Source organism: Pristis pectinata, chromosome 13, assembly GCF_009764475.1.
Source record: "Pristis pectinata isolate sPriPec2 chromosome 13, sPriPec2.1.pri, whole genome shotgun sequence".
Classification (NCBI taxonomy): Eukaryota; Metazoa; Chordata; class Chondrichthyes; order Rhinopristiformes; family Pristidae; genus Pristis; species Pristis pectinata.
Window position 1 is genome coordinate 15910191 of NC_067417.1, and position 288358 is coordinate 16198548.

At 40.3% G+C, this 288358-nt stretch overlaps 3 protein-coding genes across 9 annotated transcripts; 1 reads left to right on the forward strand and 2 right to left on the reverse strand.

Annotated features, from left to right (window-relative positions):
• Positions 1 to 15756: 15756 nt before the first annotated feature.
• On the forward strand, positions 15757 to 56400 carry meak7 (MTOR associated protein, eak-7 homolog). 4 transcript variants are annotated; one of them, XM_052027962.1, is made up of 10 exons: positions 16165 to 16424; positions 22686 to 22832; positions 24807 to 25009; positions 30507 to 30737; positions 31595 to 31739; positions 34000 to 34440; positions 39683 to 39801; positions 44202 to 44381; positions 48073 to 48144; positions 56288 to 56400. In XM_052027962.1, the coding sequence occupies exons 3-10, from the start codon at positions 24839 to 24841 to the stop codon at positions 56288 to 56290; spliced, it is 1362 nt and encodes a 453-aa protein (XP_051883922.1). In that variant the 5' UTR covers positions 16165 to 16424; positions 22686 to 22832; positions 24807 to 24838; the 3' UTR covers positions 56291 to 56400. The 4 variants fall into 4 exon arrangements, with proteins under 4 accessions (XP_051883924.1, XP_051883922.1, XP_051883923.1 ...); XM_052027963.1 differs by lacking the exon at positions 56288 to 56400 and having other exon boundaries at positions 16166 to 16424; positions 34000 to 34146; positions 34264 to 34440; positions 48073 to 48983; XM_052027960.1 differs by lacking the exon at positions 56288 to 56400 and having other exon boundaries at positions 16167 to 16424; positions 48073 to 48978.
• Positions 54342 to 113907, reverse strand: LOC127577087 (calcium-transporting ATPase type 2C member 2-like). 3 transcript variants are annotated; one of them, XM_052027958.1, is made up of 27 exons: positions 113653 to 113905; positions 102630 to 102746; positions 99777 to 99893; positions 95410 to 95499; positions 92412 to 92447; positions 92265 to 92326; positions 91848 to 91956; positions 90127 to 90276; positions 88298 to 88366; positions 85310 to 85385; positions 82451 to 82517; positions 79494 to 79618; positions 79028 to 79125; positions 76920 to 77021; positions 75495 to 75584; positions 71048 to 71149; positions 70804 to 70960; positions 69684 to 69854; positions 67749 to 67846; positions 66928 to 66978; positions 66561 to 66727; positions 66080 to 66148; positions 65857 to 65973; positions 62026 to 62173; positions 60236 to 60331; positions 56991 to 57132; positions 54342 to 56374 (listed from the first exon to the last, which is right to left on the reverse strand). In XM_052027958.1, the coding sequence occupies exons 1-27, from the start codon at positions 113737 to 113739 to the stop codon at positions 56220 to 56222; spliced, it is 2868 nt and encodes a 955-aa protein (XP_051883918.1). In that variant the 5' UTR covers positions 113740 to 113905; the 3' UTR covers positions 54342 to 56219. The 3 variants fall into 3 exon arrangements, 2 of the variants coding, with proteins under 2 accessions (XP_051883918.1, XP_051883919.1); XM_052027959.1 differs by having other exon boundaries at positions 102630 to 102743; positions 113653 to 113904; XR_007957319.1 differs by lacking the exons at positions 54342 to 56374; positions 56991 to 57132; positions 60236 to 60331 and having other exon boundaries at positions 66084 to 66148; positions 113653 to 113907.
• Positions 113908 to 126469: 12562 nt separating this feature from the next.
• On the reverse strand, positions 126470 to 166395 carry wfdc1 (WAP four-disulfide core domain 1). Of its 2 annotated transcripts, none has more exons than XM_052028342.1 (7): positions 166258 to 166395; positions 165223 to 165368; positions 144679 to 144874; positions 140434 to 140517; positions 135621 to 135761; positions 132280 to 132330; positions 126470 to 129926 (listed from the first exon to the last, which is right to left on the reverse strand). In XM_052028342.1, the coding sequence occupies exons 2-7, from the start codon at positions 165340 to 165342 to the stop codon at positions 129868 to 129870; spliced, it is 651 nt and encodes a 216-aa protein (XP_051884302.1). In that variant the 5' UTR covers positions 165343 to 165368; positions 166258 to 166395; the 3' UTR covers positions 126470 to 129867. The 2 variants fall into 2 exon arrangements, with proteins under 2 accessions (XP_051884302.1, XP_051884303.1); XM_052028343.1 differs by lacking the exon at positions 166258 to 166395 and adding an exon at positions 165848 to 165906.
• Between the last annotated feature and the right edge of the window lie 121963 nt (positions 166396 to 288358).

Below are 288358 nucleotides of genomic sequence, written 5' to 3' on the forward strand. Positions count from 1 at the left end.
CTGAATAAGCAAGTTAATTGTTCAAATAAATCTATTTATTTGTGATGATATTGCATTAGCCACACAAGGTGATTCTTTTGAGGCAATAGAACAAGTGCTTGGAATTATTCTGGACACTATGGAAGAATACTTCCAAATCTAGTGCTTGAATCCTATTGCTTCTAAGGCAATCACATTCTTGTTCCATCTCTACTAGTCTTGGCACAATTCTGTGAACAACCATAACACAATAAACACCAGAATTTATTGGATGGGACTGTCAGTTATCACCAATGTCTTGAAATTTCCGAGAAAAAGCGACCAGGGTGAACATCAAATAGAAGCTGGTACAATGAAAATCAAAACAATTTGGATGTTTGATATCTGATATAAATCAGAAAGTGCAGGAGGTACTCAGTAGGTCAGGCAGCATCTGTGGAAAGAGAAAAACAGTGTTAATGTTTCAGGTCAATGACCCATTGAGCTGGTACAGCCTGGGTAAGCAATGGTCCTATCCTCTGTAGATTGACTCTGGCATTGGAAATGTTCTGTGGAAGTGCTCTGTGCTCCTGTTTGGTGAATGCCACCATTGATGGTGGTAGTCTGAAATCCACACTACTTCTGTGACTACTGGCGTTATTGAATTCCCTACATGACAGGAAGAGATTTGGCTATATTTCACAATTACAAGATCATGGCTGACCCTGAACTCTTGCCCTAGGCAGATATTGCCCAGTCACTGAGATGCAAGTCCGAGTAAACAAAATCATCTGGTCACACACTATCCAGTTTTTGTCAATTGGGTGCTGAAAGGCAATAGAGCAAAGTCTGTTCTGCAGCACCAACATCAGACAAAAATTTGCTCAAGCAGCTGTCTATCAAGTTTCTGGGTTTCAGCCAGTGACATATATTTGGATGTTTTTTCATGCAGCTATGCAAATTATTGAAGAAATGGGGCATCAAAGACTCACCAAAAGGTGCAGTCAGTGAGTAGAATTGCAAATCAAGGCCTGAACTTGCATATTATGGAGGGACTGAAGCAATCCACTTAACTGGCCCAGATGAAAACAACTGGCTTTCAAACCTCAACTTTAATGTGCAATTTTCTGACATTACTTGTCCAAGCCATGCAAAAGAGGAACTAAATGCATGTGGTTAACATTAAACCTTTTGTCTTAGTTTTCTTATCCTTTATCGTTTACTTCATTTAAAATATTCAGAACTTCCTCATTAAACATTAGTTTTAGATCAGTATGTTTTATTGCATATGGGTGGGTCAGATTGCTTCCAGTGAGAAATCCATCCTCATGGTCATCAAAATTTTAACCTATGTGGCGAGGTTATTTGGTTTAAATTAATGATTATACATATTTTTCTTGTTTCCTCTTGGCTGAAGCTTGGATTTACTCTTGTGTAAAAGTTTTCTTTTTAATTTATTCATGCATGAGGTGTGAACTTTATTACTAAGGCCCACTCGAATTGTGCATCCTGATTGGCCCTGAACCAAGTGGTTTACTGAGTCATTTTAGAGGGGAGGCAACCCCACTCCAGGCACTTGTTCAACTGTATTATCGTCTGAGTGAGAAAAGGCAAGGATGTATGCATTAAGAAAGCCATTTTAGGCATTGATGACTGTTGGACTGACCATTGCTTAATTTGCTCTGTTATCTTCATCAGCCTGGTCCAAAAACAATGGGAAAGTTCTCAGGTTGGAGGCTGTGACTAGTTGCGTACAGTAGGGATCAATGCTTGGGCCCCAGCTTTTCACAATCTATATCAATTATTTGGCTGAGGGGACCAAATGTCATATTTCCAAGCTTATTGATGACACTAAAGTTGATGAGATTGTGAGTATGGAGGAGGATTTAAAAAGGCTTCAAGGGGATATAAACAAGTTGAGTAAATGAACGAGAACATGGCAGGTGGAATATAATGTGGCAAAATGTGAGGTCATCTCCTTCGGTATACAAAACAGAAAAAACAGAGCATTTTTAAATGGTGAGAGATTGGATAGTGCTGATGGTCAAAGGGACCTGGAAGTGCTGGTTCACAGTTCATTGAAGACCAATGTGCGGTTGCAGCAAGCAATTAAGAAGGCAGATGGTATGTTAGCCTTTAATATGAGATGGTTTGAAGACAGGAGTAAGGAAGTCTGACTGTATTTTATAGGGCATTGGGGAGACTGCAACTGGAGTATTGCTTACAGTTTTGACCTCCTTACCTAAGTAATTGTCATAGATGGAGTGCGGTGGTTCCAGGCATGGCAGGTTTTCCATTTGGCCAGAGATTGAGTAGACGGACTGTATTCTCTGAAGTCTGAAGAATGAGGAGGATTATTTACAAAAGGCTTAAAGACTTTGACAGGCTAGATGTAGGCAGGTTGTTTTCCCTGACTGAATAGTCTCGGACAAGGGAACACAACTTCAGAATAAGGAGTGGGCTATTTAGGATTGAGGTGAGGGGAAATTTCTTCAGTCAGAGAGTGGTGAATCTTTGGAATTCTCCAGTACAAGAAGGCTGCAAGATTTTATTGAAACAAATAAGATTTTGAGGAGGCTTGTAAGTGTGGATGTTGAGTTGACATTTCCCTTGTGGGGGAATCAAAACAAGGGTGCATAGTTTCAGAATAAAGAGTTCACCCATTTAAGGCAGATATGAGGTGGCATTTCTTCTCTCAGAGGATTGTAAAGTTTTGGACTCTCTGTTCTGGAGAGCTGCAGAGGCTGAGTCTGTGAATATATCAGAATCAGGTTTATTATCACTGACATATATTGTGAAATTTGTTGTTTTGCGGCAGCAGTATAGTGCAAGACATAAAAATTACTATAAGTCCCATAAATAAATAAATAATGTGAAAGAGGAATAATGAGGTAGTGTTCGTGGGTTCATGGACCATTCAGAAATCTGATGGTGGAGGGGAAGAAACTGTTCCTAAAATGTTGAGTGTGGGTCTTCAGGCTCCTACACCTCCTCGCCAATGGTAGTAAACCGAAGAGGGCATGTCTCAGATGGTGAGGATCCTTATGATGGATGCCGCCTTCTTGAGATTATGGAATGATCTTATTGAATGGCGAAGAAGGTTCAAGCATTACTCCTGCTTCTATTTTTTATATTCCTGTGTTCATAACACATTGCTGCAGTGTGTTTTAGAGCTATGGTGCCCTGGGGTTGTAGGAGAAATCAATGCTTTGGGAGGTAGATGGGGTGCTGATTAAGCAGCCTGCTTCGTCCCGAATGGTGTCTAGATTCTTTGGTATCACTGGAGCTGTATGTATCCGGGCAAGCAAAGAGCCTTCCAACACATTCCTGACATGCCTTTATAGATGGAGGAAAGGCTCTGCCAAGTCAGAAGGTGAGTCAGTCATTGCAGAATACCCCAAGCTCTGAATTACTCTTATAGGAAATCTATTTAAGTGTTTTTTTAAGAGCAGTCAAGTTTCTGATTGAAGTTGGCACCCAGGGTTTTGGGGTGGCAAATTCAATGATGGTAATACTGTTCAATATAAATTACAGGTGGTTGGATTGCTGTTTGTTGAAAATGGTCACTGTGTGACACTTCCTGTGGCATAAATGTTGTTTGCCTCTGAATGCTGCTTTAGTCTTGTTGGATATAGGTTTGAATTGCTTGTCAAGCTGAGGAGCTTCGATTGGAATTGGACATCGTACAATCTTCACCAAACATTGTCACTTCTGACCAAATAATGCAGCAGTCATTGATGAAGCAGCAGATAATGGTTAGGTCTGGGACACTGCTCTGAGAAACTACTGCAGTGATGTACTGTGGTTCAGGTGATTCATATTATAGTAGATAATTTGGGAAGTCATATAATGGATCTGTTCCACTGAAACAATTGGATCTAGCCATCTGACATTAGGTGAACTAAGGCTCCAGTGTTTTTATTTTTAGCTGGATACATTAGGTCAACAGGTGATTCAGAGAGTTTGGAAATCAGCACATGATATATTATTAATTGGGAAAGTTGGAACCATTTTTGAGAACAAGCCCAAGTTAATTCTAAAACGTGCTTGTATCTGTGTTATGATTCAGGATAAGCTTACCCACTCCCACCTCAATGTAATTATTTCTCTGCAACAGTGTATTGATCAACTTCTTGAAGTTGTCCACATCAATGCTTCAAAATATTCATCAGCCCTTTTTTGCCGCCAGCACTGTAGATTCCAGCTGTGATAATTTGCACAATAATCCAGTCTCCCCATGTCTCCTTGACAGGCATGGTGGTAGTGATATGCAAAAAGAATCATCAGTAGGGCCATGTAGGTTGAACTAAAGAACAAAAGCTGGGTATTGTTCCTTGTTGGCTACTGTTTGTAGAGTATTTTTAAGGGCTTCACATGTATGTGAATTCAAATTAGTCATCCTGTCACATTCAAACGTTCCCTTATTTTACTATATTGATAAACTAAAATGTCACCAAAGAAAAAGTTATTGATATTAATATTTTTAAGAATTTGTGTCACACTCTGGGCATCACATAGCAGATATCTTAATCAGGATATTATACTTCATAGAAAATACAACTCAACAATCTTTAAAAAAAACAGGAAAGAACCACAGCTATGTCCTGTTGTTTTTGGACCTTGCGATAACCTGGAGAGGAGCCAAGCAGTTGCCAATCCAGGGAAATTTCCAATAACAATAATAATTTGTCTCTAATTGAGAGGAGGATCTATTTTGACCATTTCCCCAAAGAGATTAGATGAACAGCAGCTTTTAAAGTGATAGGCAGATTAACATTTCAACCATCAGGCTACAGAATAATAATAAACAATGCTGTCAAAGATCGATTAACATTAAACAATTCTTATCAGCCAGAATAGAAAAGGTAAAAGTTAATCAAAATCATTGCGCTTTATAAAGATTCAGCTCCCAGATGTATGGCACTGTAATGACAATGATTAGCTGAGGAATACAAAAGGAACTTAGCTGATTTCAGCCAGTGCCACATTGGCCTTCACTTTAGGAAGAAAAAAATTCACAAGGTGTACTTCTGTTGATTGCTATCCAGAAATATCCCCTTTGGACGATTGTATGCAAGCATTCATGGATGCCAAGAGGTTTTTATGCTCAGCTAGGATTCCCTATTTTGTTTACTGCCTGTGCTCACTCATAGTGAGAATCAGAAGGATAATGTTCTGCAGGACAACCAATGCTTATGGAACCATGTCTTGTTAAATACTCAAAAGTCTTTCAGAGAGGACAAAAAGTGGGAAGGAAACTAGCAGAGAAAGGAGGAAGAAAATGAATAATAAAGAGATGCTCCATCCTGAGACCTCTTCATTACCCTCTATTTACTTCAATTTATATCTAATAATGCCACAATTTTATAAAATAAACAACAAGTGCTTTGCACTTTCTTAAGGTTCTAGTACACCGTGAAAAAGAATTCATTTTCAAGATAACAGCAAACTCTTAAAGACATATATTACATGTTTCTTTACATTATGCATGCATGTTTCATAACATAAATTGCACATGGGTCGTCTCATTCTCAAACAAGAACTTTCATCACTTTAAATTCTGTGGACAGTTGCATTTTTTGATCCACAACTTTAGTGAGAATAGTTACTAAATTGATTACTTGAGAGATTTCAGACAAACAAAGATGATCTCTCTACCCTAATGAAAAACAAGGCGAGCAGGTAGTTGTGAACATTGCAACCTCCTTTTCCCTCCAAGCCACACAACACCTGACATGGAAACATCACTGGTTGTTCATTGTAGCAATCCTGGAACTCCCAACCAACAGCATTGTTGGAATATCTTCATTAGATAGATGCAGGGGTTCGAGAAGGCAGCTCACTACTAGCTTCTCGAGGCCAAGTAAGGATGGTCAATAAGCTCTGGCTTCTAGTGATACTGTCATCTCATGCTTCAAAACCAATAACCAATAATCTTTGGAGAGAAGGAGGATGAGAGGTGACTTGATAGAGGTGTACAAGATGATAAGAGGCATAGATTGAGTGGACAGTCAGAGACTTTTTCCCAGGGCGAAAATGGCTCACATGAGGGGGCATAATTTTAAGGTGATTGGAAGAAGGTATAAGGGGGATGTCAGGGGTAAGTTTTTTACACAGAGAATGGTGGGTGCGTGGAATGCATTGCCGGCAGAGGTTGTGGGGGTAGATACATTAGGGACATTTAAGAGACTCTTAGATAGACACATGAATGATAGAGAAATGGGGAGCTATGTGGAAGGGTTAGATAGATCTTAGAGCAGGATAAAATGTCAGCACAACATTGTGGGCCGAAGGGTCTGTACTGTGCTGTAATGTTCTATGCTCTAATAGCCTCTTGAAACTTCTCTCAATTCCTTTTACATAGGATTACATAGAATATAGAAACAATGTATGTCCAACCAGTCCATATTGGCACTTACGTTCCATTCCTGCTTTCTTCCACTTTTTCTCAGCCAAATCCACCAGTGTTACCCTCTATTCTCTATTCCTTCTGTGCTTTACCAGCTTCTCTACAAATGTATCAGTACCATTTACTTCAACTACTTTCTGAAGTAGTGAATTCTACATTGTCACTGTTCTTTGGGTAAAGAAGTTTTTCCTGGTGGATTATCTTCATTGATGACTTCCAGTAATGTTTTTCCCCACAAGTAAAATACTTTTATCTAAAGGTTGGATTTTAGATGTTTTCAATGCACCAAATAGTTACTAAATCTGAAATCACAAATAAGGAATAAAATGGGTCGGGACATCCTTGCTTTGAGAAATTGTTATTGTGATTTGTTCTCCCTTAAGAAGAAGATACATTCCACCCCCCACCCTCAACCCCTGACCTCACGCCACTTAACCTACCAGTTCTACCAAGATTGCTGGAGTTTGCTTCACATAGAATAACAAATCTGAAGTCAGGATCAGAACATGCTAATGTTAAACACTGACATTTAGTACTGAACAACTAGGTGAAAAGTCCTGTCAACTTCTTTGTGATAACTTAATTAAAATAGCTTTGTCTAGCAATACAACTCCTAGTGGTAATGCTTTATATGCCATCTGGCAGCACCAGCGCATTGTGCTCTACCTCTGAATGTCATTCCATTCAAGTAATTAAAGCTACTTATCAACTTATTGTGCTAAGCCATCAGGAAACCTGCAGCTAGCACTAAAGTGAAAACTAACTTGTAGTTCAACATATTCTAGAACCCCAACTGTATGGAGGTGCATGTGCATGCAAACATGGACACATATTTGTCTCGTACTTCTTTCCCTGTCTCTAGTGACTGTTCTTACTTGAAATTCATTTGATCCCAAATAACTCATCACATTCAGATATAGAGGTTTATTCAAATTTTATTTTTTCTTCTTATATGTAGCACACAACACTTTCTTTCCCTTATTCAGAAAGGGCAGTAGGCATAAACCAGAAAACGGCAGGCCAGTGAGCCTTAAATCGGTGGGAGGGAAATTATCGGAAAAAATTCTAAGGGACAGGATTATGTTCACTTGGAAAGGCAGGGGAAATCCTGTCTCACAACTCTGATTGAGTTTTTTGAGGAGGTAACTAAGAAAATTGATGAGGGGAGGACAGGGCAGCAGATGTGTTATACATGGACTTTAGCAAGGCTTTAGACAAGGTACACTGGGCCAGAAGGTTAAAGCACATGGGATCTGAGATGTGCTGGCAAAATGGACCCAAAATTGGCTTGGTGACAGAAGTAGAGGGGAGTTGTCAAGGTGTGTTTTTCTGACTGGAAATCTGTAACCAGTGATGTGCTGTAGGGATTGGTGTTGGGACATTTGTTGTTTGTCATATGCAAATGAGAATGATTGGGAAGTTTGCAAAAGACATGAAAATTGGTGGAGTTGTAGACAGCAAAGGAGGTTGTCTAAGGATACAGAGGGACATAGCTGAGCTGGACAACTGGGTAGAGCAGTGGCAGATGGAATTTAGTGTGAGGTAATGCATTTTGGGACATCTAATACTGGTGGGACATTTACAGGAAATGGCAGGGAACTTGGGAACGTTGATGTGCAGAGAGTCCCTGGAGTGCAAGTTGATAGTTCCCTGAAAATGGCAACACATATGGTTAGGGTAACAAAGAAGGTATTTGGCATGTTGCCTTCATAGGTTGAGGCATTGAGTAAAAGAGTTGGGACATCATATTGCAGCTGCGCGACACATTGGTTAGGCCACATTTGGAATATCACATGCAGTGCTGGTGACCACACTCCAGGACAGATGTGGTAGCATTAGAAAGAGTGCAGAAGAAATTCACCAGGATGTTGCTGGGAATGGAGGGCTTAGTTACAATGAGAGATTGATAGGCTGGGTTTATTCTCACTGGAACATAGGAGGCTGAGGGGTTACCTTATTGTAGTCTATATGATTATGAGGAGCATAGACAGGGTAGATAGAGTCCCTTTTTCCCACGGCAGTGAAGTCTAAAACTAGAGGGCATAGGTTTAAAGTGAGAGAGGAGAAATTTAAAAGAGATCTAAGGGGCGAGTTTTTCACACAGAGGGTGGTGAGTGTATGGAATGCTGCCAGAGGAGGTGGTAGAGGCAGATACAATTACAGTGTTTTAAAGGCATTTGGATAGATAATTGAATGGGAAAGGAGTAGAGGGATACAGACCAAATGCAGGCAAATGGGACTAGCATAGATAGGCATCCTGGTTGCCCTGGACGGGTTGTGGTGAAGGACCCACTTCTGTGCTGTGCAGTGCTAATAGATTTTTGAAGCTCTCTCTTAATTTCTGACCAGTCCACTTATGACCACTTGCAAGGGTTCAGATTCTCAGTCAGAATTAGTTAAATATATTTTATTAGTGCAAAAACAAAACCAGCAGACTCATAAACTCCAAGTAAAAATTTTCCTTTGCACTCAAAAGATAGCTTCCACCAGCAGACCATTAACAGCATCAAGCAATTTACATGAAATGAGGAAAGAATGACTTGAACTATTTCCAGCTCTGTGGGGATATGGAGAGACATCTGTTCATCTTCAAGTTAATGTCTTGAACAACAAACCATGCAGGATGGGTTTAATTTATCTTTTCTCATTCTTGGAATAATTTTATTGCTAGATAATTAACTTTATTAACCAGTTACCTGGCAATAATCAGGGTTAATAATTTAAGAACATTCCTTAGCTCTGAGAAATATAAATTCAGTCAATGATGATCAATAATCATGGTTTGTCATTGGAAACCCATTGGGTTCATTAGCCTTTCTTTGGGGAAAGAATTCTGTCATCCTTACCTGTTTGGCTAGACCCACATCAATCTGGTTGACACTTCGCTGCTCTCTGAAATGACCCAGCAAGTTTAAGAGGCAATTATGGATGAACAATAAATCCTAGTTGTGCTAGCTAGATCTGCCAATACAGTCAATCAAAAGAAAAAGGACTGTTTACTGGTACAGACTTTCCCCAGGATGTTCTAAGACAATTAACCATAATGCCACACCATCAATCTCTGTGAATCATTATCAGCTCTGCCTTCTCCCAGACATTTGACATTCCTAGAATCTTATCAGGAGTGGCACTGATAGTTTTACCATCTGTTTTTCTTTAGTGGTACAAGCTGGGTGATGTCAATTTTCCTTCTATCTGCCTCCTCCCCCTCTGACAACGTTGAATAGCTCCTCCTTCCTCTGCACATTGCAAAGGCAGGTAATCCAGACTGAGAAACTCGTCCAAACCCTGACTCTATTTGGCTGGCAGTTGGCAACACAGCACAAACCTGCGACTCTCTGGATGGGAGGTGAAAAATTAATTAACCCATTTTTTCCTTAAAAGTTCGTTGAGTTTGAAGTTTTGGTTACTTAATAGTAGTGTTTTTCATTACAATTGACCTGCATGTACATTGGTCGCTTGGTAGTTAGAGAGAGAGAGAAGGCAGATGAAATGTGTATTAAGGACATACACATAAGGGAACAAAAAAGTGGAGAACAATTATTTTTATTCTTTTATAAAAAACAGTTCAGTACTTTCTCAGCCAAGCACAGTATTCTTCAATTTGCCAGGTGGACCTATCCCTGGGCCTTGCTTGAGTCACCTACCATGATACATGTATGAAAGCAATATTAAGAAATACCTGGCATTAATCTCTGGAAATTAGTGCAATTTCATCTTCTTGGCTACAGCTGAGTTTCCTGATGGATGGGAGTCATAAGTAATTCATGTTCTGAGCTCTGAAATTCAGGGAAATGTGGGAGGATGTGCAAGATATTCTTTTCTGAGGACATACCAGATCCTTTATGAGTGTCCAGAGGCATGAATGCATGAGGTTTTATTCCTGGTAGATATTCATTCATTGACTTTCAGTGCATTCTGTAACCTTTCAAACGCACAATGCTGCCACCATGTGGATAAAAATTGTAAACAAGAAAGGCAGGCACAACGTAATAATCACAGCAAAACTCTGATCATCCAGCACGTTTGGTACTTTGATTGTGCTGGACAAGCAGATTTTTCAGACAATTGTATGTAACTTCTACTAATATCCAAAAATACTTTTATTTCACTTATTTTCCACAGTAGTATAATAGATTTTCCAATGAACCCGGTGAGTTTAAATGAAGCAGGAAATATATGAGCACTCTAGACTCTGGCCCTGGTTGCAAATCAACCCATGTTCCTGACCCTTTGTGTTCTGGACTCCAGCCTCAGCTCCAACCACACACCCAGGCCAACACTCTGGATCCTGGTCCTGGACAAATATCTCACTTGCACTCAGGGTCACCAGTTCACGTTCTGGACTAATGAGTGAGCTGGGTGCCAGGTCATCAGAATTTCCAAACAATCAGATGCTGGATAATCAGACTTTTAATAGATCATTTTGAAATACAGGATAATTGTGAACAACATTAATTCAATAAAGTCATCCAATTTGGTCATCCCAAAGGGGAAAATTTAAACTGCAGTCTCTCATTCCAGTAGATAGTAAGATGTTCCCGGAGATCGATAGAATTAAAATTTTTACAGATTAAAAAAAAAATTTTCTTTTGTTTCCCTTCAATTCTTTTTTCCCCTCTTGTTGATTCACTTTCTGTAGCTGATTGACTCTAATTCACCTTAGTTTCTATAGTTCTTTCCCCCTCTTTACAGCTTGTTAGTTAAGCAGAAACTGTTGGTCCTGATGTTTACCAAAGCCCTAGCTACCCTGTTACCATAGGAACACCCTTATCATGCTGCAATTCCAGCAAAGTATTTTCCTGTGATAGATGGGCAAAAGGCCTGGAGGAATTTTACTAATGGTATTTTAAATGTAAATGCAAGCTGCTGTTGTTGCTGAAGTATTAGTTAGCTTGTCTTGCCTTGATTATCACTCTATGCTAAATTTATGTTTGTAATGTCAGCTGAGAGTAAGCTCAGCCTTGGCTATTTTATCTTCTTTGCCTCTCAGCTGCAGTCTAGACTTCCACAATGAATAATGAATGGTCACTTGGGTAAGATGATGCACTTTGCTACTGGAGTTCCATCCTGAAAGCAAAATGACTTCTAGAGTGTTAAGAATGTTGTCAGGAAGAAAAATAATAAATACAAACATCATACATTGGACAATTAACAATTGATCACTATAAATATCAAGACAATTTTTGGCTGTTTGTATTATATTGATTATATAACCCAAAGAATGTTTTGTTGTAGAACTCCGCTTTCCACCGAAATTCAAAGGTATTTCCTTGCCATTAATGATAACATTCCACCCTTCTTTACTTCATCATCTCCCTATATTCCTGTTTCCAGTCCCACCAGAGTGGTTTTAGATGGAGTGTATCTTAAACACTTCTAGTCAGAGTGAAGAATTCTGTGCAAAGAGGAAAACAGACGTAACCTGCCTCCAATACTTGCAGTGGTCTGTGCAAATCTGAGGCAGTATTCTATATAATATTTTGCCCAGTGCTTTAGGACTTAATACAAATTGGTTTTGTTAACCACTGAACAAATAAGTTAGTAAAATGTTGGTGTACAGAAGGATCAGAGTGTGCTGCTTTGCAAAATGCATAAAGCAAACTTAGAGTAACAACGAGCAATTCAGAAGGTAAATGGCATATTGATCTTTAATGGAAGTGGGTTGGTGTACAACATTGAGGAAATCTTTCTGCAATCGGGGTACTTGTGTTGGGGTACTTGTGCTCTTTCTCCCTGAGGAAAAAATATATTTACCTTGGATCAATGCAGCATAGTTACATTAGTATCTAGAACAATGGGGCAGAAACTAAGGAAGAGGACAGCCATTTAGTACTGAGACAACTCAGAAGGTTGTAAATCTTTGTTTTTTTTTATCCGGAAGGCTGCAGACGCTCAATCAAGATGGTAATTGATCAATTTTTTTTGACTCTAAGCAGTTCGGACATTACTATTTTGAAAGTATATAAAGGCTTTGCAGGGAATGAAGGGAAGATTTAGCAGAATGGTACTTCGACTCCAATTTCTAGGAGAGATTATACAAAACTAGAGGTGTATTCCCAATAATTTAGAAGGGTTAATTGAAGTTTTCAAGATATTAATGACAGTACTGAGAAGAATTATTCTCACTATCTCAGGAATCCAGGACTATGGAGCAGTAAGTAAAAATTACAGCCAGGCTTTCCAGGAGTGAACTTAGGAAATACCTGTATACACCCATGGTAGAAATTTGAAGCTCTCTCAGTAAATGACAAATCACTGCAAGGTCAATTATTAATTCAAAATCTGCAACTGAAACATTTTTATAACCAGAGGTGTTAAGAGATACTCAGGTGGGACTGGAAAGCTGTCACAGATCAGTCATGATCTCACTGAGTGGCAGAACTGTCTCAAATAGCCTGTTTCTATCCATATGTTCTCATACTCCCATCAATCTATGCAAGTCAACTGAGAGCACAAAGAGTCTCCCCTAAGATCTTTGTCAATGTCATTCTCTAGATGGTCCTGCATTTCAAGTTAGCCACAATTGGATGTCCCTTGCTGTCTTTGTTTAATAATTTCAACCAGGACCATGAATTTGGTTTATGAATATTTGATGTAAAACTGCATCCAAAATAAACTGCATCTCAATTTTAACTTGACAGTAAAAGGAAGATAGCTGATATGTTCATGGCAGTATATTTATAGGTTTTCCATATTAATGTATTCAATGCAGTGTCATCAGCAAAGTGTGCTAACTCAGTACTTTCCATTAAACACTGGGGTTTGCTGACATGAAGTAAAATGTAGCAACTGCAGTCTCTTTTGTAACACAAAACAAAACATTTATGTGTCTTCCACCAGCCACAGTTCACATGTAAATATTTCTTAAGGAGCAGTAAGGTAAATTTGCTGTAACTATTGAAGATGAATATATTGCTAGACTACATTCTGAATTTAAATTACTGATCTCATTCATTGAAATTCAGCTGATAGGAGTATCTCAAAGATCACCCACGCCACCTTAGTGACTTAATGGTTAAACCTGTAGCAAGATCCAAAATATGGTTTGTAAGAAGAAGCTATAAATCTTTCCAGCTTATCAAAGTAAAGATAACAATGTAAGCTTCAGATTAGTAAATACTACAGATCAAAGAATCACTGTCTGAACAGTCAGTTGCCAAACCAGTCAGTTGTCAAACTAGCTTCATGCAGAAAATGTGTTGCAAGGTGAATTCAAGTACAGGATTCTGTCAAATAGTTAGTTTCCAAACTTAGCAGGACTCCAGGAAAAGGCAACACACAACAAACTGAACACTAAAATCTTCAGCAAGCTAAGTGCCCAGAGGCTGATCTCTTGCTGCATTGCTCCTTGCTTTTGTGTCGGTGAGCACCCCATCATAAATACATCCTTGTCTACTGATACTTTTTTAGCACAAGTGGACTGCTGAGTAAGATCCCATCCTTTCCCAAGGTCTTGGGCTCAGTTTGGAATTCCAGGTAGTAGAGGGGAGGGAATTATGTGAACAATATGTGCCTCAATTTAATGTATTTTTTTACAGAAAGAGCAAACTTTCAAGAGTGGAAAACTCCCTCAGAGCTACAAGGAAGAGTCAGTCAAGATCTTGGGCTGGATTGCCATTGGCTCACTCTGCTACCCAGATTTCCTGCCTGTGCTTACATTTTCTGTATGTGGAGGCTGGATAAGCTGTCCCTCGGTAACTATGAGAGGCCTCTGAGCAATGTTTGTGGAGGGGAGGGGCTGGGCTAGAGCTGTCACATGGCTGAGGTCCTGGTGGCTTTGAATGGTTTTAAAATGACACTCAAATATTAAGAAAGTAAAAGATACTAAGTTCCTAACAAGCAATTATAATTCATGAAAGCTATGTTAAGCAAATCAAGGACTAACCGTTTGTCGCGGGGTCAGCAACCCTACTCAAACAAGTGGGGTTCCCACTCGTGCACTGGCCAGCCCCAGTGTAAGGCTGGGCATCGCACGTGGGGCTGCACCAAACCCATCCACAGCTTCCAAGGGGCGTACACTAGCAGCCGGTGGTTCAGTGTGCATAGAACCAAAGTACGCAAACACCAAGTGTCACTAGGCGCTGACGTCCCGCCTGACCTGGTGTGGTGAAGGATGAGCCTGGTCTTGTTGCCACAGAATGTTTCATTCAGTTGGACTTAGCCGTGCCACCCATCCTTTGTGGAAAAGTTCCTTCAGAAAAATACCTTTAACCATAAGTCTAATCAGGCAGTGGTCAGCATGGCGCGCCCTGCGGGAGAAGGATATGTCAGATCCAATGGGACAGCTTCCCGAGCCAACTGCCAAAACCATTTGGGAGAATGCCTCATTGCCAGAACTCACCAACAAATACCAAGACCTAGCTTGGCTGGCTGTAAGAGGGGCCCTCCCCGTAAGATTCTCCCTGCATGGTCAGAGTCTCACTGCCCTCGAGATGGCTGCGTTGGTGAGGAGACAATCACCCAACTGTGTGGTGGTGTTCAATCACCTAATTGTGGGAGCAGATACATTAGGAACATTTAAGAGACTCTTAGATAGAAACATGAATGATAGAGGAATGGGGGGCTATGTGGGAGGGAAGGGTTAGATAGATCTTACAGCAGGATAAAATGTCGGCATAACATTGTGGGCCGAAGGGCCTGTACTGTGCTGTAATGTTCTATGTTCTAAGGTCTCAAAAAGGATGCAAGGCTCGGCCTGAGCAGCTGTGTCTGATCCATAGGCTGTTCCCAGGGATACATACTGAGGCAGCCATGAACTGCTGCTGGAAGATCATCAGCTCCGTGAAAGATATTCTTTAGTCTGCCCGAAACTTGTTGGTCTTCCAGTACAGCGAGATGTCCGTAAGGGAACGCTGCTGACTGGCACATTCCAGGCTGCAGAAGTATATATGCCTGAGGGATACAGTGAAGCTCAGTGCAGCCAAAGCAAAGGCTCTGTGGGGAATGACTACAATCTAAGGTCCTGTCCCCACTTGACATTGAGGGGCTGGGTCCCGGGTAACAGCCCCGCAAACAGTTGTTGGGTGTATAGTTCCAGGAGGCCACGAGTGGCATTGTTGCTTTGTACACAGAATATACTAACTTAATGACACTATGTATCTCTAAACATAATGACGCTATGAATGTAAAGGAAGCCATGTAACTTGTATTTCTTCCATATATTTCCTATGAATAAAATTTATTTTTGAAAAAAAAACGTAATTTGTGCCGTTGTGGTCAAGTCGCTGGAATGGGACGTCCCGGCTCAGAGGCGAACGTGCCGCCTTTCTATCTCAGGATCTGCGACCTGAAATGTTAACTGTTTTCTCTTTCCATTGACGCTCTTGATCTGCTACGTTTTCCCAGCATTTTCTGCTTAAAGGGGACAGATTGCCCCTTCCCCGTTCACTTCGGTGAGGCAGTAGTGTGCAAATACACAGCTCCCCCAAAACTGCGAAGTTGAAATCAGGCGCAGGGCAGGAACCGTGGTCGGGATGGGGCTTCACCGGCTGTAGTGGGAATGTTAATAAACAAACCTGCTCGGAAACTGCCCCAACACACAACTGTCAGTGTGTGATGTATGCACAGCAAACACTGCAGGGCCATGAAAGGTCCTCCGAGCAGGCTGAACTGGAATGTCTCTGATTGAGACAGTGCGGATACTGCGTGGAAACCCGCAACCACTAAAGCATCGACCGTCTCCAGATACGTTTGTGAAAATCTATCGCCGTTGCTGCAACGTGAACTCGCTTTGCTCAACGTGTGAGCTCATTTCCCAAGCGCTGTTGGCAGGAACAACTCAGGGGAACTTCCTCCTCCTCTAGTCTTACCGACGGAAGGTCCCAGGTTTCAAAAGGAATTGCTATCGCCTTCCCTCAGTTGCATTGGTTGGTGTCGACGTCAATCTTATTTTGGAGTTCGGTTGTCTGCAGTAATATGGTAGTGAATGTTGCCGTCGAGGTTCTCGAACCAGCAGCCTAGTGCAGGGAGTACTTCATCAGTAATGGTGCTTCAGAAGCCCCCTTGTTTCCACTGACCGCGTAAGAAACCTCACCTAGGCGAAAGAGCTGGCAATGTAAGTGTTTTACGGGCAGTTAAGGACTGCTACATTTTAAGTAACGTCTAACCCCCCGTGGAGAAGTTCCATTGATTGCATGCGTCTTTTGTCAAAACTTTTGTCAAGTTTTCGAATTAGTATAAAGCACTTGCTGATGTTTTGCATAATTCACTCTCTGTGAACCTAAAGTTCCTCCAAAACTTTACATCAAGTCACATTCCTGGGCTAACAGCGTCACAACTTGTGTTCAGGTTAGCTGGTCGCCTTATTCTTCCCCCAGCTTTGTACCTCAGCTGTTATCCTACAACCCTCTTGAGTTTCTTCATATCTCGTGTATTCCAAATTTAAATGCACCACCATTGGCAGCCTGCCTTCAATAGGTGAGGTGTGAAGCTCTGGAGTTGCATCCCTAAACGTCCCCACCTCCTGTCTCGATCACTCCTCCAAGGCATTCTTTGAAATCTGCCACTGTCTAAGCTTTTGTTTACATGTCCTAACAGATCCTGATGAAATGTTTAAATTTTCCCCCCCAAAAACCTGCCAGTGAAACACGTGTAGATATTGTGCTATAAAGATGCAATATGACTCCAAGTCATTGTCATAGGAGAAAGTATAGAAGAGTTGGCCTTTTGAAACTGCTCTGCCATTCAATACGATCACGGCTAATCTATAATGTCCTGTTCCTGCTCTTTCCCCATAGCCCTTGCTGCTTCTTGTATATAGAAATCTCTCTACCACCTTGAATGTTTTCAATGATTTCCCCTCGATTGCCTTCTGTGGTAGAGAATTCCACAGACTCTGCAGCCTCTGAGTGAAGAAATTTCTTCTCATCTCAGTGTCTTGCCCTGTAGCCCAAGACTCTGACCCTTCATTACAGACCCCTAAACTCACTGGAAGCATTCTCCCCATATCCAGTTGGTTTAGCCCTTCCTCTGGCAGCTCATTCCATACACCCACCAGCCTCTTGTGTGGGGAAAAAATTGCCCCTTGGGTCCCTTTTAAATCTTTCCCTTCTCACCTTAAATCTATGTCCTCTAGTTTTAGACTCCTCTACCCTGAGAAAAAGATGGTGACCATCCACCTTACCTATGCCCCTCATTATTTTATGTACCTCTATAAGGTCATCCCTCAGCCTCCTATGCTTCAAGGGAAAAAGTCCCAGCTTCTCCTTGTACCTTAAGCCCTCCAGTCTCAGTAACATCCTTGGGAATCCTTTCTGTACCCTTTCCAATTTTGTATACTAACCTCATGTATGTGAGACTTTATCAAAGGTCTTATAAAAATCCAAGTGCACCACATTCATTGTTCTCCCCTTTTTATCCTGTCAGTTACATCTTCAAAAAGCTCCATTAGGTTTGTCAGAGTTTCCATTTCATAAATCCATATTGACTTTGCCTATTCCTATTAATATTCTGAGGTGTACTGTTATCATATTCTTTATAATAGACTCTTGTATTTTTCCTATGACTGATGTCAGGTTAACTGGACTGTAGTTCCTTGTTTTTTCTTTCTTTTTCTCTCTCTTTTTAAATAGACCAGTTACATTGACTGAAGTTTTACTTGTTTTGCATAGCTGATTTGGAGCAACAATTATAAGAACAGTTTGAAGTTGGTTAACCAGTTTATCGCTCTGCATCAGGATCAATGTCAACAGTCCCTTTGTCTCCACAGATGTGCTGCTTGACTGGTTGAATTCTTCCAGCAGTTTATCATTTGTTCCAGATTCCACCTTCTGTGGTCTCTCGTGCAACCATTGAGTCAGTCTTGACAATGGTGCACTGTTTGGCCAGGTCTGCTACACTCACATCCTGTGGAACTCTTCACATGCCTTTTTGTGTAATAAGTGGCTGAAGAAATCGTATTAGCATCTGGATAGGAGTCTGTGATGTATTTTACATCAGTATCTTCACAACTAGATTGGATACTAGATGTCTACTTTGTACGGTGGTTTCATCCCACACTTTCCTCAAGGTTGCTGCATAGTCGTGTCAAGTAAGGGCTGGAGTACTTGTGAGAGATCAAGGGTGAAGTTGAAGACTTATCTGAGGGCCTGCAGGTGGGAAGAGCTTTTAAGGGGAACAACCGTCTCGATGTAGCTGTGTTATCCAGTGAATGTCTGGGGTAAGGAATGTTGGCCAGTACTGATAATTACTGAATCAGTATAGATTTCAGGGTTCTGTTGATAATATTCATTAAGTTTTGTTATTACATCTTGCTCTACATGTGGTTAAGTATGGAGTTAATAGTAAGACCAGTCATTCCCACCTCCCCTGGATTTCAACTCTTTTATCTTCATTTGGACAAAAGTTCGGAGGCATGGCCCCTGCGGAACCCAAACTACAAAATGCAAAGTGGTTATTGGTTTATAAGCGGGTGTTAAATAGCTCTGTCAGTGATGCTTTCCATCATTTTGATTGACAGTGAACTGATTTGAGTGGTAATTAGCTGGTTTATATTTGTCTTGCTTTCTGAGGACATGACACTCCTGGGAAACCTATACTGTTGGATGGTGTACTGGAACAGGCTGGTTAGAAGTTAAAGGCTAGTTCTAGACCATGTCCTTATTACAGCAGGTATGTTATCAGGGTCTGTAAACTTTTTTTGTTGTTCACATTATTCATGAGTGGGGAGGTATTTGAGGCTGAATACCAAGTAGTTCCCTCCGACAGTTGTCGTCTTCAGAACTTTTTAAAATAAAAATCAAAATGTATTTCAAATACAGTTGAAGCAAATAATTGTTTAATTAAATAAGCAATGGAGCAATCAGCAAGTCACCAGGATCTGTGGAGAGAGCACCAATGTTCATAATTCTGGTTTAGACAAGTCATTATTAGAGCCTGACAACTGGATTTCACTGTATCTGACGGGTTTGGGTCAGTGTATGTGCGGATAAATATTTGGGTTGGTTCAGGCCATGGCTTGCCTGCCCACCTCAGTTCCTTAACTAGGTCAGGATGATTTGCTTTTTATTTCTTCATGTGAACAGCATATTTAAGATTGTTACACTTGTGGTAGTGGTCGGGTTTTGGAAGGACTCCTAGGTTCCTAGGCTCGGGTCAGGTTTGGATTGGTTCTGGGCAAGTAGGGTTTGGATCAGGTTGTAATTTTACACCCGAGGTCACCTCTAATTGTTGCTTCAGGCGCTCTGTTTAACAATGTACACAGACAGAATACCGTATCTTGTTTTCCTTCTGGTAATCAATGGCACTGCCAATTTCAATAAATGCTGGAAAATCACAACAACTATTGTCAGCATCCAGGCTTTAGGTTTTGGGTTCCCATGGCAACAGTGTTCCACAATCTAATGATTGTGACCTAAAGAGAAGCAGTGAAGCTCTTTTCGATGAAGGAGGCACCGTTTGAAAGCGATAACTACCACGGTTGTGATTGAAGAGGCTTTAAGGAAACTGATTTGCAGCCTGAAGAACACCTCACAAAAGGTCTCTTACTGTGGGAGTAAGAGGAAGGTCATGTATCTGAAGCTGAGAGGAAAGGGCATGACTGTTGATAGATGGGGGCTGTTTCTTTCCAGCTGTTAGTTTTTAAGATTTTTAGAGTCAATATAGCCCAGAAACAGGCCCTTCCATGTCCATGCCAATCATCCAGTGCCCATCTATACTGGTCCCGCTTTCCAGCACTTGGTTCGTAGCCTTCTTTGCCTTGGTGATTCCAGTGATTGCCTAGATCTTCTTAAATGTAGTGTGAGTTCCTGCCTCCACCACACTGCATTCTAGATTCCAACCATTCTCTGGGTGAAAAGTATTTCTTCCTTGGGTGTTCTCCAAACCTCCTACCTCTCGCATTAAACCTAGGCACTCTGGTTTTGAACCTAGCCTCTCTGGTTTATCTTGCTATCTCCCCTATCTCTGCCTCTCATAATTTACTATACCTTTGTAAGGTCCAACATTCCCTCAGCCTACTCTGCTCCAAGGAAAACAATTTCAGCCTATCCAGTTTCTTCTCAAAGTTAAAGTCAAGTTTATTGTCATATGCACAAGTATATGTATGCACAGGTGCAATGGAAAACTTACTTGCAGCAGCATTACAGGCACATAGCATCACATAAGCAACATTCACAAGAAAAACATAAATTAAGCATAAATTATACAAAATTCTTATGAGAAAGAACATAATTAGAACAAAAAAAGCAATGTCCATTGTAGGCATAAATGGAAACGCGTCATTCCAACCAACATTCTGGCGAATTTCCTCTGATCCCCTTCAATGCAATTATGTCCTCCAATAGTGTGGTGACCAGAACTGCACACAATGCTTCAGATGTGACCTAACCAATGTTTTATATACTTATATCGTAACCTCCTTGCTCCTATATTCTTTGCCCTGGCTAATGAATGCAAGTATCAACTATGACTTTTTAATTAATCTACCTGTGCTGTCACCCTCTGGGATGATTGGAAGGACCCTCTGCTCCTCATTACTCCCTAGGGCCCTATTATTCACTGTGTATGTTCTGGCCCTACTAGTCCTCCCAAAATGCATCGCCTCATGGGATTAAATTCCATCTTATTGCTCTGCCCATATTCCCAATTCAATGTTGTCCTGTAGCTCTAGAATGCCTTCCCCAATATCAGCAATGCCACCAACTTTCGTGTCATTTGTAAACTTAGTGATCATTCCTGCTATGCTTGCATCCAAGTTGTTAATGAATATAACAAAGCAAGGGTCCCAGCACTGGTCCCTGGGTCCACCACTGGTCACAAGCTCCCCCTCACAGCAAAAAAAACTCCACCATCACCTCTGCCTCCAAGATAATTTTGGATCCAATTTGCCTTGCATCCCATGGGCTCAGTGTTGGTTCAATTCACCAGGATCCCTGGTATCCAGTGGCTCTGATGTCATCAAACTGGCTGAGCATCCAATCATAGTGAAGAAGTCTTAAAAACTGGATGCTAGAAAGAAAAATGCACAATTTTGGCTTACATTTTAAAAAGTATAATAAAGACTGGAAGATGCACAAGGTTAAGATAGAAGCTGAAATTTAAGCATTTTACTTTTTGAAAGGTTTATTTTTCAAAATTCTTTCTATTCTGTTAGGAACTCATTTGAATTTCGTATAACAAAAGATTAAAATTATCGGGGTATTCAAGAGTGGGCCTAGTTCATTAGTGTAGTGGTTAAGTTAATGGACTAGTAAACAGAGACCTAGATGACTGATGGGCAGATTTGAGTTTGAATCCCATCATGGCATTGGGGAACTTATTGGCTTTTTACTCCAAGTTTATTACTTGTATTTATTAGTAAGAGTGTCCGCAAAACTAGTGGTTGACAAAGTTTTTTGTTTTTAAAAAAAAGTCTTGCAAATATCCTTCTGGGGAGCAAAACTACTATCATTACCTAATTATGCTCCACTCTAAGCCTACAATTCAGCAAGCCACATAGTTCAAAGGTTAATAAGTACTGGCCTTGCCAGCTTCACATCTTGTGAACCAGTATTTGTACGTATAAAATAAAAGAGAGAATTTCTCTTCTCATGATTTAATTTAATTCCATTAAAGCAGCACGGGCTGTGAAAAAGGTTTAATGAAGGTATCAACTCTGGAATTTTCGTGTTAAGTTTTGGATGTGTGGAAATTCTACATTTTAAAAGTTTTCTCATGATGTGAGTTTCATTGGCAGGCCAGCATTTATTGTCCATCCTAACTGTCCAGCGAAAAGGTGGTGGTCATCCATCTTCTTGAGAGGCTGTTGTTCTGGTAGTGAAGGTCACTCACAATGTTGTTGGGTGGGGAGTTCCTAGAACGCAGTTCAACAGTGATAAAGAATACATTTCCAACTTGGGGTGGTGTGTGACCCAGAAAGGAATCTGCAGGCAGTGTTCCCACATTCCCACTACTCCTGTCCTAGGTGATAGAGGTTAGAAGTTTGGGAGATGCTGTCAAAGTAGCTTGGGCGAGTAACTGCAGTGCATTTTGTAGATGCTACGGACAACAGCCACTGAGATGGAGGGGCTGAAAGTTTAGGATGGTGGATGGGATGCCAGTCAGTGGTCACTTCATGAGTATCACCAGGTAAGTGGGGAGTATTCTCTCACACTCCTGACGTGTGCTTTGTAGCTGGGACACAGGCTTTGGACTGTTAGGAACTAAATGCCTCAAGGCAGGATACCCAACCTCTGATCTGTCCTGGTAACTAAGCTCCTGGATGTTAACAGTAATGCCATTGAATGTTATGGTGGGTCTACACTTGTTGGTTGCTGTTATTGCCATCGAAAGAACGAGGTATTGGATCTGATTGTTGTGTTTTCTCCCCACAATCCAGACACTGTTCCTTCATCTACTGATGGTTTCGCCTTGTTGAAAATAAAACTTGGGACCACAAACTACTGAATCAAAAACAGAACATGTTGGAGAAACACACAGAAGATCAGTCAGAATGTGGGAGATGATTGAAGTGTTTTGATTTCAGGTTAGGACCTGTAATTTTTCTGTTTTCTATCCTAATGTTGCCTGACCTTCTGTAGAGCTGCAGGAATGATTGTTTTTAGTTTCCATCAAATAAAACATTTTGTTTCATCAGAAAATAACAAGTGTTTAGCATTCAAACAAATTTCTCCATATCAGGTCTCTGTTTTCTTGGTAATTATTCTTGACTGGTTATCTGCTAATATTATCAGGAATCCATTTCAGTGAAGTAAAGCATTACATTGAAGTATGTATGATCACATTCTTTGGCTATTTGAAACATGGCTCAGGGTAAAACAAACCTTGGCTCAATTTTATTGCTGGAATCTGACTGTCAGTGGTAGTTACCATTACCTCAGAGCCAGAAAGTTATGGTTTCGATCTTAACCTTGCTTTACTACCGAGATTGAATTTTGCATTAAGGTATTGCTACATTGTCAGAGATCGGGATGAGATTTTAACCCAACTCCCAGTTTAGGTGTTTATATAATTAAAAAAAATTGCACACCAGTTTTTTTTATTTTGAAAGTATATTTTTCTGTTGTTGTGACCAGCATTCATCCTGCAAGATTGAATGCCGGAAAACAGTTTAACCAGCAATCGACTTAGTGGTGTTTCTTGGGACGATGAGCAGAAAGGAACAATAGCATTTATCTGCAAAACCATGGTATCTATTTTGTTTTGCTAGTATTTGGCTCTTTGGGATCTCCGAAGGATGCTGTAAAAGTGCAGTGTACTATTTTTGGTGTTCTGAAAACTCTGCAGGTGATTTCTCGGGTGCAATCTCAGCTGTGACTGTTGGTCATTCTTTTGCCTCTGAATCAGAAAGTCCTAGTTTCAGATCTTGCACTAGACACTTGAGTAGAACAGTCTTGCAGGGCTGAAGGTGGCATGTTGAGGGTGCTGTCTTTTGGCTGAGATTTCAACTGAGACCCTGTCAGCCCTGTAAGGTGGAATTTCTTGAAGATATTGCAGCTATATAGGACCCTGGTCAGACCCCACTTGGAGTACTGTGCTCAGTTCTGGTCACCTCACTACAGGAAGGATGTGGAAGCCGTAGAAAGGGTGCAGAAGAGATTTACAAGGATGTTGCCTGGATTGGGGAGCATGCCTTATGAAAACAGGTTGAATGAACTCGGCCTTTTCTCCTTGGAGCGATGGAGGATGAGAGGTGACCTAATAGAGGTGTATAAGATGATGAGAGGCATTGATCATGTGGATAGTCAGAGGCTTTTTCCCAGGGCTGAAATGGTTGCCACAAGAGGACACAGGTTTAAGGTGCTGGGGAGTAGGTACAGAGGAGATGTCAGGGCTAAGTTTTTTACTCAGAGAGTGGTGAGTCCGTGGAATGGGCTGTCAGCAACGGTGGTGGAGGCGGATACGATAGGGTCTTTTAAGAGACTGTTGGATAGGTACATGGAGCTGAGAAAAATAGAGGGCTATGGGTAAGCCTAGTAATTTCTAGGGTAGGGACATGTTCGGCACAACATTGTGGGCTGAAGGGCCTGAATTGTGCTGTAGGTTTTCTATATTTCTATATTGATTATTATCTCATTGCCGTTTGCGGAGGCTTGCTGTGCGCAGATTGACCATCATATTTCTCACATTACAACTACGTTTCAGGAATGTATCATTGGAAATAGTTTTGGGAGATATTCACAGGGGTTTGTGAGGCACCATATAAATGGAAAACAAAATCTTGCATTAGTACTCAAACTATGGATTATCTCAAACTATGGATATGCAAAGCTATATGTTGGCCTTTTTATTTACAATATCCTTCATGTGCATTGTGCAATTCTGAAATGGTGTACTAATCTATTTAATGCCTTAGGATAAATTGTTTCATGGTTTTTAACAAAAAACGACAACTATTGATCAGTCTTTGTTTACAAGAGATTGATTCACTTTACACACTCTGCATACAGGGTGGCTCAGAAAGTGGACTACATCATCCTTTTTCAAATGTAATTTATAGATTTTGGGGACCTGGCTTACCTGTGAGGAAAGATGGGAAACTCTGAGAGTCACTCACTGCAAGGAGCCTGGCGAAGTCAATTTTCAGCTGAAGAACGGACATTTCTGAGTGATATCTTTGACTCTATTTCTGGATCCAATACCCCTGAAGAAACAAAGGGCGGAAAAGCTCCTAAGCAGCAGCTTACCCTGGCCATGTTAAAGGTAAATGTTTAAATGAGCCTAAGTGGTGAGTTTCTCTGCTGAACTTTCAAAGATATTAATGAAGAAACCATCCAACTTGTAAGTTGCATCATATCTGCATTTGTTTACAATACATGGATGTGCTGCTGCTTATCTCTCCTAGTGCACTTGAAATGCAGCAGAACTAAGCATGCAATATGAACAAAAGTCTGGGAACCAGAGCAGTAGGTCAGCAACTGGAGGGATTGAGGGGGGAAAGTCGAGTTTAGGTCAAGGAAGGCTGAAGGGAGGGACAGGCAGGGTCAGGTTAATGAGCTCGGTAGGGTGGATGGGCTGCTGCGTATTTATTTCAAGGCAAGGAGTATTACGGGTAAAGCAGATGAATTTAGAGCCTGGATTAATACATGGAACTATGATGTTGTAGCTAATACAAATACTTGTATGAGAGAAGGGCAGGACTGGCAGCTCAGTGTTCCATGATCCAGATGTTTTGGATGTGATAGGAATGTAAAAGAGGTGGGGGAGTTGTACTACTGATCAGGGAGAATGTCACAGCAGCATTTAGAGAAGGCATCCTGGAGGGCTCATCCAGTAAGACAATATGGGTAGAGCTCAGGAATGAGAAAGGTGCAGTCACAATGATGGGTTATATTATAGGCCTCCCAATAGCCAGTGGGACCTAGAGGAACAGAAATGTAGGCAGAATGTAGAAAGATCAGAACAAGATAGTTGTAGTGAGTGACTTTAATTTCCCCAATATTGATTGGGACTCCCTTAGTGCCAGAGGCTTAGATGGGGCAGAATTTGCTAGGTACATCCAGGAGGGTTTCTTGACACAGTATGTGGATAATCCAACCAGGGAAGGGACCATACTGGACCTTGTATTGGGAATGAGCCTGGCCAGGTGATCAGAGTTTCAGTGGGAGAGCATTTTAGGAACAGTGATCATCAATCTGTAAGTTTTCAGATAATACTGGACTTTGGGGGCAAGTGCTAAAATGGGGAAGGGCTAATTACAACAGGATTAGGCAGGAGCTGGGGAGAGTAGATTGAGAACATCTGTTATTGGGCAAGTCTACATCTGACATGTAGGAGTTGTTTAAAGGCCAGCTGGTCAGAATTCAGGACCAACATATTCGTCTGAGGAAGAGAGAAGGATGACAAGGTTTGGGAACCTTGGATGATAAGAGATGTTGCAAATTTAGTCAAAAAGGAAGCATATGTAAGGTTTACGAAGCTGAAATCAGACAGGTCCTGTAAAGAATATAAAGGAAGCAGGAGAGAACTTGAAAAGGGAACCAGGAAGGCTAAAGGGGCCCATGAAATGTCCTTGGCAAGTAGGATTAAAAAGAATCCCAAGGCATTTTATGCATATCATATGCAGATTAGTAACTTTGCAGACAACACAAAAATTAGTTGAGTTTGTGGAAAGTGAGAAAGGTTGTCAAAGGATTCAGCAGGATGTGGACCAGTTGGAAATGTGGGCAGAGAAATGGCAGATGGATTTTAATCTAGACGAGTGTGAGGTGTTGCACTTTAGGAGGTCAAATTTAAGAGTGAAGTATACAGTAAATGGCAGGACCCTTGGAGCATTGAGTATAGAGGGATCTTGGGGTGCAAGTACATAGCTCTCTGAAAGTGGCAACACAAAATAGGGTGGTAAAGAAGACATACACCTTTCATGGGTCGGGGTGATCAGTATAAAATTGAGGAAGTCCTGTTGCAGCTTTATAAAACTTTGGTTAGGCCATATTCGGAGTATTGTGTGTGCTGTTCTGGTCACCACATCACAGGAAGGTTGTGGAGGCTTTGAAGAGGGTGGAAAAGAGGTTCACCAGGATGTTGCCTGGATTAGAGAGTATTAGCTATAAGGAGAGGTTGGGCAAACCTGAATTGTTTTCTCTGGAGCATCGGAGGCTGAGTGGTGACCCGATCGAAGTATACAAAATCATGAGAGGCACAGATAGGGTAGATAGTCAGTCTTTTTCCCAGGATGGAAATGTCAAATACTAAAGGTGAAGTGGGGGGGGGAGGAGAAGTTTAAAGATGATTTACAAGACTTTTTTACACAGAAAGTGGTGGGTGCTGCCAGGGTAGGTGGTGGAAGCATGTACAATAGCAATGTTTAAGAGGCATGTAGACATGTATATAAACAGGCAGGGAACGTAGGGATATGGACCATGTGCAGATAGAAGGGATTAGTTTGTGTTGGCTTCATGGTCAGCACAAACATGGTGGGCTGGAGGGCCTGTATTGTGCTGTATTGTTCTATGGTTCATGGTCAGCACAAACATGGTGGGCTGGAGGGCCTGTTCCTGTGCTGTTCTAAGTTCTAAAAGTCTGCTTTGATACAGAATCAAATTCAGTAACCATTTCTCCTGGTGTCAAAGCACATTTGCAGGCTGATTTGGAATACAGTTGTGCTCAGCAACTTGAGGTTTCGACATCAGTCACTCTTTTGTCGATGTTTATTGCTGCAGAATTGAGTCTAGAAGGGGAGTCTAAAACTAGAGGGCATAGTTTTAAGGTGAGAGGGGAAATATTTAAAAAGGGACCTGAGGGGCAACTTTCTCACACAGAGGGTGATTGGGTATATGGGACGAGGTGTCAGAGGAAGTGGTAGAGACAGGTACAGTTATAATATTTAAAAGACATTTAGATAGGCACATGGATAGGAAAGGTTTGGAGGAATATAGGCCATCACAGAGAAATGGGACTAGTTCAAGTAGGCAACCTGGTCAGCATGGATAAGTTGGGCCTGTTTCCATGCTGTATAACTGTCTGGTTCTGAGTATCCTGTGGATAAACTGAAACTCTGGAGCTCAAAAGTTCTTATTGACAGAAAAGAGTTCATTGATGGGCTCCTTTTTTCTATATATACAACTTAACTGGCCATAGCGCGGCTTTGTGCGTGGGAAGTCTTGTCTGACAAATGTCTTGGAGTTCTTCGAGGAGGTAACCAAGAGGGTAAATGAGGGTAGGGCAGTAGATGTTGACTATATGGACTTAAGCAAAGCCTATTACAAGGTCCCTCCTGGCAGGCTAGTCTGGAAGGTTAGATTGCATGGGATCCAGGGGGAGAATAGTGGAATAGATTCCAAATTGGCTCAGTGGTAGGAAGCAGAGGGTGATGGTTGAGGGTTGTTTCTCAGACTGGAGGCCTGTGTCCAGTGGTGTGTCACAGGGGTCAGAGCTGGGACTTTTGTTTGTAATTTATATCAACGATTTGAATGTGAATTTCAAGGCGTGGTTAGTAAGTTTGCAGATGATACTAAAATAGGTGATGCTGTAGATAGTGTAGAAGTTTACGAAAAATTACAGGGGGATCTTGATCAACTGGGTATGTGGGCTGAGGACTGGCAAATGGCTTTCAAATGTGAGGTATTGCATTTTGGGAGATCAAACGAGGGTAGGACTTGTACAATGAATGCTTGTGCCCTGGAGAGTGTTATGGAACAGAGGGACCTCGGAGTACAAGTGCATAGTTCACTGAAAGCGGTGTCACAGGTAAATAGGGTGGTGGAGAAAGCGTTTGGCACACTGGCCTTCATCGGTCAGGGCACTGAGTATAGGAGTTGGGAAGTTATGTTGCAGTTGTATAAGACATTGGTGAGGCTGCACTTGGAGTATTGTGTACGGTTTTGGTCATCCTGTTACAGGAAAGATATGATTCAACTAGAAAGAGTGCAGAAAAGATAGGCTTGTGTGAGAGGGGTACGTAGACTCAGACCTTATTCCCTGGAATGTAGGAGATTGAGTGGTGACCTGATAGAGATACATAAGGGCCATAGACAGGGTGAAAGCACATTGTTTTTTTTCCCCAGGGAGGGGTTGCTTAAAAACCAGAGAGCATAGGTTTAAGATCAGAGGTGAGAGATTTAAAAGGGACATCGAAGCAGCTGCTTCATGCAAAAGGTGGTGTGTATTTGGAATGAGCTGCAAAAATATTGGTTGAGATGGGCACATTAGCAACATGTAAAAGCCATCTAGAGAAGTACATGGATAGCAGAGGTTTAGAGGTCTCTGGGCCAAATGTGGGCAATGGGACTAGCTTGCTGGGCAACACAGTTAGCATGGATGAGTTGGGCCAAAGGGCCTGTTTCCATGCTGTATGACTCTGACTCTTTCCAGCTTCAGCCCACGAGTTTAACTTGCCCAAGTGGGACAGAAAATGCCGAGATCCTAATGTTCACACACTGCCTAGGTTCTACCACCACCTTTTGTTGGAGAACAGGTCCATCAGTTCAAGATGTCCCACCATTGCACGTGCAGATGCTTATGAAGGAAATGTTTTTCCTGCTGTCTTTCTCTGGGTGCTCGTTGCAGAAACATTAGTTACCAGCATTCAGAGGAAGAGTGTATGAAGACACTGCTATAAGTTGGGGCCAGTGCTGTGGTTTTTGCAAACTTCACATGCACTCGTACTAAAACCAGAAAGAAATGTAGGTTTTAGAGTCATAAAGTAATACAGCACAGATGCAGGCCCTTCGGCCCAACCAGTCCATGCTGGCCACGGTGCCCACCCAGCTAGTCCCAATTTCTTGCGTTCAGCCCATATCCCTCTAAGCCCCTCCCTTCCATGTACCTCTTCAAGTGCTTCTTAAATGACACTTGTACCTGCCTCAACCACTTCCTCTGGCAGCTCATTCCATATACTCACCATAGAAAAAGTTGCCCCTCAGGTCTCTTTTAAATCTTTCTCCCTTTTAAATCTTTCCCCTCTCACCCTAAATCTATGCCCCTGAGTTTTGGACTCCCCTACCTTGGAGGTAAGGCTGTTACCATCCACCTTATCTATATCTCATAATTTTAAACGTTTCTACAAGGTCATTCTCCTACATCCCAAAGAATATAGACCTAGCCTGGCCAACCTCTCTCTATAACTTAGGCCCTCTAGTCCTGGCTACATCTTCGTAAATCTTCTCTGCACTCTTTCCAGTTTAACCACATCTTTCCGATAACAGGGTGACCAAAACTGTACACTGCTCCAAATGCAGCCTCACCAACAACTTGTACAACTGCAACATAATGTCCCAACTCCTGTACTCAGTGCCTTGACTGATGAAGGTCAGTGTACTAAATGCTTTTTTTCACCACCCTGTCTACCTGTGGCACTGTTTTCAATCTCCTAGGTCCCTCTGTTCCATTACAATCTGTAGTGCCCTAACATTCATAGTACAAGTTCTACGCTGGTTTGACTTTCGAAAATGCATCACCTCACACTTGTCTGTTTTGAAATCTATTTGCCACTCCTCAGCCCACTTCCCTAACTGATCACGATCTCCCTGTAACTTACGATAACCTTCACTATCAACAACAGCAAACTTACTGAACAGGCCTTGTGCATTTGCATCCAAATAATTTGTATAAATAACGAATGACATGGGTCCCAACACCGACCCCAATTTTCCTTTGTTTACTCTCTGGATGACACCGTAACTAGCTGCTGATAACTAGCCACTACACTGCTTACCCAATGTAGTACAAAGATGGGTGATGTTGCTTTACTCTTCTTTAGGCATATATTCATGGAGCAGTAATAGGCAGCATGATTATTCGAATTTACAATGGAATGAGGTGCATTGATCCAATAAAAAAATCAAGCGTCACTGACTCTGTAAGCAAGAAACAGTTTCTTTCCTTTCTTTATTACGCCATGCGAGGCAATGCTGAAGAAAGAAGTTTCATCATTCAAAGGATGATTTCCATTGATCCTGATGGCCCAGTAACAGGAAGGCAAGTAAAAGAGGTAAAGCCATTACCATTGCCCCAATTCTCAGCAATGGTATGTCTTTTTTTATATAGAAAGTATGCTTGGCTGGAAATCCTTTCAACTTCCAGCTTCTATAAAATGTTAACTTTTTTTTTGTCTTGTGTAGTTGCAGTCTGCAGGAGATAATTCCTTTCAATTTCACTTAGAGTATAACTTCCCCTGACCTTTCTCAGTATCTAAACAAAAGCTACATGATCTTGAAATCTTTTTAAACTGAAATAACCAGCCTGGATAACAATGACTCCAGTAAACTGTAGAAACTGAATTAACCTTAATTGAATACCTGTAGTGCCTAGGTTAAGTACAACAGCAATATGGTGGATATATTTGGCAGGATAGGCAGCATCTGTGGAGAGGGGTAGAGTTAATGTTTCAAGTCAATTGAAACTTTCAGTAATTTTGGTAAGAGGTCATCCCAGAGCAAATAGCAACCTCTTTTCTCAGGTTGCAAGAGTTAATCTGTGTATTTGACAGAAGTCCATGTTGATGTTGATCAACAATTGGAAACCCAATCTATCTTGCTTTTGTTATTCGCTGAAGAGTACCAAGAGTTGGTGCAATTGTTTGGGCACCCCATCTATTTCTTAACTGATCTACCACTGCTCGTATCCAAATTTATCTGGAGCCTTGTGTTTAAATCCCCAGGGTGTTACCTCCATTGTGGCTACACAATGTGGTTCTATTTCTTTTGTGGAAAGAAGGTTAAAGAATCTGAGGCCAGTTCTGGTTGTTCATCTATCTCTTACCATTGATCAATTTATTTTACATTTTCATGCATTTTGTGATGGGATTAGCTCCATTTTAGTCATGTTTTGTTGTCTATCCCCATGTAGTTCATAGAAGATATGATCATGTCAGTGATTCACTTATTAAAGCACGAGAAGATGTTAAGGGGATGGAGCATGGAGAAAACGGGAGACTGTATTTTGGGTACATCACGTCTCACTGCTTATCTGATGTCTGAGTTGAAGGCTAAAGGTATTGAACTATTGTGATTTGGTATCTGTTTCTTTTTAGCAACTTGTTCAGACCTATAATAAAGTACAACTGTCAGGAATTAAAAAACCCATTTACCTCAATGTCCTTTATAGATGCTTGGCAGTTTAAGAACATGCCTGCTAATTTTAGCTGAAGTAGAATATAAAAGATTCAACCATACCAGCACATGAGCAGTAGTTTAGATATTGGTTCAATAAAAAACATTAATTTTACATCTTTTCTAAATTATAGCTAGGTTATTTCTTGAAGCAGCTTCTTGGGAAGAAGGTCTCAGGAAACATTATCCTTGTACCTGTTCAACATGCCACAATTATTTTAAAGAGGACAATTACTTGGCACAGGCTAATCACTGAGCCAGAGACTTTGCTGGTGTATCACATTTTGCAATGCACCCACTAACCCGCTGGAGAAATCCACAGCTGATCTTTAAATTGTATCCCCTTTAATGATTGCCTCAAACTTAGTTAATGAAAAATTGTGTATTTTAAAAGTGAATTGCCTGATTCCTGTACTTTGCCTGTGGGAGTCAGACTTGGAGACCAGTATCCAGCCATTTCTGAGAGAGCGCATCTTGGAAGTTGTACTCCAGGTTGCAACATAAAGATAAATATCTGAATGATTATCTTGTCTTCTATATTTCAGTGGCGTACCTCAGCAAAGTTGGAACTTGCAATAAAATGGTGCTGAGTAGTCAATACAGAACTTGGATTTGGACTGTTCTCATTTGCAATTTCCCTATAAAATAATGTGAGCTGTGACACTACAGCTGCTCAGGTGGATTTAATAAAAGCTTCTTGTTGCATTGTGTTGCTGTCCTAGTCAAACGTGGCAGTTTTAACAAATCTGAGGAATCGGGGAATATTCCTTAGGACATCCTGAAATTTTCTCCTAACAGAATAGAAAATGCTGGAAATACTCAGCAAGCCTGGCGGGCCCTGTGAAGAGAGACATTGAGCTAATGTTTCGGGTCAATGAACTCTTCTCTTCTACTTGTAAATGATGAATGGACTAAAATTGTCTGGATGACATTTCCATTGCTGCAGAGAAATGTAATGCTTGTATTTGGTTCCTGTGATTTTTTTTTAATGGAAGGTGGATGGTAAGTGAAGCACTGCATTTTGTGTACCATTTGCAGTGCAACCAAATGAAACAAAATTGGGGTGTTGGAGGAACCAGTGCACTCAGCACTTTCTTAAGATGATAAGCAACAGCAGCATCTTAATCACTCTAGGCTCATTTCCAGTGTCTAAAAACACTTAGAGGTTGTGACTTTTTAAATAATGATCCATGTTGATGCAAAGCATGCTTTGTGATTGATCTGTCTGTCTGTCTCTCTCTCTCTCACTCATTCTCTCCCTTGAGACCAATGGATTTTCTAAATTGCAACCTGAATATGTAGCATAACATCATTCAATGATGCAGTGTGGAGGAAGCCATTTGCTGTATCATGCTTGTGCTGACTCCTTTGTAGAGCATCCAGTTCCTTCCACTTCTCTTTCTCTTTAGTCAAAAAAATCCCAAGAAATATTTATTCAGATTCCTTTTGAAAGATCCAGTCAAACCTCCTATCATCATCCATTCAGACAATGCATTCCTGATCATGGCTTGTGAAAGAAACACTTCCTTGTAATCTGAAAATCCAAAACAAAACTGCAGATGCTGGAAATCTGAAACAAAAATAAAAAATGCTGGAAGCACTCAGCAGGTCAGACAGTATCATCGAAAAGAGAGACAGAGTTAAAGTTTTAGGCCGAAGACCCTTTGTCCTGACTTAATAGGGTAACTGTTTCTCTTTCCACAGATGCTATCTGACTTACTGAGTGTTGCCATCGTTTTCCTGTTTTGGCTTCCTCGTGGTGTCTCTCGTTCCTTTGCCAATCACCTTAAGTCTGACTGCTTTGCTTATTGATCTTAACAACACTGAAAGTGGATTTTCCATGTATTCTTAAAGCAGTTTATAATTTTAAGCATTTCTGTCAAATGTGCTTGTAGCCATCTTTGCTGTAATGAGAACAGTTTCAGAACAAAATATAAAGTGGATTTCTCAGTGTACTGTCATGGTGTCTCAGCACTTCACTGGAGGATTATTTTGACCTTTCCAGATTTCATTGCTATAAGGAAAGGCTCTATTGCACAGACCTAATTTTTTTTTTAATTTGCTGACTATGTTCAGTTGGGTAGTGAATCTGATTCAGTGATCAATGATGTTTAATGTTTTTCCCTTTTCTATTGATGACAGGTGAAGATCTGTCTGCAGAGTATTTGCATACTGTAGAATTTGGACAGAGTGCCATAAAGGACTGGGTTTACAGAGCCTCTCAGATCTCTAGTTTTCTCCATGCACTGGTCGCTATGGCCCTTCATCTTACAAAATCACAGTACAAAGGTGAACTCTTCAGTCCAAATCAGGTGCTGCCACAGTGTTTGGGTATAAAATATTCTGGGATATTTACTGTTTTGGACATCCCTTCCGTCATTTATCTCAAACCCAACTTGCCTTCAGGGAACCAAAGCCAATGGAAGCTGTTGTTCTCCTCTCAAGCCCATGGGGAAAGCTTCTCTCGTTTTTCCACTCAGATTCTTCACAAAGGACCAACATTATTGATTGTAAAGGATTCACTTGGATACATCTTTGGTGGCTTTGCCTCCTGCAGCTGGGAGCTAAAGCCACAGTTCCAAGGTAAAATATCATTAATTACTGGTACGATATTTAATCGGGAACAGTTTAATTTTTCCGATGTTAACTTTATGGTGCAAATTCTGATCGTGAGCTAATAGCTGCCCCAGCAGTAAAATCTTACATTATTTGACTGGAGCTTTCAGTTCTCGTGCTTGGGCTGGCCTCTGTGCATGCGCGATTTGATGTGCAAATTCTTCTCAATATATATGTTTAGGCAACAGGTCAAAAAGTACCTTCTGTCAATAATAATTTTAAGTTGACTTGAAGTAGGTTTTAAGTGTCCAATAAGTCGAAAGCCCCCAGACACATTTCTAACTTAGTTATTCACCACACCAAGCAATTTGTATGGCATTTTTTTTTTGTTTAATATATTTCCAGGAGATGGGCAGCCTTGGTGTGGTCAGCATTAAGTACCATGAAATCCATGCATTAGGGCTACCTGTTTCTCCAGGAATTCTGCACCACATCCCTGTAAAATTAGTCATGCCTCAAAACTCAATTATGGCTGTCACCACAGCATCAATTTAGGATATCATTCTAGGATTCAAATTAAAAACTACTTACTAAAATGCCAGACAAGAATTCCCAGCTCTTTTTACTTAATAAAGAAGCGCAAAAAAAATTGTCTTCAGTCACTGCTGAAAGTTAGTTTTTGTTTTAGGAATGTATTCCCATGATTCCATGAGAGGTACCCAGCATGCTGCATTGGTGAAAGTTCACTGGCAAGAATGCATGGGACTTTCCACTCATTCAAAATAGCATGCATTCAACTGTGTTACGGACTCAGTGAAAGTCCCTTTAAGATAGAGAGTGTGTGTGTATGTGTATGTGTGTGTGGGGCGTGCTTACGTCAATAGAAGATAAAGGACGTAATGACGTTGTTGAAGTAAGAAGAAGAAGAAGAAGGAGAGAGAGAGAAGGGAGAGAGACACCAGCCTGCTTGTTTTCTCTATCGATGGATGAGAAACAATAACTGTGTTTGCCATTGAAATCCATGTATGGAAGTTGGAAGTAATCCGGTGGAGTTCACTTTGTTGCTGACCTGTAGAAGGAAACAGGTATTTGTGTGTGGACGACCACGGTTCGGATGCTTTTCGGGGTGAGGAAGTCACTACCGAGTAAACACTGGAGTGTCGTGGAACATTTGGATTTCGTGTGTACTCTCTCTCTGTTTTTCTACATCTACATCTTATCTTCAGACAACGGTGGTTGTTGAAGAAGCCCTTGCTCATGTTTCACCTTATGGCTTGCGGAACTGAACTTTAAGAACCATTCAGGAACTGGGAGTTTTGGACTTTGTCACACACACACACGAAGAGTTTAGTTTTGGGGTTAACGTTCGAGGTTTAACATTCTTGAATTCTAACATACTAACATTTTTACTTTTATTTTACGTATTATCATAAGTAGTGATTAATAAAATAGTTTTTAACACTGAATCATGCTCAGTGTGTTTCTTTTGCTGCTGGTTCGTGACAAAATTGGGGGCTCGTCCGGGATAGTTCCCAAGGTTAACGAGTGTCGTCTGGGATTGTACCCCAGATTGACGAGATTTGTTCGAGATTCAATCCAAAGATTTTTGAGGGAGGTCTGATAAATTCTTTTTAATTGGCTTGTGTGTGTGGAAACCAGCAGCAATGGATATTAAGGCATTTTTGGAGTCACCAACCCAAAAAGGATTGGAGGTGGCGAAAAAGGATGATTTGATAAAGATTGCTACAAGGCTAAACCTTACAGAAGTAAAGCAGTCTATGAGAAAGGCAGATATTCAGAGACTGATAGCTGGCCATTATGTGGAAAAGAAGGTGTTTGAGAAGGAAGTGTTAAAACAGTTTCCTGGCAGTGAAATAGCAATTTCTGAGGCACAGGTGCAGCTGGCAAAGATAGAGGCTGAACGAGAGCAAAATAAATTAGAAGCTGAACGAGAGGAAAAGAGATTAGAGGCCGAACAAAAGCTAACTCAGATGAAGATAGAGGCTGATCTAGCAATGAAGCAGATGGAATTGAAGAGGATGGAGCTGGATAGTGAGGAGAAGGAGAAACAGAGGCAGCATGAGTTACAAATGAAGCGTAGGAGTTCGGAATCTGATTCTGATGATGGTTTTTCAGCCAGCAGGGAGGTTCGATTAGTCCCTCCGTTTGAAGAAGATCAGGTTGATCAGTATTTCCAACATTTTGAAAAGGTTGCTGTGAGTTCAAACTGGCCAAGGAAAGGATGGGCTCTTATGGTACAGAGTGTGATTAAAGGTAAAGCTCAAAAAGCTTATTCTGCTTTGTCTGTTGAGGATGCAGCTGATTATACCAAGGTAAAACAAGCTATATTGAAGGCCTATGAATTGGTCCCTGAGGCTTATAGACAAAAATTCAGAGACTTGAGGAAATCTGCAGATCAGACTTATATGGAATTTGCCAATGGAAAGAGAATATGTTTTGAACGATGGTGCCTGGCTAAAAATGTAGATGGGGATTACGATAAATTGACAGAATTGATACTGGTGGAAGACTTTAAAAGATGTGTTCCAGCTGAATTAACAACATATTTAAATGAGCATCAAAAGAATTATTCCACCATAGAGAAAGAATTACTGTCGCTTGTTTTAGCCTTGCAACATTTCAGTGTATATGTTTGCACCGCTCAGAAACCATTGACTGTGTATACAGATCATAACCCATTGGTGTTTCTGAGCCGAGTCAAAAACAAGAACAGAAGGCTGTTAAACTGGAGTTTAATTTTGCAAGAGTTTGATCTCATGATAACTCACATTAAAGGCAAAGATAATGTGATTGCTGATTGTCTTTCCCGATGTTAAATGGGAAACATATATCTGTACTAATCTGATAGTCTGTAGTTGTGTAGCATGATAATTATTAACATTACTAACTGTATGCGCGGTTAAAATTTTCTTGAAAATTTTTTTTTAGGTGGGAGGTGTTACGGACTCAGTGAAAGTCCCTTTAAGATAGAGAGTGTGTGTGTATGTGTGTGTGGGGCGTGCTTACGTCAATAGAAGATAAAGGACGTAATGACATTGTTGAAGTAAGAAGAAGAAGAAGAAGGAGAGAGAGAGAAGGGAGAGAGACACCAGCCTGCTTGTTTTCTCTATCGATGGATGAGAAACAATAACTGTGTTTGCCATTGAAATCCATGTATGGAAGTTGGAAGTAATCCGGTGGAGTTCACTTTGTTGCTGACCTGTAGAAGGAAACAGGTATTTGTGTGTGGACGACCACGGTTCGGATGCTTTTCGGGGTGAGGAAGTCACTACCGAGTAAACACTGGAGTGTCGTGGAACATTTGGATTTCGTGTGTACTCTCTCTCTGTTTTTCTACATCTACATCTTATCTTCAGACAACGGTGGTTGTTGAAGAAGCCCTTGCTCATGTTTCACCTTATGGCTTGCGGAACTGAACTTTAAGAACCAGTCAGGAACTGGGAGTTTTGGACTTTGTCACACACACACACGAAGAGTTTAGTTTTGGGGTTAACGTTCGAGGTTTAACATTCTTGAATTCTAACATACTAACATTTTTACTTTTATTTTACGTATTATCATAAGTAGTGATTAATAAAATAGTTTTTAACACTGAATCATGCTCAGTGTGTTTCTTTTGCTGCTGGTTCGTGACAACTGCCAGATTCATACTTCGTGTAGAGTATCATACAACTGCTGTCATGAACACTTGTGCAATAATAGCTGCAACTGTGTGTACAAATTAGCATTAAAACCATGTTTTTAGGATGCATTTTACTACCATGTTATAGAAAGTAATGTGGGTGTAACCATAGGTAAGATATTTATTTATTAGTCACATGTACATCGAAACACACTGTGAAATGCATCTTTTTGCATAACTGAGAATATGCTGGGGGCAGCCCGCAGGTGTTGCCATGCTTCCGGTGCCAACATAACATGCCCACAGCTCCTAACCTGCACGTCTTTGGAATGTGGGAGGAAACCGGAGCACCCGGAGGAAACCCACGCAGACACGGCGATGACATACAAACTCCTCACAGACAGTGGCCGGAATTGAACTTGGGTCGCTGCTGCTGTAATAGTGTTACGCTAACCGCTGCACTACCTAGCCTGTCAACTCAAAGTAAAAATGTTTTAATAACTTTTTTATAAAACAATCATTTACCACAGTGTCAAAAGATTAGGTTTTGTTCTTATTTCTTTGGACATTCTTTGAGTTATTTATGTCCATGGATTTGTTTTATCATTTCCCTCCCTCTTGACAGAGCTGAAAAAGAGATGAGCAATGCAAGTTTAGAGTAGATCTCTAAAATTTTATGATATGGGGTAAATTAACCCTCTGTTTTCTTTCCCCGTTAACCTCTTGGAGACACCAATTTGCCAGTGCAGCAAGAGGTCGTTTGTGAGCCTTCACTTGCCGGCTATTATACATTCAAGCCATGCACAGTTCCACTGAACACAGGCAATAAAATATGGCAGCAATGACTTCTGCCTGTTGGCCCACTGTGCTTGCTTCCATCCTCTGGCTCTGACTGCATCTCGTTACTTGAAGTGTTCTGTACAGTAAGTTCATCTCCCCTGAGGTGGACTTGCTGTTGCAATTTAGTCAGCAGCTCATTGTTCTCTTGCAGATTAGCTGGGTTGACTTTTCAAATTCTAGGAACTCGTGAGTCACTGTGATCTTTGAGGATGTGAAACTTGAGACCAGCTGGAAATTTAACCAGGTTCAAACAAAGCAGCAATTTCCAATGTGCCAGATTGAGCCAAAAATAATCATCTCTGGTTTAGTTCTCACAGCTTCGTTTTTCCCTCTTAATTAAAATTTATATATTTTTATTATCCATATTCCTTATTTGACGATCAAGAATGTCTCCTGCTTAAAGTGAACTTTTATTATTAGCTGAATGGAAAACCTATTCATTGCCCAGTTCATGTTCTTTCATAGATTTGGGCACACAATCCAGTTGATGCATCAGTGTAGTACTGCCAACTGTTGAATGGCCGGAAAGACCCACTCTGGTATTTGAAGAGCACACACGTCTCTGTGGCCACACTGTCTCAAGCGGATTATCCAGTCAATCATTCATTGGCTGATTTTTGAAATTCTGATGTGTGCAAATGATTGCTGTGTTTTCCTACATGACAACACTTAAGTGATCCATCAACAGTGACAACATCCTGAAGTTGTGATGAGTTGTATAAATGTAAATTTATTATTTTCCAGTAACATATAATTTAATTTTGCACTTTTTGTTGTATTTTGCAGGGGATAGCAGATGCTTTTTATTTACTCTTAGTCCAAATCTGGGGATCTACACCTGTACAGGTTACAATGACCACTACATGTACCTAAACCATGGCCAACAAACCATGCCAAATGGACTTGTGAGTATTGGGCTAGCCTAACTTCGATGTAGAAGTACTTAAGTAAAAAGTAATGTGTAAACTCCTTTAAATTGGAATACATTGTTGAAGACCATTTGGATTACTACTTGTGATATGTGATCGCTTACCTTGTTCTGTTGGACATTTTAGAATGATGCGTTAAAATATGTTTCGCACCATCTCTTAACTTTTCCACCCTTGACTAAGGTTAAACTTTCCAACTTTTTCATGTACCTCATCTCTGTACATTCTTGTTTTTTTTTGGTAAACACATATTGCTGTAATCCTGTAGCCAAAATTATGCATTTGCTTTCAAAAGTCTAAAGAAGAAAAACTTTAGCTGAGATCTACTTTGACAATTAGTTGTGATTTTTTTTTTGTTTTAAAGTTCCAGTTGCTTTAAAGTGCTAGGGGTAGCAAGTTATTGCTGTAGTTGCATGAGCAATTTAAATAAAATCTAAAGATTGATATAGCTGTAAGGGAGTGCTGTGCTCTTGGAAATGCTATTTTTCTAATGAAGCATTTACCGAGGTCTTGTTTACACTCTCAAGTGAATGTTAAAGATCTCACAGTATTATTTCAATGAACTACATGGGTTTAAAAGAACATAAAACATTACAGCACAGGACAGGCCCTTTGGCCCACGATGTTGTGCCGACATTTTATCCTACTGTAAGATCTATCTAACCCTTCCCTCCCACATAGCCCCCTATTTTTCTATCATTCATATGCCTATCTAAGAGTCTCCTAAATGTCCCAAATGTATCTGCCCCCAAACCTCTGCCGGCAGTGCGTTCCACACACCCACCACTCTGTGTAATTATAAAAAAAAACCTGCCTCTGACATCCCTCCCATACCTTCCTCCAATCATCTTAAAATTATGCTCCCTCGTGTGAGCCATTTTTCCCTTGAGGGGGGAGGTCTCTGATTGTCCACTTGATCTATACCATCATCCATGATGGTTTGTGGAAGCTCCCTGTGCACGTATGATCACATTTCCCACATGACAATGGCAACTACATTCCATGCTACTGTGGCTGTAAGGCATTTGGCATAAAAGGGATATGGAAAGTACCATCTAACTACAAGGCTTCTTTTAAGCAGTTTGGATTTAAAATATTGAGCAAATTTGCACAAATTAATTTAAAGATATCCAAATTAAACTTGGAGAATTTTGGAGGGGTCAGTTCATCTGTAGGAGCAGGACTTTGGAGAGTGAGGCAGTGTATGCTGAATAAAACCATGATGTACCCGCTAAGGCAAGCTGGATTCTGCCTGCCATCTGCGTGGGCAGACTCTGCCCATTTCCTGGCTCTTAACCTGATCCAGGTATGGAGGGGTAATTCCCAGCACCCATGAAAAATTGGGAGAGACATCAGCAGCCTACTGCTGAGGCCCTGCCCCAGAATACCCTGACAGCCTTTGACAGGACGCAAGGTTGGGACATGCCTCACCTCCTGTCAAAGCTACTAAGGGTTTATTACAGTTATTTCAATGTAGATAAAATTTATTTGTACACAAGAAAATTATTCAAACATTAAATTCTAAGAAATAATTACAATCATTAAAATATATAATAACTGTATTCCACTTATTTCCCTAAGAATCCAGATCAGTGGGGTGGCTGCTGCTTTGCTAAGACTGACTGGTGGTAGATTGGAGAGGCAAACTCCTTGGTGTATTATTGGGGAATCCCAGCATGTTTGGACTCTACTTGGAGACGGGTGATGGAGCAGCGACATTCGGCACACTCCTGATTTGCAGTGGGTCTGCACAAGTGCCCACCTTGTACACCTGGATGTGGCTGAATTCCCTTTGGAACTGTGAGCTGCCTCCAGCTTGACTGGCACAGGGATTTCCCTTAAATCATGTGGTGTTTCTTCTGGCAGTCAGCAAATCTCTTGAGCGTGCAGCACATTCAGTGTACGAGAGATATACAGATGGGTTTAATATTGCAAGGGTACATCAAAACCAATTTGTCAAAATAAACATTCCAGTTTAGTCTTTTCCATACAGGTTGAAATTCTCCAGTCCTGCACCCTTGGGACCTGACTGGTGCAGACCACAGAAAATCTGGACCACAAAAATTGTCCCTGATCATCTTCCTCTGTGCAGGAGAACAGTTTTTTAAGTAGAAGCATTCCCTCGGTCATGCAAGGGTTCCGAGAGCTGTCCATAGCCCAAAGTTTCTGTAAGTTGGAAATGTTCGTGGCTGAAACCACAAAAGTTGCACTGGTAGGTTAATTAGTACAGATCTTAGTTAATTTTAGATCTTAGAATGAATCAGATTTGCTATCGCTGACTTGTATGACGTGAAATTTGTTGTTTTGCGGCAGCAGTACAGTGCAAAGACATAAAATTACTATAAATTACAAAAATAAATAGTGCAATAAAAAAAAGGAATAATGAGGTAGTGATCATGGATTCGTGGACCATTCAGAAATCTGATGGCGGAGGGGAAGAAGCTCTCCGTCAATTAGTTAATTAGTGCAGATCTGTGCTACAGACTCCAAACACACCAAACCATGGGAGTTGCCAGACCACAATGCAGGATTAGAGGGTTTCAACCTGTATTAATAATGGAAATGGTGGGTAACTTCAAGTGTTTCATAGTCTCTTGTTTTAACCCCTATTCAACCCACCTATTATTGGTTGAAGCATTTGGTCCTAGAATCAGAAAGGTTGTGAAAAACAAAGCAAAAAATGAATGCTGATGCTCATAATCAGTAAAGAGAATGAAAACTGATTTACTCAACGGATCACTGTATGACCTTAGGGAAAAAACAGATGCAAACAAAATCCAGACCAGGGCATTCATTTGTGATGTTGGTTTATGGTTTCATGCTGTGAAGCCTACTGAAAATCTCCACCAGTTACTAGTTTTATTATTCGGCTGACTTCTGCACTTCATCAAAGTACTTGCGACTAGTGGATAAATTTAGAAATCTTGCTAGTTAAAAGAATTTGTAGTTTTTGTACAGAGACCCAAGTTCATAGTCCAGGCTGACCCTTTATTTGCAGTATTGTCGGTGTGCTGTCCTGTTGGAGATGCTGACATTAGGATTAGATGTAACACAGAGGCTCTGCATACCCTTTGTGTCGATGTTAATATCACATGTGTTACGGACTCAGTGAAAGTCCCTTTAAGATAGAGTGTGTGTGTGTGTATGTGTGTGTGGGGCGTGCTTACGTCAATAGAAGATAAAGGACGTAATGACGTTGTTGAAGAAGAAGAAGAAGGAGAGAGAGAGAAGGGAGAGAGACACCAGCCTGCTAGTTTTCTCTATCGATGGATGCGAAACAATAACTGTGTCTGCCACTGAAATCCATGTATGGAAGTTGGAAGTAATCCGGTGGAGTTCACTTTGTTGCTGACCTGTAGAAGGAAACAGGTATATGTGTGTGGACGACCACGATTCGGATGCTTTTCGGGGTGAGGAAGTCACTACCGAGTAAACACTGAAGTGTCGCTGGGGTTCCATCGTGGAACATTTGGATTTCGTATTTACTCTCTCTATGTTTCTCTACGTCTACGTCTTATCTTCAGACAACGGTGGTTGTTGAAGAAGCCCTTGCTCATGTTTCACCTTATGGCTTGCGGAACTGAACTTTAAGAACCATTCCTGAACTGGGAGTTTGGGACTTTGCCACACACACACGAAGAGTTTAGTTTTTGGGGTTAACGTTCGAGGTTTAACATTTTTGAAGTCTAACATACTAACATTTTTACTTTTATTTTACGTATTATCATAAGTAGTGATTAATAAAATAGTTTTTAACACTGAATCATGCTCAGTGTGTTTCTTTTGTTGCTGGTTCGTGACACATGGGATAATTTGAAGAAGAGCAGGAGGAAGTACTAGCTGGTGTTTATACCTCACCTAAAAGGTGACACATCTGATTTGACCATTTATACTGTTAATTGTAGGAACTTGTTACTGTAATTCCTACATTACAACAATGTTTGTATCTAGAAGTACTTGATTGGTGACAAAGTATTTTGGCTGGTTCTAAGGTTGTGAAAGCAGACAGTGCCCACTTCCTGAAAAATGTGGTGAGGAGGAAGTTTTATGCATTCGTTCACACCACAAACTGATTTAACTAGTTACATTTGGCTGACTTGCAATTAATTGTATCTAAAGGCATTTTCTGTGCTTTATAAATACGGTTTTGAAACCTTCAAGTCAACAGCATATTACTAAGAAGGCAGATTGTACTTGAATTAAAGCACTCCTGGTAGATGGGAGTTTGTGGGAAAAATCCCAATTGACTCAAAGCAGCACATTTAAAGTTTCCTGGTTGCAGCATGTGACATCAATTTTAATGTTTAAAGTATTTAATTTTAATATTTAATATAAAATTTTAAAGTCATAAAATGCATTCTTCTGTGCCGTTACAGGGCATGGGAGGACAGCACGATTACTTTGGACTGTGGATTGACAGTAACTATGGTAAAGGCCACAGCAAAGCCAAGCCACGGTGTACAACTTACAATAGTCCTCAGCTGTCTGCCAAGGAACATTTTACTATTGATACCGTGGAGGTTTGGATGGTGGGGAATCTCCCTGAAAGTGATCTGGTAGGTTGTAACAGCTTTTTTAAAGAAGCCCTTATGCCTTTGTAATGGTTGCTGTGTTTTTTGTTGTTGACGCCCTCTACAACAGCAGTTTTTAAAACTAGTCTATGCTGCACCTGAAAGATTGAAGATTGGAGGAGGCAAAGAACTTTACTGTCCTGGTACACACCATACAAATATCCAGTCAAACTACCAGATCTGCTTGAAGGAAGGGAAAACAAAATTGCAACAACAAAATTACAAACATGTTTGCTTCTTGATCAGAAATCCTGTATTCGGTTCCCCACTTGTATATTGATCAGGAGCATTACATTTTACTAATTCAGTAATCCATGGTTTTGCATTTACTTCTAATCTGGTTTTAAAAATAGTTTTTGAATAATTCACTTAAACTTTTTTTTAAAAGAAGTCCTTTCTTTGGCATACTATCAATAACAAAATTAATCTGATTTGATACCAGCGACATTGAATGTTTTGGTATTAACAGAACACTTTTTCTGGATCCAAAAATATTTAAAATAGTGAGATTTTTGAATTGAATTTATCTTTTAATTATAATGGCAAGCAAGGGTCAACTGCATTGATTTCTTGGTTGAACATGAGTGGTTATACATGAGGAAGTGAGTTAAGTGGCTTTAGCGATGAGTTTTGGGAATTTTACTGGTGTGTTGCATAGAAGTCTGTCTTTTTCTAGGCTGAGTAAGTTCTCTTGCGATCAGGCAAGTACTAAGTAATGGTTGGAACTGGAAGATGCTATGGTGCTTAGCATTTTGGCTCGTGGATGAAAGAGTGGTTACCAATGCCACATGCCGCCAGACTCGGAACATGTACTCTGCCCGGAATTTTCAGTGGCAATGTTGGTTAGGGTTCACATTTGTCAACATTAGTCTATCAAATTGACAGCAATTTTGGAATTTCTGCGGATGGACGTCTGAATACCGAGGACGTGAAATGGGTGCCAGCAACCCAGCCATCCTACCCATGAAGTTGACAGCGTGTGATGACCGGGCTCACTCATAGGCTAGTTACCCAGACCTTCCAAATGTAACTTGCCTGAAGCTTCTGCAGCGAGTCTGAGCCAAATAATGTTCACCCAAAGCGAGAGAAGCTTTAAATAGTAGAGAACAGCTGTGAGCTCCAACCCCACAGTGTGTCGATTTAAAAATATTTTTCCATGGTTAACAATTTGAAAAATAATTTTAAAAATCTCTGTAATGCATTGCCAATTTAAAATGTTCTTTTTAAGTGTTTGAAGTGTTTAAGGTTTTGAACATTTAAAAATATCAGTGATCAGCTCTTTATCCTGATTTTGTGAGCAGGATTGGCTTTGACATTTCCACTTGATATTTTTTTTAACTTATGCCTGCACCTCACCATTTTCCATTGATGAACCTCCCAGCATTTTGTCCAAATTCACACGAGGAGGATCACTGAAGGTAAGCATACAGTTTTTCCCAAGGCCAGCAGAGAGCGCTGTTGACTCTTCACTGACTGCAACGTCTGACCCTTGAAGAGTTGACACCTTATGGCACCTTTTTATGAAACCCAAAGTGCAGAAGTGGGGATTTTTGAAATATCAGCTCCTCAAATTAATTTTTGCTACTCGATCAGTGAGAGCTGTAGAAGAAATATTTCTTTGTTTTTTTTGCTTTGGCTGAGTTTATCTTGGTTCCATGCTTCCTCAAGCAGAACCTATTTGCACATCTCATGGTCAAAGTTGTTTTAGGAGTCTGTATCAGAGCATTCCTCCCTGGAATTTTGGATCCATTTGAATTAATGCTGGTTTGTGCACGTTAGATTTTGCCAACAATCATTTCCAGGTTGATTAGCGACCATCGTGGAAAATGCCGGGGCACTCCCGGATGTAATTCCTTTTAGTGCCATTGATGTTACCCATTGACCATTGTTGGCAGTGGAGGAAGTGTGTACAGAAACTAGAGCCTTTGGGGGAAATCTATGCTTTTTGTTATTAACTCATTTAAACAAAACAGCAGTGCTTTGTGTGGGTTTGGAGAATGCATTATCGATTGAAATTGTTTGTATCTGTCACATCAATGTCCTTCACACAGCATCTCCCAGTCCCATTTTTCAATGGCCAGCATTATGATCGATAACTCACCAGAACTTTCTGTTAAATGATTGTTAAAACCAGGCCAGTCTATCTCCTGTGAGGCGCCCCTTCAGTTTTCCTCCTCCCCACCTCCCCCCTCCCCATGGCAGCCTTCTATGTTGTTGCACTGTGGCACTTGAGGGAATTGTTTTGACACGGTTCCCAATGATCAGTGTGGCAATGATGCAACAGTTGCATGTTGTGCAGGCAGCTGTGATCAGGAATTGTGCAGGCAAAGTTTTTTTTTTCTGCTCATTATTCAGCGTGGAAAAACACCAAACCAGCCTTTAAACTGACCTTTTCACTAATTTGCATTTTATTTTTGTGTGGGCTCAACCGATGGCAACACCAGTATATCAAAAAAGTGTGAACTCAATTTCTCAGAACCTATCCATCATTAACCCCTCCCTCATTTTCAATGCCGATCCTATTTGTTTATTCCTCAAGGAAACTGACACCATCTTTTAAGCAAGATCTTTTATAGTCTTTCTTTGAGAATAGATTTTACCTGGAAATCTGTTCAGAGAAATTTATATTGGTGCAAAGATTTGAAACTGGATTTCAAAGTTGTATATCTGACAGTGGTCAAAGAGGGAAAATGTGAGAGAACTTTGCACATAGCCAAGGCAAACCAACCCTTACTTGCATATAAGAGTGTGAAATTGGTCCAACCTATTGGCCAAAACCTCTCGGGTGCAGCAAAATAGGTCTTTGTGTAATTACGATTTTAATAACAGGTTTATTGACTCAAAAGAGAATATCATTTGTAATCTCCTTGCCCAGGAATGTATTTGCTAAAATTATCCTTTTTATGAGACACACTTGTACTTCTGGTTTCTAATGGCAGGTCTGAATACATCCTCTTTTGTAAAGTGTACAAAACATATCAGGAAGGCTGAGGATTTGGCAAAAAGAAACTTCGTTAGAAAAGAAATGAATGCTGATTGTATTACTGATGGTATTTACTTAAAGGTTACTGATGAGGGTGCTGGAATTATCAGTAAATCTGCCCCTATAATTACTGTTTGGGAGCTGCTTGTAATTGCCAGTTCATCTTTTGAGTACAATTGCTGGCAACTTGTGCGTTTATAATTCATGCCTTGAGTGCCTCAGAGATAGCAGGTAAGCAAGAAAGCTTCATTTGTGTTATGGAACTGACATTGTTATATTTAAGTGCAATCAAATTTTCTCACTTCTGAATCATGAAGAAAAAAACATTACATAATCTGTTTTTTCAAAATGTTTCATTACTTTCAAACTGTCAGAATTGGGTCTTCTATTTTCTTTTCCCAATCTATATTTTTCTCTTGAAGTGGGTGATTTTAAGTTTTGAGCTTTGAAATGCAGTTTTGGTTTTAATATAATCCACTATCAACTGTGTTTGTTAGCCATTTGTGATCAGCATTAAAGGCAGTTTAATATACCATCATTCATCATTTATGAGTAAAACTATTCATCACCAACTAAGTTTTATTTCTTGGCAATCTTTACGGCCAATTTTCAAAGTCACCCAAATTTTAAGCTGGCTTTCAGTTAATACACTTAAATTCAAGTTTTACAGTATTTGCTTCTTTTTGCTCCTAGACTAAGACCAAGAGTGTACTAGACACCGATCCTGAAGCACAAGCCTTGCTGGAAATGATTGGAAAGACGAGGGTGAGTGATGGACTGCGAGATCCCGGTGGAGACGAAGAGGAAGAATGAAGTGATTCCTAAAAGTGGAAGTGTGGAATAAAAAGTACAATGTAATACAATGTCACCATTATTCCTTAAAACAGGAGAAATCCTAAATTAACCAGCTGATGAAGGCAGAATCTTCTGTTCTTCCACATGAAATAACAATCAAACAAAGCACATTGAAAGATTTGCTCAGTTTTACAGAATGAGCATATGGGCAGCAGAGTATCGTCAATTGATTCCTGGGCTGGTTTTCACATAAGGTAATAGAATTAGATGATTAATTGTTCTGACCTGAACATAGCAGATTTGCAAGAAAGAAAACATAGGAGGTAAGGAAGACCAGGTAACTTTTTTAGGGGAAGAAATTTCACTGAATTTATTATACCTATCTCAGTATATTTCACCCATCACCTAGCACTGAGCAGCATGAATTTAGTTTGTTGCAATTGCTCGGGCCTCATTTGGAGGCAAATATATGAAAATAATTTGTACCAAGTTAATATTTGCCTTGCATGGGAGGTTATAGTGCAGGGAACTCTATTTCAGATTTTGTATTTTTTTTCTCTAAATCTAATCTGCACCTTCATCAAATGGATTAAGATATTGGTCATTTAGTTGCATAGTATTGTGATTTATATAACACAAGTAACTGCAAAACATGCATTATTTAATACTGCTGCAAAATGAATTGTGATGCTCTAATTTACGTTTTCATGAGAAATATCTCAGCAAAGTTCAGTATGTTTAAAAGAGACCATAGTCATGCTCAGTAATGAAGCATCTATGTTGTACTATTAAAAGTAAGGCATATTCTATAAAATGGTTTTATGACATTTTTGAGATGGTATCAATGCAGTTAGTGATTTTAATTAGGAAGTGTCATCCAACTTTACTGGATATACCTGTATAACCTCTCAAACTAGCTTATGAATATTGGTTGTCCATAACCAATCGTTTCCTCTTACTTACCCTCATCTACTTGCTGACCTTTAGATTTGCAGGAATCAGTATAATGTGCACCATGAGGAAAAACAGGAACTGATTCGGAAGAACCACTGGTAGGGCATTACCAGTAAGGATATAACAAATAGGAGCTGGAATGGGCCATCCAGCCTTTTGAACCATTATCAAGATCATGGCTGATCTTGGTGCCATTCTCCTGCTCTTATCTCCATATCTGATGATTCCTTTAGCATCCAGAAGTCTATCAAGCTCTCTTTTGAATTAATTCTATGACCGAGTCCCCACAGTCCTTGAGAACCGAGAATTCCAAGGATTCATCACCCTCTGAGTGAAGAAATTTCTCCTCCTCTCAGCTGTAAACTGCCTATCCCTTTGTTCTGCAACCCTGACCCTGGGTTCTGTCTGGCAGTTGGGGAAACATCCTCCCTTCCTTTGCCCTGTCCTGTAGGAAGTTTGTAAGTTTCAATGAAATCTCCTCTCAGTCGTTCAAGCTGTAGAGAATACAGGCCTCATCTACTTAATCTCTCCTCGCCTATCATCCCAGGAACGAGTCCAGTGAGTCGTCACTGCACTCCCTTTATGGACAGTTTCTTGGGTAAGGAAACTAAGAGAGTCCACAGTACTCCAGGTATGCTCTCACCAAGGCCATAGTCTTTGCATGAAAATTTCCTTATTCTTGTGTTCAAATCTTCTTGTAATGAAGTCGATCATACCACTAGCTATTCTAATGTCTTGTTGCACCTGCGTGTTGTGTTTCAGTGACTTGTGGGCTTTGAACAACAAAACTGCCCAATCGCTCACCTTTTTTTAAAAAATATGCTGCTTTTCTGTTTTTGTTTCTGTTCTGTACCCCATAGTGGAGGGCCTCATGTTTTTCCACATTGCATTTAATCCACCATCTTCTCACCCACTCACTCAGCTTGCCTATGTCCCCTTGAAGCCTCTTTACATTATTGTTTGTACTCACAGTCGCACTTAGTTCAGCAGCATTTAGTCCTCTCACGCAAGTCATTGATGCCGATTGTGAATAGCTGGGCTCTGAGTACTAATGCCTGCGCTGTTCCAGTTTTTGCATCCTGCTGACCTGAGAATCATCCATCTCTTCTCACTCTTTTATACGATAAAGAATTCTCAATCCATGTCAGTGTATTACCCCCCCCCCCCCCACTCCATGTGCTCTAACCTTGTCGATCAATCTCCTGCATGGAACCTTATTGAAAGCCTACAGAAAATTCTAAAACAGTATGTCCACTGGATGCTCCTTAGCTTCCTCAAAAGGACTCTGGCAGATCAATGATTAGCCAACAGTCTGTGCTGATTCTTCTCAATCCTATTCTTTTCAAGGAGTTCTATTATTACATTCTTTGGTGGCTGTGGTGGGAAGAGAGAATTTCTAGACAAACATCTGTCAAGTCTTGTAAATTAAACCCCTCTACAGTACACTTAACAACTCACTTCAAAACCACTGACCTTTCTTGCGCTCTTAGGAATTGAATGCGGTGGTATCAGTATGCTGGGGATTGCTTAAATTAATTTTGTGTAGAATGTCATAAATGGGTTTTGAGTGCACAGATAGTGGTTAAAATCTAAAATACAGCACTTGTTAGTTTGATTTTTGAACCTAGTGCACATTAAGCACTGCTTTCTGTAATCTGCTGGTGTGTACTTAATTGAAACACTACAAAGTGTTAGCAATAGAAAGGATAGCAGGGATAGGATAATGACACAGGAGGCCATTTGGCTCATTGGTTCCATTCTGGCTTCTAGGGGAGGAATCCCAATTGTTCCATTGTCCCTCTCTTTATTTCCCTGTACCCATGCAACTTACTCTCTCTCACCCATGTCCATCAACTCCCTTTGATTTTTTTTTGCCATTAATCTACTGAATGGTAACTTGCAGTAGTTGATGAACCTGCTGTGCATCTTTGGGAGGAAGCCAGAGCACCTGAGGGAGAGCCAGGCAGGCACCAAGAGAACGTGCAAATTCGGCACAGATGGTACACAAGGGAAGGACGGGAACCCTGTGAGGCAGCAGCATTAGCTGCTGTGAAACTGTGCTGCCCTAAGCTTCAGGCGTCATTGACCTGACAGATTAACTCTGTTTTTATCTTTCTCTCTCTCTCTCTCTCTCTCTCTCTCTCCACTGATGCTGATTGACCACCTGAGTATTTCCAGCATTTTATTTTAAGGATAGAAAGGGGCATCTGAAAAATAATGTATATTTGCATCATTTTTAGTTTTAATGAAAATTTTGGACCAGAAGTGTTAACCTGTGTATTACTGCAATAAGACAGGTACTGTTTAGCCAGTTAGTCAAATCTTCAGTAGAGTTCTTTTGATAACAAAGAGAAAGGGCCTTAGAAAGTACACAAAATGATTTCCAAAGTAAATAATTAGTTCCATCAAACCTGTTCATTTTAATGAGGAAAATCCAGTATACTTCATTACCTGGACTTTCAGAAAGCCTTGTATAAGATATCTCACACAAGATGATATCTTGTAACAATAGAAAAGGTAAATGCTTGGCTAGAATCTGTTTCCAGCTCTACAGTCCAAACGATGTGGTCAAAATGTGGTTTATTACTGCTAATGTTTAACAGAGATCATCCTAGCCCTGTGCTTGTTTTTAGTAATGATCTGGGGGCACTGGTGATGTTGAGAGTATGAAAGCAAGTTTGTCGATGCCAAAATTTTTACCAGGTGACAATGCAATCAAATTCCAAATAGTTTTCAGATGCACTGCAGAATGGGAGATGGTGTTTAATTTGGTGTTTTGCATGTTGGTAGGATCAACACAGTAAAGAGATTGAGGAAAAAGATTTGGGTGATGTTGTATGCAGATTGTGAACCTTCAGTGATTTGTGGAGAAACTAGCAAAAGCTACAGGTAAAAATGGAAATGATGGAAATACCCAAGTAGCTAAACACACATTTCCAGTGAATAATCATTGGCCTGAAATTAACCGAGGCTGCTTGAATATTTCCAGGAATTTTCTTTATTTCAGATTTCTGGTATCTGCTGTATATTAATTTAGCAGATGACTGGGTTACATTAAAGGACCACGAGCATTTTGACAAGTTGCTGATCAGGAATCTGAAGTATCATGCTCAGTTTGTTTTGCTCTCTGGGGATCAATGGCCTTGGAAAAAGAGTCTAAAGGAAACCTAGAAGAATGACTGCCAGTCAGGAAAGTCTGAGCTATTGTGATAGACTTGAGGATCTTTGTCTGTTTGCATCTGAGCACTGTAAACTTTTTCTTTATCAAAGTTGGTCCCAAGTTGATTACAAATCTTGGGGGATACTTGCATGCTGCAATTTCCTTTGTATTCAGGAGGTGACCAGAGAGTACCACCTTCTCCCTTGATAATGCCACCTGCTCCTGGTGTTCCCAGCTAATCTCCCATCCAAGTACTAACCAAGTTTGAATCTGCTGAGTTTGAGATTTGCATCAGATACCTGATACAGATGCATCACCCTGATACAGAGGTACATTTCATTTCTTTTTTTGGAACATAGTACAGCACAGAACAGGCCCTTTGGCCCACGATGTTGTGCCAACATAGCTAATTCCTCCTACCTACAGAACGCCCATATCCCTCCATTTTCTCCTCATTCATGTGCCCATCCAAGTCCCTCTTAAAAGCCCTGAATTTGCCTCCACCCTATCAGGCAACACATTCCACACATCCACCACTGAGTAAAAACTTACCCCTCATCTCTTCTGAACATATTCCTCCCCCCCCACCTTAAATGCATGCCCTCTGGTATTAGATTGCTCAATAATGGGAAAAAGATTGCTTGTCCACCCTGTCTATGCCCCTCAATTTTATACACCACCAACAGATCACCCCTTTGTTGGCTCTATTCCCTATAAATTGCACAGGACTGTAATTTCCCATTTGCTACCCATCCAGATTTACACCTGGATTTTCCAAGTTGCTTGAGGCAGGAGATTTATTCTCTTATTGCACTTTACCATTCTGGTAAGATTAGCACCAATTAGAACAGCTAACCAGTGAAGATGCAGTATGGGCCAATTCCCAATGGTATTGCCTCTAGGCAACATCCATGCAGAGCTGCAGAAGAAAATGGAAAACAGCAATAGGTTGCAAAAATATCAGAGAGAAACCAACCAATTGGTGAGTTTTAATGTTCAAACTTTGCTTTTGCTACTTGAAACACACACAAAATGTAATTTCAAACATCTTTGATCCAATTTCCACTTACTCCAGATTGATTTTTAAGCTATCCGTAAGTTCTTTTGAAATATAGATATTTTCTTATATAGTTTAAAACAAAACACAATCTTCATTAAAAAGAGTGTTTAATTTGAATTTGGCATTAAAAAATATTTTGACTTTTTGGGGCAAGTACTATTTCTTCTGTTTCATATTAAAGCTGACCATGATCAATTAGTTGGTTAATGAGAGTCACAGAATCAGCATCAGGCAGAGTTACTCAGCACTTAAACAGGCCCCCTTTGGCCCAACTCATCCATACTGGCCAAGTTGCCTGCCTGAGCTAGTCCCAACTTTCCCCAAAGAGCTCTAAATGATGCCTCTATATTTAGGCCACTTGTAAAATGAATAGAATGGGAAATTAACTCAGATGCCACTAGCCAATTTTGAAATACCAACATATACTTAAATTGGCGTGGAAGCTAGAAAGTAAGTTGAGCAGATTTTCAAGTGCACTCCACACTATCCACTTCGATGTATTTATGTTGGACAGTGTGCACAAATTCCTAGTTGCCCTCTGATTAGGGGACCCAATGTCACTCGGTGAATGCTACCTAACTGGAGAGGAAATCACAATTTAATCTCAACTGCATATTACCTTTTGCACCATTCGATGCATCTTCCTGAAGAAAGTCAGCTCATCTTCACCTCAGAATCAGTTTTGTTATTGCAGCAAGTAGTTTTGTCCTGCCAGGGGTGAGAATGTGTAGTCATTTGGAGTGTTATATTTGAGGAGGTAAGTTTGATTGCAATCGCAAGAAATTAAAGTCATTGAAATGTTTACAAAAGAAGTGCTTTTGTTTTGATTATGTAGGGGTTTTCATTCTTTGTTGTGTGCACCCATAATTTTGATTTTTTGTTTGCATTTTCTGAATGAAAAGCTTATTTTATGACAATGGAAGATTAGTTGGTTAAATAAATATAGAATGAAAAACTAATCAGTAATGGTGACCACAAAATTGGTATTGGTTTATTATTGTCACTTGCACTGAGGTACAGTGAAAAAACTTGTCTTGCATACAGTTCCTACAGATCAATTCATTACACGGTGCATTGAGGTAGTACAGGGTAATACCCATCAGGTTCACCAGCATCTGTTTAGAGAAAATATTCAGCTCTTTACCTCTGCTATGTCCTGAAGAAAGGTCCCGACCCAAAATATTGACCATCTGCTTTTCTCCACGGATGCTGCACCATAGTGTTCTTCCAGCACCATAGGGTTTTTCATCTAGATTCCAGCATCTGCAGTCTTTTGTTTCTCTTTACCTTGTCTGGCCTATATTTCATCTGAAATAACTGCTGTCTAAAATGGACCAGGAAGCCATTTATTCACTTGCTGTACAATAATGTACAGCCAGTGAGCAATTTTAAAAACAAAAATCAACAATGCTTATTGATTACCAACATTTTTTTTTGAGGAACTCCACACCAGTTTGAGTAATGCAAGATGAGAAATGCCATAATTACATACTCATTTATTTCCAAATAGATGTTTTGATTCATAAATTTGTTTGAGTATCTTAGTTGGCACAGAGTATCCAGATGCAGTGACGGCAAAGGGCAAGTTGTGAAATTGCAGGAGAATGGAGCTTGCACTTAAAGTAGTGCAGCACAGGAACAGGCCCTTCAGCCCAATGTCTGTGCTGAACACAATACCAAATTAATTCTCTTCTGCCTGTACATGATCCATTTGCTGCATATTCCTGTGTTTAACAGCCTCTTAACCACCACTGCTTCCACCACTCCACCTGGCAGCCTGTTCCAAGCACTTAGCACAGTGTAAAAACAAACTTGCATTGCACATCTCCTTGTGATATTTCCCCCTCACAAATGCACATCCATTTACCATCTTGGTTAATAATGAGCAGTCCAGACAGAAAGCCCATGGGGTTTTTACCTTTTGCATGTTCAGCAGCTTGTTGAATAGCTGGTGACATTGGACCGGTGGCTCATTGGTGACGAGCAGACCCCCATCAATCTCCGCCAAGTTCTCATCTCCCCTGACAATACCCCTATTCTCTGCAAGGATTTCTCAATTCTCCAAATCACCATGCACTCCAAGAATGCTTACAAATCCACCCATATCTGGGAGGAACTAGTTTATGCAGGAGCTGTAGAACTGGGATGAATTCTTTCAGCAATTGTCACATTCTATTTAAACTTAGTTGACTTAAGGCATTCTTTACAAATAAGAAATGCTTGGCAGAATTACAGTAATATCCTGTGGAAAGACTTCAACAAATAAGCTGAAAACAATTGATGATCATTTTTAAATGGCACTGGCTGTGTGTTCTAATTGCTGATCATGTGTTCGGCGACATGAGTTAGCTGGGGTGTTGAGGTCTAAAATAACAATATGGGTATCAAATCAGCATTACATTTTGATTGATATAAACAACTGATCTACCTTTCTTCTGCTGCTTGTGACTTAATCCCTCACAAATATTTTCTAGTGTGCTTATTCTGCAAAAATGCACGTGCAAAGTTTTGGAACCAATTTAGCAACATTCACTCCTCAAAAGCAAGAGCTAGAGTAAAATTTTTCACCTTCTATATTTGTACTTTGAATGGATAAACATCCAATATGTGATTGGTAGACACACAGCATTTTGTATGCCATATTCACCAGTGATTTGTCAAACAATTCCCCAATTGCTATTTTGTAATGAGATCTGCAAATCTTCTTAAATTGGATTAGGGAATCTTGCTGTGTAATGGCATCAATACTTCCTGGAAACAAAAGCAGTTCCCTCAAGTGCAATTCCACTGTAGCACTAGAATAAACCTTCGTGTCAATCAGCATTACTTTTCACAAAGCCTTTAAGTTTCGCAAAATGGAGGTGTACAGTCCTACAATGTGTATTTACATTCCAATTTATACGGGTGTACTTCTAAATTTGGGCTATTTTTCCTTTCAGTAGCCGACAGCCATATCCTTTCAATTAACTTCAATAGCTCCAATGCAAAGAAAACTGAAGAGGCCAAGCCAACCAAGAACAGCAAGTCTGTAAGAGGATTAGAATTCAGACAGACAATCTGATTAGTTTCCAAAGAATAAAAGGAAATGCTCGGATTCTTATTTTATAAATATTTTTAGTCTAAAATAACATTCATGTAAATGGATTGTGTCAGGATAGGATCAAATAAACTTTGACAAATACACTGTACCATCTGAACTTTAGCTGGTGGCACAGCTATGTTTAAAAACTTAAGTGTAGTATAAAATAATAAAGATTGTTTTAACTTGTATAATTAGAATTAAGTGTCATCTTCTTCCAAGTGCAGTAGTGTGAGTGGGCCATTCTGCTTGTCAAGCTTTGTCCACTATTCACTAAAATAATGACAGAAGATCTAGCTGACATTCATATTCTATCCCTTTATCCAATAACCACTGTCAAACTGATTGGTTTATTTTCTGATATTTAAAAAATATTGAAACATTTTGCAAAATGAGTTAAAGTTTCTTAACTTATATTATAGGAAACAGCCATCGAGTACAATAAAAGCTAAATTATGACTACTGCAATGTGAAATTAAAACTGACAAATTTTACTGTAGAAAAATATTTTTAAATGCAAATCAAAAGTGTGAAAGTGCACCAAAAACTCTCCAGTTACATACCGAGTGGTCCGAGGCTCTCTGTTTGGAAAACTCTCTGCAGAGGTGGGAAATAGATGACAGCCATTTGCCCGAGCAGTGAGCCAAGTACAGTATAAACAAATACACGGTTACGGAATAGGCCTATTTCAAATATTGATTTTGTCTAGAAAGGAGAACAAGACTGGTATAAATTATGTGGATTATTATTATGCATTGCTAAGATTCGATGTTCAGAATTCAATACAAAGCACAGCCATGGCTTTGGGAAAAAGATTTGTATTTGTACAGCAATTTTTCCACAACTTTTCAGAAAGTTCCAAAGCACTTTTCAATTAACGAAGTACTTTTGCAGTACAGCTGCTGTTGTAATATAGGAAGTGTGGCCGCCAATTTGCACACATCAAGGTTGCACAAATAGCATTGCGATAATGACCAGCGAGATCTCATGGGTGGGATGGTGTTTTATAGTCATACAACTCGGAAATAGGCCCTTCGGCCCGCCACGTCCATGCCGCCCTTGTACTATCTAAACTAACTCTATTTACACGTATCGTCACTGCTTCACCCTGCCGTGTCGGCACCCTCTGCACACTTCGCCGTCCACTTCCAGTCACCCTGCCCTCGGCCGGTTCCTGTTGCACGTTTCTTGGTTAGTTGCCTCGTCGCTGTGTCCATCCCTGCTCCTGCTTCACCCTACACGGTCCGCTGGGCCATCGCCCTTTCAGGTCCGCTTGAGCGCCACCCTGCCGTCTTCCTTCCAGGTCCGCTTGAGCTCCTGTCTGCCTTCACCCTTTCAGGTCCGCTTGAGCTCCAGCCTACCGGGTCCGCACCGGGTTTGCCAGATGCACACCGGATCGCCGTGCCGCCTCTGCGCTTCTCCCCGCCGCCCCTGTGCCCGACTTGGTCTCGCCTTGCTCGGTCTCGGCAGCCTGTTCGTGCCTCACCCAACATGGTGCGCTGGCTGGTCGCCCTGCATATTTCGCTGTCCCCTTCCAATCACCCGCTGTCCCTGCTTCACCCTGCGGGCGGCCAGTTACTGTTGTCCAGTTCTTGGTCGGTTGACCCTTCGCTCTGTTACCCCTGCTCCTGGTTCACCCTACACGGTCCGCTAGGCCATCACCCTTTCGGGTCCGCAGGAACTCCGTCCTGCCGTCTTTCTTCCAGGTCCGCTTGAACTCCACCCTACTGGGTCCGCACCGGGTTTGCCAGATCCAGTCCAGATCGCCGTGCTGCCTCTGCGCTTCTCCCCGCCGCCCCTGTGCCCCACCTGGTTCGCTCTCCCCGCGCTCTGTGCATCCCTGCTCCTGGTTCACCCTACACGGTCCGCTAGGCCATCACCCTTCCAGGTCCGCTTGAGCTCCATATCCCCACCCCCACCTTCATACTTGCAGGTCTGCAAGGACTTCATCCTCAGACTGTGCTAAGCCCTGACCCAGATGCACTGAAAGCCTTACAGAGGTGCAAGACTCAGGGCGGACGTCTGAAATACCTATACATTTAAAAGATAGTTTACATGTTTTTAAAAATAAAGTTATGAATTAAAATGCATTAAATGAAGAAATAATTAAAACAAAAGAATGTATCTTTTTCTTCCTCATCTCCATTCATTGTCTCTGCAATAGTGACAGTCAAAAATCCATTTGATTCAATCCAGGTGAGATCAAAATGTGGGTGACAGCTTTGGATACAAGGACTATGAGCCCAGCCAACATCTCAGTGCAGTACTAAAAGCTTGTACTCCAGAATGAGCCTCACCTCTAGCCAACTGTTCCATTGCAGTCACAATGCTGGCATCTCCCACAAAATGTGGAAAATTGCTAAGTGATGACTTGTCAGCCAAAAGCAGGATATATCCAATCCAGCTAATTATTGAACAGTCCAGTTTCATCACCTTTCAATCAATCAGAAAAGTGATGAAAGATGTCACCAACAGCACTATAAAGCAGCAGTGATAGCCAGCTTAATGTCCAAGTTGGGTTCTGCATTATTGGTTCCATTTCATCACAACCTTAGTCCAAAGATGGCCAAGAGCTGAATTTGAGAGGCAGAGAGAGTGACATCAAGGCAGAATTTGACCCAGGTCCTGGTAAAACTGAAGTGAATTGACAAAGGGGAACAGAATCCACTGGTTGGAGTCATTGCTCAGAAAGAGGCAGATGATTGTGGTGGTGCTTCATCAATGAACCTTCTTCCATCATATGATCAGAGCAAGGGTGTTCGCTGATGATTATACAATGTGCAATTCTATTCACAACTCCTCAGCAAAGGAAACAGTCCAAACCCATATGCAATGTAACTTAGACAACAGTCAAGCACAAGCTGATAATTGGCGAGTAACATTTGTACCATTCAAATGCCAGGCAATAACCATCTTCAATGTAAAAGAGTCAAACAACATACCCCTGGCATTTCAATGGCATTACCATTGACAAGTCTCCCACCATCTGTATATACTAGGGGTCACCACTAACCAGAAACTCCACTGGACCAGCCATATTAACACTGTGGTTGCAAGGGCTGGTCAGAGGTCGGGTATCCTGCTGCAAGCGACTCACCTCCGGCCCAAAGCCTTTCTTCCATCTACCATCCCAATCCCGATTTGTGCCTGGAATAAGGTCCACCAGTCTACAACTCATATGAAGCTCAACACCATCTGGGACAGAGCAGCTCACTGGATTGGCATCCTGTGCACACATTAAACAGTCACTGCCTCCACTACTGGCCTACAGTGTGTACCATCAACAAAATGCACTGCCACTACTTTGATGGCACTTCCCAAACCTGCAACCTCTCGCACCAAGAACAGCAGGTGCATGGCAACACCACTACCAGCATACTCCCCAGGTCGCACACTGTTCTGGCCTTTAATGATATTGCTGTTCCTTCACTTTCGCTGGGTCTAATCTTGGAACACTTTACCCAACATCAGTGTTGGTACCTTCAGCTGACGGACTGCAGTGATTCAGGTAGGGTGTTCACCACCACCTTCACTTTGGAATAGACAATAAATGCTGACCTTGCCAGCTACGTCCATACCCCAAAGCAAAAACCGAAGAGGTACAATGTGATCAAATACTTCACTGGCACTCGAAAGAGCAGACCTGGTCTCGGTTTTACTCGTCATCCAAAAGGTGGCAGCTTGGAGTTCGGTGGTCACAGGGATGGGACAAGAATGCGGTGTTCTGATTCTAGAGTGCGTCCACTCAAAATTGACACAAAAAACTTTTATAAGCCCAATCCCAAAATAAGTAAGTATTGCTTAGTACCTGGGAGCGACAACTGAGAGCGTTGAACATATCAAAGAAGACAAAGCAGGTGAATGTCATGGTTGTGGTCCTTGTGGAAATCTTCCCTTCCGGAAGCTATTTTAAATAAAGTGAGATCTAAAGTTACATACCCATACAAGTAATATGTTATTCAAAACTACCACTTATCTCAATCTTTCAGGTACACTGAAATATTGGAATTTCCATACATTTGAGACTGAAATAAAAGCACACAGTGCTCTGCATCTTCCACAGATTATTAACATTAATGAAGCATTGGAGTACAAAATACTCATGGATTATTTGCTCCTGCAATGAATATTGCACAGAATCAGAGACATACAGCATGGAAACAGAGCCTTTGTCCCACTGAGTCCGCACCGACCAATCACCCGTTTACACTAATCCCATATTAATCCATTTTTTTTTGTTTTCCTCACATTCTCATCAGCTCCCTCCAGATTCCACCACTCCTCCACACGCTGGGGGCAATTTACAGTGGCCAATTAACTTAGCAATCCACACACTTTTGGGATGTGGGAAGAAAGTGGAGCGCCCGGAAGAAACTCGCGTGATCACAGGGAGAACGTGCAAACTCCACACAGGCAGCACCCAAGGCCAAAATTGGACATGGGTCTCCAGTGCTGAGAGACAGCAGCTCTATCAGCCACACCACATTTAGTCAAAAACAGGTTAAAGGAAGCCAAAAACAAATAAACAAACATATTTTTAAAGACTTAAAGGGATCATTGGATCTGCTCCAAAAGCATCCTGAGAAGTTGTTTCGGTGGCACTTTTGAGGGGCTAGAGTGGAACTTCTCCAGGCACCTATAGGACTGCCCGATTTCCTCCAAGGCCCTCACCACCAACCTGAGCCTCACCTGGCTTCCTTCCTACCCATTTCCCTGGCTCTGCAATGCAGCAGGATGGTGGAGGGGGTGGGTGGAGTGGTTGGAGGCAGAGGGCTAATAGTATCAGTAAAAATCAGGCAGCTTAACAATAAACTATTTTGCACAGGTTACCTTCTATTAGTGGAAATATGCACATTCTTTTCTTTGCGTTTAGTCAATCAGAAAGAAATGATCACTCTTCTGTTCTGAGTTCCAACAGCACATTGAGGATATTGTCAAAACCTATTGTTTTGTTTTTAGCTCTGTTGGCTCTCAAGCCTCGGCCAGGAATTCTATCACTGAATCAGAATCAGGTTCATTATCACTGACATATGTCATAAGATTTGTTGTTTTGTGGCAGTTCTTTCTCACTCCTGTACGCCTCCTCATCGCCATCTGAGATTCTGCCAACAACAGTGGTGTCATTGACAAATTTATAGATGGCATTTGAGCTGTGTCTACCCACACAGTCATGAGTGTAGAGAGAGTAGAGCAGTGGGCTAAGCACACATCTTTGAGGTGTGCCTGTGTTGATTGTCAGTGAGGAGCCAACTGCTTTGAGGACCCTTGTTCCTCTCCTTAAGAGAAAAGGATTCAAATCCTATGAATGCTTAATCCAAAAGCACAGCTAAGAACTAGTCACATTGGAAAAATCAATGGGAACATTTTACAGCTGCATCCCACAGTTCAAAAGGTGCAGAAGAACAAACTGTACTGATAGACATTCCCACTTGCTTCACTAATTTCTCAACCTACAAGTGGGTCACCATTCCCAAAAATAATAATGAACAGAGTACACTATGCAGAACATTGATATAGGAAGCACAAATATGGATCATTTGATTGAGATCTAGGCAGTCATTAATAGATCAAATTTGTGAAGTTTGTAATTGTACACACCTCTTTCCAATAAACAGAAAGGGTACCACCCATAATTATGACTGCTGAGAATAATATTTTAACAAGTAGGCCCTTATTCAGAATAGAGTCCTTGATATTTCTTGGACGCTGTTTAATTACATCCTTATCAACTGGTTCAACACCCAAGCTGTGGACAGAAGAGCAGAAATAAATTATCAGCCAAATGCATATCCAACAGATTTAATTTTTAGAGATATGCAAGAGACTGCAGATGCTGGAATCTGGAGCAAAAAATAAATGCAATTTAATTTCTCCTCAGCTACATGTTCTTTAGTCTACCAGAATTATTAATTCATTGGAGGAAATGTATATTCTTTTCAAAATGTGTACAGACAGCACTGGACTTCAGGATTGAACCTGGGTTGCAGGCACCGTGAGGAACCAGCTCTACCTCCACCAGCACCACTGTGCCATTTACCTGGTAAACTTGAATTACATTAGACGATGTGCCTCATTATAGATCACCTTGATCTCAGCAACAAAGGTACAGAGTCTTCTTGTGATGTACCAGTCAGCTTTTTATTTTGCACAGCTCCTAAAATTAGTCAAGTCCACCAGCCTAAAGTGGAGCTGTGAGATAAGCTGCTGTCTCACAGCTCCAGTCGACCCAGGATCAGTCACGAGTGAGTGAGTGAGTGTGAGAGACGCACGCTCTCCCCATGACCACACGAGTTCCACCTGCGTGATCTGGTTTCCTTCCACATCACGAAGACATGCAGATTGGTAGATTAATTGGCTGCTGGAAATTGCCCCCAGTGTGTAGGTAGATGGTAGGGGAGTCAGGTAGGGGTAAGTGAGCATGTGAGGGAGAATAGGGGGACAGGAAAATGAATATGGGAAAGGATGGTGGGATTTCTCGGAGACCTGGCATAGACTCAATGAGCTGAACAATCTGAATTGGTGAGTTGGTTTATTATTGTCACATGTACCAAGGTATAGTGAAAAGTTTTGTTTTGCATGCCATCCACAGAGATTATTCCATCACATCAGTACATTGAGCTATTTCAAGGTAAAACAATAACAGAATGCAGAATAAAGTGTAACAGTTTTACAGAGAAAGTGCAGCACAGGCAGACAATAAGGTATAAGGCCATAACAAGGTGGATTGAGAGGTCAAGAGTCCTTCTTATTGTACAAGTCCCTTTGTAGGTTGAGTGAGCTAGGGCTTTTCTCTTTGGAGAGAAGGAGGATGAGAGGTGACCTGACAGAGATGTATGAGATAAGAGACATAGAACGAGTGGACAGTCAGAGACTTTTTCCCCAGGGCAAAAATGGCTAACGCGAAGGGGCGTAATTTTAAGGTGACTGAAGGAAGGTATGGGGGAGTGGGGGGGGGGGGGGGAGGAATGTCAGTTTTTTTTAAACAAAAGAGTGGTGGGTGCGTGGAATGCACTGTTGGCAGAGGCAGTGGACGCAGATACATTAGGGACATTTAAGAGTCTTGGTATTGGTATATTATTGTCACTTGTACCGAGGTACAGTGAAAAGCTTGTCTTACAAACTGATTGTACAGGTCAATTCATTACACAGTGCAGTTACATTGAGTTAGTACAAAGTGCATTGATGTAGTACAGGTAAAAACAGTAACAGTACAGACACATGAAAGATAGAAAAATGGAGGGCTTTGTGGGAGGGAAAGGTTAGATAGAGCAGGATAAAATGTCGGCACAACATCGTGGGCCAAAGGGCCTGTACTGTGCTGTAAATGTTCTATGTTGTAATGAAATAGGTAATTCTACATTTTATACATGGTAGTATTTACACTGGTATTTGAAACCTGAAGTCCCACACCACTAGGTTCAGGAACAGCTACTTTTCTACAACTTTAGAGGGATCTTAGGGTCCAGGTCCATAGTTCCATCAAAGCAGTTGCACAGGTCGATAGGGCGGTAAAGGCAACATATTGCATGCTTGCCTTTACTAGTCAAGGCACTGAGTTCAAGAGTTGGGAAGTTATGTTGCAGCTTTATAAAAAAGCTCTAGTTAGGCCACATCTGGAGTACCATTCAATTCTGGTCACCCCATTATAGGAAGGATGTGGTGACTTTGGATGGGGTGCAGAAGAGGCTTACCAGGATGCTGCCTGGGTTAGTGGGCACGTGCTGCAAGGAGAGATTGGACAAACTTGGGTTATTTTCTCTGGAGCGGCGGAGGCTGAGGGGAGAACTGATAGAGGTTTGTAAGATTATGAGAGGCATAGATAGAGTAGACATCCTGTATCTTTCTCCCAGGGTCAAAATGTCCAGTACTGGAGGGCATGCATTTAAGGTGAGGAGGGGGGAGAAAAAGAATTCAAAAGAGAGATGTGTAGGGCATGTTTTATACACAGGAAGTGGTGGGTGACTGGACTATGCTGCCAGAGGTGGTAGTGGAGGCAAATTCGATAGAGGTGTTTAAGAGGATCCAAGATATGGACATGAATGTGCAGGGAATGGAGGGATATGGACATTGTGCAGGCAGAAGGGATTGGTTTAATTAGGCATTTAATTACTGGTTTAATTAGTTCGGCACAACATCTTGTGTCAAAGGGCCTGTCCCTGTGCCGTACTGTTCTATGTAACCATTAGGTTCTTGAACCGACCTGCACCAATGTCTTGTTTGGCACAGTCTTTTTTTTTCCCACTTATCTTGTATAAATTTATGTATAGTTTATGTTCTGTGCGTTGTCAGAATCTACATGTCTGTGGTGCGGCTGCAAGTTTCTCACTGTACCTGTACCTCACTGTATGTGTCCACATGACAATAAACTTGACTTGACGCCATCACCTGGAACTTATCAAGTGTGTGTTTTTATTCCCAAGTCTACATTTACACTGGTGGATTCAAGCTCTACTTGTGCAAGCTAATTTTTTCCAGTAGGTTGCACATGATTTTTCTCCTTAGAGACAGATTAGAATATTTTGAGGAACGATTGAGTAGATTAAGCCCTCACTGCATGGAGTTTAGCAGAATGATAGGTGATCCCATTGACACCTATGGGATTCTGAAAGGGGTTGGGTTTTCAGAGGATATGCTGTGAGGATATTTTCCCGGTTGAGGAATCTAGAACTGGGGGTATGGTTTCTGAATAAGGGGTCATTCATTAAGATAGGGATGAGGAGAAATCACTTCTTTAAGATTCTGAATCTTTGAAAATTTCCACTCAACGTTAGTCATTAGTATATACAGTATAAAGGTGAGAGAGACAAGTTTCTCTGCCCCAAGGGAATCATGGATTAGGGGGACTAGATAGCAAAGTGAGTTGATGAGGATCAGATCAACAGTTATCTTACTGAATAGAATAGCAAACTCAAGGAACTTTAGGGTCTGCTACTACCCCCCTATTTCCCATGTAATCCAACTCCTCCTTTGTACTTCAGCTTTAATGCTACAGTAAAATGGAAAATGCTTAACACAAGACCAAAGTCCACAGTCAGATATATGATAATAGCTGGAAATGAGGAATTTCACAGAGCTACATAAACATGGCACGGAAAGATGGAGGTAAATAGGTTTGGATTACTCAAGTTATATGTTTTTATGAAAACAGGTTACAGAAACAAAACCCAGAAAAAGTAAAGACAAAAGCATAGAACACATATGAAAAACATGAATTAATTATATATGAAATGTACATATTCAGAAATGATGCATTATTCCATTTGAGTATAGACACTTAAACCAAAAGTTATAAATAGAGTATGAAGAAAATTAAGTAATTAATTTTCATGCTCGACATATAGATAATCAAACATTACTCCAACTCAACAACCCCACAGGAATGAATCATGCCCTCAATACGGAAGTGGGATGATTAATATTGAGCTGTACCTTTGAGCTGGAGGCCCATCCATAATGATGTTGATCCACAGAATCTGCATTGCATTTAGAGGATTTGGCATATTAAATATTGTCGATAAAACAATCAAACTCAATGCTGAAATACTCCTGCATATTTGAAACAAAACATTTAAATTTTAGAGCGCTCTACTACAATTGTGTAATCTATAAAGGCAATTAGCGTCCTTCATCAAACAGTTAAATTTATACTCACGTACTCAGTTGAAACCACACAAAGTTTTTAATGTTGTAAAAAATTCCTTTTCCTTCTTCCATTGCAGACCTACAAGATGATGGCTTGGCAGGTTACTCCATTTCATGGAAATGATTATATAAATTTTAGTATTTGCTTATGTTTTCTTTCTCCTCCTCATTCATATTTCAAGATGATTACCTATGGCTGGGTTCTGGTCTATGAAAAACAACAGTAAGCCCCTACAACTGTATAAAACTAGCCCTTGTTCATCTTTGAACTTGGATAGAATATTACAGTTTCTGCACAGGCATTACACTGGAACCTCATTCATTATATAGCAAGAGAAACTTGACTCTGCATACATAAAACAAAGACCTACAAAGTAAATCAAAATGTACAGAACAAAAACACTGCACACATAATGTAAAAAGCTTAATTAATAATTTACGTGCTGTCGCTGACATTTTAAAAACTTGAACAGAAGCACTAGAATACTCACAAAATGGATGAGAAGTCATCATCCACTAGAATCATGCCTGCCGCTTCCTTACTGACATCACTTCCGGTTCCTCTCATGGCAATTCCAATATCAGCAGACTTGAGAGCAACAGCATCATTCACACCATCTCCTGTCATCCCCACAACTGCGTTATTGCTCTGGAGAGCCTGTACAGCATCAAGTGAAGATGTAAATAGCTGCACATTTTAGTGGTCAGCCAACACACACACATCAAATTTAAACTACATCTGTCGATGATTAAGGGGCATCTGAAATAGTTTGTTAGTAGTAATTTCAATTACCATTACAGTGCTTTTGTGATAGATAGATATAAGAAATTATTATATACATGATAAAGAGGTTATACCTTTATAATATTCTGCTTGTGCTTTGGACTTGTTCGGAAGAATATGGCCACCTGAAAGTGGAAACAGAGAGAATGGGGAGGAAAGTAGGGATAAGCAAATATAACCAGAATACTCTACAAAGGTGCATTTCACTGTGTGTTTCGATGACTAAGAAATCTAATCCAATCTTAATATATTAGTATATAAATAATTGAAAGAAAATACTATTTTTGGCAGTTTTCAAGTTCTATTTTAAAATGTGTAATAAAACCACGAGTATATGGGTGGGGTGTGACGAGACTCCAGTGTAATCCCTGTGTGATCGCATGGGTGGAAAACAAGTGCAAAGATGGCAATGTGGATTCAACCCGTGTTTGTATGATGTAAACCTAGCTGTCAGTTTATTATCATGACTGTTGTATGACATCAGCACTAATTGCTGCATGCACCAGCAGGGGACCCAAATCAATAGCACTAATTAAAGCTCATGTTTATAGGGGAGATGAAATGTGACTAGAAAAACTGCACTGGAGGTCATGACGAAGGAGATGGGGGGGGGAGGTCTTGTATTTGCAGGGCACAACGTTGCCACAAGTGTGAGCATTGATGAGAAACTATTTTGCCATCTATCCACACTGGTAGAATTCATTAAAGCAGCACTGCCAACCCTATTCCCTGCCAGGAGCCCAAACCACTAAAATGACTTATTTTTAATGTTGAAAATAAACTGCTATATTTATTCAACTTTTGGACATCCTTAGTCATATATTCTTCGATGAATGTGACTTTAAATTATTTTACAGAAATTAAATTCAGTCTAAACTTTGAGTTGCCATCATACCTCCATGACCAAACGGGAAAGATCCTCATCATTCGCTTGATCCAACTGCTCCCCAGACATAACTTCCATATCATCATTATAAAGTCCTATACTTTTCCCTGTATGAGTATATGCAATTGGAAAAAATTATCTCCTGCTATACTTTGGGGTTATATTTTAAATCATGGTCTATTTCATTTAAATATCATTGTTAAAGTCATTTATTTTTCTACAATTTTCTATTCCAAAGAGAACTTCTGATGGCATCACAAAGATACAAAAGCCACCACCCAGCTAATAAAACCAAAAGGTTAAAAAAGAAAGTTAGATAGGATCAATGGAGAGAGAAGCAGAGTAAAATGTCGATGATCTTACATTAGAAGGAGACTCAAAAGTAACAGAAGACCGGATTTTAAGAGGGAGACAAAAAAAAATATGAATGAAGGTGTGCTAGCCTTAAACCTCAACCATTATTAATGCTTATGCTTGGGATAAGATCAGGGCAGTAACTTGCATAATATCAATCGACAATGAGAATATATTATTCAACAGCTCAACCATTACAAGTAAAAATAAAACCACAAACACAGAGTGGTGCAAACACTCTTTTCAAGTTAAAAGGGAAAGGTTGAGAACAAGCAAAGACTATTTAGTCTATTGATCATTCTCTTTCAGAACTTAAATGTCCCTTTGTAGTATTCAGCTATATAATTGAATTTCCCAGCTATATTGTAGTTTGAATAGTCCACTAAGAATTATTTTGTGTTTTAATTACATTACAAAAATTCTACTCAACATCCATTTAAAACTATTACTAATTTAAGTGACCTAGAGCAGAATAAAAGAAAAGAACGTATGAAAAATGTCAGCACAATCCAAGAACATTCGGTAACTACATGGTTCATTACATGCATTAGTAAACAAAGCATCACAAAGCAGAAATAAGGCTTTGTTGATTGTATGGAGGTTTACTACACAGTCAGAGAACAGAATTGGGGCTACAATGAACACATTTCTAGCATTTCACATTTGATAACAGTTGCGTTTGTGTTAAAAGAAGCAATCTGTCCTTCATTAACTAGCCCCCTACCATGGGTCTTATCTGTTCAGTAATTACACTTGTTTTTAAATCAAAAGCATACAGAATAGAGCTTGAACATTTGCAGAAATTCAAGACCCTTGACATGGTCCAGGACAAAGCATCTTGATGGCCTCCTTGTCTTACACTCTAAACATTCCCTTCGTACACCATTATGTCAGCATGATCTACAAAATTCAATGCAGCAACCCACCAATGCTGCTTCAACAGCACCTCCAAAACCTGTGACCTCTACCACTGAGAAGAATAAAAAGCCAGAAGGGAAAGCACCTCTTGTAGGTTCCTTACCAAGTCGCACATCAAACAATTCAGAAAAATATTGCTGATAATTCATCATCACTGAGTCCACATAATGGAGCTCACTATCCAAACAGACTATCAAATGCATTTTCATCACGTGGTACAAGGAGGCTACTCATCATCGTCCTCTCAAGGGCACTTAGCAATAGGCAATAGATGTTGGCCTCATCAGCAGCATTCATTTATGTGATGCAAGTGCTAAGAGATTCAGGGCTGCAAGCAAAATCCAGTACTAACCAATGGGACAATGGTGAGGAGCAGAACAGAAAATCCCCGCTAACAAGTACGCGATACCACACCAACTTAACATCCCTTTCAGTCCCCTAGTTCCTCTGAACATGCAATTTTCCAACTTGTGGCAATAAACACAGCATGATACAGAGAACTGTAAGTTGAAATGGGAATAAGATGTAACGTTTGTTGTTACTTTGAATTCTGCCAGGTGTTGGAGCAGAACGAATTTAAATAGAACTGCATTAAACCCAAAGACAAAACAAAAAGGCATAGAATAAATTTGCTACTCAGGAACAAAATAGGAATGCCAAAATTGATTGTACCTATAGAGATGGCTGTTGCCATGGAGTCTCCGGTGACCATCTTAACAGCAACTCCTGAACTTTGTAGCATTTGAACTGCTGCTTTGACTTCAGTTCTTGGTGGGTCAATAATGCCAATAAATCCCAAGAAGGTAAGTTCACCTAATTCATGCCCAACGGCTAGAGTAAGTACTGGAAAGAGCAAACAGGAAACTGGCAATTAATACCAGCCTTGACCTTTTTCTGAACTTATATTATACATCATGGGGCATAAAAGAAAATCATCTTCTGTTGCGAGGATCAAACTTGCAAAGTTTTGATGTATAATTGTTGAACTTCAATTAATAGCATATGTAAGAGGATGAATTTCCATCCCTATGTCCTGTGGATTTGGATCAGTAGTTATTGGTTTCATGTGCTACCTGCTCTGGATGGTTTCCATTTATGATCAATCAAGGTTTGAAACACACCCATTGTTTAAAACAAAAAGAAGTTGGCCTGAATTTTAGCCTGGGGCTTAGTTAACCCAAACAACTCATTTCCCAAATGTATTGCAGAATTTAACTGCTGGCTTGTACTTAAGGGGGCTCCTGTGAGCAGGCTGCATAATCTACATGTTTGTGAGGGGGCCTTTCTGGCGCAAAGCCTGCTTCATAAGATTGTGATAGGAGACATAATGCAAATAGGTTATGGAGAGGAAGAGTTGGTGTTTAGGATGGCGAGCCCAATGGAAGTTGAAGGACTCAGGGCAGATAGGTTGAAAGAGATGCACATAGAGGCAAGGTGTTTGGGCCTAGGGGTGAGAGCATTGGGGTGATACACCCTGTGCTGTTTTAGTTGGATGGAGACGAGATGTGTTTGGGACCTATCCCAGATATACTACTGTACAATCTCTGACTTGGCCCAAACTATCCCATTTTTAGAGTGAAGATTAACCTATAATTCTAGCAGATACATATACAAACCAGATATCTTCAACAGTTTTGTACTAATGGAGAATATAGATAACAAAATCAGAATAACGTACTACAGCAAAAGAAAACAAATTTATATTCGACACTTGTCACTTTATCATGATACACAACACAAATATAAAACTATGTATATGGATTAGAAGTTTTAACAGAACACAAGATCCTACCACGAAGGCCCTCCGCTCCCAGCTTTGCTTGTTGTTGAATGTACACTGCACGCTGTTGTGGTGTGAGTGGTACTGGCATGCCACCATTGTTATAATTGCTACAATACTGAATAACAGCCTCGTATGCACCTTTCATGAAGTAAACTTCTTCATTTTCCTTTAAATGACATAAAAACTGTTAGTGCTGACTTAGACATGCTTTAAAACATGTATATTAGAATTTTGTGACCAAACTAGCTCCCACCTGATTTTCGTGGACACACTTAACAGCCATCCATTTCTTTTCTGAACTAAATGGATACTCCTTCTTCCTTACATAGCTCTTCTCAGCCTGATCAAGGTCCATCTTTAATGCAGAATGCACATTATTATAATTTAAAACCAACATTGTTCAATGATTTAGCAAAGTGATTTTCTTTCAGATTTCGACTTGAATGACAATGACAGAAAACCAAAACAAAAATCATCAAGAAAACATTATCAGTTAGTATGCTTCGTATGTGCATTAATCTGTCATCTCTTCCTGCCTTGCTTATGAGGAAGCCGCTTTAGATTTCTAAGAAGAGTTTGGATTTACTTTAGTAAATAATGTTATACCCATGCATGCCTACTGTTTACGGGCCACTTGTTTGGAGCAGGGAACAGGAGCTCTGGATGCGTCACCTAGATGTCTTGGAACACAAGCATGGATAGGTCTACAGGGTGAGATCAGATCTATTCAGCCCTAGAAACAAGGGAGATAACTGGAGCTCTGGCAGAGATTTTTGCATTTTTGTTAGCCACAGGTGAAGCATCAGGAGGATAGCTAATGTTGGTCCTTTAGCTACCTGGCTTATCCCTGATGCCCTTCTTAAATACAGGCCAGTGAGCTTTAGTTCAGTGGTACAAAAATTATTGGAGAAAGTTCTAAGGGATAGGATTTATGTACATTTGGAAGGCAGGGGCTGATCCGGGATAGTCAGCATGGCTTTGTGTGGGGGAAATCCAGTCTCACTACTGGATTGAGTTTTTTTTCTTGAGGTGGTAACAAAGGAAATTGATGATGGCATGGCAGTAGGCATTGTCTATGTGAATTTAAGCAAGACATTTGAAAAAGTTCTGCATGGTATGCTTGTGAAGTAACTTTCTGGACATGGGGTCCAAGTTAGCTAATTGGATTCAAAATTGGCTTGATGATAGGGAAGTAGAGGATAGTGGTGGAAGGATGCTTTTCTGATTGGAGGTCTCTGACTAGTGTTCTACCATAGGGATTGGTGTTAGACCTTTGCTGCTTGTGATATATATTAACAACTTGGATGTGAACGTAGGAGGCATGATTGGTGAATTTGTGGATAACATGAAAATTGGTGGTGTTGGGGATAACAAGGAAGGTTGTCTAAGGCTGCAACAGGGTATAGATCAGAGGGAAAATTGAACAGAGCATTGGCAGGTGGAATTGAATCCTGACAAGTATGTGGTGCTGCATTTTGGGAAGTCAAATAGCAGTAAGATATCAAAGAATGCTGATAAACAGAAAGAACTAAAGGCCCCAAGTCCATAGATCCCCGAAAGTGGCAACATAGGTAGATAATGTCGTGAAGGTGGCAAAGAGGGGGAAAATGAGACTAAGAACTGATGTAGACTCAATAGGCTGAATGGCCTCCTTCTATGTTGAGAGATGAAATAATATGAAATGTAAGGAAATTTAGATGCCAATAAATTCCCCAGGGCCCAGCAATATACATGCCAGAGTACTAAAGCAAATAGTCATGAAGTAACAGATGCACTGAATACCAATTTTCAGAATTCTGCACAATATGGAATACTTCCCCTGAATTGGAGATTGGCAATGTAGCCTTGCATTTTAAACATGGGTGGGAGACAGTAAATGGGAAACTACAGAGCAGTCAGCTACAAATCAATGGAGGGGAAATTGTTAGAGGCAATGATAAAGGATAACAGGACACATGGAAAATATCAAATGGGGTTAAACAAAGTCAGCATAGATTTTTGAAGGGAAATGGTGTTTGATAAAGCTACTAGAGTTTTTAAAAAAAGATATAACTGGTAGACATAGGAAACCAGTTGCTGTGCAATTGGTTTTTCCACATAAAAGTGGAGTGTGCACAATTAAAGTGCACTTTATTGGTTGGGGGGTGTGGGTAGCAATACATTGGCATGGATTGAAAACTGACTGGAGGGACAGAAAGCATAGAATTAATTTTTGGGGTAACAGGCAGTGATACCACAGGGATTGGCACCTGGGTCTCAGATATGCTTTGGATGAGGAACGAAAAAAGAAAAATTCCAAGTTTGCTTATGACATTAAACTGGGTTACTTCATGAATTCTAAAGGAGGAAGCTAAAAGGCACCAAGGTGACTTCGAAAGACTGAGCGAGTGGGCAAAAACATGGCAAATGCGGTAAAACACTGATAAACATGAAGTTATCCACTTCAGTAGGAAAAAAAACAGGAAAATAGTGTATTACTTAAATTGTATGAGCTTGGAAAAGGTTGATGAACAAGATGCCCTTGTACACCGGTCACTGAAAGCTAACATGCAGGTGCAGTGAGCAGTTAAGGCAACAAGAAGACTCCCTTTATCATAATGATGTTATAATTATAGAGGACTTTGGTGAGACCACTCAGAGTACTGTGGGCAGTTCGGATCTCCTTACCCGAGGAAGGATAGAAGGATCATAGTAAAAATTCTGGGATGGTGGGACTGCTGTATAAGGAGAGATTAAGTCAATTAGGTTCATTCTCACTGGAGTTTAAAAGAATGAGGTGATCTAATTAAAGTTTACAAAATTCTGATGGGGCTAGACAGAATGGATGTGGGGAGAATGTTTCTGCTGGCTGGGGGCTACACAGCTCAAGTCACTGCACAAGTTTAAGGAGACATAACTTTACACATGCAAACAGCATCAAGGGTTATAGGGAGACTGCAGGAATATGATATTGACAATGGATGACCAGCCATGATTGTACTAAGTGATGGAATTGGCTTGAAGGGACAAATAGTCAACTCCTGTTTCTATTTTGTATGTTTCTATATCATCCCAGGAATCAGCAGCAACAAACTGCTGGAGGAACTCAGTGGGCCAAGCAGCATCTGTGGGGGAAAAAAGGAATTGTCGGTGTTTTGAGTCAAAACCATGCATCAGGACTAAGGGTGGAGGGAGAAGATAGCCAGTATAAAGAGGGGAGGTGGAGTGGTGAGACAAGAGCTAGTAGGTGATTGGTGGACCATGGAGAGGTGAAGGATGACAGGCAGAATGAGCCAAGTAGAGGAGGAGGAGGGGGAGCAGTTGGGAGACAGAGGCAGGTGGACGATTGATGGAGGCAGACGGAGCCAGGTGGGGGAGAGAAGGGTGAAAGTGGAGTCAGCTAGGTGGGTGATAAGCAAGAACAAAGAGGCTGGAATCTGATAAGGAGGTTAATAACGGGAACCATTAGGGGGAGAGGTGAAGGGCAGGATGGAACCAGTGCCAGTGGGAGAAATGTGTGGGTAGATGGAACCAGGATGGGAAAGGGGACAAACATGGGAGGACTGGAGGAGGATTCCTCCAGGACATACCCTCTTTACATTACTACCATCAGGGAGGTGGTACAGGAGCCTGAAGACCCACACTCAACACTTCAGGAACAGTTTCTTCCCCTCCACCATCAGATTTCTGAATGGTCCATGATCACTACCTTGTTATTCCTATTTTGCACTAATTATTTATTTGTAACTTAGAGTAATTTTTATGTCTTGCACTGTACCGCTGCCACAGAACAACAAATTTCACAACGTATGTCAGTGATCATAAACCTGATTCTGATTGGAACGAGTGGGGGGTGGGGGGATAACCACACTGCAGGGGTGGCTTACCTGAAACTGGAAAATTCAGTGCTTGAACATGCAGTTTCTTGCTTCCATCCCGGGAATGGTGAAAGTCTGTGGCATCTCCTTTTTCTCAAGTATACTGCTCTTTAGGTAGGGAAGTCTCACCAGGACTCTACATAATTGGAGGAGCTCTCCCTCCTCTTGTATCCAAATCCCCTTGCGATGAAGGCCAACGTATCACTGGCCTTCCTTCTTGATCGCTGAATCTTCATACTAACTTGCAGTGATGTGTGGCCCTTTGAACACCTTTCAATCACTATTCAAAGAAATGTTCCACCCATCTTTTCCTACCAAAGTGGATGATTTCACATACTTCCACATTCCGTTTCATCTGTCGTGTCCTTGCCTCTCACCCAGCCTCTCCATATCCCCTGATGCCTCTCTGCATCCTCCTTACAAGCCCACCCACACTGCCACCTAGCTTTGCATCATCAGTAAACTCTATACCAACTTACCGATATAGATTGCAAACTGCTTCTTTAAAAGCTGCCAGCAACTGATAGCAGATTGTTTCTGACTCCACCTCCTTAAAACCAGAACTAAGTTTTAACTACTTAACTATTGCAAACCTACCTTTCCAACAGCGATTAAATCATCCACAATTGTGACCATTTACCTCTGCAGGCAGCATTCAGCTCTTTGGTGGAATTCACATCAAAACACTGATTGTAAACAATTGCTTTGGCAAACGGTTGTGCCCTTCCCCTTCCAAGGTTCTGCTCTTTTAAGATATGCTGATCAGTTAGCTGCTCTTTCTTACGTGAAGTTGTGATCTTGTTCCAGATAAAAATGTTAAAATTAAAATTGCTTCAGCTTTACCTTCATTGCAAGTGCAATTAAGGCTCCTTCTGTTGGCTGTCCTATCAATGTTTCGTTGTTAATTGCAGCATTGTTGCATAAACATCCAGCCTATGACAAATAGGTTTTGAACATGGATCAGACATTAATGGTAAAACATGTTGAAAAAATTTAATTGTACCTTAATTCATTGTAAATGTTGTAACACATGCAATCACAGTGGCACAGTTAACAGAGCTGCTTCCTCACAGCTTCAGTGCCCCAGGTGCTGTCTGTGGAGAGTTTACACATTCTTGCTTTGACTGCATGGGTTCCTTCTGGGCACTCCAGTTTCCTCCCATATCCCTAAGAATTGCAGGTTGGCAGGTTCATTGGCCACTAAGTTGCCCCAGATGTGTAGATGAGTGATGGAATCTTGCAGGAGTGGGGCGGGAGTTGATGGAAATATGGGGAGAATAATGGGACCAGTGTAGGATTAGTGTCAATGGATGCTTGATGGTTCAGCATGGATTTGGTGGGCCAACAAGCTCATTTCTGTGCTATATGGACTCAGTACTTGGGAGAGGATGAATGTTTCTGTCCTTCTGAAACCCCACTCTTACTGCTAGTCTTCATCCAAATCAATTCAGATTGGGTGACACTGAGAAATATTTGTGTGACTGTACTCTGAGAAGCCCACAGATTCCTCAATATATTGGCCCCAGAACCAGCCCTTAGTTAAGTAATGAGATTTTTTTTGATTTTAGTTTACAGAATGCAGGCAACACAGGCTAGTCCAGCATTTACTGCCCATCCAACATTGCCAATTGACCGAGGCCATTTCAGAACCAACCACATTAGTAGTGTTGGAGTCACATACATACATGCCAGACCAGGAGAGGATTGCAAATTTCTTTCATTTAAGGATATTACTAAGCCAGGTGGATTTTTATGATGATATTTCATGGCCTCAGTTACTGATAGTAATTTTTTTTCCTGATTTATTTAGTTTCATGAATACAAATTTTCCAGCTGCCATGGCGGGATCTGAAATTATGTTTTTAGATAATTGGTCCAGATTTCTCAATAATATTCCAGTAACATCATCACAATAAGGTGGGAAGTTGCCCAAATGTGTGTTGTCTGAAAATAGGACAAATTCGACCAGCCAGTTACAACTGCATCAGTCTACCCCCCCCCCCCCCTTTTCATCAGCACATTGATGAAAATTCTGTCACGCTGCACTTACTCACCAATAGCCCAGCTCCTAATTTTAGGTACTGATAAAACCATTTGGCCAACTTTCAGAGAGAAGGCTAGAGTAACTGCCCTTCACGTGGGAAACTTTTTGGCACATCAATCACATTTCTGGCACTTCTGCCTTCTCAATGGCAGCTCACATGGTCAAATACTAGTCTTGCACGTTTGTGACAGACACAACCAAGGAATACAGTTTAAACAACTCACTTCAACCAGTTTTCCTACAGACACATTGGAGAATGCCTTTACGAGTTCTCCACTGGGTAATAAATGCACATTTCCCTCTCCATTGTATCCTGTACCTGTTACCTATAACAAAGGAAAAAATTAACTTAAAAGATTCAAAACCTGCAAGGAAACTATATACAAGTCATTACTTAGGAATACTTAACCTCAGAGCTGCTAGTCGAGTTTCTTTCAATAATATACTCTGCGACTCTTTAGGTGGTTTAACATTACACATCTTCATTAAAAGTACTACTCCAGCTCTGTATTCCAAATTATAATATTATTATACATAGTTGTAAGAATGATATATCAAATAACTGCCTTGAAACACATGATATTGAATAGCATCTATTTTGGGGGAGCAACACAAATATATTCTTTGTATTTGTAAGATTAAAACTGCTCATCTCAAAATACGAGGTAAATAAAACTAAAATTAAAGTAATATTAGCCATCACCATTTTAGTTTTTTGCTAATCTTTTAACACAAGCATTCTTGAAACCAAATATTATTTCTCATGCCTTCAAAATATTATCATCCTTCTCTCACTTTTAATTGGTTAGGACTATTATCCGTGAGCCTGTATGTTGCCGTGTTCAAATAGTAGGGAGGCAGTCAGCACTTGGTGTTTATTTTTGGGTACAACCACTGGTAACTTTTGGCATCCCCAAATAGGTGCAGTTAATATTAAAAATTTAAAAGGCGACACAAGGGAGACTGCAGATGCCGGAAATCTGGAGCAACACACACAAAATGCTGGAGGAGCTCAGCAGGTCAGGCAGCACCTATGCAGGAAAATGGACAGTTGACATTTTGGGCCCAGAATGTTGCTGTCAGTGACAGCCTGCTCTTCAACAGGCTATACCCCTACACTCTGCACTAAGAGTGATGCCTAAAGATCTGTAACATGAACTTAGACAAATTACCTACTATTTTAGTTCAACAGCCAAAACTTTCGACTTTCAAATTAAAGGCACTACTTTAAATGTAATTTTCATTCCTATGTCTGGAATTCATCTGTTGTTTGTAGTACTTAGCATGTCAAATGAGTAATGGCAACATTTGGATTCCATGTCCAAAATTCTGAGTACTGATACAATGTATGTGGTTTGCTCTCTACTTTGTGATCTATGTGCTTTAGTGAGAATTCTCATGTCTGGCTGTTTGAAGATACTCCTCCCACTACAGATTCAAGAGTAGAAATTGAATTATATAAAGCCCTGGGATATTGTGCAGAGGCTTGGTCTCCCTACCTGAAGAACAATACATTTGCAATAGAGGGAGTAAAATGAAGGTTCAACAGGTTGATTCCTAGGATGGGAAGATTAGATCCTATATGCCCAGTCTGTTTATTTGTACAGAAGAATGAGACATGATCTCACTGAAGCACAACATTCTTCTGGGAATCAATATCAACTCTGTTTCACTTTCCACAAATGCTGTCTGACCTGCTGAGTGTTGCAGCATTTTGTGTTTTTAATTCAAAACTCCTACGGGGCTTGACAGGGTAAATGTGGTGATGACCTTTCCCCTGGCTGGAGTTTCTACAACCTGGGGTCACATTCTGAAAATAACTAGTTGGCCAATCAGGGGAGGGATGAGAAGAAATTTCTTCCCCCCAGTGGGTAGTGATTCTTTGAAATTCTCTACCCAAAAGGGCTGTGGAGGCTCAGACACAAAGTATATTCAGGATAGAGGTTGATAGACTTTTGGATAGTGAAAGAGATATGGGCAAGTGAAGGGAAGGTGGCACCAAGGTAAAAGACCTTATTGAATGCCAAAGCAGGAATAAAAGATTATATGACCTCTGGCTTCTATTTCATATGCTTTTATTCCTTGAAGAAAGCATTGCTTTAACTAGAAGAATGGACATCTGGGATAATGAACCTGCCAAAAGTCTACAGTGAATAGTTAAAGCCATTCCGAGCAAAATTTAGAAGTTCTGTTGGCTGCCGAGCAAAATGCAAATATATCTGTCAGGAACTAGGTCAGCAAGATCTGAAGCATTTTCCATAGCTTGTTTTCTTCTGTTGGTAGAGATTATAACTTTTGTCATGGTTAGTTTTCAAGGTACTTTAATACCCACCTCTGCCTGTATACCATCTGCTGTAAGTAGTCGTGTTACCGTCATCTGATTGGCTGTAAGGGTGCCAGTCTTATCGGAACAGATGACATTACAGCAACCTACAATTTAAAAGCACGATTAATAATCACCTGCATTAGAAACAGTACTCAATTCTCTCAAACTATATTCAAGAATTACTTCAGAAATTAAGATATTAAGACAGGGTACTTTTAGTGCAATGGCAATTTAGAGTTCTTCCACAGATGGGGAAGTTTGTACATAGGAAGATGAATGTAAATGTAGACAGAATTATAGTTCTTTTGTTAACAGACTTTTTTTTAAACAAATTGACTGCTGCATCCTGAAAGCTCTCTGCATGATTTCCCCCCCCAGATGCAAGTAACAAAATTCAAGTAATTCAAAGATAAAATAAATCACAATATTAAATTTAAATAGTTAAAAATAACAAGATAAATTATTGACTTACCCAGTGTTTCTACAACAGGAAGTTTCTTTATTATGACTCTCTTTTTTGACATTCTAATCACACCTAGTGCTAATGTTACCGTGACAACAATCGGTAGGCCTTCTGGAATAGCTGCAACTGCCAGGCTACCAAAGAAACAAGAAGTCACGTTACGGTCAAGACTGATTTTGTCCTGACTCAGGCGGCTTGCCACCTCTTTGCGATAACAGGGTTTGGCAATAGAGGAAGGAGGTGGGGGACACTGGACAGCAATCCAATATGTTAACCACAGGAGATGATAAACAATTTTAGAAGGCTTTTGATAAGGTGCCACATAACAGGCTTATCAGCAAAGTTGAAGCACATTGCACAAAAGGGACATTGATAGCATACATTTCAGACAACACAAAGTCATGGTATCTAGCTCTTTTTCTGACTGGAGGAAAGTGAACAGTAGTCAGTAGTAATCAGTATTAGGGTCACTGCTTTTGTTTTGATCCATATTAATGACCTAAACCTGGGATTGCATGCCATAAATTTGTGGATGACGTAGAAGTTGGTGGTATTGTGAAATGCAAAAAGGATAGTGATAAATTGCAACTGACTGGTAGCATGGGCAGATGAAGTTTAATGTGGAAAAATGTGAGGTGGTGCATATTGGTAGGAAGACTGAGAAAGTTAATATAGAATGAAGGATACTGTTCAAAAAGAGTTACAGGAGTAGAGGAACAAGCCATTCTCCCATTTGTAGCAATGAACTCATGTACATTGGACTTTTCAATTTAATAATATTATGGGAGCTCGATCGTATATACATAAACTGGGTATTCTTAACCCTGGGATGGTCTGTATTTACTAATCAGCAATGGCCTGTTGCTTCCATGCAATGAGTGATCAGAGTAAAGTGCTCAGCCACATGAATAATAATTGCTCATCATGCAAGATGCAATTGAAAATGTGACTGACAAATCAGATTAACAACAAAACGTGGGCCATGAATTTCTTTTATTCATTAGCTGCAGGATGCCAGCTACTCATCCTTCTGTTATAACATAATTTCAAAGAAAAGATTACAAAAAAAAATTGTTAAAGCAGTACTAGAAACCACCTGGGAATAATACACAGTTAGTGCAAGGGTAAATTTTCACAAAACACATTGCAGTATTAAGTAGGAGACAAGAGATTCTACAGATGCTGGAATCTGAAACAACACACACACACAAAATGCTAGAGGAACTCAGCAGGTCAGGCAGCATCTGTGGAGGGGAACAATTAAAGGGTCTCGACCCAAAACGTCGACTGTTTATTTCCCTCCAAAGATGCTGCCTGACCTGCTGAGTTACTCCAGCATTTTGCATGCGTTGTTGCAGTATTAAGTAGAGGTTTAGGAGACAACAGCATGCGAACTGTGGTTTAGTGACAATTATATTACAGTCGTTGGGGAAAAAACTAAAAACATTTTATTGTTGTCTATGGTTTTTTGTGGCTCATAATGAGTTTCTCTAGATGCGTGTTAGTGAACAATATCCAAAAATGCATTTACTGTAAGGCAAGAATACAAAGTAAAGTTTCTGGTAACAGTAAAAAACCAGCTGCTGGAGAAACTCACTGGGTCAGGCAGCATCTGTGAAGGGAGATGGACAGTCATTGTTTTGGGTTGAGACACTTCATCTGAACTGAAAGTGTAGAGGGGGTATAGCCAGTATAAAGAGGTGAGGGGGTTGCTCCAGATTCCAGCATCTACAGTCCCTTGTGTCTCTTTCTGGTAACAGGAAAAGTTCTGTTCTTGAGTTGATCATCGAGTTTCAATTCAAGTCTAGTGTGATCAGCCTTTTAAGAGGAATTCTTGCATCCTGTACAATGACAGATATTGTCATTGAGAACAGAGGGGAACTCATTCTTTACAAATAACCTGAAGGAAACTGAGAACATGAGTTCTGTCTCTTTGCCAACAAAGGTTGAGGTGAGACATTGTATTATGTTGCCAGATGCAACTGAGTAAACAGGATTGATATTGTTGTCCATACCAGGAGAAGTGTCAAAATTATCTTTCATCATGGATATCACCCTTGGCCAATTTGTAACCTGGCATGCTTCAATGAGGTCCTGCAAGTTCTACAGCTCTGTGCACTGAGGAATAAAATTTCATCAGTAACTCAAAGGCTCTAGTAATGCAGTAGGGAAGGTCACCAATTTGCTTTCATGATTAGGGGCACTAATGCAGAGTCATCTGGACATACGTGGTGGTGTTCAAACTACATTTGGACACCAATTACTCAAAATATTTGGTGTGACCCATGAATGGCATAGAGCACTCATTCAGTAGCAGAGGATTATACAACATGAGAAGTGTTTCAGTGAACCTTACAGGAGACCTGCTTGACCAGGTCCAAGGCTTTGGACTCTAGCACATGAAGCTCCCAGGTGGTCCCCTTTAAGTTATCTGCTTTTTCCCTACTAGGGTTCCCACCCTTTTCCCCTCCCTCTCATTATGGATGTCCTTTGGAAACTGGACCCCAAGGCACTCATGACCCTATGCACCCCTGCAAGCAACAAAATGCATCCCTAATTGAAGCAGAAGTGTTTTTCTTATTGCCAATTCCACCCTCTGCCCTTGGCCAAATTCTGTTCACCTCTTTTCCACTGAAGCTCCAGCCCTGCTCTACCCTGGGCCTTTCTACACTTCATTGCTCAGCCTGCTGCCATCACAACCCAACATCTACCAGACCTCATTAGACAGCTAGTAGATAAAAATTCTTTGTGCCCACAGATGTACAAACAAATCCAACACACACAAAGCCTCTATTTTTCATGGAATAGAGTAATGTAGTGAGGAGCCCATGCACAAGATATGCTTTGGTCCTCTGTAGATCACCAACGTAATGAGCCTTTCCTGGTGCACAACAATTTTTGAGCGATACAACTCAGTAGAGCTGTCACTGGCTTTCTGGTGCATCATGTTAATAATATGTTCTTACCTCACTCCCAAAGTAAACATGCCAAGGAGACTCTTCCCTTGTAACCAACCAATCAGCGTCATTAAACCTGAAGGAGACAATTTAACAACTGTATTTAAAAATGAGAATTATGCATTCCTCCTATCCATCACTGACATCAATGTTACAGCCATGGAGCACAAGAAACACCATGATAATTCACCTCACTGAATTCAATGCCATTGGTTTGGACGTGGAGTACATGCTGATACCATATTATAGTGCAGTTAACAGTAATGGCTGGGGATAATTTCTTGGCAATGAAGTTTCAAGAGTGCTTAATTTTATCCTGATTGCATCTATAAACCTTCTATAACTGCACTACCTTTTCTTTTTAAAGATACCCTCATAATATTAAAATTATTATCTACCATAAGTTTTGGTAGTCTGTAATGATAAGCAGAAGTTAATTACTGTAGTGCAATACACCTTGAAAATCCAGCCATACAACAGTGATTGAAAAAAAAATACAGTACTGGTTGCAACATGTTTTGTAATACCTTACATTCTTTTAGTTTTTAACTAACTAGATCTTGGACAGGACAACAAATGCCTCTGCAGTTTGATTAAGTACATCAAATTTAAACTTTTGAACCAACTCATTTTCCCAATATAATAATGAATAGCTTCACCACAAAATGCTAGTGGTTGCTTCAAGCATGACAGCATCACTGTCTGTAAGGAGTTTGTACATTCTCCCGTGTCTGTGTGGGTTTCCACTGGGTGTTTCGGTTTCCTCCCACATTCTAAGGACGTATGGATAGGTTAATTTGGGGTTTAAAATGGGGAGTGTGGACTCGTTGGGCCGGAAGGGCCTGTTACCACGCTGTAAATAAAAAAAATTTAATATAATGAAAACAAAAAGCATGAAATGGGGCATTTTCTTGTGCAACAGATTAAATTGCTGGCATGTAGTCAATGTAATAGGATAAAGAAAAAAAGTTATGTTGTTTACTGCATATTGTTACACAGTAGTTGTGAAATTCTATAGCTGCCAAAATGAGTGCACTAATCCTGGGCTCGAGGAAGAGAAATACATAGGAATTTAAATGCGCTGGTTTATGGGAGAGCATACCTGTTCACATGCCTATAGTATTATGGCAAGAGCATGTCTCCATGCATCTCAAGCCAGTTATAACACATTGGTTTCAGGGTGATAAAAGGGAGAGAAGCCTTTGGCCCAGCTACTCCCTCCTTGTTCATGCCTGGCTCGTCATCTTAACTAATTTTGGATTTGGCCTAATTCCAATGCTGCAGCAGACTGCTTGGGGGAGAGCAGTAAATGAACCGACACCCATGCTGAACCTGCTGGTAAGTCAGATAGGATGTGGAAGAAATGTGCCTCAAACAGTCCAAGATCAGGACAGAGCCATGTTACGCACCTGAAAGGAGCTTTCCTGCATATTCTGGGGACAAAATAAAAATTCAGTTTCCCAAGCAATTTTGGACTTAGTCTGCCAGTCCCCTTAAAAACTGCTAGTCAAGTCTTTCAACGATTGGCATAATCAGGCAGGGCAAGTACAACCAATTTGTACCCAAACTTTGCAGCTGGGATCCTACAACCAAATAAGATCCCGATTTGGATATTTCCATAAGCAGCCATACACACATTTCAAATGTCTTCACTCATTTATAGGACTGTATGAAGATGCAGATGGACTGATTAGCAAGTTTGCAGATGACACAAAAATTGGTGTTGTGGATAGTGAAGAAGGTTGCTAAAGGATATAGCAGGACATAGAACAGTTGGAGATATGGGTAGAGAAATGGCAGATGGAATTTAATCCAGAAAAGTGTGATGTGTTGTTAATTGGGAGGTGAAATGTTAGGGGAAATTATACAGTGAATGGCATGATACTTAGGAGAATTAATGTACAGAGGGACCTCGGAGTACATGTCCATAGCTCCCTGAAAGTGGTAATACAAATAGAAAGGCTGTACAACATACTTGCCTTCATTGGTCGGGGCATTGAGTATACAAGTCAGAAGTCACATTGCAGCTGTATAAAACTTTGGTTAGGCTGCATTTGGAGTACGGTGTGTAGTTCTGGTTGCCTCAGAAGAAGAATGTGGTGGATTTGGAGAGGGTGCAGGAGACGTTCACTGGGATGTTGCCTGGATTAAAGAGTATTAGCAACAAGCAGAAGTTGGACAGACTTGGATTGCTTTCTCTGGAGTGTCAGAGACTGAGGGACGGCCTGATCAAAGTTTATAAAATTATGAGAGATGTAGCTAGGGTAGATAGTCAGAGTCCTTTTCCCCAGGGTGGAACGTTAAATACTAGAGGGCATAACGTTAAGGTGAGAGGGTGAAAATTTAAAGGAGGTGTGTGTGAGGCAAGCATTTTTTAAAAAAAAAACGTTTACAGAGAGTGGTAGGTGCCTGGAACGCACTGGTGAGGGGGGTGGGGTGGTGAAAGCAGATCTGATAGTGATGTTTAGGAGGCATTTAGACAGGCACATGGACTGCAGGGAATGGAGGGGTACAAATCATGTGCAGCCAGGTGGGATTAGTTTAATTTGGAGTCATGATTGGCACAGATGTTGTGGGCTGAAGGGCCTGTTCCTCTGCTACACTGTTCTGTGTCCTATGTACAGTATATTGCACTTGGTAAAAGTGTGATTTAAGTGGGCTCACAACTTCCAATGTGAAATCAACATTCATGGTCGAACTTTTCTCCTCATTTGCCCCGAGTTAAGGTCGAGAGATTAAGATGTCAGAAATCTGTGACTGAATAGTGTTATTAGTGTTTCACTCTAAGCTGCTCCACTCCTTTTAAAAGGATCTCAAAAATTATATTTGTGGGACAAAAATAAAATTAAGGTTTTAAATTCAACTTACCGATTATTGTAAATGAAAACAGTGATAATTGCTTCCCTAGCTTACCCATGCTCTTTTGTAAGGGAGTCTTTGGAGCCTAGATAAGAGGGGGAAAAAATAATAACTTACAGATTAAAAGGTAGAAACAGTTCCCATTGTTTGCAATTTCAAATTCTTCGCATGATTTGATTCCCTGAAGGTAAATGGCAGGGATCTGGAGAGTGTTATAGAACAGACAGACCTAGGGGTACAAGTACATAATTCTCTGAAAGTGGCAACATAGGTAGACAGGGTGGTGAAGGCAGCATCTGGTGTGCTTGCCTTCATTAGTCAGGACATTGCGTACAAGAGTTGGGACGTCATGTAAAAGATATTGGAGAGATCACACTTGGAGTATTGTATGCAGTTCTGCTCCACTAGCTATAGGAAGAGCTGGAATTAAGCTGGAAAGCGTGCACAAAATACTAGGTCTGGAGGGCTTGAGTTATAAGGAGAGACTGGAAGGCTTTTCTCCCCTGGAGTGTATGAGGCTAATGGGTGACCAAATAGATGTAAACAAAATCATGAGACATAGATGAGTTGAATGGCTGCAGTCTTTTCCCCCTCGAGTAGGGGAATCTAAAACTAAAGGGAAAAGATTTAATGTGAGAGGGGTCATGAGGGGCAACTTTTTGACAGAGGATGGAGGGTATGTAGAATGAGCTGCCAGAGGAAGTGTTAGAGGCCTGTCCAATTATAAACTTTAAAAGACATTTGGACAAGTACATGGATAGGAAAGGTTTAGAGGAATATGGGCCAGACACAGCCAAATGGGACTAGCTCAGAAATGCAGGATCTTAACATGTTGTAATCAGTGAAAAGCAGGATCAGAATGAAAATGTGTTTAATTTTTGCCTTTTGTAGTTGTTCAAAAAAGTTGAATCTATTGGTTGATACTATCTGTTCTGGTAGAAAAAATATTATACATCACCATGTACAATCTCAGATGAGTTTTATTAAAAGAATTGCTTAAGTAGCTGGATGACAGTGGGAAATGGCTACCTTTAATTCCTGATGGGTTATCTGGCCATTTCCCTTCTCTAGTGCAATAATATCCATTACATTTGGTAAAAACTGATTACATACGAATGGCACAACACACACACAGTGCAGGAGGAACTCAGCAGGTCAGGCAACATCTATGGAGAAAAATAAACAGTCGACGTTTCGGGTCGAGACCCTTCACCAGGACTAGAAAGGAAGAGGGCAGAAGCCAGAATAAGAAGGTCGGGGAGGGCGAGGAGGAGGAGTACAGGCTGGCAGGTGATAAGCGAGTCCAGGTGAGGTAAGGTAAGAGGGTGGGGGAGAGGGGAGATATGCAAGAAGCTGAGAGGTGATAGGTAGAAGTGGCAAAGGCCTGAAGGAAAAGGAATCCGGTAGGAGAGGACAGTGGACCATGAAATAAAAGGAAAAGAGGTAGGGAATAGATGGGCAAGTCATTGGATGGAGGGGGTCACAGGAATGAGGGAAGATAAAAGGGGTTGGGGGGAGAAAAAGAGCAAAAAAAAGAGGGAAGGGGTTACCGGAGTTATAGAAATCGATGTTGATGCCGTTAGGTTGGAGACTACCAAGGGGGAATAGGAGGTGTTGTTCCTCCAACCTACGTCTGGCCACAACGTGGCAATAGAGGAGGCCACAGACAGACATCAGTATGGGAGTGGGATGTGGAATTGAAGTGGATGGCCATCGGGAGATCCTTGCTTTTGTGGTGGACGGAGTGAAGGTGCTCGACAAAGTGGTCACCCAATCTGCGTCGGGTCTCACCGATGTAGAGGAGGCCACACTGGGAGTAACGGAAGCAATAAACAACTCCCTCGGATTCACAGGTGGAGTGCTGCCTCACCTGGAAGGACTGCCTAGGGCCCTGAATGGTGGTGAGGGAGGAGGTGTAGGGACAGGTGTAGCAGTTAGTGCGGTTTCAGGGATGAGTGTCGGGAGGGTGTGAACAATGAGAGTGGTGGAGAGAGCGATCCCTGCAGAAAGGAAGGGGGTGGGGGGTTGGGGATTGGTGGAGGGGAAGATATGCCTGGTGGTGGGATGCTGTTGGAGGTGGCAGAAGTTGCAGAGGTTCATGGGTGGTAGGTAAGGACAAGGGGAACCCTGTCCCTGTTATGTGGGGGGGGGGGGGGAATGGGGTGAGGACAGATGCACAGAAAATGGAGGGGATGCAGGTGAGGGAAGCATTGATGGTGGTGGAAGGGAAACCCCTGTTTACTGAAAAAAAAAGAAAAGGACATCTCAGATGTCCTGGAACGGAAAGCCTCATCATGGGAGCAGATGCGTCAGAGGTGGAGGAACTGAGAGAAGGGGATGGGTGGGTGGTGTTGAGTAAAAATTCATACCTAGGTATACTGGATTGCAATAGGCTGCACAAACCAATGTAATTTCCAATTGTCAAGCAAGGAAACCTGACCACTTACCCCACACTCAATTAAACCTGGTGCAAGCACAACATCTATCTTTAAATTCATGGGAGAAATCAGCTATTGTGATAGTAGCTAATTTTTAAATCAATTATGTATGTTAGTTTCAATGGATTTCAGTACGTGAAAGTGTTTTAGTACACTAAATGTAAAAAAAAATTAACGTGTTCCTTTTGAGTGTTTGTGGATGTCAGTCGTTCAATAACGAATCAGTAACAGCTCTGAAAAAAGGCCACACAAATTGTCAAAGCCACTCTGAGTGCAGTGGGCTGCCTGCATTGAGAAAGCTCCTGCACTGCCCTCTGCCACATTTGGCTCCCAGCAGAATATAGTGCCCAGGGACACTCTAGAATAAAGAGCATTACCCAGAGCCGGGGGGGGGGGGGGGGGGGGGGGGGGGCGGGGGGGCAGCAAGTTTGGGGTAATGGGCCCCAGAGTGAGAGGTGAACATTAAGATCAACGTGCACTGGATAAATGTGGCTTGTTTTTTTGAAAAGAGTCCAATTAAAAGCAAAAGGTGCTGAATAATAAGCCTGCAAACACATACCTCCTCAGTTTGCATCATTTTAAAAACTTCTCCAAACTCAGAGTTTTCACCAGTTGCAATCACAATGCCCTGATACAATGAAAGTACAAAAATAAAAAGTTATAAAAAGGCACACAGTATATATTGATTTGCCACAGAATCCATCAATACAGCTTAACCATAAAATTGATTTAAATAGATTCTTTTAATCCAAGCCTCTCAAATTGGCTTTCTGTTTCTTCAGGTCTGGTGCCTGAAAAGGTGTTTAAAAATATATTTTTCTTAAATGTACACATACACAGGTTAGGAAAATAATAAAGATCTCCCATGGCAAGCTTAGTATAAAGTGCAGGAGGAATATGCCAATCATGTATGTCTCTCTTTTCTCTCTGCCTCCATCTATCATTCACCTGCCACCATCTCCCAACCCACTCGCTTTGTCTCCCCTATCTGGCATAACCTGCTGGTCATCTTTCACCCCTCCTCAGTCCACCCATCATCTCAGACTCCTGTCTCACCACTCACCTTCTCTTTATACTGGCCAGCTCCCATCTCTGCTCTCAGTGCCGATACAGAGTTTTGACCCAAAATATCAACAATTCCGTTCCTCCCCCATAGATGCTTCTTGACCTGCTGAGTTCCTCCAGTAGATTGTTTGTTGCTCTAGAGTCCAGCATCTTCATCCTCGTGTCTCCTAACCCTTTTTTTTTAAAAACCTTCCACTACCCTCTACACTAAACTAAGGACATTTTACTAGAACCTGGAATTCTAATATTAAGAAGAACACTCAGAGAAAAGGTTAGTGTTTACATATTGCTGTGGAATGCTGGAAATATCTTGAACAACTTCCAGGATGACTTGTGGTTTCTGGGTTATGAAAGCAACTGTAATGATATGGATAAAAGAAATAAAAGTAGATAAAAACAAGTTATTGAAATTTATTTTCTGACAGAAAAATCCAGTTATGTAATTAAAGCCTCAAGGTCATTCATTTATCTCTCTACAGAACTTTCAATCAAAAATAAAAACTAAAAATGCTGGAAATGCTCAGCAGGTCAGTCAGTATTCATGGAGATAATGCCAAAGTTAATGCTTCAGATGGCACCTCTCATCAGGACTGGATATAGTTAGAGATACACAGAAGGTGGGTGGTGATGAAGTGGGTGGGAGAAGAGCAAAAAGCAAGGTCAGAAATAAAGTCAGAATAATTAAATGACAAAATTGGAGGAAGTGTATATTAACCTGGAGGAAACAAGAATACACAATGATTATCTGAAATTGGTAAGTGAATTTGAAAGCAATGCTAGAAATCTGGAATAAAAATACATGGATGCTGAAATATCCGAAATTGTTGAACTTGAATTGTTATTGAAACCAATACAAAGGGGATCAAATTTATTTCCTTATCTACATGGTTGGCATGTTACTTATGCAATTTATACCAAGTTTACCATGGGAGATCTTTATCAGGAGTAAAATACTAAATATTATCGTTCAATATCCCTGTGGTTCAAAGGCTTCTCTGAATTTAACACTAAATGTTATGACAGATTTACTTACTCCTGAGGTATATTTCCACATGCAGTTTAAAGGTGGTGTATAGAATGTGCATTCCACCTTAACAACTTGGTATGTGTGCATTTCCAGAGGCTAGTCTGAATGCAGAGTCACGAGAATAACTGCCCATACTTTCTCAAAATAAAAACAGAAAAATAAGCTGTGTAAAAAAATGGAACTTATAGGAACAGATGTAAAAAAATGTTTATTAGTGTAAAATTGCATGATATAGCTTAATGCTGCTTCTATAAATTTATCAGCACTATAAAATAGTAATTTAATAAAGAAGTTACCTTTCCATTCCCATATTGTACCAGGGTTCCCATGAAAGCAATGTTTTGAGGAGAAGTTGAATCTCCAGATTCTGGCAAGGTTGCAGTACTTTTATTACTAGCTTCTGACTCTCCTGTGTAACTTGACTCATTGATCAGTAAATCAATAGCCTAATTTAAAAACAATAGACCAATTACTTTTAACACACAGTTGGAAACAAAATACAATACTTACAGAATCTGCTAGATGATTGCTATTATTCAATAGCAAAATTCTAGTGCACGAGTAGATATTAAAAGCATTAGTGAAAGAGCAAGTGTGCAAATCTGAATTACATCTTATACCTAAACAGATTTGCCGTAAATTTGCTTGAGATTCAGAAAACAAATACAAAGCATTTTATACATGTTAGATCACCTCAAATGAATTAGTGTTATGATTCAAGGGAGGAGTATATGCAGTTCTCTTTTTAAAGACATCTACTTATATCTGTCAAGACTTTTCTCTCCATGGCGATCAGCTGATGGCAGGTTGCTGAAGTTCAGATGTTAGGATCTTAGTGAACTCCTCATGCAAGTTGTACAGTGGATTGTGAAGGGTGGGCAAACTCCTCATTTCAGAATTTCCTTTTGCACTTGAAATTTTTGGGTGGGGCGGGGAAGGAACTTGGAAATGGGCTTGGTGAAACTGGTCATAAGACTCCCTGTTCCAATATAGCCTCTTACTATGTACTGTAAATGCCAAGCTGAACTGGCAACCAAGAGAAAACACTTTTTATCCTTTATCTAAAGTAAAAGCTGTAAAACAAAGCAAATAAAAGGAATGGTATTTGCTATGATAAGCTCAGTAGATAGGGTGTAATTAGTTGATGCTTGTTCTGAATGCATCACGGAAAACTAAAATTAAATTGTACCCACAATAGTATTTATGAAACCAGAAGATAAAAAAAACACATGTTGAATGTTTTAGGAAAGTGCTTCAATGTCAGGCAACATCTTCCTTTTGCGCAGGTCATGAATGCTACCCTTCCTCAATATCCACTTCAATTGTGGTCCTATTCAAAGAGCTAATATTTGTAAAAGCCTTAAATATCCTGAAGTACATAAACAAGAAGCATATGCTATGTTGAAGACAATAATAATGCAAAAGTAGGATTACTCTAGACATAGCACTTCATTATTCTCACACCCTATTAGAGAATGTTGCTAGTCAGCTTTACAATGGTTGCGCCAATAATTCTCCAGAGCTCTGCATAATTTTTCAGAATTCTGATTTTCTATTCATCATTATTTTTAAGAATAGATCGAACTGGACAGCAAATGATTGTTAGTGACAAATCCAAATTACAGACCAGTTCTTCAATTTGTTAAACAGTTAGCAAAGTAAGAGCTGAAATGCAGAGAGGATGTTTTCCGTCAAGGGGGTATCTATTAATTAGGGATGTCATTTCAGCATAAGGAGTTACACATTTAAGATGTAAAAGAGGAGGAATTCTTTTCTCTAGGATTGTGGCGAATCTTTAGAATTCTCTACCTCATGGAGCAGTGGAGACTGAATCATTGAATATACTCAAGGCAAAGAGAGAGAAATCTTTAATCAGGTTATGGAGAACAGACAGGAATGAGAAGCTAAGGCTGAGATTAGATCAGTCATTATCTACCTGAATGGTGGAAAGATGCAAGGGCCCACAAGGCCAAATCCTACATTATTTTCTTATGTTCTTAACATCAAATCAACAAACCTCCATCAGCCTGATATCTGCAGGGACTCGATCACCAATGGAAATGCACACAGTGTCACCCAGCACAAGTTCCCTTGCTGGTATGTGCTCCACTTTACCTTCACGGATGCTACAAATGAGAGGATAGTCACACCAACATTAGTAGCCACTCTTTTCAGATATAGAATCTTTAAAATGATTTTAAAAAATGTCCTTTCAAGACTATTTTATTCCTATTCTTAGAGAGATTATGGCTAGGAATTCCCTTGCAGGTGCTCCGAACTGTGGTTACACAGTGCAGCCTGAACACCGTAAACATCCACAAAGGGGTTCCTGTCGTAGATTAAAAAGTACAGTTACGGAGTGCAAGTACCTCCTAAAAATATTTTCTTTGCAATATTTCCTCATCTATCCAAGATATCTGAAGGTAACACTTACCAGTTACATTCTGGAGGGATTAGTTTGCCAAGCTCTTGTACAGATTTTTCAGAATGGTACTCCTGAAAAAGAATTAAGTTTCTAGACAAGACTTTGAGGTACTATGTCATTAATTTCACAAAGATTGCTATTAAACTAACAACTTACCTGCACAAAGGCAACTGTGACCACAATCACTACAGCCTGTGTAAAGGAAAAATAAGATCACTGGGTTGTAAATGATGCAATTCCAATATCACAAATACACAAATTTTTTTCCCCAGTTTAATCATTCATGGGCCAGAACACAAAAGGTCACCTGAGCTTCCTAAACCCCATTCTTTCCTCTTCAATAAGCTCAAGAGGATTTTCTGCTGTCTTGAATCAGGCATTCATTCAGAAAGACTGCTCCAGAAACTCCATGTATCAGGACAATTTTTGTAAATAAGGCAAAGGCAATTTATACAAGCAGAACATTTTTGCAAAGGCTGCTTCATTGCTTTGGAGGCCATAGAATCCAGCACTTGGAACTGCCTATAGTTAGGTCTCCTATAAGTTCTCTACTTACTGAGAGTCTTTCTCAGTCCCATCAACAGACTTCAGCCCCATCATGACCCTAACCTTCTCATCACACCCAGATCAAGTCTATGAACATGCCAATCCTCATGATGGTTGGGTCCAGAATGAGTGCTCAGGACAAGGCTTAAGCATTCACAACCACATTCATCCAGAAGTTCCAGGTGGATGATCCATCACGACTACCCACCCCAGTCTCCAAGCAACTTGACACATTTTTTCGTCAGCATGAAACAGCTGAGAGAACTAGAGACAGCAAAGGCAATGGGACCAGACAGCAATCCAGCTGTAGTACTGAAGACCTGCACTCCAGAACTATCTCAGCCTCTAGTCAATGCTGGCATCTGCCCAACATGGTGGAAAATAGCCCAGCTATATCCAGTTCAATTATTCCCAGTCTATTCTCAATTATCATCAGTGTGATGGAAGGCATCATTGACAGTTCTAGCAAGTAGCATTTACTCGCCAATATCCAACTCACTAGTGCCCAGTTTGGATTCACCATGACTATTTGACTCCAGAGCCTATCACAGCCATAGACCAAACATGCACCAGAGACTGAATTCCAGAGATTGGGTGACAGAGACTGCCCTTGACAGTATGGTGGTCTCAAGAAGCCCTTGTAAAACTGAGGTCAATGGGCATCAAGGGAAAACACCTCCAGTGGCTGTAGTCATGACTCACACAAAAAGGAAAATGGTTGTAATTATTGGAGGTTAATCATCCCAGCTCCAGGACATCAATCCTCAGGGTAGTGTTATAGACTGAACAATATTTGACTGTTCAATTAATTAACTTCATTCTATATGTTAGAAGGTGGGGGAGGGGGAATAATTTGCCAAATAGTTTGTCAATAATTGTCTCAGTTCCTGAAATACTAAAGCCTTTCCACCATCTACAAGACAGAGGTGTGATAGAAGACTCCACACTTGCTTGGACGAGTGCAACCTCAACAGTTCTCAAGAAGTTCAACCCCATCCAGAACAAAGCAGCCCACAACTGGTACCACATCCTCCACCTTAAACATTTATTCCTTCCACCATTGCTGCAGTGTGCAAATATCTACAAAATGCACTGCAGTTAGTGTACAGTGACTGCAAGGGGACGACAAATGCACAGTGGCACATCTAGTAGAGCCACTGCTTCAGAGCACCAGAGACACAGGTTCAATCCTGACCTTGGTTGCTACCTGTGTGGAGTTTGCACATACTCCCTATGATCAGGTGGCCTTCCCTGGGTGCTCCTATTTTTTCCCACATCCCAAAATGTGTGGGTTGGTTGATTAATTGGCTGCTACAAATTGCTCCTGGTGTGCAGATGAGTGGTAGAATCTTGGGGATGTTGATGAGAATGTGGAGAGAATGGAAAATTAGATTATTATTGAATTAGTGCAAGCGAGTGGCTGATGGTCAGTGTGGACTCCGTTGGCCAAAGGGCCTATTTCTGTGCTGTCTCTCTCTATGACTACTGACCCAAGCTATCCTGACAGCACCTCCCAAGCCCATGACCTCTATCACCAAAAAAGAGGAAGGGAACAAGTGTATGGAAAGATCACCATGTACATATTTCCTTCCATATCTCATCCCATCCTGACTTCGAAATACATCTCCAGTCTTTCATTGTCACTGGGTCCAAATCCTGATCTCCCTCTCTAACAGGACTATGGGAGTCCCTTTATCAGAAGGACTCCAATGACAAGACAGCAGTTCACAACCAACTTCTCAAGGGTACTTAGGAATGGGTAATAAATGGTGGTCCTGCCAGCAATGCCACATCCTGGAAAAAAAATCAAATTTAAAAAAAAAAGAGGCACTCAAAGACAGAATTTGATGCCAACTCCATAAGAGAGCTAGCCACTTCATTCCTTTCATCCTTGTAAGCCTGCAATTATGCCTTAAAGGATTTATCTAACTTTCTTTTGAAAATCATGTCTGTTCCCACCAGCCCTTTCCTTAACTCAGTGTCCTCCAGCTAATCTCCTGCATTTTAATCTTCAGAGTGTTAGCAAGACAGTGAGTGCGTCTTTAGTCTTTATGTTGTGTTCTCATTCTCATAGCCAGAGGAAAAGAAGAAATCCACACTGATCTCCCAGGACCAGGCTAAAATCTTTAACCACAATAGGCAAGGAAATTTAGTATTTTTACCCTTTGGAGAAATAATATCAAGTCAATTAATAAAGCATGTTAACCATCTCTTGTTGCTTTAATGAATATTTAGGAATACATGTTCCTTTTTTCCCCCCAAAAATGGGTGGAAAAATCCACCACCTCCATTTGCAACCTTTTATCAAACAAAGCAGTGCAGAGATCTAAACAACATTTAGGCTTGTACTAATAAATCCCAGATAACGTTCATGCTACTGAAGTAATGATTATTTCTGGCAAGAGAGAATCTAACCAACTATCCTTGACATTCAATTGTGTTACCATTGCCAAGTCCCCAGTATCTAAATATGGGGCCACCACTGACCAGAAACTCAACTGGACCAGCCATCTGAACACTTCAGTTGATTCCCCAACCCCCATGAAGTGTTATAGTAATATGACAGAGTACATTTACCGATAATTGAATGACACACAATTTTACGTACCACTGTAATGCTCACTGCATCTTCAATCTCTTTAGTGATGAGACTAATAATAGCTGATGCCAAAAGCAACAGAATGAGGGGATCCTTGAACTAGGGTTAAAAATAAAAAGGACTGAGTATATTACATATAATAACATCTCAGCTTATTACAGTTGCCAACAATTTGCATGTATTTGATACTAATGCCATAATTTTGAAGCACTGAAAACTATCAAAGATCAATTAAATAACTTTAAAAATAAAAAAGATTTGATTTAAAATACTTAATTCAAAATATTGAAGCAAACATAGTTAATTATAATAAAACAATCCGGCTTATTCTTACAACATCTTTCTTGCAGCTAATCCTATTGATTAAAATGAATGCAGAATCCAGTGGTGGAGCACAACTGGGTAATTGCTAGCACTAACAAAGGTAAATGCCTGCAGTTCTACTCCGAAAATCTGGCAGCTCTGACAAGTTCCAGCACAAAGTTTCCATGAGTTTGGATGATAAGATAAATTTCTTTATTAGTCACATGTACATTGAAACACACAGAGAAGTACATCTTTTGCGTAGAATGTTCTGCGGGCAGCCCGCAAGTGTCGCCACACTTCCAGCACCAACATAGCGTGTCCACAACTTCCTAATCCGTACGTCTTTTTTTTGGAATGTGGGAGGAAGCCGGAGCACCCGGAGGAAACCCACGCAGATTCGGGGAGAACGTACAAACTCCTTACAGACAGTGGCCGGAATTGAACCCAGGTCGCTGGTGCTGTAATAGCGTCACACTGACCACTACACTACCGTGAAATCAATACAATTGCAAGAATTTATATTTAAATGTCATCAACTTGATAAAATGTTTAAAAGCGCTATGTCATTTACTTTATCTTGAGATGAACACTTTAATGAACAATGTATCATTTGTGCTAGAGAAGCAAATCACATCTCAATACAGGAAGGTACACAGAATATAAAGGACCAAGGTTATATAAAAATGGATTAAAATCTTAGTTAAACAGTCAACCCCTAACTGCACAATACAAAAATCAATGTACATAACTGATGATTTCCAATTCCTTTATGCCTGTGCTTGCCCAAGTACACCCACAAATATTTGATATTATTTTAACCAATAACACATTGTGATGAAAGCAAATCAATTTTTAGCTCAAGATAAAATCTCATCTAAATTGTATGGCAACAAATTTATAGAATGGTAACATTTTGATTCATCCATGAATCTGATCTACAACATTGCTTATAGATGTAGAAATATTTTAAACCAGAGTAAACTACATCAAAACATTTGTAAATAATTAGGTATCAGATGAAAAAGATGCACATTTTAAAATGTGAAAATCTGCTTAGCCAAGGCAAGCCCAACTATCCAAACCCCTCTCTTGTCAATATTACCACCCAATACACATAACAGGCCTCCTTCCTCTCACACTCACATACTCAGTTGCTTTGACTCTGATTATAGTAAGCACATCTGACTGTAGTCATGAGCAACTGCTCCTGTTTGGTCCAGTTATTCCCAGAATTCCACAAGGATATTTCCTATCCTCCACTATGTCCAGCTGCAGCGCCCAAAGGCATAGGCTGTTTTCCCACATTGATCAATGATAACCAGCATACTTCACCATCACTCTGTCAACCTCTCCATTCCTTTTATACAGTCAGACAACTATGAACAGTGCCACAGTGACTGTGATTTCCTTCAGTTTGACACTTGGAAAGCCAAACCATTGTCTTTGGTTTTGCTCTATAATCCATACTCTGATTGTCAACTGTGCCCCCTTCTCTGACCACCATTTTAACCTTAATGTCATGTGCTAGAGACAAGTTGGCAGCCTTATATCCCAGTTCCACTTTTGTAAAGCCTGGTCTTTTCACCACTTACTGAAGCTCTGATCATTGTTTTAGTTTCTCACAGGCTTGATCAGTCTAAAAGTAAAATACCACAAATGCTGGCAATCTGAAAAGGTCATTAACCTGAAACATTAATCCTGTTTTACCCTCCACAGATGCTCTGTCCAGTTTCTACTGACCTACTGACCAGTTTCCCATACAAGTCTCCTTCAAAATTAATTCTTTCCTTTGTAACCTTCTCCAGCCTTATAACAACCCTCTCCAAAATCTGTACTCTAATATAGACATTAGGCCCAATTTTACAAAGTAGATTAAATAATACCAGTTCAAAAACTCTTGAGGATGCGTGGTTGAGAATTGAACAGAGCTTTGCCCCAACTATCAAAACTGATTTTTTAAACAAAAAATTTTATTGTGGAATCCAGGGTGGACGATGAGGATGGTCAAACCCCACAAGGACCAAGAAGTTGTCAGGGCAGCCATCCTTTAATCCCCCACTGAAGTTGACATCTGTACCCAGTTCAATAGCAGGGCTCTCTGCTCTACACACTGCTCCCAGGAACATGAACCAAGATGGAAATCAATTGCTGCTGTTAGACCATTAATTCAGTGAAAGAGGCCCCAATGTCCACTCAAACCCACACCAAAAGGAACTATCCACAACTGAACATTACCAACCAGCACATTTAAAAAGGTCCACAATTATTTGCTATGGGAAGCACTTAGCATGGCATGACCTTTGCAAAGGACTGGGGGGGGGGCAGTGGGGGCTACTGGGTCATATCAGCCCCCACCAAACCTCCTGTGTGTGAGAGTCTATGTGGTTTTATAATAAAAGAATAGAAGTGTCAGTGTATGACTATATAGCTCAAATATATTGGTTGTAAAGATGTAAAATATTGTTTGTTTGAATATAGTTTTGTGGGAAATATTTCCATGGAAAACCAAGTATCTTGTAAAATAAATAAGAAAGATCTGAGGCCATTGAGGTGTGGAGGCTGAAAATTGTCATCTCCTGCCAAGCAGGCTGTTCATGGAGGTGTGACCACAGCTGGCTGGCTGTTCCAGTTATTGTGAGAAGTCTTGAAGAACTATTTATATTAATCCTCAGGCCCCTTGCTCAGTGTGTATTGTGTCTGCAAGACACTTTTTCCCAACTTTCTGTCCAACACTGATCTATAAATACCAACAAAGATAGACTGACTGGGCTTACACCTCATTGGCCCTTGCTGTGAGTAAATTAGCTGCTGCATGCAAATTAGCAGCAGCATGTGTCTATTTCACAGCAGTTACTCACTATAACAGCAGGCAACGAGAGTGAAACATTTTGCAATCTCAAGAGGTACAAACGCTATTTTATGAAAATAAATTTATTCTTTTAATGTCCCTCAAGAGACAGAGGGAAAAGAAAACCCTATCAAATGGTAATAAAGATGCAATTATAATACTGTCAGGGAGAAAATGTACTTATTAATTTTTTCCTATTGTAATTAGGATTGAAACTGTTCCAGTTTCATGTACAAAATTGGGGTAGAAATTGGTTCTCATTGCAGCCATTTCCTTTCTGGACAAATGGAACAAAATAGTGCAGAGGCTGTAAATATGAAATGTGAAGAGCAAATGGTAAAAATATGCTGCAAGGTCAGGAAACATTTACAGGTAAAGAAATAGGCTTCAAATATCCGGTCACTGACCTTTCATCAGAACAGTTAAAAGATTCAGAGAAAGGAAGAAAGGAGGGAAAAACAAATGGGGATTTTGATTTGCATCATCATTCCTACTGTCATTTACATTCTCCAGCCTTCCACCCTAATGCACACATGACCTTCACTCCTCCTCCATTCTTTGCTTCTCATTAACTGATCTTCTCTCACATTTCCCAGTCCTGAAATGTTAGTTGTTTCTCTCTCCAGAGATGCTGCTTGATCTCCCGACATCTTCTGCTTTTGTGTCTGATGAACACCTGACAGCTTCCATTAATAAAATTAGGCCCATGGCCAAAATATCATCTGATTAATCTGTCAGTGATGGCTGGCAGGCTTCAAGATGAGGAGGAAAAGTGGGATGGAAGTGTAATAATTATCATCAATTTGAATGATAGATATTTTGAAAGTATGATCTCTCATTATAAAACACAATTTCACGTGAAGGAATGTACTTCGGAAATTTGTCAGACTGTCACAAGGCTCTGTATGCTTGCAACATTACAGCTCTTACAAATAATGCAATAGCTTCAATATTTTCTTCACAGTGCACAACATCAGGCAGAAAATGTACTGTGGGTACATTAAGCATCCACATTTTACTTTTCCAAAACAGGATCTTACATCCTTGCATTTCATGTAATTCATGAAGTTTAGTTAAGCAAAACCACCTCCTGCACTTGAAAAATTGAGGAAAAAGTCATAATTAACCCAACATCAAAATTATACTCAAGCATCATTAAAGATATCTTTACTTTCAACTTTGTTTTAGTCAAATTTCAAAGTAAATGTCTGCTAGGCAATACCTGGCCAAGGTACTTCTTCCAAATTGGTTCAGGTTTATCCACTTCAAAGTCATTCCATCCAAACTGCCTGCGACGCTCGAGCACCTGACCTTTTGTGAGACCATTCTCCAAATCAGCCTAGCACAAAACACATTACTTAAAAATTATCGATAGCAGCCCCTTGGAAAAGCAAGTTTTTTTTTTACAAAATGTACCACAAATGCATCTTTCTAAATTTATATGATTTATACAAAACATTCTTTTCGGTAGTTTTCGTGTTTTACATTTACCTTTGTATAAGTTATTGCCATTGCTGTATGGTGCAGTGTAATAGAATATAATTGTTTGGAAATTTACAACTTTCCTATGAAAGTATCAATGCCAGCGCTCAGCATAATTTAATTTCCCCATTTACTTCCCTGTGACCTGCTTTCTTACATGTTCATGAGCAGCAGCCCTTCCTCCCCCTATCGAATGTTTCCAACAGACACTTACACTAGGGGTAATTTACAGTAACCAAGTAACCTACTAACCAGCCCATCTTTGGGGTGTGGGAGGAAACTGAACTCATGAGACTAAACCATACCTTTGCAGGTACTCCCACAGTAAAACTCAGGAAAGGGTTCCGGGAATTAGACTTGGTAGCAGTAATGCATTTCCAAGTCAGGACTTGGAGAACCTACACCTGGTGGTGTTCCCCAACATTACTGACCTCGCCCTTTTCAGTGCTGGAGATTGCAGCTTTGGGAGCTACCATTGTAGACCAGATAAATAACCCACAGTACATGTTGTACACCCCAATTCTTTCTTTAGGCACAACCATCTTGGTTCTGAATGAATAGGATATGTTGCTCTGCTCAGGATGTTCCAACAGACTAAAAGATGGCCACCAATATTTAACGTTCAATTGAACCACATTTTTGAAATAAAAAGCTAGCATCTCTAGAACCTGATGGTGCCAGTTTGCTTCCCTAACTCAGTGTTCTGTTCTTGGGCAGTCACTCAGGATCAAGGATGACTTTTTCCACTCCATTTAGAGCCAGTCTGCTCCTCTGACTCCACAGCCAATGTAATTAGTAGCCCCAGCAACTGACCCCCACAAAGCTGCTTCAACCAAACTCTCCAGTAATAGGGTTCTATTTCATAAATAAGGGCGAGGTTGTGCAGTTGACAAAGTTTGAATGGGTCAGGGCTTAATTGGATGGAGTTTGCTTCATTCCACTGTGAAGGATTACCAACTGTGTCTGAGGGGGGGATTTCACAGAGATGAATTTAAATTTATTTTGGAGGTTAATAGTGATGGTGCACCCTGCTCCCTGCAAAATCATGGCCATTTCATCTGTTGAACAATTCCAGGATAAATTGGATTTTCAGAAAGCCTTCATAGTGTCCCACGCAGAAGATTTGTCAACAAGGTGAGAGCAGGTTTGATTTGAAGGTAATACACTGATATGAATTGAAAACTGGCCTAAAGGATGAAAAGCAAAGAGAAAATAAATGGATTTTTCCTCAAGTTGGCAGTCTCTTGGTACCTGGGATCCAACTATTCATTGTCTATGTCAACAGTTTGGCTGACGGGACCAAATGTCATACTTCCGAGTTTGCTGATAATGTAAAACCATGTGGGATTGTGAGTAGGAAAGTGGATGTAAAGAAGCTTCAAATATAAACACACTGAGTGAGGCAGCAAGAACGTGAAGATGCAATATGTGCAAAATGAGAAGGTATCCATATTAGGGCACAAAATAGAAAAACAAAATGGGTATTTGTTAAATGGTGAGACACTTGATAATAGTGATGTTTAAAGGGACACGTGTGCTATTGAAAGCCAACATGTAGGTGTAGAAATTGATTAATAAGACAAATGGTATGTTGGCTTTTATTATCAGAGGATTTGAACACAAGAGTAAAGATGTTTTATTGCAATTATACAGGGGCTCGGTGACACTACACCTGGAATATTTGACATAGTTTTGGTTCATTTACCCAAAAAAAAAATGATACACTTGTCATAGAGAGTGTGCAGCAAGAATTCACTGAACTGATTCCAGGGATGGCAGGTTTGAGGAGAGATTGATTAAACCGGGCTGAATTGTCCAGAGTTTAGAAGAATGAGAGGAGATCTTATTGAAACTTATAAGTTTTACTGGATTGAACAGGTAGATGAAGAGAGGATGTTTTACTGGTTGAGGAGTATAGAACCAAGGGTTATAGTCCCAGAATAAATAGGATTGGCCAGTTAGGACTAAAATGAGGAGAAATTTCTTTATGCAAAGGATGGAGTGCAAGGAAATGGTGATAAGATAGAAAATGAGCCATGATCTTGTTGAATGCTGGAGCTGTCTTCAAAGACTGGATGGCCTGTGTCTTCCGCTGCTGCTTGCGTTTTTATGTCCTTATAAACACCATCCGAGTTACTCAGTTGAGAACCCATTCGAGATTTGATCTTTTTAGGTGGGGCAAATTATATGGAAAATATGGCCTTGCACAGGGCAGAGAATTTACAATTTAAATATAGGACATCCAATCCAAAATGCAAATGTTATCGATTCCACCTGGGATATACAAGTGAGCTACAGGTTGAGAGGGAATTAAGCCGACACTTACCTTCAAGTCAACAGTGACTGCAAAGGTTCAGCTAGTACGGCTTACTCATAAATAAAACTTAAGACCCAAGACCAATATGATCCAAGTAATCTAAATTTCTATTTTATTTCAGCAATTTGAGGTTGGAATCGTTCATAATTTTTCCTAATAAGCAAACAGCAATTTCAGGCATCCATTCTAAGGTAACAAAAATATTTGCCCACATATACTGCACTGAAAGTACAAATAGTACTCTACTGAAAATTGATGATGGCATCTCATTCTTACCTGAAGATCACTTACTAACTCATCTAAATGCCTTGTGCTGGCTTCCTTGGAAGATACTGGATGGATTGGTTCTTTTTTGCTGTTAACTTTTAGTTCCTGGAGCTCTGTGTCCATCTGCTAGTGAACAAAACACTCCAGTGAATACTGCAAATGTTTGTGGGCATCATATTGTCTATGGTAAAATTTGCAATTTGCACGATTTATGTCAGCTTTCTAATAGTTTACAGAAAATCATGTTGAAAGAAAAAGAAACACTTCAAATATGTTAATTACTTTGCTAGAATAGACTAGGATATGCTGCCAAAATACAGCTTAAATGCAGCTTTTATTTTTACACAAAACTGCTGCAGTTTTTTTGGCTCATTTTACCATCATTGTGAATATGCAGCCCAAATATAACAGTGACAGTCAAAACCAGCATTGAATAGAAATATACAGTATATTCTTCCTCTGCATGTGACCTATATAAAAAGAAAGAGGAGTTTTACTGAAAATTAAAAACTGTCGATGCTGGAAATCTGAAATAAAAATAGAAAGTGCTGAAAACACTGGCAACATCTGTGGAAGGAAAACCAGTTAATGTTTCAGGTCCGAGTGCCTTTGTCAGAACTAGAAAAGAGAACACAAGTCATTTTCAGTAGCAGAGAGGTGGGGGAGGGATGCATGGAAAAAAGCTAAAAAGAGCTAAAACTAGAGGGCATAGGTTTAAGGTGAGAGGGGAAAGATTTAAAAGGGACCCGAGGGGCAACTTTTTTTGTTTAATATACACACGGGGTTGTGGGCATACGGAACGAGCTGCCAAAGGAAGTTGTTGAGGCAGATTTAATTATGACATTTAGAAGACATTTGGACAGGTACATGGATAGGAAAGGTTTAGAGGGATATAGGACCAAATGCAGGCAAATGGACTAGATTTGGTCACCTTAGTTTGGTATGGAGAAGTTGGGCCAAAGGGCCTGTTTCCATGCTTTAGTACTCTATGACTTTATAACAAAGGGAATAGCTCCAATAAAGTTGGACCAAATTGGTTAATGTAACAGTTAGAAGCACATTAAGTTCTTTATCTCTGTTATGTTTCACTAATAGCAAGGATGTAATAGAAAGAGAAAATCTGAGCAGAAATGATGACAGGCAGAGATGGCCAGTTCTGATACAGACAGAAAAGGTTGAGAGTCCTAAAGTTGGAGAGAGTTTGGTATTGAGTCTGGAAGGCATTAGTGATTTTGTTTTTCTCATGGAAGAAAAAAAAATACTTTGAAAGAGCATCCATGGATACTTGGTAGCAGAACAGATCTTCTGCTGCATTGAAATCAATGTCCACCTGCCCTTGGGCCATGATGTGTCTTCCAGCTGACCCTGGGTGCTATCTTCCACTGGGAACCCATGTCTAAACCCATCAATACAGTGCAGCGTGGGAGCTCTCTCAATGCAGGCTGTGCTTACATAGAACAAAAAAAAAATCATTGTTTCTAGGTAGTGTAAATATTAAAATGTTTTTCTAGTATGAGATTATGTATTAAAAAGATATTGTACAGTAATCTTAATCAGTATCTTGTATATTTTTTTAAAATATTGTTATTGTCACTTATGGGACCTTGTTAAATTTCTGCATCTTCATCCACTGCTCCACCTTTTCTAAGTTTCTGTCCTTCCTACACCCTTCAGTACCCAGGTTCCAATCTGTCATCCTGCAGCCAAGTCTCCATATCAAATCTTACTTATTTATCTCTTACTGCTCTCATTTCATTTGTTGTGTATTGAATACTACATGCATTCAAACACAGTTTTGTCTTTTTTTAAAAATTATTTTTTGTTACCTCTAGCCTTATCTATTGACTTAGACCCAAACTCTGTCCCTGCCAGTTTTTTTCTAAAAAACATAGTATTAATACTTTTTTCTCTAGCCGGAGTCTGTTCTTTGCTTTGCTACATCTTTGTAACAATTTTCTCTTATTTAGTTTAAGATGCTTCCTATTTTTTCTAATTACGTGGTTTTATATCTGATCTGTAACATCTGTAGATTTTGCAGGATCTGCTTTTAGCTGTCAGACTCTCAAATCTGCCATTTTTTAAAATCTGGATACACAAAGTCATTGAAGAATATGAAACACTTATTTGGCCCACCTTTATTAAAACAGGACTTTGGTTCTTTTGGGTTCCTTTCGAACAACAGAATCAGTAATGAAAGATACCACAATTTCACAAAAAGTTTGAGTAACTTTATTTAACACAACCAAAAACAACTAAACACAAGGTAAATGTAGCTCTAACCACAAATCTAATCTAACCCAAATTAAAAGAAACAAGGCCAAAAATGAAACTCTCTCACATAACACTACACTGACAAAAAAATCGAGCTCACGTTTGCATGCAGTTCTCCATGATACTTATCGGCATCCAGTACTTAGCAATGTTGCACTGAAGGGAAGCCCTGGGGTACTTCAGCAAGACATGAAGCGGCTTGACAGTTGCAAGGCATTGGCTGTGAACCAACCCATGGAGAAGCTCCGAAGGACTCCCTTGTGGGGCGCATCTTTGTGCCCTCTTTGGTCCTAGCATAACAAACGATTCCACACTTTTGCTAAAACTTCCAGTTGTTTGAGAGTCTCATCAGTCATTATTGCAGAAAAATTCCACTGTTAATAAACAGATAAAAATTCCGATCTTCAAGAGGGTGGCTGGGTCCACGAGTGTGTAGCAGAGAAAGGTTTGTAACGAACTCAAAGCCCTGGGATCTTGTCTGATGGGGCAAATGAACACTCCCCATTGTCTTGCTCGGCTGAAGCATACCCTGATTGTTTTGCAAAGCTGCCCGTTTAACTGCACCCGATTAATCCTTGGGGCTACCTTCTACATTGATGTCTTGCTGTTTCACAGTTTCAGTAACTCCTGGGAAAAACAAATAGTGCATACAGAGATAGATGCTTCTTTTAATACTTTAGTTACAGCCAGCCATTGGTAACTGTTGCAACAGGGGAATCATTGATTGTTTTTCATTTTACCACACCACCTTCCACAGATCATGTCAAACACAGATTACACACACACAAAAACCTCTCCTATTTAATTTTGAGGATGTCTGCATAAATATTCTCTTCTACACAAGGAAATCAAAATGACAGAGCATTCAACTGTATTGACACTCCTATAATTTAGCGACATCACCCATCCTCTAGACATGGCTGTACACTTCCTTCTCTGTACTGACTCAACTTAGCCTGCACCCACTTATAAGACCTCCAATCCTATTTCAAATCAGTATTTATTTTGTTTCCTTTGAAACACCAATCCTTTTTGGGAATTTCTACCTTGGATCCACCTCACACAATAAAAGGCATTTCTTAAAAGATGTATTCTTGATCAAATTCTGTGATCTCAATCCAGGTTAAATATTTTGTTTATTTAGCAAGCCATGGGATTGCTTCACTACTACCCTGCAGAGAAGAATCTCACCTCATATCCTAGAGTGAATCATACCTTCAAATATTGGCAACCTTCAATTATCCAGCATAGCAACCTTCTATTGTATCCAAAACATTGGTGTTATTTATCCACCATTGAAGGTGGATAAATAAATTTCCTTCCTTCATTGATTAGGGAGTAACAATCATTCAATGTGAATATTAAGTGGATATACTGGAGGTATAAATGTGCTATGGTAAGTTTTCGCAGGTGTAACCAAAGGAGGAGCCAGAGGTTTAACAGAAACTGGACTTTGAGTCCTATGTATTCAGTTGTATAAACCATTACTTAATTGTACTAACTGCAATAGCCCAGCAGATGCAAAACTTCAGAACCAATTTCTGTTTACTCCTGCACAGGTCCATCTGCTGGTAGAAGTCCTTATAGTATCTCCAGAGTGGCTAGCCACTCCAGATCACAACAGTTACTGCGTAACTTTCTCTTCATGGTATGAATATTTCTTTTGCTATTCCTTTTAGAGTCTTTATTCCACTCTTGTGACCATAACATTAAATTTCTGGGTAATAGTGACTACCACCACCATTCAGTCCTGCCAATGAACATCACCACTCACTCCACTCAACACCTGAAGGAAATTGATGGCAATGGCGATATTGTTGACAAGTGGGAGAAGTAATCGTATATTTCCTTATTAGAGGGTTCACTGCCAGGCACTTACATAGCTCAGATGTTATTTCCATTCAGTAGTATTAATCCGTGCGTGGTCTGGGTCCTGCTGTTGGCTTGCATGTTTTTGTTCCATTAGAATATGTGAATGGAGCTGACAGTGTACAACCATGCTATCTGCTATGCTATGTGCTTGTGATGATGCTGCAAGCAAATTTTTCATTGTACCTGTGCATACATGTCCTTGTGCACGTGACAATAAACTCTACTTTGAACCTTCAGCCCCCTCCTGGTCCTGTGACTAGGAGAAGGTCATTGATAAACCAGCTGAACATGCTTATTTCAAGGATACTAACCAGGATATAATTCAACCAAAGCCAATTTAGTTGATATGCACAGATCTCAGTCCTCCAAGGTCTCCTTTGTGTCACATTGTTAGCTGTCAATCAAAATTTCCACTACATTATATGCCTAAATTATTTAACTACCTACTCTGAGGTCATCCAACAAAAAATTGTTTTTGTTTTCCATGTTTTTACATCTAACTACAAAATGAACTAATTTCTTTCCAGCAAATTAATTCTTGTGTCAATATCTATAACATACTTTGTTTATTGGACATACAGCAGATAACTTAAGACAAGAATTATATAGAACATGCAAACAGTCATGATAATTTAAAAAATCTTTGCAGAACAAATATGTAATTTTTCTCATTAAACCGTCACCTTTTCAAATTACGATTGCATGATTAGTTGTTTTTTTTAAAACTAGGGAGAACATATTGAACAGAATAATAGTTAGAGATCTGCTCAAGCAGAAAATTAAAACCTGGCTCAAACCCAACCTGATCATGGCCAATCTGAACCCAATCTGAGCTTGAGGATTTACAGTAGTTTTGATACCCATGTTGTTAAATGTCTCCAGCATGGATGCACAACTAAAAAATTGACCCCCAAAAATTTGACTGCAATTCCTATCCCAAAATATTGTGGAGTATTCAATGCCAGTGCTGAAATTTTTCAAAGAGGCTGCAAGTTGGAAAGGAAATCATGAAATATTTATTTATGCAAACACAATTTTTTTCTTCCATGGAGGTATAAAACAAAAAGTTTCTAGAAATTTAAGAGAATACTGGAAATACCCAACAGAAAGGCAGCCTCCACGGAGACAAAAATTGTGATAACATTATAATTTGATGATGGGCAGTTCAGATACAAACAGACAAGTCTGTTTACCTGACATTATTGAATTCAATGTTGAGCCCAAAGGGCTTGAACATGCTTACTAGGAAAAGCAGATTCTACTTTTGAATGCATCTTGAACTTCATTGGAATAGTACAAGTCGCTAATGCAAGTTTGAAGAACAGTATTCCATCTGTTGACGTGGCATTGTGCAGCCCTTAAAACTCAACATAAGATTCAGTAATTCCTGATAACCAGCCACTATTTTATATCAGAAATGGCCAATTAACTGTTTCTTTTTGCCCAATGTTTCTGATCTGCTGAGTATATTCAGTATTTACTGTTTTTATTCCAACATCTGAAGTCTTTTTTGCTTTTCTAATACAGATTTCACACATTCTCATATTTCTTTATGACATAGAAGGCCATTTAGCCCATTCAGTGTTAGGCAGCTCTCCGTGCATTCCCATCAGTCCCACTTCCTGTAATCTATTCTCTCAGGTACCCATTAGCTCCTCCCACCACCCACCTACACTAGAGGTCATTTACAGCAGCCATTTAACCCACGAACCATCACATCTCTAGGATGTGGGAAGAATTGGAACATGCTGGGGAACCCATATGATCACAAGGAGGACATGCACACTCCATACAGGTTCAAATCCAGGTCGCTGAAGCTGAGGCAGCATCACTACCTGCTGCCCCACAGTGCTGCCCATTTGGGATGGTTAGACTGATTTTATACAATACGTATGATAATATCAGTAAAGTGTTGCACAGAGCAGTAAAACCTAGAGCCATATCTTTTATTATTCTCATTCAAATGTCCCAATGCTACACAAGTTCTCAGAAAACACAAGGAAGCATAAAAATGTCCAAATATCACATCATTCACACTTAGGATGGAGACATTGTTAAGATTGCTTATGAACTCACAACGTTATGATTGAAATTATATACTGTAGCTGCTGTATAGACAAACATCTTGTCTCTAACATTATGAAACATTTAAAAACTATCAAACTCAATGAAAAACTTAAAATAATTGAAAACATTTAAACACATAACAATTAAAGCCATGAAGAAAAGCACAAATAATTAAAGCAAATATCACTTACCTAGTCTTCCATGTAGCCTACAATTGCCATTAATTGAAATCAACACATTTGCAGATCCCACACCAGATCCACACTTGCACATAATCTGACATCAGGCTTCCTAACCTCACTTCACTGTTATGGATCCAGCAGTGGAACATAACTGGGAAATCGCTGCTAGAGTTTAGTTACTAAGTTTGTGCCTTCAGTTCACGGAGTCCCAAACCTACTAACCTGCATGGAGGAAAATGCAGTTCTGTGTGAAACTGCCTGTATTTCCCAGCAACATGCAGGTCTGTAAATCACCTTAGTTAACAGGCATCAGCTTTCAACAGAATCACCTTTGAGAATCGCAGGCAAAATCTATTACTGCGGAAAAAATTTTCTTAATGTGGCGATCATTCCATTTGGATACCACACATTCTTTTTATAATTGTTCAGCAAGGTGCTTTCCAAACTGCTTCTTGTTAAGATGTAAAATAGTGACCGATGAAGTGGGTATTCACTAATAAAATAGTTAGTTGTTTAAAGAGTATGTATTACCCCAAAGCCAGATTCCCTACACCAATACCCATCAAAATTTCTTCCTCAGCCACTTCATTTAAACAGTACTAAAGTGACACCAAGTTCTCAGAAGCAGCTCCATGGCTGGGAATCACATTTCATCCCTGTGATGCATCACTGCAAACACGGCCTGGTGTAAGTGGCCCACCTGAAGAATGGTGCAGAAAATTTTCAAATAAAAAAAGAGAAAATTTTTCAGCTTGATCCCACACATTTAATAAATTAGGGATGTGATAAAGGAAATTGTGCTTGAGAATAAAAAAACAGTATTAATATTCATCCCAAATGAAGGCATACACTTGTTTTATGTCTGCTAAGCCATCTTCTTTGATGAAAAACATGATGACGCTGGAGGAACTCAGCAGGCCAGGCAGCATCCATGGAGAAAAGCAGGTGGTCAACGTTTCAGGTCAGGACCCTTCTTTCAGGGCTGTAGATAGGAAAAGGGGAGCCCAATATATAGGAGGGAAAAGCAGAGCAGTGATAGGTAGACAAAAGAGGGGAGGTGGGGTGGGCACAAAGTGGTGATAGGTAGATGCAGGTAAGAGATAGTGATAGGCAGGTGCGGGGGAGGAGGGGAGAGCAGATCCACCGGGGGATGGGTCAAAGGTAAGGAGAGAGGGGAAAAAAAAGGTAGGGGATAAAAAAAAGAGGCTAGGAAAGGGAACAAGAGAAGCGGGGTCCAATTTCTTTTCTAACTGGGGCTTCCTCCCGACTGTGGTCGAGAGAGCTCACACCCGTATCTCTGCCATTTCCCACACCTCCGCTCTCACCCCCACCTCTCCCAGACCCAACAGGAATAGGGTCCCCCTTGTCCTCAAATTTCATCCAACCAGCCTACGTATCCAACATGGCATTCTCCGCCACTTCCACCATCTCCAATGGGACCCCACTACCAAGCATATCTTCCCCTCCCCATCCCTTTCTGCCTTTCACATGGACTGCTCTCTCCACAACTCCCTAGTTCACTCCTCTCTCCTATCCCACTCCCATGCTGGGAACTTTCCACTGCCCCCACCATAGGTGCAACACCTGCCCCGACATCACCTCCATCCATGAACCTAAACAGTCCTTTCAGGTGAGACAGAGATTCACCTGCACCTCCTCTAATATCATCTGCTGCATTCAGTGCTCCAAGTGTGGCCTCCTCTACATTGGAGAGACCAAACACAGACTAGGTGACCGTTTTGCAGAATATCTGCGCTCTGTCTGTAACCGTGACCTGTATCTCCCCATTGCCAGTCACTTCAACTCCCCCTCCCACACTATCACTGATATGACAGTCCTTGGACTCCTCCACTGCCAGGAGAATTCCAAGCACAAACTGGAGGAACAGCACCTCATTTTGTGTCTTGGAACCTTACAGCCTGACGGCATGAACATTGAATTCTCCCACTTTAGGTAATTCCCCCCTTCCCCCCGCTTCCCCATGAACTCCTCCCCTCACCTTGCTTCTTCTCTACTTCCCTAGCCTCTTTTTTCCCCCTACCTTCCCCTCCCTTACCTTTGACCCATCCCCCAGTGGATCTGCACCCCCCCCCACCACACCTGCCTATCACTATCTCTTACCTGCATCTACCCATCATCACCTTGTGCCCACCCCACCTCCCCTCTTTTGTCCACCTATCACGGCTCTGCTTTTCCCTCCTATATACTAGGCTTCCCCTTTTCCTATCTTCAGTCCTGAGTAAGGGTCCTGACCCAAAACATTGACCACCTGCTTTTCTCCACAGATGTTGCCTGGCCTGCTGAGTTCCTCCAGCATCATTGTGTTTTTCATCTGGATTCCAGCATCTGCAGTCTTTTATTTCTCAAGCCATTTTTTTTCCCCCATGCTTCTAAAAGAGTTAGGAGTTTGAGAGCTAGGATTCTTAACCAGGATAATAAATAGTAGCATGGCCATTGTTAGCTTGTTATATTTTCCACGAGGTCTTGAGAGCACATTAATGAGAACCTTGACAGGACGCAAGGGCCTGAGTTATGAGGAGAGGTTGGGCACACTAGGACTTTCTTTCTTGGAGTGTAGGAGACTGAGGGGTGACTCTATAGAGGTCATGAGGGGCATAAATAGGGTGAACGCACACAGTCTTTTTCCCAAGGAAAGGGAGTCAAAAACTAGAGGCATAGGTGAGAGGGGAAAGATTTAAGAGGGATCTGAGGGCAACTTCTTCACGCAGAGGGTGGTGCATATATGGAACGAGCTGCCAGATGAAGTGGTTGAAGTAGGTACAGTAACAACATTTATAAGACACTTGGACAGGTACATGGAAATGTTAAGAGGGATATGAACCAAATGGGATGAGGCATCTTGGTTAGCAAAGACAATTTCGGGTGAAAGGCCTGTTTCTGTGCTGTATTACTCTATGACTATGACACAATTCCATTTACACTTTCAATTAAATATACAACAATTGTTTTATTCTCTGGGTTTAAAATGTGTGCTTCATACTGGCTAAATTTCCACAAAAGCCACAGAAATATAACCAAATTCTCCAACTAGAAAAATGAAAACAAAAAAAAAAAATCACAAAACTGCATTTGCTGGAAATTTGAAATAAAATCAAAGAGTTCTGATGGAGGGTTCTGGACCTAAAACATAAACTGTTTCTCTTTCCTGACCTGCTGAGTGTTTCCAGCATTTTTATTTATTTTATCTATTTTATTTTGCTTTTCACCAGGCAGCTAGAGCTCGCCGGGATTCTGAATGTACATTTAAACTGAGGACTGATTGTCTAAGATAGGCAATTTGATTGTGTTGAAATTGTTTCAAAGTTCTCATGAGAAATCAGATTTTCTTTAATCATTGTATTGACTGAATCACTTTGATTGTGTTAATTGTATAAAGATGGACTCTTGACCTCACAATGGTACCTCGTTATAACCTTGCACCTTATTTGTCTACCTGCATTGCACTCTCTCTGTAACTATTACACTTTATTCTGCTATTGTTTTACCTTGTACTACCTCAACACACTGTGTAATGAATTGATCTGTATGAACAGTATGCAAGACAGGTTTTTCACTGTACCTTGGTACAAGTGACAATAATAAACCAATTCTCTTCATACTAAACACCATTTAGTAAATTATAGACTAATGCATGTGACCTGTAAACATATTGGCAAACCAATTAGGAATTAGGAAGCATAGGGATGAAAAAGATAAAGAAACATAATTCACATCAGGCACATTGTAAAAGGTCCTAATCATTGGAAGTACAAGCATAGCTTTCATTGACATGGATTCGTACAAGTGCATATAATCAAAAGAGTGCTATTCCAGAGGATGCATTGTTTCAGGGGGACATGTATTAATATTTTTAAAACTTAACTGTTCGCACCGCTGGAGTGGTTTGAAACTCATTTGACCACCGTGTGTCACAGATGGGCCCACACACACACCAGAAGCAAAAATAACGCGTGAATAATTCTTTAAAGTCAAGATTTTTAACATGGTAGTAAAGTCTCGCGCAATGCTACGCCTTGTGCTTAACAGACATATTAATACAAGTTCTTAAAATGGGGAAATCATCTTTATCCAATCTTCTATCAGTGTATGGTACCAATTACCATGAAAGTTGCAAATAAAGCAGTGGTGCTGTGATAATTTGGATAAAGAACAAAAACAAAATTAAAAGAAAAGTGGTAGAAATTAGTGGCTCCTATTGAACGCAATATTGACTTTTGCAATACTTAGGTTGTAATTAACTTACATGCAAGCACCATGAATGGCTACTAAATCACGTTGCATATAAAATAGAATTTTAGTTATCTGTTCAAAGAAGCACACAGCGCAGAAGGCTGTCCGACCATCGAAACTGCTAGCCCGCTATTATTCTACATTCAAAACTTCCTCCAACTTTTTTTTTGTTAAAAATCAAATTTAAAGAGCAGCACTTCGGACTTCAAAAAACGTACAAGGATTGAACCTTTTCAAAGTGCAGTGATATATATCTCAAACTTTATGAGAAGGAAGGGTTTGCACTGGTTGGAGAAAAGGCGGCGGTTCTGGAAATGGAAAGCCAGTTTGTGGGGACAGTTGGTCAGTGACTTCGCTTAGCCCCGCGGACTTAAAGTACGAACCCTCACCTCGTCCTCCAAGACCTTCTGGTAATTCCTCCGGGCGAAGACGAGAGAAACTTTCTGGAAGAGGGTGGGAAATGCCTTTTGCGCCATAGTGACATTTCTCTCTCACCAACATTAATTTAATCGCGGGAAAGTACAATTAGGGATATACTGCGGTGAAAACCACCGCGAGAAAAGTTGGGCTGTGGATTGTGCTGGGACTGTCCTGCCATTAAATAAGTGAAGGAGCTTCCTGCTGTGAACTTCTCTGCTCCTCCCCCAGAGGCTCAGGTAACCAAACCATTGCCAGGTGTACATTCAGAGAAGCGTTTCTCTTAAATAAAGGTTGTGCTTTAAGATTATTTCACGTATCCACGTGTATAGCAAACAAAATCCGAAGCTGGCAGAGATTCTCAGCGGGTCTGGCGGCTTCTGCAGAGAGAAAAACCCCAGTTAGTGTTTTGTCCATGAGGGAATTAGTAATAAATGGGTGTCAAGGTGCAGGCAAAATGGGGAAGGGCCGAACGAACTGAAGGCGTGGAAGACGGGTGGGGTTACATGTTGACATAAGAAAGACTGCCGATGTTGGAAATCTAGAGCAACTCACAAAAACTGCTGGAGGAAGTCAGCAGGTCAGGCAGCATCTATGGAGGGAAATGAATAGTCGATGTTTGCAGCTGAGACCCTTCATCTGGACTGGAAAGAAAGAGGGCAGAAGCAAGAATAAAAGGGTTACATGTTGTAAAGGGGTGGGACTGTAGTGTAGCGGTTAGTGTAAAGCTATTACAGCGTCAGCGACCCAGGTTCAATTCCTGCCCCTGTCTGTAAGGAGTTTGTACGTTCTCCTTGTGTCTACGTGGGTTTCCTCCAGGTGCTCCAGTTTCCTCCCACATTCCAAAGACGTACGGGTTAGGAATTTGTGGGCCATGCTATGTTGGTGCCGGAAACGTGGCGACACTTGCAGGCTGCCCCCGTAACACTCCACATAAAAGATACATTTCACTGTGTGTTTCGATGTACATGTGACTAATAAAGAAATCTTATCTAGTGCATTTCTGTCAAATGGTCCCTCGGATCTGCTACATTAGCACTTCTGTTGTCTCGTCCCCTACCTGCCACCCTTCCTCTGCACCTTGAAGCCCGTTTATCTCTGACCTATCCCAGTCATTGATCCAGAACACCGTGTCTCTTGGAGTGCGCTGCCCGAGTGTTCCCGCACTTTCTCCTTTCAAGTTAGATATTCATCATCTGCAAACATTTTAAATTTATAGTGAGCAAACGTTTTCAAGCTTTAAAGAAACTGAGAGAGAAGCGTGGAAGATATTTTTGGTTGATGTAACTTTGTTTTAGCCTTAGTTACACTAACCTGTTAAAGCAGGTCTGCAAGTCTAAATAGGCAGCTGGAAGTTGTAACATGCCTTACCCATTAATCACCCCAGTGTTGGCTCCTGATCCAGTTATACCTCAGTTTGGGGTACAGTAGCAAATCAGACTGGAAGTCCAGAGGCAGGCTGCTCATGATTGTTGGTCAAATTCTGGTAAGGCACATAGAGTAAATGGCAAGGACCTTAGGAATGTTGATGTACAAAGAGACCTCTAGTTGCAAATCCATAGCCTGCTGAAAGTGGCGATACACGTGGATAAAGTAGTGAAGAAGGCATTTATGTGGTATGATTACTTTCATAGAGCAAGTCATTGAGTAGGAGAGTTGGAATGCCATGTTGCAGCTATACAAAAGCTCAGTTAGATCGCACTTGGGAGTATTGTGCAACAGTTCTGGTCAACACACTACAGGAAGGAAGTACACCAGGATGTTGCCTGGAATGAAGTGCTGTAGTTGTAAGGAGAGATAAGATAGGCCAGGGCTATTCTCACTGGAATGTGGGAGGCTGAGGGGGGACCATACAGAGGTTTATAAAATTATGGTGGGAGTAGATAGTGTAGATAGTAGGGCAGGGGAGTCTAGATCTAGAGGGCACAGCTTTAAGGGGAGAGATTTAAAGGAGATCTGGGGGGTAAGCTTTTACACAGAGGGGGTGTTTATTCTGGAATGGGTTGTCAGTGGTGGTGGTAGAGGCAGATACAATTAAGCATTTAAAAAGCATTTGGACAGGTACTTGGATAGGAAAGGTACAGAGGGATACTCACCTAATTAGCTCGATAAGCATCCTGGTCAGCATGAATAAGGTGGACTGATTCGATGATTCTAATAAAATTCGAAAAGGCTTGCATTGAAGCAAGATCATATTATTATCTGCTGACTGGACAGTGATGTCCCATTGTGCCCAGTAATATCAGAAGCCTTTGTAGACACACTGTAAACTTGAGATCACCTGTGTGCTTTCTAACATGCGTTGGCACAAGTTTAACCAATGCATTGATTTTTTTGTAATTTTCATCATTGTGTTCAAATCCTTCAGTGGTTCGTCCCTCATTGTCTCTGCAATGAACTTTATCCCTACAACCCTTGAAATGTCTGTGTTCCTCAAATTCAGGAATCTTAAGCCTCCCTGCTTTTAAACTATCCACCACTGGTAGACATATTTTCAGTTGCCAAGACACAAACTGCACTACCCTCCTTAGACCACTCTGTCTTTCTTTCCTCTTAAACTCATCTCACATTCCCTAATGTCTCCTTATATGGCGTGTCATATTTTGTTTGATAACAATTTTGTGAAAAGCCTTAGCATCATTAGCACATTTCACTATATAGTAAGTGTAATATAAAGTGTATTATTGCTGTTGCGTGTACTTCAAAGGTATGCAATTTGGACATGGCCAATGAAAAGAGGCTAAGTAGCCTGAGCAGCCTTCCTCATAGAGCATCTCAGATTATTTAGTAGCTATATTTATCTGGCCCAAGAAAATGGCTCAGCAACGCCTGCCATACGTCTGTACCAAACCTTCACTCCAGTTCTCCACTGATGCCCATAAGGATCCCTGCATAGAGGGATTTCTATGCAGACTCCCGTCTAAAATGAAGGGGAAGGATACATGCCAAAACTAATAGCATGGAAATTTAACTTTGTGTTAGAGTGACACAAAGTTTTGTTGATTTTTTTTTGTCAGAGATTTGTCTGGGAGAACTTGAGATATAGATAAAATTAATTAGATTTTCTGGGATGAAAACAAAAATGCTGAAAACACTCAGCAGATCAGACAGCATCTTTGGAAAGAGAAACAGAGATTCTGGTCTATAAATGTTCATCAGAACTGGATGATGGATCTTCGACTGAAAACATTATTTCTGTTTCTCTTTCCAATGATGTTGCCTGATCTGCTGAGTGCTTCCAGCAATTCCTGTTTTTGTTTCAGATTTCCAGCATCTGCAGTTTTTTGATTTTCACAGATTGCCTGGGACTATGTTAAGGGTTAGACAGAATTTATAGAATCATAGAAATCATCAAATATTTGCAATCAAAAGCAGCCCATCTGTGTTGGTCAATAAAAGAGCTTCCCAACCTAATTCCATCTTTCAGCACTTGGTCCATAGCCCTCTCAATCACAACTCTTCAACTAGACATGGAAGTACTATTTAAATGTAATGACGGTTTCTGCTTCTAACACTTTCATACAGTGAGTTCCATATCCCATCCATTCTTTGGGTGAAACAGATTTTGCTCGTCTTCCCTCTAATCCTTCTTCCAATTATTTTAAGTCTTTGACCCCTCTGCTAAGGTCAATAGGTCATCCTATTTGCTTTTTTCCAGTCCCCACATAATTTTATGCACTTCAGTTAAGTCTTCCTTCAGCCTCCTCTGTTCCAGAGAACTCTAGATTATCCTTTATACTCTTGCAAGTGTTAACCACGTGATGTCTGACATAACCTTCCCTTTTTTTTGCCTGATGCTGACTTCTGTGCACCATGTCGTTCACGATATATGTACATCTCCTCCACCCTATTTCATCTAATCCTAATATCATATCATTTTATTCGCTCACACGCTTCTCCACCTTCTCATCTGCCTCAAACCGTTGAACTGGTGGAGATGGAAAGATGCAGAGAGGGGATCACAAGAGCAACTGTATTAGAGTTTGATTAAAGGTTGTAAGCAAAGAAACTCTACTATCTCTGTTCATGAGTCATCCTGATTTACAGGAAGTAAGAGGTATATTGTTTCACAATTGACACTTGTTTCTGATTCTATGATTTCACTCTGTAGGACGTTACGAAGGTGAAAGTGGCTGAGGACTGGAAGGAGTTGAAATCAAGAAAGAGAATTTTACTACTGAGGCATGGCCAGACTGGGTGCCAGTGAAGGGCAATAGGTAACAGAGACTCAGTGGAAGATAGGATATAGGCAGCAGAGTTTTGTATAAACTTATATCTATGTGGAAGGTGAAAAATGAAAGGCCATGGGTGGAACTTTCAGCAGCTGTCAAGCCAGGTGGAGAATGCTAACGAAATGGAATCAGGTGGACTAGGTGGTGGAACTGATAAGTCAGAAAGAACGTAAAAATCATGCAATATGGTAACCATACCTCCACAGTATTGTAATGAATGGCATCAAAAGCACATAATACTGATAAGAAAGAACAATTACTAAAAATGGAGAGGGAGGGGAAACTAGTTCTGCCATTTCGTAGGAACGAATGTACATAGGTACTTTGAAGTTTTGAACTTAATGATATTATGGGAGCTTGTTCATATTTCGTAAATTCGGTGTCCATAACTCATGGACATCCTGTACATGGTTAGAGGATCTGATTAAGTTCGAATTAGACAGCAATGCTGTGAAAGGACAGCTTCAGGTTTGGACAGCCGCCAGGTGAGTCTGTAATTCGAGAATGAGGGTTGTGGTGGGAATTGGAAAAAGTATGTTCACGTCAGCACCAAGCTCCTGCTGTTGGATGTAAAGCAGAAAATATATTTTGATGGCATTGCCACATTTTCCACATTTGTAGTTAATGAATGAGCTGTACTTTTGAAACATGGGAACAATGCATTGTGTAAGGTTGAACAGTTCATATAGTGTCTGTGCATATGTTGTTCTCAGATGGTACCTCTGTTCCACTTCCTCCTCCCCTCAGGTAGATAACAAGTTAATCCGGTTTGCAGTGAAATGAACAACACTGCATTTCTCAACCAGGTACTTAACTGGAAATGTTAACTCTGTTTATCGCTCCACAATTGCTGCCTGATCTGCTGTGTGTTGTCAGCAATTTCCACTTTTATTTCAGATTTTCAACATCTGCAGTTAATCTTTGATTTTCCACACTGCAGATAATCCTTGTGCATTCTTGCTTACAAAGAATTACCTTGTGTTCTTTGTTCCTAATTGGTCAGACTTTATGTCCAATGTCCCGTACTGGGTGAGCAGAAATTTCCTCCAACTAAATACTGGGAAGACTGAAGTCACTGTCTTCAGTCACAAACTGTTCCATGGCCCCTGATCTCGCCCCTCTCTTGGCTGCTCCCTGAAGCTGAACCAGACTGTTAACAAACTTGATGTCATGCTTGACACCGATTTGGGTTTTGGACTACACTCCTGTAATATCACAGGACTTACCTTATTTCTAACACTGTAATGTAATTTGATTCTGACTGCTCCCAGCTCATGTACTGCTGGAAAACACATTCATGCCTTTGCTACCTCTAGGCTTGATCAGTGTAGCACATCCCTGGCCAGCCTTCCATGTTTTATTGTCTGCAAACTGGAGGTCCTCTGGAACTCTGCTTCCCATGCTCGTGCCTGCACCGAATCCTGTTTATCTATTGCCCCATGCTTTCTGACCTGAGCATGCTCACATGTGAACAGAACCTCAATTCCAAAATTCTCATCCTTGCTTTCAAATAATTCCACAGCCTCATCTCTCCCCAGCTCTGCAATCATCTCCCATGGCTACTCATTCTAGCTTCTTGCTCATCCCAAATTTCATTGCTCTGCAACTGGTGTCTGTGCCATCAATGGGCAAGACCCTTGGCTCTGGAGTTCCTTCCCAAAACCATTCTGCCTTTTTACCTGTTTTTCATATAAAAATTATTGCTTTGACCAAATTTTTGGCCATCTTCCCTCATCTTGATTGTTTGATAATTCTCTTCTTTGAGATGGTTTAGCTGCACTAGAGGAGCTATATTAATTGAGTCATTGCTAATGTACCAGCAGGAACATGGAATCCAGTGAAAGGAATTTCTTCTCTTACATTTCAGAGGTATGAATCTTCTCACCAGCTGTGACTAACTGTACCGGCCATTTCCCATGGTCACAGACTTAATGAGTTATACACAATAAAAGGATAGTTTCTTACAGTTAATAGAATTCCAACAGCACAGAAGGAGGCTATTTGGCCCATTAAGTCTGTTCCAACTTTCGTAAAAAGCAACCTTATCCAATTTCCTAGCTCTATTCCCAGAACAAAAATTGTTTTGTTCAATTTGCTATCCAATTTCTTTTTTGAAGGTCACATTGAATCTGCTTATGCTACGTTTTCAGGCAGTGTGTTCCAGGCTTAGATCTTTTTCCTCAGGTCACCTTTGGTTCTGTCCGGTCCAGGTAAACAAATAAAGTACAAGGACCAATATGAGGTAGAATCATGATGAGAGATCAAGAGTTCATCTTTAGCATATAACAGGTCCGTCCAAGATTCTTGTAACAGCAGGATAGATGCTGTCCTTGAGCCTAGTCTCATGTGTCCTCAAGCTTTTGTACCTCCCGCCTGATGGGAGGGGAAAGAACAGAGAAAGACCAGGGTGGGAGAGGTCTTTGATTATGTTGGCTGCTTTCCTGAGGCAGCAAGAAGTGTAAACAGCGTCTTACAAAAATACATTTTAAATGTCAAAGAAAAAGATATACAAATAGGCATCTCTGAAAAAGCAGGGATATAGGAACGTGGTCCACAAACAGAGCTAGGCAACTATATCTTCTGATATTTAAACAACAGGAACAAAAATAAAAAGGGAAAAGCACACATCAAGATAACAGAAACAGAACATGGAAAAATACAGCACAGTACAGGCCCTTTGGCCCACGATGTTGTGCCAACGTTTTATCTTACTTTAAGGTCTATCTAACCTTTCCCTCCCACATAGCCCTCCATTTTTCTATCATTCATACACTTATCTAAAAGTCTCTTAAATGTCCCTCATGTATCTGCCCTCACAACCTCTGCTGACAGCGTGTTCCATGCACCCACCACTCTCTATGGGGAAAAAACTTACCTCTGACATCCCCCTTATACCTTCCTCCAGTCACAAAATTATGCCCCCTTGTGTTAGCCATTTTTGCCCTGGGAAAAAGTCTCTGACTGTCCACTTGATCTATGCCTCTTATCATCTTGTACACCTCTATCAAGTCACCTCCCATCTTTCCTCGCTCCAAAGAGAAAAGCCCTAGCTCGCTCAACCTATCCTCATAAGACATGCTCTCCAATCCAGGCAACATCCTGGTAAATCTCTTCTGCACCCTCTCTAAAGCTTCTGCATCTCTCCTATAATGAGGTGACCAGAATTGAAGACAATACTCCAATTGTGGTCTAACCAGAGTTTTATAGAGCTGCAACATTACCTTGCAGCTCTTGAAATCAATACCCTGACTAATGAAGGCCAACACACCATACGCCTTCTTAACAACCCTATCAAACTGCGTGGCAACCTTGAGGGATCTATGGACGTGGACCCCAAGATCCTTCTGTTCCTCCACACTGCTAAGAGTCCTGCCATTAAGCTGATAAAAGCCATTTTGGGAAAAGGCTCAGAAGTCAGTGATGTTTTTGTGTGGAAATGAGTTGTTCACAGTAGTAATTCCTGGCAGAAGGTTGTGCAAGATTTCAGAGGGAATTTACTGCAGAGTGCTTATGAAAGGATCAACATTGTGCTCTGCTGAAATACTAAGTAAACGTAGATGTAAAAGTACTTATTAACCTGGAGATCAGCAGATGGCTGATATGTTCATATTAATTCAATGCTAGGTATGGATCCAGAAAATATGATTGCCAGAGAAACTATTAGAGTTTGATTAAAGACTGTAAACATAGAAAATCTACTGTCTCTGTTCATGAGTCATCCTGATTTAATGGAAGTAAGAGGTATGTTGTTTGGCAACTTTCACAATTGACACTTGTTTCTGATTCTATGACTTCACTCTCCATTTTAATGAAGTATTCTATCATATTATGGCAGCTGTCCCTTATGGATCATGTACAAGGAGATTGTTAATTATTCCTTTCTCATCGCAAAATACCCACTCTATCATAGCTTTTTCTCTGAAAACCTGATGAAGGGTCTGCGACCCAAAATGTTGACTATGTTTCTCTTTCCACAGATGCAGGCTAAATTGCTGAGTATTTCAGCATTTTCTGTTATTGTTTTAGCTTGTTCTCTGGTTAGTTCATCAATGAATTGGTCTAAAAAAGTAAATTACGCACTCCAGAATTTCTTCCTCCACAATATTATTAGAAATTTGGCTTGACCAATGAACTTGTAGACTAAAAACACCCATGATAATAATTGTGCTATGATTGCTTGTGTCTCCAATTTCCTGTTTAATTCTATATCACCATCCCTGTTGGGGGGCTTATTGATGACATCAGCCACATTTTCTGCTCCTTCGTGTTTCTTAGTTCCACCCATGCAGATTCCATATCATGATTTTCTGAGCTAATGCCCTTCCGCATCATCACATTGATTTCTTCCCTTATTAACAACACTTCCTTTCCTTTTTGCCTGTTTATACTAAATATTGAATATCCCTGTGGATGTTCAATTCCCATCCCTGCAACCATATCTCTATGAGAAAAGTCAAAAGCTTATCAATCTTTTCCCTGTCAGGATACAGTAAATTAAGAGCAAAACTGCACTTGTTCCTACAAGCTGTAACATACAAGTCATTCACTGAATTGCCAATATTGTCAGATGGAAGAGTGCAGATGCTTAAGAGGTGATTATGTGCAGTATAATGTTAGGTTCTTACTTTGGCAGAAATCATTCAAGTCTTTGTTTTCCTACAGGATATCGTGTACCCTGCAGAAAGTAGTCTAGCTTGTGCAAATTGTCTCTGATAGTTCTCTCAAGGAGGTTATTTCCTTTGAGGATGTACTGGCTCATGTAGTCACCTTTCATTGGGATTAATGGAGCTGATGGATGGTGACTCACACATTATAAGTGAGCAGAAACAAATGGGGAAGACAGGGTCCACAGTGGAGAGTCCCCAGGATGCTCCAAGCTCTGATTGCTGGACACTGATATTGGACATCCACTCCTTCTTAGTTGGGTTGAGAGTGACTTAACATCGAACATAGAACACAGTGGAGCACAGGAACAAGACCTTTGGCCCATGATGTTGTGCTGAACTAATTAAACTTTCTTCCACTCCTGTCCCGAGGTGATATGGCTAATGGACAGAACATTTCTGCTTGTATATTAACTGCAAAAATATTACTCTTTTGTGCCACTTTCCTGTTTCAGCATTCCAGTTGTTGGGTGGGAAGTAATTTCCTTAGATGTTTGATAATGAAGGCGTGAGGTAACCTTCAGCAAAGCTGGGAGGTTGGAAGGGGGTGGTGGTGGGGGGGGTGGGGGGTGGGGGGAGGTCGGGTTGAAGGCTGTGATAAAGGCAACAATGAGGTTATTCTGAGCAGCATGTGGCCTGCTGGCATTGCAATAACCGCATCACCAAGCCCTCCTTCATTACCTGGCAAGCCCTCTGGGACCTCCTATCGTTCTGCAAGACATTATATATAAATATGCATTTTAAGAACTCATGTGCCATAGAATCACACAGTACAGAAACAGACCATTTTGCCCTCCAAATCAGTGCTGACTGTCAAACATCCATCTACACTAATTCTCCACTGATCCCATTTTATTCTCCCCATATTGCCATCAACTCCCTCCAGATTCTACCACTCATCTACACACTAGGGGCAATTTACAATGGCCAATTAATTTACCAACTTGCACGTCATTGGAATGTAGGAAGAAACCGGAGGATCTGGAGGAAATCCACGTGGTTATATGGAGCATGTGCAAATTCCACACAGACAGCACCTGAAATTCCACACAGATTGCACCTGGGTCCCTGAAGCTGTAAGGCAGCAGTTCCATGAGCTGTGCCACTGTGTTGCCCCATGTTCTAGTGACCTAATAGGTGCCTAACCTGGTGGAGGAATGCCACGTTGGATAAATACAGAACAGAAGATATTCCCTGCCCACACTTGAAGCAGGAGTTAAGAATCCTATCTGATGCATCACAGCTTGGTATGGCAACTGCTCTGCCCGTGACTGCCGGCAACTGCTCTGCCCATGACTGCCAGAAACTGCAGAGAGTTGTGGACACACCTCGGCACATCACGGAAACCAGCCTCCCCTCCATGGACTCTGACTACACTTCTTGCTACCTTGGTAAAGCAGCCAACATAATCAAAGAGCCCACCAACCCCGGACATTCTCTCTTCTCCCCCCTCCCATTGGGCAGAAGATACAAAAGCCTGAAAGCATGCACCACCAGGCTCAAGGACAGCTTCCATCTCTATGTTATAGGACTAGTACCATAAGATGGACTCTTGACCTCACAATCTACCTCGCTATGACCTTGCACTTTACTGTATACCTGCTCTGCACTTTCTCTGTAACTGTAACACTTTATTCTGCACTCTGTTATTATTTACCTTGTACTACCTCAATGCATTGTGTAATGAATTGATCTGTATGAATAGTATGTGAAACAAGTTTTTCACTGTGCAAGTGACAATAATAAACCAACTTACTCTTTTCCTGGGCAAATACAAGGCATCACACCCAGGCATAGATGCTGGGCCATAATTTAATTATTACATGATGGACATTTGAATGCCTAACAAGCAATGAAATCTATTACACCAAAGTATGAAAATGCTCAGAAAGCTCATAGTCATGTTAAAGCAATTAATACAAGAATGCCATCTGTACCTTGCAGGAACACAGCAAAATTTCCCCCATTTTCGTCATGATATGAAATCAACAAGATATAATGGTTTTCAAAATAGTTTGATAAATGACCCTGCTGCCTTGTTTAGGGAGAGAAAATATTGCCTTTTCATTATGGCCAAGTAAATAGCAACTAATAGTAAAAATGATCCTTACACCATGGCACCTCATTACCGACACCAACTGCCTTAAGCCTATGTTTACTGTTAACTATGGTTTCCAGATTTAAACTGTAAATAGCTGCTTAAATATCAAATTTCATTTATTACATGTATTTTATTAAGACAGCATGATATTGCCTCAGCAATGTAGGATAGAAGAGGTATGGGTTGCCTATTCAAGCAGATTGAAGCTGCAACCATATTCCTTTCAACAGTATCAACCTCATTACAGTTCCAATGCAGAAACACCATCAGAACCAGTATGACTTAATTTGTATTTTTTTTGTTTGGTTTGTCAACTAGAAGTTAAACTGATGCCTGGCTACTGGATAGTATAGCCAGTGGTGAAGGCCAGGGCAGCTGAGGACAGTTCCCAGCAACTCAAGGGGATCGAAGCATGGTGGTGTGTGGGGGTCAGAGAACATTAGTGAAGGAGAGGTGTTGAGACCACAGAGAGGTGTTGAGACCACATAGAGGTGTGAAGATCACAGGGAGGAAACTGATTGCACATATTATGTGAAGGTAGTGGGAAAAAAAGTTGATGTCAGCAGATTTGATTGAGTGCCCAAGGAACTACTCCTGTTCCATCCTACATACTGGATCTGGCTAGTCACCTCCCTTTAGCTGTTGGTCTTGGGGAATATGGCTCATAGCTGTTAAATTTAGATGGTCATTAAAACATACAGATGGGGCCTCATTTAAGTATTGGATTCTTAGTATTTGGGGCCCCCAAAACTATCCCAGTTAAAGCAGAAGTTGATGGGTTTGAGATGGGCTGGATCGAGTTTCATGAAGTATTAACTCTGTCTTCTTCCCCTCAAAACTGAGGTTGAAAAAAGAAGTCCCACTCTCACTGCCTGCCCCCCCCCACACACACACACCCCCCCCCCCCATTATCTGCATATCCTAACCTCCTACCTCCTTGTCACAGGCAAATCAGTCAGATGCTACATTATTGACAAAAATCTGATGTCACATTTTTGAACAAGCAGAAATTAAATTATGGCTAGTCAAGTTGCATTATTTTAGACAATGTTTAATTCAGAATCTTTACTTTGTTGTCATTGGTACAAAGTGAAACAATAAAAGATATTTGTACATTTACACAAAGTTTTAGAACCATTAACACTGTGTATTTAGCACCTGGTAAAATGCCTGAGATACTGATCATCAGGCAAATATTGACATAGATTTGTTCAATCACTAGATGAAGAGCGGAGATATCTTGACAGTTGTTAGTAAAATGAATGGAAACAGGAAGACATAATGATAATTGCACAACTGGTGTGACCACATACTGTAGGTCATGAGTAACAAAGTCAAGTCTTACACGGAAATATAAATATCAAACAATTCAATTTACAACATTTAACCCTGTGTGTTACAATTTAAAAATAATCCTTACTGCAATAATAATGATAAAGGTGGAAGTTAAGAATAGGATGAATAATATTGCAATGATTATGCATGTAAAATTGAAAGGCATATATATGTCAGATTCATTACACAGCAACAACATAATATAATAGGAAATTTTCCAATGCATTACTTGTCAAAGCAATAATTGTTTGCAGAGTACTACTTCCTTTAATTAATGTTTTATAGTATAGGAGAGGGAAGTTTGTGGCCAAAATATACTAGGTTATAAGATAGGTTCTTTGAGGAAGAAACTCATCTTTGGTCACCAGTACTGAATGTGCTCAGGAATATTCTACTTACCCCCCACACCCACCCACCCCCCCCCCCCCCCGGAAAATTCAGTTTCATTTGTGTTTGAAATAAAACCATTATGAATTCAATCACATTTTGATTCTAATCCCTCCCCCAACAATTACCAGATATAATGATTTCCAAATTTCTCAACTGATCCTTCTGAACAGGACAACCTTTAAGGGGCTAGTGGGACCTCTTACTTTGGAGAGAAATTATGATTGGAATATTCAAAAGTAATGAAGGAAATTGATTATATTCACATGGACGGATATTTGGCCATTAGGTACGTCTATTGGACAAAAGCATTATTTGCGAAAGCATGGAACCAGGCAAGATATAAGTGATGGCTGTTGACGTCCACAACAAGTCATCTTCATGTTCAGTTACTGCAAATTCACTGCAAGTATTAAAAAGTGGGCTTGATTTTTTTTTAATGTAAATATCCCTGTATTTGGAGAAGTAGGTTATTTGAAATTAATGCCAGTGCTCACTGCGAGCTTGTTTATTTGTCTTTAGGATTTGGGGTGAGTGGTGTGGGAGTTGGTTGGAGGGAGGTGTAGGGTAATGTACAGTATGTTGCAACACAGTTCTCTGCAGCTCTCGGAGATATTGAAGGTTAAAGTGGTGAATGTGTCACCTTGTTATGGAAAAAACAATCACAGGTATGTAGAGCTGTGATAATTTAAAAGTTCACAATTAAGAAGGTTTTTAAAGAAATACTGTGTCACTAAGAAAATTATGAATTTCACTTCCATTGACTTTACTGGAATGAATTTTGGAGGTACTGTACAATATGCTAACATACATTTCACACTGCTGACCAGGGCTGAATTTCTGGGCAGTAGATTTTTCTCCAATTGCTAACATTACTGGAAGTGTTAACATTAACCTAAAGGGAATCATTAATAAAGGAAGTTATACCTCAATGTGGCAACATTTGAGAAATGGCTCATACAGTAAAATTCTTGGCAGCTAGCTTATTATTGGTCTACATTTACTTTTACTAATTTAATAAGCATAACAGAAGGTTCATGAACATTGATACTCGTACTAAGCAAAGTGGTACAATATTATATCCCATATGTTTCTGCTACACAACAATCATTGCAATTCATAATGAAGTGTCCAGACGTGAAAGATGAAAAACAACATGAATGGAAATCTTTTCCAATCCTGCTGTATTATGAGAGTTAAAGTCATTTCACTTTTGATATGAATTAAATAAAAAAATTAGCAATAGTCCCACTGTAACTGAGGACAAACAAACTGACCAAAGGATAATGATAGACAACTATCAGTTCAGTTGGGTCACCTTCTTTGGTTGAGATGCACTACATACACTACAGTACATTGACCCTTGTTACTGAATAACTTGCTCTTAAACTATGCTAATATATCTAGTTAGAGTTTCAGGTTCATAATAAATAACATGACATTTATAAGTCCCCAGTACCCTCTTCCCTCCATGTAACTATGGTGGAATTCAATATGAAATTACAATCAATTGCAAAAGAGAAATATAATCCCAAGCAAGTTCAACTTTTCAGCCAAGAAACAATTGCTGCTTTGTTATTGGATATCAAGCATGCTTGCAACAAGACTTTATTTAAATTCAATGAATTAAACATTTATGTAAATTATGAAATGTGTATTATTTGAAAGAATGTTGGAAGTACAGGCGACCCCCGCGTTATGGCGGGAGGGGTGGGATTGTGTTCCTTAAAAAAATGGTCCATATCACAATTTGCCATAATGCGAAATCGCATTATCTGCACGTGAATCAAGACACACGAGTTGAAAGAAAATACATTTATTGTTGATTTATTTACATTTTCATAAATTCCGTGAGAGCAAATTTTATTCTGTATCTCAAATACTTGGGTAGTGATTTGTGAATTCTGAGAGAGAAACTCCTGTTACCCAAACGGCCTTAAATGCAGCAGTCGCCTGTATTGCATTCCAAACATGCAAGTTGTAATAAGAGGAATAAACTAAAAGGCATTTAAAAAAATGAGGCAATAGCCTCATATTGGAGTTTAAATGAAAAATACTGAATATGTATTTAACATAATCAGTACTTTAAAAGATATGTAGATTAGCTTATTGGATGTATTATAGATACAGTTACTTTTTTTCTTTATACATTCTAATTTGACACTATGCTTTGGCAGTACATTGTTTTGTTGATGGTACAAAGTTATATAAGTACAGTACTATATAAAATCTAAGTTTTCATTTTGTTATACTTCCTCCATTATGTATTTCAATATCAAGAAAAAAGCTACAGACTTTATGTTTTTTCTTTTACCGGCTGGTGACTTCTATTCTGCAAAAGGACCTATTGTCATTTGGTTTGCATTAAGTTTGGCATGGCTGCTGATAATAACACAAGGCCTGATCAACTATCAGTTTCAAAAATCTGTGCAATTTCATGCTAAAATAATTGTTATAATATGGATAAACTCTTTGGACCAGAAGCTGCTGGAGTGGGGAGTCCCAGAATGAGTTTTGTTGTTACCTGACTCGTTAGCTCCTATTGTTTTTCACTGTCAATTGCCAGAAGTACGTAGTAATGATGTAGCAAAATTAACTAGCCAAATGGTAAATGATAAGATGAAGTCTCTTTCTTTAGCCAGTGAAATTTAATGACTTGAATGGCTATCCAAGTTCTACCATGGCAGCTTGAACATCAGCAAATTGAAACGAAGATTATCATCACAGAAAATGTGCAGTTCTGAGGTTTCTCCCTATGGAACATACATATCAATACACCTGCCTTCTGTCCAAAAGTGCATACTTTTTTAATTAATGAAATTTGAAAATCAGAGAGGCTGCTGCCTTCATTATGAAATTCGCACACTAATTACTTGCAAATTTGCAGACCCACATGCTTCAAGGGTTTGACATTGGAGTGGTGGGGATTTCCAAATCCTGGAGCCCGAACATTCACTCAGCATTGATTTAATTGCCTCATTCCTCAACAAATCAATCTAATCTGATAAAGCGATGAACTAGGGTGCAAGTTTGCATGGGATGTACAGAACAATTATTAGTTAATTAGTAACTGTTTTCATACTCCTTACTGATTTCTCAGTTGAAGCCTATTGCAAACATAAAATACCCCATTAACAGGTGTTGCATCATTAAAGGCAACTTATTTCATTTTCACAGGAAGGTTAAAGGCAAAGTGTCCAGCAGTTGCTGGTGGTTAGCAACTTGTGGTTTGTCTCCTTCTTGCCACAAAATGATGTTTATTTCATGCACTTGAAACTTTAACTTGTTATTACCATGCCAGCAAATTTGGGGACTTCATTCAATGATAAGTAGTCAATATGTGATTTATGTGACTTAAGCATTAATAATGATCTAGGTTACCTGTAAATTTACAACATTTGAAATTGCTATGTTCCTGTTCACATTGCGCCTTTGAATGGCTCTTGCTGTACCATCACACCAGCAACTTTAGCCCAGATGTTTATGATGGTGTTTTTTGTAGCCAACAGCATTATTGGAGTTAGTCCCTGCAAAATATGAACAGCCATGTTAAAAATGAACTGATTTAAATCATGTTTGCCAGTTGTTTATACTAAAAGATAAATCTGAGCGTTAATAGTTCCTCCCAAATTAGCGGACCCATGAATCTTAGTGGGTGGAGGTGGTAGTCAGATGGAAGAATGGGGATTGAGGGTGATGTGGAGAGTTAGGGGGATGGGCAGTGGGGTGAGGAGCTAGGGTGGGAGGTGTTCATTGATGGTAGGCGATGAGCACGGATGGCATTGGCCGTGGTGGGAGGTGTGAATGGGATCCGAAATCTCTAAAATCTGATAAGCAGAGCCTAGTTGCTCATTTAAATGAACATTATAATGTTAAATATTAAAATGTTGGTAAAGAAGTGAATGGACTTATTTTGGGGAAAATTCTTTGGCAAGGAGAGTTTTGCTTATAATTTATCCTGGGTTACTGCTGGTTTAAATGTTTTAATATCAGAGTCATGTAGAATGAACAATACTGATCTCACTACTTGGGAGTAGAAATTATGTTACTACCCCAGCTCAGAGATGATAATAGTATAATGTAGGGAGGGGACAGGTTGTGAAAAAGGGTCGGTCAAAGTGTCAGCTAAGAAGCATGTATGTGACAATCCTTCACATATTGAATCTTTGTGTTTGCCATTGAAAAGCAGTGGAATCACTGTCCTCTTTTGACAGAACTGCCCAGTTATATTCTTTAATGGTAAAACAGTGATACAAAAGCAAAAATAAAACAGGGATGATGGAAATAAGAGAAGCAAATGCTGAGGATATTGAGCAGATCATGCAGCATCTGCTGAGAGAGAAACATGTGTTAATGTTTCAAGCTGATTGACAATTCATCAGAACCAGACATAGAGAGACAAGAGATAAGACTTTCTCTAAGTGGGGAGGAGAGAACAAATGAGTACATTTGTGAATGTTTGAAAGGCAGGAAGATTAAATGACAAGAGTGGCAAAAAGAAGTAGAACAATGGATAATGTACTTAGTCTCAGCCAATTAAATGGCCTGTTTCCACGTGGACCACTATAGCGCTGACTCTGTGCTTTCTATATCTCAAGATTGACGATGAGCATGAGAGGGCAACGTACTGTTAGTGTAGACAACTGAAAGGATAGCTGGAGTTAATGCATATCGATAACACAGTGATCATTGTGCAAGATTCTTAAGCTGTTTGCATTGTTTCTGGGAGGGGATCACCAGTTGGAACCAGATGTCAGTTATCAATGAAACTTCAGTGCGGGAACAGGCAGATCTGGCAATGTGTTGCTGTGCTTATTATGAAAGTTGGGCCACAAGTTACAACTTAGAAGGTCTGGCAATGTAATTTGAGTATATTAGGCCTTCATCCACAAAAAGAGTACCACATCTCTTTGACTAAATAAACTTTGTTAGTCAGTATAACAGTGTTGGCCAAGGTAACTGCTCCCACTTCTACGTTAGAAATGGCAAGTGGCTGCATGGTTCTGTTCTGTGACTTTGTCCTTGCCTGGGTGTTGAAAGAATGCATGAGCCCTGCTGCAGTGCTTAAGGCCTAAGTAATTAGTGGAGGAGCTGGAGGGTGTATTGGACACAGAGTAATATTATGATTCAATTTGATTTCCCTTTTTGTATATTTAACTAGGGGCACTTTTGTTGGCTTTTTTGTCATTTCATTTGATGACACTGGAAGTGTTCTAATTGTCCATAAAGAGTAGATAGTATCCCATGACAACCATGTGCTAGTTGGACAGATTAGCACAGTCCTAGTTGAAAGAACAAGTGTTATCACTTAATATGTACCATAAAGTTGCATAAATTGATAAATACCTTACAAATATTTGCGCAGTTGAAAGGGGAAGACAACCACTTGTTGCTAAGAGCAGGCTCTGAGTATTTTCCCCAAAATACTTCATCTTTGAATATAATTTTAGCGTTACTCTTTTACTGTGGAGCATTTTCAGCACTAATTCTGAGTGTAGTCAGTGTGCAAATTTCCCCTCTGATATCATTTGCATGAAAAGTTTAACTGCCCATCTGAAACCAAAACTTATTCCCATTTCACTGCAGGAAGAAGTTGACTGAGTTGGGTCACCTTTTCCTTGTTCTGTGCAAAGGAAAAACCAAGGGTAATAGTTGGCTTCCAGCCCCTCATGTGCTCTTCCATTCAATTAGCTCAGGGTTTATCTATTTCTTAGTTCCACTTCCCTTGATTGCTTTTGAATATTATGGTTGGCCCAGTTTCCATAGCCTGTTGGGCTGGAGAATTCTACATTTCCACTACATTTTAAAATTGAGATGCAAATCTTCCATTGTTGCAATCGATGGATATTCTATCAACTTTAGTACTTAATGCGCTCTTACCAAAATAATCCTTGTAGTCCTTGAAAATTTTTGGTCTTAAATTTCGTCCATCTGCAAATGGATGGTGAGAATAATTAGAAATAAATCTGAGGTGATATTAGATAGCATTCTCTCTTAAAGCTTTCTGTACCAAAATAACTGATTGTTTTCTTAATTCTAGAGGTGATCTTGCTTCAAAAGATCAGATGGTTTTATGATTCCTTGCTGGAAAAATATGCTAATTCATGGAATAAATTATAACTTGGTAAGAATACTATTTTGTTGCTTATCCAAAAATTCCACAGCTAGGATTGCTTTATGTTGAATGATACTTAAAAATTAAAAAATATAATACTGAATTATTGGATCAGCCAAGATAATCCACAGGTAATTCTCATTAACGATGGCCATTGACATTGTAAACAAATTACTTTTCAGTAAGTTTAAAACATTTGAGGACTGGTTCAGTTATCAATAATAGGGAAATTAAGGATAAAAATTTATTTAGTAGAATAATGAAAAGAGATTTTGCACTTATGCTGCAACTTTCCTGACTTTTTAACACCCAAGTACAGTCGATGGAAGTCTATTGCCAAGTTGCACATAGCAAGATCTCAGTAAAGAAATAATGACAAGGTCATTTGTTTTAGTGACAATTTTTGAGGGATAACCGTTGGCAAGGACATAACTGTGTTTAGGAACTCAGTGACCCAACCACTTGGTGCTTCTGAATTGCTTAAGGAGACATGCGTGATGATTTGTATGGCAAAATATTTCTTTGTAGAGACCATACAAGGAGAGGAATGTTTCTTAGATGAAGCCTTTGAAATTCTGCTAGAGGGAATTTTGCAGGAAGTGGTTGCCCTATGCTATCATAGACATCAGCCAAGAGAAGCCGAGGGAGAACAAGAGAAACTGGCAGCTAATGACAATCCCACTATTACAATGCAGCACACATGGAAACATTACCAGAAGAAACGTAATGATATTATCAGGTAAACTAAAGTAAGAGAACACATTATTATCCATTAATAACACAATGTACTATGTGAATAATGTGTTGGGCATCTATCATCAGTTCAAGCTTGGTGGAAAACCACCTCCAGCTGTTTTAATCCAGTCACTTCCAACAAAGCTTTCACTGAGTCAACATGCCCTGCAGTAATTACTGTATTCAATATGTCAATAAAATGGCTTATTGCTAAGATCCCCATCATCACAGCCAATTCAATTAATTCCATGTGATACCTAGAGTTGAGGTGAAAGTGACTTTTCTTGACATCAAAGCATTTAACTAAGTGTGGCATCAAGAAACAATGGTAAAACTAAGTCAATGAGCATCACGGTGCAATCACTCTAATGCTTGGAGTCATACCTTAACAAAGGAAAAAGGTTATGATGGCTGGAAGTCAATTATCCCAATCACTGTAGTGTTCTTCAGGGTGTTGTCCTTGGCCTAACCATCTTCAGCTGCTTCAATAACAGGCAGCATAGGTCAGAAGCGGGGATGTTCACCAATGATTGAATAATTTTCAATTACATGCACAACTCATCAGCAAATGAAATAGTCCATGCCTGCCTCCATACTGACCTAAACAATATTCAGGCAAGGTCAAAAAAGTGGCAAGTAACACTTATCCTGCAAAAGTGCCAAATACAGGAAAAAATCTAGCCACCTATCCTTGATGTACGTACCATCACTGAATCTCCCACTATCAACTTTCTAGGAGATCACCATTGACCAGAAACTCAATTGCCGGACACATACCTACTGTGACTGATAAGATTTCTTTATAAGTCACATGTACATTGAAATACACAGTGAAATGCATCTTTTGCGTAGAGTGTTCTGGGGGCAGCCCGCAAGTGTCGCCACGCTTCTGGCGCCAACACAGCATGCCAACAACTTCCTAACCCGTACGTCTTTGGAATGTGGGAGGAAACCGGAGCACCTGGAGGAAACCCACACAGACACGGGGAGAACATACAAACTCTTTACAGAGAGTGGCCGGAATTGAACCTGGGTCACTGGTGCTGTAAAGCGTCACGCTAACCTCTACATTACTGTGCCTGAAAAGAATAGATTAGAGGTCGGATATCCTGTGATAAATGATTCGCTTCCTGACACCCCAAGATTTTCCATCATCCACTAGGCTCAAGTCAGGAATGTGATGGAATGCTCTCTACCTGCTGGGATGAATACAGCTTGAACAATACTCGAGAAGATCAACTGGAGAAAGCAGCTTACTTAATTGACATCTGTTCATCACCCTAAATATTCATTCCCCCTATCAGTGATACACAGTAGTGTTATGCATCAACTTCATAATGCACTGAAGGTATTCACCTTGGCAACTCTGACAACACTTCCCAAACTGATGACCTCTACCTTCAAGGCCAAGTGCAGTAGCATCCGCAGGTTTTCCTCCAAGTCAGACATCATCCTGACTTGGAAAAAAAATCACCATTCCATCATCATCACTGGGCATAAACCCTGGAAGTCCCTCCTCAACAGCATTGTGGGATTACCTTCACCTGAAGGACGGCAGAAGTTCAAGAAGGTGGCTCATTACCGGTTTCTTAAGTGCAAACAAGGATGGACAATAAAGATTACCTTTGGCTGCCATACCTACATTCCAAATAAAAAGTTCTGCATAACAAAACCAATGTTTTCCTTTACTCCTTCCCTAAAGTGCACCAACACCTTTGCATCCAGGGATATTAACAGTTCACAGCACACCCCTTCACATACTCCACGCTTCTCCCAAATCAACCCAGATACATCCTATCCGAAGAATAGAGAGTCCAAGCCTAAATGCTGCTCACTATCCAGAGGTCAGGAACTGCCCTATATTGTGGGCATAGTGGCACAGATTTTCAGAAACTCTCTCCCCCTCTCTCTGCAAGTGCACAAATTAGTGCAAGCAAATGCAGTGGAGTGATGGATTTTAGTTGGGAGGCGTTGTGTCCATAGAGGAGTCTAGGGCACTGAGGAAGACATTAGGAATATCATAAATGTGGTGAGGGGTACAGGTGCAAAGTTTCATTATTTTTCTCATTTGCTTCAATACCAGGATCAACTCATCAGCAAGTTAATTTGCACCTTCACCACACAGGCAATAAACTGCCACTCATCAGAGATAAATAAGATTCAGTAGTTGTTCATACATGGACACTGACCCCCATAATTGACTGTTGTTCAGTTTTTACACTCTTCGGATCCACTCTCAACAAATAAATTTCAATCATCCAAGATCTGGAGTTGAATTCACATGTAATAGTAAAATATCTACTCTGCAGATGTGTATTTCCTAAATTATATTGTGAAATATTGACATGGGATGTGAAAAATATCAACTGACCACTATTTCCCCTTTGCTTTATGCACTGTCCTCTATTTGGAATTCCTTCAGCAGGATTCCCAGGATTTATGATGTGACATTCATAGCCAGTGGGACAATGCAGGGGTTCATCCCCATCCTCAGTGGTGCTACAGGCTTCAGCTGCAAGAAAGATAAACAATTACATGTTGCTTTATAACATAAATATAACCTTTTTAATAAATTATTCTTAAAATAACAAAGCTTGATTAATAATCAAAATGAATAAATAATTCTTTGAAGTATCAGCATGACTTGGTTTGACTTGAAAGATTCAAGTTTGACTTCAGGACTTAAACAGAAAATCTATCGTAACATTTCAATCAATATGCAGCCCTTCCTTATTCACGAGCACATAACACGGTAAATAAAACTTCCATGAAAGTTAATTGCAGGATGAATGGGTAACATTTCATTCTACAGCTAATCTGTAATCATACACTGCTGTTCCTGAGACTATGCTGTGAACAAGTCACCCATCTTGTCAACCTGCAAAACTGCTCCTTGTTAACTTTTTTGCATCTTGAGTGAATGTTAGATAAATGCATTTCTTTCTCTCAATTGACTTTTCTTCAATTGCTGATTTTCAGATTTTGAGGTATAATAAGAATTACTTTGTTCTCATGAATTTTATATTAGTGTACCAGCAACTAATATTACACCTTAAAGTAAAAATATTGATGGTACATACTTTGGGGTCATTTTGTTTCTTTGTGATGTAGGAGAGCCTCACCAGTTGATGGCAAACATTCGGACATTAGCCCATATACTTTAAATTTTTTTAAAATTTTATTTACAGCGTGGTAACAGGCCCTTCTGGCCCAACGAGTCCGCGCCACCCATTTTAAACCCAAATTAACCTACCCGTACGTCTTTGCAATGTGGGAGGAAACCCACGCAGACATGGGAGAACGTACAAGCTCCTTACAGACAGCAACTGTAAATCCTTACAGGCAGAGGAAGTGTTGGGTTAAGTATTTTCACTTAAGGAAGTGTGTACACAAGTACCACTCTTACACTTAGAGCCGGTAAAGGTACTGATGTAACAATAACTTCTTGCCCTTTGAGCAGCTCAAAGCATTATGATGTATATGAAAAATGGTAATGAGATTGTGTCAAGATGGATGATGAAAATTTGAGCAAATACACTGCATTAACAGAGACTGTGTTGATTTGTTACTACTTAACTACGTACATTAATAATGAAGCAATAAAATTTGATCCTCATAAATAGATATTTCCATTTTATAATAAAGGCTGGTTCTACATAATTTTCAAATCGTTGGCTGTCTTTGAGACCTATACTGCTGAGTTAGTTAGAAATCAGATTGATTGTTCCATCATATTGAAAATATGATTGTTTCAAAATATCAAAATTATGCAGCAAATGGAGGGATATAGATTATGTGCAGGCAGAAGAGATTTAGTTTAATTTGACATTGTGGTCAGCACAGACATTGTGGGCCAAAGGGCCTGTTCCTGTGCTGTACTGTTCTATGTTCTGCGTTGTAAGTCACTATGAATACAGAAATATCATGCAAAGAATTTGTTGTTCCAATTCAAAAGATTGAGAATTACAGACTGAAGGTAAGTAACCTTAATCAGTATTGGACTTGGAGATTTACAAAGTTTAGTGAATTGTTCAACAAACTTTTAATATTAAAAGGCTTTTTTTCCAACTTATTTTTTCATTCCTACTATATGAAGGGGATCTCCAAATAATACTAATGCAATGAGAAATTCTGACAAAGGATATTTGATCTGAAACATTAACTCCGCTTCTCTTTCCACAGATGTTGCCTGGTTAGCTGATTGTTTTTAGCATTTTTTTTGTTTTTATTTCAAACTTAAAGCATCTGCAGTTTTTTGATAAGCATTTTAAAAACATTGACTGGAATTTATTGTTCAAAGTGATTTACATCACCCAGTTTAAGGGCTGGACTTGTTTGCTAATCTTGCTTACATGTGTCTTCGGCAATGTTTATTGGTCAGTTTGTACTCCACCTGATGATGCTGCTCCCAGGTAGCTCTGGCCAAAATGGCACAAGTCCTATTGAGCTTTGGCAACAGATCATTCCTCTCTTTTTCAGAAAATCACCATATCTAGAGAAGCTCCCCACTGCAGTAACAACACTCTTTTATTAAAATGACTAATTACTGGTTTTACAGAGGAAAACAAAAGTTTTATGTCAGTTTCTTGAACCCTGGTTTTCTGCAATAAGGCTCCATGCTTATACAAATCCTGCCAGAGATTAATGAATGCAAAGAACTATTCTTATTGTTTTAGGTACTTAAATAATAATAGTGACAAGCTCATGCCTGTTAGTTCAGTGATATTGGCTTACTGATACAATTTCTTGGTAAAAATGCCCTTACTTAAGTATCATAAATGAGCAGTGGCATAGAACCTTCCCTACAGTAAGCAATACGCTGGTTCAAAAGAGTAATGGCAAAACTTGTTTGTTGCTTTAGTGGATTTGTGTACTGGCTCATTGAATCACAGAGTGCTTTTTGTTTTTCTGATCATCAGATTTCAAGTACAAGTAGGAGTGCTTCAGCCAGAGGCAATAACAGCTAAATATTAAAGGAAAGGCCTGTCTAGGCAAGTTGTACATTTTAATGGGTTTGCTGGCTATAGATCTGGGAGCAGCTATTAAACTACATTCTTTTCCTGGGTTACAGCAGGAAGGAGAAAGCTGGAAGGACAATCATTACGGGGAGACTATTAATGTTTGCAGTTCTTGAGATGTGGACATTGCTCCAAAGACAGCATTTATTCACCATCCCCAAATACAACCGAGTGTTTGCCAAGCATTTTTAATGGGGAGTTGAGCCAACCAGATTGGAGCAAGTCCTGAGTCATGCAAAAGACAGACCATTTAAGATTGGCAGGTTTATATCACTACAGAATGCAGTACTTTCTCTTTGAGAAGGATTTAAAAGCATCATAAAATATTTTTGAGCAAATTCTACCATAAATTTCTAATTTTGTTCAGATGGCCATTTGGGAATATGATCTTGTTCCACATTTGATTCCAAAAAATGTACAAAATAGCAAATGTTTTGTTGTCAAAAATTTCTCAGTTTTCCCAAATTGTATGGCATACAGATTTTCCCCAATTTTTTGCCCTTTTTATACAACTGAGGAATAAACTGACCTTCCCATAATCCAATATACAGTGGCATGCAAAAGTTTAGGCAATCCTGGTCAAAATTTCTGTTACTGTGAATAGTTAAGTGAGTAAAAGATGACCTGATTTCCAAAAGGCATAAAGTTAAAGGTGACATATTTCTTTAATATTTTAAGCAAGATTACTTTTTTATTTCCATCTTCTACAGTTTTAAAGTAACAAATAAGGGAAAAGGGCCCAAAGCAAAAGTTTGGGCACCCTGCATGGTCAGTACTTAGTAACACCCCCTTTGGCAAGTATCACAGCTTGTAAACGCTTTCTACAGCCAGTTGAGAGTCTTTCAATTCTTGGTTGGGGGATTTTTGCCCATTCTTCCTTGCAAAAGGCTTCTAGTTCTGAGAGATTCTTGGGCTGTCTTGCATGCAGTACTCTTTTGAGGTCTATTCACAGATTTTCAATGATGTTTAGATCGGGAGACTGTGAGGGCCATGGCAAAACCTTCAGCTTGTGCCTCTTGAGTAGTCCATTGTGGATTTTGAGGTGTGTTTAGGATCGTTATCCTGTTGTAGAAGCCACCCTCTTTCATCACCTTTTTTCTCCAAACATAACTTTGCTCATTGCAGCCAAAAAGTTCTATTTTAACTTCATCAGTCCACCCTTTTCTCTCCAACCTTTCCTGCGTCCTCACCACAAAATTCAGCATCAGAAGTTTGCAAAGGAACATCTAAACAAGCCTGATGCAATTTGGAAACAAGTCCTTTGGACTGATGAAGTTAAAATAGAACTTTTTGGTTGCAATGAGCAAAGGTATGTTTGGAGAAAAAAAGGTACAGAATTTCATGGAAAGTACACCTCTCCAACTGTTAAGCATGGGGGTGGATCGATCATGCTTTGGGCTTGTGTTGCAGCCAGTGGCACAGGGAACATTTCACTGGTAGAGGGAAGAATGAATTCAATTAAATACTAGCAAATTCTGGAAGCAAACATCACACTGTCTGTAAAAAAAGCTGAAGATGAAAAGAGGATGGCTTCTACAACAGGGTAACGATCCTAAACACAACTCAAAATCCACAATGGACTACTCAAGAGGCACAAGCTGAAGGTCTTGCCATGGCCCACATAGTCCCCCGACCTAAACATCATCAAAAATCTATGGATAGACCTCAAAAGAGCAGGGCATGCAAGACGGCCCAAGAATCTCACAGAACTAGAAGCCTTTTGCAAGGAAGAATGGGCAAAAATCCCCCAACCAAGAATTGAAAGACTCTCAACTGGCTGTAGAAAGCGTTTACAAGCTGTGATACTTGCCAAAGGGGGTGTTACTAAGTACTGACCATGCAGGGTACCCAAACTTTTGCTTCGGGCCCTTTTTCTTTTTTGTTATTTTGAAACTGTAAAAGATGGAAATAAAAAAGTAATCTTGCTTAAAATATTAAAGGAATGTGTCATCTTTAACTTTATGCCTTTTGGAAATCAGGTCATCTTTTACTCACTTAGCTATTTGCAGTAACAGAAATTTTGACCAGGAGTGCCCAAACTTTTGCGTGCCACTGTATGTATTTAAATAATTGGTACATCTGGAGTCTATCTTAGGTAAATCAAGCTGTATATACTGACTGATATTACATATATTCAAATCACTAATAATCATGAAGAAACAACACCTTGAAGCACTTCTTCTGGTCCATCGAGTAACCATCCATTACCCCCAAGCCATCTGGGCTTTGGCTGCACCAACCAATCTAGAACTGAAAAGCAGCATTATTTAATAATCTTTCCAAACAACAAATCCAAATTCCACAGCATTTTCTAAAAGCTGAAGTATATAGTAAAAGAAAACTTCCTTGTTCTTGAGGAACAGCACCTCATCTTCCATCAGGACACATTGCAGCCTTCTGGACTTAATATTGAAGTCTACAACTTCAGGTTACTTGATTTCTCTATCTGTATCAGTCGTCCATTTGTGATATAGGCTCAGCTTGTTCGTTGTTTTTTTTCCTCATTGAATCATACAGCATGGAAACAGGCCCTTTGGCCCAACTGGTCCATGCTGACCAAGATGCCCATCCAAGCTAGTTCCAGTTGCCCGTGTTTAGCCCGTAACCTTCTAAACCTTTCCTATCCAGGTACCTGCCCAACTGTCTTTTAAAAGTTGTTATTCTATCTGCCTCAACCACTTCCTCTGGCAGGCTCATTCCACATACGTACCACCCTCTGTGTGTAAAAACAAAAGTTGCTCCTCAAGTTCCTATTAAATCTTTCCCTTCTCACTTGCCCTCTAGTTCCTGATTTCCCACCCTTGGAAAAAGATTGAGTGCATTCACCCTATCAGGATTTATACTACATGACCATAAGACATAGGAGCAAAATAAGGCCATTCAGCCCATCGAGTCTGCTCCGCCATTCAATCGTGGCTGATTTATTTTTCCTTCTCAACTCCATTCTCCTGCCTTCTCCCCACAATCAAGAACCTATCAACCTCCACTTTAACTATACCCAATGACTTGGCCTCCACAGCCATCTGTGGCAATGAATTCCACAGATTCACCACCCTCTGGCTAAAGAAATTCCTCATCTCTGTTTTCAAGGGACATCCTTCTATTCTGAGGCTGTGCCCTCTGGTCTAGACTCTCCCATTACTGGAAACATCCTCTCCACGTCCACTCTATCCAGGCCTTTCAATATTCGGTAAGTTTCAATGAGATCTCCCCTCATCCTGCTAAGCTCCAGCGAGTACAGGGCCAGAGCCAACAAACACTCCTCAAACATTAATACATAATTTATGCCCTGAGAGTGGAGGATATGCCCAGCCTAATCTGTCGGACATGTCCTGCTTTCCATTTTGCAACTCCTCATTCTTTTATCAATGTTTGTTTTTTGTCTATGTTCTCACTGTCTAACTGATCCCATTTACTCATTGACTTGATAACCTCGTTTACAACTAATCCCCATGGTCATTCCAGTTTTACCCTATCAGAAAAATTATGCCTCTCCCACCTTCCTGCATTTAACAGGCTATTTTGTCTCCTTCCAATTTCCAGTGAAGGGTCTTTGATTTGAAACGTTAACACTTGCATCTCTTCCTGTTTTTTTACGTCCACGTTCTCGCTGTCGAAGTGCTCCCATTTACTCATTGACCAGATAACTTTGTTTACAGCTAATCCTCATTTTTACCATATCAAAAACATCTCCTGCCCACACCCTCCCTGTGTCTTAAGAAGCTTCTTTAGCTTCTTTCCTAGTCCTGATGAGGGGTATTCGACCTGAAACATTAACTCTGTTTCTCTTCTCACAGATGTGGCCTGACTTGCTGAGTATTTCCAGCATTTTTTGTTCTTTATTTTAACTTCCTAGTTTGTCTGAAATGGAATCAATGCACCGAAATATTTTACCACACATAGATATTTCCCATTGATTTTGGGTAAAGGTCTCTTGGTGCAATTATATAGGACTGTACCTGGAGTACAGTGTACAGTTTTGATCTCTTTCTCTGGGATCAAGGATACATTTGCAATAGAGAAAGGGCACCAGACTGGTTCCTGGGTTGGTGGGTATATAAGATGAAGAGAGTTTGAGTAGCTTCTACCTGTATTCCCTAGAGATGAGAAGAATGAGAGCTGATCTCATTTAAACTTGCAGATTTCTTACAGGGTCAACTGATTGGATGCAGTGATATGGCTGAGGAGACTAGAACCAGAGGTCACAGTCTAAGAATAAAGAGTAGGTCATTCTGGACTGAGGTGAGGAGAAATCTTTTCTCTCAGAGGATTGTGAATCTTTGCAATTATGTACACTGGAGGGATGTGGAAGCTCAGTCACTAACTTAATTTAAAACAGAGATTGATAAATTTCTGGATATTGATGAAAATGGTGCTGAAGTAGAAGATCGGCTATGATCTTGATGAATGACAGAGCAGCCTCGAAGGGCCCAATGGTCTACTTTTGCTCTTTTGTCATTGTCTTACATTATCTTATGAAGTATTTTTGTGCAATGTAATCAGAGTCCTGGTACTTGCAATGTTTCAGCTGCCTGTTTGGAGGTGGAATCTTTCTGTTTGTTGTTGATACCTATCATTTTTCCTGCTATAGATCATGAGTGTGAGCGTGAGAGTGAGTGAGAGAGAAAAAGAGGATTTAGGAATAAACTTTTAGCCAATGTGCTCCCTGCCATTATTTTCAATTAGGAGGAACATAGTTCAGTAAATTCCTCCAATTGTTTGGTTTACGAGCAAAACCACAAAGATATTCCAACTTCATCTCGTATCTGGGATATCCACTCCATTCCTACTTCAGAAGTTGAAGATGCTTTTAATAATCTTCAACAATATTTGAAAAAATAGATCCAAAATTCCAAACTAGAAGACACTTGTTTGATGCATGGAGGTAAAAACTTTATTTACTATTTTACTGTTCCTTGAGGTGAATATATTATAGTTCATGTTCTAGATTTGTCATACGAGAAGAATGAGCAAGTTTTTTTATTCATTAATTAGTGATTTGTGTGTGTTGTGTTCCAAAGCTTGGCTCTGTATTGAAGTGCAGGGGAAAGAAAATGAAGGGAAAATATGCAGGCAAATCAGACTCATACCTTGAAAATCAAAAATTCTCAGCAGGTCAGACAGCATCTGTGGAAAGAGAAATAATGTTAACGTTTCAGATTGAAAAACCTTTGATAGAACGGGGGGGGGGGAGGAGGGAAATCAAGTTAAAGTTGCAGAGCAGGTGGGCGAGGGATGGATAGGACGAAATGAATACCTCTCCTCGGGTGAGACCATGGCTGCCATAGGGAGAAGTTGTCAAGATCATCCACCAGTCAATTGGTTAATGGAAACATTTAGAGAGAGGAAATCTTTGATTCTTTATCTCAATCCCTTTCTACTCTGTCTCCCTGTGGCATCCTATGTGGTTATACTGATGCCCAATGTAAACTTGAGGAACAGCATCTTCTGTCTGGGCAGGTTGTACACCCCTGGGCTCAATATCAAATTCTATAAGTTGAGGTAACTCTTGTTCCTGGTCTGGATCAGAACACATTAGTTCTACTGCCAGCCATCCATCTGTCACATTGATTCAGTTTTTTCTCTCTCCATTATCACAGTTTGACCTGCTGGGCATCTCCTACAGTCTTGTATTTTGCATCTTTTCATGATCTGTTGTCTGTTATCTCACTTTCTAACTGGGCTCATCTTGTAGCCTTTGTTTCATATTTTTCTCTCTCTAACCCAGTTTCACAAATATATGAATTATAGGCCAGTATTGGTACAGGCAGGGAAAGTGAGTTACCTCAAATCGAATTTGATATTGAGCCTGGATTGTTGCAACATGCCCAGACTGAAGAAGAGGTGCTGTTCCTCAAGCTTACATCAGGCATCTTTACACAGTGTAGAATACCACAGGCAGATAGATTAGAGTTGGAGTTGGATGAAGAAAGTTTTTCTCTCTCTAATTCTCCCCATTAACCCATTGACTGTATGACCTCCACAACTTATCTCCACAGCAATCCTGGCTTCACCTTGTCAGAGATATACCCTTTGTTCTATCCATCTCTTCACCACTTTCTCTGCAAATTAAACCTAACTTATTTTCTCCCTTGCCCAGTTCTGACACAGAGTCTTCATCCTGAAACATTAACAGGTTCTCTTTCCATAGATGCTTTTGCTGCCATTTTCTGTCTTGTTTTAATTGTAGCCTCACATCTTGTTGCCTGATCCACAGTTTGTCATAGAGACCGTGCTTGAGGAGTGTGGATCCTGTCCTTCGCATAGACAATGAGATTGACTTGGCAATTATGTAGAAATGAAGAAGTGTTACAGCGACCAACTACCATTGTGCTTTAGTCAAGATTTCATACAGCATTACACTAATAATGCAACAAAGGATATTTGGACTCATGCAGAGGTTAAGTGTACCTGGTGGTGGTTGCACAGATTCCAAGCAAGCATAAATGCAACCATTGTAACAGCAGCGTTTGTGCCTTTCACACTCAGAGTCTGACCTGCAGCTGGGAACCTCACAGGCCCTGTCTGGCAATGCCTGTGGGGGAGGTGGGCACCGATCGTTCTTCTGGTATTGTGATGAATGTGAAATCAGTTGATACTCATAGTCCTGCAGAAATGGATTTCAACAAAGACACAGGTAATGTTAACTCATGTGACAAAACCACATCAACCAATTCAAAAGTAATTCTGCCTTACTTGCCCATTTCCCCCATTTCACCCTATCAGAGATATTACCTTTATCCTACCCATTCCTCCCACCACCTTCTCTGCAACTTAAAACTATCTTATTTTTAAATCTCCCTTTCCAAGTTCTTATGAAGGGTCTTTGACCTGGAATGTTAACCCTCTTTCTCTTTGCACAGATGCTGCCTGACCTGCTGAGTGTTTCCAGCATTTTCTGTTTTTATTTCAGATTTCCAGCATTTACAGTCTTTACATTTCTACATGACAAGAAATGTGGCCACCTTGCTGCCCTGTCCAGGATTTAACTGAGGGAGACTTTTTTTAAAATTTTCATCTTCCAGCACCCACAGTACTTTTACCTTGAGTAAAGCTCACAGCATTTTCCTTTAAACATGCATGAGCACAATCACCAGTTCCAATGATTTTCAGTTGTCCCATTTAGATTTCATCAAACAACGTGACATTACTATTAAACAGAGCTTTCCATATCCTCAGATGGACCCAGTAAAGGGGATTAAACGATAGGGCTGAGCTGCTCAGTGTCACACCTCAGAAATCATGGATGGATGTGGTAGAGGAATGCAGGATGCTGCCACCCCGTGGACAAAACCAGGATAGTTTCCAGCTCTTGCCAAATTCAGGTGATAGAAGCAGAAAATAGGATTGGGCAATTCAAATATAATTATGGCTGATTATCTACTTCAGTGCCCCGTTGACTTGTGCATGATTTGCCAACTATTATACTTAATGCCCTGACCAACGAAGGCAAGTATGCTGTACACTTTCTTTACCACCCGATCTACTTGTGTTGCCACTTTCAGGGAGTTATGGACTTGCACCCCAAGATCCCTCTGTACTTTGATACTCCTAAGGGTCCTGCCGTTTACTATATGCTTTCCTCTTGCATCTGACCTCCCAAAATGCACCACCTCACACTTGTTCGGATTAACTCTATCTGCCATTTCTCCGCCCAAATTTCCAACTGATCTATATCCTGCTGTATCCTTTGATAATGGTACCTCCTGCATATCATCAGCCTTTCTAAATGCTTGCTGGACCCGAATGCTTACTTTCAGCAATTGGTGTTCAAGGACACCCAGGTCTCAATACACCTTTCATTTTCCCATTCTATCACCATTTAGATAATATGTCCTTTATAGAAACAAAGTCGGTAACCTCACATTTATCCACTTTGTACTACATGTCATGCATTAGCCCATTCACCCAACTTGTCTGTGCATCCTCCTCACGGTACACATTCCCCCTCTCTCCCCTCTTCCCGATGTGCCTGGGAAGTTATTTGTGCGCTCCTTTGTGAAGACAGAATCAATGCATGTGTTTAATTTTTCTGCCATTTCTTTGTTCTCAATTATATTTTACTCAATTTCTGATGGTAGCAAACCTAAATTTATCTTCACTAACCCTTTTAATCTTCACGTATTTATAGTGGCTCTGACAGTCAGTTTTTATGTATACTCCATAGTATTATTGCTAACCTGATTTGATCAATGTAGATGTAGATCAAAGATACCCACGGTCCCAGTTGCATACCACTTTAATTTGTGATGAGGTGTTACCTTGTTCCACCCATACATATTCCACAGCATGATTTTCTGAGCCAATATCCTTCTTAACCATTGCATTGATTTCCTCTTACCATCTTCACCACTTGGCCTCCTTTCCCCCTTTGCCTGTTATTCAATTCAGAATCAGAATCAGGTTACTATCACTGACTTATATGTCATAAAATGTGTTGTTTTGCGGCAGCAATTTGACCAAGATGAAGAAATACTTTGTGTAGCTTGGCAATATTTTTTATTTTGTAAAGCTTGGCAATATTGTTTACATTTTTATTGCCAGTCCTTGAACCCAAAGAACAGACTGGGCTAAAAAAAAATTAAAAGGACAACTGCTCTTTCCATTGAATGCACAATTTGAAATAGTTTATTAGTTTAGCAAAATAGCATTCCACAGTCCTGCAGGTGGCGGTAGTTAGTAAATATGCAACATCCAATACTGCCTTAACCACCATAATTTTTAATTGATGAAACTCTCTGGCTTTGATACTGAAAGAAAACCTACCACGAAAGCAAAACACTGCAAAGGCTAGATTAAAAAAAGAGAAAATGTCAGAAATATTCAGCAGGACAGATCACATCTATGAAGGCAGAAACAAAGTTAATCATTATGGTCAGCAGTAAAGCAGGGCACTAACTGGAGCTCTCACTTTGAGCTGCATTCATCAACAAAGTATCAAAGACAAACGGAGTGAAATTTGCTGTAGAAATTCACCTCCATTGTGTTTCAAACTTTTTCTCTGTTGAACTTTAAAAAAAATACCACAGGATTTTCAATAAAACAGAAAAAGCTGGAAATACTCAGCAGGTCAAGCAGCACTTGTGGAGGGAGATGCAGAGATAATGTTTCAGCTCTTTCCTTCCCCTCAACCAGCTTTGGTGAAAGGTTAGGAACACTAACCCTGTTTACCTCTCTGCAGATACTGCCACGTTTACTGATTACTTCCAGCATTTTCTGTTCAATTTCAGATTTCCAGCATCTGCTGTGTTTTGCTCTTATATAATAGAAATTTTACAGTTTCACCTCTGAATTCAGTTACCTTAGTGTTTAGGCAGGAAAATAATGTTAAAAAAAGATGTTTAAGTTATCTGAAAATTTTATTACTGTTTGTCCTCAGTTTACAAACACCCAACTTATGTACAGCCCGTACATACAAACGAGCATGAGGGGGACCAGCAGGATGAATTTGCTGGTTGCTGCGGGGCTGCAGGCATCTTCTGCAGCCTGGGAGCTCGGTTTCTGGTCGCCTTTCCGACTTGTGGACTGTCAGGGTTAGGAACCATTCACAGGAATGGAACCCTGCTGTAAGTTAGGGAGGATCTGCACTGATAAATGTAAAATGCAGTCAAAATGATTCAAAATTGCAAGATATTAGTAAGAATAGATAATAGGAACTATTTGGCAATAAATGGGCAAAACCTAGCTGCTTCATCAGCATTCAGTACTGGCAGCTGGATGGTTTCATGTGAATGGAGTTGGTGACTATTCCCAATGATCAGTTTCACTTATCGTTATATAATAGACCCAGTGGTGCAGTGTGCATAGCTGCTGCCCCATAGCTCCAGCGACCTGGCTCCAACCCTGACCTCCAGTGCTGTGTGGGTTTCTCACAAGTGCTCCACTTTCTTCCCACATCCCAAAGACATGTGGGTTGGTGGGTTAACTGGCCACTGTAAATTGCCCTTACATATAGGTGAGTGGTAGAACCTTGGGGTAGCTGATGGGGATGTAGGATTAGTGTAAATGGGAGCTTGATAGTCAGTATGGAATTGGAAAGGCTTACTTTTGTGTTGTATGATTCTACAATTCTAAAAATATTACGAGGAAATTAGTTTTTTAATATATTAATTTCCTGCCCAAACAATCAAGTAAATGTTTTCGAAGGTGAAAATATGATGGTTCCTAAGCAAAGGCCAAAATACCACTGAGGCTGAAGGTCTTAAATAGAACAGAAGATGCAGGAAATACTCAGCAGATCAGGGAGCATCAGTGGAGAGGGAAATAGATGACCTTTCATAAGAACTGCTCAAGAGCTTTGGAAGAGAAATTCACAATACAGTGAAGTGCTCTACTCCACTTCCAAAATATAGTTCCATTAGCTTTAATGGAGCTGAATTTCAGAAAGGGGTGTACAATAAGAAGCCCATTAAGTACTACTGTTTGAGGACAATGGGTCCAAAGTCACTTTTTATCTCCCAGACAGACTACACTTACACATATCATGACGGAGACATTCAAAGTGATTCAAAACAATCATACGCCGGTAATTTAGCTGAAGGCTTGGTGATTAAATAAGATGTTTTTTCTTGCCCCATATATATCAGTAAATTTCATTAAATGTACGTCCTGCTGATGTTTTCTCAACTCAGCCAGATTGTAAGAGAAATGCTATGACATGTACCTGGATCCTTCGCCTGGTAAAAGGGGAAAACCACCAGCTAAAGTTCCTACTTCTGCTTGCTAGTCAATAATCTAAACTGCAGTTGTGAATCTGGGTATCAAGAAGGACACATTAGATCTGACTGCATGGTGTCACAAGTCAGTCAGCCTTAGAGAGAAGGTTCAGCCATAAAGGAGCGCCACTTAAATAAGCTACTACAAGAGCATTAGCGTCTGCCAAAGTGGAAAATTCTTCACTGGTCTGAAGTTATAGATCCTAAATGTTTCAGACAAATACTGTCAGAAGCAAGGATTTATTCTGATGGTGGAGGGGTGGAGGTTGGTGTAGTGGTTATGGAGGGAGCCAATACAAGTTAAGTCATTACATAGATTTGTTGAGGGACATCATGTGCTACTTGCAGGATACATGGCAAACCTGAAACAATCACAGAGAAAAACTCAGCAGGTCGAGCAGTATCTGTGGAAAGAGAAACCACATCAACTTTTCAGGTCAAAGACCCTTCATCTGATTTCTCGCATCTATAGTTTTTATGATTTTGATGTACATGGCAAGCTTATTTGACAATATGTTAAAGCCCACTGCCACAAGATGTTGATTGAACCATCTACAATAGGGGCAAACTACTCAATTGTCCTGCTGCTCTTGCTAATTCACAGCTTTGCAGCCAATATTTGAACTGTGCCAGGCACTCCCTTCTTCCCTTGGAATTTGCACTCTGGCAAGGAGTCTCTCAAACCACTTAACCTCACACATGTAGCAAGGAGTCTGATGTATTTATCTATAACCACTGTTTCAAGAAGTCTAATTTTAGTTCCCTCATTTTGTTAGACATATTAGATACACACTCAATTTATAATTTCTAAGCTAATTGAATTTGCATTGAAAGTAATATGCAGAATATTGTATGCCTGATTTATTAGGGAAAAGTTTCCCCAGATATTGGGACATGCACCAAGGTTGCAGCTTTTCTATACCAGGACCGGAACCAAACAGATATCTCCTCCTTTTCAACTGGATGTTGTACATGGAGCTCCAGAGATATTTGAAAGAGATTTATGGACACTTGACAGGCATTTTTGACATATACAAAGGGATGATTGGCTGATAACCCTCACATCTGAAGAGGAACACATGAGCAACACTTATATCCTGAGGGTTCTTTGTGGATTTAGCCACGCTGGATTCATCCGAACAGAATTCAACATTGTGTTTGAACATTTGATATATTTTTCATTGCAAAATTAACCAATTTTTTAAGTAGTTCTAAAAAATTCAGCTATTTCTAGTGGTGCAATGTAAACCATAAAGCAATTTCCATAGTGTTCTGCTACTTCTCTTGAAGGTTAACCAATCAGATTGTTCCCACTTTCCAACCAGATAACTTCTTCTCAAAGGTCAGTGGAAGCAGAGTCTGAATATTTTTAAGGCAGAGGAAGATGAATTCTTGATGAACTACGAGCTGAAAGGTTACCAGAGGGAGGTGGGAATGTGGTGTTGATGTTACGCTGACATCAACTTCTTCCCCACTACCATCAGGTTCCTGAACTGACCTGAAAAACCCAAATATTACCTCAGAATACATTTCTTACCCTCTCTCTCTCTCTCAACTTGCACTAATGTTGTTACGTTTATTTTGTCATGTAATGTTTTATGTTAATTTAAGTTTATTTGTCATGTTTGTTATGTACTGTACTGCTGCTGCAAAAAGCTAATTTTCATAGCACTTATGCCCCATGTATACATGCCCATGGCAATAAACATGAAGAACTTGATCTGATTAAATACAGGAGAAGGCTCAAAAGGCCAAATGGTCTACTCCTGCTCCTAATTCATATGCTCATACATATGTTTGTATGTACAGCCTTTTTGGTCTGTACTGCTTATAGTTCATGCAGACTGACCTGCTCATGGACATCTCATGTATATTATGAAAGTTATATTTGATATTATTAAATTTTCTAAATGAATTGTTCTAGGTGTTTGAAATTAGTTTTTTTTTCCAGTTTTAGCTGTGACTTTTGCTTTTTATTTGTTCATGTGTTGGCCATTAGAGAATGCGTGGTAAATATGGCACTGCCTGGAATTCAGTACAACAAGAACTTGTGGGTTTCCCACTTTAGCTGCGTGGATATGTTGTTTTTATTTTAAGCAACACGTGTGCATCAACTCCTAGAACCACAACAGCCAGCTTTAAGCTGAAACATGGTTTGAACTTGTATTAGGATACATGCACGTCCCTTCCTTTTCTCAACCCTTCTGCGAGAGTGAGAAGTCATGAAAGATGTACAAACATGACAAAAGAGAGCAACAAGACTGAGATCGACTTGAGCCAATGCTGGTTCCAGTCTCAACTAGGAATAACGCCTGCATGGTTTTGTTTTCAATTATTCGTTTCTCAGGTTGTGAACATCACTTGCAAGGCCAGCATTTATTACCTATCCCTACATGCCTTTGAGAAGTTGGCAGTGAGCTTCCTTATTGAATCACTGCAGTCCTGCTGGTGAAGGTGCCCTTACATTGCTGGTGGCTAAGGAGTTCCAGGATTCAGACCCAGTGAAAATAAGAAAAGGGAAAATAAGTTCCAACTCATTGAAAGTAAATGATGTCACTTGAAGGGGAACCCATGTGTTCATACCCTCTGCACCCCACAGTGGTAGAGTTTATTGATTTGGAGGTGCTATTGAAGTGGCTTTCCGCATTTTGTAGATGTTACACACTGCAGCTACTGTGTACCAATGATGGAGGTTCATGAATGTTTAGGGTGGTGAATGGGGTGCTGACCCAGCAGGTTGCTTTATCCTGGATGGTGCTGCACTTCTTGAGAATGGTTGGAGCTGTATATATCCAGGCAAGTGCAAGGTATTCCACCACATTCCCGATTTGTGCTGAAAAGGCTTTGGGGTGTAGGGAGGCGAGTTACTTTTACAAGATAACCAGCTTCTGACCTGCTGTCCTAACCAATCAAGTACAAGTCAGGATATGTAACAATATTTACAACATCTAGACTGGCATGTCCCCATTGACCCTCACCAATTTTTATGAATGCACCACAGAAAGCATCCTATCCTGATGCATCACAGCTTGGTATGGCACCTGCTCTGCCCAAGACCGCAAGAAATTGCAGAGAGTTGTGGACACAGCTCAGCACATCACGAAAACCAGCTCCCCTCCTCCATGGACTCTGTCTACACTTCCCACTACCTTGGGAAAGCAGCCAACATAATCAAGGAACTCCTCCCACCCTGGACATTCTACCTTCTCCATCCTTCCATCAGGCAGACGATAAAAAAGCTTGAGAACGTGTACCGCCAGGCTCACGGTCAGCTTTTATCCCGCTGTTATAAGACTCTTGAATGGACCTCTTGTACGATAAAGATGAACTCTTGACCTGACAATCTACCTTGTCATGGCCCTTGCACCTTATTGTCTACCTACACTGCACTTTCTCTGTAACTGTAACACTATATTCTGCATTTTGTTATTACTTTCACCGTATGTTTCGATGTACATGTGACTAATAAAGATATCTTTTCCCTTGTACTACCTCAATGTATTTGTATTTTGAAATGCTCTGTATGGATGACAAACAAAACAAAATTTTTCATTGTATCTCGGTACATGCGATAATAATAAACTAATTACCAATTATTATAAAAATGATGAACTAAGGAAATATCCCTTGCTATCTACTTGACCTGTTTTGGCATGTCACATGGTTCTTGTGAATCATGTGAACAAAACCTCTATTTATCTTATGATAACTTAGAGTCACAGATTATCATACAAGAAGTGATTTAGTACAATGGCCATGTGAGGCACATGGGAGGGCTGACTTTCCTGGATCATTCACTGAGTCTAGGATTAGAGCACACAGTTCCACATCTTTCCTATAGCCTTAGGCCTTCTTCTTGGCTTTCATAAGATCAAAAGGTTGAGAATTTTACACCAAACCTAAACATCAAAAGCAAGATATCAGACCACAGCATTGTTTTTGATGTTAGAACTTACAAAGCTCTGTTAAAAAGTTCAGATAGTATGCCTTTAAGGACACTGAAATTTAGAACATATTAATATATTCTTAAATGTTAATTAAATAGCTATTCTGCAGTTGAAAACAATCTGCTGCTTGAAATTGGGACAGTTATGTTGGTTGGCTCAGACCCAAGTAAAACCACCAACCCCATAAAACCTAAGGAGAATCTTCAGCCGTCTGCCTGGTACTTCCTGACATCAGTAGATCAGAGTCTACCTTTGCTCTGCAGGCTAGCCCCAGCAAGTTATTCCCCAGCCGATGGAAGCAGATTCATCTTGCACGAGTAGGATGATCTCCCCCAGCTGCCATCATCACTTAGCATAATCAATGACCCTAAATCCATGGGCTCTCAGTCTCCCATGGACCCCTTCAACTCCCTTGTCATTTCTGGCACATACTTTACCAGAAATTCTCACTGTTCACCTGAAGGAAATTCCATTGCTGATCTCTTGCATACAGGAGGGGTTAGATGTCATCTTTTATCAGTCTACACTGCTGCTGGGATCCTCACTCATTGCCCATAAACTCCCAATCATCCGTTTTAATCATTTGCCAACTGTGGGCAGTGTGTGACTGAATTTCTAATTTACATTGATCACAAGAAATCTCTTGACGGGCAATAGGGACGCAACCTCTACAGGGTCAGGTTTCACTGATACAACATGTGACAATGCCTGTGGAATCTAACTATTGCAGCAAATGTGACTAAAAAGTAATGGAAGGGTGCCCAGATTGCAGCAGAAACATTTCAAAGGACTGACAAAATGAATCATTCTGGGAGTGCAGTGGCAGTTGTTATACAGGCAAGTATGTAACAGAAAGGCTTTAATACAAAGAACACTGTGTTCTTCTTGGGCAATTTAAAATGTAAAGATATTGATGGCTTTGAGCTGGTGACTCCCTTGGCTCCCAAACGAGGAGCTTTGTGATTCAGCCCTACTTCCTTCGAAAACTTATGAATTTAAAAAAAAGTTACATTTTTAGGAGCCAAGTGAGGTGCTACAGGAAGGAACAGAGGAAACTGAATGCTTGAATGACAATAATTTTAACATTTCCTTTGGAGAAGGGATGAATGAGACCAGCATGCTGCAACACTTCAAGACTTCCTCAATTAGAGTCCCAGAGTTCAGCACAATACTGCAGGAAACATCAAAGACAAGCTCTTTTCGTCAGTGAGAAGCTTTGTAAATACAGACTCCACTCCGATCTACTATGCATATGACTAAAAAGTTTTAAGTCTGTTCCATTAAGTTGATTTCCAAAATGACACACTGTACTGACTAGGAAATATTTTGCTGTTCCTTCACCAGATCTAAATCCTGGAACTCTCTATCCAACAACATTGAGAGGGTGCATTCTCTAGAAGGACAGCTGGGGTTCAAGAAGTTGCCTTGCTTTCACCTTATCAAGGGCAATTGGGAATGGGCAATAAATGGGCCTTGCCAGTTAATGAAAGGGAAAAGAAAACTGCAGATGCTGGAAAGCTGAAATAAAAACAAACTGCTGGAGTTTATCCAGCATTTCCTGCTGAACTTTTCCAGCATTGCCACTGCTGCCTGACCCCCATGAATGAATAAAAGTTCAGTCCTTGAATTTACTAAGGTTTCCAGGGTGTTATTTTAAGATCAGGTGCTGTCAACAGACCTTCATTCAAAAGCTTTTAAAGGAAAAGATTAACATGGATTTGATTCTATTCGTTTACTGACAGTTTATCTAGAACATGAGAAATAAAGGCTGCAGTAAGCTAATCTGCCCCTCAAGCCTGCTCTACCTTTCAATATCATGGCTAATCTTTTACCTCGGTACCACCTTTCCACACTTACCCAATATCCCTTGAATTTCTCAGTGTCTAAAAATCTACCGATCTGTGTCTGTAATGTGTTCAGCAACTGAGACTCAACAGCCCTCTAGGGTAAAGCATTCCAAGGACCCCGTACTCTGAATGAAGGAACTTCTTTTCATCTCAGGACTGAGCGGCCGACTGCTGACTTTGAAACTGCGATCCCCTTTTCTAGATATCTCAGCTGGGTAAAACACTGTCCCTGCATCAACCCTGTCAAGCCCTACATGTGTTTTCTTCTAAAGTGAAATTTTAAGGAGATTCTTTTGGCAAACTGGCCTATTTAAGAATATAAAGGACCGTGTAGAGATATCACATATTATCACCTTAATGGATAGAAACTGTTTAAAATCCTGCACGGGTTGCTGGATTCTGAAAAGTACTTAAATAAATTGTGAATTAAATAAATGCTTCTAGTTCCTTGGGTATCTATGATTTCCTGTGATTTGCTACGTCCATCCTCCAACTTGCTGTGAGCAACTTCCTGGACTCTCATTTTTGTTGAATAACAGGCATAAAAATGTTCATTAATCTATCCTCTACTGAAAATTCTTCAAATGAACAGATGTTGTTCTATGGCCATTAGCAGCTGGAGTACAATTTAGTATGGAAGTCGCAGAGGATTAACTGATTTTTCATAATTCATTAGAACCAGAATATGTGCCAAAGGATTGAAGCCAAATTTCTTACAGCTCTGTTCCACAAAGGAGGAATGTCAGATAATCAGCAATATTTTGGTATATGCCAGCTGTTAGAAAATTACCAACGGAAATAATTAGGGATAAAATAAATACTTTGAAGATTGTAGAAAGATTAGAGATCAAAATGAAGTTATACTGGGGAAGTCATGTTTGACTGGCAGCAGACTTTTTGAAGAGAAAGGAGACGCAAGAGACAGCAGACGCTGGAATCTTGAGCAAAAAGAGAATAATGGAAACTACACATAGGTCATTTGTGGCAAATGTTAGAATATGTGGATCTCCAGAAAGAAAGTGGTTTTCTTCTATTCAGTCACTGACAGCTAATGATTGATACATATAATTTATAGGGAACTTTGATTATTAAACATGTCTGTCACATCTTGAAGTGGTGAATCTGAAAGAATTGTAATAAATCATTGTGCTATTCTCTCACTTGAGTAATACAAACACCCTCTTCCCAAAATAGCCAAAAAATAGGAAATGAAAGGAAAATATTTAATGGGCCAGATTTTGTTGTCAAACACTGATGCACTTATTGGAGATGCTGTCGAATGAGAATTGCATATTAAATTGATGGATATTAAATTTTGCTTAATGTTTTAAACTAGGAGGTGCAGCAAAACTAAGTACATACCTAGCAAGTTTGGAGTGCTGCATATCACAAAGTTGCATTCCCATACCTAGTCAATTTATCCAGCCTCAGAAATTTGAAAGATTTTAAGTTGCTCACCTTTCTACATCAAAGGCCTGGAATATGTGGCTGTAATAGAGGATGAACTGTCATTGCTCGATATCATTCCTCCTTTTTCTTTATTTATTCACTATTTGGGATCTGGCCATCACTGATAAGGACAGCATTTGTTGTCCATTCCTGACTATCCTTGAGAAGAGGCTGGTGAGTTGCCTTCCCGAACTGGTGGAGGTACTCCTACAGTGTTACTGGGGAGGAAGTTCCAGGCTTTATACCCAGTGAAAATGAAGGACCAGTGACAAATTTCCAAGTCAAGTTGATATGTGATTTGGGAGGAACCTGGAGATTTTAGTGTCCTTGTTCATCTTGGTCATAGGTTTGGGAGGTGCTGTAGCCAAGGTGAGGAACTGCTGTGCATTTTGTAGATGCTACACACTGTGACCACTGTGTGCTGGTGACAGAAAAATAATCAATGTTCAAGGTGATCAACGGGGTCTCAACCAAGTGGGCTACTTTGTCCTGAATGGTGTTGAAATACCTGAGAGTTGCACTCATTGAGGCAAGTGAAGGGTATTCCAACACGCTCCTGATTCGTGCCTTGTAGATGGTGGAAAGGCTTTCAGGTGTCGGAAGATGTGTCTCTCAGAGCAGGATACCCAACCTTTGACCTGCTCTTGTAGCCGCAATGTTTAAGTAGAAGGTTCAGTTGCATTGCCAGTCTAATGTGGTCCTCAGGGTGATAGTGGGTGACTTAGCGATGGTAATGCCATTGAATGTCAAGGGGAGGTGGTTAGATTCTTGTTGGAGGGTCACTGGCAGGCACTTCTGTGGCACAATTGTTACCTCCCATGTATCAGCACATGCCTGAAATTTGTCTAGGTCTTGCTGTATCTGTGAAAGTAACTATGATTTCTGGTGCCTGTATATGTACACTTAGGAACTTAAAAGCATGTGAAATAGGAGCAGATGTAGGTCATTACTACTTGAGCCTGTTCCACTATTCAATAAGCTATGGCTGATCTGATCTCAGCTTCAGCTCCACTTTCCTGCCTGTTCCCCAGTACCTTGGTCTTCCCTATAGACTAAAAATCCACCTTTCTAATCCTTGACTATATTCAGTGATCACAAGATCACAAGACAAGGGAGCAGAAGCAGGCCATTCGGCCCATCGAGTCTGCTCCAAGGAAAGGGAAATAGAAATGAGAAATGGGGAATGGGGGAAGAAGAAAAAAAAACTATTCTAATCCCAATTTCCAGCCTTATCCCCATATCCCTTGATACACCGACTATTTAGATATCTATCTATCTCCTCCTTGAATGCCCCCACTGATCTGGCCTCCACTGCTGTACGTGGCAAGGAGTTCCACAAATTCACCATCCTCTGGCTAAAGAAATTTTTCCTCATCTCTGTTTTGAAACTGTACCCTCTAATTCTAAGATTGTGCCTTCTGGTCCTGGACTCACCCACCAAGGGAAACAGCCTAGCCACATTTACTCTGTCCTTTCCTATCAATATTTTAAATGTCGCTATGAGGTCCCCTCTCATTCTTCTGTACTCCAGTGAGTACAGTCCAAGAGCCGACAAACGCTTCTCATACGTAAGCCCTTTTATTCCTGGAATCATCCTCGTAAATCTCCTCTGAACCCTCTCCAACGTCAACACATCCTTCCTAAGATGTGGGGCCCAAAACTGCGCACAATATTCCAAATGAGGCCTCACTAGTGCCCCGTAGATGCAGTCTCCAGTGCTCTCCTGGGGACAGGATTCCAAAAATTCATGACCTATTGGCAGATAAATTTCCTCTTCATCATGAAGACGGGAAACTGAAAGTTACTTAGAGCCTGTTCCTCCACAGGGCACACTGCTGCAGTCTGAGATTTTTTAGGTACTGTTCCTACTGAAAACTGATTGGAATTGACACGTCTTGTTGAATGAGGTGTACCTCGGTTTTTAACAGCCTACAAATTGTAAGTACTGGCAAGCAACCTCATAAGTCATCTGGCACTGCTGTCTGAAGTTTTTTTTTATTTTATATGTGATTAAAACTGTATTTGAATCAATGCAATCAATCATCCAATCTCTTTCTGCACCACCACAACTCGGTGAGCACACAGCCAGTCCTGTTCCCAATGCTGCTCTAGCACAAGTATTGAAAATATGTAGTATGATGTAATTCCGTGACTTGAATATCACTCTGAAATACACATGTATATATGCATTTTATGTCATACCATAAAATACACAGGTTCTCAGAAGAAAAGGTCCTTGATCCATTTCCCATCCCAGCCAATTCAACTATAACATAGTGAAGAGTGGGTGGAAAAATCCAGTAATTAATCTCTAGAAAGTACTACATATGGTCAATTTTCTGCTCCTTATTGAATGTGCTTCTGTCAGCATACTGGATTGTGTCTGCAACACTTCATTAATGTCAGTCTTTTTCGTTTCCTTTCACATTGATCACAAGGTGTCTGTATTTCCCTTGCCCTTTTAAATCTAATTCTAACTGACTATTTCACATGCAGGAGGGACAACTGACAGAAGTTACTAACCAAGTGAATTGGAACAATAGAAAATTTCTACTCAGAGTTTATCTATGAGCAGGCTCTGCACATTTAAAGTATTTGCTCAAGGTTTTGTCTCCTTTGACTTTGGCCTTTATTAGGAGATTTGCTTTCAATGGATGGTCCTTTAAGAGGATAAAAGCTGCACTTCCAAACTGTTACTGAACTGCATTTTGTACTTGTGCACGCAGGGAAATAGTTTAAGGACAGGTTATTATCTATTTTGAAATAGCAATTTAAGCAACTGCAGGTTTCAGCATAACATAGAGGGTGCAGAATAGTCCTTTTTTGGAAAGGAAATAACCCAGACAAATTACACCTCTGAAAGACTCTACACTTTGATCTTTGTTACTCACTCAATTAAGAACTCTGTAATTCAGCATCTCTCCTTTTTGATATGCATTCAAATCCATCTCATTGGTTTTTGGCAATTTGCAGCTAACAATAAAAACTTTAACGACAAGTCTTTGAACTTTCACTTTAAATATGGTCATTATCTGGTCTTTAATTCCACCTCAGCTTTAACATAGACACTGAAGCACAATTTTGTAATCTATCAAATGGGCTGGGACTTGCTAAGCTTTGTTGCTGCTTCAGAACAACCACAGATACTCCACCATTTTAAAGGGTCACAATTGTTGGACTTCTGTATACAGTATGTGCTTTCCAGTGCATCAGACTGGGGTTCATTGAATGACAGATGATGCTGTATCTTTCATCATTCTCCACCGGCAAAGTGCAGTCTTGCTGGGACTTCCCAGCATTACACAGGGCAATCAGTTCTCTAATGCTGGGCCAAGTCACGAGACCCTCATTGGGGATTTTATGACTGCAGATTATGAGGCAAAGGAGAAGGTGAATTACTTTTTAAAATTGTTTAGGTTAATGGTTTAATTACTTATAATTGCTTGTACCATGTTTTTGATTATTTGTGAAAATATTTTAATTATCTAGTTCAGTTGTAAGAGTTTTTAAGTGTAGAGACATTTAAAAAAACTAACAAAATCATTTACATTTGGCACAGCTCCAGCTTCAACAGCTATTGGGGGCTGTTAGGACCCTCCACATTATGCCAGCTAATGCCAAGTTATCATTTGAACTACCTTGATAGATTCAAGGTTATGGAAGGCCAGTGAGATACGCTGTCATTACAAATCCATTTGAGAGTGGACACACAGGGAATATGTGTGGTGATTCCAGGCAACAGACAGGGTCCAGTCCTTCATTTTATCACAAGGGCTGTTCAAGAAGCGTTTTGGTTTATTATTCCAAGCCCTCACCCACTACAAGTTTCCTGTGTCGCAAAGTATATCCCTTTAAGACAAAAATATCCAATGTGAAAAGTCGTCCAGCCGTTACTATTAAAAGAAGTTAAAGATATTATTAGATCAAAGGATAAGGCTATAACATAGCCAAAAAAAAACAGAAAGCCTGAGGATTAGGAAACTTTCAGGAATTAGCCAAGGCAGGCAAGTGAGAAACAAAAAAAAATTGACTAAGAGTTTTTGTACATAGATAAAATGGAAAAGATTAGTAAAAGTTAATGTGGATCCTTACAGACTGAGACAGGAGAAATTATACTGGGAAATAAGGAAAAGGCAAAGAAACAAATAGTTTATGTCTGCTTTTATGGAAGAAATACTGAAAACATCTTGGAAATAATAGAGAACTACAGGTATAGAGTGAAGGACGAGATCAAAGACATAAACTTTAGTAAAACATTAGTACTGGAAAAATGAATGGGGAGCTGTTGATCTGCATCTGATGATTTTGAAAGAGATAGCTGTGGCGATTGTGGATGCACTGGTTGTCATATTTCACAACTCCATAGATCCTAGATCAGTTTACACAGATTGGAAGGTTGCATTTATAACATCACCACTTAAGGAGGAGGGAGAGAAAAAACTGAACCATGGACCAATTAGTCTAACATCAGGAAGGAAAGCACTGGAATCTAGTATTAGGGAAGTGGCAAGAGGCCATCTGGCAAATAATAATAGGATTGGGTAAAGTCAACGTGGATTTATGAAAAGGAAATCATGTTTGACAAATCAGTTAAAGGTTTTTGATACTGTAGCTTACAGAATAGACAAGGATAAATCAATTGATACCATGCATTTGGACTTTCAAAAGGCCTTTGACAAGCTGCTACACAAGAGGTTATTAAATTAGAAAGCATGGTGTTGGGTGTAGTATACTGTTGTGGACTGAGGATTGGCTAAAGGACAAAAAATAAAGATATTTTTAGGTTTTGAGGAAATCAAGGATTACATAATTATTGGAGAAGCATAGGCTGAAGAGGGGCATGGCTTTGTGAGGGGCAGGTTGTGCCTCATGAGCCTGATTGAATACTTTGAGGATGTGACAAAGCACATTGATGAAGGTAGAGCAGTGGATGTGGTGTACATGGATTTTAGTAAGGCATTTGATAAGGTTCCTCATCGAAGGCTTATTCAGAAAGTCAGGAGGCAAGGGATGCAGGGAAACTTGGCTGTGTGGATTCAGAATTGGCTTGCCTATAGAAGACATTGGGTGGTTTGTAGATGGAGAGTATTCTGCCTGGATGTCAGTGACCAGTGGTGTTCTGCAGGGATCTGTTCTGGGACCCCTGCTCTTTGTAATTTTTATAAATGACTTGGATGAGGAATTGGAAGGGTGGGTTAATAAGTTTGCAGATGACACAAAGGTTGGTGGTGTTGTGGATAGTGTAGAAGGTTGCTGTAGGTTACAACAGAACATTGATAGAATGGAGAGCTGGGCTGAGAAGTGGCAGATGGAGTTCAACCCAGAAAAGTGTGAAGTGATACACTTTGGAAGATCAAATTTGAAGGCAGAATACAGCCCTCTTAGCAGTGTGGAGGAACAGAGGGATCTTGGGGTCCACGTTCATGGATCCCTCAAGGTTGCTGTGCAGGTTGATAGGGTTGTTAAGAAGGCGTATGGTGTGTTGGCCTTCATTAGTTGGGGGACTGAGTTCAAGAGCCTCGAGGTAATGTTGCAGCTCTATAAAACTCTGGTTAGCCCACACTTGGAGTATTGTGTTCAGTTCTGGTCATCTCATTATAGGAAGGATGTGGAAGCTTGAGAGACGGTGCAGAGGAGGATAGCAGAATGAGGGTACCAGCATGCTGCTTGGATTGGAGAGCATATCTTATGAGGAGAGTTTGAGCGAGCTAGGATTTTTCTCTTTGGAGCGAAGGAGGATGAGAAGTGTCCTGATAGAGGTGTACAAGATGATAAAAGGCATAGGTCAAGTGGACAGTCAGAGACCTTTACGCAGGTTGAAAATGGCTCACACGAGGGGGCATAATTTTAAGGTGATTGGAGGAAAGTATGGGGGGATGTCAAAGGTAATTTTTTTTTTACACAGAGTTGTAGGTGTGTGGAACACACTGCCAGCAGAGGTTGTGGGGGCAGATACATTCGGGACATTTAAGAGATTCTTAGATAGGCACATGAATGATAGAAAAATGGAGGGCTATGTGGGAGGGAAGGATTAGATAGATCTTGGAGTAGGATAAAATGTCGGCACAACATTGTGGGCCGAAGAACCTTTAATGTGCTTTAATGTTCTATGTAAGTGCGGAAAAGTGGGACTAAGGTGAAAATCAGCCAAGATCTTATTGATTGGCAGAGGAAGCATGAGAGGCTAAATGGCCTTGTTCTGCTTCTATTACCTGCACCGTCTACAACGGCAAAAAAAGAGCAACAATGTTCTGGGAACACCTTTGCCCACAAATTCTCCAAGCCTCCCACAATCCCAACATCGTTCCCTTATTTTCTGTGGTTCCATGTACTGAAATTCTCCACCTAACACAAATGAAGGAGCAAGGCCAGCTAATGTTCAAGGAATTGGCTCCATACCACTTTCTGGGATGCACAACTAATATAGTCTCAGAGACACTGCAGAAGATTTTAAAACAGTGAGCTGAGTTTTGTCCTCACCATACATTTTCAGCAGGACTTGGGAGATATTGAACAAAAACTGGAACTCTAGTCAGTTTCCCCTACTGAATCAAGAGCTATTGAGACAAACCGTATTGCCTGACATCATCTTGACTGATCGTTCAGTTAGCATGAATGATGTTTCTCCTTCTGGAAATGATTTACTCCAGGACTGATTTTATTGGACACTGTACTTAACCAAAATGCTGTCTGGTAACATGACATCATTAAAACATCTGATCCATTCACTGGTTCTAGAATGTTGATTTTGACTCTGTTCCAAATGGCTTTTCTCTATTCATCTCAGTTGTCAGGATGGGTGTCTAGAGATAGGCTATAAATGCTAGCCGATCTGTCACCCATCCTGACAACTGAGTACTTTGCTAGCGGGGAGTGTGATGGCTTTGCCAAAAGGGACACTTACATCTTCTCCATAGTTATGATACGTGCATATGTATGCGTTTAATTTATTTCTCCAAAAACAGTCAAATCTAAATTCCTCCGCATGTCCCTGCTTACTTGGTCACTTCAGAGGACACCTTTCAGTGTCAACAACATTGTTGAAGCACTGCAGCTGCATAAAATGCAAACTGGGTGAAGACATTGATGAACCAGTACGGTTTTTATAAGAATCTGGTAGTTCATGTTCATTTGTACCAAAATTATTATACAACTAACTTTCATTTTCAGGCACTATTTAAATGCAAGTTGTTACTGTATAATACCTCCCAGAAATACTTGACACCATGTCACATGGCGTGTATTAGAGCCGGTGATCAAAAGTTGAGGGGTAGGGTTTAAGGGCCATCTTAAAAGGAGGGAGGTGTGTGTGTGTGTGTGTGTGTGTGTGTGTGTGTGTGTGTGTGTGTGTGTGTGTGTGTGTGTGTGTGCGTGCGCGCGGGGGGGGGGGCTTTTGGAGAGGTGTCGTGAGGGACTTTCAAAGGACATAAACTTAACAGTCGCCACAATGATGGATCAGGGCGAATAACTGGATAGTCAGGAATTAAAACACTAAAGAGTGTGCGCCACCCAGCTCGACAATGAAGGAGAGGCATTGCAGGAGTTAAACTTGGTACTGCGTCCAGAAGTGGGTCGCCTCTCACTACTGCCTACCAATATTACACTTAATGATTAAATAATCCGAGCAAATTATTCTTTTTAGTCACATTTTGGCATCGTGATTCCCTTCATTCTTAGTTCTTCTGGCCTTGAAGAGCATCGACTCCCCGTAATGTTTCTAAAAGATCATATCACTTGCCTATGAAGTTAGAATTCACACACATTGAAACAGAACGAATAATAAACACAGCCGTCACGTCAGAACACTCCAAAGGCTGGCTCACATTCCACGGATATCTCATGAGTGACAGCTATCTCCAAGTGTTCTATAACGAGAACACTGGTCATCAATAAGATAAGTTCCATTTAGTCATTAATCTGTGAAGTAGATTCACATAATGAACTGGCGGCATGTTTCACAAAGCACCTGCCCTGATAATTCAGATTTAAGATGAAATCAACCCCACGCTAATGGATACGTTGGAGAATTATTACTGAACAATACGGGCACTGTAAAAATGTGTTATCTAGTTGGAATGAAGTGTGCACATTCTTCAGGAACTGAAGTTCCTTTGGGGGCTCGACCGAGGGACAGGAGCAACATGTCCCAATGCCTGCACCTTAGGTGGAGACACAAGGAACTGCAGATGGTGGATACCGGAGCAAAAACAAACCAAAATGGTCTTGATGAAGGATCCCGACCTGAAACGTCGACTGTCCATTTCCCTCCACAGATGCTGCCTGACCCGCTGAGTTATTTCAGCATTTTGGGTTCTTCCCCACCCCATCTTACCCCAAGTCCCCTGTTTTCGGCGTAATTTACAAACTCTTTCTGCACACAAGTCCCCCCGAGGAGATCCAACTCCGGGCCCGAGTATGTCATTCATTTTGCGGGGCAGCTGCCGCATTCCGCACAGTTACCTTAAATTACCCCTCAACCCACCTTCGCCGCTCTACAAATTAGTTAGCTCCATTTATTGACCACACCGAGCGTTCACCGGGCAGGCGAGTGGAAAGCTTCAGGGACAGGACTGCACGGATTTGTCTGTCCAACCGGTGTGTACAAGGGCGCTATTTTTAGGCTCCCACCTCCAACAACTCCTAGCCCCTCGTTTACGGATCTGCTCGAAATGTCCTCGTCCCCAAAAGTGAACACATTGCGCCCTGTCGGTGGTTAAATCCGGTTTAAAATGAACGATTCTCATTACACAACCATGCAAAATCCTCCAGTAACTGCCCCGCACTCAATATTTGGAGATCCCCAACATAAAGAACATACACTTCTGTTATTGCGTTGCACCCCCTACAGAAGGGACGAGTGCTGGTTTGCACCCACTGTTAGTTTATAACCTTAAAACATCAGCAGAAGTCCATCATCTGACTCGGCAGCATGTGCTACGGATTAATATCGGTCCTTCCCTCCTCGATCAATTTTCTCCTCTATAGAAAAGTACTCACGTCGTGTTTATCTCCTACTTTCACTCGGAGGCTCTTGGTAACTACGGGCAGGGGCCGTAGCGTCAGCAAGCAGAACAGGGCCGCCGTCAGTGCTCGCAGGAAACTTTTACCGCGATTCATCGTTGGTGTGTGCACCCCCTCCACTTCTAGAATGGCGGTAAAGGACGGATAAGAAAGAGAGAGTTCAGTTTGCAAAGTGTTGCTGGAGAAGCGGTTACAGCCAACGTAACGGAGTGCGCGGGTGAAAGCAGGTATCCCCACACGCACCAGCTGTCTATACCCTAATATTAGCCAGATATTTTTAATCTGACACAGGCGTGTTCACATCTGGCAGCTTGTCCACACGCACCGACCAACTCCCTCGCTGATTACAACTTGAGAGCGATCTGTCCTGTTCTGTCTAGGAGCCCTCGCCCGGAGTCCACCTCGCCCACAGCTGTTTAAAATAAGCAGCTGACCAGAATTCATAAAAGCAGCTGGCACATGGGAATAATAAAACCGCTTTAACACAGTCCATGAAAGTTTAAGTAAAATAAAAAAAACTAAAGCATCGAATGTTTATGTGCCAGACAGGATAAAACATGAATTAACTTCTGGGGCGAACGGGGATACAAGTACAGTATACCAGTGTTAAAATTTACGAGATCACAGGCTGAAACAGTGTTAAATAGAAAAAAAACAGCTGCCCCGCTGCCCCGGCCGCCGCTGTGTGCAAGCTTCAACCTTCCAGCGAATAGTGCCGCGGAGGTCTGTCCAATCAGACTGTACATTTGTCTTATTCACAGTAAAGAACGAATCTCTTTTCTAAGTCTGTAAAGAGAATTCAGTTTTCACAATGCCATGACATGGTTTCCTCCCATTCTTAATCCGTGGCAGCCGTGAATTTTGGTAATAGTTTATCCCCAAACAACATTGAAAATTACAAGTGTAACTTCAGCGAAGCTTTCTTTTGAAACTCATAAATGATTCCAAGCAGTTGCTGAACTGGGAATTTCACAATAAAAAAAACGACAGGTTAACGCTACAGATTTTTACCAGTTTGTTGATGATGAGTGGGTATCCTGCAAGTGCCTCAGGCAACCGCCAAGAATATGGTGTTGCTCCTGTATCAATACATATTGTATAATGCGAAAATGGCAGTAAAACGGTCACTCTGTGTTTGGGAAAAAAAACATGAATCTGTTTCATGGCTGCATATAGTGGCAACACTACTCCAAGACAGAGTGAGCTTGATTGGATAATTCCACTGTCAGTCATGTCGGCTGACCTCTCTGTTGTAAATAACTGAGATGGAGTTGAAGGACATAATTCGTATGTAATAATTCACCCCTGCATTTCTGGCTGAAGTCCCCCGCCCCTAGTCTGAGAGAAGGTGTTAGAGTTTTCTTTATAAGAATTTTAAACTCCGCTCTCTAAATAGATAGTTTTGATTGTAGGATTTTTTAAATTTGGTTTATTAGCCCTGACGAACTCCGCACATGCAACTCATTGACCAACGTATAGTTGTCAATAGTGAATGATTATCAGCATCCGTTGGAAAGTAAAGTCAACCATCATTTTGACAGGTATTCGTTAGCAATTTAATGATCGTTTCGGGCTGACAGTCTAAAGGCTACAATTATTGCCAATCCTCAGTTGCAGGCTGAGAAATGCAGTCAAATTAACTCCAGCAGTTATAAAGTCATCAAATGATGGAAACACTCAGCAGGTCAGGCAGCATCTGTGGAAAAGGAAATAGCTAATGTTTCAGGCCTGAGACCATTCATCATAACTGGGATAGAGGAAAAACAAATTAGTTTCCAGTAGTGGAGAAGGTGGAGGATGCTTGGGTGGAACAAAGAGAATATCTTTGATAGGGTGAGACCAAATGAGTTGTGATGTAAGCACCTAGAGCAGCTTCTTTTAGTTAGGATCAGATTATTCTTCTTTGGCAGTATAATGTGTTTCTAATCGCGAGGCATAGTCAGCAGGTCAGACTATACAAATAGAAAAAGAAAGAACTTCAGCAGTTCCTGTGGTGCATCCTTCCTACATATGGCCAAATAAAAGTCCAGTGAATCAGGGCTGGGCGTACCATTCAACTAAATTGCTTTGTCCTGGATGGCATTGCGTTTCTTGAACATTTCTGCTGCAAACTTGACTGGAGGCGTATAGATGCTGGAGTAGCTAAGGAACCGGGAACTTACATAATTATTGCAGGGCACAAAGCATTTGGAATTGTTTTGAATTGGTGCAATAGACTGTATTTCAGCAATGCAATTGACTGTAGCGTTGCTTAATTTACTGAAGTAATACAGTCAAATGTATAATTTCACTCGTCTGTTTGTCTGCCACTCATTTGCCTTGCCCCACTGCCTTTCAAACAAAGGATAGATATTGTGGACATATCTAAAACAATAGGAGGAGTTCAACAGAGTTCAATAGAATGTTACTGCATTCTAATGCTATGTGCCTGTGATGCTGCTGCAAGTAAGTTTTTCATTGCACCTGAGCATACATGCGCATATGACAATAAACTCAACTTTGACTTTGACAATTAACAGATTGTCTGGTGACTATAGAAATCTCTGTTGACTGTCTTGGAAATCACCAAGTTGATGGCCAATCATTTTTGTCAACAAGCCAGCATTTAAAGTTGCTGGATTCGGAAACAGATTTGGTAACAGTGGTCAATTCAGTTAAGATTAAGATCAATGATGATGGCCCTGGAGACAGAAAAAAATGGATGGGCTTTTGTTCTGATTTGAGTTGGTATCCTAAAATATATTGGTGCAAGTTTTACCTGCTAGCATGGATGTTGGAAGTTAAAAAAGAGAATACTGGAAATCCAGCATCTGTGGTGAGAGAAACAAGTTAATAATTAAGGTCAATTATTTTTTATATCAGAACTGAGAAAAGTTAAAATTCAAACATGTGTTAAATTGCAGATGAAGAGGAAGGGTACAGTGAACAAAGAGAATTTCCAGGATAGGGTGGAGATTGAGCATACACATCATGGTGGTGGTGCCAGCAGAGATGAAGTAGCGAAGGCTTGTTAATCACAGTTTATCTGTCAGGATGAGATGTAAGTAGAAGGAGATGAAAGAAAACAGAAGGAGAATGGTAAAAGCATGAGATACAGATGCTGGAAATCTGAAAGAAATCAGAAAATGCTGGAAATGGTCACCGTTCAGGAAAGATCTGCAGAGAGAGAAAACAGAGTCAACATTACAGCTGATGATTTTTCATCAGGGCTGACTAGTTCTGAGACACACTGGCAATGATGGTTAGCTGAAATTGTTGAATTCGTTGCTGAGTCCTCTGGGCTTTATTATGCCAAGTCAGAAGAAGAGGAGTTAGCAGAGGAAATTAAGAGGGAACATGACTGAGATATATAAAATTATGAGGACATAGATAGGGTAGGATACAAAAACTTTTCCCCTTTTCAAAGATGAATAAAACTATAGATTTAGGGTAAGGAGTTAAGAAAGAGGGGATCTGAAGGGGTCTCTTTCACCGAGAGGGTGGTGAGTACCTGGAATGCACTGCCATAGAGAGTGGTGGAAGCAGGGTCGCTGACAGCATTTAAGAAGTGTTTAGATGAGCTCTTGAATTGCCTAGGCATAGAAGGCTATTGGTCAAGTCCTGGAAGATGGGTGGGTGCCCACTGGTCAGCATGGACACAGTGGGCCAAATGGCTGTTTCCACACTGTATGACTCCATAAGTCTTTATGTTGGGCTTCACTAGAACACTGTAAGGGGTCAAACACAGAGAGGTCAGTTTGGGAATGGGATGAAGAATTAAAGTGGCAGACAACTGGAATATCAGAATTACACTTGTGGACTGAATGGAGGTATTCTTCAAAGCAGTTACTTCATGTAAAGTTGACCACTTAGTAAGCTCTGAATGTGGTACACTAAATTGGAAGAAGTACACGTAAATTTCTGTTTCACCTGGAAGGAGAGTTAGGGTCCCTGGACGATAGGAAGGGAAGAGGTAAAAGGGCAGGTGTTGCATCTCCTTGCACTGTATGGGAAAATTCCACGAGCAGGGGAATGGGTGTAGCGGAGATGGAAGAGTAAACCAGGGAGTCATGAAGGAAAATGCCCCGTCAGAGTGTTGAAGGGGATCATAGGGGGAGATGTTCTGGTGATGGCATCATGTTGAAGAGGTGTAAATTATTATTGGTATTGATTTATTATTGTCAGATGTACCGAGATACAGTGAAAAGCATTTGTTTGCATGCCTTCCAGTCCGATCATACCATATGTACATTGAGGTAGTAAAAAGAAAAATTATAGAAGGCATTCTGTTGAATGTAGAGGGTAGTGTAGTGGAAAGTGAAGAAAAGGGGATCCTTACCCTTGATCTGGGTGGCAGGAGAAGATAACAGAGCAGAAGTACAGGAAATGGAACAGAAAGCCCAGATAACTACATTGGGCAGGAATCTGAACCGATAGGATAGAGCTGGAGCTACTGGGAGAATGGAATGGCATCCTTACAGGAAGCAGTGTGGGAGAATTTGCAGTCAAGGTAGCTGTGGGAATCTCTGTTCTTGCAATGGACGTCATTAGCTAACCATTCCACTGAGATGGAGATAGAAAAGTTGAGGAAGGGAAGAGTTAGGAATGAACCGCATGAAAGTGAGACCTGAATGGAATTTGACAGCAAAAGTGATGAAACGTTTGAATTCTCTACATGATCAGGAAACAGCACCAACAATGTACCTGAAAAAGAGATGAGGAGGGAACCTGAGTAGGAATAAAACCAGGATTGTTCCATATATCCCACAAGAGATTGACATAACCTACTGGACCCATGTGGGTTCCCATAGCTGCACCTTTGATTTGATCCTTCTCTGCTTACCTTCACCTCTTTCTAATTATATACCCTCCAGGCAGATCAGCTTAGATTAACAAGCTTTCACCACCCTCTCTCAGCTGACAACACCAACATGCTTGTCTTTAGTCTCGCCTGACATCCACTCTTTCACAGACATTCCCTTTGCTCACTCCATCCTTACCCCTTCTCTGCAACTTAAGACATGTTTGATGTCTAACTTTTCTCAGCTCTGGTGAAAGGTCCCCAATCTGAAAACATTAATTCTGTTTCTTGCTGCACAGTTGTCGCCTGACTGGCTGGTTATTTTAGATTGCCAATATCAGTTTTTTAAATTTTTGATTGACGTTAGAAGTTGTGAATGAAGCTGATTCATGAACAGCACATACAAATTTGACCAAATGGCAGAGAGGAGGTCAGTGAAAGTTCACTTTCCCGAGAGACTCCTGCAGTCATGTGTTTGAGTTACAGTCAGTAGCCTCCATGAACCACAATGGGAGGATTTCACTGTGTGTTTCGATGTACATGTGACTAATAAAGATCTTATCTTATCTTATCCTTTAACTTCCACTAACTTTAATTTTAGGGTTTGTTCGTACCATTTTTTTAAAATCAGACACTGCTTTGATAATGAGAAAGCGAATTTCACATCTGCTCAGAGGTCTCGGTTGTGAAAACTACATGTCACAGAGTGATATAATGTTTAAAGTCATAACAGGATGGGGTAAATAGAAGCAGACCTGTTCCAGCAGTAAGTGTCTTCATTGGAGTAGGGGAATTGGGGATGTGGATGTGAGTGAGGCATTTAAGCCACAGAGAAATACATTTTCCCAAAGAGCAGGAAAGACTTTGTGCTTCTATTACTCTGCAATGATGTTCCTTCTGGCTGTTAATCATGTGGCAATGGTGAGGAGAATTCAATAGAGCAGAGAATACCATCCTCCTATTGAAAGAGGTGGCATACATTGGCTGGATGATTTAACCAAACCTGGAGGACAGGTGAGTCCATAAACATTACCTTGGCTATTTAGAACTCTTCCTTGCATTTTTCCATTTCCTTTTTCCACCAATTTTCTTTCTTCAATTCCTCTTGTTATGGCATTAATTCCTAGTTGCTCAAAATTCATTTAAAGTTGGACATCCTGTTGTAATTTGTCTTGGTAGCCATTTTCATATGTGAGCTTGGATGATATGTCAGCAGGTTATTCCTACTCACCTGATATTTAGCTGGGAATTTTCCTAAGAGCTCTGGAGAAAATCTTCCATAACCTGAGACCAACACCAGTATGGATGAGATTTCCACCCAAATTATTCATGGGGGACTGGGTGACAATCAGGACCAGGACAATTGGATGTTTTTTGTCTGCTTAACTCAGCAGCTCACAGTTTATCTATACCATTGCCCAATTGTGATCTATAAGCTCATGGAAACATCTGGGATCTTTCAGGTCATATATTAACCAAACGAGCCACTGGGAGTCCACTTTAGGCCTCTGTATTTGTGAACTTTAACTTCAGATACACACATATTTCTGAAGTAGAAAGCATAGCTTCTTGGTCTGTCTTCAAATATTCTGTATGGTTCATTGAAAAGGATTTAAACCAGGTGCAAGCATTTTAATTCATATCATGATTTATGAGGAAAAGCTGAGCTGCTGCTCACATTGGAAGCAGAGAGGTTGGCTGCTATGTTGTGAAGTGCATGAAGATTTGTGTCCCACAATTGCAATGTATTTGATCACAGCCTCAAAGAAAAGCCTGCAATCGCTGGACTCGAAGTAAGTGAACTATGCAGGTGCAACAGGTTGGAAATAAAGGGCCTGGTAGAACCTCAGCCTATTTTGAAATTTGATCTTGGATATTCTTAATTAGAAAATGCAAATAAATGGAGAGGGCAACATTCTTCTTACACAGTCCGATGTTCCCTCTACAAGTTGCTCTCTGCTGATTCTTACTCAGTGCAGTGAAGGTGACTTGGGCAAAGGCAGGTTAATGTAGAGCTTTAATGTTGCTTATGCTCCACCAAACTGCTTGCACTCCAGGGCTGATTTTAACTCCCTCCCAGAAGAGAAAATGGTGCCAGGCAACAAAAAATAATCAAGATTGTTACCCCAGACTGGTGTTCAGCCAAAGCTTCTGCAGCATTATCATGGAAGAAAACAATGAGCAGTGCCAGAGCAGGAACTGATTGTAAAATTAATGTGAAATTCTACACACGTTTAAAAAAGAAGCCAACATATTTAGAATGAGTGACCACAAGGTTTCCTTAAATTGATAAACATTTAAGTAAGTAGAAGATCAAGTACAATGGGGAAAAAGAAGTCTCTCAGAATTCCTTAGCAACAGTCCACACGGACAAGATGGGAGGGTACCGGCTCCATCTTGTGCTAGAAGGAGGGTGCTCCTTCCGATTCAGGTGATGTTGTAGGGTGGATACTTACAATGTGGAGTAAGTGCCAAGAATGTAGATAAGTATTTTACTTACCTTCCAGGCCTTCCGGAGCATCATAGCAGGAATCAATCCATGTTGTGTTGGACTGCTAGCAAAGGGCACCCCCAGGGCATCATGGTCCAACTTCCCCTTCAATGCTCTAAAAGGAGTGTTGCATGGGGAATGAAGTTATCACACAAAGCAGAAATCATGTTGTGGTCACAAGGTGACTCACAACAGAAAGTACCTAGCTAAGAAATAAGAAATGATCCTGAAATAGTATTGTTTTTCACTCACAGAAAAGAATCAATTTTTAATTGCATAAGCCTGAAAATAGTTACATTATTTTATCAAATTTCCAACATCAGGAGTTTTAAAGTTGCTTCTTGCTTTAGTGTATAGTAAACCATTTTGCTCCCTTGCATACTTACTCAAAAAAAAGTTCCTCACAGGATTAGTACACAGCAGGAATTGAATTTTCTGGTTCCATAGTCAAAATAGGTTGGTAGCACTCTGCACAGCACATTTATCAATGCAGCAATCTCGTGAGTCAGGGAATATTATAGCCAGATTTTAGGACAGGCGTAGAATTATACATGTGCCAAGATAAGGCTAAAGTTCAAGAGTTCAGCTCAGTTCAATTTATGATTTCCTGTTCAGCCAAACTTGAATTTATATTATCCAAAGAAAACATGAGTGGATGTTTGTGGACAATCACCAATTGGACAGCCTTGATTTTGAAAATGTTCCATGATTATAGACCCAAGAGAACAAAGCTAAGTGTGGCCAAGATTCTGTGCTGATGCCCTTGGAATGTTCCTTGCACTTGGAAATTAGTCCAACCTGATTACTAAATTTTGTATTGATTTTGTTAAATAAATCCTGACTATCTCCCTTCTTACCTGTTCCCCCTGCCCTCCTCATTAACCATGTACTCCAGGCTTATGCTCATGTTCATATATCTGAAGATAATGACTTCTACTTGGCCAAGTTTATGTTGCAATCAAACATGCCCTGAAGCTTTTTCCATCAACTCAGGTACTATGTTTTACTATATTTGCTGACGCTTAGCTTTCCACTGCCTTGTAGTACAAACTGCTCTAATTTATTGGAGAATTATCAAGTATTGTTAGGCAAGGAGGAATGTCAAAAGAATATTCAGTTTCTCAAATGGTCCTGATTCCTATCTGTTCTATTGGGATAAGGTATAAGTTTGATTATCACACTTCTACATTTTAGAAAACATTTATTATGTGAATTATTTTTCATAAATATTTCTCTCCTAATCTGGAATATTTGAAGCATAAAGATGAGCATCTGAAATAAAAGTCAGAGGGAGGAGATACTTCAAACAGTGTATTAATTGAACCGTGGTATTATTGAGCAGGCATATCTTTGCTACAATCTGTACTAAATTAAATTCTTTATACAAAATAAATTTGACCTTCTTGACTAATCATATTGCAAATTGGACTCCATTTGGAATTAGTGTTCAGATCATCTCAGTCTAGACCATGTGTAACTACACATCTTTACAGGGTTTATAACTCGCCTTGAGTGAGAGGGATTTGAGCTTTCTTTAATCAGAAACCAGGTTCAATTTTGAATTATATTTCATTAAGGCCCAGAGTGCTGACTGGAGCCAGAGCGAGTTTTGTGGTCACCATGGAGGTGCCTGTCTTATCCCGGATTATTTTGAAAAATGAGGGTAGTTCCTGTCCTCCATTGGGAAGTTAGATTAGTTTAGTGTCCAAAAGGCACCTAGAGCCAAATGGTGCATATAGCTATAAAGCTGCATGAGAAAATGTTACTTTCTTTAATTGAAGATGATAGAATCTGCCCCTTGAATCGAATGCTTTGAGAGTGTTTGGATAGATCAGTCCAGATGAAGGGTCTCAACCTGAAACACTGACAGTCCATTTCCCTCCCCAGATGCCACCTGCAGCTGTTCATCCAGCATCTGCAGTCTCTGGGGTCTCCATTTGGATAGACATTTCCCATCTGATAAAAATAACTCTGAAATACTTCCACTGACATATAACCACTGGATGGTGTGGTCTAATAGCTGGTCCTGTACTGGGTATGAAGACCACAGGAGCTTTCAGGACTGAGTTAGATTTTTGTTTTTCATTTGCAGGAGAAGTGGAGTGAAAGCTAGTAAATTAGCCATAATTTAAAATTGGGTTCTGGTCAAGGGAAGCCAACTTCCTAAAACAAAATATCTACAATTTCAATTTAAATGGAACAAATCCAGTCTGGCTTCCTGGTTTGTAAAATGGAAAACTGGCCCAGACAATTAAAAGCCTATTCAGATGTAAAATGCTGGAGAATTTTCCTACATGAATATCTAAGTACATAAAGCCCTAATGGAGCATACTTGAGGGAGGAAGAAAAGAACACTTCGGGAACAAAAGCCAAAATACCATTGCTGCTGATGAAAGGCACAAGCCTTGTTAAGCACAAAGAATGCAGTAAAGCAGGTGGAGACAAAACTTCATCACACTGATCAATGTGTGTTGTAATAGGCTTGTAAATACCTTCCCATACCTGCAATTATCTCTCCAGCTCCCACTCCAACATGGAACATAATGTTTGTTCTTAAGACTCCTACCTTGAAGGGTTGCTGTTTAGTGATAAGACTCTTCTTGTTCAGTTTAATTACTTCCAAAATGGTTTTTACATAAGGTTAATATGGTAATAACTGTTATTTTGTATTCTAAATGTTTTACTGGATGTAAGTTTGTATTTGATGGTGGAGGTCAAAGAGGAGAATAAGAGCATCAGCACCATAGAATTACTTGATTTTTTTTAAACTTGAATTTCAATCCTCTATTTTGTTTTAAAACCTTCCTAAAGTATGGCTATATATTCAATTGATGTCTTTCACTTCGTTAGTACTCAAATGAGTTTTCTGTGCCACTACCAGAAATATCTCTGGCTGGACACCAATGGGCAGCTGCTTAAATAGTGTAACTGGCAACAGTGATATAAAATAGTAGTCAGGTGATGTCTTTTAGCAGCTCTTGGTATATGTTACACTCTAACATAAACCCGGTGATTAGTAATGCAACAACTACAACATTTAGTTTAGGACCTTTAAGTTTGTTTTAAAAAAATCCCACAGGAATGTTATCAAGCAGCTGGAACACATAGAAATTTCTTCTCTCAGAGTTGGTGAATCTCTGGAATTCTCGGCCTCAGAATGTTGTGGGGTTAGCTTATTAGAAACATTTAAAGTGAGAGAGATAATATTTTGAAAGATGGGGAGATTGAGCGCTCTGGTGATCTGGCACAAAGGAGGAATTGAGGCCTTGGATATATCATTCATGATCATACTGAATGGTGGGGCAGGTTTGGGGGGTTGCTCCTGCTCCTATTTTCTTGTGTTCATGTGGCTTATATTCAAACTTGGACACCACATTTTAAGGATAATGGCAAGACTTTAGAGAAGGTGCAGACAAAATTAAGATTTGAGAAGCTGGGGTTATTCTCCTTTGAAAAGAAAATGTGAAGAGCAGATTTGATAGAACTGTTCAAAACGGTGAACAGTTGTGATAAGGTAAATATCAAGAATGGCAGTATCCAGAGATTCAAGCAGACAGATAATGGACATAAAGGTGACTAGAGTGTGATTTTGGATGCATTGCTTGTAGGAATGGTGGAAACAAATTCAATTGTAACTATCAAAAGCAAGTTGTAAAAGCAACTTGAAGGGAGAAAAATAAGAGGGCTATTGGAACCAAGCAGGTGAATGGGACTGTTTGAATAGCTCTTTCTGATAATTGGTACCAAAAGATCTCCTCCTTTGCTGCATAATTCAATGAAAATTTGTGTTTAATTAAAGTAGGAATAATAGAGCATTTGCCAACTAACCCAGCCGTGGATCCAAATCATGTGCATGCACATCTAGATTATCTTCCAACTTCAATTAGCCATTGAGATTCTCAGCTGGATGGAGTTTCTCTGATTGAACAAACACAGTGATATCTTGAAAAGATTCTTGAAACAGAACATGAGAAGTCCAGAAAGGTAAATTAATTTTCCTGGGATTGCCAAATGGCCAGAAACAAGACTGTTACACACCCAGTGCTAGCAGCTAACTTTCCAGGGTGGACTTGTGTGTCCATGTCTTGTGTAAAGTTGGCACAGTCAGACTAGCCATCACTTGAACCACTAATGTATGTTTGGACCAGCTGGGAGTCCAGGCTGGAAGGTACGGAAAGTAACATGTAATATTTGTCCCAATTTATCTCCTGCAGATTGATAACACTGGACACTTAGATCCAAGGCCTGCCCCAGTATCTTTTTCTCTCTCATACTTACTTGGTGCTCCCCTGGAATGAATTCAGGTTCTTGGTTGCAATTATTCTCTGTGGTAGTGAGCTCCACATTCCAATTCCTCTCTGGTTAAAGCATTAACTCCTAAATTCCCTAATTGATTTATCGTTGTTGCTTAGTATCATGGAGGTCAGATGGCCAATGACCCAGATGGATCTGTTGCCCTTGGCATTCTGATAATATTATCCATTTCACTAACAGTGTTAAAGAGGAAAGGGAAAAGCTTTGACTGGGGTAACAATTCTATGGATGAGGGATAGAGAATTCAATTACTGATCCTTTTTTGGTGACTTTCGTTGCTTGCCTTGGAAAGCAGTTAATCTGTTGATGGAAGAGAAGTCTGTACGTCATCACTAGCATCTATATCTTGGCAGTCTAAAAGGAGAGAAAGAGAGTTGTCAGCAAGTATTAGCTGAGGGTAGGGGAAGGGTTTATCAAATTTCCTTATTAATAATTATTATACAACTATACTCAACGCAAACCAGTGATGAAGAAGGAAATGTCTGTGCTAATGTCTTCCAGGCTAATGAATTTTGAGACAGGCTTCTTTTGTTAGAATGAGTGATACTGCCTTATCTACCTAAACCTTAGAGCATCTTTACCTGAAGCAAAACTTATATCCAGATGCCAGGTTACATATGATACTTCATTTTAATTCATGAGTATTTGCTTTCCTTAAACTAGTGAACTCGTCACATACTCTCTGCATTGTACAAGATACCTGTACTTGAACATACTTTTACAGTTACACCAGAAAAGCCCTTTCAAAGTGAAATGAAGTATCTGTAACCAGCACTGTCTATCACCTTGCATAGTTATCAGCCATTCCAGCCAACTGGGATAACTGCCATGGAATGATGTAAGTGAATCAGGTCCAGTGTTCAACTTACATAAGATCCTTGGGAAGCTGAAGTGATTCTCCTTCCCGTCTGCAGGACTCTTTTTAGGACTTGGCAATGATTACTTCATTAGTCACTCATTAAGTATTTGGAGCTGAAGTTTACTGGAATTGCTGCACTTCAATGATAGGTTTTTGATTTTAATGGCAAATCTATCATTGTTCTTTCTACAACTGTCTCCACTAAACTGATCAGCAGTGTGGTACTTGGTAAAAAAATATATTGTTTTACATTCATTAAAATGTTATTTTACAATCTGAAGATTGTAATTAGTTGGAAAGGCAGATGAAGATAGCAATTCTAGATCTCCCAGTTAAAGAGGGATCAGCACCATGAATAATTTAGTCAAGAAGTCTCTGATGCTGTTCTCATCTATGTACATAAGGATATACACTTGCTACCACACTGGATCAGGTTCCTCTGCTGGTATTCAGCAGGGCTGCAGTTTATTGTACAGAATTAGGTAGAATTAATTACTTAGCATGAGGAAACTCACAAGGATTGCTGCACATCACAATCAAGATACTTCTGTTCATGATGGCCAGCACCTCTTCTATAGATGGAAGGGTTGGGGTAAGACTTCTCTCCTCAATGCCTTCTCTCTTATGCAGATGTTCTACAGGAATGAAAGCAACATGCTAGTGAGAGCCTTGTGAGCTTCTTTGAGCATATGTCATCATATGAGGAAGTGAGGCCTGAAAAATTGAGGAAAGTAGGAGATTTAGAGTGTGTGAGGTGGAGTGATGTGGAGCTGTAATTCTAACAAAGTGAAAGGAAGTTAACTGCAAATGGTGTAAGGAGGGAGAAACATATATGTCAGGTATGGTTTTACCTTGATAAATGTGCCGAGGTCATTAAATGATGTAGAATCCACATTCATTACAAAGAACTGGCCATTTATTTTAATGATAATTGCAAACATGCTACAGTCTATTGTTATGTCACCATCTGTGGCTCAAGATCTTTCAACATGCATTCCTCAAGTATCATTAAATTCGGCAGGTGTTTTAGGTGGGTGTATTTTCTTAGCTCCATACAAACCGTGAACTTCTTTGTGTCAACCGTCTTCTGTTTGCCCTAACCAACTGGTGCCAGGGGTCAGATGTCCGATTTTATTAGTTATCCTGCTGGGTACTTTAAATGGGCAAAAGGAACCGGATTGTTCCCGGGACATCAGTAGCCTCTTGTATTTTGCAGTCACATGACCCTGCCTCTCAGGCTCCCATGGTTAGCAGGTTTCCTGCCAAAAATATTTTTAGTGCCCATGTGACCGGGTTCTTCTGAAGAAGATGCACTGATGGCACCATTGCTGCCTGTGGATCTTTGCCCAATAAACTCAAATTTACACCAGAGCTGACCAAAGTCCCTTCATCATTTTCAGTGTCATTTACACTGAAATGGCAACTCCCATTGTCTTGTCAAATTAAAGAGTTGGCCTGATTTCTCCTGTCACTTATACGTCCCTTATCACTGCCAAAATTGTATACTCTTCCAAAGACCTGACACTATAATCCCCAATTGCCTTTTCTAGCATATGGCTACGAGGACCAAACTTATAAACTCTGAAATATTTCAAATACTGCTGAGTTGAATTGTGCAGTTTATTTAACAACAAACAGGATGCCTATGGCTCTCTGTGGGCCAACATGTTTTCTAGTGTTGCCTAAGTACTGAAGCCCACCTCCATCAAGAAAATTGCCATTTTTAGTTCATGGATCTCTGCCTTTTGCACTGCATCAGTGTTGCCCATGGCATCTATTACATTGTTTGACTCGAAAAACATGTCTGAATGGTCCAAGTAAACACCAAACATCTCTTGCACTTTATTATATTTTCTGAGCTCTGCATCATTGCCATTTCTGCCAATTTGAGGCATGTCTTCCATTTTGCCATTCTTTTACAAATTTGCAAACTCTCCTGTGACTTCCACACATTCCATTTATAGTATAGAGTACTATTGGGTCTTTTGACTCATCCCTAGAACAGAGTATCACTGGTCATTCAGTTACTCACTTAGGCATGATTTCGAGCAGACACAATCTTTATCTGTGACAGTAATTGGAGCAAAATACTACAGATGTTGCACTTCCAAAACAAAAACAGAAAATGCCAGGAGTACTCAGCAGGTCATGCAACATCCATGTTTCTCTCTCCATGGATTCTGCCTGACTTGCTGAGTTCTTCGGGCAACTTCTGTTTCCCTACTTGTGGCAGTTGGTCTTCAGCTGTATTTCAAGCATAGTACGACACAATAATTATATAACTACAGACCATCCCTGGGTTATGAATGCCTGAATTATGGATACCCCTATGTATGAATGAGCTCCCACAGTATTATTAAATTCAAAAGTTTGATATCTGTACAAATGTTCATTCCTATGAATGATAGAACTAGTTTCCTCTGTCTCTCTCAATTTTCAGTAATTGTGCTTTTTTATCAGTCTCATGTGCTTTCGATGCCATTCATGACAATACTGTAGAGGTGTGGTTACCATATGCAGTGATTTTTGGGTATTTTCCAACATTGACAAACTCAACTTATGGACATCTATAAAAACAGAACCTATTCATTACCTGGGGTCAGCCTGTATTTGGCATATCTCTAAAGGTAGCAGCAACCTTAAGGTAGCTCTTACCTTAGTAGGTAATAGACAAGAATATACCTTCCAACCACCACTGACCACTCCCTCAATAGCGCCACCCTGTTTAATTTTACACACCATTGAAGTCACCTGAAAGCAATTCTTTAATATTGTGAAATGTTCCAAGGTACACCGCAGAAGTATTATAAAAAAAAATGATGTTGAACCACTGAACGAAATGCTCACGCAAGTGTCCATAAGCTAGGTCAAAGTGTGAAGTCTTAAAGGACAAGAGAGAAATTAAGAGGTTTAGGGGAGTAATCCAGGACCAACGGCATAGGTAGCTGAGGAAATGGCTCCCATTGGTAGAGCAATTAAAATCAGAGGTGTGTAAAAGACCAGAATCAAAGAAAGCCAGATATTGAGAAGCCACAAAGTTAGAGAGGGGAAAAGCCTTAGGGGATCTTAAATATTGTCGATTTGCAAGTCCAGATATTCCCAGACATGCAACCCATGTAGGTTAACATGTTGAGGGACTATGTATTAATGGAATATGGTGTAAGCAGACATGCCCACTGGAATGGTTCAGTCCAGAAGTAACAAAGATGTGGATGAAGATTTCTGCAAATGTGGAACAAAGGCAGAGTCATAGATGGGTGATGTTATGGAGTAAAAGAAGACAGTCGTGACAATGGAGCAAATTCTTGTCAGAAACTCCCCTATATAGTGAACTGAGTTTCAAGGCATAATTATTCCATTTATTACGCTTTATTTTTAGACTTGACACTTGGTACACCTTTTTATAATTTGGTCTTGTCTAAATTGATATTATTAGTCTTTCAGCTTTGAAATAAAAACACTATAGTTTGTACTTAGAATAATATTTGGAAAGGTCACAGCTTTTTTTAGTCAAGAGTTCTGAATAAGGACATATAAACATAAGAATTAGCATAATCAGTCCCTCGAACATAATTCTCCATTCACCAGATCATGGCTAATACAATCTTTGCCTCAACTGTACTTTTCCACTCTCTCCATAAACCTCTTGACTCCCTAAATGTTTGCTAACATCTACCTTGAATATATTCAATGAACTTTGCCCCCACAGATTACTGAGATGGAGAATTCCAAAGATTCACAGCCCTTGACAGAAAAAAGTCCTCCTCATCGCCATTTTAAATAGGCAATCCCTTATTTTGAAAATGTTCCCCTGTATTTTAGATAGCCGTACTAGGGAAACATCCTCTCTGTCTCCTCTGTAAATCCTCCTTAGAATTTGATACGTTTTTATAACCTCTGATAAAGGTGTATAAGGGAGTACATAGACTGAATTTCTGAGAAGCAACCCAAAGGTACTTCTCATGGTCTTTTTCAGGACATGATTTTACATTTTACTTCCTAAGGATGAATGTATTTTGTGTTGACAGGTTGTCCACTATATCAACTCTCTTTCTTCTGTGCTCCAATGAATGTAAGCCCATCGTGCTCATTCTTTCCTGATATGTCATCCCAGGGATCAACCTGTAGACCCTTCTTTGCATTGCCTATAATGCAAGTATATTCTTGCTTAAATATGGCAACCAAAACTGTACACACTCCTGCAGATGCAGTCTTAACAGCATTCTGTTAAGTCTCATATTTAGACAGCAGCATAAGCTAAATGTCAGCACTGTTGATATATTAAGCCAATACCAGCTCTGTGACAACAACACTTTCAATCTTAAAGCAAAAGCAAACTGCAGACACTGGAAATCTGAAATAAAAACAGAAAATGCTGGTCTGGTAGCATCTGATGGGAGAGAAACAAGGTTGACATTTCAGGTCATTGACTTTCAACCTAATTCCTTGTTGGTTGAATTTTTTCTGTGCTCTTTTCCAACTGAGGTTCTTTAAGGCTCTTGTCAGCTTTGTGGAAAACATGTTTTTGCTAGGTTTTCAAGACTGGCATGTTATACATAATGCATGATACAGCTGTGTTTTATAACAATCCAAACTTGAGGTGTTTTTGCTCTAATTGGATTTGTTCCAACCAATTTTCAGAAAACTTTTCAGACACATTATTAGTCTGTCCAAGTAAGGAAGAATAAATGAACACAGGAAGAAAAATGTCAATTATTCAGAGCTAATGATTTCCCCTTTAAAATCACACAGTTTCTTGTGCTTTCAGTGGGTATTATTTGTAGTTTCTTGTGCATTGCCACAATAAGAACTAGAAATGAGAGTCAGAGTGCTAATGCATGCCCGATGATCTGTGCTCATATAGATCACTGATAGTTGCAAGGAGGTGGCTTTTGAGGGTCACTTACATGAGGCAGCCAATTGAGCAATTGTGTGGTCATATTGCCTCTGATAAAGATATGTAAGGGAGCACATTGACTAAATTTCTGAGGAGCAACCCAAAAATACTTCTTATGTTTTTTTTTCAGGACATGATTTTATATTTTGCTTTCTGAGAAGGAATGTATTTTGTGTTGACCTGCTCTTCACCATACTAACCCTCCTGCTGCGTCACCTGATAGAAAATATGCAATTATTTTGGATTTATATATTAATAGATAATACGCCTTGCCCCTACATAAGCTATAGGTCTGTTGTAGGGCAGAGACATGATACCTTGCTAAAATCAAAAAAACTTTTATACCTTGATAAAATTGCCCTGGAATTCTATATGGCTATACAGTGGAAATTTGGTGGATGTTGCCGGGAGCAGTCATTTACATGGTTTCTCCGGTGGTTCTGTAGTGTTGGACTGGGAAAATCCCGATGGAATTTTAGAGTCAATGTAACTAATCAAAAATCAAAAAATGCATAATTTAATATATTGTACATAGACAATAATTTCTTATTTGGTTTATGTCTTCTGACTGCTATAACTGTCTTTTGAGATTTTGTTTGTGTTTTTTTAATTATGTTCTCAAATACTACAAATAGACTTGCCTTTTTCCTCAAGTGACAAAATATCCTTTGTACAAATAATGTATGATTGTATTTCAGCTGTTATGTTTGAGTGTCCTTTTGCTACCTCCCCTCAGACAAAGACAGATTGTGAAAAGGCTGGACCCCTAAAATAACATGGTTGCTTATGGAGAACAAGTTTAACATGTTATTATTGTAATGTTCTATTTCCTTAAAAAAAGCTTTTTCCCCAAAACATAAAAGCACATCTAAAGTACTAAAACAAATTTAGCCTATTGTGGAGAAAGGGAATCCAGCTGAACTGTGCATTTTCACAAAGAGCCAGGACATACTGATGTCCTCACAATGAAAACAGCTTCATCAATTTATATTTGCCAGAAGACAGAAAAAACTTTCCTGCCATTTTAAAGTAACTACAATGTGTTTTGGAAGGTTCGGTATTTGTTTGGATGCATATAAAGATGCCATAAAGCAGAGGAAACACCACTGATGGTTCTAATGTCAAAATTCTGCACTTTAAATAATAGATTTTTCAAAAAAATATTTTGCAATTTTTCCACTTGTTTTTTTTAAATTTTTTGAATGTTTACAACCTTCACTTTTTATTGAAAGCCAGATGAATGTAGTTGTGGCAAAACTTTGCACCGTATGTCGGAATAGATGGCTTGGGTTTAGCTTGAAAAGTGGGAGGGGGAGTGGGGAGTGTGGGGAACTGAGCTGGATATCATCTGTTAGTTCTCTTACTGTGGGGCCCTTCCCCAGGTTCAGTCATTCATGACTGCTAAATGAAAATACACACTGTCGCTCTGTGCCAAAGTAAGATATGAAATAATACACCCATGGGTTCAATAATGCAAATCGAACAAAATGTAACATACTTTTTCTAAAAAAAACTATGAGTTACATTCTGTTCCATATATTAGCAAGGACATGCATGTTATGATTTGCATTCCTGAACGAAGCAGTTTTGTTAAAATAAATAAATTATGTATGTAAAAGAAGCCAACCAAAATAACAAGAACCAGCTTGGAATCATTGTATAGTTACTATATAGAAGGAAGCTATTTGGCCCATCAATACTAGCTCCAAATAGCTTGTTGCAAAGGAAGAATAATAATCCATCAGTTACATTGCAATTGTAACTCCAAGTGTTACCATAAATAAATGAGAATTACAAGTAGACCCAACTGTTCTTAATAAATGAACAACACTTCAAGGGACATCCCATTTCTATTTGTATTTAGAAGATTTGTAAATGACATTTGCAGATATGTCATCCTGAAAAAGTACAGAAATTGGTCTTTGATAAGATAGCATGAATTATCACTGAAATATTGACCTCAAGTTATAAAATGATTAGATTAAGGAAAAAAATTTAGTAAAGGTTAGTGACAATATACTGTGCTTACCAAGTGAGGACATGCCAAGGCCTTTACGGAAAAGGATGCTCAGTCAAAGAAGCAAAGAATTATGAGAGGCAAAGATAGGATAGATATTCAGAATCTTTCTCCCATGGTAGGGGTGTCAAAAACAAGAGGGCTTGGGTTTAAGGTGAGATGGAGGAGATTTAAAGGTGATTTGGAGTGTGCTGCCAGAGGAGACGTGGAATCAGATACAATCATTATGTTTAAGAAGCATTTAGACAAGCACTTAAGTATGCAAGGCATAAAAAGAATACGGACCTAATGTGGATAAATGTGATTAGTGTAGATGGGCAAAACAGTTGACATGAACGTGATGGGCTGAAGGGCCTGTTTCTGTACTCTACAACTCTATGAATCTCTGTCTCTATATTGACCAGACTGAGCAAAAGGTTGGTCAAAGAGAAAGGTTTTAAGGAAGGCCTTAAAGGAGAGAGAGGGATGGAGGGTCTAGGGAGTGCCCTCCAAATTAGAAATGGTGAAACTTTAATCGACATTTATTTATTTATTCTCATGATTTGGGTGCAGGTGACAAGGCTGGCATTTCCCGCTTATCCACAAGTGCCCAGAGAAGGCTAATCTCATTTGTGAACTCTGCAGTGGGAGGAGATGTCTTCCTCAAGGGTTTGAAAACTGATGTTTCTGAGAAAAGTAAGGTGTTGCTGTATATGAATAAAGCCTTTTATGCGCGCGCGCGCACACACACACACACACACACACACACACACACACACACACACACACACACACACTGTCATATAACGGGCAGAGTAATTTCTATTCTATCTCCTCTCACTACATCTTTTAAGACCTTTTTTTCCAAGTGTAATATATTTCACTCCTGACTGTGTACATGGTAATATAACAAAATGCTAGTCTTGTATTCCCAGGGGATAAATGCACACAGAAGTTGTGGACTGGTGAATGAGCACTGATTTAATAGTCCTATATGCCACTCACATTTGCGACATTTGCTTCTTGCATGGGATCATTGAACTTACACTCCAACTTAACAGACACTCATTTTCCCCAAGTGTTGTCCGGAAAGCTGGGCTTTTCCCCTTCAACTTTCTCCCATTATCCTTTCTGTGACTTATTTTAAAATATGACCAATCATACATTTGAGATGCTTAAAGAAAAATTAAAAGGAATCCCATAGGATTTAAACTATATTTATACTCTTAGGTGAGTTTTAAATGAAGTGTAGCGCATGAAGAGAATATTTTGTTAAGTATATTGCATAATATTGCAGATAACATGGGCTTTCAAAGCCCAAATTGCCATTAAGTATTTACCAATGTTCATTATGTATTGCAAGTGAAAATTGTGCATAGTAGTGAAGGTAGTGTACCAAAATACTATTTAGTTAATTTGAATAGAGATGTAGGGAGGATATTTTAATGAAAAGTATTTAGTAGAATTATTAGACTTCAGTGTGAAAGTAAATGCTAAGACATGTATCCATGGAAGTGAAGACCTCTCTATATTGGGGGGCCCCAGTATTGCCCCTTGTTAAATTTGTTGCTGATGTCCTGTTGTGTTCAGCCTCATTATAACTTTGAAGTGTTCAGCCTGTGCGTGATTCTCCTGAGAAACTAGCAGAACTCCTACTGCCTGATTCCAGACCTTGTTAATGTAATTTGCTAAAGATTAGCAGACCTTCATTCTGCCGGAATTCCTCTCGAAACATAATTATGTTCTTTGATCTATGTTTTAACTGAGATTGTACTGTATGCTTAAATGTAGTAGTTGAAAATGTAAAACTGCTGCAGTGGAATAGTTTTCATGGTGATAACGTATCTTGTCGGGACTCTTAACTCTAATTTGTAACTTTATTATAAAACATAAACATCCAAAGACATTATTAAATAAGTAGTTTCCCACATTTGTATTAAGTTGACAAAGTATTTTTTTCCAAAGCATTTTGATTTAAAGTGTGAATTTTTGGCTGACCATTTGCAATGCAATGATGCATTTAAACTTTTGTATTGTTTGGAATCTTTTCTTCTTACACTCAGAATGTGGCAGAGTGATGATTAAAAATACACCAAAAATACATAAATGAAAAGCAAAATAAAAATCTAACATTCATAATTTAATGGCTTTAATAAACTCAACCGTGGTTATCTGGGTTGTAGCACAGTAGGGTAGAATTTGGCTTTGCTTGCAGTTAAAATGGTTCCATATGTACTGCGACACATTCAACTAATTGTGAAACATATTGTTTGTTAATCCATCTGAAGTCAGCTGTATAACAAATATCTAGTCACAGCTTACCTATATTTCTATGCTTTCTCAAATTAAACTGATTGCTTAGACCAGTTGTTAGATCTTTGAAGTGGATTAAGTCTTTTTGTATTTATACTGGTTTTGTCTTGTGTACTTTTTAGACTAATCTGTATAAAATTAGTTTAAATAATACTACAATTCTCAGCTGTATTGATAATAAAAAATCATAATGTTTTAATTTTTCTCATTTTTCATGGTTAAGTATTGTATTTAATTTCAACCATGTCAAATTGATCTAGAAAGTAGCATTTATAACTTTTACACAACATAATGTAGAAACTTCAATTGTTTTCACTGTGTAACACTAGGAAATGTGGCCATTTTTAAACGCTAACAGCTTTGAGATAAATGAACTGTTAAACAGTTACCAGTGGATGTTGGCTTTAAGATAAATCTTTACCAACACATCAGGAGATACTGAACCACATACTGTCCTCACCTGGAGCCTACAAACAATCGCACATGCTCCAGAAATTAAATTGTGACCTGTACCATACGCCCTGGATGACTTTCTCTTCAGATGGCAAGGACACTGAGGCTGCTTTGTGATGCTTATGCAATTGATAGGATCAACTTCCCCAGCACTGACTAGGATTCAAACCTAGGACTCCAACTTAGGAACACTAAACAGAACTGTTAACACAGATATTGGAATTGTTCAGCAGTTCAGAGAAAGAAACTAAGTTACCAACTTGTGAGACTTTCTGTTCTACATATAGCTACTGCATGTTGCATGTAGTAGCCCAGGCAGTCGGGTTTCTTATCACTTCCACCTCAATGAAAAATTATAGACATTTTGACAGACTATTTATAAATCTGACATTTATCTACATTTTTGAAAGTGAGTTGAGGTTTACAAGTATCAAGATTTTGTTTAGATTTATAACTTTTTTAGATTTATAACTTTTCTATCTCAGTTTCTAATCAGACAGCTTTCAGAAACAGCCATTTCAGGAAGAAAGCTTTTCTTAAAATCAGGGTGGTCTAATTTCGGTTTCTTAAACCAGACAGGAAGGGTAAGTATAGAGGCAAACTGAGCAATTGATTTATGTTCATTCAGCTCACATGGGACAGTAAAATACAAGGCTCAGCAGGAGTGACAAGAGTATTAATCAGTACTTGTTCTCAAACAAGGTTTGCAAAACAGATTTTGTAATCCACTTATGATAATGCTACTAGCTCAAGAATTATAAACCAAGAATTGAAACTTCAGTGCACACAAGAGCACAAGCAAACAGAAGCAGGAGTAGGCTACTCGGTCTCTCAAGTCTGCCTTGCTATCCAATACAATGATGAATGATCTGCCACAGGTCTCATCTCCTCTTCTGTGCCAGTTCCCCATAGCTCTCAATTTCCCTGATCTTTCAAAACTGTACCTACCTTCTCTTTAAATACCTCCAATGATTTAGCCACCACAATCCTCTGGGATGGAAAATTCCAATATTTCATCACTATTCATTACTCTGTCTTGATCTTTCTTTCATGTTTCCAATGCCACAAAATTTACTGTGCAATCTTAGTCATAGGATCCTCGAGCACTTCGTATTTGTGTTGCCCTTCACAAAATCTATTCCATTAACCCCATTGCCTTCTTGATCACCCTGCTATTCTTTGCAGGTCAAACACAGCATCTTTTAAGAAGACTTGCATTTATGTAAAAGAAACATAAGAAACATTTCAGAATAGTGTATTAAGATATAAGATGTTACAGAGCTGAAGGAGACATTTGGACAGCTAAGTATAAGTGAGGTCAAGTATGTATGTTTTAAATAAACTTTCTTGGTGAAGTGATAGAGGTACAATTCCAGAATCTAGGATTAGTATTGCTGAAGGCATGATCATTAGTGGTGAGGAGAAATGAGTGCTGGTACACAAAATTATACAGTTTAAGGATCTCAGAGACGATGAATGCCTGTGGGATAAAGGGACTTTTAAAAGTAGGACAAAGCCATGGAGAGGTTTCAAAACATAGATGAGAATTTTAAACTGTGGCATTGGGAAACCGGTAGCCAATGTTGATCCATAAGCACTGATGTGACTTAGACTACACAGAGCTACATTTTGGATGTTTGAAGTTAAGAAGGTGGAATATAGAAGGCTGTTGTCTGAATAGTTGATTCTCCATACATAGCTTGTTTAAGAGTTGTGCAGCAAGGAAGATGAGGTATGGAGAAGTATGCAGTATGAACGAGAAATAGGTAATCTTGTGACAGATTGGAACAAATAGGAAGCTAAGATTGCAAACTGGTTCAGCATAACACAGTGGTCACAGAGGGGGATGGGATTGCTACTGAAGGGATGGGGTCGGTAGAGATGGCTGACCAGAATGGTTCTGGTCTTCTCAGTGTTTAGTCAGAATTTTAGCCCATCCTGGCCTTGATTCCAAAAAAACAAAGGAAATGAAGGGGTAGACAGAGGTGGAGGGAAGCAAGACATGTATCTGGAACTGACATCATTGTAATATGCTGCCAAGGGGAACAATGAGTAAAATTGGAAGGTGCCAAGGCTGGATCTGAGGCATTCCAGTACAAATTATATCGGGGCAAAATGAGATTTGCAGGATTTCTTCCTATGATCAGAGAGGTTAAGTGTTGATCCAAGTGACTGCAATCCCATTCAGTTGGACTATGGGAGAATGGCTTTGACTAAGCTGATGTAATTTCATTTGTGACTTTAATTAGGATCATTTTGTTATTGTAGAAGGGATAGAACATAATGAGAGATATTCAAATATGAGTTATGGAAAGATAGGCAAAGATTTAGGACTAAGGTCACCTTGTGTGCTAGTGTGAGACCATACTATTAGGTCAACCTGTTATAAATCTTCAAATGAATGGTTTGGAGACAAAACTTGCCTCTGAAGCCAATGGAAAGCAACATTGGGTAGTGTGTGAAATAGTTACCATAGCACACTTAAATCTTCAATTTGGCTTTGATTGCACAGTATTTGAGTGCATGAATAGAGAAATCTTACTATAATTACATAATGTTCTGGCGAGTCTGCACCTGAATTGTGGTGTACATGTCTGGTCTCCCTACTTAAAGAGGCATTTACTTGGATATACTTGCAATAATGGAGTGCATTGGTTTGCCAGATTGATCCCTGGATGGGAATGGTGATGGTGATGAGGTAGTGATTTGTCCTTTTTGTCCTTTGAGGAGAGACAAAGCAGACTGGGTTATACTCTCTTTTGCTGAGAAGAATAAATGGTGAACTTAATGAAACATGTAACGTTTTTCACAGGTTCACGGGGTAGATGTGGGTATGATGTTTCTCCTGGCTGGGGTAATAGAACTGGAAGACATCATTTCAAAATAAGGGGTTAGACATTCAGGGAGAAACTTCTTTGTCCAGAAAGTAGTGAATCTTTAGAATTCTCCATCTAAGATGGTAGAGATTGATAGATTTTTAGATATTAAGGGGATCATGGAATCAAGGCATATTGGGTTAGTGCAGGAAAGGGGCACTGATGTAAAAGATCAGGCACAATCTATCTGATTGAGTCAGGCATGGGAGCCAAATAGACTACTCCTACTTCTATTTCTTATGTTCCTACATTCTGTGCAACAAGTATTTTGTAAGAACACAAGAAACACAAGAAAATAGGAGCAGGAGTAGGCTACCTGCTCCCTCCAGCCTGCCCTACCATTTAACGTGGTCATGTCTGATCTACCACAGGCCTCAGTTCCACCAGTGTGCCAGATCCCCCCAGCCCGCAATCCCCCAATCATCCAAACATTTATCTACCTCCACTTTAATTCTAATGAGCCAGCCCTCAGAACCCTCTGGGGCAGAGAATTCCAGTGATTCACCACTCTCTGCAAGAAGAAATTTCTACATACCTCAGTTTTAAGTGGCTGGCCCCTCATTTATATTCCTTGATCTGAGATTCTCCCACTAGTGAAAACATCTTGACATGTATCCTGTTATGTCCCCTTGGGATCACATACACTTCAATAAGATCACCCTTCATTATTCTAAACACCAAATGCAGTTACCATTTAATTTAATAATCCATTACAAAGGCAACTAGGTGTTCCTCAACAATAGCACTTAATCCTTCAGAGTAATATATTAGGTGAAGCATTCTGCTTTAGTCCATTTCCCTGGATTTACAGTATAAAATAGTGGGTCTTTTAATCAAAGGACTCTGTACACCTTAGCTTAAGTTTTTGGACAGAAACTTACAGCTAGATGAAATTGCTCTTGACTGACTCAATAATTTCTGAGCTTTTCTTTGAAATTTTTCTGTTTAGTTTGGTTTGATATATTGTTTATAATTTTTCTGATTGACTTGGGGATTTTTTTTCTTTCTTTTCTTTTATATATAATTAATCTTTTTCTTTCCTTTTTTTATATTATATTCATTTACTAAGAGATCGTGGAATCTATAGATTTTCTTTTATATTTTATTGTTCTTTATGATTATCTATGCCATGATTGTTCTCCTGATCTCTTTGTATTACATGTACAAACATTGATGTTGTATATTAATCTGTATTAATTTGAAGACTAATAAAAAGATTGAAAACGAAAGAAGGAATAATTTCTGAGCTTGTTCTGTAACTTTGGATTTGTTCCTGTTTTACAATTTATTAAATCAGGAGCAAGCAATCTTTAACTTAGCTTTTAGTTTTGTTACGAGAGCTATTGGCTTGGCTTCACTACTAACTGTAGTAAAGCCACATGCCTTAGGGTGGGAGGATGTAATCTAATCTAACTCTGATGAGGGGGTTGCATGGGGAAAGGCAGTCAAAGAACCTTCAAAGTCAATCAGTCATGAGTCCATGTCACAAACCACGGGATATACTCTCTGTTCAGGAAATAGAAATAATGGCTAATTTCAGCTTTGTTGTAAATTAAAGGGAAATTACAGGAGTCTTTCTATCATCTGGTGTTGTCGGTGGAATAAGTGTTTTGGTGTTCAGAATTCCTGTGCTACAGCTGAACCATAAGTAACTGAAAAGCTGCAGAGCCCAGGATTCATATTATATTATTGTTGGCAATGGCCATTTATTTTAATCATTGTGTATAAGATCGTTCATCATTGTCTTAATAATGGAGAATGTGCATTAAAAAGCCATGATGTAACATGAGAGTAAACCAACCCATTGTACTTCAGACTCAAAGCTTCCCCAGAGCTATACTTGGCAACTCTGCTCTAATATTTTTTCAAAAGACACTAGCAAAAGTTTCATGAGGAAGGTGGAACCTTTGTGAAAATGTAGGAAACGTGCCTTCCACGTCCTTCACCTTCCCAATGTTGGGCACTGCTTGTAAGGGATGCCAATATAACTGTATCTTCCACACACACACAAAGGGTTCCAGTCTTTTCAGATGCTATATTACACCAGTTAAGCACTCAAGTAATAACATCATATGGGACTAAAACTAGAGGGCATAAGTTTAAGGTGAGAGGGAAAAGATTTAAAAGGGACCTCTTCTTCATGCAGAGGGTGGTTCATATATGGAATGAACTACCAGGGAAAGTAATTGAAGCATGAATAGGAAAGTTATGGATAAAACATGTACCATAAGTTGATAGGAAAGGTTTAGAGGAATATGGGCCAAATGCAAGCAAATGGGACTAGCTTAGGTGAGCACCTGGGTCGGCATGGACAAGTTAGGCTGAAGGGCCTCTTTCCTTGCAATATTACTCTTTGACTCTTTGACTTGGGGGGGGTGAGGGGTGGGTCAGGGTTTAGGACAAAATAATATCCCAAGGTCCTGCAAAAATAACTGGGTTGCTGCCTCTCCAGGAACCCCACCCCTAGTTGTCCTGACACTTTCATTCCCCTTCACTCTCTCCCTCCCCACTGTCTTTGACCCCCCCCACCCCACCACACACACACACACACACACACACACACACACACACACACACACACACACACACACACACACACACACACACACAACTCCCACCTCAGCTTTTCCAAAAGCATATTATTAATAACCAGCTTTCCTTCAGTCTTCATTCTGAGGAGCTATTTCAGGATTCGCATTTTGTGCCTGAGATGTATACCTTCACCAGATCTGGGGAACCTATGAGGTAATGGGTTCTCTGCCCCAGAGAATGCTGGCCAGCTAAGGTTCTCCATCAGTTGTCTGACTAAGGTTCAAAATGAACCCCCAAAATATCCACTTGACCTCTCTTCTGTTGCGAATTTTATTAATTTGTTTGCCTTGTGTCACCAAAATCTTTCTTTGCAAACAATTGGAGAGAAACACACAACATAAAAATAACAATATTCAATGAAAGCTGGGTAGCACAATGAGGCAGCTAGCAGAGCTGCTGCCTCACAGCTCCAGTGATGTGGGTTCAATCCTGACATCTGTGTGTATATTTTCCCTGTGACTGTGTGAGTTTCCTCTAGATGCTCTAGTTTCCTCCCACCTCCCAAAGGTGTGCAGGATGGTATGTTAATTGGCCACTATAAATTGCCCCTACTGGTAGAATCTGGAAGAAGTTGACAGGGTTAGTGTTAAATGAGTGTTTGATGGTCAGCATGAACTCAGTGGGTTGAATGGCCTGCTTTCCATGCTATATGATCTATGACTCTATCATTCTTTAACAAGAATGATGAACTATTTTGGCATCACTTTGCATGATACGCATCTATTTGCAAAGGGTCCCAAACACAGTTTGAGTCCTTTCTTTCTGGACTACAGTAGTCTTCTGTATATCTCCTTATCTGAAAGCTGACCATAGGACTTTTAATGCTGAGTTTTATTTTCAGTTCCAGCTGGAATCTGCTTACTTCTTGTATAGAGCGCAAGATTTATGCATTCTGTTCATACACAAGAGCTTCAAGTTAATCTACATTATTTTACCTGACAAAGACACCATGCTGAAAAAAGAACTTCCAAAATTTCTTTTGATAATATAACTGTGCTTGGGAAGCACTAGCTTAAAATTTTATAGAAATTCTAAGCAGGTTTGGAAATACAAAGGAATACAACATTTTCCAAAATTGAGAACAAACACATTTTCACTAAGTTACTACATTAAGTTAATGCAAAAAAATTCATCCTTGCAATTAAATTACAAATATTAATATGAATCATGTAACAGCTTGTCTGCCAAAAAGTCACCTTCAATAAAACAGAATTTAGAGACCACATTAAAAAGGACAGAATACCAAATATCTTTTTGACGATGTGTTTCGCTATCTGGATTGGCCAAGCCAATTATTAGGTTGCTACTTTAAACAGTTGTTTATACAGCTTTTCTTAGCATTTGAAGTCGTGTGCACATTTGGATTCCCAACTGAAATAACACTGACAGGCTTATGTTAATCATCTCTGATAACTCTTTTAAATCATTGCTGTATTAGTTGCCATTGTATTACGAGCAAAGAGCTGCACTATGCTGTGTTTATAGATTTTTGCCAAAAATACAATTATTACTATTCCCATTTTCTTGGAAAATTAAAATGTGCCATTGAAAGTCCACACTTGGCCCTGCGAGGCTATTTCTTGATTCAAACCAGCTGTTTAATCAATATTCTCATGAAAAGATTTTGATTTGTGCTGTAAAATAAGCAAACTTCTTATGAAGAATAAGAAAACTTTGAAACTCTCTGAATAGAAAAATGCTTTGTGTGATTTGGTATTGATCCCTGCTTGTAGTTTTTGTGCTATTAACTAATCTCAACCAAGGCACCACCAGTAGTTCTACAATTAGCCTCCCTAAGCTAAAATGGGCAAAGTTCTTGCCAACAACATTTGCAAAAGTACCTTTATGGGATGCCGTTCTGAGAAAGGTTCTTTTGGTATCTTAAAGATAAAAGGTATCTGGACACACAGTCTTTGTGCTTTAAAAGGAGAATTTTATTCACAAAGACCGACACAGGAACAGAATGTGAAGGAACAAATGCACCCTCACACACTCGCACTAGGGTGATTGTGAAACATAGGGGGAAGTCGCAACGGGGGTGAAGTGCACACACACACACAATGAACTAGTACAAACTATCAGGGAACAAACAAATACGTTGTCTGGACCCCCTGAATCGGGACAAACAATGGCTCTACGCTACTGGGAATCTACTCAGGACACTCCTAGACCCCTGTGGAAGTGCACCCTTTCACCTGTGATCTCAACCCCAGCAGCAATCAGAAGAGAGGATAAGAGCCCATGTGTACCATCTTTTATAGGGCTGTAGTAGGGTGGAGCCCGCTCAGGTGAAACAAGCCAATGATTCAGGGTCAAGAACAAAGGTGGGTTATGAGCCAATCCTCAGGTGTGCTCTTTAATGGGTGGGGCGGAGCCGGACCCTTGATTGACAGTGGTATAGCTTCCGACCTGATAGGCAATGCTATCATCCGACCATGGGGGTCAGTAGTGTCGTCACTGTCATCTGACCCCTGTCCTTTCATACTACAGATGCCAAATAAACCAAAGATGCTCTTTCACCCAGTGCACACTGAGAAGGTCATGTTCCAATTTTATCGGTTGTAAGTCATGAGGAATTGTCAAAGGACTCTCTCAAAGAAGTATGAGCTAATGGAATTTACAGGTAAGGATCATTCACCTCATCAAGGCTGAAAGGAAAAAGAAGACATGCAATTATATAATTCTTTCCAGGACTTTAGATTATCTCAGCCAATGAATTAAAGAGTAGCCACAGTTGTAATTATGAGAAACACAGCACCCAATATGTGAATGGCCAGCTCCAACACACAATAGTACAATAACATAACCAGAAATTCAATGCCTCCAGTTGAGGGGTGTTTTTGGGTCTTTGGTCCAGTGCACCAATGTTCTGTTTTGTGCATTAACCCACTGTAAGAATATTCAGTAGTGCAAATGGCCCAAGGCCTTGGGATTAAAGTTGAGTCCAGGGAAAGAAGCCTTGGTAGTGGATTGGGGGTCGAGTCAGGATCTTGCTTAGCAAATGGAGGTACCGTGTTGTGTTGGGGGTTGTAACAGGCCTAGGTCATGAGTCCAATCAGCATTCAGACTTGGGCCTGAGTTGAGCATTGATCTCGGCCCACCAGAGAGTTGAATTGGAAGGCAGAATTGTTGGGTGATTAGGGAGTCAGAGGTTTTATCATGGAGTCAGGGGGGTAGAGCAGGGGTGGAGAATTTGGGATTTGAGGAACAGAGTTGGGGTGATAAAGTAGTCTAGGGTTTTGATTGGTGGATGGCTAGTAGGGATTTTCCAAAGGAGCGGTTAGTCTGAGAACCCACTTTACTGTGGTTCCCGGCTTCAGTCTGGGATCTGCTCAGGGATAAGCACTATTAAAGCATTGCCAACAAGAAGTTAACCTGAGGACAAAAGAAATGTGTCATGGGGAATTATGTAATTTCGTCTGATATTGCATCACTGGCACAAGCATGATTTGTGACTATAATTACCCAGACAAATTTCAAGAGTGGTCCAATCAATCAGGAGATCTTTGCAATTATGTTCCCTTCCAGAAATGACTAATTTAATACACGAGTGAAGTAATTAAACAGTGCGAAGCATATAAACTTATAGGTCTATCTGTTTTAATGATACTGTTTTAAGCATAAGTATTGGCTAGGGCATGTGGGGTAACTTCCCTGATCTTCAAAATAGGATAAATTACATCCATATGAGGGAACAGACTTTGTGCAACTTAACCCTGAGCAGTTAAATGCAAACGTATCACAAAACTTCCAAATTGGATGAAACAGTGTTTTGAATGGAGAAAGCATCAATTCTTTAATTTGCCACTTTCTACACTTAACCTATGTAGTAACTTGTGGAAAACAACTTTATGTTATGTATTTCATGAAGCTGAGTAGTTTGGTAACATTTATTTGATTGTACAACTTAACCCTGAACAGTTAAATGCAAACGTATCACAAAAGTTCCAAATTGTCTGAAACAGCGTTTTGAATGGAGAAAGCATAGAACCATAGAACCATACAGCACAAAACAGGCCCTTCGGCCCACCATGTTGTGCCGTCCATCAAACCACCCTCACACTATCTAAACTTTTCCTCCCGCATGTCCCTCTATCTCACATTCCTCCATGTGCCTATCCAACAAACACTTGAACCTGTCCAATGCATCTGCCTCCACTACCACCCCAGGTAGTGCATTCCATGCACCAACCACCCTCTGGGTAAAAAACCTCCCCCTGACATCTCCCCTGAATCTCCCACCCATAACCTTAAAGCCATGCCCTCTCGTCTTGAGCACTGGTGCCCTGGGAAGGAGGTGCTGGCTGTCTACTCTATCTATTCCTCTCAATATTTTATATACCTCTATCATGTCTCCCCTCATCCTCCTCCTTTCCATTGAATAAAGCCCTAGCACCTTAAGCTTCTCCTCATATTCCATATGCTCTAATCCAGGCAACATCCTGGTAAATCTCCTCTGCACCCTCTCCAACGCCTCCACATCCTTCCTATAATGCGGCGACCAGAACTGAACACAGTACTCTAAGTGTGGTCTAACTAGAGTTTTGTAAAGCTGCATCATCACTTCGCGGCTCTTAAACTCAATCCCACCACTTATGAAAGCTAACATCCCATAGGCCTTCTTAACTGCTCTATCCACCTGTGAGGGAACTTTCAGTGAACTGTGAATATGAACCCCCAGATCCCTCTGCTCCTCTACACTGCCAAGTACCTTGCCATTTACCCTGTACTCTGCCCTGAAGTTTGTCTTTCCAAAGTGTACCACCTCACACTTCTCCGGATTGAACTCCATCTGCCACTTGTCAGCCCAGCTCTGCATCCTATCAATATCCCTCTGTAAGTTCTGACAGCCCTCCACACTATCCACAACACCGCCGATCTTAGTGTCGTCCACAAACTTATTAACCCAGCCTTCCACCCCCTCATCTAAGTCATCTATAAATATCACAAAAAGTAGAGGTCCCAGAACCGATCCCTGCAGGACACCACTAGTCACTGCCCTCCAATCCGAGGGCACTCCTTCCACCACAACCCTCTGCTTTCTACAGGCAAGTCAATTCCTAATCCACACAGCCAAGCTTCCCTGGATCCCTTGCCCTCTGACCTTCTGAAGAAGCCTACCATGAGGTACCTTATCAAACACCTTACTAAAATCCATATAGACCACATCCACCGCACTACCCTCATCAATCTTCCTCGTCACCTCCTCAAAGAACTCTATCAGGCTTGTGAGGCAAGATCTTCCCTTCACAAATCCATGCTGGCTGTCCCTAATCAGTCCATGTTTCTCCAGGTGTTCATAGACCCTATCCCTTAGAATCCTTTCTAACAGCTTACCCACCACAGACGTAAGGCTCACCGGTCTGTAATTCCCTAGACTATCCCTACTACCTTTTTTGAACAAGGGGACAACATTCGCCACCCTCCAATCCTCCGGCACCATCCCCGTGGACAACGAGGACTCAAAGATCCTTACCAGCAGTTCAACAATCTCCTCCCTCACCTCTCGAAGCAGCCTGGGGAAAATCCCGACAGGCCCCCGGAGATTTATCCATCTTAATATTATTTAACAACTTCAACACATCCTCTCTCTTGATATCTACAACCTCGAGAACATTACCCTTACCAGCACTCCCTTCCGTGTCATCAAGACCCCTCTCCTTGGTGAATACCGAAGAGAAGTATTCATTGAGAACTTCTCCCACTTCCGCCGCCTCCAGGCACATTCTCCCACCTTTGTCTTTAATCGGACCTACCTTTACCTTAGCCATCCTCCTACCCTTCACGTACGTGAAAAAGGCCTTGGGATTTTCCTTAACCTTACTAGCCAATGCCTTTTCATGTCCCCTTCTAGCTCTCCTCAGCCCTTTCTTAAGTTCCTTCCTCGCTACTCTATATTCCTCACAGGCCCTGTCTGAACTTTGCTGCTTATACCTTATGTATGCTACCTTCTTCTCCCTAACTAGTCGCTCAACCTCTCTCGTCACCCATGGCTCCTTCACCCTGCCATTCCCCCTCTGCCTCACCGGGACATATTTATCCCTAACATCCTGCATAAGATCCCTGAACATCGACCACATCTCCATGGTACATTTCCCTTCAAAAAGGACATCCCACTTTACACTCCCAAGTTCTCTCCTTATAGCCTCATAGTTCACCCTTCCCCAATTAAATATCTTCTTGTCCTCTCTGCACCTGTCCCTGTCCGTGACAATTTTAAAGGTAATGGAGCAATGGTCACTGTCCCCCAGATGCTCACCCACCGATAGATCCTTCACCTGTCCCAGTTCATTTCCTAAAACTAGATCTAGCATGGCATTCCCTCTGGTCGGCCTGTCGACATACTGCGTTAGGAATCCCTCCTGGACACATTTAACAAATTCCATCCCATCTAAACCTTTGGCACTAAGCAGGTTCCAGTCTATATTTGGGAAGTTGAAGTCTCCCATTATAACAACCCTGTTATTTTTGCTTCTCTCCAAACACTGCCTGCCAATCTGCTCCTCTATATCTCTACTGCTACCAGGGGGTCTATAGAATACTCCTAGTAGAGTAACCACTCCTTTCTTGTTCCTTACTTCCACCCATACGGACTCTAGAGATGATCCTTCTACAACATCCATCCTTTCCACAGCCGTAACAGTGTCCCTGACCAGTATCGCCACCCCTCCCCATCTTCTCCCCCCTTCCCTATCCCTCTTAAAACACCGAAAACCAGGAATATTCAATATCCACTCCTCTCCTGACGTCAGCCATGTCTCAGTAATAGCCATGATATCATAGTCCCCCATACTTATCCAAGCCCTCAGTTCATCCCCCTTATTCCTGACACTTCTTGCATTTAAGTAAATACACTTCAGTCCATCTACCTTACTACTTTTATAGCCTGTATTCTGCTTCTCCTTCCCCAAAGCCTCTCTACCTGTTTGATCTAACTTTTCCCCATCCCCTTCTTCCTCTGACCTACTCCTCCGGTTCCCTTCCCCCTCACAAACTAGTTTAAACCCTCCCAAACCACCCTAGCAAACCTAGCCGCAAGGATATTGGCCCCCTTCTGGTTCGGGTGTAACCCGTCCTCTCTGTACAGGTCCCACCTTCCCGAGAAGAGATCCTAATGATCCAGAAATCTAAAACCCTCCCTCCTGCACCAACTTCTCAGCCACACATTTATCTGCCACCTCCTGCTATTCCTGCCTTCACTATCGTGTGGCACCGGCAGCAATCCCGAGATTGCTACCCCTGAGGTCCTGTTCCTCAGTCTTCTGCCTAGCTCCCTGAACTCGCTCTTCAGGACCTCATCCCCCTTCCTACCTATGTCGTTGGTGCCAACATGGACCACAACTTCTGGCTGCTCTCCCTCCTGCTCAAGAATCCTGTGGACCTGATCAGTGACATCCTGGACCCTGGCACCTGGGAGGCAACATACTATCCAGGATTCATGCTCACTGCCAGAGAACCTCCTATCTGTTTCCCTGACTATCGAGTCCCCTATCACTACCGCATGTCTCTTTCCCACCCTTCCTTTCTGAGCAGCAGTACCAGTCCCAGTGCCAGAGACCTGGTTATTGCAGCTAGGCCCCTACAGGTCATCCCCCTCGACAGCCTCCAAGGCGGAAAACCTGTTTCTGAGGGGAACAGCCTCCAGGGTTCCCTGCTCTGTCTGCCTGCCTGACTTCTTCTTCCTCTTCCCTCCCCTGACAGTCACCATTCTATCTGCATCCTGAACCTCAGATGTACCTGCTCTAAGGGGGGGTGACTGCCTCCTGATGGACTATGTCTACATAACTCTCTCCCTCCCTTACGCTGTGCAGTATTTGTAGCTGTGACTCCAGCTCATCAACTCTGAGCCGAAGTTCGTCCAGCCTCAAGCACTTACTGCAGATGTGGCCATCGTGGACCGCAGCAAGGTCCACGAGTTCCCACATCAAACAGCTGCAGCATATGACCATGTCCTCCATCTGACTATCTTGTTTTTCTTTCCTCCTAGTTAATCCCACCTACAAATCTATAATAGACATCAGGTAAACCTTACCTTTACCTACTTACCAGCTACTTACCCTCCTTGCCCCTTCAATCCGAAGCCCCTTGAGCCAAAGCCCAGAACACTCTACTCCCACTCCCTCCGCTGCCCGCGCCGACGCTGCCTGCTCTATAGGCTGTTTGCTTTTTTCAAGCTGCCCGCATCGCGCCTGCACAGTCCAGCCCCCACTCGACTAGTTAGAAAAAACTTTTAAAACACTTACTAAAGAAAGTTATAAAAATCTAACCCTTATACTTAAAACCCTAACAAAAACTAACCCTTACACTTAAAACCCTAATAAAAGTGATAAACAGAAAAAACTTAGCTGCTCCGAAGTCCTCTGAACTGAAGCCCTCGAGTCCTCCGAAGAGGACTTGTCTTGCTTTAACATCTCATTCAAGTGACAGCACCTCAGAACCACAATGGAGTGTCAGGCTAGATTTTTATTCTCCAGTGTCAGGAGTGGAATTTGAGCCCACAACCTTCTATCTCAGAGGCAAGAGTGCGGCCAACTGAGCCACATCTGGCAATGCATGTAACTTGCTCTTTAACTGAAATTTCTATTCAAATCTGACATCCTGGTGCTTTTCCTGTCTCCTTTTATATTTTTGCATTTTGAAATTATTATTTAATTCTATTAAATACTATTCTGCAGTTTTTGCCTCAATAGATGTCTGTGATAAAACTCCTTGGTCTCCAACATCTGTCTGCATAAACTCTCAGTTCATTTTTTCAGTGATAATCCTCAAGCTATGACCTTTCATTCCTGAATTGTCATTGAATGAAAACAATTGTTCATTGTTTACTGAGTCGCCTTGGCTCATTTACATTTGGGCTAAAAGTTTATGATTTCAAATAGCTTCTGAAGGATTGGAAACCCGAATCAAAGATTTTTTTTAAAAGCCCAGTACTGAGGATTTCGAGTTATTAGAGTTGCCAGCTTACAGTTGGAACATCAAATTGAGGTCTTGCTTGTCTGCCTCTTCAAATAGAAGTTACAATCCTATGAAGCAAGTTAAAATGAGAAGTTCCCGGGCAGCATTTAAACCTATCTATCACAACCAACGCAATATAAATGAACACTCATATATTTTTACAGAATGTTGTTCTGCACAACAGTAAATGCACTTTAAAAGTAATTTATATTAACTGTTTTGATATGTGGTAAGATGCAGTATAAATGTAATTTTTTCCCTGCCTTCTGTTGGTTTTTAAAAGCATCCCAATCCTCTAGCTTCCCACTAATTTTTGCAATATTGTCTGCCCTCTCTTTTGCTTTTATGCTGTCCTTGACTTCCCTTGTCAGTCACCGTTGCCTCATGCTCCCTTTAGAATGCTGCTGCTTCTTCTTTGGGTTAAACTGATCCTGTGTCTTCCTAATTACTCCCAGAAACTCCTGCCAATTCTGCTCTGCTGGATCCCCTTCCAATCATCTTTGACCAGCTCCTCCCTCATGCCTCTGTAATTACCGTTACTCAACTATAATACTGATCCATCTGATTTTAGCTTCTCCCTCTCAAACTGCAGGGTGAATTCCATCATATTATGATCATTGCTTCCTAAGGGTTCCTTTACTTTAAACTCCTTAATCAAATCTCGTTCATTGCACAACACCAAATTCAGAATTGCCTTTTCCCTAGTAGGCTCGACCACAAGCTGCTCTAAAAAGCCATCTTGTGGACATTCTATAAACTCCTCCTCTTGGGATCCAGTGCCAACCTGATTTTTCCAGTCTACCTGCATATTGAAGACCCCCATGACCACAGTAACATTTCCTTTCTTACATGCCTTTTCTATCTCCTGTTATAATTTGTGCCCCACATCCTGACTACTATTCAGAGGCCCTTATATAACTCCCATCAGGGTGTTTTTACTCTTGCAGTTTCTTAACTCTACCCACAAGGATCCTACATCTTCTGATCCTATGTCACTTCTTTCTAAGGATTTGATTTAATTTTTTTCCCAACAGAGCCACCCCACCCCTCTGTCCACCTGCCTGTCTTTTTGATAGTTATTCCTTTTTACATCCATAAAGATGGCCAGTTTCCACTTCTATGACACTGCCTGCTTTTTCCCTACTCCGGCCTACCTGTCGCTGAAACTGACAAACCGAGTACTTGCAGATTTGATTATTCCAATGTTGGCCTGACTCCCATTCTCTACCATGTGTAAATTTCAACCCATCAAACACTCTGCTACCCATGTCTTCCTCTATAATGGCCCACTCACCAATTATCTCAATTTGCTAATTGGTTTCCAGAGCTCTAATGACATTTAAGATTTCCATTTCCTATCTTTTAAACACCAACCAATCCTACAGTCATGCTTGAACTCTGCTCCTCTGATTCTTTCATGACTAATCCTGTGCTTTCCACCAATTGATGGTCATGTCTATTCCTGAGGATTTTAAATTCTCCTAAAACTGTGGCAACTAAATCCAGCTCTCAAACCAGTGGGAAGAGGAAACTTACAGGGAAATTACAGTGATGATAATGGGTGACTTCAAGTATCCAACGTTAGATTTGATACAGCATTAGTCAGGGGCAAAAAGGAGATCTTCTGAATTGTGTTCAGTATGTTTCTGGTCCAACAAGGAAGATGTTATAGCTGGATCTGATTCTGGTAAATGAACCAAACCAAGTGGAGCAAGTATCCATGGCAGCACAATTTATAAAGTTTGGAATACCTATGGAAAAAGCTATAGGTCACTTCAAGGTAAAAATAGTCAATTGGAGAAGGCCAATTTCAATGGGATGAGAATAGATCAATGAAGTTTAAAGCTTGGTGGGTAAAATCGTCTTGAAAAATGGGAAGTTCTTGAAGTGGAAATGTTCAGCTGCAGTCGAGATAAAATTCCCATGAGGGAGAAGAGTAGGAAAATTAAAGCCAGAGCTCAGCAGAGAACCAATAAGATAGAGGGTACAGCAGAACAGGAAAAAAGAGCACATGACAGATTCTAGGTTGCTTACACGTGAGAAACAGGCTAATTACAGGAAGTTCAGAAGGGAAGTTTAAAAAGGAAGTAAGGGGGACAAAGAAAGAGTACAAGAAAAGACTGTTGGGCATTCCAGAATATCCTATTGGAAAAGGGCTATCAAAAGATAGGTGGAACTGATCATAGAACAGAAGGGAAATCTACCTATGAAAGCAGAAGGCATGGTTGAGGTAATGGATGGATAGTTTACATCAGTTTTCACCAAAGGAAAAGCCACTGTTGAAATCTCACAAAATGAAGATGGAATTGAGATTCTGGATCAGATGGGATGAATCCTAGATTGCTAAGGGAAGGAAGGGAGGAAATCGCAGAAACCCTGACTATAATCTTCCTAACAACTATAGATTCAGGGGTGGTGCATGAGCACTGGAAAACTGCTCTTGTTCAAAAAAGAGGTTGGTATAAACCCAGTAACTACAAATAAGTCCATTTAACTTTGGTAGGGGGAAAGTTCTAAAAACAATAATCAAGGACAAAATTAGCAGTCACTTGGACAGTGCGTGCATTTGTTAAGGACAAATTGTCTCTAACTAACAATATAGTTTTGGAAGAAATAACAGAAAGTTGATGGCATCAACACAATTGATGTGGAGTTCGAAAAGACATTTGCTCAGCTGCCATGTAATAGATTTATTTTCCTGATAGATATCCATGGAACAAAAGAGACTATAGCAGTATGTAGGCTTAGTGACAGGAAACAGAGATTAGTAATTGAAAGGTTTTGTTTTCAGACTGGAGTTTCTTTGGGGTCGGTACTAGAATCATTGCTTTTCTTAATATATATATTAGTTATGTTTAATTACATTGAATTATCTTGAAAGAAAATACATTGCAGGGTTAAGGGTTGAGCAGGAGCTTGATTGCTCTTGGAGAGAGCAGTACAGAATTGTTGAACCAACTATCTTTCTTCCATGCATGACCACTTTGTAATTCTTTGATATTTATCACAGGTCCACAGCAAGTACAGATACCTCACACCTGGCAGCAAGACGTGGCCCATGTCACGAACCAGCAACAAAAGAAACACACTGAGCATGATTCAGTGTTAAAAACTATTTTATTAATTACTACTTATGATAATACGTAAAATAAAAGTAAAAATGTTAGTATGTTAGAATTCAAAAATGTTAAACCTTGAACGTTAACCCCAAAACTAAACTCGTCGTGTGTGTGTGTGGCAAAGTCCAAAACTCCAAGTTCAGGAATGGTTCTTAAAGTTCAGTTCCGCAAGCCATAAGGTGAAACGTGAGCAAGGGCTCCTTCAACAACCACCGTTGTCTGAAGATAAGACGTAGATGTAGAAAACAGAGAGAGAGTAAATACGAAATCCAAATGTTCCACGATGGAACCCAAACGACACTCCAGTGTTTACTCGGTAGTGACTTCCTCACCCCGAAAAGCATCCGAATCGTGGTCGTCCACACACAAATACCTGTTTCCTTCTACAGGTCAGCAACAAAGTGAACTCCACCGGATTACTTCCAACTTCCATACATGGATTTCAGTGGCAGACACAGTTATTGTTTCTCATCCATCGATAGAGAAAACTAGCAGGCTGGTGTCTCTCTCCCTTCTCTCTCTCTTCTCTTCTTCTTCTGACTTCTTCAACAACGTCATTACGTCCTTTATCTTCTATTGACGTAAGCACGCTCCACACACACACACACACACACACACACACACACTCTCTATCTTAAAGGGACATTCACTGAGTCCGTAACACCTCCCACCTAAAAAAAAATTTTTCCCAAGAAAAATTTAACCGCGCATACAGTTAGTAATGTTAATAATTATCATTTTACACAACTACAGACTATCAGATTAGTACAGATACATGTTTCCCATTTAACATCGGGAAAGACAATCAGCAATCACATTATCTTTGCCTTTAATGTGAGTTATCATGAGATCAAACTCTTGCAAAATTAAACTCCAGTTTAACAGCCTTCTGTTGTTTTTGACTCGGCTCAGAAACACCAATGGGTTATGATCTGTATATACAGTCAATGGTTTCTGAGTGGTGCAAACATATACACTGAAATGTTGCAAGGCTAAAACAAGCAACAGTAATTCTTTCTCTATGGTGGAATAATTCTTTTGATGCTCATTAAATTTCTTTGAAAAGTAAGCTACAGGATAGTCAACCTTCTGCAACAACACAGCTCCTGCAGCTTCATCACTGGCATCTACTGCTAATGAAAATGGCTTTTCAAAGTCAGGTGCTTTGAGCACAGGATGCTCAGGATGGCTTTCAGCTTCTCAAATGCTTCTTGACAAGAATCTGTCCAAACAAACTTTACTCCCTTCTTCAGAAGATTAGTTAGGGGAAGAGCAATATCAGCAAAATTTTTACAAAATTTTCGATAATATCCAACCATTCCCAAAAATCTTCTAACAGTCCTCGTACCTGTGGGAATAGGGAACTCAGATATTGCTTGAACTTTTGCCTGAACAGGAGCTTGCTTGCCTTGACCTACAACATAACCAAGATACGTCACAGTGGCATGGCCAAATTCACTTTTAGCCAAGTTAACTGTAAGGTTAGCCTTGGAAAGTCTTTCAAACAACCTTTCTAACGCAGAGATGTGATCCTCCCATGTATCATTCCCTGTCACTAAGTCGTCAATGTAGGCATCTGTATGTTTTAACCCATGAATCACTGAATTAATCATTCTTTGAAATGTTGCCGGAGCATTTTTCATTCCAAATGGTAAAACATTGTATTCATACAATCCAGAAGGGGTTACAAAGGCTGAAATCTCCCTTCCTCTATCTGTTAATGGAACACACCAGTACCCTTTTAATAGGTCAATCTTTGTAAGAAATTTTGCCTTTCCCACTCTGTCTATGCAATCATCCACCCTAGGAATAGGGTAAGCATCTGACTTTGTTACAGCATTCACTTTCCTGTAATCTGTGCAAAATCTAACAGTTCCATCAGGTTTAGGTACAATAACACAGGGCGAACTCCAATTTGAAGTAGAATGTCTAATAATATAATTTTCCAACATGTATTTTATTTCCTGATCAAAAAGTTTACTTTTTTCTACATTCATTCGATATGGGTGTTGTTTGATTGGTTTTGCATCCCCAACATCAACATCATGGGTAATTATCGATGTTCTGTTTGGAACATCTGGGAACAGATTTTTAAATTTTAAAATTAATTCTCTCATCTGTTGTTTTTGTGAAACTTGTAAATGGTCCAACTTCGTTTCAAGGTTCTCCATGATATTTTGGTTTTTTAGTTTCGATGGAACAATATTTGGTCTAAATTGGCCTTCCTCAACATCAACATCAGGCATTCTAGAAACAACCTTTACACCATCCACCAAGGCCACAACTGAATCCCTCTCATAATAAGGTTTTAGCATGTTTACATGACAGAGTTGTGTTTTCTTGCGTCTATCTGGTGTTTTGATTATATATGTTAGATCAGTCACTCGAGATTCAATAACATAGGGTCCAGAAAAACGAGATTGCAAGGGATTATTTTGGCTAGGGAAAAATACCAACACCTTTTGCCCCACTGCGAATGTCCTAGGCCGAGCACGTCTATCAAAATATGTCTTCATTCTTATCTGGCTTGTTTTCAAATTCTCTCTTGCTAGCTGGCAGACTCTCTCCAACCGAGTTTTAAATTTTTGGACATGGGGAGATCTCCATTTCCTCATTAACACTCCGTTTTTGACATAATATCCAATTGGTACTTTTTCAATCTCCTCACATGAAGGTGCTTTTTCTTTCAATTCTGTCAACTCAGGATCCTTTGTCTGTTCCACCATAAAATCCTTCCTCGACAAAGACAAATCTTTAAATTCAGGTTCACTATAAGGATGTTGATCCTCCAGTGAAGACAGAAAAGTCTCAGATAAGGCATCATAATTTTCTTCCTGTTTAGGACTGTCACAAGGAACCACATCAGACTGCACCGGACTGTCTGTCTTGGCTAATTCTTTAGCTCTAGCTCGAGTCACCGCACATGATGGGTAAACATCTGGATCATTCTCAGACTCATCAATCCTTGGTTTGGTCGTTAACCGTACCACAGGAACAATTTCTCCATCTGCAAGGTCATTTCCCAATAACAAAGAAACTCCTTCCACTGGCAAACTAGGTCTTATCCCTATCTCGACTGGTCCTTCTACGAAATTTGGCTTTAAAATCACCCTGTGAAAAGGGACAGACATGGTCTCACCTGTAACGCCTCGTACTAGATTTACCTCACCAGTGTCACTTTCTTCACCAAAATTTAAAACACTGTCCAGCAAGAGAGATTGACTAGCCCCAGTATCTCTAAGAATTTTCACTGGCACCTGGGGTGACTCATCATTCAGTGAAACAAAACCCTCTGATACACAAGAACGGAATTCCTTTCTCACCTCCTCCAACTTTTCCGCTTTTCCCTCTTGCAAGGACTGATCTTTAACAGCATCTCCTAAACCTTTTTGATTTTTAATTGCCTGAAAGCAAGCATTGGGCACAGCTTCCTTCTTTTTCTTCAAAAGGGCACAATTAGATATCACATGGCCAGGTTTCCTACAGTAATAACAAGTACATTCAACAGGTTTCTCCAGCCCTGGCTTCTTTTCATCCTTTCCTTTTTGATTACCTCCCAATTTAATCTCTGGTTTACCTGGATTGTCCTTGTAACTCTTTTGAAAGGTTTTAGGTTGTCCCCATTTGGATTTATGGGTTAAAGCATAATCATCTGCCAACCTAGCAGTTTCTTGTAAAGTTTCCACTGCCTTTTCATTTAAATATGTTGTTAATTCAGCTGGAACACATCTTTTAAAGTCTTCCACTAGTATCAATTCTTTCAATTTATCAAAATCCCCATCTACATTTTTAGCCATGTACCATCGTTCAAAACATATTCTCTTTCCAATGGCAAATTCCATATAAGTCTGATCTGCAGATTTCCTCAAGTCTCTGAATTTTTGTCTATAAGCCTCAGGGACCAATTCATAGGCCTTCAAAATAGCTTGTTTTACCTTGGTATAATCAGCTGCATCCTCAGCAGACAAAGCTGAATAAGCTTTTTGAGCTTTACCTTTAATCACACTTTGTACCATAAGAGCCCATCCTTTCTTTGGCCAGTTTGAACTCACAGCAACCTTTTCAAAATGTTGGAAATACTGATCAACCTGATCTTCCTCAAAAGGAGGGACTAATCGAACCTCCCTGCTGGCTGAAAAACCATCATCAGAATCAGATTCCGAACTCCTACGCTTCATTTGTAACTCATGCTGCCTCTTTTTCTCCTCGTTATCCAGCTCCATCCTCCTCAATTCCATCTGCTTCATTGCTAGATCAGCCTCTATCTTCATCTGAGTTATCTTTTGTTCAGTCTCTAATTTCTTTTGTTCGGCCTCTAATCTCTTTTTTGTCCCAACTCGACCTTCAGTCGTGTTTGTTCTAACTCCATCTTTGCTATCTGCACCTGTCTAACAGGTCTCTCTGACTCACCCCCAGAAAACTCTTCTAACTGTTCTAATTCTTCCTCCTCCAGATCCTCCAACTCCACTGGTTGAAAAGTCACATCAGAAATCACTGGTTTACTCTCAGGAAACTCAACTACCTCACTCAACTCAAACACTTCTTTCTCCAAATAGTAGTCAACTATCATTCTATGAATAACTGCTTTTCTCATAGACTGCTTTACTTCTGTAAGGTTTAGCTTTGTAGCAATCTTTATCAAATCATCCTTTTTCGCCACCTCCAATCCCTTTTGGGTTGGTGACTCCAAAAATGCCTTAATGTCCATTGCTGCTGGTTTCCACACACACAAGCCAATTAAAAAGAATTTATCAGACCTCCCTCAAAAATCTTTGGATTGAATCCCGAACAAATCTCCTCAATCTGGGGAACGATCCCAGACGACACTCGTTAATGTTTGGATTGGATCCCGGACGAATCTCGTTAACCTTGGGAACTATCCCGGACGAGCCCCCAATTTTGTCACGAACCAGCAACAAAAGAAACACACTGAGCATGATTCAGTGTTAAAAACTATTTTATTAATTACTACTTATGATAATACGTAAAATAAAAGTAAAAATGTTAGTATGTTAGAATTCAAAAATGTTAAACCTTGAACGTTAACCCCAAAACTAAACTCGTCGTGTGTGTGTGTGGCAAAGTCCAAAACTCCAAGTTCAGGAATGGTTCTTAAAGTTCAGTTCTGCAAGCCATAAGGTGAAACGTGAGCAAGGGCTTCTTCAACAACCACCGTTGTCTGAAGATAAGACGTAGATGTAGAAAACAGAGAGAGAGTAAAGACGAAATCCAAATGTTCCACGATGGAACCCAAACGACACTCCAGTGTTTACTCGGTAGTGACTTCCTCACCCCGAAAAGCATCCGAATCGTGGTCGTCCACACACAAATACCTGTTTCCTTCTACAGGTCAGCAACAAACTGAACTCCACCGGATTACTTCCAACTTCCATACATGGATTTCAGTGGCAGACACAGTTATTGTTTCTCATCCATCGATAGAGAAAACTAGCAGGCTGGTGTCTCTCTCCCTTCTCTCTCTCTTTTCTTCTTCTGACTTCTTCAACAACGTCATTACATCCTTTATCTTCTATTGACGTAAGCACGCTCCACACACACACACACACACACACACACACACACACACACACACACACACACACACACTCTATCTTAAAGGGACATTCACTGAGTCTGTAACACCCATTGTATTTAAATGAATTATTTTAATGTTATTGTTCACTAGTCATAAAACAATATTAGAGATGAGGAAAACAAATCTGTTTAACTGATGGGCTTGCAACAACCATTCATGTCAATTTACTTTCGGATATGCACTGTGCATACAGATATGTGAAGAGGGCGTATGGCAGGAGTGGGAGAGTCTTGCAGATGAAGGTAAAAAGTTATGTGATGCATCCAGGAATTTGTCTAACCATCTTTGGGTACTCTACCTGTCACGAACCAGCAACAAAAGAAACACATTGAGCATGATTCAGTGTTAAAAACTATTTTATTAATCACTACTTATGATAATACGTAAAATAAAAGTAAAAATGTTAGTATGTTAGAATTCAAAAATGTTAAACCTCGAACGTTAACCCCAAAACTAAACTCTTTGTGTGTGTGTGTGTGGCAAAGTCCAAAACTCCCAGTTCCGGAATTGTTCTTAAAGTTCAGTTCCGCAAGCCATAAGGTGAAACATGAGCAAGGGCTTCTTCAACAACCACCGTTGTCTGAAGATAAGACGTAGACGTAGAGAAACATAACGAGAGTAAATACGAAATCCAAATGTTCCACGATGGAACCCAAACGACACTCCAGTGTTTACTCGGTAGTGACTGCCTCACCCCGAAAAGCATCTGAATCGTGGTCGTCCACACACAAATACCTGTTTCCTTCAACAGGTCAGCAACAAAGTGAACTCCACTGGATTACTTCCAACTTCCATATATGGATTTCAGTAGCAAACACAGTTATTGTTTCTCATCCATCGATAGAGAAAACAAGCAGGCTGGTGTCTCTCTCCCTTCTCTCTCTCTCTCTCCTTCTTCTCCTTCTGACTTCTTCAACAACGTCATTACGTCCTTTATCTTCTATTGACGTAAGCACGCTCCACACACACATACACACACACTCTCTATCTTAAAGGGACTTTCACTGAGTCCGTAACATACCTACTGGCCATATTTAGCTTAATCACTGTTCATAGCCTTCTTTGAAAAATAAGCGGGGGAATCCACAGTATTGTCAACAAGATTAACTTGAACTTCAAGCAGTTCTGTTCAATGTACATAAGGTGTAAGACCAACCTATAACCAAAAGTGCCATAAACTGAACTCAAAGGAAAAGTGATTGGCAGCAGCACCACCACTGTGCACACATCTGTTGGGGCAAATGCTTTATTAAAAATATCTGGGAGCAAACTAGCAACAAATGCAGCAGTTTAGGTTGTCAGTATTTGTTTCCAATATTTAGCTGAATTCCCTGCTGGGGAATAACCTTTCAGTTAATCAGTACATTTAACTGAGTGAACACTTCAATAGCCAACTATTTGCTTGAGATCCCCAGTCTTTTGTAAAATCAGGTTAACTGTGTTGGTTCTGCAAGTCACTATTTGAACTGGAAGTGACTTTGAAGAAAGACTGAAAAAGGCTATTTTCTATCAATGACTAACAGTGTTTGCACTTGCATTAAATTAGTACAAATTACAAATAATATTTTATTACAACGCTTTTGTGTGGAATAAAGAAGTATTTAAGTTTGATGTTCCGTGTCCAAGTAATGATTCTGTAATCAGAAACTGATACTCCTGAGAGAAACCAATCCACATCTGGTAAGTGTTCCCTCCCTCGAGGTATCCATGCAACACAAATTACACCCACAGAGAGACACCTGGATGTTGTGCCTCAATCATTGCTTCTCTGTTGCCTGAAATCACCGTGCCTGCTGCCTTCTGCAACTAAATCTTCAGGGATGATAATCAGGCCCTGCCATTCATTAACTTTCACCTGAATATTACCAGGAAGTACCATCAGCTCTGCATATCTCATTCAGTGTTTTCCTATGTAAGTGCCGCAAAGTCTGTGTACATGTGCACGAACATGGATGCCTTGAACTCTCTGACTGTGTTTCAATGTTGGACTCCTCATGGGATCCAGCACTGGTACATAAGACTACTTCTGAAATATGTGCTGGAACTCCTGATTAATAGCTTGCTTATAAGTGTCTGCAGCGAGCAATCTGCTTAATTGCAATCTCTTTTTCACTGTTTATGCTCTTGCCCACATGAACACCATCTTTGTCTCTTCCCTGGTAATAGCCTCTGTTCTGACTTTCATCTCTGCTCCCTTAAGTCCAAAGGGCACACCCTTGCTTATTAACGTGAAGCAGCTGGTTTAACCATTCATCAACTGACCTAGCCAAATCTCATAAAGTCCCAGTAGATTCCATTCTGTGAAAGTTGTTCACTCTGCCAGGATCTTCCTCAAATGCAAAGTTAAGCCACATCCTCTTCGCTCAATGCATATCGTCTTCTCAAACTCTCTCCCTTGCCTTCTCCACTTACACCTTCATTGCATGTGAGCAGGTCATGGTGGACTTCTTTGCCACTTAGACTTGGATTATCATTTCAACTTCCCTCGGTTCCCTTAGACCATGAAGCTACAGGTTTCTTCCAGGTCTCAAATCATAGAGTTATAGAGCACAGAAAAGGGCCCTATAACCCAACTCTCCCACACCAACCAAGATGCCCATCTGCATTTACCCCATATTCCTCTAAACCTTTCCTATTCATGTACCTGTGCAAACTTTTTAAAAATGTAATTGAAACTGCCTCTACTACCTCCTCTGGCAGCTTGTTTAATATATCGGCCACCCACAGATTCCCTTTAAGTCCTTCCCTTCTCACCTTAAGTCTATGCTCTATAGTTTTTGTCTCCCCTACGCTTAGGAAAGGCCTGTGACTACCCTATCTATGCCCCTAATGATTTTATAAACCTCGATAAGGCTCCCCCCCTCCCCAGCCTCCTTCACTCCAGGGAAAACAGAGCCAGCTTATCCAATCTCGCCTTATAACTCAAGCCCTCCAGTCCAGGCAATGTTCCTGTGAATCTTTTCTGCACCCTCCCTAGCTTAATCATATCCTTCCTATTAGATGTGTGACCAGAAGTTCACACAATACTCCGTGTGGTTTACCCAGTAATTCGTACAACTGTAACATGACATTCCAACTCCTTCCAATGCCTCGGCCGATGAAAGCAAGGATACCATATGTTTTCTTCACCACTCTGTCTACCTGTGTCACCATTTTCAGGGAACTCTATACTTGTACCCCAACATCTTGCTCTTCACTAACACTCCCCAGCGCCCTGCCATTCACTGTGTATGCCCAGGCCCGGTTTAACTTCCCAAAATGCGTCACCTCACACTTATCTGAGTTAAATTCCATCTGCCATTTCCTAGCCCACTTTCCCAGTTAATCTAGATCCTGTTGTAACCTTAGACAACCTTCTTCATTGTCCATCACACCACCAATTTTGGTGTCATCTGCAAACTTACTAATCATGCGACCTGCATTCTCTTCCAAATCATGAATATATATAATGAAAATAAAGGACCCAGCACTGATCCCTGTGGTACACCATTGGTTATAGCTCTCCATTCTTCATGTATACAAATGTATTGGTGTGGCTTCCATGCAAAAGAGACATTAAATCAAGATTTGTGTGGTACCTGTGGGAGTACCCCCAACTGAATGCAGCTGCAAGGAGAAAAAATGATGAGAGCAACAAGATTCTCCAAGAGAGAGGGGGATGTGTGACAGGACTGAGTACGCATGTACAATGGAGCAATGCCAGAAGAAATCTCATGATAGCTCTCGATATGTCAAGATGACCTCTGCAGCATTATAAATACTGTGATGTAATGCTCACATTCACCCACACACACACACACACGCGGACACAGACACACACAACACACAACACACATATATCCTTCCTATAGCCCTATCTCTAACTCCACATAAACAATTAACCTCCTGCAACACCCCACATGGATCAAGCCCACAAGTGGGCAATACAATGATCATTTGCTTTGTACCCTCAATTGAGGCCTGGTTCTTAGGAATAGAAGGGAGGCCTGTCCAAGCTGGACAGAGAGCTGACTAAACACCAATTAAGAGAATAGCTTTGTACTTAAATTCTCCAAACAAAACACACATTCTTTTGCTAGTTTGAGCACAGATGGGACGTGCATCAGCAGTCCCCCAGTGAGCTTTAGAACTGCCTTGTGAAGTATACAATTGTGGGTCAAACAGCCATTCAAGTGGCCTTGAATTGTAGAACTCTACTGATTGATAAACCAGTTATTTTCTGGATCTGGAAGCTCCAACTTATTTTAGGAAGATTAAAACAAATATTGCATGATAGAAAGTGATGTCTATAGGTGTTTCTCCGATGCTAAGGTAATGTTGGATACAGTGGCAGATCAAACTCTGCAGTAGCTGCAACTTCACCTGGAAATGATTGCCGTTGAAATTTACTAAGGGATACAACAATTTTGGATTGCATAATGCTGAATAAAATAAAAACACACAATCAAACTTCTAAGAAATACCTCTTTGATTCATGAATTTTTCGGGAACTGGGCATTGCCAGCAAGATCACATTTATTGCCCATTCTTAGTTGCCCTTAGAAGGTGGTTGTGAGCCATCTTCTTGAATCACAGCAACAGTGATTCCACAGTACTGCCACAGTGCTGTTGGAGAGAGTGTGCCAGGATTTAGACCCCACGACTGTGAAGAAATGGTGCTCTATTTACAAGAGACTGCAGGTGCTGGAATCTGGAGCAAAAAATAAATAAACTGCTGGAAGAACTCAGTGGGTCAAGCAGCAAAGGAGGCAAAGAGATGGTTGAAGTTTCAGGTCAAGACCCTGCAACAGCACTGAGAGTGTAGAGGGATGGGAGCCAGTGTTTAGAAGTGAGAGGGAGGCGTGAGACTGAGTCTGGTGGGAGATTGTTAGAACCAGATTGGGTGGGAGGTGGGGAGGGGGAAGATGGGCAGATGGAGCCAGGTGGGGGAGAGAAAGGGGGAGTGTTGAGAGAGTCCGTAGGTGATAGGTGGAAACAGTTGCGGGGCTGCGGGAGACAGATTAGGCAGATGGAACCAGGTGGGGGAGTGGGGGAGGGATAGATAAAGTGAACTAAGGGAGAAGAAAACCAAGTGGATAGATGGGTATGTGGGTGATGAGCAGAGGGAACAGAGAGGGTAAAGAGTCTGGGTAACTGGGTAACACTCCCATCAGTCCAGCCAGGCTCTCTCTCCCTTTGTCCATCTTTTATATTCCTCCCCCCCCCCCTTTGTTACCCACAAACCTCTCTATCTGGGTTTCTTCTCGCTTGGCTCACCTTTCCTCCTCCTACCCCCCACCTGGCTCTATCTGCCCATCATCCCTCCCTTACCTGACCCTACCTATCACCTACCAGCCTCTGCCTCACCCCTCCCTCTCATTTCTATATACTGACTCGCTTCCCTCTACACTCAGTCCTGATGCAGGGTCTCGACCTGAAACATAGACCATCCCTTTGCCTCCACAGATGCTGCTCGATTGGCTGAGCTCTTCCAGCAGTTTATTTTTTGGAAGGGAACCTGCAGCTGGCGGTAAAAATTAAAAAAGAACGGAAAATTCTGTAAATCTGAAATAAAAGCAGAAAATGCTGGAAAACACTCAAGAGTTCTGGCAGCACGTGTGGAAAATGGAACAGAGTTAACGTTTCGGATCTATGACACTTTACAGAATTTTTTTTACAAGGGCAGGGGAGGGGAAGATGTGTCTGTTGGCTGGATCTTGTTGAAACTGATGGAAATTGCATGCAGAGGCTGGTGGAGTGGAAGGTGAGGACCTGGGGGCTCCATCCTTGCTCTGTCTAAAGAGAGGGGGAATGAGAACAAAATGTAGGAAATAGATGAGATGTGGTCAAGGACTTTGTCCACTTCGGCAGGGAGTTGGCTGGGGGGGAGGGGGACATTTCATAGGCACCTGTGCGGAAAATCTCATCATCAGAGCAAATATGATGGAGACAGAGGAGCTGGGAGAATGGAATGGATTCCTTACAGGAGGCAGGAGGATGTACAGTCAAGATAGCTGTTGGGAGTCTGTAGGCTTGTAATGGATGTTTATGGGTTATCAACCAAAATGTTAACTCTGATTCTCTTTCCACGGATGCTGTCTGACCTGCTGAGTGTTTCCAGCACATTCTAGTTTGGTGCAGATGGTGGTATTCCCTAATAGTAGTTCTTTGTTCTTCGTGGTGGCCGAGATTGTGGGTTTGGGTTGGGGTAGCCCAGGTGATATTGCAGCAATTACTGCTAGTATTTCAACATGCTCCCGACTTATCCCCTGTAGATGGTGGGAAGGTTTTAAGGGGTCAGGGTGTGAGCCAATCACTACAGGATATTCAGCCTGTACATTCTAGTAATATGGAAGGCCAAATTTTTACTTATGGCCACAGAAGGACAAACTTATGATTGATAATATTTATCCTTTCCTACTTCCGTTTTAGAATTTATTGAGATCAGTTAGCCTGTTAAATAAGGGCATTGTGCAGTTGAAGTTATAAGCAAAAGTTTCACATTGGTACAAAATGTATGAAAGAGCTGACCCATTAATAAGTAAATGATTAATGAAGAGTGATTTGTGACTGAAGACAGATATTGTGTACATGCTTTGTTTTTTTCATTGGATTCTGTTGTTTTACACACAAAGCCTTCAGTGTTGCCAGGGTAGACAGGAAATGTGCAAGTGAGGGTGGTAGGAGGTAGTGAGGGTAGTTTTGGGATCAAGATGGGTAAAAGTCTGGAGTTAAGATCAGGAAGAGGGTGGGAGGGGATTTCTCTCTATGTCCATGCTGGATGACAAAGAAACCTCTTAACCTGAAAATCTCTTCTAGCCTTCTAGCTTTTAAACCTTCTAGCCCAAGGTTTAGCTTCTGACCTGTATGCCAGCTGGGCAGCTAATACTGCTTCCTCCCCTATTTCTCACCTCCCCTACCGAGGGGCTGATTGACCTACCCCTGCTCCTGTTTCTCACGTTCTTCTGAACAGCTTTGGTTGTAAGATGAAGGAAAGAGTTAACATTGATCATTTCTTCTCATACTATAACAACTGAACTCTTCCTCCACTTTCAAAATACATTCTGCATCACTAAACATTCTTTCCTATATGCTTATGTGGCAAGTTGTTATTTATCCTCTAGCCAAATATTATAAACTTTAAAAGCCACCAGTGCTCAGCGACGATACTTCCACTGTAAGGTTCTGTTTACATTATTCCTTTGAGAATATTTACTTTAGTTCTCACACATATAGAAATGCTCGTTTCCATTTCTCTCCCTCCCATGTTTGGAAGTTGCTGGGCAGCCCTTTGGCAGATGTCATCTAAGGCCTCTGCAAATGGTTCCATTCAATCAACAGAGATCAGCTTCCTTATCAGATTTGCTAAAAGTCACTTGTTAGGAACTGACATCATTCATTTCAGTTTAAGAATGTAAACTATTTTAATGCACTTGGCTCCTAAATATAAACACAGCTCTATACGCTCAAATAAGTCTCTGATTTGCCCTTCTCTTGCTGATAGTCCTGTTGTATTTTGTTGCGACTGTCTACTGCAGGGAGTTTTTGCTTTGTCAGTCAAGATGCAGCTTTCTGAAGACCCAGCATGTCAGGTGTCTTATTACGAAAAGATCGGCCAAGGTGACAGCCACAGGTCTGTCTCCACTTACTGCCATTGAAGTGAACATGTTCAAGGCTGGACTTTCCAGTGTTCTTGTGTGTCAGACTTGGCAAGTAGAGCAATGTGGCACTGCTCAGCCTGTGTGAACATCACCCAATTATGTTGTGGCTATCCTGCTTTGAGTCTGTATACGTTGGCAGTACTTTCAACAATGTGCAGACTCCAACAACTAGTCAGGTTGATAGATGTTGAAATAGTTGACATGTTATGTTCAAGCTTGTTTAGTTCTCTTGTTCCCTAAAGTTTATTTTAAGAAACAAAAAGTTGACTAGGTGCAGTTTCAAAACTGGAACAGGGAAAAGGCAAAATAATGTCTTGTGTGGAAAAAGTGATTTGAACGTAGGAACAGGACTGGGTCCTTTAACCCCCTGAGCTTGATCAACCATGCAACAAGATCTTTGACTTAACTGAGGGCTAGAAATTCTTTCACATGCTGCAACATTTTTGTTCACAACACAAAGGAATTTCATCTAAAACCCGATCACCATGGGTCAAAGATTAACAAAAATTTGCTCCTGGTCCTCTGTGCACATGACATGCATGAGCACGGTGGCCACCACGCATGCCCAGTGATGCAAAATGACATACAATACACTCTTTGACAACACTCATGCAAAAGTCGTTGATAAAATCAAGACCCATAGCAACGCTGCCATTCACATTGAAGCAGGTCTCAGCTGGGGATTTGAAGCCTGCTTCTGGGTTAGGTAAAGGGGGCAATACTTACCTTGGGCTATTGCTCAGGCATCTGAAATGTCACTCTTCAGGCAGGTAGCTCCTTTTTAGGCTTTCTGTTTTTATTTGCATCTACCTTCCCATACCTTGCCGCTGATGTTGTTACAATCCCTGCTTGCATATCCGACTTCCACCGCCCCTGGAACCCAGTCTAATCACTTTTCTCACTGGGTCCTCTCAACTACAAGATCACACGCTCAACCCCCCCTACATCCCATCCCCAATAGAACTTAACTTAATTTTCTTTCTCCTACTGTTGCCTCTCCTCTCAATTTTTCCCTCAAGGTTACGCTTCTGACAGTATTGCATTCCCTCAACATTGCACTGAAGTAACAGCCTAGATTTCTTCACACAGAACTCTGGACTGGAACTTGAACAAGTTATCTTCTAACTCAGGGAGAAAAATGCTGCATCTCTAAAAAGGTGGGCTTTCAGTCCTGGAACTATTCACAGTCGGGGATGCGGTGTATGGGAGTGATGAAATTAGACGCTAACGCAAGAATTAATTGGTGGGGAGGATGGTGAAGAATGGTGTTATGGAGAGGGACAGGGATGATTTTAGTTCTACTTGCCTGTCAGAAAGTAATGAGATTTACACCAAGTCACATCAAGCCAATTCACAGAAATGGAATGATTTTTGAAGGGACCCAAGAAAGGTATGTTAAATGTAATATATTTGCTTGCAAAACATTCTGTGATGCTCTGAAGATGCGAAAGGAACTTTATAAATATGTCCTCTTTATATTTATTTTAAATATCAGAGAATTACTTCTGACTTGATTGGCCTTTGTCTGTGTATCCAACATTTGTGCTGGGATCAAAAGGGTAAAAACAAAGCTGATGTAAATAATTAGAAATTGACCAGTGGTGAATCTGCACAGATTTCCTCTGGACCCTAATGGAACTTACATTTTCACTGCAGTAATGTTAATCACCTGTACCGAGGCAGAGGTTCTGAGGTAAGATAAGGGTGATCTAATTTGTAGCTTTTTCCAAAAGTTACAAATTAGGAGTAAGATTCACCTTTATCTTGGCTTCAGAATCTCTTCCTCGGTTTATGGATCGTGTCTGAATTCAGCAAAAATCTTCAAATGCTAAAGATTAGAAACATTTGAGAAAAACTCATTTGGTCATGCAGCATCTGTGGAGAGAGTAAAACTGAGTTAATATAACAGGTATTAAATAAAAATAGAAAATGCTGGAAATACTCAGCAGTTCAGGCTGCATCAGTGGGAAGAGAAACATAGCCAACATCTGCAGTTTTTTTTTACTTACATCAGAACTGGCCAATTTTGACACATTCAGAAAAGGCTGGTTATCAGAAGTTGTTTAATTCAGTATTGAATTCCAAGGGCTGCAATGTTCCTTTATGAAAGATTAGGTGCTGTTCCATAAGCTTATGTTAGACCTCATTGGAACAGCGTAAGGGGCCAAACTCAGAGGACAGAGTGGAAGTGGGATGGAGAATTAACATAACAGGTGACTGGAAGCTCAGGGTCAAGCTTGGGAAGTGAATGGAAATGGTCCCTAAAGCCGTCACCCAATCTGATTTTTCCATTGTAGGGTATTCTGCCCAACTTTAGTTCCCAATCCTTGCACAAATGACTGAAGGCCTGTTTTGCTGTCAATTTCAGTAGCAGATTTGGAGGAAGCAATGGAGGTATTTGAGGTGCAAGTACAAAGATCATTCCAATTCAAAATAAGTCTCATAGAATCCCAGTAGGAAGCTTGCAGACCTTCCTCTACAGGAGACCGACTTGGAAAAAGCTACAAATTGGGAGTAAAATCCACCTTTATTTTGGCCTTTTGGATATCAATAATCTTCCATCATAATAGTTAGATTACAATGTGATAGTTCAGCAGTTTACTGCACTCTAGGGTAACCTTGCAGATCCTGATAATGCGGTATTACAAAAGAGTTCTGATTGTCTTAGAATCTGAATCACATTTTGGTATTGGTATTGGTTTATTATTGTCACTTGTACCGAGGTACAGTGAAAAACTTGTCTTGCATACCCATCATACAGGTCAATTCATTACACAGTGCAGTTACATTGCGTTCGTACAGAGTGCATTGAGGTAGTACAGGTAAAAACAATAACAGTACAGAGCAAAGTGTCACAGCTACAGAGAAAGTGCAGTGCAATAAGGTGCAAGGTCACAACAATGTAGATTGTGAGGTCATAGTCCATCTCATTGTATAAAGGAACCATTCAATAGTCTTATCACAGTGGGGTAGAAGCTGTCCTTCAATCTGTTGGTACATGCCCTCAGGCTCCTGTGTTTTCTTTTCAAGTTGGAGACACAAGGGACAGCAGATGCTGGAATCTGGAGCAACAAACAATGTGCTAGAGGAACTCAGCGGGTCAGGTAGCATCTGTGAGAGTAAACAAATTGTCGACATTTTGGGTCGAAATCCTGCAACAGGACATTTTCAAGTTGCCTCTTTAGTGATCATTGCAACTGCTTCTGGCTTGTGTAATCACTATTTTATCTCTCTCTATTGCAAGGAAAGCATTGGACTGGACAGTAGCCTAAATCTCTGTGAAGTCAAACTTGCAGCAGTCTTTAACTTTATATTAACCTGGCATGGTGCCTTCCTTCTTTTGTGCATCCTTGACTTTCTTGTAATCTGTGTGCGTCCGATTCTCCACCACTAATCATAGAGTAAGCAGCTGCTTCAGCACAACTCTCTGAACCTCTCTCTCCAAGCTATTTATGTCTCTTAACAGTCTTAAAATTGATCTCTTCCTGAAGTATTCCTGGTCCACATTAAAGCTTGTTACCTGTTCCTTTTCCTTTCCACATAATCCATTGGGATATTTTTCTATCATAGACAAATAGCCAGTTTTTGCAAGGCAGTGACCTGTGTGATACAATATTTTGGGTCACTGATCAGATAAGCATTGATAGAATGGAATTGCTTTCTCTTCATACAGGCCATGACATTGTTGTCAGAACCTTGGAAAGCTTTTGGGTGGTATCAGTGACCCACACTACTTGTGGAATCCAGCGATGAAATTGATTAATCTTTTTGTACCATTGATGCTTAGAAAGATACTAAGAGTGCTTGACTGCTGAACCATTCATCAGTTGGTGTCTGAGCATCCATGCACTGATAGTTGCTCTACTTTATAGGCAATCTTTATGAATGTTGGGAAGAAGCCATAGACTAAAAGAATCAAGGGCCTAGAAATCGCTCTAATTCATTTTAATAGAGATTAAATATATTTCAACATAAAACTGTTCCTAAAAGATCACAATTTTCTAACGTGAGCTTTCTAGGACAGTTTGTTGGAATGGCACCTTACGTCGGTTAAGCTGCTGCTCTGTTGAACTGTTCCAAAATCTCGCAGCAGCTGACACCTGCACTTGCAGCTGTAATGTCAGCAGCCAGCCCCTCAGCAGCAAACTATAATTCTCTGGATCTGAATCCTGGATGTCCCTTTCCAACAACTGTGGGGGCACCTTCATTAGAAGGACTGCAGCAGTTCAAAGAAAGGGCTTGCCTCTACCTTTTCAAGGGCAATTAAGGATGAATAAATAAATGATAGCCTTGTCTATTATGCACAGATACAAAAAATGACTCCACCATTTCCCCCCACCTTTTTATACTGGCTCCACCCCTTTCCCCCACCTTTTTATACTGGCTATCTCCCCACTTTCTTTCCAGTCCTGTTGAAGGGTCTCAACCTGAAACGTCAACTGTTCATTTCCCTCCATAGATGCTGCCTGACTCGCTGAGTTCCTCCAGTGTTTTGCGTGTTGCTCCAGATTTCCAGCATCTGCAGTCTCTTGCGTCTCAATAAAAAGTCAAACCTGCTTAAAGAGAAGATTGAGGGATAGGAAGAGTTTACAATGAATAATGAGTTGGCTATGGCAGATAAAAATGATAATTAGGTACACAGTTGCTGTCCTCCTAGAAATGAAACAGTTAATTGTATATAACCAGAAGCAGGGAGAATCCTTTGATACTTTCTTAATGGAGCTAAGATTGCTTGCAAACAATTGCCATTTTGCAGATTTAAAGGAAATACTCATCAGAAACTGTATTTTTCATGGAATCTAGGAACCTAGCCAGGAGAAACAGCTAATCCATGGAATAAAGTTAATTCTAGGAAACTGTATACAGATACACAAAACTGCATATGTATCAAAAGCTGGATTAGATATGTCGTATTGCCAAGAGAAGAAAGCAAGACAAAGGATGGAACAGGGGAGGTGCTGTGCTGGTTAAAAGGTTATGAGTATTTTGGACAGAAACATGAGAGAGAGAAAGAATTGCCCTATGGATGGAGAACAGTGTGCAAGATATGGGTTAGAAAATGACTTCTACAAGTAGTGCACAATGTAGAAGGCATGTAAACTCAAGGGATTAATTTACAGGGACTGAAACAGGGTCAGATTCAGAGTTTCAATAGAAATAATGTGCCTAGTTCTAAGTGAGGTTATTCTATGGAAGGATTACCCATAAGATATATTTACACCAAGGTGTTCATGCAAGGGCAATCAGTGACATTTTAACTTGATTCTGGAGCAACATGTGATCTCCTCACAAAACAAGCCATCAGTCTCAAAGTGATGCAGCTGGAAACAATAAGCCACATATCCTTCTTTTAAAAATTCCTTTTCTGGATTTGGGCATGGCTGACAAGGCCAGCAACTATCTCCCATCCCCAGCTGTCCTAGAGAAGGTGATGGTGAGCCATCTTCTTAAACAACTGTAGCCCTTCTGGTGATGGTGCACCCACAGTGCTGTTGAGAAGGGAGTGCCAGAATTTTGACTCAGTATGTTGTTTCAATGTGCCTGCTGCTCTTACCTTTCTCAGTGGGATAGGTTGCGGGTTTTGGGAGTTGCTGTTGGAGTACCATGGGCGAATAACTGCAGTGCATCCTGCAGATGATACACTCTGCAGCCACTGTGTGCCAGTGGTTGAGGGAATGATTGCTAATGGTACATCAGTTAAAGCAGACTGCATGATGCCAAGCCTCAGGAGAATTGTTGGCATTGCACTCATCCAGGCAAGTGTACAACAAGATTGCACTCAGGCTGGTTGGGGAATGCTCTGGTAGTAAACCAAATAATCAATTAAGATATGATCAACATTTCACTGTAGTTGATCAGAAAGATGTTACACCTATACTTGGAAGTAGCACAATGTAGCAGATGGAATTAATAAAGGCACACCATGACAGGATTATGAAGATTAATCAAATGCAAGCAACCACTTCCACAGCAATTTACAGATGAAATTGATATCTTTCACAGACAGGGAAACTATAAGGCTAATGCCATTTAGATCTCAATGAGCTGGAATTACATCGACCTAAGCATGTTCCCACGGCTCTCAAGGAAAAACTTAAAACTGGACTGGAGAGATAAACTAAATCAGGGATAGAAACCTCAGTAGAAATGCCTACCCCATATGTATTGGGAAAGGAAGCAGCAATCTGAGAATTTTCTGAGATGCAAGAAATCTTAATGGAGCTCTGAAGAGAAACCACTAGCCTATGAAGGCAATAGAGGCTATTTCGTTAAAGAGCTGAAATTTTCAATGCGTTGGATGCAAGGAATGGATTGTGGCATCAAGAGCTTGATGTTGAGTATTTGTATTTAACCTGTTTCAACATACCATTCATTTGATATAAATAGGAAAAAATGCCAAATGGAATCAACACAGCACCAGAAGGATTTCAGTGAACACTTTACTCAGTGGGGTAAAGATCACAGTACCCCACCAGATGACATTCTGGTCTTTGAAGAGAAACAGTGAAAGAATTGGACCACACAGGGAGAAGCAACTGAAATTAAACAAGCAAAATTTGAAGTTAAATCTTTTTCTTCATGGCTCATGTGATCTCCAGAGATAGTCTAAAGCCAGATCCGGCAGAGGTCAAACTGGTGGAGATGTTGAACCTGATAGATGTTGCAGGTGTACAGTGCTTTCTGGGGGTCATCATCCCTCAGAGCATGTTCCTGTCCCACCTGAGTGAGTTGTGTGAGCCACCCAAACAGTTATCCAAGAAGAATATGTAACAGTTTGGCTCAAATGCTCATGAGCAAGTGTCAAGTGAGTCAAGGAGACAGGCTCAGCGAAAAGTGTGTTGTGGTACTTTGATGATAAGAAGAAGCTGACATTCCAAGCAGGAACCTCAGAGGAGGGCTTTGGAGCAAGAGTTTTGCATGACAATCAGCCTGTAACACATGCAAGGAGATTTCTGACAGATGTGGAGATACTTGCTGTGATCTTTGGATTAGAAAAGTTTTGCCAAAACACATGCAGGAGAAATGATCTTCAGAGGTGAAATGTTAATTTTTCCCACGCTACAAAGGAATGTCATGATCAAATCCGTTCACTCCTCATATCTGGGGTTGAGTGGTTACCACAGCAGAGGGAGAGAATGGATGAATGGTAGGATCAGAGAAATGCAAGACCTACACATCTCCAGAAAGGAACAAACCAAAGGAAATGCTTCAATTTTATTAAACCCTAGACAGACACTGGACAAAAGTTAAGTCAGTTTCATTTCACCTAGATGGGAATTATATCTTGGTGGTGTTGATTACCTTTCATATTTTAGGACAAATACTTCTTAGAAAACTCCCAATTCATTGTTGATATTTTTGTAAGTTCAGAGCTCAGTTTGCCAGGGCAGTCCATTCTTGTAAATGTCTTGAGAACTTTGTGTGAAGTAACACACACTGGAAAGCTATGATAATACAACATTAGCAACACATTACACTGACAAAGAAGTTTAATCTTATTTTAACTGCCCTTATACTGCCAAATTAGGTGATCCACTTTCACCCTATCATAAAAATACTCTTTGTTTCACCCATTCTCCTCCCCACATACTTTGCTAAATAAATAAATTTGTTTGGAGACACAAGAGACTACAGATACTGTAATCAGGAGCAAAAGATCAACAGCTGGAGGAACTCAGTGGGTGAGGCAGCACTCGTGGAGGCAGAGGGATGGTCTACGTTTTGACCCCAGTCCCTGCATCAGGACTGAGAGTGTAGAGGGGACATCACCAGTATTTGATTCTCTCTTTCCCATCTCTGATGAAGTGTCCTGGATAACAGTTTCTCTTTCCACAAATGTTGTCTGACCATCATTATTTTCTGTTTTTAGTTAAGCTATTTGGATGTGTTCTTCTTTCTTTCTCTTACATTACATTCCTTTTTTAACAATGATGGTGCTACATCTGATATCAGTCTGTGGCCAATAATTGCTCCTTTACTGTTATCGCTCATTTCTGGATTGTATCAAATGATTACTTGCCAGCTGGTCTTGCAACAGTGTTTGTGGATGTATGGTCCTGCCAACTCTGTAAGACATTACAGTGAATCAGAGAGATACCAAATCACATACAACTTTTTGGCTACATGGTGTTCAGTTGGAGACTGCAGGTTAGGGATTGGAAGGGCTTAGAATCAGCTCAACGCAAGTATTCCCAGGTATGAACACATTATTTCTAATGTAAAACTGCCAATAGGCCATTTCTTGTCCAGATGGTTTTAACATGTAATATCTGGCAGGTTTACTGAATATAATTCACTTGTTTTAAGCAACAAAATGAACAAACAGTGAACTTTTAATTGAGAAAAAACTTTCTGATAATATTATGCCCAATTTTCAATACTATTTTAAATGGGCAAAATTAGATATGGGTGAGGTTCCTGTCAAGCTTGTAGATAATGGTGGAAGTCAAGCAAACATTCTTATTGATTATAAATATTAAAGCTCTCACACATTGAGGGCAAAGAAAACCAGCAACAAATCAGGATCAGGTGGTAGTATCGTGCAGGTAAAGAGAAAGGCAAAGCAACATCACTTTCCTGCACATCCCTGTGATTGACTCTGGGATGTCATGCCTTAAATGCCAGTTGTCCACTTGCCTTCGTGGTGTATGCCATCTTACCACCAGATGGCACTTAACTGCTACTGAAAACCTAATGTTAATATTCAGCAAATTCTCATTTTTAGATTTACTTTGATTTCTCCTTGTTAGTGAACTTCATCTTTATCCCTATCGCTATCTAGTTTTCCCACCCTTATCCCTGGGACCTTTGGGTATTTTATACCATTGTTGACCAGACTAAGTATTCTCTTATGTTTGTAACCTGTTGGCAAATGTAATGTGCTATTACATATCTCATGTCAGTGCAGATTGTTTTCATTGTAAAAGTCCAGAATAAAATGCCCACTAAGAGATATTTTTGTTTGTCTTTACAAGTTCTGTACTAAACCTCCTGGTATGGGGACATCAGATTCTGAATGGGTTAATGGGCTCCTAGCTCAGAGCTAAATCCAATCCTGATGCAGAATTCTGATGCAAGGTTTCAACCTGAAATGTCAACAATTACTTTCCTGCCACAGATGACCCACTGAGTTCCCCTAGCAGATGGTTTATTGCTCCAGTTTCCAGCATCTGTGGTCTCTTGTGTCTATAAGTCCGATCTCTACGTGATATGACCAAATATACAAAATGTTGCTGATAGATACCCACTGAAGCACTAGGACCTACCTGGGCAATTTGTCACATCATTGAGTGGACTGTAGATGTACTAGAACAGCTCAGTGGAGCCTCAGCTAGTTCTACAGCACCAGTCTTCAGCACTACACCCAGCACGTTGTCAGTTGCCATTATCTTTACTCTAAACTGCACGTTCAGCCGTTTCTTGAATTGGTTGAAGTGGGGATCTAAGAAAGTACAGAAGAATGAGAGGGGACCTCATAGAGACATTTAAAATGTTGAAAGGACTGGACAGAGTAGATGTGGCTAGGCCGTTTTCCTTGGCGGGTGAGTCCAGAACCAGAGGGCACAATCTTAGAATTAGAGGGTACAATTTTAAAACAGAGATGAGGAGAAATTTCCTTAGCCAGAGGGTGGTGAATTTGTGGAATTCCTTGCCAGGTACAGCAGTGGAGGCCAGATCATTGGAGGTGTTTAAGGAAGAGATAGATAGATAGATATCTAAATAGTCATGGTATCAAGGGATATGGGGATAAGGCCGGAAATTGGGGTTAGAATAGTGTGTTTTTTTTTGCGCCTGCCCCCCCACAATTTCTCATTTCTTTTCCTTTTTTCCCTTTTCCTTGGAGCAGACTCGATGGGCCGAATGGCCTACTTTTGCTTCCTTGTCTTGTGATCTTGTGATCTTGTGAAGGGGCCTGTAAAACATCCTCATATTGGCACCTCTTGCAAAGATGGTTGCAAATGTATCTCTGATGTCCACATTGCAGCTATATACAAGTGTGTGTACAGCAAGGTATAAAAAATGTTGTCATAGTCTGCACCATAAGCACATTAAATCAACATTTAAGAAAAAGACTGGGGGATTTTACTATCCAGCACAACAAATGTCTTCCAGGCTGTGCTGGATGGTAACAGATATATAACTCTGTTTTTTAATGTGACGTCATAGTGGAACACAGAGAATAAAGGCGTCAGTGTGCAACAGGGAGATCCTACTAAAGTATCCTTGTCAAATACTAGAATTCTTCACAGTGGCAAGGAGTTTAAAGTCAGAGGCTTTGTGAGTTCAGAAACAATGTGGGAAACAGAGGCCTTGTGTTTAAATGGTGTGGAAAGTAGAGGTTCCATGTGTTTAGAAACAGTGGCTTGGTGAGTGCAGAAGGATCGTGGGAATCAAGCTTAGTAAATTTGAATAAGCATTTGGTTAAACAGAGTAGGGAAATTTTTTTTAATGTTCATTGGGGCAAGTAAAGCAGGAAGTAATTTAATATTAAGGGAATTTAAACTCATTTGTTTACCTGCTCAGTGGGTTGATCTAATAATAGCACATGGTAGGATAACTGAGACTGGTGAATGCATATTATGTGCCATGTGGGAACTTCAGGATGCTTCCTGCATTCTGCACAGCTACATTGCAAAATGTGTCGTCAAAATAAGTTTCAGCACCAGGTTTTCACACTTGAGCAACAGCTAACGTCCTTATGGCCTGTGGATAAGGCAGCACTCATTTGTGGATAGCACTTCTTAGAAAATGGTCAGCCCTCAGTTTATGAGAGTACAGACAGAGGGGGAATGAGGCAAAAGAGAGTTGGCAGGTAGTTCAGGAGACCCTCGAGGCATCTGACACCTAAACTAATGTTTGGTTCTGAGTGCTGATGAAGGAGAGCTTTTCCCCTGTAGTGCAGATCAAACCACAGATGGCTCAACTGGGCAGGGAGGAAGGTGAGAAGTCAAGGGAATGATAGTTATAAAGCTTCTATAGTTAAGGAAGCAGACAGGAATTTTTGTGATTATAAATGCGATTCCAGGAAGCTATGTTACCTCCCTGGTGTTAGGGTCAATGATATCATTGAGCTCTGCACAAAGATAAGATGAACAGTCAGAGATCCATATCAATGCCGAGAAAATAAGATAAGGTCCGGCAGACAGATACTGAAAAGATAGGAAATTGGTACATTAAATTGTTAAATTGATTTATTATAGTCACATGTACCAAGGTACAATGAAAAGCTTATGTCTTGCATACCATCCATACAGAACATTACAACAGTGCATTGAGATAGTACAAGGTAAAACAATAACGGAATGCAGAATAAAGTGTTACAGTTACAGAGAAAGTGCAGTGCAGGTAGAAAATAAGGTGCAAGGCCATAATGAGGTAGATTAAGAAGCAGGACTTCAAAATTACTATTCTCTGGATTTTTCCCAGTGCTATGTGCCAGTGAGTACAGAACTAGGAGGCTAATATAGATGAATGTATGGGTAAAAAGATGGTGCAGGAAAGAGGGCTTTAGATGCCTTAGGGATTGGGACTGGTTTTGGGGAAGACGAACCTTTACAAGCTAAACGGTTTGTACCTCAGCAGGGCTAAATTCAATATCTAGCAGGCAGATTGACTAGAGGATAGTGTTATGGAGGGTTTAGACTAACTTGGCAGGGGGCTGGAAAGCAGAGCAAGGTTTAGAAGGAAGAAAGACGGATCTGGAAATGGAGAGCAGGAAATTAGTGAGAGAATTTTGAAGGTGTCTAAATAATAGACAAAAAATGAGTTAGGTCTTGCTTATTAGTAAATGTCTAAATGCTATAATGCACAAGATTGATTAACTGAAGGCACTGATAGACTCATGGATTATCTGTTATAAAATTGGCTTATTGAGGAGTGGGAATGGAGGCTCAATATTTCTGCCTATAGTTTAGAATATGGACATAATGAAAAGAACATAGAACAAGGAACAGTACAGCACAGGAACAGCCCGTCAGCCCATGATATGCCAAACATGATGTCCATTTAAGCTACACATCTGCCTGCACATGGTCTATATCCCTCTATTCCCTGCCTGTTCATGTGTCTGTCTAAATGATTCTTAAATGTTGCTATCGTATCTGTTTCTACCACATCCCCTGGCAATGTGTTCCAGGCAGCTACCACTCTCTGTGTAAAAACTTAACAGGTAAATCTCCTTTAAACTTTCCCCCTCTCATGTTAAAGCTATACCCTCTAGTATTTGACATTTCCACCCTGGGAAAAAGACTAACTACCCTATCTATGCAACTCATAATTTTATGTACTTCTATCAGGATGCCCCTCAGCCTCTGATGCTCCAGAAATCCAATTTTGTCCAACCTCTCCTCATAGCTTATATTTCTAATACAGGCAACATCCTTGTGAACCTCTTCTGCTTCCTCTCCAGAGTCTTCACATCCTTCCTGTAATGTGGCGACTACAACTGCACACAATACTCTAAATGTGGTCTAATCAAACTTTTATAAAGGTGCAACATGACTACCCAACTCTTATATTTAATGCCCCGACAGATGAAGGCAAGCATGCCATATGCCTTCTTTACCATGCTATCTACTTCTGTTGCTACTTTCAGGGAGCGATAGATGTGGACCCCAAGATTCCCCAAGAAAGATAAAATAGAAAGCCGGGTAGAAATATTGACACTAGGAACGATGAAAGGATTAGGAAGAGAACTTTCCATTTCTTGCAGAACTCAAGAGATATGGGGATAGGGCAGGAATGTGCAACTAGATAAAGGAATATCCAGTAAATGGGAAATAAAATGCTTGGGAAAAGCAAAAAATTGAATTGCATATCCACAAATCCCTCATGACAGCAGCACATATAGAAAAGCTGGTGAAAAAGGTATCTGGCACACTTTGCTTTATTTGCTGGGGCACAGAATATAAATATAATGGGTTATGCTAGAATCGTATGCAACACTAATTAGACCACTGTTTGAATGTTATGTATAGTTCTCATCACCATATGACAGACAAGGTGTGATTACACTGGGGAGGGTGCAGAGGAGATTTAGGAAGTCATTGCCAGGTCTGGAAAAAGACAAGGTTGATCAGGCTGGGATTACCTTTTTTGGAACAGAGGAGCTGAAATTTAATGGAGGTGTATAAAGAGCCTAAATAAGGTAAATTGGAAGGACCTATTTCCCTTAACTGAAAGACAAAAATAATTGATAGAGTGTTAAAGGGACGATGAAGGAAAAACAATTCACTCAGGATGATTGGGGTCTGCAACTCACTACCTAAAAGGCTGATAGAACCTGAAACCCTCACCACATTTATATAGTACATGGATGTGTACAAGACGAGCCATGTCCTGCAGGGCCGCAGACCAATTGTTGAAAGGTGGGATTAGACAAGGTAGAACTTTTCAACCGGTACTGACACAATGGGATGAGTAATTACCTTTCGTATCATAAATTTTCTATGATTCTATGATTTGGAATTCTATAACTATCCCATCTATCCAATGCAAGTAGTTCACATTTTCATTATGAACTCAACAAATAAGCCTTCTATATAGTGTTTTATTCACTCAGCAGCCACAGATCCAATGCCTCTCATTTAATGATACTTTATCCAACAATATAACTGCATTTTTAGTCCAACTAAATTGTACTTTATATATATGGTGATACAATTAAATTGTATAGCGTGCATGCGACATGCCTGCCATGTAATTAACTATCTCTTGTTTAAATCGGGAGAGTGATATTGACCATAACGTCACCTCATGTCAGGAGTCTGTGGTGTTTCTAGCCACCAAGGTATCCGTGAAAGGTTTTGGGATATAGGTGATCCCTGGCCCCTCAGCACCATTTCCTAGGCTAGTCCTATCACTAACTTTACCCCCAACATGGCTGTTGTTCTAAGGTATTATAACATCATCTGTGTCCAGTCTACCCATGGCTCTGATGTCAAATATCATCTCACTATGGCTCTGATCTGTATGGCTGGTTGATGAGATTTCTGAAACCTTGATTAATTGTCCTCATTTTGCAAGACAACATCAGCACCATGGAATGAATTACCTGGTCATTATCACATGGCTGTTTTTGGGAGTTTTTTATATACATACTGGCTGCTATAATTCCTATCATATAATAGTAGCAACATTAAGAAGTACTGACTGCAAAATGACTTTGAATGTATGAAGGCATTATATAAGTATAAAGTCTTTCTTCTTATGTCTTTCTAGGTTGCTGCTCCATGGAGCCCAAGACCTGGTTTGCAAGATTCTGAAGAAGAGATGAAACAACTAGCTTCAAGGCCTATAACATGAAAGATTCTGCTGCAGGTTTTCTTCCAATTACTATGTGCTCATGAGAGGACTACAGTATTTTGATTTCAGCCCTCAACACAACACAGATGCCACTGGGAGTCTCTTGATACAGGCTATTATGCCTGCTACAGCCTCTGATATTCAGGATTAAGTAAGTTGGTAGGTATGCACAGTGACAAGAAGTAACTGTTGTTAGTTTTTTTTTCAATTGCAGAAATAACTTGAATGTGAGAACGCAAATTTTTCATGGCTGAGGCAAGGACCTAGAAATTTTTCAAATGACTAATGTCTAGCAGGCCAACACTGTATTTTTTCAAGGTCTTACAGCTCCATTGTGCTCAAGGCCAGATGTATCACGTACAGCAGTAAAATAGTCAAAGGTCTTTTTAAGCACATATTTCAGCATTGTGGAATGAACAGTGGAAAACAGGCAAGTCGCAGCTCCAGGCTGCAGAATATAGGGTTAGGGGCATTGTGGAGAGAGTCGTCGGACAGAGTGGTAGATCAAGAACTTGATAGTTGGGTTGGAGCATCAAGTGAGTGGGTGGTGACTGGCTGCTGCTAGGGGGCATGGAAGGGGTTGTCAGGATTTTCGTGCCTCTATGTGTTAGCACTACAGATGCAAAATCACAAACTTAGAGATAAACATGATAAGACCCCAACTGTATTTACTAATTAGTTTTCTGATTAAGTTCTTTTACATGGTATAAACAAATTTCTAGGCTATGTATCCTTGAGACCACAGAACTTCAATAAGGCAGTTGGTATTTGGAACTACTTGGCAAATCAGGATTCAGATTTCCAGCACCTGTCATTTATCATTCAATGTTTTTCATTCAGTTAACTTCTTTTAAATCCATAGGAAGAAAACTTCACCAGATTAGAACTTTCTGATTGTTGGGATACTGAAGATTATATCTTTACAAGGATCTTGGTAGTGACTTTTACCTTTGCAGCTGGCAGAGGTGACCCCATTTTGTTTCCTGAGGCACAAGATTTAATTTTGCATGCATAATCTGGACATAAGAAGGTCATTAAATATTGTGAGATCCTGTCTCACAAATATGATTGAGTTCTTTGAGGAGGTGACAAAGATCATTGCAGAGGGTAGGGCAGTGGATGTTGTCTACATGGACTTTAGTAAAGCATTTGAAAAGGTCCCTCATGGTAGGCTGGTCCAGAAGATGAAGGCACATGAGATCCATAGTGAGATGGTTAGATGGATAAAAATTTGGCTTGGTCATAGAGACAGAGGGTAGTGGAGAAGAGGTGTTTTTTGACTGGAAGTCCATGCCCAGAGGTGTTCCACAAGGGGACATCTGTTGTTTGTAATAAACACGTAAATGATTTGAATGAAAATGTAGGTCATCTGATTGTTAAGTTTGCAGACAACATGAAAATTGTAGTAGTTGTGGATCGTGAGGGAGGTATCCTTTGACATAGCAGGATATAGATCAGTTGGAAATTTGGGCAGAGAAATGGCAGATGGAGTTTAATCCAGACAAGTGTGAGATGAAGCATTTTGGGAGGATAAATGCAAGGGGGAAGTACACAGTAAATAGCAGAACCCTTAGGAGCATTGATGTACAAAGGGATCTTGGGGTGCAAGTTCATAGCTCCCTGAAAGTGGATAGGATGGTAAAGAAGGCAAATGGCATGCTTGTCTACATCAATTTGAGCATTGAGTATAAGAGTCAGCAAGTCATGTTGCAGTTGTATAAAACTTTGATGAAGCCACATTTGGAGTATTGTGTGAAGTTCTGGTCACCACTCTATAAGAAGGATGTGGAGGCTTTGGAGAAGGTGCAGAAGAGGTTCACTGGGATGTTGCCTGAATGGAGTGTGTTAGCTATAAGGTGAGATTGGTCAAACTTTGGATTGTTTTCTCTGGAGTGTCAGAGGCTGGTGGGGGGGCCGGGAACTGGAGAACATGACAGAAGTATATAAAATGAGATGCATAGATAGGTTGGTAGTCAGTCTTTTACTCGGGGTAAAAGTTTCAAATCGGTTTTTGGATATCAGTTAAGGTGAGAGGGGGAATATTTAAAGGAGATGTATGAGGTAATTTTTCTGGCACAGAAAATGGTAGGTGCCTAGAATGCACTGACAGGGGAAGTGGAAAAAACAGATTTTATAGGAAGGATGTGGAAGCATTGGAAAGGGTGCAGAGGACATTTACCAGGATGCTGCCTGGATTGGAGAGTATGAATTATGAGGAGAGACTAAGGGGGCTAGGGCTTTACTCTTTGGAGAGAAGGAGGATGAGAGGAGACATGATAGAGGTGTAGAAAATATTAAGAAGAATAGATAGAGTGGACAGCCAGCGCTTCTTTCCCAGGGCACCAATGCTCAATACAAGAGGGAATGTCTTTAAAGTAATGGGTGGGAAGTTCAAGGGAGATAGCAGAGAAAGGTTTTTCACCCAGGGAGTGGTTGGTGCATGGAATGCGCTGCCTGGGGTAGTGGTGGAGGCAGATACGTTGGTCAAGTTCAAGAGATTGTTAGATAAGTATATGGAGGAATTTAAAATAGGGGGATATGTGGGAGGAAGGGGTTAGATAGTCTTAGGCGTGGTTTAAAGGTCGGCACAACATGGTGGGCTGAAGGGCCTGTATTGTGCTGTATTGTTCTATGGTTCTATGGTTCTATGGTATAACAATGTTTAAGAGGCATTTAGACAGACACATGAGCAGACAGAGAATAGAGGGATTCAGACCATGTGCAGGCAGATGGGATTAGTTAGATTGACATCATGGTGGGCCATAGGGACTGTTCCTGTGCTGTACTGCTCAATGTTCTAGATTGTCCTAAAATAGTATGGAGGTGAAATGACAAACCCTGAGTTGGATGCAAGCATGGGCAGGATCAGTGAAATATCTGGCCCAATATTTTATATGTAGTAGTTCAACATTTTCCAAGGAAGTACTATCCTGGACCTCTTTTGAAATGCATGGTTAATTTTGTGACGTCAACAATCTGATTTCCCTTCAAGTGAAGAAATTTGGTGTATTGATCTTGGTTGTTTAGAATGCTTGTTAGTTATCAGGTTTTTTGAAGCTATTCATTGATTATTTTTCTAGTTTCCTTGTTTGATATGTACATAACAGTATTTTAATCTTTCAATATTAGCACCTCTTATAATGTCTTTGTAATTTATCCATTGATTCCATCTTCACTTCCCGCTGCCTCGGGAAAGCAGCCAACATAATCAAGGATGCTGGTCATTCTCTCTTCTCTCCTCCTCCCATCAGCCAGAAGGTACAAAAGCTTGAGAATACATATCACCAGGCTCAAGGACAGCTTCTATCCTGCTGTTATCAGACTCTTGAATGGAGCTTTTATATGATAAAGATATATTCTTGACCTCTTAATCTACCTTGTCATGGCCCTTGCACTTTATTTGTATACCCGCTCTGCACTTTCTCTGTAACTGTACTGCTATATTCTGCATTCTGTTTTTCCTTTTCGTACTACCTTAACATATATATGGAATGATCTGTGTGGATGGCATGCAAACAAATGTTTTTCATTGTATCTTGGTACATGTGACAATACTAATTACAAGTTACATTGTTGCTGTGGGTCTGATTTCACTTCTGGGGCAGTAAATAAGATAATCATGTTGCCTTTAAAGGAATGAAATCCACTTGAGGGTGCTCCTGCCTGTATGTACCTTTTCCCATCATTGGAAGATTACCCAAATGGGGCAGTGAGTTGATGTGTCTGCATTTGACCTCCAGTATGGTCCAGTAATTTCCAGCCTGAAATATGCAGGAAAGAATTCTGGAAAACACTGACATGCAAACTGCAACTCATTCTCTATGATCCCAGTGGTTAGCCATCAAAGCATTCTAGTAAATACCATAAAATATACGGGTACTCACATAGCACTGAAACCCAAGGCAGTATTGCAGAACAGCTACTGCAACTCCTTCTGACACTGAGGGTAAAGGTACTAATGACAGCAAGCAATAAGATAAGACTTCTGTATTAGTCACATGTACATCGAAACACACAGTGAAATACACCTTTGCGTAGAATGTTCTGGCGGCAGCCCGCAAGCGTCGCCACGCTTCCAACGCCAACATAGGATGCCCACAACTCCTAACCTGTACGTCTTTGGAATGTGGGAGGAAACCAGAGCACTCGGAGGAAACCCACGCAGACACGGGGAGAACATACAAACTCCTTACAGACAGCAGCCGGAATTGAACCCGGGTCGTTGGCTCTGGAATAGCGTTACGCTAACTGCTACGCTACCATGCCACGCTATATCAACCGTGTGTCTGTAAACAAATTCTTTTAATTGGGCTAGATCAAACAAGTTCCATATTCAATGAGTTGCATCCATTTTACAGTGAAGCTAGGGGCCTAACACAAGTGTGCTGTCTAAGGATGGATAATGAGTACTGGCTACTCACACAATGAACACTCAAGGGCCAATTTAGAATGCTCCTCAGGCTATCTGGTGAACACATGCACTGGAAACGCATTATGGGTTAAATGCTTGTATGCGGGACATGGTGGGGGAATAATTGTCTCTATTCATCATGCTAGAGAAGTGTTAGTGTATCAGTTTCCTGTAGCTTCAATGGAGCCAATTGTGATTTCCCTTGACAGGGACTTTGGGATTTCCTGGCACGACTAGTTTAACACAGCAATCCCCCCAGCACTATCAGTATTTCAGTGCACTCATGCAGTCTGTGCTGCTCTCCACCACAATCAAAGGAAATCACTTGAGCTCACATGAATTTAACCTACTTACGAACTAGCCCTGGTTTAAAATACCTGAAACTCTTACGCTCTGTGATAGAAAGATTAATTGAGCTTTTAATGTAGTATTAAATCATAACTACTGCTTGGACCCCAAAAATATTTTTATGTTTATGTATTGTAAGTCCTGAGCATTAATATTTCCAAATATATTTTTAAAAAATAGTTAAAGTGCTTTTTACAACCTGGTGTGCAGAGTGTAAGAACTCTTTAATACTGGTGACTATACAGCTGCCGGGTTCATTGAACTAGCACTTGACAACAGCAGGCAGCAGAGAAGGGAAAGTTCACACCACAGGGATCACTAGATCTTTGTGGGAAGTTTTCTTTAAGTATAATGGTGAACAGCTTTGGCTTGTCACAGACCACATTCTCTAGCCTTGGCCTTAAAGCTTTATAGTTACTCTTTCCCTGTGCCAAAAGTTAGGAATTCATTTTTCTCTTTCCCTGTCTAAAACATCAGGCTTAATTTCAGCATGTTGCCATTGGTACTGTATTTGCCCCAGAAAAACTCTCCAGAATCTCACTCAGTAACTAAAAACTATGCCCTAAAGCATGCAGTACACGTGGGATACTTATTATTGGAACTTTAAACAAGTAATGATTTTTCTAACATCATGCATTGAGCTGGCTGCTAAAACATTGCCAGAGGTTTGAAGTAAATTGTTTTGTTCTTCTCAAAGTGCAAGTACAAAAGAGTTTTGAGATTTTGTACACTCACAAGAAAACTTCTTGTGGATGTTTGGATTTTTTATGCTGCAATAACACAGATTTTTCACTGAATTGAAATATGAAAAATAAAAAAGCTGAAAATTAGTGTTTTAAATATTAGCAAGTGAATACTCAAAGATCTCACATTACATTCCTCTCTTTCCAATTTAAAAGCTAAAAAAATTGTGTGTTAAACATGTTGAAATGATTGACTCAAAGTCTGAATGAGTTGGCTAAAAGAAGAATTCTAGACCCAGAATCAATTCTATCCTTTATCAAAATATAGCCCCGGAGTAGACACTGAATAAATAATGAAACAATTTATTTTACAAGCAGTAGTTAAAGAGTTAGGGCAGTGTATATTTGAGTTTTTTCTTGAACACCATGAATTCATTGAAGCCTATCTTATTGGCCTGATCAGCTTCTCATTTTACAGCATTAGTTTTAATTTCTCATCAATTTATCATCAATGTTTTTGCACAATGATATATATTTTTCATTTTGATCAATTGGTGGATTAATAACAATGACAATTAATAGCAGAGTATCTAAGGGGGAAATTTTATCCCCAAAAATGAATGGGTGCAGCCCTGATGAAAAGCAAAAACTTTCAAATTCTCAAATTGAACCCAAATTGCCAGCTTCCAATTTTAATATAGAAGAGGACCAGGACTGTACAGCCAATTAACCTCCAGTTGGGGAATTTGTTCATTTAATAATGTAGTGGGGTTGAATGCCTGAAAGCTTATCTCTCTTTCAAGTTTAGCCTGCTCAATAAGGCTCAGGAAAATCTGCAAGTAAAGAAAGGCAAAAGTTGCTGTGTGGAGAAGTTAAGTGCCTTTCCAACTCTGATTGTAGTCCAAAGGTTTCAGGAGGACTTCCTTCTAGCTCTCTTCACAACGCCACCACTACCCCCCAGCCCCGCACCAAACTAACCTCCTTCCCTCTTGTGATCAGTTGATCAGACGCCACCTCTGCAATCTTCTAGGCTGCCTGCAATCACTGTCCCATCTGTGATCACTGACTTCCCTTAAACATTGACTTCCCTGTGACTGTCTGCTCCACCAAACCCTCATCTCTGCCCCTTGCCTCATCTTGTTCTTTGGCAGGATGCTTTATAGAATTGAAGACACATAATCTAAAATATTTCAAACATTCATTTTATCAGACATAAATTCCTGGGAAATGAACCTGCTAAGTGGATGATTCTCTTTAGTGAACTGGGGAAGTTTCTGCCAAGATGTAGTGCATATTGGTAATTTCCTCAGCTGCAAATTGATGGCTGAGAAGTGTCAATCTAGAATACCATTGATAACCATCAAATTTCAGAAGTTGGTCGGAGTGAGGTCATTGGATCAAGTAAAACATTGGCATCCTCTTTCAATTCCTCTTTAACTGAATAAAAGCACATTCAGGTATTAATGGCCAATGGCATTGCCTCCATGCTTCATTGGGTTTTATGTCAGTGGTGCATGTTACACAGTGTCAACATGTACTGTAAATATCAGGGTTTGTGAATGTGTAATATTTGCAGGGATAACGAACAGCAGTAAAATTTGGATCAATTTTAATGAGTGTAAGTCAAAACTGGTACGATCCAAAAGTGAGAATTAGCATCCTTGCAACAGACTGCAAGGCCATCAATATATGAGCAACCATCAAAAAATAAAAGCACCAATTTTTAATCAGCAATGATTGGGGTGGAGAGAGAGAGAGAGAGAGAGAGAGAGAGAGAGAGGTTGATTATCAATGGAACATTTTCACATTATACTTCTTCTTCTTTGGTTTTGGATGTGGACAATGCTGGTTAGGCCTTGCTACTCTCTATCTCCTGTTATCTGAGCATAGTAAATATTAACCTGAAGCTCAATGCCTGAAGGACATTGGTGACGAATTTTACTACAATCCAGCAGATCTTATGCATCAACTCACAAAAGAATCAATTTAATGTGTTTAAGCTGTGTACCTTGTAGACATTATTTGAGGCCACTCCAAAAGTGGTGCTGGTAGACTTTTTAAGGATTTTTCTACAGTATCATATAGAACATGGTTCTCCACAAATTTTAACTGACTCAACCTTTCAATTTAGAAGAACAGAGTTGACAACATAATATTGCTCTGTTTCTATTGAGAAATTTTAGTCCAGTTTTTTTTTCTGTTTTTTTTTGAATTTTTCTTTCTTTAGTTTAGTTTGGTTTGATATATTTATAATTTTTATAATTTTTCTTATTGTTTTGGGGATTTTTTTTCTTTCTTTTATATTTTATAATAAATCTTTTTCTTTTATATTATACTAATTCACTAACAGATCGTTGGATCTACAGATTTTTTTTTATACTTTATTGTTCTTTATGATTATCCATGTCATGATTGTTCTCCTGATCTCTTTGTATTACATGTATAAACATTGATATATCAATCTGTACTAATTTGAAAACTAATAAAAAGATTGAAAAAGAAAGAAATTTTAACTGACTCAGTGGTGTTGACACCTCTTCCCCCTCCCCAATTCCCTCTTAGCTCTCCTTAGAAACTGCCCCTTCTCCTTAATATACCTCACTTGCTCCAGCCTAGAGTTGCATCCAGATTGCAAATAGAGAAGCTGATAATAGGTTATCACATTGTGTGTTAGGATGGGAGAAGAGGGTGGGGGAATTGGAGTTAATGTGGATTGAAATAGTGATCTAGGAAATTTTACTAGTCAAGCCATACTAACATGTTGGTGGGCAACTTCACAGATAAAATATCCATGTTAATTACAAGAATGAGGGTGGGGTATTGGGCAGGGAGAAGGTGATTCCAAGGCAGCCTATGGTTGGTGTAGTGGGGTGGGTGCCAGGGTGGGAAAGGCTGACATCTCCCCTGCACATTTCTCCTCCTCCTGAAATCCCACCAAGAAATAAATTAAAATTGCCTGGAGAGGAATCTTCTCCTGCTAATCTGCAGAAATCTGATACTCGTGAAAAGGATTTCAACTCTATCAGGCACCAAAAGAAACCATAATCTTCTCTCCTGTTCATTTCATCAGATTCATTAAAGCTGGTTCATCCCTACAGCAAATCAGTCCTCTGCAGCTGGACGTTATGCCTGTAAACACTCAGGGAACTATAACCCCAGACAAGCCAGCTCATTCTTTTGCATTCTGTTGTAATTTTGAAGTGTTAATTTTAAGGTTTGTGATTTAGCGGCCACAGTAGACTCCTAAATCAAGACAAATTAAATGTCACAACTGAATGACATCTGTTCTATTCAGCCTCTGGAGTCTGCTTTAAATTTAATTAGTGATTAAGCACTGTTACATTTATTAAAGATGGACAGACTCTGCAGGATTTATCTCCATATCTGTTTGATATATTTTTACCTCGTCTTTTCTGATCTTTATGTTAGTTAAAAGTAATACTTTTTTAAAAAATAAAATGACTGTGTCATAATATTGATTCATTTTATACATTTTCTTCAACTTAAAAGGTAAAATTAATGGTGACTTGGAATTTTAAAAAGAATAATTTATCGAAACTCATTGGTAACTGAATGTGAAACCAGAATTCAAAGACTCTAAACCTTAGGGTTTGAGTTGTTTAATTTCAAAGCTACAACTTTAACTTTGAGTCCTTCATCTTGATCCAGTTCTGTTCCCTGAGATCTTCATTTTGAACCCCCGTCTCGTTGAATATGTTGGCCTTCATGCACCATTTGATCCAAAATAGGAACTTTTGAAGTTTAAAGAACTATTGCAGTAAACCTCCAGGTGGAGCTAGGCCAACACATAAACACTTAGGGCCCAGGCCCAGGTGGTCCTACCAATCAGACACCCCCCCACCCTCCCCATGAGAAACCTAAAGGGGAAGAAATCAAGAAATCCAATGCCAATCTTCTTATTAGTTCTTGGGTTCGTATCTCCTGTTTCTACCTCTTCCAATTGATCCTTGGGCACAATCCTTCTTTCCATTTCTTCCTTTTGGTTCAGGGGTCCTACTTGATTTGGCATTGAGATCCAGTCCCTGGTTCTGACCACTTTTATTGGTTCATCAGTACCTCCCAATAGTCCTGTGGAAGTTTCAGGTAAAATGTAAGAAACTGATTGAATGGGATGGATGACTAGACCAGAGCTGCTGAGTTATTCCAGCCCTCGTCAGTAGGACAAGCTCTGACCACTTTTCCCCTGCAGTCCAGATGCTAGCTGCAATCTATTTTACCTTGAAGAAATTGAAGCTTGGTTAAATGTTGCAGCATTAAGTGTATTCTCGGTTTGGAAATGTGTTAGAATTTACTAGAGTGGGAATGGTCTGTCAGCATAATAGTTAATGTATTTCTGACCACTCTGTATGGTGCAGGGAAGGGAACTCATTGGGTGCTTTTTAAAAGATAATTGCGTTGTTTTATTTGTGAAATAAGAAGTGGAAAGGAGCATCTGTTGCACTAGAAAATTGAAAAGCTTGCTTTGATAAATTGGCAGCATTTGCTGAGGAGACTGGCTACCAGACGCAACCTCATTGGGACCTAGCTACCTATGCCAGGTCCTGCTTGGGTTACCTTTCAAAAAAGTAATGTGGTTCATGATGGGTTTTGATTGGTTGTGATTAGGCCAGGTCCTGGGTTGGGTTTAGTTTTATGCCCGAATGGGCCTCTACCCCAACCAACCATGTATACCCACAGGCCCTGACCATCTGGTAGTGCACCAGGTTCAAGATAGAGGAGGAGGAGAGCAACTGAAAGATCATTAAAAGACAGCTTGGACAGTAGAGCCACCCACAGCTTCAGCAGGGATGATGGCTTGCAGTAGGGTGTGTGCAAGGCACATGGATATGTGCTTTGTTTATTAAGGCACTGTGTAAAACATTTAAATTTATTGTTCATATTAAGAATTTTTGACACTCTCATGGCATTAAAGTGATGTGGGGGTCTCTAGTTTTCAGGCTGCCCAGGGCCCCAATGAATCTTATGCCATCTTGACCTCCAGTAAACAATCATCAAGAAAGTGTGATCTAAAGGAATGTGTAAATTTGTACAATTGGAGGTAATAGTTGGATGGCCCTTTACATGCTGAGTTAATTGAGATAAATTGCAGTACTTCAGATGCATTAGTGAGAGCCAGTTGTGTTTTTAGATTGAAAGTAGGGGATGTAATTATACATATACTTTAGCTTTTCACATTTAAATTTGATTCAAGGTACTGTTCACTTATGCATAAATAAACAGAACCAGAGAACACTGGAACCACCCAGCAGGTGACGCAGCAGCAGCGGAGAGACAAACAAAATCAAAGGTTCTTCATCAGAATGGGAAAAGTGAAAAAGTAAGAATGTTTTAAGATGCAGGGAGGGAGGTGGAGACACCAGGGGGAATATCTGTGAGAGGGTACAGACCAAAATTTTCAGGGTAACAATTACTTAAAAAAACTGGCAGCTGGAACAAGATGGTGCAGAAACAACTTGAAGCATAACAAAATGAAACAAAAAGATGCAGGTACATCTGTGAAGAAGGAAAAAGGAGTTAAAAATAGTTTAATTCTATACTGAGAGACACGGCTTGTCGAAGGTTGAGGTACTCTTCCTGAAGCAATACAGAAGGCTGAAGATGGGGAGGGTGGAGATGAAGAATTAAAATGATAGGCAACTGTATGTTCAGGTCCCCCTTGCAGACTGAATGGAGGTGTTCTGCAAAGTGGCCACCCAATCCACATTTGGTTGCACCAATGTAGAAGAGATCATATTGTGAGCAGTTAAATGCAATGCATTAAGTTGGAAGAAATGCAAGTGAATTGCTGCTTCACCTGAAACGGCTCCCTGTATGGAGTGAAGGAAAGAATTAAAAGAAGGGCAGGTGTCACATCTCCTGTAGTTACATTGGAAGTGCAGGTAGGAGATGCAACAACTGCCCTTTTACTTTTTCATTCCAACTATCCAAGGCCTTCTCACAGCATTATTCCAAGCTATGCAGGAGATGCAACACCTGCCTTTTTTCCTCTTCCCCTCCCATCAATTTCCAGCACAATAATGTAGAACTTTAGCTTGTGATTTTCCTCTATTGCAACACTAACAAGAAAAAGGACGCACATTTAAATTTACATACCAGCAATGTTACCTGGCCCATTTTATCCCACTGGCTAAAAGAATATGGTATGAGAATGTACAGTAAAAACCATTAGAATGCAGAAATACTTGATAGTCAAAGTATCCAGGAAACATACTGTACTGAATATTTGCTCTCTTGTTACCATGACAAGATTTGGATCAGGAATTGCCACCTGCCATGGACGGCTGGATAGAAAAATGTCAGTGGAAAGCATCCTGGGGTGTTCTTCAGCAGTGTCTTCAGATGTTAAAGATCCTCTGAGGTGGAGTCTTGAGCTGAAAAATGCTGGCTTAGCCTGTTTAGGTGCAAGATGCCATCCTTGTAAGAGAATGCTTGAATTTTCAGCAACTGCTGTGTTTGCTTCTCACAGTAACAGCATAGCTGAAAAGCAGACAAGTGGCAGATTAATTTTAATACAGAGAAGTGTGAAGTGGCACCCTTTGGCAGAAAGGATAAAGAAAGACAGTATAGAGTAAATGGCAGAATTCTAAAGGGTGCGCAGGAACAGAGGGACCTGGGTGTATATTTTCAAAGAACCTTGAAAATGGCAGGGGGTTGAGAAAGTGGTTAGTAAATCATCCTGGTATACATAACTTGAAACACAGAATCAAAGAAAGGGAAGTCAATGTGAGTAAAAACAGAAAATGCTGGAACTCAGTAGGTCAGGCAGCAACTGTGGAAAGAGAAACAGAGTTAATGTTTCAGGTCAAAAACTCTCAGAAGAGAAGAGAGATAAATATAAGTTAGTCTTAAGTTGCACAGAGGCTGGGAGAATATCTCTGATATGATGAGGCCAGGGTTGCCATAGTGATAAGCAGATGAAGAAGTCATTTGGCTAATGATGATTGTTAGAGAGTGAGAACACATACAAAGGAACACGTAAAAGCTATGAAACGCATATCTGTAGGAAATACCCAGCAGGTCAGGCATCGTTAGAGGAGAAAAAAAAGACCAAGTTGATATCACAGATGGATGACCTGTGGCAGAACTTGCCACCTCTGACATAAATAGAGAAGGCAGGTAACCTGAAATTGTTAAATTGGATTTTGATTCAGGAATGTTACAAGATGTACAGATAGAAGATGATGTGTTGTTCCTCAAGTTCATGTTGGACCTCATTATAATTGTACAGCAGGCCACAGAAGGATGGGTAGAGTGGGAATGGGATAGAGAATTAAAGTGACATGAAATTAATGTCAAGCCTATAGAAAACATGACTTAGGTCACAGTTGAAGTATTGCAAGTGAATCTGGCCACCTAACATCAAGGAGAATGTGAAGGTCCCAGAGAGGCTGCAGAAGATATTTACTAGACTGGTTCAAGGGATGGAAGAGTTCAGCTACAAGGTTAGACTGAAGATGGGGGTTATTCTCCTTGGAGCAGAAAATAAGTTGATAGGAGATTTGGTAGAGGTGTACTAGACCATGACTGGTTTAGATGGTGTAGATATACGGAACTGTTCTCATTAGTGGGTGGTTCATGGGCCAGGGGTCACAGTTTTAAATTTTTTGGGAAAAGATACAAGGTAGATGTGAGGAAAAACTCTTTTGCTGAGAGAAACATTATTGTCTGCCTGTAAGCTTGTTGAAAATGAAATCAATCACTACCTTCAAAAGGGAATTGGATAGGAACTTGAAAGAGAATAATTTGTAGTGTTACAGGGAAATGGGACTGACTGGGAGCCAATGTAGATTCAATGAAAAAACAGCCCCTTTCTGTGCTACAATAATTCCAAGATTTTATGAATAATGTGGTTGAAACTTGTTCACCAAAAGACAGCTGAATCCACATTTAGTCTGATAATTATATTTAGGGTAGGGTAGTTCTTTGCTTGTATTATGTAGTCAAGGGCAAGGGAATAAAGCAACAAAATTTATTTCATATTTCTGCAAATGTTAATGGAGAAGCAAAATAAATCAACCTCCTCACACTGACCCCAAACCTAGTCCTGTGTAGTTAAAAAAAGAAATGACATTATACAGCAGACTGGTCTGCACTGGAAGAGAGAAACAGAATCAGATTTATTATCACTGACGTATGATGTGGTTTGTTGTTTTGAAGCAGCAGTACAGTGCAAAGACAAAAATCTATGAATTCCAAAAATAAATTAATAGTGCAAAAAAAAAGGAATATAAAGTAGTTTTCATGGATCATTCAGAAATCTGATGGCGGAGGGGAATGAGCTGTTCCTGAATCATTGAGTTTGGGTCTTCAGGCTCCTGTACCTCCTCCCTGATGGTAGTAATAAGAAGAGGGAATGTCCAGGATGGTGAGGGTCCTTCTTGATGGATACCACCTTCTTGAGGGACCGCTTCTTGAAGATGTCCTTGATGGTAGGGAGGGTTGTGCCAGTGATGAAGTTGTCTGAGTCTATAACCCTCTGCAGCCTCTTGTGATTCTGTGCATTGGAGAAGAAAGATAAATGTGATCTCTGTGTTTCCATCAATATTTCAAGCTTTGTATATGCCTGTAATTCAGCTCTGGCTACCAATTATTCTCTCATATGTCTGAAGTACCACAAGGAAGAATATTGACAGGTTTTGCATGGTTGTGACTGATAAAATGCACTGACAGGGCAAGGTCAGTGTTCATTGGTTTTTCATTGCCTATTGATTGTTATCAGGATTAGCTTCTTACACAAAAGTAATAAAGCAGACAAGAGAAGGAAATAAGACATTCCCTGCCAAACAAAACTGCGCCGCCTATGAATCCCAATATTTGAGTCAATAAAGCAGATCAAAAGTGACTTTGGACATTTTTATCATCAGACTTTTAAATATGTAATCATATGGATTACTTATTTGAAAGTCTGATGATAAAAATGAATAAATAAATCACTCTAAATGGTAAGGCAATGGGAAACTGTTTATTCTCAGTATTTTAATACATTTTCTGATTTAAATATGATATATTCAGAACAAAATTAAAAGTTGATATCAAGAATATTTTTGAAACACAAGAGTAATTTCTTGTTATGGCTAAGACATCCTGAAACATAGAATGCACCAAAGTGAATAATGTAGCAAAATAATGGGGTTAATCTATTTTTTCTTGAATTCCATGTTATAGACTTTAATGTAGTGTTTTGGGAAGCAAAATCTAGTTACTGCAGTAACGAGCCTTCTCCAGAAACACTGTTAAGATTCCATATATTGACACAATCTATACTATACCTATATTTTTTTTAAAATACACTTTCAACAAAAAGGTGTTAATGGTATACCTTCTAATTATCTGGGGAGAAGGTGGTGATTGGTCAATTTCTTGAGCCATGGCAGTCAGTGTGGTGACATGTATAGTGAAGAGGTTGAGGCAAGTGGTGCAATTGTTGGGATACAACATTTGAAAATGCATTCAAGGACTATAACCATTCATGTGAGGTCATTAAATGTTTTGCAACTCTGTATCCAAATCCACGTGGCTTGGCTCATGGCATTGACCATGACAGCAATCTCCTCCCACTGCTTTTGCAACATTAATCTGAAGGGTATTCATGTCTCCTGAGACAGATCATGTCTTTGTTCTTTAGACCAAAGTGTCCATTTCTAAGTCCTAAAACCATGGAACACTTGAAGAGGCTGGGCCCTGCACTTGTTTTGAGGAGTTATCCAATTAATCCCATTGAGTTCAGTTAATCCAACATTAGGTGCTGAGGGTCAGAAATTGAAAAGCCAATAAAGTATTCAACAAAATGTTGCTGTGTGGAGGATTCATGCCAACTTGTCTAGTCCTTTAAGTGCATGATTTGCATATCTCAAGCAAGGACTGCTGTGCCCCATTTAAACTAATACATGCCTGAGCATTCTGTTTGAACAGGTGAAAACCTGGACCAAGCTGCTATGTGCTTGGGAGGGCTTGGTTGAGAGGTGGGATGTATGAAGTCAGCAAGGACTGAATTGAATCAGCAGAGTCAGGGAAGGTGAATGTCCAAGAACCTGGTACCAGCACTGGAGAAAGTGTAATGGTCTCACAGACCTTGTCTAGATCAGTGGTGCAGCTCATTGGGCTGCTGCCTCACAGCACCAGGAATCTGAGTGCATTCCTGGTCTCCGGCGCTGTCTATGTGGAGTTTGTATGTTCCCCCGTAACTGAGTGGTATCCTCCGGGTGCTCCAGTTTCCACCCACATTCCAAAGATGTGAGGGTTAGTAGGTAATTGAACAGTCTAAATTGACCCTGGTGTGAATGGAATCTGGGGAAGTTGACAGGAATGTAGGGAGAATTGGGGAATGGTATTTCTCAATGAGCCAGCATAGACTTAATGGGCCAAATGGCCTCCTTCTGTGTCATAAGGGAATACGGTAAAGGTTAGTGGAAGCAAAGTATACCCCATCTATCAAAATGTCAGCAATTAGAGTTCTAACAAGGGAATTTGGACCCAAAATGCTATCTCTGTTTCTCTTTCCATAGATGCTGTCTGACCTGCTGAGTGTTTCCAGCATTTTCTGTTTTTGTATTAGTAATTGGTCAGACTAGGTTTACTTGCTTTTCATGGTCAGGGCTCACCTGTGCAATCTTCCATATTGCCAAGTAGTGGTAGTGGAACAGCTTGGCTGGAGGTGGAGAAAGAGCCGAAGTACAAGTCTACAGCACTGGAGCAAGATGTTGTCCATTCCCATACCTCATGCTCCATCCAGTGCTCAAAGTTGTTCCTTGATATTATGTGGATTGAATCCAACTGGCTGTCCAAAGGCCTCTGTGATGGCGAGTTTCTCAAAAGGAAACTGAGATGGATCATCCAATCTGCTTTTATGGCTAAAGATGGTTTCAAACACTTCAACCTTGTCTTTGGCACTAAGATTAACATTTAAAAATAATGAAATCAGACCCAGTCATTGTAACGTAAGTATTCACATTCACAATTTATACCTTCAAATATCCTTAGGATCAGTTGAAGGTTCTTCTCTTTCTTGAGGGGAAACATAAGCTACAATTTTCAAGAGCCAACTTTACAATGCTTGTTAAAACGTTTTAAATGCGTTATGATTTATAAGTGCTAAGCTGTAGATTTAATGAGGGTAATATCAACAAGAAGTATTTGCAGCAGTTAATTCACTTGGCTGTCTCCCTGAACACTGATCACATCTTCCTGATTATGAAGAGCTGTTATTTCATAATGCTAGGACATATTTTAGAAACAAAAAGAATGCTTATATGGTAGAAGATGTCTGAAGAAGTAAAGGTTCTACACAGTAAAAGCTCAGTTACTGGCATATGCTGAACTTCACAAGTGCCATTTAATCAAGTGTGCTGATTAACCCACTGTTGGCCCAAGTGCTCCCTCAGCAGTGTCCCACCATTGGCCCAGGTGCTCCCTCAGTACTGCCCCACTGTTGGTTCAGGTACTCCATCAGTACTGACTCACTGTTGGCCCAGGTACTCCCTCAGTACTGTCCCACTGTTGGCCCAGGTGCTCCCTCAGTACTGACCCACTGTTGCTCCAGGTACTCCATCAGTACTGTCTCACTGTTGGCCGAGGTACTCCCTCAGTACTGACCCACTGTTGGCCTAGATACTCCCTCAGTATTGACCCACTGTTGACCCAGGTACTCCTTCAGTACTGACCCACTGTTGGCCTAGATTCTCCCTCAGTATTGACCCACTGTTGGCCTAGATACTCCCTCAGTATTGACCCACTGTTGACCCAGGTACTCCTTCAGTACTGACCCACTGTTGGCCTAGATTCTCCCTCAGTATTGACCCACTGTTGGCCTAGATACTCCCTCAGTATTGACCCACTGTTGACCCAGGTACTCCTTCAGTACTGACCCACTGTTGGCCTAGATTCTCCCTCAATATTGACCCACTGTTGGCCCACGTACTCCATTGGGCACTGACGCACCTTTGGCCCTGATGTTTCAAGAAATTATCTACTTCCTCTTTAAATACCTCCAATGATCCAGCCTCCATAACCTTCTGCAGTACAGAATTCTAGAAATTCACCACCCTCTGTGATAAGTTCATACACACCTCAGTTTTAAATGACCACCCCCTAATCTCGCAACAATGTCCCCTTATTCGAGATTCTCCCTTTAGTGGAAACATCTCGACATCTACCCAGTCCTGCCCCTTCAGATCTTATCTGCTTAAATAAGATCACTCCTCATTCTTCTGAACTCAAAAGAATATAGAATATAAGAACATAAGAAATATGAGTAGGAGTGGGCCATCTGCCTCGTCAAGATCATGGCTAATCTGGCCGTGGATTCAGATCCACTGATCTGCCTTTTCCCCATAACTCTTAATTCCCCTGCTATGCAAAAATCTATCTAGCTGTGTCTGAAATATATTTAATGAGTTAGCCTCCACTGCTTCCCTGGGCAGAGAATTTCACAGATTCACTAACCTCTGGGAAAAGCAGCTTCTCCTCATCTCTATCCTAAGTCTACTCCCTGCATTTTAAGTCAATGTCCCCTAGTTCTAGTCTCACCTATCAGTGGAAACAACCTTCCTGCCTCTATCTTATCTATCCCTTTCATAATCTTATACTTTTCTATAAGATCCCCTCTCGTTCTTCTGAATTCCAGTGAGTATAGTCCCAGATGACTCAATCTCTCCTCATAGGCTAATCCACTCATCTCTAGAATCAACCTGGTGAACCTCCTCTGCACCACCTCCAAAGCCAGTGTATCTTTCTACAAGTAAGGAGACCAGAACTGGATGCAGTACTCCAGGTGCGGCCTCAGAGTACCCTGTATAGTTGCAGCATAACCTCCCTGCTCTTAAATTCAATCCCTCTAGCAATGAAGGCCAACGTTCCATTTACCTTCTTGATAACCTGTTGCACCAGCAAACCAACCCTTTGTGATTCATGCACGAGCACTTCCAAGTCCCTGTGCACAACAGCATGCTGCAATCTTTCACCATTTAAATAACAATCTGATCTTCTATTTTTCCTTCCAAAGTGGATGACCTCACATTTACCAACATTGTACTCCATCTGCTAGACCCTTGCCCACTCACTTAGCCTATCTATATCTCTCTGTAGACTCTCCACATCCTCTGCACAATTTCACATTGCACTCAATTTATGTCATCAGCAAACTTAGATATGCTACACTTGGTCCCCTTTTCCAAATCGTTAATGTATATCATTGACAGTTACAGGCTCGGCACCAACCCCTGCGGCACCCTGCTCACCACTGATTGTCAACCAGAGGAACACCCATTTATCCCAACTCTCTGCCTTCTGTTAGTTAGCCAATCCTCTAACCATGCTAATACATTACCCCCAACACCATGCATCCTTATCTCATGGATAAGTCTTTTATCGAACACCTTCTGGAAGTCCAAGTATACAACATCCACCTGGTCCCCTGTTCCCCTCTATCCACTGCGCTCATTATATCCTCAAAGAACTCCAATAAGTTTGTCAAACAGGATCTGCCCTTCCTGAATCCATGCTGTGTCTGCTTGATGGAACCATTTCTATTCAGATGTGTCATTATTTCTTTCTTAATGATAGCTTCAAGCATTTTCCCGATTACAAATGTTAAGCTAACTGGCCTTTTGCTTACATCCTTTTTTAAACAGTGGCGTGACATTCGCTGTCTTCCAATCTGCCGGGAACTGCCCAGAGTCCAGAGATTTTTGGTAAATTATCACAAGCGCCTCTACTATAACCTCCACCATTTCTTTCAGTCCTCTGGGATGCATCCCATCAGGACTAGGTGACTTGTCTACCTTTAGGCCCACTAGTTTTCTCATCACTACCTCTTTAGTGACAGTGATTGTATCGAGGTTGTCACCTCCCATCGGAAACATAACATCTCCATTTGGCATGTTAGATGGGTCCTCCACCATGAAGACCGACACAAAATAGCCATTCAAGGCTTCGGCGGTTTCCACATTACCCAATATTAATTCCCCCTTCTCACCTTCCAGGGGACCTATATTCACTTTAGTCACCCCTTTCCACTTTATATAATTGTAAAATCTTTTACTATCTGTTTTTATATTTTGTGCTCATTTACTTTCATAATCTATCTTCACGTTCCTTATTGATCTAATTTCTAATCTAATTCAGATCTAATTTCTTTAGCTGTTTATTCTAGAACAACTCTCTCATCCCAGGAATTGGACTAGTGAACCTCTTTTGGACTGTCTTTAATGTCAGGATATGCTTTCTTAGATAAGGAGACCAAAGCTGTGTGCAGTACTCCAGCAATGGCCTCATCAGTACCCTGTACAGCTGTAACAATACTATTTCTAAATTCCAACCCTCTTGAAATAAAGTCAAGATATTTAGTTTGAAATTAAATGTAAAGAGATGGGCTTTAGTTTTGCTATTGGGATTGAGAAAGAACAGGAAGAGTATGAGCAGGTAAAACCATGCATCTCTTGAATTTTTTCCACCACTTGTAAGATCATGGCCAATCCTCAACTTAAATTCAACTTCCCTACCCTTTTTCATATCCCTGATTGTATCAGTGATTCCAAATATTCACAACATTGAATAAAGAAACCTCTTTCCCAACTCAATCCTCAATATTAGCCCTCTTATCCTGAGTCCAAGAGCCCTAGTTCCAGATTCTCTACCCATGTCAAAATACACATATATTTCCAAGGCAGCTTTAATTTGATTGGACACAAAACCCATCCACTTTCCCTCTCCATGCAACAACCTGAGCTGCCAATCAAAATCAATCTCAGTCAAATCTGCAAATGAATCTGAGTTTCAGATGTAACTGAGATTGATTTTATTTTCTTTGACATAGAAGAAGGCCATTCACTCTCTTAAGGTCCATGCCAGCTCCTTGCAGAAAACACCCCCTCTCTTATTTCTCTGTAACCCTGCAATTTATTCACTCTCACCTGCCCATCAACTTCACTTTGATTCTTCTGCTACTTAACTAACCTAAGGGGTAGTTTACAGAGGCCAATGTATCTATCAGCATGTCTTTAGGATGTGGGAGGAAACTGGATTACCCGCCAAAAACCTTCATAGCCCTTGGGGGAAATGTGCAAACTCCAGAGAGTACAGGAAGTCAGGCTCAAAACCAAGTCTGTGGAGCTGTGAGGCAGCAGCTGTTAATTTTAACCCCCTTCAATGCATAACTGATAATAAGATGAAAACTAAAATTATATCTAACCTGTTAATGCTCCACATAGATAGATTAATTGAAATGCATTTTAAAGTTTACAGCAAAAAACAAACTACTTGAGAACTCAGTGGGTTAGGCAGCACCTTTGGAGGAAGATAGGTGGTTGATGTTTCAGGTCGAGACCCTCATCAGGACTGCACCAGTCCTGATGCAGGGCCTCGACCCGAAACATCGACCATCCCTCTGCCTCCACAGATGCTGCCTGGCCCACTGAGTTCCTCCTGCAACTTGTTTTTTGCTCCAGATTACAGCATCTGCTGTCTCTTGTGTCTCTGTACTTTCAAGTTTATCTTCTGCAAGATTTACTCCACTTAATTGGTTCAGGTTCAAGTAGACATCTTTGTGAATACAGTTTGTTAGGTGGTGATCCATTTCATGCAGGCAAGTGTGAGGTGTTGCATTTTGGAAGGACAAATCAAGGTAGGACATACACAGTAAATGGTAGGGCACTGAGGAGTGCGGAGGAACAGAGAGATCTGGGAGTTCAGATACATAATTCCCTGAAAGTGGCGTCACAGGTAGACAGGGTTGTAAAGAAGGCTTTTGGCATCCTAGCATTCATAAATCAAAGTACTGAGTATAGAAGTTGGGATGTTATGGTGAGGTTGTATAAGACATTGGTGAGGCCAAATTTGGAGTATTGTGTGCAGTTCTGGTCACCTAACTATAGGAAGGATATCAGTAAGATTGAAAGAGTGCAGAGAAGATTTACTAGAATATTACCCGATCTTCAGGAGTTGAGTTACAGGGAAAGATTGAACAGGTTAGGATTTTATTCCTTGGAGCGTAGAAGAATGAGGGGAGATTTGATAGAGGTTTACAAAATTATGAGGGGTATAGACAGAGTTAATGCGAGTAGGCTCTTTCCACCTAGATTAGGAGAGATAAGTATGAGAGGACATGGCTTTAGGGTGAAAGGGGAAAGCTTTCGGGGGAACATTAGGGGGAACTTCTTCACTCAAAGAGTGGTGGGAGTGTGGAATGGGCTGCCATCTGATGTGGTAAATGCAGGCTCACTCTTAAGTTTTAAGAATAAATTGTATATCTGCATGGACAGGAGAGGTCTGGAGGGTTATGGACTGGGTGCAGGTAAATGGGACTAGCGGAATAAAGTTTCAGCACAGACTAGAAGGGCCGAATGGCCTGTTTTCTGTGCTGTAGTGTTCTATGGTCCTATGGTTCTATGAGAACTGGTAGGGTTACACTGACAGCAGGGAGACAAGAAGAACTTTATTATGCAGTAATAAGTTGCTGGCAAGTTTGTGTCTCTTGACCTTCATTAGAAGCTGAATAACAGAATGTTTGGAGTGAGCCTGCAAAAAAAGTGCTTATACATTTTATGCACAATTTCTGCTCCAGGCAAAACCACCACATTCCTTGTTACTAAAATATTTTTTAACAGATTGTTCAAGTTTCTCCATCACTCTCCTTGTTAATTATTTAAAACATAATTGTGGTGACATTATAAAGCAACTGTTCTTTCGATCCTTTACATACTCACTGTCAGTTTGAAGTGACTATTTGAGATGAAGTATTGCCAGACATCCCACGAATCTTTATTTCTGTAGCATGCACCTAAGGAGGCCCCAGTGAGGTCAGTAACCTCTACCTTGCTTAACTCACCCTTACCATAATCAGTGACAGATTTGGTTAGTAGATGCATTGGTCACTCAACACTGCCAGCCAATCTTAAACCTAATGTTTTTCCATGAGCACAAACTTCTAGAACCATAGAACCATAGAACAATACAGCACAATACAGGACCTTCGGCCCACCATGTTGTGCTGCCCTTTAAACAAAGCCTAAGACTATCTAACCCCTTCCTCCCACATATCCCCCTATTTTAAATTCCTCCATATGCTTATCTAACAATCTCTTGAATTTGACCAACATACCTGCCTCCACCACTACCCCAGGCAGCGCATTCCATGCACCCACCACTCTCTGGGTAAATAACCTCCCTCTGATATCTCCCTTGAACTTCCCACCCATTACTTTAAAGCCATGCCCTCTTGTATTGAGCATTGGTGCCCTGGGAAAGAGGCGCTGGCTGTCCACTCTATCTATTCCTCTTAATTTCTTGTGTACCTCTATCATGTCTCCCCTCATCCTCCTTCTCTCCGAGGAGTAAAGCCCTAGCTCCCTTAGTCTCTCCTCATAATGCATACTCTCCAAACCAGGCAGCATCCTGGTAAATCTCCTCTGCACACTTTCCAACGCTTCCACATCCTTCCTATAATGAGACGACCAGAACTGGACACAGTACTCTAAGTGTGGTCTAACCAGAGTTTTGTAGAGCTGCATCATTACCTCACGGCTCTTAAACTTGATCCCACGACTTATGAAAGCTAACATCCCATAAGCTTTCTTAACTACCCTATCCACTTGTGAGGCAACTTTCATTGATCTGTGGATATGAACCCCCAGACCCCTCTGCTCCTTCACACTACCCAGAATCCTGCCATTAACCTTGTACTCCGCCTTGGAGTTTTTCCTTCCAAAGTGTACCACCTCACACTTCTCCGGATTGAACTCCATCTGCCACATTAAGATGTCCTCTTCCTTGGCTGACCAACATTATAGAAGGGTCATGATCGCATCAATTTTTTTCTGTTTATGTGTGTTTCAGTTTCAAGTGTAAATTTAACAGTTGGTTAATACTCTCTCTTTTGAATAAGAGTTGACTTGCACCACAAAGTAGTGTCTGATTCTCAAAAGCAAATACCCACCAACCTCTAAGAGTCATTTCTAGTTTCATCAAAGCTCCTTGGTCACAAACAGAAAACACTAAAAAAAAATCAAATACACTGCAGTCATCCCATCCATCAGGCATAATACTGCAAGCATCTTTTTATATTTTTTCATTTTTTGGGATCTGGACGTTGTTAGCAAGGCCACCATTTTATTGCACACACCTAATTGTCATTGGAAAAAAGATGGTGGTGAGCATCCTTGAACTGCTGCAGTCCTTCTGGTGAAGGTGCTCCCTCAATGCTGTTGGATAGGGAGTTCCAGGATTTAGCTGCAGTGACGATGAAGGAACAGTGATGTGTGATTTGAAGGGGAAACTATGCCATCCCCAGTCTAAGCCCCACTATTGGTAGGACAAATACTTAAGTCTCCGTTATGCCAGTGAGATCGTTTGCAAGCACAGAATTTCAGTCTAAGCTAAGATCTTTATTAGTCACATGTACATCGAAACACACAGTGAAATACATCTTTTGCGTAGGGATTTTGGGGGGCAGCCCGCAAGTGTCACCATGCTTCTGGCGCCAACATAGCATGAACGCTATCATTTCAGTCTAGCATGAATGGACTTTCTTCTTCAGTATTCTCCATGTGCTCTCCTTCACTTATTTTCCTCTGCTAATTTCTAAGGTTTTTTTAACATCTCAGACTTAACAATCCATGGAATGGATGTACAAGAGATTGAACCCTTCCTCTCTGGGATCACAAATAATAACAGAGTCACCACCCATGTAATCTTCCTCATTAAAGAAGAAAACAAAAAGGAGGAATATAAATTGCATTAATTGTGCTATGGCTAAAATTCCAGAGCAGTTTGGGATAATGGTGCTTCAGAACTGCAGTTTTGATCACAAAATCTCATAATTTGTTTCTTTTTTTCTCTCCTCTTGTTAAAATTCAAGCACAGACAATTTTTGGAAAGGATGTAATTAGTGGCATAAGGTTGTCATTGCATTTCCCATCAAATCATACATGAATTATTCTTTATTGAAGTCATTCATTTAGGCTGATACTACCTCTTTAAATAATGCCAGGACAATTTGTGGTGACAGCTGTTTAATAATTATGATGACTTGTGTCAGAGTTGGGTAAAGCATAAATCTGCCACACAATGTGTGAGGAGTTTGATCAATTGAGACACAAGCTGCTCGGTGCTAGAAGAAAAGGATTACGCTCCAGTTCGATAGGAAGCACAGATGCAGTGAGATTGATTCTTAGAGTTAGCAGCCCTCCTGTTAATTTGGTGGTATTATCCTGCTATATTAGAAACATTTTACTTCTGTTTATGGGCAATAATATACAATGTTTGTAAAATAACACTGGATTCTTCTTTCTAAAATTTTCTATTTAAACTCTTCCTAACAGGCATGGAGGACAGCTGTAACTCTAATTGGAGCCACAGATATGATGTGCAACCTAACTTTGACAAGCTGTCCTTTACTATCATGTTGAGGCTTTAAACCAATATAACCAATGTTTGTGCAACTTTGCTTTTCTAAGCTTTACTGATAAAATTTGAAAGACAACGTAGCTAACCTGCTAAGGAAATATTATGATATTTTTACTCCAGTCTATGCATTTGTTAAATTTACCCCTTGGAAAATGTGGACCAGTTCCATTTATTGGGAGCCACCCCTTATTAAAGGCAGTGGGGATTGACTACAAAACTCATGTGCTTTCTGAGAAAAAGAATGTTTAATGATCAAGACCTCAAACCCAGCACAAAGTTCATGGGTTTCCAGCAGTCTTTTGTATGCTTCTGTGAGATGGACCACCTAAAGCAGGCAAAAATGCTGCCTCCATGTGATTCACTAAATCTACTGACAGAATAAGCAAATCCGCAGCAACATCCCCTCCCAGGTAACTTCCTCGGCATCAAGCTTCGCATTACACCCAGTTCTGATGGCCATACCATGTTTCTCTCCTGGCTGAAACAGACTCCCTACAAGCACTCTGCAATGAGTTTCGTCATGGAAGGACAGAGGAAATTCTATAAAGATGTTCCAAATGTGACCTCTTTAAAGACAAATTGGAATCTCTATCCTACACCTGCTTAACATGGAGAAGGAGCATTTGGGATCACACCAAGAACCGGAAAACTCTTGTCAGGAATATGCAGAAGTCAATAAAAGCACAGCACCTCCCATACAACCAGTCACCCACTTCCTGCTCCACCTGTGGCAGTGGCAGCCGATCCTACATTGGCTTTATAAGGTACCTCAGAATTCATAGAAATGGAATGAAAACACATCTACCTCATCTTCAAGAGACTATTTAAGATGAAGGACATTGGATATATTGGTATTGGTATTGATTTATTATTGTCACTTGTACCAAGGTACAGTGAAAAACCTGTCTTACAAACCGATCTTACAGATCAATTCATTACACAGTGCAGTTACATTGCGTTAGTACAGAGTGCATTGATGTAGTACAGAGTAAAGTGTCACAGCTATAGAGAAAGTGCAGTGCAATCAGGTGCAAGGTCACAACAAGGTAGATCGTGAGGTCACGAGGTCATAGGTCATAGTCCATCTCATTGTATAAGGGAACTGTTCAATAGTCTTATCACAGTGGGGTAGAAGCTGTCCTTAAGTCTGGTGTGACATGCCCTCAGGCACCTGCATCTTCTACCCGATGGAAGAGTAGAGAAGAGAGAATGTCCTGGGTGGGTGGGGTCTTTGATTATGCTGGCTGCTTCACCAAGACAACGAGAGGTAAAGACAGAGTCCAAGGAGGGGAGACTGGTGTCCGTGATGCGCTGGGCTGTGTCTACAACTCTCTGCAGCTTCTTGTGGTCTTGGGCAGAGCAGTTGCCGCACCAAGCCATGATACATCCTAATAGAATGCTTTCTATGGTGCATTGGTAAAAGTTGGTGAGAGTCAAAGGGGACAAACCAAATTTCTTTAGCCTCCTGAGGAAGTAGAGGCGCTGGTGAGCTTTCATGGCCATGGCATCCATGTGGTTTGTCCAGGACAGGTTGTTGGTGATGTTCACTCCCAGGAACTTGAAGCTGTCAACCCTCTTGACCTCAGCACCATTGATGTAGACAGGTGTATGTACACTGCCCCCTTTCCTGAAGTCAATGACCAGCTCTTTTGTTGACATTGAGGGAAAGGTTGTCGTCATGACACCATTCCACTAAGCTCCCTATCTCCTTCCTGTACTCCGATTCATCACTGTTTGAGATACAGCCTCTCTCTCTGGCAGTTTCAGGTATTTATTTATTTATCCTCCCCCGGTCAGACCTCCTTCAGAATTCCTCATGTAACTCACTACAGCTCTATCACCCGTTTTGTCATTTAACTTCTTCTAGTCTCCAGCCAATCACTGACTTTTCTTTGCATCGTCTCCTCTACACACCCCTCTCCTACTTTTCTTCTACATTATTGCTAACTTTCCCTAGCTCTGATGTAAAGTTATCAACTACAGATGTTAAATCTATTTCTCTCTCTGTGAGTGGTGCCTGACCTGCTGACTATTTCCATCAATTATTTTATTTTTATTTTAGATTTCCAGAGTCTGTGGTATTTTGCTTTTGGAGACTTTAGGGTTAATATTACAGTAAGGGAGAAATAAAATATACAGGGTATCAAATTTAAGAACACATCCGTAATGAAAAACACTATGATGCTGGAGGAACTCAGCAGACCAGGCAGCATCTGGAGAAAAGCAGGCGGTCAACATTCTTGAAGGGTCCTGACCCAAAACTTTGACCGCCTGCTTTTCTCCACGGATGCTGCCTGGTCTGCTGAGTTCCTCCAGCATCATAGTGTTTTTCATCCAGATTCCAGCATCTGCAGCCCTTTGTTTCTCACACATCCATAATTCTCTAAATCCTCCTATACAACTTGCTGAACATCAACATTGTTCTTTTTGATCCAATATTAAATCAATTTTACCCTGTTAATTCATGAAGAGCTCTGGATGAAATTAATTACCTATTTCTCCTCTTTGTAATTGACAGACCAGCTGTGGTAGTGCCAGCACTTTCTGATTGTACTTGTAAACTAGGTATGTGAGGATAAATTTGTGCATTTGTACTGACATGGGAAGCTTGTCCATTCCCTCTGCACCACTGAAAGCAGTCATTATAATCCAAATGAAAAACTGGAGCCTTGGACTGGCTTTCACCTGACATGGTAAATGAACATTGGCAAATACTGCACTGTAGAAAAACTTGTGACTGCACTGTAGGGAATGTTTTGAGTTTAAAGCACAAAGGTTACTGGAAATATTAGTCGAGATACTAATCTTAATGATCTCAGCAGATAACAACATATTCATATAATCATCTATTATTCTAACAGATATCAGCACATGCTCAAATGTCTCTATTAAATTTGCAAATAGAAGAACAGATCAAACATTTATCCACTGATATAGTCCACTTTATTTATTACAGACACGTTGGTGATAATATTTTACCATACTGAGTTCAGTAATTGTATTGAAGGCACATCATAATTAATTTGCTGCACTTGCTCTAATACCAATATCCTGTAATTTTCAGTATTATGTCGTAATACTAACCATGACACTGAAGTAAAAAGAACTTTGAGCTTCTTGATCCCATTATGTACTGATGTATGTTCCATTTCCTTTAATGATAACTAATTCCCTACTCCTGCATGAATAGTTACTGTGAATTTCTATTGCCATTGCAAACTAAAACAGAAACTTTCAGAATTATCAATTGCAGTTTTTTTTTATCTGACCTATTGCCAAAATGCTTTTTTGAGTATTACACAAGTCAGATTTCAGGGTATGTGGACATCAATTGAAGTAGAGCTCATAAGAATTCATGCACACTCTCTCAATAAAGAAAAATATATCTATATATTATTGAAACGTTTGAGACATAGCCAGCATATTTCAACTTGTTGCGAAACTCAGTTTGCTTCAATTGCTGAGGTTAGCTTGCAGTTGATGAATTCTGGATTCTGATCTCACTCTACGGTTTGAACTTATAATATAGATGTACGCTTTATACCAGTAGTTATATGGATGAAAGAACAAGAGCAGGCCATTCAACACCTGTTCCATCATTCAATAAGATCATGGTTGTTCCATGATCTGGCACCAACTTTACCCATGTCCAATGTCAGTATTCATGACACTGATTAAAGAAGTGCTCCATTATCTTCTGCTGTGTGTGCTTCAGAACTGATGGTTTCTTCTGTTAGATGGGTTGTGGAAGTTGAAACTTGGACACTGCCACTGGGGCCAATAAAATCAGACACACAGGTGAACGTTTATGGAAGGGGCTAGAATAGTTTTGCAGATCTGGATGAGAAATTCAGAGCTGTGGATGTGAAAGGTTTCCTTCTGGGGCCTCGAAGTTCACTCCTGCTTCTCTAAGTTCAGAAAAAGCTAAGAATTTCTTTTTACAACCCACTGTTGCCTTGCAACATCTCTTTGATCATTTAATCCCTCCTGTCTTCTGTCAATCACAGAGCTTGCATTCTGTTCTTTGCTTCTCCCTCAACCTTCCCTGCCTCTACACTTAATAAAGCCTTTAAATCTAGTCTTTTCTAGTTCTGAAGAAAGGCCATTGGCTTTAATCATTAATTCTGTTTTTAACTCCACAGATACTGTCAACCTAACTGAATATTTCCAGGATTTTCTGCATTTATTAAGAATAATGGAAATTGTATCCCTTTCTGGTCTGGTGAGAATACACAATAATCTCCTTGCTGAGGTCTCTGGTTAAAATGAGTCATCCTAATGATGTCATCAGATCTTGATCTGCATAATTAAAGAAGTGCTCCGTTATCTTCCGCTGTGTGTCCTGATCACTTACAAAGATGACCAGGTAGTCACAGCACAAGAGAAGGCAGTGAGATCAGTGAAGGTGAAAGTGAAGCCAGTAGGGGCATGGTCCAGTGTCATCCACACCCACCCCCACTGCAACCTTTTCAAAGTCATCGACCATGTTAAAGAAGGTTGCCAGTGAACATACTTGCACATTAACATAGAACATAGAAAACCTACAGCACAATACAGGCCCTTCAGCCCACAAAGTTGTGCCGAACATGTCCCTACCTTAGAAATTACTAGGCTTACCCATAGACCTCTATTTTTCTAAGCTCTATGTACCTATCCAAAAGTCTCTTAAATGACCCTATCGTATCCGCCTCCACCACCATTGCCGGCAGCCCATTCCATGCACTCACCATTCTCTGAGTAAAAAACTTACCTCTGACATCTCCTCTATACCTACTCCCCAGCACCTTAAACCTGTGTCCTCTTGTGGCAACCATTTCAGCCCTGGGAAAAAGCCTCTGACTATCCACACAATCAATGCCTCTTATCAACTTATACACCTCTATCAGGTCACCCCTCATCATCCATCACTCCAAGGAGAAAAGGCCGAGTTCACTCAACTTGTTTTCATAAGACATGCTCCCCAATCCATGCAAGATCCTTGTAAATCTCTTCTGCACCCTTTCTATGGCTTCCACATCCTTCCTGTAGTGAGGTGACTAGAACTGAGCACAGTACTCCAAGTGGGGTCTGACCAAGGTCCTATATAGCTGCAACATTACCTCTCGACTCCTAAATTCAACTCCATGATTGATGAAGGACAATACACTGTATACCGGTGCACCATATACACTGTAAATGAAAGCATATTGTACATATTGAAAGTGTGAATATATTTCACCTTGGTTAAAATGGTTAAAATCTGTTCAAGATCCAAGGGAAGGCTGGAGTTAAACTAAAATCAAAAAACGCAGCAGATGCTGGGAAAAAAAAAGAAAATGCTGGAAATGCTCAGTAGGTCAGGCCTCATATGTGGGAAGAGAAACTGAGTTGACATTTCAGGTGGAAGACCCTTCATCAGAACTGGGAAGGTGAGAAAAGAAGCTTGTTAAGCTGCAAGGGGGATAGGGTAGAGGGGTGTTTCAGATAGAGTTAAGCAGGGTGACCATGGGGATAAGCTGTAAATGAGATTATCTGGTCAATGAGTGAATGGGAGCAGTTAGAGGGTGAGAACATAGATAAAAGTGAGTAGGAATTGCAAAATTCATAGTAGGAAAGCATGCCTGGCAGGTTAGGCTGGGCATGTCCTCCACTTCCAGTAGAAAAAAAAGAAAAAAGGAAAAAAATAGCAAGCTGAGGCAATTTAGAACGTAGAACATGGAATATTACAGCACAGTACAGCCCTTCGGCCCACAATATTGTGCCGACATTTTATCCTGCTCTAATATCTATCGAACCCTTCCCTTCCACATAGTTCTCCATTTCTCTTATCATTCATGTGGCTATCTAAGAGCCTCTTAAATATCTCAGATGGGCGTCTGATACAGACAGAGAGTTCAAGTTACCTGGAAGTTGTAGAATTCAACATTGAGTCCTGAGGGCTACCATGTGCCCAGCCAAGAGATAAGGCACTATTCCTCAAGCTTGTGTTGATCCTCATTGTAACAGCTGATCCCCATGATCACCCCTGTACTACCCTCTTAGAGACAACCCCCCTCCTCCACCCTCCCCACAGCTTAATTAGCTTTGTTTGTCTCCTTCCCAATTTTGACAACAGCTTTCCGACCTGAAACATTGGCTCTGTTTCTCTTCCCACACATGTGACCTGACCTGCAGAGTATTTTCAGCATTTTCTGTCTTTATCTGAAGCTGGATTTAAAAACAGGCAGAGTGGTAAAGAGCAAAAGGCTATTCTAGACAGGACTCTAAGTGACTGGAGGTTTGTGCAATAGGATTCTGCAGGGCTCAGGGCTGGATTCCATGCTTTTTTATGGTATACGTAAATAATGTTCTCAAGTTCTTTATGGCAGCAGGATAAGTGGATAAGGTGATTAAGAAAGACTTATGATATTTGATTTAAAAACAGAAACTGCTGGAAACACTCAGCAGGTCAGGCAGCATCTGTGGAGAGAGATACAGTTAACATCCTTGAACTGCTATGGTCGGATTCACCCAGGATCATAGGTATTTTCAAACAAAGGGTCTAAGACCTGAAACATTATCTGTTTCTCTTTCCACAAACATCGCCTGACCTGCTGAATGTTTCCAGCTTTTCCAATTCTTATTTCAGATTTCCAGCATTTGCAGTTTCTTTTGATTTTCATGGGATATTTTCCTTTATTAGCAAGTAAGAGCAGAGAGGGAGGTCATGCTCAAACTGCGGAAAACTTTTGTTAGGCCACAGATAACTAACGGTGTACAGTTCTGGTCACCACACTACACAAAAAATGTAATGGCAGTCAGGAGGGTGCAGAAGATATTTCTGACGATGTTGCCAAGGGAAGACTGACTGTCCAAACTGGAGTTGTTTTCTTTGGAATAAAAGGTACAGAGGAGAGGTTTAATTGAGCTGTATAAAAATTATGAGCAGTTCACAAAGGGTAAACAAAAATCAATTAGTTCTTCCAGTAGAAAAATCCATAACTAGGGGACATAATTTGTAAAAGGAATAGAGAGTTGAGAGAGAAACAAATCACATGATGAGTAGGGAGGGTCTAGAACTCGCTGCTTGAAGGATAATGGAGGCAGAAACTCTCATCATTTTTAATAATTACCTGGATGAAGTCTTGAAGAGTTATAACCCTGCAGGGCTATGGACAAGAACTGAGAAGTATGATTAATTTACTCTATCTTCGGTATGGACAAAATAATCTGAATGATTATTTTTTGTGCCTAACTTTCTATGATTGTATAATTCTATGATTCTATCTCTTTAGCACCACCCACAGCCTTACAGAGCAATCACACTTGCTTGGTAAGCACAAGATTTGAATGAATATTCATCCAGCTACAACCTTTTGACCTTAAGATGGCACATTATATCATGAAAGTTATTCACTATGTGACTTATCAGCCTATTTTTAGGTGGATTTCAGAGCTACTTTACAGGAAACTATTAACTAAAATGAACAGATGGGAGATTACAAAAGAAATCAGAAATTCTGCAATGTTCTGATATTTTTAGAGACCATACATAATCTCCACCAGCTTTCAATTCAATAGCTCTCCCAATTACCAACTAGATATATTTGAAGTTGCTAAGTATACTGAGCTGTCCACATAGCACTGCTTTAATCAAGTTACATGGTTTGATGACATGTGCAATCAAGGCTTTTATGTGTTGCACTGCATAACAGCACTAACAAAAAAATTATGTCAAGTGTTCTAAAATGGAAAAACTAGAAAGATTCATCAATACTCATTTCTGAAGGATTGTACTAAAAGATCTCACATGATCAAATTTACTGAAATATAATTAAATACATATTAATAATTGAAGGGTGAGTGGATCTACTACCTGTTAATGTGTATAACATATACCACCATACTTGATAAGAAAGATATATCATTTTAAGATCATGGTTAATTTACTTCTGAAAGAGGCATATTGAGTTCTTTAGCTAATTTTGTATTTTTTTCCTGTCTTCTCTAATTTTACATTATTCCCATTCAATTTTTTCCCTCTTTCCTGTACACTGTCAACAGAAACCATCTTTCCAGACACTCTTGAACGTCCTTTGTAATTTGATAAGGTTGGATATGTAAGAGTTGTCTGTGCAGTCTCAGACAATAAAGAATAGGACTCCAGGCTAGGCAGACCCCGAAACAGTGCTCTATTGCCCTTACCTAGTTGGCATTCAAAAATGTTACATCAGATGTCTAGTGTGACTTGGTAATGAAAATCAGTGGGGGATAAGTGGAGAAGTCGTACTTTTTAGATATAGTGCATGGAATTGTTGAGTGGCCTGCTCTGGTTTGTCTATTTACACAATTTAGAAATTATATAGAGAAAGATATAATCAAATCACAAATAATTCCTTGCCCCCTCACACCCACCTCCCCACCACTGTCCCGATCACATCACAACCCCTCAACACATGAACACAAACACATGTATGGATCTGGGAGTGGCTGTAGTAATGAAACATCCTCGTGAATAAAGAAAGCCACAGAGAATACAGTGCAGAAACAAGTCATTTGGCCCACTGAGTCCATGCTGAACATCACCTATTTACACTAATCCTTCATGGATAGGAAAGGTTTAGGGGGGTATGTGTCAAACGCGGGCAATTGGGACTAGTTTAGATGGGCATCTTGGTCGGCATGGATGAATGAGGCTGAAGGACCTGTTTCCATGATGTATGATTCTATGACTCTATAATCCCACTTCTCTGCATATTCTCATCAGCTCCCCACCCCCACCCCCCCTCCCACCCACCCAATTCACTTACACACTAAGGGCAATGTGCAGTGGCTAACCTACCAGAACATCTGTAGAAAATCCATGCAGTCACAGGGAGAACATGTAAATCCCATACAGTCAGCACCCAAGGTCAGGATTGAACCCTTGTCTCTGGCACTTGGAGGCAACAGTTCTTTGCTGTGCCACTGTGCTGTCTGATTAAGTAAATTCGGAAAGATACATCACATGAAAAATCAAGCAAGTTTCATTAAAACATTTAAATTTTGAAATTATATTTCTTGTCCAATAACTCGGGATGCTTTAGTGTCCTTTTATTGCCCAACACCTCACTGGCAGATTTTGATACCATATTGGTTCCATTGCAATGATGCCCAGTATTTGGGGAGCGTTATGCCTAATCATTCAGGCACAGAGGAAGTGCTTACCCTCATCCCTGCACCTGTGTTTAAAAGTAGACACACCAAGTTCTGGACTGTAATAGAATCTTGCTATAAAATACAGGAACATAACAGAAGGATCCAGTGCACCTTCAAAGCTAGGATTTGCACAGTTAGGGAAAGAAAAGCAAAAATTACTCTAGCCTTTTTAGTTGGCTCATTGATTGAAAGGCAGAATTTGAATCACTGTTAATTATTCATGCTCTGAAGCAAACTGTGAAAGAATGAGTAAACACATTGAGCCAGGTCTTCTGCTGACTGGCAAGCTGGCTGAGCTCACTGATCATCTGTTCCTGATCCACATTGCTTCTTACAGTACGGTCTTGGGTACCTTCTTCCTTTGGGAGACTCACTGTAAAGCTTGAGATGACCACCAGCACAGTACAAACACTCAGCTGGAGCCAAAGGCTGCATTTCAGTTTGGGCCAGCACTCTTGAGATTCTACCTGGTTAATTGCTTGAAGGTTGGCAGTTCCAAGTGGATGTGCTGAACCTTGAGCAGAAGAACTGACCCAGTGTAACAAGAATGAGCAACAATTATGTCAGCTTTAGGTGTTCATGTGCATGGTGCACCCAGTCTTAGAGATAATCTGTCTAAATGTGTACAATATTACACAAGGATTCAATATCAGGCACCTTAGCTGAAGGATCTGTTTTCAGCAGGAACTGAGAAGTTCTACAGCATAAGGTCAGTCATTCAGTGACAATATATATCTATTAGAAACATAGAAAAACTACAGCACAATTCAGGCCCTTCTGCCCACAAAACTGTGCCGAACATGTCCCTACCCGAGAAATTACTAGGTTTACCCATAGCCCTCTATTTTATTCAGCTCCATGTACCTATCTAACGGTGTCTTGAAAGACCCTATCGTATCCGCCTCCACCACCATTTCCGGCAGCCCATTCCACGCACTCACCACTCTCTGAGGAAAAAACTTACCCCTGACATCTCCTCTATATCTACTCCCCAGCACCTTAAACCTATGTCCTCTTGTGGCCACCATTTCAGCCCTGGGGAAAAGCCTCTGACTATCTACCCGATCAATACCTCTCATCATCTTATACACCTCTATCAGGTCCCCCCTCATCCTCTGTCTCTCCAAGGAGAAAAGGCCGAGTTCCCTCAGCCTGCTTTCATAAGGCATGCTCCGCATTCCAGGCAGCATCCTTGTAAATCTCCTCTGTACCCTCTCTATGGCTTCCACATCTTTCCTGTAGTGAGGCGACCAGAACTGAGCACAATACTCCAAGTGGGGTCTGACCAGGGACGTATATAGCTGCAACAATACCTCTCGACTCCTAAATTCAATTCCCCGATTGATGATGGACAATAAACCATATGCCTTCTTAACCACAGAGTCAACCTGTGCAGTTGCTTTGAGCATCCTATGGACTCGGACCCCAAGATCCCTCTGATCCTCCACACTGCCAAGAGTCCTACCATTAATACTATATTCTGCCAACATATTTGACCTACCAAAATGAACCACTTCACACTTATCTGGGTTGAACTGCATCTGCCACTTCTCAGCCCAACTTTGCATCCTATCTATATCCCTCTGTAACCTCTGACAGCTCTCCAAACTATCCACAACACCCCCAACCTTCGTGTCATCCACAAACTTACTAACCCACCCCTCCACTTCCTCATCCAGGTCGTTTATAAAAATCACAAAGAGTAAGGGTCCTAATACAGACCCCTGAGGTAAACCACTGGTAACCAACCTCCACGCAGAATACGACCCTTCAACAACCACTCTTTGCCTTCTGTGGACCCGCCAGTTCTGGATCCACACTGCAATGTTCCCTTGGATCCCACATCTCCTCACCTTCTGCATAAGCCTTGCATGGGATACCTTATCAAACACCTTGCTGAAATTCATATACACTACATCTACTGCTCTCCCTTCATCGATGTGTTTAGTCACATCCTCAAAAAATTCAATCAGGCTTGTAAGGCAGGACCTGACCTTGAGAAAGCCATGCTGACTATTCCTAATCATATTATACTTCTCCAAATGTTCATAAATCCTGCCTCTCAGGATCTTCTCCATCAGCTTACCAACCACTGAGGTAAGACTCACCGGTCTATAATTCCCTGGGCTATCCCTACTCCTCTTCTTGAATAAGGGAACAACATCCGCAACCCTCCAATCTTCTGGAACCTCTCCCGTCTCCATCGACGACGCAAAGATCATCGTCAGATGCTCTGCAATCTCCTCCATCACCTCCCACAGCAACCTGGGGTACATCCCATCCATTCCCAGCGACTTATCTAACTTGATGCTTTCCAAAAATTTCAGCACCACCCCTTTTCTAATATCTACATGCTCAAGCCTTTCAGGCTGCTGCATGTCCCCACTACAATTACCTAGATCCTTTTCCATAGTGAATACTGATGTAAATAATTCATTAAGTACATCTGCTATTTCTTCCGGATCCATACACACTTTCCCACTGCTGCACTTGATAGGCCCTATCCTTTCACATCTTAGCTTCTTACTCTTCACATACTTGTAGAACACCTTGGGGTTTTCCTTAATCCTGCCCGCCAAGGTCTTCTCATGTCCCCCTCTGGCTCTCCTAATCTCTTTCTTAAGTTCCTTCCTTTTAGCCTTGTACTCTTCCAGATCTCTAACATTACCTAGCTCTCTGTACCTTTCGTAAGCTTTTCTTTTCCTTTTGACTAGATTTATTATAACCTTCGTACACCAGGGTTCCTGTATCCTCTCGTGACTCCCGTCTCATCGGAACATGTTTATGCAGAACTCCACACAAATACCCCCTGAATATTTGCCACATATCTTCTGTACTTTTCCCAGAGAACATCTGTTCTCAATTTAATCTTCCAATTTCCTGCCTAAGAGCCTCATAATTCCCTTTACTCCAAGTAAATGCCTTTCTAGTCTGTCTGTTTCTTTCTCTATATATTCTTATATATTTTTATATTAATTTGTAGGATCTGGATGTCACTGGCAAGGCCAGCATTTAATGCCCTTCCCTAATGTCCCCTGAGAAGGTGATGACAATCCACTCAATTCCAATTCAAGAAGTACTTCTGAAAATAGGTTCTTTATTACAATTTGATGACCATTCAAATGAAGCACAAATTTGATTCAACTGCAGAATTCAATAGCTCATTAAGAATATTTTGTCGACCATAGCCTAGAAGTTGCATAGTATGGTACAGCTTTCTTAGTGTGATCTATGCAATGAAAAGGCAACTGAACCTTGGTGATTGCGTGTTCAATGTAGACTTTTGTCCCAGGTCTTCCATGCATTTGATGATATGCAAGCCACTGGGCTTCTGAAGTAACATCAAAATGCATGCAGTACATATTTCAATGTCATTAAGCAAAGTTTTTTGGTATGGTGAATATTGCAGATCTCATACAATGAGCTTGCCTTAAATGGAGGACTGAAGCCTGCTTAGGCATTAGTTAAAGAGATCCCAGCCTTACACAGGCCATTGATGGGAAGCCTGAGTCTACCTGCCACCAGATAGGTTCTTCTCAAAACGTGTTACTTAGTGATCAGTCACACTACCTCCTCACCACCATTGTCTTAAGGTCCCCCCATCACCAGTTTTTTTCTTCAACTGAACTAACCTATCCCTCAGTCCTCTTCCTGATCCATGATCCCAGCTAAGTCCCCTCCCTCCTCGTGTTCATATCAGATACCTCTACCTCCCATGTGATCCTATTGTCCACATGATGCTCTCCCTTACCTCTCCACTCTAACCTCTGTAACCCTCACTGCGCAACCAATCACCTGTGCCGTAGTGGGGAGTGATTGCTGACCAAAGGTATTGTGCACATGTGAGTGCTCAAGCCTGTTGTACCACACACAGTGCCTTGGCCCTCATGTACAATAGAATGTCACTGCCAGTATGAGGTAGGAGATGGTTTGGGAACAGATCAGCTCACAGGAAGCTGTTAATGGGTCCCACCACCTGCTTCCATTTACCATCCATGCAGAGTCACTTTGCCATGCCATTTCGTAGAGTCCTAAACCCTTTGGCCCACTGAGTCCTCATCAACCATCAGGCACCCATTTACATTCTACATGAATCCCATTTTATTCTTCCCACATTCCTATCAACTCCCCCAAAATTCTACCACTCACCTATACACTAGAAGCAAGTTATAGAAGGGAATTAACTTACCCACCCACACATCTTTGGGATGTGGGAGGAAACCAGAGCATTTAATGGAAACCCACCTGGTCATGGGAAAAATATGCAAACTCCACACAGACAGCACCAGAGTTCAGGATTGAACGCAGGTCTTTGGAGCTGTGAGGAAGCAGTTCCACTAGCTGTGCCACTGTCTCACCATACGTCATGCGAAGTACAATTTCTGCCCCATGTCTTTGCCATCTCTCCATGATTGTGTCCGTTGTTGGTGCTAAGATAAACAAAAGGCATTTTACCCCTATTCTCGAAACAGAGAGAAGAGTTAAAAGGTGCTCTGTTTAAGTGTGTACAGTATTACACAAGGTATCAATATCAGGCACCTCAGCCGAAGGATCTGTTTTTAGCAGCAATCGAGAAGATCTGTAGCAAAAGGTCAGCGATTCAGTGACAAGTATGTATCTATTTTTTGAAATGTCAGAGTGGAAAGAAGAATTGTCTGCAAGAACTGCAAGGGTGTTTCAAACATCTTGATGTTAAATAGAACAAAGTCCAGGGATGCAGAAAGAGATGACCTTTACAACGTTCAAATTTTTCCAATTCATTTTCTTCCTAATTTTTGAAGGCAGCTGGAATAGGAATATTTCAGCTGCAGAATTTTATCATCATTAAAGTTGAACCAATTTTGTGGAACAGGTACCTGACAACCTTCTGTTACCTTCCAGTTTGTAAATGCATGATGGATCAATTGAGTGTGATGCTGTGAAAGTTATGCAGCTTTTCTCACCTTCCCAGAATGTTTGCCAAAATTTATCTCTTTTAACTTTGTGCATCAGGTAATTGAAGCTCTTAGTTAGCAAAAGCTGCAACAGCCCCTCTCTTGTACTTAGAACAAAGGCCCGATCTTAAAGGAAAATTTTCAATAAATATTCTGGTACAATGCACATTTCTTCAGATTTGACCATTTTACAAATCTTCTGAAGGCTCTTTGCTTTTTTAGAAATATAGAAGAAACATTTGACCAGCTTGAGAAAGTAGATCACAGAGTGTTTGGTAAATTCATTCTTTGGTACATCATAATTAAATAGTTAAACCTAGGATGCTTCTTCTGTACTTCTCATTGCTTTATGTATGGAAGATTTATTTGATAGATCATTCATGTTTGTTTCTTTATTTTGTCTGATTTTTCTGCAAAATATGCATGATGTATATTTATTTAGTCAATACCAGTGCAGTTTTCTCATTTTCCAAGAAAATGCATTCATAAATACTACTTCCAAGTGCCCTGTTTTCATGGCTATATGTTGGATGATGCAAGGTTACATACAGATTTGAAAGTTATTCAATGTATCAGCATAAATTAGGTCCTGCTGCAGTACTGATTGGAGTAACTAATTCTCCCAAGGCATGGCAAAAGACACGAAGAGTGTAAAAGGGATTAAGATCTGAAATTTTGTTTGGAATAACCAGGCTATTTCTAAGCATTTTATATCATCATACAGCACAGAAGGTGACTATTTGGCCCATCCCATTTCTACTAGCTATTTGACTTCATGCTCTTTCTCCCTTGATCTGCAATATTTTCCAAAGACAAATCTAATTCTCTTTTGAATCTGCAGCTACCATCCATTCGGTTTGTGAATAGCGAATAGGTAGTTTGCACAAGGAGCTTTTATACACATCTTGTCATAATTCCCCATGCAAACCACCTAGTTTTTGATTACCAACTTAACCAACCTGTGTCCTGTATAGAAACAGTTTCTTCTTACTTAGTCCATCAAATCTTTAATGATTTTGAACTCCTCTTTTAAATCTGCTCTTATAAACTATCTTCTCTGCTCTTTGCATAACTGGAGCTTTGCACAGAGATTTTTTTTCTAAATAACAGGGCAAAGTTCAGGGCACACCCCACAACCCATGTGCTTCTCTTGGAAACATGTCCTTCTGCTCCCACCAGTAACTCCACAATACCTGCTCACTTTCCACCACTCCACTCTGCACCCTATCCAGTCCAAGAGATCTTCAAGAGACCCTTGAACTTACTATGGTGTCAACAGCCATCTCAGAACCAGTAGTAAGACGTGCAGGCTGATTTTCAACCCCAACCTCTACAAACCGGTCCCTGCTTTTTTCCTTACTGGTGTCACTCAAAACAGGACCTCTGATGAAGAAATAGTACTTGCAATTATATAGCTGCTTTCACAATCTCTAACCATCTGAAGCATACTATAACCAACAAAACACTTTGGAAGTATAGCCCATACTATATAGTATGAAACCTAGCAGCCAATTTCCACCGAGCAAGCTTCTCTAAACCATTGTTTGATGTCCATTGGATAATCTGTTTTTACAATGTTATTTGAGGGACAAATATTAACCCAGACACCAGACTTTGAAACAGTGGATGGACCACTTACATCCACTGCACCACAGACTAAAAACTTCATCTTCCTTAGTTTAGTACTGGTGTACGGATCCAAACTTTTATGATTAAAGATCATAAATAAATCTTTCTGATGAATGGTCATCAGCCTAAAATGTTAGCTCTGTTTCTTTCTCTTTGCTTCCCTCTCCACAGATGCTGCCAAATTTAAAGGCACTCTACCTAAATACATGCTGCATTTTTAACTAAGGTGGATGAATTAACAATGCAAATGGTAACAAAATGATCTAATTGCCATTACAGAAACATGACTGCAGGGTAACCAAAGGTGGGTACAAAGTATTAGGAAGGACACCCAGAAAGAAAAATGGGTGAGTTTGCACTGTTAATAAAGGATGATATCAAAATGATAGTTAGAAAGGATCTTGTCTCAGCAGATTGTGATAGAATCAGGATTGGTTTGGGTGGAGTTAAGAAGCAGTTAAGAACAGAAATAGTACTGGAGATGCCAATGAACTTGAAAACTGATAAACCTCAAGGACCCGCTGATCCCAGAGTTTTGGAAGGGGTAGCTATGGAGATCGTGGATGCTCTAGTTTTCATCTTCCAAGTTTCTGTAGATTCCAGAAATGTTCCTGCAGATTGGTGAGTAGCAACTCTGACCTCACCATTAAGTAAAAACAGGAGATCACAGATCTGTTAGCCTAAAGTCAGACGTTAGGAAAATGTTCACATCTAAAATGAAGGACGTAATATCTAGTCACTTAGAAAATAATAAAATGGTTGAGCGGAGTCAAGATAGATTAATAAGAGGAAAATCATGTAGACTGATCTTTGAGAACGTATCCAGTGGAGTAGATGGGGGTGAACCACTGGATTTGGTGTATTTGGATTTTCCAAAGGTTTTCAATAAGGTCCCAATACAAGAGTCTGATGATCAAAGTGAGAGTACATGGAATTGGGAGTAATATACCAGCATGGACGGAGAGTTGGTTAACTGAAAGAAAACAATGAGTAGGAATAAGCAGGCTGACAGGCTGTGACTCATGTAGGGGTCGGTGCTTAGGACTAAACTATTCACCATCCGTATTGACGATTTGACTGGGGGAGGCAAATGTAATATTTCTAAGTTTGCTGGTGACATGGAAGATGTAAGTGGAATATGAGTAGTGATGAGAATGTAAAGAGAATTCAAGAGTATAAAGAAGCTGAGTGAGTGGGCAACAACATGGCAGATGGAGTACAATGTAGATAAATGTGAAGTAATCTATTTTGGTAAATACATTAATTTTATTTAAGTTGGTAAGTTGGTTTATTATTGTCACATGTAATGAGGTACAGTGAAAAACTTTGCTTTGCATGCCATCCATACAGATCATTTCACAACATCAGTACATCTAGGTAGTACAAGGGAAAAGCAATAACACAATGCAAAATATAGTGTTACAGTTACAGAGAAAGTGCAGTGCAGGCAGACAATATGGTGCAGGGCCATGATGAGGTAGATAGTGAGATCAAAGGCTCATCTTATTGTACAAGAGGTTCATTCAATAAAATATGCTGAGTAGTTTTTTTTAATTGGTGACACTCCAGGATGTTCAAAGGGACCCTGGTATATAGGGCAGGCACGGTAGTGTAGGGCAGGCACTGTGGTGTAGCGGTTAGCATAACGCTATTACAGAGCCAGAGACCCAGGTTCAATTCTGGCCACTGTCTGTAAGGAGTTTGTACATTCTCTCTGTATCTGCGTGAGTTTCCTCCGGGTGCTCCGGTTTCCTCCCACATTCCAAAGACGTACGGGTTAGGAGGTTGTGGGCATGTTATGTTGGCACCAGAAACATGGTGACACTTGTGGGCTGCCCCCCAGAACACTCTATGCAAAAGATGCATTTCACTGTGTGTTTTGTTGTACATGTGACTAATAAAGATATTTTATCTTATCTTAAGTCACTGAAAGCTAATGTGCAGGTACAGCAGACAATTAAGAAGGCAAATAGTATGTCGGCATTATTGCAAAAGGATTTGATTGCAAAACTAAATTGGGCTTTATTGAGACCACTCCTAGAGTTTTGGCCAAGGATATACTTGCTATAGAAGGAGTGCAGCAAAGACTTACCAGGCTGGTTCCTGGGATGGCAGGTCTGTCAGATGAGGGGAGATTGAATAGGTTAGGCCTCCAGAGGAGTTTTAAAGAATGAAGTCACCCTATTGGAACACAAAAAGTACTCAGAGGATTCAACAGTGTAGACTGAAAAGTCTAGAACCAGAGATCACAGTCTCAAGATAGGCAGTAGGCCATTTAGAGCTGAAAAAGGAAAAAGATTCTTCACTTGGAGGGTGGTGAACATTTGGAATTGTCTACCCCAGGCAACTGTGTAGATTTCTGGATATTAAAGAAATCATGGAAAATGTGGTTAAGACAAGAGAATGGAGTTGAATGGCAGAAGAGGCTGAAGGAGCAAGTGACCAACTCCTGCACCCCATACCTTTTGTGCAAATGACTCACTGAACATTTCCAGCATTTTTCTGCTTTTTTTTTCTAGATTTTTAGGCTCAGGTCACTGAGATGGGCACTGAAACTTACCACCATCTAACTCAGAGGCAAGAAGTGCCCCTGACTCAGCCACAGGGGATAAGCTTCATGAAAGCTGCCATGGAAAAATTGCCAAGGCATATTGTATAAGGGAAAGTAAGGAGAAACCAGAGGAATCATCACTCCTGGCTGCTGTTACATGTCAAAAACAGCATTATGAGCAGCTTGAAGGCAGTCATTTCTTTCTGCTGTCATTAGTACTATATACAGTGTGACCCAACAGATTGAAAATAAACAGGCTGAAAAAAATGAGGACAGCAAAGAGCATTTCAATAACATGATAAATTAGTGCAGTTAGGGTTGGAGGGCATACCTTTATTCATTGCAATGCAAGGGGAGTTTAAAAATTCAGAGCAAGTCAAGCAAGACAAAATTACATTAAACGGTGATTGTAATGGTGTTGAATTATTACCTCATCCACATATATTGATCCATCAATCAATGGTTTTACAATTTTGGTGCAGAGAGTTACAAGTATATATTCAAGCAAAGCAATATTAGTGATTTATATTACATCACAGTTAAATTCAAGGTCCATAAAATAGTAGGGTATGGGACAAAAATACCTGTTTTATTCATTTTCACTTGTCTGCTTGCTTATATGTCAATTTGTACCTGGTGTTGAAGCACAAGCTCTTATAATTTAAAAATCTACTCTGATTGATTGTCTGTATCCCAGGATGCTCATAATCCCATAAAGATTGATGAAATGTAACCAATCATGGATGAAGTGAATTTACTAAAACATTCTCAGTATGTCATTAAGTCCTGACTTAGGTGGATTTATGTGAAAATAGTTTTCCTTATCACTTGAGTGAATCTTCAGGAGTTGCAAATACAGAGCTTTGAAGTCCCATGGTGTGATTTTAGTGTTCTCACACCATACAACACCACTGTGTAGAGGCCCTGGAGATTTGAGAAGAGCAGTGACATTTTATTCATAACATTTAAATAATCCTTTAAATATAGATGAGATTGTGGTAATATTTAGAACCAAAGTTTAATGCACTGAAGTGACCTGTATGGTCCATTCTGCCTGAGCTTGCTGCTCTCTAGAACAATTTGAAACCAATCCCACGCTCCTATTAACTTCCCAAAGCTTTGTATTTTCCCCTGCTTCAAAAACTTGTCCAATTTTCCTTTAACATATGTGTAACACTGGAAGCTGTATAATCCTAATGCCCTGCATCTCATCCCCTTCGTTATGCTGCTTTTCACAATGCTACATAGGGAACATATGAGAGATTTGTAATCTATGCTTTCCAACATCTGGTGAGGCAAAGATCTCTAATCTGCTGCCATGGAAGTAAAACCTCAGTGCAAAGGTTGCAGAGATTTCTTTTTATATCCAGGATCAGCCCTCCTTCTGACATTTAAGTGACCATGAAAATCATGCTGGCTGCTTGAAAATGGATAAGGTTTTAAGATCAGAATTTTTTAAAATTTTAAGCAGAAACATTCTCTGCAAAAACTCTGCAGGGTTTAAGTCATTTCTTCCCACCCAATGTCAAAACCACTGATCATCTCTAGATCATTCCCACATGTCCATTGAAATTACTGACTCATTCAAAGAACCACTGATGCTTAGAAAACTGTTTTTAAATTTCCTGCAGGGTTTTTCTTTAGCAAAAGTAAAAATAGTCGCAAATCACAATTTATACTTGGCATGTTGTATCAGATGAACAATCAAGTGTGCTAATTCAATACCATTTGGAAAATATGAAGAGGTTTGGTGTTTTGGATTCACCTTAGCTTTTGAGGAGAACCTACTGTTAGGCATTTATAAAATTGATAGAAATCTACCTTGTCATTTAGCTCATGGTGCAGATGAATAAGGTGCTTATTCCTTTAAGGTGTTTTAAAGAAGTACTATCAAAAAGTTAGCCAGTCAAAAACAAGGGAAACAATGAAATTCATGTAATAAGAAGTGAAATTATTAAATTGGATCATATCAACATTGTTTTAATAATATTTAAAATAGCATAACTGCTGACAAAAAAACATATCCAAAGAACTACTTACAACTAAAATTATCAGGGCAGTTGTGACTATTTAATCCAAAGCAGATAAAAGTTATACTGGATTATCAGCATAGAAAATGCTTTGATCAATTCTTAAGCAGAAATATTTTCACAGATTTGATGACAGGCTTCTGCAGTGTAATGAATCTGAAGGAGAGTGTGGTGAATGTCTCATACAACCAGGTCAAGCCAATCGTTGCTTTTACCCCGGAACAGCAACAACCTATTGTTGAGATTTTTAAAAATTGCCATTGTCTTCATTTGGAACAGTTTGAGTACGTTTTTGGAAAGAAATTCATGCAGAAATCACCCTAAAGTGTTTGAAAAAGAAAGTTGTTAGTTTAACCAAAATAATTTTTAGAAATTACATTGGGATGAACTTTGCTGGTCAGCAGCAGATGGTTCTGATTGGAACTCTGGAACTGTATGTCTGACATCTGTATTTACCCAAGATTTCAAGACTCACTGGATTACAGATGGTGTTGCAGAACATAGTGTCATACAGCATGTAAATAGGACCTTCAAATCAGTCACTGTATTCCATGTGCGCTGATAAGGCCTAATCTTACTGAGATTACCCAGTTTTCCACTGGGAAATTTCCTCTCTGATCCCTGCTATGTAATATACTCCTTTAAATTATTTTATTGTATTGGTACTAGGTTGCTGAGCAAAATTGCCCAATTTTGGTGCCCCACATAAATACGTTCTCATTCTAAGTATCAGAACATTATAACTCAGTGAAAAGGAGCCTCTGCATTCAATCATTCACCCACTTTTTGCCCTTCACCCATAATGTTAAATAATATTTCCCTCTCTGTTAAATGATGTGTACTTCAAATCACAGTTTTGATAGCAACCGTGGTTATTGATGGTAACAGGAGGCAATCTTCCCCTGAACTATAATGAGAAGGCTCAGAAAAGATAATGATCACAAGACAGAAAGATGGTGCCCGAGGATTGTGCTCAAGTCAGTAATAATTTCAGAGATCTGAGTTTAAACACCATCCATCCTCCTGACTGACTTGTAACATTGTTTATTCTTAAGCGATGACACCTCTTCCTGAGGCACATGATGATCCAGCGGAGGTAATGGAAGCTGATAATCATTGAAAATTACACTACTTGTGTGTGAAAAATGCCAATCAAAATATAAAGCTAGACAGCAAGGTGCAACAACTTGGATTTTCTTCAGGGTTTGCACCATTTTTTCAGGTAATCCCAGGTGCCCTATGGAGGGGTATAGGCTGGAAGCCCAAATGCAAAACACCTGATGTAAAATGAATTGCTGGTCCACATCCCCAAGGGGCAGACTGCCTTGCTTGCCATTTTCCAACTCCATTGCAAGTATTAAAGACAAGAAGGCAAGCTATTCTGCCTCATCTCATTTGCTACCTCTTCTGCTCTTGCATCATAGAAATTTACTACTCAAGAAGCCATTCTATATGATGTGTCCATTTATGACATATGTTGACTTTGGGTTAATCCCACTTCCCAGCTCTTGGCCCATGGACCTGTGGATTATGGCTTTTCAAGTGCTCATCTAAATATATTTTAGACATGGTGACAATTTCCCCCTTCACTTGTTGAGTGATTTTTTTTCTCAACTCCCCTTTACTCATCTTAAATCTATGCTCCCTAGTTATTGACACCCTCGGCGAGGGAAATAAGCTCTTTCTGTTTACCTTGTCTAAGCCTCTCATCATTTTCTGCACCTTAGTTAAACCTCCCTCTTGTCTTTTTTACCAAAGAAAACAACCCCAGACAAACCATTCTCCCCTCTTGACCATAAATCTCCAACTTGCACATCTCCTCTGCACCCTCCCTAGTGCTATCACATCCTTCTTGACCAACACACCAAGGAGCTGGAGGAACTCAGCGGCTCATGTAGCATCTGTGGAGGGAAGTGGACAGTTGACATTTCAGGTCGAGACCTTTCGCCAGGACAGCCAGTCCTGATGAAGGATCTCAACCCAAAGCGTCGACTGTCCATTTCCCTCCACAGATGGTGCCTGACCCAATGAGTTCCTCCAGCTCCTTTGTGTTGCTCCAAATTTCCAGCATCTGCAGTCTCTTGTGTCTCCATCACATCCTTCTTGTTGTGTGGTGGCCAGAATCATACATGATTTGTAACTGTGGCCTAACTAATCTTTTTTACGGTTCCTGCATGCCCTTCTTGCACTTGTATTCTGTGCCTCAGCCAATAAGATCAAGTATTCCATGTGCTTTCTTAACATCTTTATCTACCTGTTTTGCTACTTTAGAAATGCACTCGAAGATCCCTCAATTCCTCTACACCATTTGCTACTTCTATTTATTGTGTATTCCTTTGTACTCTTTGTACTCCTCAAAGGCAATGCCTCACACTTCTTTAGATTGAATTTTATTATCCATTTTTATGCCTAGCTAATTAGTCTATTGATGTTTTCTTGTTGCCTAGAACTTCCTTCCTCACCATCAGCCATTCTGCCATTCATCTGCAAACCTCTTAATTCCTATATTTAAGACCAAATAATTGAGATATACCATGAAAAATAAGGGGCTGTGACCTGTGACACATTCCTCTAAAATTCCTGTTGAATGTGACCTTGGTCTTTGTCAGGAAGCCAATTTTTAATCCAGCTTGCTGCTTTTACTTTCTTGATCATGTAGAACTTTGTCAAATGTCTTGATAAAATTCACGTGTTTTGCTTTTTTAGACACAAACTTCCCTTAACAAATGCATTTTGATTATTCTTGATTAACTTGTGTCTCTCTAAATGTATATTTATGCTTTACCTCAGAAATTTTTCCAACGATTTGACCACTTTCAATGCCGCATTGACTGACCTGCAGTAACTCAATCTATCTCTTTCTTCCTTATTAAACAATGGCATCACATCAGCAATCTTCCAGTTCTCTGACATCATGCCTGTAGCTAAATAGCATTGACAAATGATATCTAAGGTTTACACTATTTCTTCCTGTGCTTACTTTAAGAACTGGAGGTAGGTTTTATTTTTGCAGTGGCCATTTTGAGATGGGCTGCTGGTTGTCTAAGGTTTTGCATTTCTAGCAGCAAAGGGAAAGAGCCAGCAGCTTTTTTTTAAAGAAAAGGTTGTTTCTTTTTTAAACATTATTTTTTTAAAGTTGTTTCTGATTGGCTAAGGGTATGGTAACTCAGCCAATAAAAGGAAGGCAGTATCTTAGCAGTGGAGTGGCCATTCTTTTTTAATTATTATATAAGAGGGGCTGATGTCAAGTCAAAGTGCTGCTAATTATCTAAGTTTTTGTGGTTCCAGCAGCCAGAGAGGAAGAGCTACCAGCTTGTTATAAAAAATTGTTTACTTTAAATAACATTTTTTAAGAAGTTGTTTCTGACTGGCTAATCATGTGGTAACCTAGCTAATAAAAGGAAGGCAGCATCTAGTGGAGTGGCTGTTTTGAGAGAGGCTGCTGTCTAGTCAAAATGCTGTTAGTTTAAGTGTAGGATTTGGTGACGAAGGCAAGCAACACTAGGGTAAGAATTTTTCTACTACTTAAGCTAGTCAAACTTTTTCTTCAAAGCTCTTAGTCATGGAAGGTGAGCTCAGACCTGTGTCATTCTCCTTCTGTGCAGTGTGGGAACTTGGAGGCTGCCAAAGTCCCTGATGACTGTGTGCAGGAAGTGTCCAGCTGTGGTTCCTGACGGACTGCATGATAGCACTAGAGCTGTGCATGGATTCACTCTGGAGTATCTGTGATGCTGAGAATCTTGTGGATATTCTGGTCACACTGTAGCTTAAGAATCTAAAGAAAGATAGGGAATAGGTGACCAACAGGTGGAACAGTAGCAGGAAGGTAATGCAGGGGTCCACTGTGGTCATCTACATCCAAAATAGCTATACTGCTTTGGATCCTGTTGGGGGAGATAGCTCATCAGGGAAGGCAGCAGTAGCCAAGATCATGCCATTTTGAGTGGCTCTGCTGGACAGGAGGGCAGGAAAAAGAGTGGCAGAGCTATAGTGGTAGGGGATTCCATGGTAAGAGGAATAGACAGCAGTTTCTGTGTCCACAAATGGGACTCCTACTTGGTATGTTGCCTCCAGGGTGCAAGGGTTAGGGATGTATGAAGCAGCTGCAGGGCATTCTGAAAGGGGAGGGTGAACAGCCAGTTATCATGGTGCATGTAGGTACCAATGTTATAGGAAAGAAGTGGATAAGGTCCTACAAGCTGAATTTAGGGAACTGGGACATGAATTAAAATGCAGTACCTCAAAGGTGATAATCTCAGGATTGCTGTCTGTGCCATGTGTTAGTCAGAGTAGGAATAGTTAGGATATGTGGCTTGATCACTTACCCACCTTTAAATAAATGCTAGACCCCTTAATATTTTCCCTCTAATGTTTACCTTACCCAATATTTTTCTCCTAAGTGGTTACATCCATATCATTCCCTGTTTCTGTGAAGACATAAAGTATTAATTTAGACCTTTACACATTGCCCTCTTCCACACTAGGGCTACCATTTTGATCTCTAATGGGGTTTGTTCATTTCTTTCTAATGCTGTTTCCCTTCATATTTTGATGAAACATCCTAATATTTTCCATGATTTTTGCCTCCCAATTTGTCTTACTTTTAAATTTCATCCTACAGTCTTCTATATCCCTCCTTTCTGACCCTTGGAAAAGAAAGCCACTTATTTGAAAGTGTATTGAGAGGCTACATGTGGTAGCTCCTAGGTTGAAGATTCTTTACAATCCTTCATGAATTAAGAGTTAGTTCCATGAGAGGTATAATGTATTTGTTTTCTTTCAAATCTTGTGCTTCCTGGCAGCTTTAGCAGTTGCAGGTAATTAAACTGATTCTGGGAGGTTCCACTTGACTTGAGAAGGAATTAGGTTTTCCTTCAGCATGCCCTTACTTTGAAGAGCAACAGGAGAACTAGATGGATGGTAGCCCTACTTAAATCTCACTGCAATGTTTCACAAAAGTGAGCCTCTTTGATATCATACATAATAGGCTGGAACTTGCTTGGAAATTCAGGCAGTTTCATGCCAAATTATATGTGCTTATTTCATCCTAACCATTAGGAATTTCAGGACACGTACAAGAATGCAGAAATCCCAAATCTGTAACCTGAATTCCTCCAGTTCTTGGACAGCAGACAAAAGAACACAAACATGTTGAATTCTATAGCAGTTCCACTGGTGAGGCTGCTTGCTAAACTCATGCCAGGTTAGATCTACTACAGGAACAGAAAGCCCATTCCTGTGAATAGAAAGGAACAGCTGCAAGAGAGAATAAGTGTATGGTAACAAATGGCTTTTGAATTATGAGTTTGTTGTTAGGGAGTCAGGGGTTATGGAATTATGTGAATATAGCAGACATTAATTCAAATGAGAACCAGTCTTCAGTTCTTGTGTAAATTACAAGTAGTAATCAATTTGAAATTAAAAGGACGGCTTTGTAAACCAACAGTGCTGTCTACAGAGCACAGGCTACTTGGATATGGTTTGCAAACTGACATGACCATGAGATGTTCTTGTATGCATCAGCCAAACAGAAGACAATAGGGGTATGTTAATTAGCCTACATTAGAAACCTTCAGCTAAGTTATTTTGCACCATAGTGATATAGTCCAAGGAAGCTTCCAAACCAGACTTACTTTGTCACTTGGCACATTAAACATACACATAGGCATATTTACTCTGTCTGTCAATAATTGGGATATTTGTTTACCCACAGAGTCAGCCTAATCTTGGGTGCCTCGGTTCTCTGTCCTCAGAAACTTTAAGAACATCCATGTGAATTACTTTGTCCCAGCAAAGGTTTTTGAACAATCAGAGGTAAAACAAAATGCTGGAGGAACTCAACAGGTCAGGCAACGTCTGTGGAGGGAATTGGATAGTTGATGTTTTGGGTTGAGACCCTTCACCTGGACAATCAGAGGTATCTTGTCAGTTACTGTGTGCTCCCACACAGTAACTGACAAGAAATATTCTTCAATGGAACCATTTGTCCGATTCAAAATATCGAAGTAAACAATGTCATTGTAGCTATTGAAATTATATTGAAATTCTTGCTGTTATCTTTGTTCTTAAGAGCATAAAAACTTGCTGTACTGTCCCTACTGAGAGGGTCTCCAAGAGAATGCCTGCTTGTGGTGAATAAAGACCTTTAGTCACCGAGGGACTCGCATTCACAACATCTGCTTTCAGATTTTTATCATATAAAGTTTTTAAGTGATTTTATTTCTTAATTTTAAATGTTTTAATGATATAATTCTTTAATTGCTTTTTAATAGTTCTTAAATATTTTTGAATATGGGGACATTCAGAAGAATTCATAGTCCTTTACAGCTTTAACAGTTGGGTGATGTGACTTTGCCTGCTATCAATGTTTTTTGCAATTGTTTCATGAACAGGGATGTTCTGGCCAGCCACATAAAAACATTACATTACACAGTGCCTCACAATTTAGGGCCCAGGTAACTGTTCATGTTGGGGGAATCAACAAAAGGTAAATCTGTACTTTTTCCACATGTTTGTAGCAACTTTCCCCTGGCCTCCAGCACTGGGCTATTATTCAATCTAAAGCAAAATAAAATCCAAGCTCATTATCAAACATTTTCTGCAACACAGATGTTGCCAATCCATTTTGCCCATATCTCCCACTCTCCCCACCATCCCCATCTTTGTTACAAGCACAAATCCAAGACCTGCTGATGAGTGGCCCTCTTCCATGTATACAGAGGCACTTATTTGAAAACAATATGCTGATCCTTCCTGCAGGCATCACAATGCCATTCCCAAACTAATATATATAAACATGTCAGTGACAAGAATGTTTCCACGCAAACTTATCTCCATCCACTGCCTTATAGCTTCACCTTGGTTCCAATCCTAATCTCATGCCTTCTACTGTGGCAGGACAATTTGAGGTTGGCTAGGTGGTGCTGCTTATCCTGAGACAGACAATTTCCCTTGTAAGAAGAGGTTGGAACATGGAAAGCCACTTTTGATGGCTTCATGTGGAACTTAACCCAGAAATCACAAGTATTCTATATTGGGATTGAGAATAAGTATTAGAAAGGATATATGCATCTGAGGTAGATGTAACATGGCTTCTGGTGTTCACCTAAACATTTGGTGACACTTGAAATGGAAGATTAATTTGCTGTTACTTGCTTTTCAAAGCAGTGAGGATTTAATGGTTATAATGGAGAACCATGCTTCTTCCAGTACATAGTGCAAGCAGTGACTGGCTCCCTTTACCTTGGCTGACCTGGTGAGATCAGTTAATTCCTTCACTTCCTGAATAGTACATACAGATGTAGGTGGAAATGGAACTCTTCCTTCATCCCTCCAAATTAGTTTGGTACAATATTGTGGGCCAAAGGGCCTATTCCTGTGCTGTATTGTTCTATGTTCTTCTACCGTGAAGTCACAAGTCTGTCAGTTGAAGAGCCTGCTGCAAGGCCCTGTGATTTCCTGAAGGACTGCTGACCACAGACATGGCAGTGAGCCCCCAAAATGCAGCTGAGATGTTAACGTTCCTCTATTCTAAACCCCAAATGGAATTCTACAATGAATCCTTTAAGGATTGGAAGTGCAATAGAGCTGGGACATACCAATTTCCAATTTCTTTAAGAACAGGAGAAAGTCATTTGGTATCTTAAACTATTGCACAATTCAATAAGACCATGACCAATCTAGAACCTAACTGAAAATACCCAATATATTTGGGGAAATGGTGAAGAATTTGGATTTCTTCAAAAACCGGTAACATCTCTGTAGGCTGAATGACTCCTTCTATGTCACGGGATCCTTCAGCCCACCTCCAGCACCCATTTACACTAATCCTACACTAATCCCATTTTATTCTCCTCATGTACCTGTCACCTCCATCCAGATTGTACCACTCACATGTACACTAGGAGCGATTTACAGTGTCCAATTAACCTACCAACACGTGTGTCTTTGGGATGTGGGAGGAAACCAGACTACTTGGAGAAAACATACACAGTCACAGGGACAATATGCACTCCACACTGACAGCATCAAAGGTCAAGATTGAACCCAGATTGCTGGAGCTGTGAGGCAGAAGCTTTACGAGCTGTGCCACCACATAACTATGGCATAATCTTCCTGCTTTTGTATTCTAAGCTCTGGTTAATGTAAAAATATGAACAAATATAAAATATGTATCTTCTGTCTATATCCCTCAGTCCTTTGACAAAAATCTATCGATCTCAAATTGAATGAATTACCTAGGTCAACCACCCATTGTCAGTGAGGGTTCTAAATCTCAGTCACCATCATATGTGGAAGTGATTCATTGTTTCAATTCTGAGAGGACTACCCTAATTTTTAGATTATGCCTTGTTAGTTTTGGATTTCTCAGACAGAGGAAATAGTTTCTCTCTCTCCATCATCTCAATTCACTTCAAAATCTTGAAAACTTCAGTCAAATCAGCTAATCTTCCCTTTAAGCCCTTGAAGTCACCTCAAAAGGAATAGAATACCATGTCTGCTATCTTAAAGGAAGACCTTGACGTCAAGGAGAAGAAGACTACACTTTGAAAAGTTTTCAATTGAATTGTTCAATCCCAGACATGAATAAATTGATAGTTATCTCTAGGTTGTGGTAAGACACATGTAAGTTCTATTTTAAGGTAGAAAGATATTTGTGGTATCCTGTCAACCATTCTGTTATGCAAAGCCCAATTACCTCAGTAAATACTCAAGAAAACAGAATGATCCAGCATTAAATTGGAAGCAGCAGTCAGCCTAAATTCAAGCAATATTAAGTTATTCAAGCATGTATTACAATTAATTAAAGTGTTTTTTATTTTGTTGTCAATCTAGTGCCATTAACAAAATAAACAGTTATGTTTACAGTGAAAACAAAAGTTTATTGCTATCTCATCAGTTAAGCATATATTGTACCAACTTCTGCATTCTTCCCTATTTCCATTTAACAGCTTCATTTGATCAATGTGGTACACTTATCATACAGTATTTAAAGGATTTCAAATTTCTCTGAAATACAGCAGAAAATTCAGATGCTTTAGAATCAAATATTAATAGAGTTGGCCTGAAATCACACTTTGTTCTCACTTGAGTTGCAATATCAATCTCTGGTGAATTTCACCAGCAGCAAATCACCACAACTATGATATGGAACACAAAAGCCTGAGGTTGACTGAAGCATGACAAACTACGAAAATAAAATTCTCAGTGCTTCAGACAATTTATGTGAATTTTTTTGCTTATCAAATAGCTTGGGGCAAATTACTTTCCAGCTTTGCTGGGCTGACAAAGTGCTACAAGTAATTTTAATTCTCCCTGATTGCTGAGAAAGGAATGAACGCATGGATAAAAATGAGAAATTCCTTTTACCATTAGTCCTTATCAATCCTCTATGTTGCTGGTGTTCACAGCAGATGAGACTGCATTTTGAATTTAGCTGAAACAATTATCTAGTGCCTTTAACATAATCAGTTGTCCATAAGGCACATCATGGGAATGATTGTCAAATAGAATTTGACACTGAACTACAGTGGTGCAACTAGGAGAGCTGCTGCCTCAAAGCACCAGTGACCTGGGTTCAATCCCAACCACAGGTGCTGTCTGTGTGGACATGTTCTACCTGTCCCCCCGTGGATTTCCTCTGGTACTCCAGTTTCCTCCCACATCACAAAACCATGCAGATTGGGAAGTAAAATGGCCATTTTAAATTGCCCCTCTGTGTAGGTGAGTCGTAGGATCTGGGGAAATTGATGGGAAAATGGGAAGAATATAATGGGATCCATGTAGGGTTAGTGTAAATGGGTGCTTGATGGTTGGTGTGGACTCTGTAGATCAAAGGGCCTGCTTTCCATGATCAAAAAGTTGTAGTTATGTATTGAAGGGACAATTACCAATAGTAGAGCAATTGAAATCAGGTCTACAGATGGAGCTGGACGTGGAGGAGCATGGCAATCTTAATGGGTTCAAAGGATGCAAACAGCAAGACCATGCAGAATTTAAAATCTTAATTTCCCTAAACCCAGCAGCCAATGTGGGTTACCGAGTACAGTGGCAATGGAAGGAGAAGAAATAGGTGAATGGTACTTGAATCAAGTTATGATAGAGGCAGCAGAGCTTTTGATATTTGTATATTTTTGGTTCATTGGATTGTTGATTAATCTTAGTCTTGTACTCATCAATTACATTCAAACAGATGATGCAATGATCAGCAACAAGCTTAAAAAAGGAAACTACCACTTTATAATTTCAAAACTCATTCCATGATTATTTTTCAAATGTAAAGTATGGTCACCTATCTTCGCATTACCTTTTGAAGTTATTTGGTACACTCCATGTCCTCAGCAGATAACCTTACTACCAATTACTTTGTTCAATGATTCTATGATTCTATGCTGCCTGGGGCGGTGGTGGAGGCAGGTACATTGGTCAAATTCAAGAGATTGCTAGATAAGCATATGGAGGAATTTAAAATAGAGGGATATGTGGGAGGAAGGAGTTAGATATTCTTAGGGGAGGTTGTATTGTGCTGACTGTTCTATGATTCAAGTATGTTCAAAATTTCTTCAGTTCTTAACAAATGCAACAGCTAGTTCCTTCTACTATTTTATTTAATGTGTGAAGACAAATATTTACCGAGTAATACACTTCCAACAACAAGATCTCTTCTAACTTAGGAAGTTACTTGTGTAAGGAGCTAGGCATTATCTTGAACTCTTGCCAAAAATGTTTTTTTTTTGTGAGTAACTGAATAATTTTTCGTGACCCGT

Bases quoted from the DNA above. Each gene is read 5' to 3' on its own strand.
- meak7 (XM_052027960.1), top strand. From the start codon at position 24,839: ATGGGAAACTCTGAGAGTCACTCACTGCAAGGAGCCTGGCGAAGTCAA. The intron at 39,802-44,201 runs GTGAGTATTGGG...GTGCCGTTACAG, and splicing joins AAACCATGCCAAATGGACTT to GGCATGGGAGGACAGCACGA. The intron at 44,382-48,072 runs GTAGGTTGTAAC...TTTTGCTCCTAG, and splicing joins ATCTCCCTGAAAGTGATCTG to ACTAAGACCAAGAGTGTACT.
- LOC127577087 (XM_052027958.1), bottom strand. From the start codon at position 113,739: ATGGCGCAAAAGGCATTTCCCACCCTCTTCCAGAAAGTTTCTCTCGTC. The intron at 75,585-76,919 runs GTGAGTTGTTTA...TATTTGTCATAG, and splicing joins CTGTAGGAAAACTGGTTGAA to GCTGGATGTTTATGCAACAA. The intron at 69,855-70,803 runs GTAGGATCTTGT...TGCTCTTTCCAG, and splicing joins GGGAGCGGAGGGCCTTCGTG to TACTTACTCTAGCCGTTGGG.
- wfdc1 (XM_052028342.1), bottom strand. From the start codon at position 165,342: ATGAATCGCGGTAAAAGTTTCCTGCGAGCACTGACGGCGGCCCTGTTC. The intron at 140,518-144,678 runs GTACACTTAACC...GCTGCTTTTCAG, and splicing joins ATCTGTGCAACCACCACCAG to TTCTAGATTGGTTGGTGCAG. The intron at 129,927-132,279 runs GTAAGAGCGCAT...CATATTTTGCAG, and splicing joins GGACTACAAGGATTATTTTG to GGACTAACTCCAATAATGCT.